At 43.1% G+C, this 288,358-nt stretch overlaps 2 protein-coding genes, 1 long non-coding RNA gene, 2 other non-coding genes and 2 pseudogenes across 9 annotated transcripts; 1 reads left to right on the top strand and 6 right to left on the bottom strand.

Annotated features, from left to right (window-relative positions):
- Window positions 1-62,405: 62,405 nt before the first annotated feature.
- On the bottom strand, window positions 62,406-63,287 carry LOC136154160 (large ribosomal subunit protein uL18-like; annotated as a pseudogene).
- A 36,150-nt stretch (window positions 63,288-99,437) lies between these two features.
- Window positions 99,438-176,106, bottom strand: LOC136153967 (protein Mdm4-like; annotated as a pseudogene).
- A 347-nt stretch (window positions 176,107-176,453) lies between these two features.
- Window positions 176,454-246,185, top strand: RAI2 (retinoic acid induced 2). 2 transcript variants are annotated; one of them, XM_065914798.1, is made up of 2 exons: window positions 176,454-176,648; window positions 244,194-246,185. In XM_065914798.1, exon 2 carries the CDS (start codon window positions 244,218-244,220, stop codon window positions 245,796-245,798), a length of 1,581 nt encoding a protein of 526 aa, XP_065770870.1. In that variant the 5' UTR covers window positions 176,454-176,648; window positions 244,194-244,217; the 3' UTR covers window positions 245,799-246,185. The 2 variants fall into 2 exon arrangements, with proteins under 2 accessions (XP_065770870.1, XP_065770869.1); XM_065914797.1 differs by lacking the exon at window positions 176,454-176,648 and adding an exon at window positions 176,865-177,244.
- Window positions 210,113-219,858, bottom strand: LOC136153198 (uncharacterized). 2 transcript variants are annotated; one of them, XR_010660370.1, is made up of 4 exons: window positions 219,682-219,858; window positions 217,941-218,202; window positions 217,208-217,317; window positions 210,113-214,616 (listed from the first exon to the last, which is right to left on the bottom strand). It is a non-coding gene; the product is annotated as an uncharacterized lncRNA (long non-coding RNA). The 2 variants fall into 2 exon arrangements; XR_010660369.1 differs by lacking the exon at window positions 210,113-214,616 and having other exon boundaries at window positions 215,559-217,317.
- On the bottom strand, window positions 236,935-237,007 carry TRNAF-GAA (transfer RNA phenylalanine (anticodon GAA)). The gene has a single exon. It is a non-coding gene; the product is annotated as a tRNA-Phe (tRNA).
- On the bottom strand, window positions 238,367-238,437 carry TRNAF-GAA (transfer RNA phenylalanine (anticodon GAA)). The gene has a single exon. It is a non-coding gene; the product is annotated as a tRNA-Phe (tRNA).
- A 25,314-nt stretch (window positions 246,186-271,499) lies between the features above and the next one.
- On the bottom strand, window positions 271,500-288,027 carry SCML1 (Scm polycomb group protein like 1). Of its 3 annotated transcripts, XM_065916430.1 has the most exons (8): window positions 287,943-288,027; window positions 282,069-282,203; window positions 280,921-281,001; window positions 280,375-280,449; window positions 277,147-277,257; window positions 276,239-276,764; window positions 274,448-274,599; window positions 271,500-273,150 (listed from the first exon to the last, which is right to left on the bottom strand). In XM_065916430.1, exons 2-8 carry the CDS (start codon window positions 282,096-282,098, stop codon window positions 273,013-273,015), a joined length of 1,113 nt encoding a protein of 370 aa, XP_065772502.1. In that variant the 5' UTR covers window positions 282,099-282,203; window positions 287,943-288,027; the 3' UTR covers window positions 271,500-273,012. The 3 variants fall into 3 exon arrangements, with proteins under 3 accessions (XP_065772502.1, XP_065772504.1, XP_065772503.1); XM_065916432.1 differs by lacking the exon at window positions 280,921-281,001; XM_065916431.1 differs by lacking the exon at window positions 287,943-288,027 and having other exon boundaries at window positions 282,069-282,883.
- Window positions 288,028-288,358: the final 331 nt, after the last annotated feature.

Genomic DNA, 288,358 nt, shown 5'->3' with positions numbered 1-288,358 from the left:
GGTTTTTCCTTGAAACAGCTAACCTGGAACCAGAAATTCATCTGGGGTGGCTACTCCTTATTTTAAAAGGTCAAGGTCACTGTTAGTCCCACATTCTAGCAGCAAAAGGGATACAAGCCCAAAGTTCAACAGTCAGGAATTTCCTTGTGGAGTAGAGTTGGCTTCTGTACAGCCTCCAACTTGGTCATTTTCACCAAGAGCATCTGACATTTTGCACAGACTTAGGGCGCAGGAACCACTAAAACAAGCATGCTGTCGCTCAGGTGGAGTTCATCTCCCTGAGGCTGTGATCTGAGATGGCACACCAAGTCCCTGGGGAAGGGGCAGAGGCCTCTTTGGTACTGATCATCTTGAAATTTAGAAATTTGAGTAATTGGTGAAAAACAGGTTCTGGGATACCATACAAACTGGGATTTCTCTTTATTGGTCTTGCAAACTCACATGTGGCACTTTTTACGTGACAACACTATTTTACAGTCCATGGGTCGCAAAGAGTCGGACACGACTAAAATGACTGAGCATGCATGCATGCACTATTTTACTTACTTTATAAACATTAATTTGCTTAATCTTCATGACTACACTGTATCAGGTAGTTACTATTAATATCCCCACTTTACAAATGAGGGTACTGAGGAGCAGAGAGGTTAGGTCACTTGCTCAGAGTCACACAGCTCAGTAACCGACAGGGTTGGAATTCAAATCCAGGGGCCTAACTCCATAATGCATATGTTTAAACACTAGCATAATGTGAAGTGGATGAGTTTCTGAGATTAGATGACGTGAACATTCCCTAAAAAGGCAGATTAAATCCATGTAATGATCAAGTCTATTCTAGGGGTTCAAGATCTGTCCAGATAATTAACTGAATTGGAATTAAAATGGTCTGGACAGATCTTGAACCCCTGGGCTATTCTTGGTTGTTAACATGGAATTATTCTGCTTGTTCAGGAAATTCTCAAGACATCTGATTTTGAAATCTCAAGTATTTTCCACTGCTCTAGTCACCAGTGGCTCAGTGGTAAAGAACTGCCTGCAATACAGGAACTAAAGGAGATGCTAGTTCGATCCCTGGATAGGGATGATACCCCAGAGAAGGACATGGCAACCCACTCCAGTATTCTTGCCTGGAGAATCCCATGGACAGAGGAGCCTGGCAGGCTACAGTCCATAGGGTCGCAAAGAGTCAGACATGACTGAATCGACTTAGCATGCATGCTAATGGTTTAAAATGAAAATATTTGGGGAGAACACCTTTATCACTACCAGAAACAGCCTAAGTAGATGTGCTGTGTGCTTAGTTCAGTTGTGTCCGACTCTGCAACCCCATGGACTGTAGCCCACCAGGCTCCTCTGTCCATGGGCTTCTCCAGGCAAGAATACTGGAGTGGGTTGCCATGCCTTCCTCCAGGGGATCTTCCCCACCCAGGGATTGAACCTGGGTCTCCTGAATTGTAGGCAGACTCTTTATTGTCTGAGCCACTAGGGAAGCCTAAGAATACTGGAGTGGATAGCTTATCTCTTCTCCAGGGGATCTTCCCAACCCAGGGATCAAACCAAGGTCTCCTGCATTGCATGATGTTAACATGTAAATAAATGGTTTTGTAAGAAATGTAGATTTCTAACATGTAATGTTAGAAATGTAGATGCTAACATGTAAATAAATGATTTTGTAAGAAATGGCCAGGGAGCTTGGACCCTTGAGAGAAAGATAGGAAAGTTTTTATTTTGATTATCAGCATTCAAAATGGATGTGAGACCCAGAAAATGATTGCTGCTTAGTAGGACGTGGAGCACAATTTCTGCAAAAAGAGGTGGCAAATCATGAGTTAATTCAGGTTTTTCCTGAGTAGTCTCAGTCAGGTCTCTTCTTCTGCTTTCCTTCTAAACACTGAAAAATTGAGACAAGGTAACAGTTTTCCCAGGCAACTCACCCTCATTTTGGTTAATTTCACCTCCTCCCTCTTCCCCCAACAAGGAGAGGAACATAGAAACCCATTCCTTGTCACCCTGAAATCACTCCAGACATCATGGCCACCGTCTTCTGGTTTCCCCACTGTAAAGCAGCTTCCAGAAGATGTGCTGTGCGCAGCTGTAAGAATGCAGGCTGCAAGGGCTATTTTACTCTGTTGCGTTCTGTGACAGCATGATCCATTGGCTGCTCTCTGGAACACAATATAGTAAAAAGAATTGGCCCCTGCTGGTGCTTAAAAGGTGCTGGAAGGGGAGTGTTAATTTATTGCTAATATACACTGTGTTAAAAATAGCAAGAAAAATGTCTTTTGTTCCCACTTTGCCTTTTGGTGCTCTAGAAGTCGGGTGGCGGGATGCAGTGGTCATGATTAGAGGTCACGTTATGGTCACAACTTAAACCTGTACCATTGCTGAGAGGTAGGGGAATGAAATCCTTTGTTCTGTACCTGCGGGGAAGCTTCCCGAAGGAGCTGTCATCCACAGAGGCCAGGACACGCTTGCCACACTAATGTTGGGGGCATTTATCTCCTGGCCCCAGACCTTCTGAACTTGCATTTGCACTTTCTGCCTGTCCACCCAATGCTGCGGTAATGGGCTCTGGAAACCTTCTGTGGAAGATCAAGTCTGCTGGCGACAGGCAGAGAGGAAACAGGCTTGAGATCCCAGAGACCTCATTTCAGGGGTCTGGAAACAGAGGCCGGGAGAGAAAAATGGCCCTTTGGCGAGGCGCCCAATAAATAGTCTTTGGATTGAAGACTTGTGGACTCAGAGTGGTCAGATGGGAGCAATATTTAAGGGAGAGGCGAGGAGGCTTCTGCGAGCTTCAGAGAGTGGATTTCCTCTCGCACTTGGGTATTTTTAAAAGCTGCTTATGGGTGTTCAGGCTGAAAGAAACAAGCACAGCCAGAGGGGAAAAGCAAGATGTGACTGCTAGATGCTCTTTGACTCCTGCATCTCAGTCACTGATTGCTTCTTCTGTCCCTGGCACTGCCAGCTCCTAAACCATCCTTCACTTTGAGGAAGTCAGTAGATCCCCTGGGAATCATGCTTGGCTGCAGTCAAAATCAGTTTCCATGATTAATTAATTTAATTAACATATTTGGAGTTCTGACTGCCTTTAATATCATTTACCTCTATAAAAACTCCTATGAATTAAGGCAGCTATTTTTGTGGAAATAGCCTAAAATAGCCTCCCTGACCAACCTAGAAGAGGGGAAATGATAGTAGCCTGGATCTAACCATCTCTACTGCTCTTTAGGGGCTTTCCAACATATATGATTCTTTTTCCTAGAGAAAAATTCAAGCACACATTTCTTCATCTGATTCCCTCCCTGTTCTCTCCCTTCCCCTCTCCTCTCACTCTTTCTGATTTATCTAAATTCCCTGGAAATGGGCTTCCCTGATAGCTCAGTTGGTAAAGAATCCCCTGCAATGCAGGAGACCCCGGTTTGATTCCTGGGTCAGGAAAATCTGTTGGAGAAGGGATAGGGTACCCATTACAATATTCTTGGGCTTCCCTTGAGGCTCAGCTGGTAAAGAATCTGACTGCTATGCGGGAGACCTGGGTTTGATCCCTGGGTTGGGAAGATCCCCTGGAGAAGGGAAAGGCTACCCACTGCAGTATTCTGGCCTGGAGAATTCCATGGACTGTATAGTCCATGGGGTTGCAAAGAGTCAGACATGACTGAGTCACTTTCACATTCACCTGGAAATGGACTAGCCCAACCCATACGTGAAAAGAAGGGCAGGTGGATGCAGCGCTTGGTGAGAGGCAGTGGGGAGAATCAGTCTTCCCCCAGGGGCCAGGAAGCTGGAAGACAGTTATTTTCTCCACGCTAAGTGTCCCAGTCCCTGGCCTGCGCTCTTGATGGCAACCCACTTTTAGTTCAGTTGTGTTGTGTGTTTTCGCTGGCTTAGCCCAAAAGGTCATCCACTCTGCTTTCTGTGCCATGAAGAGAAATTTGTCAGGGCCTCTCTGAGAGTGGACCCTTGGCTGTTCATCATTTGGGGTGAGTTCTCCAGCTTTGCGCTGGCCCAGTGGTTTATTAAGCAAGGGCATCACTGGTAGGTAACCTGGGGCTGTGTAAGAAAGTTGTGTGTTCTGTCCTTTTAGGAAGAAAGGGGTAGGGGTGGGATGGGGCTTTAGGGAGAAAAATTATACAACCAAAAAGTAAAAATAAGTATGGAATAAAGACCATAATCAGATCTGTTATTTTTATGTCATGCAGTCAGAAACCACATTTGAAACCTTCCTCCTCCAATAATAAGAATGTGCATGTCAATCATTGCTGGGAAAAAGACTTTTTTCTTTTGTTGTTGTTGTTGTATTACATTTCATTAGAAGTCTGAGTGACATTTGAATGTTAAACAGCAGCCAGATAACCTGGCCCCAGCTGTACAAGCCTATTTTCCTTTTCTTCTTGTCCTCCCTTCATTCCTACAGAAATAAAGTGGTCCAGACCTACTGGCAGTTCAGGTAGGACATTAATCAAAAACCTAGGAGAAACAAAAAAGTCCTTCCAGCAGCAGGCAAGAGTTAGAGCTGTGAGCCAGGACATTCAAGTTTGCCTTCAAATTGACATGAAAACAAAAAACCTTGTTTAATTTCAGAACCTAATACCAGGCCCAATCTAATCCTCATGGGTCAATCTATTAACTTGTGTTTAGCATCAGTATCATTCACTAAACCCTCCCCACCCTCCACCACCACCTGCATCCTGGAAAGAGCTATCTGTATTTAGAAACTGTTCAGTTTATATAGATTATATGTAACTACTATTTCATGTATTTGTGTTTGCTATTTCTGTGCTTATTGCGCTTATAATTGAGGCACACAACACTCAAAAAGAAGTTCTCAAAAATTTATCAAAGGACAGGAAGAGAATGAAAATGGTGAAACAGCTTCCCATGAAGATGATAAATTGAGTTGGTAGAAAAATCTTTAGTTTATTTTCCCATTTTTACCCTCTGATACACATGAGATGTATGGCTAATTATAATCATTCTAAAGCTTATGGCAATGAAAGGAATAAAATGTTTGAAGCCCCTTGGTCCTGGCTGCCTTTAGCAACCACACTTAAAGGGCTTCAGTACAGAGCATTTAACAACTGTGACCAGGGCCAGTCCATGAAATGAGCTGGTGGGATTTTTTTGGCCCCAAAGCATCATTGTTGGGGAAAATCTGATGCTGAACAGGACAACCAGTCGGCCACACCTCTGGCTCTCTCTGGAAAATGGAGCAGGTCATAGTAACTTCCACAGAACTTGGATTCCTCATCTGTAAATGCAGTAGAATTCTATTTAAAAAGCTTCTAAGTCCCTTCCACTGGAATACGCTAGGATTTTTGGAGTAGAATAACATTTTCTTTGACCTCACTTATCTTCTAGAGAGATGTAAATAAAGTTAAATGTGACAATTCAGTTGAAGTTAGGTGCCCTCTCTTTGGGCCATAACTCTGATGTCATGGAGATGAACTAGTAAGTAGTTTTAACCTTTTGTGGATCATGGGTCCCTCTGAGAGTCTGATGAGAACTCTGGATCCTCTCCCTAGTAAAATACATATGTGCCTATTTTTGCTCACTTAGTACAAAGGCCACATCAAGGATAGTGGATTTCTAGGAGCATGTCATTGGATCCCAGTTAAGAACTGCCCAGCTTCTGAGGTCTGTGCTCCATTTACAGCTCCAGGTTGGACAATATTTTTTTAGCATTTACTAGTTCATTAGGCATTTTAGCTTGCAAGATCATCTCAGGACAGAGGTGAAGGACTACACTCAAACATTTACTCACTCTTCCAGATCCTTCCTATTCTACTTTCCTCCTGAGTTATACCCTGGTTAACATTATATATATCTAACAACTACTTACTAAGTACACACTATGTGGCTGATACTTATATTTTAAAAATATTAATGTATTTAATCCTTGCAAAAACCCTACGACATAGATAGTATTGACATTTTCATAATATAAGTGAGAATACCAAGGGACAGAGAAGTTAAACAATTTGCCCAAGGTCATTGAGTTAGTAAGTGGTGGATCTGGGTTTTGAACACAGCAGTCTGGCTTCAGAGTCTGTGCTCTTAACCACTGTCACTGTTTTTAAAGAGTTTGGGTAATGGAGATTTCAAGACAAAAGCCATTCTCTGAAAATTCTTCAAGTTGCATAGTTAACGAATTCTGCATATTTCCGGATGTATTATACTTCAATTTTTAAAAATTGCTCTAGGAATCTACTGTATCAACTGGGAATACTTCTGGCAGTGTGGAAAATCTCTTAAATAGTGAACTAAACCAGAGGTGTATTTAGTATTTATTTAACAAGGGAGCTGGTGGTCTCGGAGTTGATTTGGCAGCTCGGGTGCAGCCCAGTGACTCAGGCTCTTTCCAGTTTTCCTCTTGCCCATTTTCAATGTTCTGGTAGTGTCTCTCCTCCTGGTCACAGATAGCTATTATGTCTCCAAGCACCACATCTGTGTAAGAAGGGATGGGCCATAAAGGCAGTCTCCTCTCATACTTCTCTCCTTCTGCAAAACCTCTCGGCAGACTTTCCCATTAGTCTTATTGGTCAGAATTAGGTAACATGGCCACTTTCATATAAGGGAAAGTGGAAACATGAGTCTGACTTTTCCAAGCCCTGTGTGCTGTGATGGAGAAGGGAGAAGGGGTAGGAATAAACATGGTAGCTGTGAACAGTTTTGTCTACACAGTCCTTAGGTAACAGCACTTCTGCACTGAGAGAGGAGGAGAGGAATGGAAGTGAAAGGACAGCCTTCTTTGAGATCAAAGGTAACCAATTCCTATTTTTTTCCCTCTGCATTAAAAAAAAGCCTCATACTGATTCCTTCAGAAGATGTAAAATATACCTGATAATGGAAACTACTTGGTGCAGCATTGAAAGTCTCTGCCAGCAAAAAATTAAATAAATAAAAAAGGAAGTCTGCCAGGAAATTGGAGGGATGAACTCTTACCCAATGGTTTAATTTAAATCTTTGAAAAATGGCTATTTCATTGCCTTCTTTAATGGATTATACATCAAATTTAGTGAATCTCCTGGACATCAGGCTAGATTTAGCCAGATGGTGCAAGTCTTCCAAACTTCTACTAATTCTTGTACATTTTAAGCAGTTAAAATGCCTAAAGGGACTGACATTCTGATAGGAGAAGAGCGGTTGGTTAAGTGGTCTTGCCCACAATTTTGTACCTGAATGGCAATGATCCTTCCTTTCTTCACATTATCTCCTAAACTCCGTAAAATTCCTGTCTGTGGAGAGAACCATTTTTCAGCAGCCTTCAAGAACCCTATTACCACAGTGTTTGGTTTGTGGAGTTTTGTCTTAGTTTAAGTTCACCGAGAAGATGATGTCAATATTAAAAAGTGTTAGTCACTTAGCTGTGTCCAAGTCTTTGCAACCCCATGGACTGTAGCCCGCCAGGCTCCTCTGTACATGGAATTCGCCAGGCAAGAATACTGGAGTGGGTTGCTATTTCCTTCTCTGTCAATATCAAGGGTTGTGGTATAAATAGTTTCTTTGGGTGAGGTCTGGTGGGGATTTGGGGAAGTGATACAGGGAAGGGAAAGCAGTGAACAAAGGATGCATTATCGAATAAATTACCATGTTGATTGAGTGGAACTTGATCTCCCTTGGGAATTCTGAGGAGATAGCATAAAACACATAGTTCAGGGTTCTTCTACCTGAGGGCAAGAGAACTGGGGTATTTATACACCAACTCTCCAGTATTATTGGAGGAGTTCCTTCCAAATGGTGTTCATTTCCTGGCATTTCTGTCCTGCCACAAAGGCAGACAAATCTGACTTCAATGGCTACAGATAGTCCTCAGACAAAGAAATGTAGCTGCTGCCGGTTGGAAGTGGTGAAGGTAGGGGGATGTAAATTTCTTAGAATTAAAGTCCAGAGCCCTCTGCTCTTACTTCCTCATCCTCATTTTATAATCAAAGTAACTGTGGTCCAGGGACTTCCCTGGTGTTCTAGTGGTTGGGAATCCACCTTCCAATGCAGGGGATGTAGGTTCTATTCCTGGTCAGGAAACTAGGGTCCCACATACCATGGGACAGCCAGCCCCATGCACCACAAGTAGAGAGCTGGAGCGCCACAACACAGACCTGACATAGCCATACATACATAAATAAGTATTTTGAAGAAAAGTAACTGTGGTCCAGATAGGTAAAATCTTACAGCTAAACAGTGGCTAGGTTACAATGACAACCCTGTTCTCTCATCTTTTCATCTTAGATTCTTTCATCCTCACCATGTTATTCACAAACGGGGGGATACTTAAGATAATAAAGGATTATTGCTAGGTTGGGCTTTCCTCGTAGGTCAGTTGGTAAAGAACCTGCATGCAATGCAGGAGACTCGGATTTGATTCCTAGGTGGGGAAGATCCCCTGGAGGAGGATAAGGCAACCCACTCCAGTATTCTTGCCTGGAGAATCCCATGGACAGAGGAGCCTGGCAGGCTGCAGTCCATGGGGTTGTAAGAGTCAGGCACGACTTAGCGACTAAACCACCACCATTGCTAGGCTGAATTGTCATGAAATTCAGAAAATGCTTTTTCTTTGTGTTATTAGTGCTATGTGTGCTTAGTCGCTCAGTTGTGTCTGACTCTGTGTGACCCCATGGACTGTAGCCCACCAGGCTCGTCTGTCCATGGGATTCCCCAGGCAAGAGTACTGGAGTGGATTGCCATGCCCTCCTCCAGGGGATCCTCCCAATCCATGGATTGAACCCAGGTGTCCTGCATTGCAGGCGGATTCTTTACCATCTGAGCCACCAGGGAAGTAGTGTGTGAATATTAACAGAATATAATTGTCAAAATTAATAATTGGTTTTGAAACAAAGTGAAAATAATCATGAACACCCCTTTCTCTGCACATATCCCTTTTGGACATTTGATGATCTTCCCACAACTGTGAGAAAAGACTCTTCTCAGTTCTCGGTCCTTCTGTTATGCCTTTTGGATATTCTCTGAATAAAGCCTGTCCATTTGACTCTTAAGTACAAGACCATGTGATGTAGCCAGTACCATCCTCTTGTAGCACCTCTAGTGCTTCTAAAAAATGCAGTGAGAAAACTTTCTAGTCCTACAGGGAACTGAAGAAACCCTGCTGGTGGAACTCCTAAAATATAGGAGTATTTAGAAAAATCTTAGGGAAGAGCAAAGTTCAGCTTCACAAGAAGATCTGAAGAAGAACATTTGGCTAGTTTTTCTCTCCAGACCTCTGCTCCAACATACTCAGACTGTTCTTCACACACTTCTGGGGTTCCTAGGGCTCATGAGAGTCTGCTCCGTTCTGATTTGCTTCCTTTTCTCTAATTTTGTTTTCACCTCATTCACTCATTTCTCCTACTCTAATAAGGGCTTAATTCTGGGTCAGAGATCAAAATAATCGGAATAGAAGCAAGGTGCTCAGAATGACTTCTCTTTGTTAGGTGGGTTTTGACATCTTTATACCCAGAGGTTCGTGGCTATATTTTCCAACTAAAACTTTAAAAGTACTCTGCAGCTTCTCATTCTTTTGCTTATATTGTAGAATAATATGCATAATATAAAGTGTAGGTATTTCAGGTGTATAGCTCAGTGAATTTTAACACCAGGTGAATGCACACCAGGTCAAAGTGTACATTATCAGCACCCAGAAGCCTAATTCATATGTCCCCAGGCATTGCCAACACCCCACAAGTAAAGATAATCTTTCACTAGATTAGTTTTGCATATTTTTGAACTTCATATAAATGGAACCACACAGCATGTGCTTTTGTGTGTCTGGCTTCTTTTGCTCAACGTTAGGTCTGCAAGACTTGTCCTTGGTGCATCCATGGTGTTGTGAGCAGCAGTAATTTATTTCTTTTTTAATTTCTGTGTAGTATTCAAGTGTGTGAATCAACAAGTTATTCATCCACTTGGGTCATTTACAACACTTTAGTACTGAATTCCATAAGGTCATTGAGATGGGGTGAGATCATATTTATATTTAGACATTTATGCCTAAAAACACTCATCAGCAGGTTGACAATGGCCAGTCAAGTCTATTTTTTTTTTAGCTAACATGTATATGGAGCTTATGGGGTTCCCTGGTGGCTCAGGCAGTAAAGAATCTGCTTGAAGTGCAGGAGACCTGGGTTTGATCCCTGGGTCAGGAAAATCCCCTAGAGAAGGGAATGGCTACCCACTCCCGTACTCTTGCCTGGAGAATCCCATGGACAGAGGAGCCTGGCAGGCTGCAATCCATGTGGTCGCACAGAGTCTGACACGACTGAAGCAACTAACACTTTCACTTTTAATATGGAACTTTCTTTGTGTCAAGCACTAACCTAAGTGCTTTATAAATATAAACTCATTTAGCTTTCATACCGACACTCTGAGATAAGTCAGTTATTGTTCCCATTAAACAGATGCTGAAGCTTAGACACGAATTGATCTGAAGCCACTGTCTAAAGTCACAGAGCTAATCCAGCAGACAGAGAAAGTGCTGGCCAGTGGAACTGGCTTAGATCATATCTCCACTGTGACCCTTGGATGTATTCTATTACAGCACCCAGAACACTTTGGTATATGTCCTTATTTACCTCTGTTTTTGCTCCTCTGGACTATGAACTTGAGCACAGCATCTGTGTCTTATTTTTGCCAGTGTTGGTTTAATGAACAAGCCAGGGCTCTGCCAAAGTAAATGCCTGTGTGAGGACGGAGTTTAATGTGGGGCAATGAATTAATGGGCGCCTTTTGTTAAAATGTCTAAGATTTCCTTATATTTTCCTGGCAAAAACTGGGAGAGCAGGATCTGCGAGGAGCTAGGGAAGAGAGCAGAAAAGGTGAAAAGGAGAGAGGGTGCATGCCCATCACTTGTGGATTAACCATGCAAACTGCTCAGTACTGTTTTTATAACTTAAATCAGAGAAGAGAGTGAGGAGGAAGAGCCTAGAGCTGTGCTGACCAATAGAAATAGAACATGAGCCACATGTGTAATTTTAACTTTAAAGAAACCCCATTTTAAAAACTGAAAAAGAAAGAAGTTAAAATAATTGTACCAATATATTTTATTTAACCCAACATATCCAAACTGTATCATTTCAATAAAACACTGTAGATTCTTTAGATTCCTTTTTTTTTTTTTTTTTACTAAATCTTTGGAATATATCAATACAACACACCTTAACTTGGATCGATCACATTTCAAGTGCTCAGTGGCTACCAATGGTTACTGGCTACTGTGCTAGACAGCCCAGGCCTAGAGCCTGGCTACTCAAAGTGTGGTCCTGGGACCAGTAGCGTTAAATATGCAGTTTGCTAGAAACATAGACTCTCAGGCCCCACCCCAGCCTTACTGCCTTTTAAAGAGCTCCTGGGGTGATTTGTTTGCACATCAAAGTTTGAGAAGCCAACCTAGAGATCAGTTGCCCTGAAAGCGTATTTTCTAATGAATGGCAGATAATAACTCCCGAACTCTGACATCGCTAGCACAGGGCCTCTCATTAACTTCATTTGTTAGCTCCCCTCCCTCTTTCCTTTCCCCCTCCCTTCCTCACTTCCTTCCTTCCTTTCCTGCTTCCTTCCCTCTCTTGGTTCCCACATTAAAAAGAAGACTTTTTCAATCATGACCGCTGCTTCTCTCAAATGACAGTGCCAAGCTATGAAATTCTGCCAGCTCATCCTTTGTGAATGAAGGGAAGCAGATCCAGCCACAGTCCTATCTTTCTGCTATTATCCTGTATTAAATGTCCTTCAATTAGTGTGTGCTTTGGGTCCCTGTGAGATCCCCTGCTGCTTTATGTCACTTGTGCATTAACCTCATTGGTTACCAAACATCCCTATTATTAAGCCATTAAAAGCCAGTCTTGTTCACCTGCCAGCCCTTTAGTTTCCTTTTCCATCTCCTGGATGATTTTCCCAGATGGAATTTTTGTGAGTCTCTCCATATCCATCCTCTCTTTTATCTTTCAGGAATTTATTTCCCTGCTGCCCTCTCTTCTTTCTGTGCCCCATTCTTCCTCTCCCCCCCTACAGTATGCTGTCTTTCTGCAAAGTTTTAATACCACTCTCTCTCCCTAGGAGAAGGTAATTACTCGGTTGAGAACAGGTTGGTTATAGCTGTGTGTGCATTCACCAAGCTGGAGCCTCGTCAGCAAGGCTGTTTCCAGCCCCTGCTGGCTCAGGCGACATTTGGCAAGTCATCGTTTCCCAACCCTATCCAATTGTTTCTGCCAATTTGATGAAATTGCAAAGCAGGTTGCAATATTGGCAGTTCACAAATGGATATTGCATAGAGTTATAGAACCATATTTTGAAAACTTGTTTTTGTATATCTTGTCCACCTTACCTGTTTGTTTTTTAAAGAGCAGTACAATACAGTTTTAACAATGTCTGTATAGTATTAAGCATGAATTTTTAGAGAGAAAATTCAGGATGCAGACAAAAATGCCCAGCCCCATGGGATTATGCTTTATTTTCAAGTTGACATTTCACCAAGGAGGCAGTGGAAGCTTTCCATTTTGTTCTCCTCGCTCCAGTGTCTCATGTTGCCTATAGTAGGAAACAGCCAACAATGGCTGGTGGGCCAAATCTGCCTGCCTCCTGTTTTTGTATGGTTGGTAGCTAAGAATGGTTTTTACATTTATCAATGGTAGGGGAAAAAATCAAAATACAAATATTTTGTGACACCTAAAAACTACATGAAATTCAAATTTCAGTGTCCATAAAACAAGTTTTCTTGGTGACACAAACCATGCCATTCGTTTATTGTCGGTAGCTGCTTTTGATCGGTCATGGCAGAATTGAGTGGTTACGACAGACTCTATGGCCTGCAAAGGCCAAAATATTTACTGTCTGTAGCTTTACAGACAAACCTTGCTGACCCCTTGTCATGAGGGCACCAATTCCTTACTTGGACTGCATCTTGGGGAGCTTTGAAAAAATGCAAATGCATGTGTTTTGCCCCTAAATATGCTGATTTAATTGTTTGGGGGTGTACCCTAGGAATTGGTCATTTCCAGGTACTTCTCCTCTGTAGCCAAGGTCCAGAACCATATAAGCCAATATAAGGAGATGTAACACTTTATTCATTCATGGTGATTTGAAGACCTAAAGAATATTTACCGCCTTACTTTACATGAAAATACGTACTTCATTTCCCTTCCTTACTCTTATCAGGCTATTTCTGATTCTTGCCCACTTGCCTAGTTCTGATTTCTTTTCTTTTGACTGAGTGGCTTTTTTAGCTCACATGTTTTCAAACACCATTGAAGAAAAGCAAGGAAAACAAGGTTGAATGATGGTCACTTCTAATTTTAGGATCACCTCATTGGGGTCTTGACTGGGAATTCATGGTTCCTCTGGGTAGAGGAAGGCCATGGTGGCTGATGAGTGCATAGCTGAGAAAACTCCTTCTTCCTTCACCACCCAGAAACACTCCATTCACCCTTCTTCCCAGGTAAAGCTTAAGAATTAACTTCTTACGAAACCCTTTCTGCCACTTCCCACTCCAGACCTATCAGTGTTGTCCCTTCCAGCCTTTGCATCCCAACTGCAATCCCCACGGACTCTCCCCCTGAGCACCTGGGACACCATCTGGCATTTACTGGTTTTATATGCCTGTCTCCCTCTGCTTGTTTTTTGCTTGGTGGTAGAGCCATGTCTTATTAATCTATGTGGTCATTGCTCCCAGAATCATGCTTATTATCCATTGGGTACTCAGTAAATATAATGAAGGAGGCAAGGAGGTAAAGAAGCTGTTTGCTCAGGAATTCAAGCTGTTTCCTGAAATGCCTGGCAGTTGCAGGCTGGAGACATAATGTGTTGTTGGAGATAGCATCTTAAGGCAAATCACTATAAGATGAGCTCATGGTTTTAGCGGAAAGCTTTGGTGGAAAACACCAAAATGGCAAGGAGAATCATAGGGACCGTTACTGAATAGTGTCAAATTAAATAAGACTACCCACCACACTGAGGACCAGGCTTTACTGAAGACAGGACTATTCCAGAGAGGCACTCATAAGCGGTCCAGAGTGGCCCCACTGGAAAGCCTGCTTTGCTCAGGAGAAATTCTTGGCAATTACCTATAATGAATTCAGCTAACATCTTACCATCCTTTGGTTTGAATGAGCCCTCTCCATTCCAGCTCAAATGGTCAATTTACCCTCTCTCTGAATCTTCAGATCACATCTATTTACATCTTCACTGTTTTCCCTCTCCAGCGGCCTAAAAACTCCACAAGGTGAGGGATTATGTCACTGAATTCACCACTGATACCTGTATAAAACATGGTGCCTAACACGTAGTGGGTGTGTGACAAATGTTGATTGATTGAATTAATGAATGAATCTGCAGGACCTAAAACTCCAATTTCCTTCATTTACTGTGGTGGGTCATGGTTTTCAACCCCTCAACATCCAGATCACTTCAACTGATGAAGACCAAGTTTCAGATGTTCTTAGCCTTGGACCTATCGACCCTGAATTGGTCCAAGAATAAAAATTTGAGCCATCTATGACTGTGCATGGAAAAAATACCTCTTTATTTTCACTAATCTTTAACTGAAACATAGCTTTTCCTTTAATTATAAATGTGGGCAACAAACCACAGAAGTATATTAGCAGGAGCTTTTATATATGATATATATAGTATAACTCTGGCACTAGTGGAATCCTTTATGCTCATCAGCAATTCAGAATTATTATAGTAATTATATCTACTACCAGATTTTGTTGTTTAATATGTTGATAAAGAAGCGTACATATTGTTATATCATGAATTTATTGAATGACCAAATTAATGTTAATTAACCTGAATGAATGCATTAAAATGCTAGTAATGCCATTTGTAGATAACTGGATTTATTTTTATTCTTCTTATTTTACTTTTTATGTTAAAAGAATTCTTTAAAAGGGTCCCTAGGCTTCACCACACTGCCAAAGGATTCCCTTGCACAAAGTTTAAAATGCTTTCTAGTGCTGGTTATAAAGGACCCAGTTTGTAAAAAAAAGTGCATCAATCTATAGACATATTTTGAGGTTCATTATACTTGAGTAAAATGTCTTTTTGAAAATTGGTCTGAACCAATCATGGCAATCCCATATCAGTAATTAATTTCAGTTCAGCTCAGTAGCTCAGTTGTGTCCAACTCTTTGTGACTTCATGGACTGCAACATGCCAGGCTTCCCTGTCCATCACCAACTCCCAGAGCTTGCTCAAACTCATGTCCATCAAGCTGGTGATGTCATCCAACTATCTCATCCTGTGTCATCCCCTTCTCCTCCTGCCTTCAAACATTTCCTAGCATCTTTCAAAATCTTTCCCAGCATCAGGGTCTTTTCCAAGGAGTCAGTTCTTTGCATCAGGGGGCCAAAGTATTGGAGCTTCAGCTTCAATCCTTCCAATGAATATTCAGGACTGATCTCCTTTAGGATGGACTGGTTGAATCTACTTGCAGTCCAAGGGACTCTCAGGGTCTTCTCCAACACCACAGTTCAAAAGCATTAATTCTTTGGCACTCAGCTTTCTTTATAGTCCAACTCTCACATCCATATATGACTACTGGAAAAACCATAGCTTTGACTAGACAGAACTTTGTTGGCAAAGTAATGTCTCTACTTTTTAATATGATGCCTAGGTTTGTCATAGATTTTCTTCCAAGGAACAACTGTCTTTCAATTTCATGGCTGCAGTCACCATCTGCAGTGACTTTGGAGCCCAAGAAAATGTCCTATATGTTCCACTCTGGGCCAATGAAACATAAGAGGAAATTCTGCCATGGAGACTGGAAAGGAGACACACAGAGAGAAGTCTACTCTTGACCTGGACTTTGTTGTGTCTGCGTGTTTTATCTGGAGCTGCTGTGGACAACCCATAGAGTTGGACAAAGCAAAGTGGAGCTGGAGATACAAAATAAGGTGCTTGAAGTCTGTCCTGACTCTGGATGCCTTGTGATCGGGCTCATATATTTTCTCATTGTTTAAGTCAATTTGAGACCACTTTCCATTACTTGCAACCCCATGCATCCTTCAGTCAGTCAGTCAGTCAGTTCAGTTGCTCAGTCGTGTCCAACTCTTTGCGACCCCATGAATCGCAGCACGCCAGGCCTCCCTGTCCATCACCAACTCCCGGAGTTTACTCAAACTCATGCCCATTGAGTTGGTGATGCCATCCAGCCATCTCATCCTCTGTCGTCCCCTTCTCCTTCTGCCCCCAATCCCTCCCAGCATCACAGTCTTTTCCAACGAGTCAACTCTTCGCATGATGTGGCCAAAGTATTGGAGTTTCAGCTTCAACATCAGTCCTTCCAATGAACACCCAGGACTGATCTCCTTTAGGATGGACTGGTTGGATCTCCTTGCAGTCCAAGGGACTCTCAAGAGTCTTCTCCAACACCACAGTTCAAAAGCATCAATTTTTCAGCACTCAGCTTTCTTCACAGTCCAACTCTCACATCCATACATGACAACTGGAAAAACCATAGCCTTGACTAGACGGACCTTTGTTGGCAAAGTAATGTCTCTGCTTTTTAATGTGCTATTTAGGTTGGTCATAACTTTCCTTCCAAGGAGTAAGCGTCTTTTAATTTCATGGCTGCAATCACCATCTGCAGTGATTTTGGAACCCCAAAAAATAAAGTCTGACACTGTTTCCACTGTCTCCCCATCTATTTCCCATGAAGTAATGGGACCAGATGCCATGATCTTAGTTTTCTGACTGTTAAGCTTTAAGCCAACTTTTTCACTCTCCTCTTTCACTTTCATCAAGAGGCTTTTTAGTTCCTCTTCACTCTCTGCCATAAGGGTGGTATCATCTGTATATCTGAGGTTATTGATATTTCTCCCGGCAATCTTGATTCCAGCTTGTGCTTCTTCCATGCATTATTGATGCACAAATGTGAACACAGAAAAGCGAACAGGTCTACTCATACTGTACACGGACAACACAAACATGATTAACAATTGTGAAATTAGTAAGATAAATTCCAGTGCTGAGTGTAAAACACTTACCAAGCATAGATGATGGTGGAGTCTCCTATAAACACCCTCACATATTCTGCTTCTAATACGAGATGGTTTTTCAGCTCAAGAGCTGATTCCCTGCTGGCTACTGATCTCCTGTTAACTTTTGTGCATGGAGCTTGGTTGACCACCTGTGGACCACAACCTGACTGACCACACAAGTGAGCAGCTAATATGTGCTGATAGAATAGTCTGGACCCTATTCAGTATCCATTCTTCCCTTTTGTGACATTGGCATTACCCAAATTTTGATGTTCCAGTCTGGTCGCTGGACTTGGAAAGCTTCCTGACATCCTCTATTGTATCAACTGTATTAATCTTTACAAAGAACCAACTTTCAGATTCATTGATTCTTCTCTATTATTTTCTATTCTCTGATTTCCTTTATTATTTCCTTCCTTCTCTCTTTTCTGGATTTGATTTGTTGCTCTTTTACTTTTTGAAATGGAAGCATTAATCATTGATTTTCAGCCTATATTTCCTAGTACATACTTTTAAAACTATAATTTTCCCTCTATGATACATTGATAGATTGTATGATACATAGATACATTGATATATTGTATGATACATAGATACATTGTATCTATGATACGTTGATAGGCAATGTATTTCCTTATCATCAGTCCAAAATGTTTCTAATTTCCATTGTAATTTCTTCTTTGACTTATGGATTATTTAGAAGTGTATTGCTTAACTTTCAATCAGTTGCGAATTGCCTAGTAATCTTTTTGTTATTGCTTTCAAGTGTTAAGATCACTGTGATCAAAGAATATACAACTGAATCTGAATGATTTCCATCCTTTGAAATTTATTGAGACTTGATGACCCAGTATATGGTGAAGTGTTTTGTTACTATTTCGAACCTCTGTCCATACTTTGTTACAGTTTTGACTGGTTCATCATTTCAGGCACCAGTATCATCTCCTGCAATGGGACTCCCTGCTAAACACTTCCCAGTCTCCAACACCAAGGCCACTGAATGCTTCCTCACCCCCACACAGGGCGACTTGCATGGAATTTGGACGACCGGTGCCTTATCTCTAGTTCTTACCAGGCAGTTAGGGACAATCACCCTGCATCGAGGAGAATTACTTTAGTACTCAGATCTAGAAATGAAGCAATATCATGTGAAACTGCTTCACTTCCACAGAGAGTGATCCAAATATCCACCTCCCAGATAAAGACACACTTCCCCATATACACATAGTATCTGTCTGGGGGCAGGTGGCAAGTGTCACAAATGGCCATGGAGGGGTTGTGCCTGGGGAACCTGAACTCTAACCCGTATATCACTGCCACATATGCAAGACAAAGTACATGTGGCAGCGGCCGCATGGTTATTCCAAGTGCCTCTGGGTGGCTGTTATGTAGAATCCTAAAGATAAACTGAAGTAAAGGCAGATCCTCCATATATGTTTTCCACAATAAGGATAATTTAGGATAAAATATGCACAATTGTGAGGGACAGGGAGGCCTGGCTTGCAGCACTCAATGGAATAGCAAAGAGTCGGACACGACTGAGCTACTGAACAACATCAACATGCATAATTGTGAGTCAGTGCTGAAGAGAATAACTAGAGAAGAGAGATAAGGGTGCTAAAATAGGTGACAAAAGAGCAATACACTGCTTAGGATGATATTAAGGAGACGGAGGCAAAGCGCATTTGGTCTCATAACTTCATCTCTATGGAGGCAGATGTATGGAAGACAGGTTCTTGATGTGAATGACCTTGAAGACCTGAGGTCAGAACCAAATCTCCGTAATCTCACTTGATGGGAGGGGATGACAGAGAAATGGTTCTAGGCAATTCAGGCTTTTCCCTTTGTAGTTGACACACAAATTCACTTCTCTGTTCAGGTTTCAGGAGCTAGCAGTTAGTCTAGGGCCAGTGAGTCTTCCTGAGGGGAAACTTAGATGAGAGAGACTAATGTGAGGAACTCCAGTCTGCAATGCTGCAGTTGGGCTTGGGACTGCAAATGGTATTTGCGGCCTTCATAATCTACCATCCTTTTTCAATGCCCTTCACTCTCAGCTACCATCTCTGCTGGTCTCAATGGCTTTCCCTTGCTGAGGAGCCTAAGCCTTGGCGACTGTTCTCTTCTCAGACTGAGCTTGGTGAACATGTCTATTCACCATCAGAGTCAGGTAAGGGAGTACCAAAAGGTGCCCACAGGGACTGCCAGGTCTGTTCCTTCCTGCTCTCACTGGATAAAAGGACCCCGGCCTTTTTGTGCTGATCAGGGTCAGTTACCCCTGGAGGATGATGACTGCCTATCTGCTTGCTGGCCCTAGGACCCAGGGAGCCCAGGGGACGGGTATAGCTCGCTCTGTCTTCTGGAGAGGGACTTTGGTGGCAACAGTATGACCCCTTTGGACACACTATTAAGCAGAGCCCAAAGTTGAAGGAATGGGAAGCCTAAAGTCCCCCAGTGGGTCACTGGCAATCATGTCAGGAGAAATCACTCCTGCTTCCATCTCCTGATTCACCTATCCACAGACTTTTCCTGTGGGGATGTAGTGCCACATCAACACCTCCGATTCAGTGTGTATACTGAGTCCTGGAGAGTGGCACTGCAGCCTTGCCAGGTCTTTCCTCTGAGCTGGCATTTCAGCTGTGCTTCAGTAGGCAATCCTATTACTCTGTGATGGCTAGTTGTATTCTGAAAGGTACAGTGTGTAATGCAACCGGTGCCTCCTATGGTTATGAGCCCACTCCCCCACCTCCTTCATGTGAAATGAAGCATCCTGGTCAGATGCTATGTTTTATGCAGTCAGGCATTTTGTAAGCCTCTGAATAGTGGAGTTAGTTGAGGCTCTGCAGGCAGAAAAGGCAAGCCCATATCTGAAATAAGTATTTCTGTGAGAATGAACAGCTAGATTGTCCAGGATGGAAAGGAGTCAAATGATGTCAGTTGCTATCACATGGTCCATCAGTCTCCTTCAGGAAAAGTACCTTATCGGAGGCTCAACATTGGTCTATGATGCCAGCAGGTCAGACAAGTGAGGTGGCAATAACAGCTTCCTGTTGGGCCCCCATGTGACCTCCATCTCTGACACCGTTGTTGCTCCATTGTTTCCATTGTGCCAGTTCTGTGTTGGCCAATGACAAAAGCTGGATGGCATCAATTGCCCGGGTCATTTTGTCAGCTTAATTGTTCAGTGCCTTGTCCGTGGTCGATGCTTTCTGGTGGGTGTTAACCTGAGAATCGTGGATCTTCATACTTTGTACCCATGTCCACATGTCCATCCACATACCAAAATTAGTCACCAGGTTCACCCAAATTGGAAGTGTATTCCAACTCATTTGCTCAGAAAACGGAGAGCAGGAAATATTTGGAGAATAGCAGTAATGACTACCACAGTCTGCATGTGTTATACTCGGCTAGAAGTGTCTCAAGGCATGCTCTTTCTCTAATATTTTACAGTTGTAGTGAAAGTAAATGTTTACTTACAGCTTTCTTTCTTCCTAGAATCCAAGTGATGTTTCCTTAGAGCTGGGTTAAATACAGTATAACTTGTGAGTTTTACTCAGAACACTATTCCCTTATGCTTTGTTACTGGTAAAATGTTATTTGTGGGTTTTTTTTTCTTTTTGTCCTGTTGCAGAGGGATTTTTTTAAAAGCAGCTGTTGAGTACCCATGCAAATAGGCTTCCAAGTGAGCCCATCTGAATCCCACTGAGACACAAGTCTGGCCTCCCACCATGCTTATATTACTACTTATATATTTGTGGCTCTCAATTGATTCTCTCCCCAACTACTGTATAAGCTCCTTGAATATTGAGACTGTGTCTCCTTTCTCTTTATAACCCCAGATCCTTGGATGGTATCCTACCCTTTCAAATGCTATGTAAAAATTTGTCATTGATGATGAAATGATTTAAAAAGCAAACAAAATGAGCTTTATGACAACAATAGCCATCCATGCAAATAATTCAAGGTGAACAGTTCTCAAAGGTTAAATAGGACCTAGAATGCTTTTTACCAAGAGTGCCCACTGCTCTGTCCTGTTGCAAACAGAATTCTGTGAGTTAGAGGACCTGTTTGATTTTTCGTGTGGCGAATGTTCAGAAGGTCGTAGCTCCTCGGGCAGACTTTATTGAATCAGAATCTCAGAAAGCAGGACAGCCTTAGCCAAGTCTATGTTAATTAAAAGAGTGTAGCCATTTTATTTTCCATGCAAGACCTTAAGGTGTGAAGGCCACCATTTTCAGTCCTCAAGGTCCTTGTTTTTTATTTCTATTCCTTTCCCCATTTTAACTTTTACCCCCAACCCAGAATCACAAACCAAATGCCTTCTATTTGGAGAAACCAAGAAATTGTTTTGATATTTTATTTTATGACCCAAACCTATATGTTACTGGCTGCTGAGGCCTTATTTCTCCCTACATACTCATCATTCATAGCCACAGGAGTGAAAATATTCCAAAATAGTATGTAATGTCTGTTATACATTTAGATGCATAAATTTTCATTGTCATGATGGTGATTTAATAAAAACTTATAGGTTCGTAGTAGAATATTTTTAATGCCTAGGCTTTTTTTTTTTAAGTGTGTGTGTGTTCTTTTCATTTCTCTCTTCTTGGAAGTGTTATTTCTTTGTAATATAGTCTTTATTTATCATGGCTGGGTCTAACAAATTTTGGCAATAGGTTAAAGAAAATTAAGGGAAAAACATTTATTCTCTTAAGAGTCAGGAAGTGAAGCATCTTGGTTGCATATCTATCATGTCAATGATAAACCCAAAGTCTCAAGTCCTGTGACATCAGGCATATAAGTTGAATATGAGATTTCTCATGTTAATGTAGTCTTTCTTAGGAGCTATAAATCATAAACATTGGATTAGCCCTCCTGAGAATTCAGGTTTGTGCTGGTCTGTATTATTTTGAATATTTTTAGTCTAATTTGAAATTTTTTATTTTTAGTGCTTTTAGAAGTATAGTTTCTTTCTCTTTCTCTTCCTCTCTCACATTTACTAGCTCTTGTCCTCACTCTTGCTATTGGTGTTAGTTTGGTGTTACTGATTTCTGCCACTAATTCCCTTACTGATTTTGGCAGGAACTTCTTTTCAAAAAATTATAATCACTCTTCTTGGCTATAAAGTGATTTTGGCCCAGCAAGATTATACTGAAGGGAAACTAAGGTGTTCCTCAGGTGTCACTATAAATAAGTTGTCTCTATATGTTTTTAGAACCATTGTAATACTTTCAAGCTCCTAAAAGCAAAGTTCAATATTTTTATCCTCATGTAGGTAGTCCAGAATGAAAGTCGAGATATAAACTGCAAGATATTTTTCTACTCCAGTATTCTTGCCTGGATAATCCCATGGACTGGAGCCTGCCAGGCTCCTCTGTCCATGGGATTGCAACAGTCGCCACCAAACCATTTTTCAAGTAATCTTAATTATTCAAATTCAAATTCCCTGGGGATTTAAGTTGTGAATGCCTTTGCTACATTCTTTTGAAAGTTAGAACAGAGTGAGTTACAGTAGTAAACAGCTGACATTTCTGTGCAATGGAAAAGGCAGTGGTGATTTTACTTCATTGTGTTTAGTAATTCATCTTCGGGAACCAAGCCCTTCTTACCAGCCAAGGCTAGGGACAGGGAGAAAAATAAGACAAGAATGCCACTAGAAATTGTACTGTATCTCATCCCATTGGCTGTCATTTCAGACTTCAGAAAACACCACCGATGCAAGACAAGCAATCAGAATATTGTAGAATAATATATGATTGGAGCAAAAAGGAACCATAAGGCAGCCCTGTTCAATGCAAATATAATGTGAACCACTTCTGTAATTTTAAATTTTCCGGTAGCCACATAAAAACAGTGAAAAGAAACAGGTGAATCGAACTGTAATAACATTTAATTTAACACAATATATTCAAGGTATTCTCATTTCAAGATGTGATCAATATAAAAGATATTAATGGGATACTTTATATTCTTTTTGGCACTAAATCTTCAAAATGTGGTATTGCACATTTCTAGCATATCTCAATTCACACTTGTTACATTTCAAGGGTTCAGTAGCCACATCTGGTGAATAACTACCACAGCAGACCGAGCAGACACAGAGTATATCTCATTCAAAAGCCTCTCTCTGACAAAAAAGGACGCAGGAACCAGAGAAGTTAAGGCACTTGCCACGCTCAGACTGCCGGGTCAGAGAGCAAGATTCAAAACCAGATCTTCTAGTTACCTATCAAGGCTACTTTCCATGACTTCAAAAGGCTCTTTTGTCCTGAAATCTTATTGACTATCCCCCTCCAAATTTCAATTTCCATCAAGAAAAATAATCTTACAGTAGGAACGGGGGAAGCAGACAGATTCATATGTGAGACTTCAGCAGTGACCTCATACAAGGCTTAAGAAGGAAGTGAAGAGATATTAAACAATCTTTTAAAATCTCTTATCTGCTTTAAATGAATTTACAAATCTTGATTCCTGGGCAAATTATATCTGGGATCTTTGAAAGAATAAGGAAATGAGATAACAGAACTACTATTGGTTACAAGGAAAATGATGAAGAAGGGAATAAACACTAGAGAATTGGCATATATCCAGATTTTTTCCAGTTGGAAAAAGCAGATGATACTAGTTGCAAACACTAGTACTTACTAGGTGCCAGGCACTGGTTCAGAGTGCTTTACAAATGTGGCTTCACCAGTTCCTCACAACAGTCTTATGAGGTAACTACTAATACTGTCTTCACTTTTCAGATGAGAAAACAGAGCAAAGAGGGGTTAAATAATGTTTAAATAATATCTGTTTAAATAATCTGTCCAAGAAATACTGCCAGTAGATGGTGGAGCCAGGATTTGCCTCTGAAGTCTAATTCTTTGAATTGGCTTTGCACCATGCTGCTCACAGATTTAAAATTTCAGTATCTGCCTACTTCTGTGCCCTCTTATTCTCTCTTTCCCTGTGGCTGGGAATCATGTGATATCCTCTTAAAAATTCAGCCCAAGCTAGGCTCTGAGGCAACAGATGATTTCAGTAAGAGAAGTCCTAACTTAATAGCTTTGTAGTCCACCACCACATCCTGTTGGCTACCATCCCCACCCTGACCTTATGCCTCAGTTTGGGGTCCTGGATCCTTCCTTGCATTGAAAGTGAAAGTGAAAGTGAAGTCGCTCAGTCGTGTCTGACTCTTTGCGACCCCGTGGACTGTAGCCTACCAGGCTCCTCCGTCCATGGGATTCTCCAGGCAAGAATATTGGAGTGGGTTACCATTTCCTTCTCCAGGGGATCTTCCCAACCCAGGGATTGAACCCGGGTCTCCTGCATTGGAGGCAGATGCTTTAACTTCTGAGCCACCAGGGAAGCCCATAATTCCTTGCATTAGGCATCCCTAACTTAAGTACTGGAGTCTGTTCTTGTGCCCTAGCTTGCAACTCATGGACAGAAGACTCTTATATCCCAATCTCTTCAGGTCATTGTGCAGAACCTTCTCCTTGCCTCTACTTGCCTGCTGTTTCTGTTCCCTGTTACCTCTTGAGAGACCTCCATGACAACAATTGCCTTGCCAAAGCATTGTGTGAAATTATACTCTCCACCCACCATGTTACACCCATGGGTCAGAGCTTCCTCCTGTCACTCAGATCACTTCCAACTCCCCATCCATCCCAGTGCCTGAGTCTAATTTCAAGGATCAGCCCCTCCCAGTTTGTTTGGGTTTCTGCATGGGTGAAACCTTCCGGTTCTGAGTGAAACACCGTAGTGCCAAGTCACTGAGCTAGGCATTGGTCCTTGGAAAAATTACAAGTATATTACTAAACAGTTGATTTGGAAACAGTTACAATAAAAAGTGATTTAAAAATCCTTCTAAAACCAAACTTAATTCCTCTTCCCCTCATCTGGATAGTGTTCCTAAAATTGCCAGTAAGAAGAATGACTTAGATATAGTATATCTGGATCTCAGCAGGCTATTAAATAGAGCTATCATATTTTTGTGGATGAGAAGCAAAGAGGTGATAGAATAGATATGTGAATTCACATCTGGTCTTGAATGTCAAGTTGAGCTAGATTCCAGTACTGTTGTAAGAGCCTTCCTCTTAACCCTGTCCTATCATACTTCTTATTAAACACTCTAATAAACTCTTATGAGGAAAGCTCAGTGAATGTGTATAAAATGCAGAGCAGAGATGAAAAGATTCCATAGCCAGTGACATGTTCATAAGTCAGAGGGTTATCCACAAGGTAGAATGAAGAGTTAAAATGAACAAGATTAAATATAATAAGAATGCGTGTAAATGTATATATTTTGTTTAAAATCAAACTATACAAAAACAGTATGAAAAAGACACGGACCAGCATTAGTATGGTGGTGATAAAGGGGGAGTCTTGCAAGTGAAAGTGAAAGTTACTCAGTCATGTCTGACTCTTTGCGCCCCCATGGACTATACAGTCCATGGAATTCTCCAGGCCAGAATACTGCAGTGGGTAGCCTTTCCCTTCTCCAGGGGATCTTCCCAACCAAGGGATCAAACCCAGGTCTCCCTCATTGCAGGAAGCTTCTTTACCAGCTGAGCTTCAAGGGAAGCCCAAGAATACTGGAGTGGGTAGCCTATCCCTTCTCCAGCGGATCTTCCTTACCCAGGAATCGAACCAGGGTTTCCTGCATTGCAGGCGGATTCTTTACCAACTGAGCTATCAGGGAATTTTATTATAAACTCATTGTGAACCAAAGTGTGCCTGGCTGCCAAGGATTGAATGTGATCTTGGACTACATTAATTATAGTATAATAGGAAGGTTAACTCCATTGCACTTGGGACCTGCCAAATTCTGTCTGGGTTTTTATACTCAAATCATGGCAGGCTGACAAACTGCAGTGGATCTGGGACAGGTAGCCCAGGTGAAAAGGGTCTAGAACTAATGGTACACTGGAACTAGTTGGTACTCACTTGTTAGAAATTGCTAGGTTTTCAGGAATTTTGTGAACTGGTTGCTAACCCCTTGGTATCCTGAAACAGGCTGTGGTGGGATTATTTATTTACACCATGGTAATCAACAAATGTTACAAACCTCCATCCATAGATTTTCAGGCACTCTGTCTACCAGATCTTGTCCCCTGAATCTATTTGTTACCTCCAGTATATAATCATAAGTGATTTGATTTAGGTCATACCTGAATGACCTAGTGGTTTTCCCTACTTTCTTCAATTTAAGCCTGAATTTTGCAATAAGGAGCTCATGATCTGAGCCTCAGTCAAGTCTAGGTCTTGTTTTTGCTGACTGTATAGAGCTTCTCCATAGAGAGCTTTCTCTTCTACAAAGAATATAATCAATCTGATTTCAGTATTGACTGTCTGGTGATGTCCATGTGTAGAGTCACAGAAATTTGGCCTTTGAGTACAAAATGAAGTGTTGGAAGAAAAGAGTGTTTGCTGTGACCAGTGTGTTCTCTTGGCAAAACTCTGTTAACCTTTGTCTTGCTTCATTTTGCACTTCAAGGCCAAACTTTACTCCTAGGATCTCTTGACTTCCTACTTTTGCATTCCAATCCCCAATAATGAAAAGGACATATTTTTTTGTGTGTTAGTTCTAGAAGGTCTTGTAAGTCTTCATAGAACCATTTGCCTTCAGCTTCTTAGGCATTAGTGGTTGGGGCATAGACTTGGATTACTGTGATGTTGAATGGTTTGCCTTGGAAATGAACCAAGATCTTTCTGTCGTCTTTGAGATTGCATCGAAGTACTGCATTTTAGACTCTTCTGTTGACTATGAGGGCTACTCCATTTCTTCTAAGTGATTGTCGCCCACAGTCGTAGATATAATGGTCATCTGAGTTAAATTTGCCCACTCCCATCCATCTTAGTTGATTGACTCCTAAAATGTTGATGTGCACTCTTGCCATCTCCTGCTTGACCATATCCGATTTAACTTGATTTGAGGACCTGCCATTCCAGGTTCCTATGCAGGATTGTGCTTTATGGCATCAGACTCTACTTTCACCACCAGACACAGGCACAACTGAGCGTTGTTTCCACTTTGGCCCAGCCTCTTCATTCTTTCTGGAGCTATATCTCCACTCTTCCCCAGTAGCATATTGGACACCTACTGACCTGGCGGGCTCATCTTCTGGTGTCATATCTTTTCATCTTTTCATACTGTTCAGGGAAAGTGGTTGTCTGAGGAGGCCTTACAAATAGCTGAGAAATGAAGAGAAATAAAAGGCAAAGGAAAAAGTGAAACTTATACCCAGCTGAAAACAAAGTTCCAGAGAACAGCAAGGAGAGATAAGAAAGCCTTTGTAAGAGAACAAAGCAAAGAAATAGAGGAAAACAATAGAATGGGAAAGACTAGAGATCTCTTTAAGAAAATTAGAGATACTAAGGGAACATTTAATGCAAAATGGGTACAATAAAGGACAGAAACAGCATGGAACTAACAGAAGCAGAAAAGGTGGCAAGAATACACAGAACTATACAGAAAAGATCATAATGACACAGATAACCACGATGGTGTGGCCACTAACCTAGAGCCAGACATCCAGGTGTGTGAAGTCAAGTGGGCCTTAGGAAGCATTACTATGAACAAAGCTAGTGGAGGTGATGGAATTCCAGTTGAGCTATTTCAAATCCTGAAAAATGATGTGGTTAAAGTGTTGCACTCAATGAGCCAAAAAAATTGGAAAACTCAGCAGTGGCCACAGGACTGGGAAAGGTCAGTTTCCGTTCCAATCCCGAAGAAAGGCAATGCCAGAGAATGTTCAAACCACCATATAATTGCACTCATTTCACATGCTCAAGTAAGGTCATGCTCAAAATCCTCCAAGCTAGGCTTCAGCAGAACATGAACTAAGAACTTCCATATGTACAAGCCAGGTTTAGAAATGGCAGAGGAACCAGAGATCAAATTGCCAACATCCACTGGATCATAGAAAAAGCAAGAGAATTTTTTAAAAAAACACCTTCTTCTGCTTTATTGACTATGCTAAAGCCTTTGTGTGGATCATAGCAAACTGTGGAAAATTCTTAAAGAGATGGGAATGCCAGACCACCTTACCTGTCTCCTTAGAAACCTGTATGCGGATCAAGTTAGAACCAACTGTGGAACAACCAGCTGGTTCCAAATTGGGAAAGGAGTACCTCAATGCTTTATGTTGTCACTCTGCTTATTTAACTTATATGCAGAGCACATCATGCATATGCTGGACTGAATGAAACTCAAGCTAGAATCAAGATTGCCAAGATAAATAACAACCTCAGATAGGCAGATGACACCACTCTAATGGCAGAAAATGAAGAGGAGCTAAAGAACTTCTTGATGAGGGCAAAATGGGAGAGTGAAAAAACTGACTTGAAACTCAACATCAAAAATACTAAGATCATGGCATCTTGTCCCATCACTTCCAGGCAAATAGATGGGGAAAAAGTGGAAACAGTCACAGATTGAATTTTCTTGGGCTCCAAAATCACTGTGGATGGTGACTGCAGTTACAAAATTAAAAGACACTTGCTCCTTGGAAGAAAAGCTCTGACAAACCTAGACAGCCTATTTAAAAGCAGAGACATCATTTTGCCAACAAAAGTCTATGTAGTCAAAGCTATAATTTTTCCAGTAGTCAGGTATGGATGTGAGAGTTGGACCATCAGGAAGGCTGAGCACCGAAAATTTGATGCTTTCCAATTGTGGTGCTGGAGAGGACTCTTGAGAATCCCTTGGACAGCAAGGAGATCAAGTCAGTCAGTTCTAAAGGAAATCAGTCTTCCCTGGTGGCACAGACAATAGTCAACTCATTGGAAAATACCCAGATGCTGGGAAACATTGAATCGACAAGAGTTTGAGCAAGCTATGGGAGATGGTGAAGGACGGAATCCTGGCGTGCTGCTGTCCATGGCGTCGCAAAGAGTGGGACACTACTGAGTCTACTGAACAACAACAAGAGGAAATCAACCCTGAATATTCATTGAAACGACTGATGCTGAAGCTCCAATACTTTGGCCACCTGATGCGAAGAACTGACTCCTTGGAAAAGACCCTGATGCTGGGAAAGATTGAGGTCAGAAGGAGAAGGGGGTGGCAGAGGATGAGGTGGTTGGATGGTATCACTGACTCAATGGACATGAGTTTGAGCAAGCTCCAGGAGATGGTGAAGGGCAGGGAAGCCTGACATGCTGCAGTCCATGGTGCCTCAAAGAGCTGGACACGACATAGTGACTGAACAACAATGAACAATCAGCAAATGCTATAAAGACTTTCTGTTTTCCAGACAGTGTGTCTGCTAGGATGCCACTGTCAATAATGCCATGATTTGAAGAATGATTAAAGGCAGGCAAACTTGTACACTCAATAAAAAACAACAACAACCCAAAAAACCAAAGTGAGGAGAGGATGAGGACTTCAGAGCAGTCTTTAAATACTTAGAGTTTAGATCTTTTTCAGCAAATCAGCGCAATCTTCTCCAACACTTCTATCTTTAAGGACAGAACAGCCTGCACGCTACAACCTCCTGACCCATCCAGAGGTGTGGCCCCAACTGCCAATCATTAGTGGGTTTCTCATATTATCTTTTAAAAGTTACACAAATTTTCTATTTTGCTCCACAAATGATCCATATGTCTCTGAATATAAAAAATAATGGATTGAAGAGGCACTTCTCAAACTTTTCTGTGTACAAATCACCTGGGGAAATCATTAACATGCGGGTTCCAATTGAGTAGTTCTGGAAGAAAGATTGAAATTCTGAATTTCTAACAAGTCCCCAGGTGGTGCCAAACCTGCTGGTCTGTGCATACTTTGAGTAGCAAGGTTTTCAATGATGGACCAGTCTCTTTTCTTGATTTCTTTTTCCCCAACTCCAAATTATAGTAAATTTAGCACCTAGGGTGTTTAATCTGTATTTAATTTCTGTCTCTGATGGACATAATCTTCATGTCCATGTGTATAGGAGTATACACATGTGCTTCTGAAAAACTTGGAGTTAAAGCTTTTTTGACTTATATTTCACTTTTTGTCCTCTTGTAGAATTCCTTTTTACTGAATAGCACTTCAGCCTTTGTACTTTCTGCCTATATTGAATATGATTATGAAAAACAGTGGAGGAAGTTCATTCTTTGACCCATTGTAGGAAAATTGTCAAGGACCTCATCCACTGTGTTACATTCTGTTCTCTGTTTGAGGACTCAGCAGGGAACAAAACAGACACATATTTCTGCTCTCATGGAGCCTTTCTTCCATGTCTCTTCCCTCGGGTTTTTAGAAGATACGGAACCACATTGGCAGCCACCTCCAACAACTCTAAAAGACCCGGTAAAAGATATTTCTGGTTTGAATGTGGCTCCTGGTGTATGAATTTCTAACCCTCATGTTCTCTTTACCGGATTGTCTCAACTTTTCATTTCTCTCTTTGGATACCCTGTGTATATTATTAGTTGTAAGTCGCCTCAAATCCTCTATGGAATGAGGCAGTATATAAATAACTCATTAAATATGTGGGGCTGGAAAAATCAGAACTAAAGCCAATGCAGTAAAGTTATACGGAATCAAACCTTAGCCTCATATACAAATAGTCTGATGTCCTGAAAAGAAATGGCTCGACTTACAATACAGGGGCTTTGTGGACACTAATATTGGCAGTTAACTTTTGGGGAATTTTGACATGATGCCTCCCAATGTGAAGGGCATTCGTACTAGATAATATCTCAGGTGTCTTTCACTAATCTGACTGTAAGGAAATGTCCATGATTCCAGTTCTTCTGTAGACAAGAATAATAGCTCCTCCTTTGCCTACTAACCTCAGCACCTATGAGAGAAGATGAATCTTTAGGGATGGTGGTGGCTCTGGGGAATCCCACATGTTGGGGACAGTTCTGGTGTGAGAGAGAGGGGCTTCTGCTAGAAAAGCAGCCCAGGGCTCAAATCTTCCACCTGGGATATGTTTTGTGACACTCACTAAAATCTAAACTCCTGTTTTTTCTTCTAACTTGTCTTGATCCAATTCATGGTTTTCTTCAGATGAATAAAATATCCTTGTATTTATAGTGGATGCCGTAAACCAGCCAGCCGTCATATTTTTTATATCATAAGCAGCTGCTCTTTGAGCCGACACAGAGTAAAAGAGGCCGATTTGTATTTTTACAACCAGATATGAAACCAGCTTTCAGTAATTTGGGAAGCACGTGCTGCCACTCGTGATCCTCAGGGTGCTCATGTTTAAATACGTCCCTAAAGGTTGCAGAGACTACAATTAATATAACGATGAAAGCGTTAGTCACTTACTCGAAAACAGGAAATTTGAAAGAATTAATTGATTTTAACTTCAATATGAAATATTGGCACTTGTAATGATACTACTCTGTGAATAGATAGAGGCAGCATTTATGACCTTTTTAACTACATTCCGTTCACTGAAAAATGACAACTATGCTAAAGAAATACTTTCCTCCTTGCTGCCGGCTTCTCCCAACGAGAGCTTTTAGCAAAGGGCATAGAAAGTCCTGCCAATAAATAACAAAAATTTACTATCCCCACCATCATTTTACAATCTTGCCCTCCCACAAGAGGAACACAGAGAGCAGACTAGATGAAATCAACCTGCTTTGCTCAGCACCAAGGACATATTATTACTCAAACTGGGCACATAAGCTGGCGGGGGTGGGAGTGGGTGGTGGGAATTAGTCTAGAAGAAATATACAGACTGCAAATGATGTTGCCCTAGACATGCTTTGTGGCGATTGTTGTCGTCATCGTCATTATTCCAATTTTCTACCACTAATGGATATCTGCCCCATTTTTTTCCGATGCCACAAAAATTGGAATTGTCTTCACCTTCCGAAGACACTGAAAGACAGAAATCCCTTGAGTCGAAAGTCATCTAGAAGGAATCATTTCTGTATTCCTTTTGTGGGACTGAGCATTCATCTCCTGTAAGAGAGAGACTAGGAAGCTTTAGAAAGTGCGTCTTCAGACTGCTTGAATTGAGGAAGGAAAAGAGACAGAGCCAGAAAGAGCTTAACTGGAATGAAAAGCATTTTCCTGGACGCTGCTCTCCTGAATTAATCAGGTCCAGCATGGGAGGCTTAAAGAGCTTGTTGGGGAAAAAATTCCTTTCTTGTATGACTATTTCTAGCCAGACTGCATGCAGAGGAGTGCATTCTAGCCTTTGGTCTGGGCCATTGCAACCAGAATCCAAACAACTGTTTGTTATTCCTATAAGGATCTTTGATGATATGAAAGGAAATAGCAGGATGTACAAAAAGACCCAAATTTCTCTCCATTAGTGGTTTCAAGGGCTCTTGGTATAGTGATTCTTGAAATTACAATTACAGTTCATGAAGTTTCTCGGACAAAGCCCAGCTATTAGATTTGGTTTAAGAAAAGGAGCAGGAAGTGCTCAGCTTCTATGTCAGAGAACCTCAGCTTTACCCTCCTTGTTTGAGTCTTTAGGAAAATAGCTTGCACTGGGGCCGGATGGGTGGGGGGTGGAAAAAATGTCTTTCTTCCTTAGTAAGCACATTAACTAAAGTTCTCTTTTGTCTCCATGTTCTGGAGTTTAATTCCTATATATGGGTTATTATTGTCATAGCTAATCCCTTGCTGCCCTAAATATATCTAGTATTATGTTGCAGATTTCAATAAATTCTTATTACTCTTTGAGTTACAGCAATGGTATACCCAAACTCTCCCCAAGCAAAACATGCACAGGAGCAAGAGGCAAGTCACCAATGAGAGTTGGGTGTTTACAATGGATCAGGCACTGGGCTAGACGTTTTTACCAATGCGATTTGAAGCCTCCATCCATATGCTGTGGGCTTCCCCAGTGGCTCAGTGGTAAAGAATCCACCTGCAATGCAGGAGACACAGGAGATGCAGGTTCGATCCCTGGGCTGAGAAGATCCTCTGGAGGAGGGCATGGCAATCCACTCCAGTAGTCTTGCCTGGAGAATCCCGTGGACAGAGGAGCCTGGTGGGCTACAGTCCATGGGGTAGCAAAGAGTTGGACACAACTAAAGTGACTGAGCATGCACACACCATATGCTGTAAGGATAGTATAATTAGTCCCACCTTAGAGATGAAGAAACTGAGGCTCCCTTTCAAGGACATTCAACCATTTCCTCCAATTTCTACAGTTTGCACACAGATAGTCTGACCACAGAGCCCATGCTTTCTGATGTGCCAAACTGCCTCTTGCTAAGAACAGATGATATAGTCTCCATTTGGCAGATGGAAGTATTTAAGGCTAAGAAGATTTTTAACTTTCCCAAACTCCCAAAGTAATCCTTGCCAGGTTGATGTTCCTAGAAATCTGTTTACTGTACCAAGCCATTCAGTAGAGACTCAAGACAGGTCATCTGGCTGAATCAAAGTGTTGCTGGAGCAGCGTATAGACTATTTAAGAGAAGCTCTGACTTGATTATGGAACCTCTCAAAAGGTTCCATCATCTGATACAGTCTTCATGGGGGATTGGTCCCAGGACTCTTGCAGGTACCAAAATCTGCAGCTGCTCAAATCCCTTATATAAAATGACTCAGTATAGTTGGTCTGCTCTATGCACAGGTTTCCCATTCATGGATTCAACCAACCATGAACCAACATACCAAGGGACAGCTGTACTCAGTGTCATGAATTGCTTCAGATCAAAGCTTTCCTCTGGGATGTTAGATTCCTTCCCACTATGACATCTACTATCTTGGTTATGTTATACTGTCTCATTGGTGGCCTGCAACCTTTCATCTTTACTATTTTGTTGCACTAGCTCATTAGTGGGGTTTCCTATATTCATGACAGCAGTGGGGGATTCTGATTTCCCTCCTGAACTATACAGGCATGGTACCCATCAGTATTGAGTCATGAGTCAAAAGTTGTGTTTCTACACTATTCCTGGGACCACAGCTCAAAGAATAAATATGCACTCCAATAGGCCTCATTGGAGCTGTTCCTGGATACTACCAACCATAAAATGTTAGCAGAATGGGACAAGGACACCTTCCCCATTACTTATACAAACTTACCCTGCACATCTCTGTCTGCGGGGGACTCCCTGGATTTCTGCATACCTCACAGGAGACTTGGGTCAGGGCAGTAGATAGACTCTAGTAGGTGAAGGCTAACAGCTGGTCACTAAAATCCATCTGTCCCATCAACCATAGTTGTTGCCAGACATGTTGAATACCCTTCCCATGTTCTTCTATTTGAGCCCTTCTGTATGGCTAACACTATATTTAAACATGACTGCTTGGCTACACATTTCCCAGCATTCCTTGCAGCTATTTATGGCCATCTGACTATGCTCCATACCAGCGGTCCTCAAAGCATTAGCAGCATCTGAGAGTTGGTTAGAAATGCAAGTTCTTGGGCCCCGTCCAAGAAACTCTGAGATTAGGACCCACCATGTGTGTTTTAACAAGTCCTCTGGGGGATTCTGATGCAGGCTGATGTTCTTGAAACTGGAATGTGAATAGAAATAATATGTGTCCCTTCAGTGCCTACTCCAGGGGATCTTCCCAATCCAGGGATGGATTCCAGGTCTCCCACATTGCAGGCAGACTTTTTACCACCTAAGGCACCAGGGAAGCCCATGAATACCGGAGTGGGTAACCTATCCCATGGTAACCCACTCTAGTATTCTTTCCTGGAGAATCCCCATGGACAGAGGAGCCTGGCAGACTATAGTCCATGGGGTTGCAAAGAGTCAGACAGGACTGAGCGACTAAGCATGACTTCAGTGCCTAGGTCTAAAGATGAATATGCCTCTTCCATGCTTCTTGCTACTTTCAGGCTAGAACCAGACAAGCTTTAACCGTGCAGGTGGTGACATGCAGGTAGGGAAGGTTTTATGATAAGTGTTATGCCAGTTTGATGAAGGTAAAGAATCTTTCAAATTTAAGTTTAAATGGGTAGGGTGAAAAATATAGGATTAAAAAGAAAGTTATTTGTATTTATCAAGTCTGTGAAATTGTACTGTATGTACATTTATAGTAATGCATTAGCTAAAAAGATCTGATAGTGGGTCTAATGACTTCCATAAATCCAACTATCTGCAATAATTGTAATATGAGATGGAGAGTATCTGTGATTTCTATTGGTGACAAAGTCCCATGCGTGTATGTGCACTCAGTTGTGTCTGACTCTTTGTGACCCCATGGACTATAGCCCATCAGCCTCCTCTGTTCATGGAATTCTCCAGGCAAGAACACTGGAGTGGGTTGCCATTCCTTCCTCCAAGGGATGTTTCCAACCCAGAGATCAAACTCGTGTCTCGTGTCTCTTGCCTTGGCAGACAGGTTTTTTTTTTTGTTTGTTTGTTTGTTTGTTTGTTTTTACCACTAGTGCCTCTTGGGAAGCCCAACAAAGTCCTAGGTACTGCTAATACTACTATGAGTTGTTGTCTGCATTCATAATATAAGGAAATGCTGAGTTTCAATCAGGGATTTGTGGCAGACCCAATACTGGCCCCCAATGGTATCCATGTCCTAATCCTCAGAACGTGTGACTTTTGCCTTACATGGTAAGAGAGACTTTACAGAAAATGTGTTTAGATTAGAATACTGAGATGGGAAATCATCCTGGATTGTTCAGGTGAGCCCTAAACATAATCACAAGTGTCCTCCTGATCTCCAACTTTAAGAGAATACATTGTGTTGTTTTTTGTTTGTTTGTTTGTTTGTTTGTTTTAATATTATTTTATTAGTTGGAGGCCAATCACTTCACAACATTTCAGTGGGTTTTGTCATACATTGACATGAATCAGCCAGTTACTAAGTTTGTAGTAATTTGTTACAGCAGCAATGGGAAACTCATACAAGGTTAGTTACAATAATGATAATTTTCCCCCATGCAAGTTCATGAACCTCCAGAATTTGATCCATGGGTCCCCAAGTTAAGGATCCTTTCCCCTAGGGGTTTGCCAAACTACAAAATGGAAGGAACCTGAGTCCCTAAATGACTCTAGGAGGCAGAGCTGCCTGGGTTCTCTTTGTTATAGTACCTTAGCATCCCTTAACTATTATGAGTAGGAAATTCCTCAAGAGAGGATAGGGGATAGATGTAAAGAAATCATATGTGTACAGAAGAAAGAATCCATAACACCTCAGTCCATCAGACAAAGGAGCAAACAGTGCTGGTGAGCAGTCGGGGCTAGAAACTGAACAACCAGAAAGCTCTGTTCAGTTCAGTTCAGTTTAGTCAACTCAGTCGTGTCCGACTCTTTGCTGCCCCGATGAACCGCAGCACACCAGGCCTCCCTATCCATCACCAACTCCCAGAGTCCACCCAAACCCATATCCATTGTGTCGGTGATGCCATCCAGCCATCTCATCCTCTGTCGTCCCCTTCTTCTCCTGCCCTCAGTCTTTCCCAGCATCAAGGTCTTTTCAAATGAGTCAGCTCTCCGCATCAGGTGGTCAAAGTACTGGAGTTTTAGCTTCAACATCAGTCCCTCCAATGAACACCCAGGACTCACCTAGAGCTGGACATCCTGGAATGTGAAGTCAGGCGGACCTTAGGAAGCATCACTACGAACAAAGCTAGTGGAGGTGATGGAATTCCAGTTGAGCTATTTCAAACCCTAAAAGATGATGCTGGGAAAGTGCTGCACTCAATATGTCAGCAAATTTGGAAAGCACAGCGGTGGCCACAGGACTGGAAAAGGTCAGTTTTCATTCCAATCCCAAAGAAAGGCAATGCCAAAGAATGCTCAAACTACTGCACAATTGCACTCATCTCACATGCTAGTAAAGTAATGCTCAAAATTCTGAAGCCAGGCTTCAGCAATACATGAACCGTGAACTCCCAGATATTCAAGCTGGTTTTAGAAAAGGCAGAGGAACCAGAGATCAAATTGCCAACATCCACTGGATCACTGAAAAAGCAAGAGAGTTCCAGAAAAACATCTATTTCTGCTTTATTGACTATGCCAAAGCCTTTGACTGTGTGGACCACAACAAACTCTGGAAAATTCTTAAAGAGATGGGAATACCAGACCACCTGACCTGCCTCTTGAGAAGCCTGTATATAGGTCAGGAAGCAACAGTTAGAACTAGACATGGAACAACAGACTGGTTCCAAATAGGAAAAGGAGTATGTCAAGACTGTATATTGTCATCCTGCTGATTTAACTTATATGCAGAGAACATCATGAGAAACACTGGGCTGGAAGAAGCACAAGCTGGAATCAAGATTGCTGGGAGAAATATCAATAACCTCAGATATGCAGATGACACCACCCTTATGGCAGAAGGTGAAGAACTAAAGAGCCTCTTGATGAAAGTGAAAGAGGAGAGTGAAAAAGTTGACTTAAAGCTCAACATTCAGAAAACTAAGATCATGGCATCCAGTCCCATCACTTCATGGCAAATAGATGGGAAAACAGTGGAAACACTGGCTGATTTTACTTTTCTGGGCTTCAAAATCACTGCGGATGGTGATTGCAGTCATGAAATTAAAAGACACTTACTCCTTGGGAGGAAAGTTATGACCAACCTAGACAGCATATTAAAAAGCAGAGACATTACTTTGCCAACAAAGGTCCGTCTAGTCAAGGTTATGGTTTTCCAGTAGTCGTGTATGGATGTGAGAGTTGGACTATAAAGAAAGCTGAGTGCTGAAGAATTGATGCTTTTGAACTGTGGTGTTGGAGAAGACTCTTGAGAGTCCCTTGGACTGCAAGGAGATCCAACCAGTCCATCCTAAAGGAGATCAGTCCTGGGTGTTCTTTGGAGGGACTGACATTAGCCAAATATGAAGAAATAAAAGAATATCTAGTTTTAACTATACAGGTTAATTTTTCATATCAATGAATGAAAAATGTCTAAGTTCACTCTAGCTTAAAAATATATAAATTATATTAGAAAGTGATTATAATTTAATTATAGTTTTATTTTCTTTAATGCCTCAAATGCTTTCATGTAAAGTTAGGGGGAAATTATCATTTTTTTTTCTTGAATGTAATTATGATTTTGGAGCTTCCATTGGTATACAAATGTCAACTTGATTTTTGTACATCAAGAGTTTACATATCAGGAAAATAATTCTTAAAACTATACCAATTATGCTGATAACAGAAGTATATAATGTATCTAAGAATAAATCTAATAAAAATATTTAAGAATTCTATGAAATAATTGTAAAATTTTATTGAAAGGTGTTAAAATCTAAATAAGTCATTTATGAACATAACTATGAACATAGATAGGAAGATTCTACTGTCCCCAAATTGATCTACAAATTCAGTGGAATTCCAACAAGCTTGATCTTGGCATACTGTTTCTAAAGCATACATGAATAATAATACCCAAGGATAGTCCAGATGCTTCTATAAAAAAGAGAAAACAGGTGGAGAAATTTGACTCCCCAAATATCATGACTTGTTATGTAACTATAGTAAAGACACTGTACTCTTGACAAGGGCTAGACAATGAAACAGAAAAGAAACCCCAGACAGAGACTCATACATATATATGAAAACCTGATATATGACAGTTATAATTGCAAGTTGGGTAGAAAAAATGAACTATTTGATACACGGGTTTGGGAAAATCGGCTATCCCTAAGAGGAAAGAATGAAAACAAATCCCTATGTCATTTACACCATATGAAATGAACCATTACATCCATTCCAGATGGATTAAGAACTTAAATGTGAAAGGCAAACCTTAAAAACTTTTAGAAGAAAATGAGAAAATATTGATATGACTACACTGGGAGTAGGGTATGATTTCTTAAATAGGACACAAAAATTTAAACTTTAATGAAAAAGATTGATGCATTTGGTTACATTAAATTTCCAAACTTCTTTATGTAAAAAAATTAATAAAGTGAAAAAATACCCACAATTTTGATGAAGATATTTGCAAGACATGAAACTAACAGTTCTTATCCAGAATGTATGTATGTATGAAATCCATTTTTATACAAGCTCACACATCTTTATGTGTGTTTGTATGTTTTCTATTGCTGTGTAACAAATAACCCCAACACTTATAAGTTTAAAGCAATGTAGATTTATGACCTCACAGTTTCTGTAGTTCAGGAATCTGGACGAGGTTTAGTAGGGTCCTCTGCTTCAGGCCTTCTCACAGGTGGCAGTCATCTCAAAGACAGAATGGGCAGGATCCTCTTCCAAGCTCACACTCATGTGGTTGTTGGCAGGACTCGGTTCCTCGCAAGTTGTTGGACTGGGGCCTCAGTTCCTCATGAGCTGTTGGCAGGAGGCCTCTCTCAGATCCTTGCCACGTGGGCCAATCTACAGAGCCTCTCACACATGGTAGTTGGCCTCATCAGGGGAGCAAGCCAGAGGGCAGAAGATGCTGCCAGCAAGAGAGAGCGTGCTAGCAAGACACAGTCACGGTGTTTTGGAACCTAATCTTGGAAGGGACACCTCACCACTTTTGACATACTCCGTTTGTTGGAAGCACATCACTAGGTCCAGTCCACACTCAAGGGGAAGGGTTACAGAAGAGCATGAGTATAAGGAATTGAGGATCATTGGAAGTCATCTTGGAAGTCTGCCTATTACAATACATATTAACCCAATACATTGTACTATGTATTACAATACATATTAACCCAAGCCTTTCATTATGTGAAAGGCTTTAACAAATATTTTATAAAAAGAGAAACACAAATGACCCATACACAATTGAAAAACTGCTCATTTCATTAACAATTAATCAATGAATTATTAATACCACTATGAGATACCATTTCATGCCTACCAAAAAGCATAACTGAAAAGTGACCATAACAATTGTTGATTATTTCTGTCTCTTAGAGCAATACTATTCTGTATACACTGTTGATAAGTGTGTAAATTGGTACAACAAAATTTTGGAAAAGAATTTGGCATTGCCTAGTAAAGTTCACATGGAGAAGGCAATGGCACCCCACTCCAGTACCCTTGCCTGGAAAATCCCATCGACGGAGGAGCCTGGTAGGCTGCAGTCCATAGGGTCGTGAAGAGTGGGACATGGCTGAGCGACTTCACTTCCTCTTTTCACTCTTATGCATTGGAGAAGGAAATGGCAACCCACTCCAGTGTTCTTGCCTGGAGAATCCCAGGGATGGGGTTGCACAGAGTCGGACACAACTGAAGTGACAGCAGTAGCAGTAAAGTTCACATGCAGAAACCTTCAGCCTACTAATTTTACTCTAAAGAAACCCTTGTGCATGTCCCCCAGGAGAGATGTATAGCAATGTACATAGCAGCCTTATTTGTGATAGGCAAAAACTAAAAAAGCAATGTCCAACACTGGTAAAATGAATAAATAAATTGTGACATAATCACACAGTAGAATAATACACTGCATTGAAAATGGATAAATGATGCCTTTACACATGAACATGGAGAAATATTAAAAAGCAAAACATTGAGTGAAATAAACACTGCACAAAAATATTTGTATAGTATGATTCCATTTATGTAAGATTCAAGGAAAAGAAAAGCCAAATAACTTATATATCTGTATCTCTATCAAGGACGTGATTAACATGAGTAGAATAATGGTTTTCAGAGGTGAAGGATGAAATAGTGTCAGGGAGGAGACATACAGGAGTTTCAAAAGGGTTGAGCAGTGTGTACTTATGTGGTTTTCATTATTTATTATCTTAACAGTGAACCCACAATGTGTTATTTTGTGTACATGTTTTTTCCATGCTAAAAATGTATGGAAAAATAACCATAGCTGATGTTTATTGAACATTCCCCTGTGCCAGCCACTTTGCAGATGTTCTCATTGAAAGAATGAATTCTGTGCTTTTATTCTTAATTATTTATTTTACTTTTAGGAGTGTTTACCTAAAAACAAAATAGAACATATTGTGGTTAAAACAATATGTTTTAAAAAACAAGGGAGAAATGATGTGATAATAAAAACAATGAGGAAAATACTAATAGCCAATTCAAGAAGAATTTTGCCTTTATACAGAATATAGAATTTTAAAACCATTTAATCTACCCATAGAACCCTTTGAACCATTGACATTTTGTGCTGGACCATTCTTTGTTGTCAAGGGCTGTCCTGGGCAGTGTCCCTGGCCTCCACCCACTGGATGCCAGGAGGGCACCTTCCCTAGTTGGGGCAAAAATGTTTCCAGACATGGCCAGATGTCTCCTGAGAGGCACAACTGTCCCTGGTTGAGATCCACCCAACTTAGATGGTCTTGGCATGTTCAATGGAAGTATACACATAGGAAACCTACTGCATGTCTATTTCACATTCCCTTGGTAGTTCTTGTCCATTCATTTATTTGCCCAACATTTATTGAGATACATTCTCTAAGAACTAAAGATTAAGGAGCTTCAGTAGTTATGTCATCATCCCAGATATCTTGAATATGACTCACTTGCCAGCAGAGGTGCCAGCTCAGAAAGAACCCAACAGCTTATAATCACCATCCTGTACTTTTTAAGTTTCAAGTTTCTTTAAAATGAAATAGAGGGACTTCCCTGGTGGTCCAGTGGATAAGAATCCACCTGCCAATGTAGGGGCACAGGTTTGATCCCTGGCCCAGGAACTGAGATCCGACATGCCTCGAGGCAACTAAGCCTGCACATTACAACTACTGAGTCCACAAGCTGCAACTACTGAAGCCCGTGCACCACAACTACTGATGCCTGCATACCCCAGAGCCTGTGCTCCACAGCAAGAGAAGCCACAACCATGAGAAGCCCACGCACCACAACTAGAGAGTGGTCCCACTCACCAAGCAACTAGAGAAAGCTGGTGCACAGCAATGAAGATCCAGCACAGCAAAAAATTAAGTAATTAATTAGAAAAAAATAAACAGTGAGGTAGACTTCGGCAGGATTCAAAGATGCATTAGTGACCAATAGGTCTTTACTGACCTTAAAGGGAGCCACTTATGCCCTCCATAAATCATGGCTAATGTGGTTTCTTTGAAGTTTTGTTCAGTTTAGCATATGAGGAGCTTCCAGCTATGTAAATTCAATGGTTGCTTTAATTGATTTAATCATAACCTGAGCTAAGTGGATATGCTGAAAGCAAGATTGACCTGTATTAAAAATTTAAGGAAAGGACATTTTAAAAAGTTAATGCACGCACTTATATGCATGCATAGATAGTTTTTCCATTCTCATATGAGAAAGATTTTCAATCTCTTCTGTACATAGTAAGTGTGGGCTGCAGACTTTATCAAGCCCTTTGGATATTCATTTTCTTCGCTTAGTCATTTTAAGGACTCTCCTCTAGCTGTTGGATGATTTGCTCTTTCTCTGTCCTTGCTAATAATTTTAAATCGTGCCTTTACAAGGAATAAAAAGAAACTCCTAACTTGCAGTGTAATTGTGCACAAGGAGTGTATTTTGGTCCCTGCCGCTGTGTCAGAGCCTTAGAGCAAGGATGCTGTTGCCATGGAGACAGAGATGTTGAGCTGGTTTCATCACCTTTGCCCTGCTATTTAAAATCATACTCACAGCAAAGCTTTGGCAGACATAGGGCTTTCTCTGGTAGGTCAACCACCTCCTCCCTTTTTCTCTTTTAAAAACAACAACTTGGCAGATTAATGCCATTTTCATTTATGACTGTTATAAAACGTAATGTAAATATCCTCCTGCACAGAATGAATGGGTAGCTCTTTGTGTTGTCTTGTTCCAGCATGAAGCTGAAATTCCTTGAGAGTTTGCCAAAACCAGTTCCTTTAATGAATTCTGCTTAGGGTTCTACCCTCTTTCTTAGCTTTCTGAGAGTACCAGAGCAGTGGGCAAAGAACAGAGAGACGCCAAGGACATGATAGGATGAAGTGAAAGGCAATAGAAAGGAAGTTAATCACAGGCTTTCAAAATGTTGTTTAAACAAACCCCCACTGTGCTTGGGAGTAGGCACTCTCATACACTGGTGGTGAATGATTGGGCCTGTACCGCCTTTCTGGAGGCAATTTGGTAATACACATCAAAAGCCTTAAAAATGTCCTTTGCCCTATCAGTGACAATTCTAGCAAGTTATTCTAAGAGAACATGCATGAATGTAAACAAAGATTTGTGTACAAGATTGTTCTTCACAGTTTTATTTTTTATTTATTGGATATGAGTGAGGTCACGTTTTAATAATGGAAAGAAGTTAATTAAAAATCTTCAGGTCTGTTTTGCTTTTGTTTTTTGGTCATGCCACGTGGCTTGCAGGATCCTAGTTCCCTGTCCAAGTCTTGAAATCAGGCCTTCCCCAACAAAAGCTCCGAGGCCTAACCACTGGAGTGCTAGGAAATCCCCATCACAGTTTTATTTATGATGGTGGAAAATAAGAAATAATCAGTTTCAAGAACATGTCCATAAAAAGGGACCGGGATGGGGAATGCGTGTAACTCTATGGCTGATTCATATCAATGTATGACAAAACCCACTGAAAAATAAAAAAAAATTAAAAAAAAAAAGGGATTGATTAAATTAATTCTAGTACATCACACAATGAAACACTATTATATTAAATAATAGTGCAGAAGCTTATTTACTAACTTGAAAAGATGTTCAAGTGATATTATTTATTGAACAAAAAGCAGGTTACAAATCACTAATACTAAGCATGTTCATATTCCATAAAAAAAGAATTATAGAAATATACACATATACATTTGGGGAAATGAAGTTTATATGTCAAATTTTGGTTCTTTGAGTGCTGTAATTTCCTCTTCTTACTTCTCTAATTTATCAGTTTTACAATGATCCTCCATTACTCACATAATTTTAAGTCTATTAATAAATAGTTGTACTTATGTGAGATATTTTTTAATTAAAAAAACCCTAGAAACTTTCTTTAAGAAAGGAAATTTTTACTCAATGTCTCGAGAATTCCAAGACTAACTCACTACCTTCTGTTCTCAAATTGATTCTTTAAAAATTTGGGGGGGGGGCAATTTATTATTTTGGATCCCATGAAAGACAGCTAGTTAAATCCAGTTGAAAGCATTGAACCTACTGAATTTTTGAGTTACAGTCAACCATTGTCCAGAATAGCCCCCAAGAAAGCAGGTCTCACACTATCCATCACTGCGCAGAACTCCCGGCTCCTCAAATAATGACCTCCCTGAGTACCAGCTCTGTAGAGGGGAGGCACCAGCTGCCGAGAGAGCTGAGATGAGCTGCAGATGAGGGGATTTAATAGTCCCATCTCTGCCCTCTCCAAACCCTGCCTTGGGGGGTGCAGGGATGGGGGTGGGGAATAAACCTTGAGCAAATCATAAATAAACTTCCAGCTTCCGCCTAGGATGTGATTGCAACCCTCCATGCGTGTTCTCTCTCTCTCACACACGTACACACACACCACAGATGAATTTGTCATTAGCAATGGCAACTTCTTCCAACTCGATGGGAGGAGGGTGGCAGTGAAAGAGTGAGTCTTCCCTTATGGCCTGTATTTATTTCCTTTCCTAATGGAGAAGACTTGAAAATTGAAAGTGAAAGTCAGTCGCTCAGTTATGTCCCACTCTTGGAGATTCCCACGGACCGTAGCCTGTCAGGCTCCTCTGTCCACGGAATTTTCCAGGCAAGAATACTCGAGTGGGTTGCCATTTCCTACTCCAGGGGATCTTCCCTAGGCAGGGATCCAACCCGGGTCTCCTGCGTTGCAGGCAGATTCTTTGCTAACTGAGCCACTGGGGAAGACTTGGGGGGTCCAAAATAATGTGCAGAAGTGTTTAATGTGAACAGTTGAGACTCAACCTCAGTGTTCATTACTCGGGTAATTCTCCCTCACCCCAATTTTCTCAGCATCACCACACCAAACCGATAAACTCTTGGGGGCACAACGAAGCCTACAATAGCCTGAACGAGATTTTCCTGAGCCCACTGTAATGCATGGATGCCACAATAACTGTGGAAATCTTGAAACTGCCTGATGAGAGAGGTGGCCCTTTCCAATGCCCCTTTGCTACTCTGCTCCTGGATGGTCGTGGCCTTCACTCTCTGCCAGACCTGACGGGAACCTGAGAGCCCTGAGCTCTCTGGACCTGCCTCAAAACTTCACTCTCAGGGGGACTTCCCTGGCATTCCAGTGGTTAGGGCTCTGGGATTCCCTACAGGGCGTGTGAGATCGATCCCTGGTCAGGAAACTAAGATCCCACATGGCGCATAGTGGGGCCAAAAAGAAAAGAAAAAAAAGAACCTTCACCCTCAGGTTTCCACTGACTTCCTGCCTTCCATGGATCCAGAGGCAGCCCTGCCTGTCACTGGGCAGGTGAGGCAGATCGAAGGCAAAATGCCTCCTCAGGTTGCCACTGACTGAGCACTTCAAATGATAACCTTTAATCACAAGAACATCATCTGCATGGGCTTTGGACTTTGAAAAATAATACTGACCAAGAGATACCAGACAGAAAGATCTAGGAAAAAGAAAAAAGTGCACTAAAACGCAGGGGAGAAAACATATGTCCATACTAAATATAAAGCAGGCCATTGCTTTTTATTTCCCCAATTTTGCTTTATATATGGTACTTTTCTAAAAAAAATAAATGTCAGAAAGGATCTGTATTTCAGGTTAGTTCAGCCAAATCTTACTTAACCTCTCTGTGCCTCACCATTCTCTTCTGTAGAATAGCAATAGAAATAGAAGCTGCCTCGTAGAGTTGTTCTGATGTTGAAATGAATTAGTCTGTGTAAACCCCCAAAAGTCCCTGGCACATGGTGAATGCTCAGTAACTCCCATTGTCACTATCATTACTAAGCATCCCCTGCTACCAGGCCCTCTGCTGAGACTTGTATATGTAATAGTTGAATTTTTTTTTTTGTCATTTAAAAAAGCTGTTTATTTTGTATTGAGGTATAGCCAATTAACAATGTTATGATAGTTTCAAGTGAACAGCCAAGGAACTCAGCCATACATATACATGTATCCATTCTCCCGCAAACTCCCCTCCCATCCAGGCTGCCACATGACATTGAGCAGTGTTCCATGTGCTATACAGTAGGTCCTTATTGATTATCATTTTAAATATACCAGTGTGTACATGTCCACTCCAAATTCCCTAACTATCCCTTCCTCCATCCTCCCCTTTCCCCAGTAACCACAAGTTCATTCTCTAACTTTGAGAGTTTGTTTCTGTTTTGTAAATAAGTTCATTTGTATAATTTCTTTTTAGAATAGTTGACTGTTTTTTCTTGAACTGTATCATTCCACTGTATGAACACTATCCATTCTCCTGTCATTGAACACCTGAGTTCTTTTTTTGGTGGGGGAGCTATTATTGATAATGCTTCTATAAACCATCTTGTGCTTGTCCTTTGCAGGACGTATGCACCCATTTCTTTAGGGTACACAACTTGGAGTATAGTTACTAGATTCAGTTTCAGTAGATTCTGCCAAATAGTTTCCAGAGTATTACTAATACTTTCGGGCTTCCCAGGTGGTGCTAGTGGTAAAGAACCCGCCTACCAACGCAGGTGGCATAACAGACACGGGTTCGATCCCTAGGTCGGGAAGATCACCTGGAGGAGGGCATGACAATCCACTCCAATATTCTTGCCTGGAGAATACCATGGACAAAGGAGCCTGGCAGGCTACAGTCCACAGGGTCACACAGAGTCGGACACGACCGAAGCGGCTTAGCAGGCACGCCAATACTTATTATTAAGCACGTATTTTGTGTCAAGCATGGAACCATGGAGCTGCAGGGTAAACAGGACACAATCTCTACCCCACAGAGTTAGAAGTGTTACCCCCACTGAATAGCACTTGAAATGTCTTAGCTTTTACTCTCCCCCTTTATCTTCCAGTAGAACAGTATGGGTAAAAAAAAAAAAAAAAAAAAAAAAAAAATAGAATTGTTGAGAAGCAGAGAATATCAGCAGTGTGCTCCCAGTCTCCCAGATCACAAAGTCAGTTAGCAGCAGAACTGGAATTAGGAGAGGAAGAACAACAAAAGTCCTCTATGCAACTTGGTCAGAAACCTTCAAGTGGATGCCATCCTGGGCTTTACCCAGTAGTGGGAAGTTCCTGCCCCTGCCTGCCTTTCTTAGATCGATGTTCAGTACATTAGCAGAGCATATCTAGGACCCTGGGGGAGCTCCTGAAATCCTTTTCTGTGCTCTTGAAAATCCCAGAATTGAGCTAGCTGAACTAACCCATAGATTGGCTCCAGGAGAAGGCAAATAAGAGGAACATCAATCAATACCTACCTTTCCATCAGCTTAAGGAACTTGGCCATTTTAAGAAAAAAGAGAAATAAAATATTCTGATAACTATAGTTAAATGTTCTCCTCACTACAGATCAAGACATTCTAAGTTCAGTGCAGGGATGAGTGGATCTGAACAGTCCTAGGTGGAGGGGATGGACCGGGGTTTCTCCGCCTCAGCGCTATTGACATTTTGGACTGGATAACTCTCTGTTGTTGGAGGCTGTCCTGTATATTGTAGGGTGTTCAGCAGCAGCCCTGGCCTCCACTCATAGATGTCAGTTGTGACAGGCAAAAATGTCTCTAGACATTGCCAAATGTCCCTTTGGGAGCAAAAGTATCCCTGCCTGAACCACTGGGATATACTTATGGTAAGAATGTGGGACAGTTGAATTTTTATAATTTTCATCATTTCAAATCCTGAAGTTGTAAAGATTGTAAAGCAAAAGGGCTGACATTTAATATCGCAGAACTTTGATATTCTCTAGACAAGTGTCAGGAACACTTAGTTTTTTACTTCTTTAAGGGAAGTACTCTAGAATACTAACACAGAATAATAAACAGAAAATTCCATCTCAATTTTTGAAAAGTCTGAATTATTCAGTTTTTTAATATGATTTTATTTCAAATTCAGCAGAGTGAGTCCTTCAGTTACCTCTTTGTTGAATGATGATTTACAATGCATGTTATTTCCAAAGAGCTTTAAGGTCTTTGAAAACAATTTCTTCTCTTAAGTGCTTAGTTCTTGTTGATATTATTGATATATATGATACTCTCTATTGCTGAATAAAAGCTTTGGTAAACAGATAATAAATATTATTTGGACCTTGTCTAATTATGGTCAGCTGGGTCAGAGGATTATTTATTCCAAAGAAGGACTTTCTTTCCCATAATGATGAAGTTTTCATAGTGTATATATCTCGTATTCATTCATTCAGTTAAAGTAAGTAGTTACTGAGCACTTACTAGGTGCTCTGCCCTGCGGGGTATAATGATCCACATGACAGGCTCAGGGAGCATGCTGATGGTGTTAGGTGGAAAGGGTACTGTTGAGCCACCAATAGTGGCAAGTTCGTAGTTCTGATCTGAGACCTTTGAAGGGACATGCTGTCTTTATAGAACCATCTATTAAATGAGATAGGTAGATTAACTGAAAATGGCTGCCCTGAGCACTTAATGATGGGGCTCCATCTTCCCTCCATGGCAGAGAGGGGTGTCATTGATTATTGGCATCTGCCATGGGAAACAGATAGCACCCACATGAATTTGCCATCCCTGAATTCCTAAGGCTTCAGATTCTATGATTTGCAACCTATCTCCCTTCCCACCTTGGTATTGTTTAGCATGGGAGAGCAAGGTTATTTAAGTTCTCTACTTCAGAAACAGGCTTCCTTTTCCCTTATCCTCCACATCTAATTCTCTTGGTCCTAGAGAAGAATTGTAAATTATTCCACAATATAATTCCCCCAAAGGTTAGTTTGCAATATACTCTGACATCTTGTTCCATCTTTGAAAAGATCCAATTAGACAAAATTTGACCTCCGTTCATTCAAGGCCTTTTTGGGTAAATGATTTTCCAAGACAGTGAGAGATGACTGTTTTCTTAATTTTGAATAGATGGAAATAGACACCAATCAACAAACCTTTGGTTAAGGAGAAAAATCTTTTAAACTCACACTTTGCTTCAATTACATTGAGGACAAAGGAGCACATTGCACCCTCTGCATGAATAGATGCTTCATTATTCAAAACAAGCATCAAAGAGCAGTCCGTCCCCTATAGAAAATATGCAATCACTGTTTAATTCAATGGTAGGATGCAAATTTAAATTCCCAGAAGGGGAAGACTGTTAATGCCATTTAAATTGGTTGTAAATTACAGATAATACGCTTGAGACCCCCGAATACAGATTAGTGGAGTATTGCTTTAGGAATTCAATTCTAGTTTGAACTTATTGTGTATTTATCTATGAAAAATAAAGCCATGAAGGCTTGTTTACAGCTACATTTTATTGCCTATCTTTTTTATTTCTGAAGCAAATATTTCACTTTTAAATGCCACAGAGATGGTTCAGCATACTATAAGGAAATGCCATGATGTTAAAGACAGATTAGCACTCTCAGAGGCAGTTCCTCATTAAAAAAGAAACAAACAAAACAAACCTAACACAGGGACACTACAAGGGAATTTAATCAAGATATCACACTAGCTGACTCTTCTGTCTTTTTACCTCGTTTCTATTGGTGTTCCTGCAGTTTAAAAATCCCAGAGTCACAAGACAATCATGAGTTTCAGAAACTAGGGGCTGTGATTATCTCTTGCTGCTAAAGTGTATCAGCCACTTAGAGGTTGTTTCTCATTTTCACAGATTAACTAGTCATGAGTGAGATACCTGATGGGTGAGTTTTGGTTGGAAGAATTAGTCCTTAAAAACAAGGGCTTTTCAGAAGGAGAAGGTGTTAGATAAAAATGGACACTTTTCAGCCAAGGTTTCAGAGTTCCCAGCTTGAAGAGTAGAAATTTCCCCCCTGGTTCATAGAAGTAAAAAACAGTTCTTCCCTTGATGTGGTTTCATGTCTCAGGTAGGAAATAGGTTACTCAGGGTGATACAAATAAATCAGCTTTGAGCTCGTGTTCTCTCCTCTGGCAGCCTATGGGGTGTGTTTTTATTTTGTGTGTGTGTGAAACTGAAAGATATAAAAAAAAATTGCCATTGATATATACACACAGAATGGAGCCAAGCTACAAGCCCCACAGAACAATGGAGGAATGCCTAATTCATTATGCCAGAAAATGGATTGTTACCATCAATACCACATGGAGTTAATCATTTCCAAAGAACTATAATGCCAAGTTATCCATAACACTGCACCTAAATGGAATAATGTTTTATTTTTTCTTTGATCTGTCAAAGGTGCTTCAAGTTTTGCCAGGACCTTAGTGACGCTATCAACATTTCATTGTATAGTTCCTATGAATTACGCGGACCTTGTGATATCGCTGAGGTTAACTGGATTTTTTAAATCCCTGGTGTTATCTTTTTTTACTTGTCATTTGTTTATGCTTTGTAAAATAACACAGAACCGCCCCATGTTTCTTTTTTTGGCTATTGGCAATTAGCTTAAACAGAAGTGTTTTTTTTTTTTTTTCTTTTCTTCTCTCTACCTAAGGATAAGGATGAAAACAGCTAGCTGAAACCAAAAGCTTCAAAAAAAGGTGGTTGAAATTGAGGTAATCTCTGCCTGTGTTAGGAGACTGACAAAATGTGTGTGTGTGTGTGTGTGTGTGTGTGTGTGTGTGTGTGTGTGTGTGTGTGTGTATTAGTAGTGGGAGTGGGATCTCTCTGCCTTTTCCTTGATAGGATCTGGGTTGGAATAGTCCTGATGCACACAAAATAAATGAGGAGACTCCGGATTTTGTTCTTAAATCTTCGGTACTCTGAGCATTTTTACATCTTATCAGATGAAGCTGCAGACTGGCCTCCAGCCCAAACTGTGTCCACCTGCACCAGCCAGGAGTGATCAGCACAGCAATGGCCATTTATCTTTTGTCTCTGTCCTGGGGGGCGCAGGGTCTGGAACACGCACACTCTGTCTGAGAGAAGCCATGGACCAGTGTTCCAATATGATGGGTGAGCAATGCCAGCCTGCTCTGCATCCCCATAACCTTACCTCCAGTCCCCCAAGCTAACAAGAACATGGAGGCAGGGCAGAACAAGTGCCAGACTGGGGGCCAGGCCACCCGGGTTCTTGTCTGGCCTCTGTCATCCTCTTTATCAGATCTCTGGGTCTCAGTTGAGAATTATGAGTTTCCTTGAAAACAAGGAGGGCCATTCATTTTAACTAACATTTGGTGAGCACTTAACATATACTCTGCCTTGGATCCTGGACAAAAATAAAAGTAAGGCAAGATTCCTTTCCTCAAGGGGTTTAAGGTGAAGAACCAGGGCAGATACAGACAAACTTGTAGACAGATAATAGCAATTGAATGCGGTAAGTTCTTAACCCTAGTATAAACAGAATACTGTCAAAGCCTAGAGGGAAAACCACCAGGTCGATTTAAGATTGCTTCAGCATAGCCATTAAAAGCATATACTTTCAAGCCAGACTGCCTGGGTTCAAGACCTGGATTTGCCTTTATAGGCTGTGTGACCTTGATCCAGTTCTTTAACCTCTCTGTGTCTCATTTTTCTCATCTTTCAAATGAAGGTGATAATCATACCTACATCTTCATATTATTCAAGCAGTTATGACAGTGCCTGGCATGTAATGGGCCCTACATATATTCATATATTATGGTAATGTTCTGGAATTCTTACAAATCCATGGGGCTGCAAAGGAGCTAGTAAATGAAAAGGAATCCTTAATTTTAAAAAATGAAATGGATTTCATAGAGAATGAAGATGAATAAGCATATTCCATGCTTATTAGGAATCAGTTGGTTCACTAACACCCCTGCTCCCCTGAATGCCCGTAAGTCAGGCCCAGGCTGCCAAATAGTGTTTGGCATGGTTAGGGGTGTTCTGCATTAAGACTAGGGAAGGACGGTTCTTTGATCTGCAGTGGGCTCCTGGGAACACACACAGAGAGGCTAAGCATCCCCTTGCCCACCAGGCTCAGGCCGACTGTGGGAGAGAACAGTCAGCCTCACTGACTCCAGCGCCTGAGAGGGCAACCAGGAGGGTGGGTGGGTCTTTGTGCTTGAAAGTTGCAATGAAGGCAAAACTTGGCCCTGGCAGGAATGAGAGCCAGGCAGGGGGCTGGATGTCAGCGGACTCAGGCCAAGTGCAGGCAGCTGTGGGCTTCTGGGGACGGTCCTTTCGGCAAGTGGGAGTCCAAGAGAGAAAGGACAGAGACGCTGGAGACTGGGCTGGGGTTTTGATAAGGAATTTGGGGGGAAGGAGACCATGTTAGTTAAGTAGTGAGAAGGACAGGAAGATAAGTCACAGGCAGCAGACACCTGAGACATGCATGGAGCAGAGATGGTCAGACTCATGGGAATAGGGATGCACTATTCACTTTCACTTTTCACTTTCATGCATTGGAGAAGGAAATGGCAACCCACTCCAGTGTTCCTGCCTGGAGAATCCCAGGGACGGCGGAGCCTGGTGGGCTGCTGTCTATGGGGTCGCACAGAGTCGGACATGACTGAAGTGACTTAGCAGCAGCAGCAGCAGCAGGAAATATTTAATAACCAGCTGCCTTCAGGGAAGAAGGGCAGAGAGGGGACTCCTTTCTAGAAACCTGCTGATTTTCCCAGTATAAATACTGCCTGATTATAAATACGAGTCAGCTATGTCTGACTTCATACCAGTGTGATGTCACTAGATACGGAGTTGGGAAGAGTTGCAGGGTGGCATCCTATTGTACATGCTTCCCTCCCACCCCCGAAACATGCAACAGAGATACAGGTAACCTCAAGTGCCAAGAGAAGAGTAAAATGGCATAAATGGGTTAAGGAATTATGAGTTTTGAGTATTTCTTGCCTTTGTTTGAATATAATTTATTTAATTATATATTTCTACAATTTCACTTTTAAAAAAATGACCATCATTTACAATGGCTTCCAAAATTCCTGAAAATTTAACAGTTGGCTTTTGAAAGCTGCTTCAAGCTGGCTCTAAAGCATATCAATTTTCTTCATGATAATCTAGGAGCCCCCTTATCATCGTGCTGTCTAGATCACAGGGTTCCTGTGAGGATCAGAAAAGTATGTGAAAGCCTTTCAGGAACTGTAAGCAGCATATAAATATTATATACAAATAAAAATTATTCTCAGGAGAAGAGTACAATCTAGTAGTTGAGAAGGCAGTCTCTGGAGCCAGGCTGCCTAAGTTGAATCCCGCCCCTACTCTTTTTTAGCTGTGTGACCTTGGGCAGATCCTTGCCCTCTCTGAGCCTCAGTTTTCTCATTTGTAGAATTTCTGAGAGGCTTAACTGAGTTAATATTGTAAGGCACCTGGAACCATGTCTAGCACATGGTGTTAGTCAGTCACTCAATCGTGTCCAACTCTTTGCAACTCATTGGACTGTAGCCTGCTAGGCTCCTCTGTCCATGAAATTCTCTAGGCAAGAATACTGGAGTGGGTTGCCATTTCCTACTCCAGGGGATCTTCCCAAGCCGGGAATCTCCTACATTACAGGCAGATTCTTTACCATCTGAGCCACTGAGCACATGGTAAACACCACTTAAACACTGACTAAAACTGTTTTCAACTTGAATAACAGTAAGCCAGCAATTCTTCCAGAACCAGAAAGTCTTTTAATTGGGGAACCCAAGAGCCTGGCCTCCACTATGCTGCTTGGTTTTAAAGGGACAGCTCTCCTCTATGATAATAGAATTGCTACTTTGCTAACAGCCAATGCTTTTTAGATAATGAACCCTGAGGCCTATTGTGGAGATAAAGATGCTGTTAGAATCAGATTCCATGGCCGCTCACTGCAGTCGTGGGGGCGGGGGCATTGGCAGGGGAAGCAGGGAGCGGGGAGAGCTATCTTATTACATGCCTGGCTGGCTCAATTACTTCAGTCCTGACCTAGGCAGAGCCCCACCGTTCCAGGGACCATTAGCTGCCCCGCAGAACCTGTGTCTCGTTTTCTATCTCAGGACAGGAAATGGAAGCCAAGCCTGCTCCCCACAGGCCCCAGGGCTGCCCAGGGTGAGAAGGGAGACAGACAGGTTGAGAGAGCTGGAGGACAGCCTAAGGCAGGAGACAGGAGCCGTGGCTCCCACTCCTTCAGGGAGTCTGGGATGTGAGGCAGAAGGTTCTCAGGCAAAGTCAGGGACAGAATGGGTGGTGGGGGTGGAGAGGAAGGTGGTCAGGAAGATGGTCAGGGTTTCCTCGTCAGGGACAATGCAGTCAAATGCCATGAAATGAGAGGAGAAAGGCAGAAGCAAAGAAGTTAGTCTACGGGGGAAAAAGTCAAGGCAGGCCGCTGGGGCCAGGTTTTTCCAACGAAGGCACTGGCAACCATTGCAAGAGTCCTGACTCCCAGGGAGTGGGTCAGAACCAGCATTCCCTCTTCCTTAGCAAACTACAAAAAGACATATACTAGACATAACTAGTGTGGCATAGACTGCCTGGGTGCGCATCGATCCCACTTCCTCTTCCTTGGATGCTCAGACTATGTTTCACGGTGGCCCTTACAGTTAGGGTGGAGCCTGGTTATTAGTTTCTGGCCATCGAGTGCAGGCAAAAGTCAGATAAGCCATGAAATCCCCTGAAGACTCTGTGTGTGTGTCTCCCTGTTCTGTTCTCCTCCTCTCACTCCTATCTACCACAATCCTGTGTTGAAGATGGTGGCATCGTAATATGGAAAAAGCCTGGATCCCTGGAGTAGGAAGGAGGCCACGAAGTAGAGCTGCCTGATCTGCACTGGGCTAGGACATGAACATGAGAGAAACGTTAATTTTGTTAAGCAACTGAGATCTAGGGCTTTAGCGCCTAAGCATTGCCCTGACTAATAAAAATAACAAAATGAATTGGAATGGAATGGAAAGGAAGGAATATAATGGACTAAATTAGAATGGAGTGGATTATAATAGAATAGAAACTATCAGAGTGCACTGAAGTTAATAAAAAGTAAATTTGTTGAAACGTTTCAGTTCATATATGTACTACTTCTCAATATAAGTTTTATTTTTTGCTGAAGGAAGAAGTTAAAAGTTTTGAAAATCACTGCCTTAGAGCTAGAAGGAGGTTTGTGGGGTTTGATAGAAGAATAAGCTTTAGGTAAGATGGGGGTTGCATATTTACTACCACCCTTTTAAGGAAGGTGCTGTAGACTAGCTTAGCACCCCTTCTTCTGCCTAGTTATGGTAGAAGATTGTTATTTGTGCCTGCCCATCTCCTTTCTCTTCCACTGGGATAGCATCTCAGTCTTAGTCCAGAGAGTTTGTCTGGGGCTGGCTCTACTGAGATCAAGGTGGGGGACACATGTACGAAGCCTGGAAAATCAAAATGTTTCATTCCTGGAGGCACAATGCTGATTCAGGAATGAACAGAGGACCCAAGTTGATCCACTCAGAGCTGAAACTGGGACTTTGCCTGGAGTGATAAAAGTAAGTACTTTGTTTCCCCTGGTTTTGGAGTGGGAATATAAATCTGAAATTGCTGACGACCATCCTGCCATCACAGGGGAGAACTTGCCAGAGAATAGAACCATCACTGAAGAAGGCAGGGCTAGAGATCAAACAAGACCGAGTTCCAATGACATCATTTGAATCCCTAGATCTAGCCATGCCTGAAGTCATCCTTGTAGTTTATAGTTGAGTCAAGAAATTTAGTTCTTGGCTTCTATCAGATTGGGTTGAGTTTTTGACAGTTGTAACTGAGCGTCCTGAAGCTGTGGTCTTCCACATTTTTAAGATGTCTCTTCCTGGGTAAAATGGGCCTCAGAAAAGAATTAAAGTGGAAAACAGCTGGTCCTCAGGCTCCTCCAGGCTTTGCCAAGGAACAGTGGTTTCAATCACAGAAGAATCAAGCTTCCACATATGGAAAAACTATAAGGTAAAATCAAGGAGAAACTCTTTTTTTATTCTTGTTTTCTGTTTTGAGAGGATGAAGAACAGATGAATGCCATTACAACTACTAATATATTTCTCTTCATTTATTCAACAAACATTTATTGAACACCTTCCATGTGCTGAAACCTATGTTAGACCCTGGAGACAACATTGAGTAATAATAGAGCAAATTCTTTTTAAGTGCTCACTATGTGTCAAACACTGTTCTAGGAACTTTATGCTTATTAGTCTTATTTGCCTTTTACATCTACTCAGGCAGGTAACTATCACTATCTCCCATTGTATAGATGAGAAAACTGATGCACAGTGAGATTATGTTAGGAAGAAGCAGAAATTGTGTTGAACCTTGGGATGCTGACTTCAGGTCTGAGTCTTAAAACCACTGAACCACATTGTTATAGTCCTTACTCATTCTAAGCTCATAGTGGTTTCTACAAAGGACCATCCCCAAAGTCTCCTAGGCTCTCTAGTCTGAATTAGAATTTACTTTAACAAAGTCTGACTTTGACTTGAACTGCAGCATCACTTGTTGAATTCCAGGTGCTGCTCAACTTACCTTTGTGAAATTGGTCTATTAACTCTTAATATATGTGACCCTGGGTGGGGAAGGGAGGATAAAAGGTCACTTAGAAACACAGTTTAGTCTAGTGGTTAAGAGCACAGTTTGGGGACTCATCCTAGACACTGGATTCAAATCTCTACTCAGCCATTTTCTAGCTGTGTGATCTTGCAGTAGTTACTGACCCTCTCTGAGCTTCTGTCTCTTCATCTTGGGGATGGGGTTAATGATTCCAGTTCGTCTGGTGGTTGCACAACTGGAATAAAGTAATGAAGTGCCTGGGGCAGTCAGCACCCAGTAAATGCTGGTTGTTACAGCTCTTCCTCTTTGGCCCCCAGCTCCCTATTTGTTACAGGAGGAGTTGGGCAAGATGCTCTCTGAGGTCTCTGCTGGCATATGTTTATGTGACTAGAATTTTCCAAATGCTGATTTGGGAATGGCAGCTTCCCATTGTCATAGTTTTCCTTCTTAAAGAATCCTTTTCTGTTGTGTCTCGGTAAAACTCGGGCTTTTTGTGCTAGTTTGCAACCACAGGAGCTTTAAGCCTTTCACATGACATCATAAGTTTGTACCCATGAAAGCGATGAAACACCATATACCAAAGCAGTGAGGAAGAGACTTCCAGCGACCAATGGCTCTAATCCAAATCTGGACATTCTCCAGGGGAGGAGGGGTGGCTTCTTGACTCTTCTAACAAATCTGAAGACATCCCACACCCAAGCTAGAGGAGGTAACATTGGAGGCGGAGTATGGAGTAAGCAAGAACAGGGGAGGGGAAAGGAAAGATAGCAGGATGGGGAGTGATGAGGGGAGGGGAAAGAGATAGAAAGACTAGAAGTCATCCAGGAGAAAGAGGAGCTGGGCAGGCAGACTGAGGAAGTCAGCTCAGACCTCACCATGAAATGTTCAATCTGTTCTGGTAGAACTTGATTTCTAAAATGGTCTATTGGAAACCATGCAACAAATTGAAACATAGGAGACTGTATCGGGCTGAAGAAGAGTAAATGACCATAGAATACTCCTTAAGAGCACAAGTATCATAATACCATTGACCTTATTTTCCACTCTGTAGGTCTTTTACAAACTGTGATTTCCTTTATTGCTTCTGCTAAGTCGCCTCAGTCGTGTCCGACTCTGTGTGACCCCATAGACGGCAGCCCACCAGCTCCCCGGCCCCTGGGATTCCCCAGGCAAGAACACTGGAGTGGGTTGCCATTTCCTCCTCCAATGCATGACAGTGAACAGTGAAAGTGAAGTTGCTCAGTCGTGTCCGACTCATAGCAACCCCATGGACTGCAGCCTACCAGGAAAAACTCTTTCTTTTACTCTTGTTTTCTGTTTTGAGAGGATGAAGAACAGATGAATGCCATTACAACTACTAATATATAGAAATCCTTGGGATTTTCCAGGCAAGAGTACTGGAGTGGGGTGCCATTGCCTTCTCCGGATTTCCTTTATTATTGAAACACAAAACCAAATGCAATGCAAACAAAAATAGGTAAAAATGACTAAATGTCTATATTCCTCAGAGTGACCCTCTCCAGTGGGATGAATTTTCCTTCCTTTCATTTATCCATTGCTTTATCTACCAATCACTTATGGGGCATCTACTCTGTGCCATGTCCCAAGTTAGATGATAGGGATTCAGAGATAACTATGACACAGTTCCTACCCTATAAAAAGTAAAAATATGGTACCTGTTTTGACACTCCTCCCATCTATAGGTGGGTGGCCATATCCACTCTCCTTGAATCTTATCTGGTTCTAATGATTCACTTATAACCAATAAAATGAAGTAGAAGTAACACATAAGGTTAAGTTATAAAAAGTGATACGGTGACCTTATATATAAAAGGTGACCCCACCATGGTACACAGAGAGGCCATGTGTATATGTTCTGATAAACAGATACACCAGCCACAGCCAGGACCGACTGCCAGATGTGGGTGAAGATCCTCCTGGTGCTTCTAGCCCCCAGCCAATCAGTCACCTCTAACCACTGAGTCTTCCTAACAACATGAAGCAGAGGCAAGGCATCACCACTGTGCCCTGTTTGAATTACTGACTCATAGAACCCATCCGTGGGCATAATAAAAGTGTTGCTTTATGTCGCTAAGTTTTGGGATAATTTGATATACAGCAGTGGTAGTAACCAGAATACTTTGTAGTGATTGTTGAAGCCCCAAATAAACATGAAAACACAGTTATTCAATTAAACCACCATGGTCATCATCACCAGAGGTGTTCATCACTTGCCCATTTGTGATATTCACTGGCATTTATGCACAGATTTTACAGAGAGTTACTGTCCTCAGGAAGTTGACAACCTGAGATGGGCAGACCCACTCAAGGAACTTAATACTTGAGAACTGGAATGTGTCAAAGGGGCTAAAACTCTGGCCCTTCAAGGTTTATCAACACTGACTTTACTTTTCAGTTTTAGATCTATAATCCAGTTGATCCATTTGGCACTGGTAATTCTATTTGGTGTATCAGTGGCCAAGACACAGTATGGTTCACATATGTCTACCCCATTAATCCAACACCATTCTTTGCAAAGATCATCCTTTTCCCATTGTTCTGTCATGAATCATTTCCCATAAATCAAGTGCTCACATCCCTGTTCTGGATACTTGATTCTGATTCATTGATTTCTTTGATTTTCTCAGTGCCAAAACCCACAATGTTTTATATATTAGAGCATTGTAATAAAGCATAATTTCTAACAGTAAAAAAGGTTTATCAATGCAACAACCTAAAAATGACAACAAAAGCCCTTCTCATACCATGATTCAGGAATATGCCAACTACTTAAACTCAATTCCATATTCCATCAGTCAATCTTTTCATAGACCCCAGATACCCACCCTTGATAACCATGCATCAAAGAAAATACAGTTCCACCATAGACTCATAAAATGCTAAATCTAAAGGAGATGTGCAGTCACAGTCTTGTCTAATGAGGAAATTATTGAGATCCAGAAAATCAGGTGCCTTATCCAGGGAAACACAGCTAGTTAGTGGCCAAGTGCCAGGGGCCAGGGCCCATACCTTGTTTTTATACAGTCTCTTCTTCATGGATGTCAGGGAAGACACTGTACTCAGGGTGGCATTGTCTAGAAGTTCCAAACATGGATCATGGGGCCCGACAGAACTGATAAGGATCCCAGTTCCACTCCTTAGTGATGGTGTGAATTTGGCCAAGTCACTTCACTGAGCCTCTGATTTCTCCTCTGCAAAATGGAGGATGCTTAAGAAATTTACCAACCAGGGTTCATTATGGGAATTCGTTGAGTCGATGCACAGAAAGCACATGACCTCTTACCTGGTTCAGTTTGTGGGAAGCACTCATAAAAGCCAGATCTCTCAAGAAGGCAACATTCTGGCATGTACCTTAAAGAAGCGAACTCTCAGCTGACTGAAGAGGTTTAGTTAATTATTTTCTAGTTTGAGAATGGTTGAAGGTTGTCCAGGCCAGTGCTGCCATTGACCTCTGGGAGGAGTAAGCGGCTGCTGGTCTCACTTGAGTACCTGTGAGGTTGCTGCATACTCACCTCTCCTCCCTAGATACGGACACATAAGTGCTTGTCTGTCTCTTCGGAGACATTCCCCTCCACCTGTGAATGATGTTTCAGCTTCTGCAGGTATAATGCACCTCCATCTGATTCCTTCCCCTCTTAAGTCTCCTTGTCACCCCTCAGAATTGTGGGCTCCCTGTGGGTGTCTATGGGGGCTGCCATGCCATCAGTTTCCTGCCTCCTCATGCCTGTGGAACCTCACAATGCAGCCCTGGGGCAATACAAGTCCACCTGCTCAGCTTTGGCACCTGGCACCTCGGAGCACGCTGGTGACCTCAGATCCTGGGGCAACCTCCAGAGCTCAGCTATAAAGCAAGGGAGAGAAGTGGTAGGGGCCCAAAACAGAAGCAGCTGAGAGGACAACCCAAGTGAACAGTCCCATCCAGGTGTGCAGAATGGATGTTACACCAGGAATGGTACCAATTACTGGAGAGAAAGTGTTAAATCTCCTTTTGGCTCTCTGAGGTCTGGGCAGGTGTTCGCAAGCATTTCTTACAAATGTACAGTGTGCTAGGTATTGTCTGAAGCCCACCATTAGGGTACAAAGATGAACAAAAATGGCAACACCCCTGCTTTCCGCACAGACCCAGAAACAGTGATAGCATAGGGTACTCAATACTGAATTTGCCACGTGGGCAACAACAGTAAGGGACATAGAAGACATGGTTGTTGGTGCTGTTGAAAATAGAGGAGGGGGTGAGCAAGTCTTCATAGGAGAGGTGACATTCTAAGTGGGTGCTTAACAGTGACTAGGGATTGGCTGAAAGGATAAGTGAGATTCAGGCCTAATGAACGGCAAGAGGATAGTGGTCTGAAAGATTGTGGAGTGTTCGGGGGAATATAAACCACCTGCTGGAAGGGATAAAGGAAAGGATGGTGTAGAGCCAGACTGGAGAGCCCTTAGCTGCACATACAGTCAGAAGTTTGACCTTTATTTCACAGGCAAAGGGGACTGTTGAGCAGAGGAGTGACATACAGTTTTGTATTTCAGAAGGATAACACTGCTCCCAGGGTGGAGGGTGAAGCAGAGAGGCCTGAAATAATTGCAGGGAGAGCATTCAACAGGATCTAGCTTCATCTAGGCCAGATGGGAAGGGAGCTTCCATGTGGCCAGGCCCCCCAAGGGAGGGGCTGGTAGAGCTGCATGTAGCAACAGCCTGAGCAGACTTAATGCACATCCCTTCTGGATCCCCCAGATTCTGACTAGCAGTAAGTTCTCCACATATATTTGTTAAAAGTGAAGTTGCTCAGTTGTGTCCGACTCTTTGCGACCCCTTGGACTGCCTACCAGGCTCCTCAGTCCATGGAAATTTCCAGGCTAAGAGTACTGGAGTGGGTTGCCATTTCCTTCTCCAGGGGATCTTCCCAACCCAGGGATTGAACCCAGGTCTCCCACATTGCAGGCAGATGCTTTACCATCTGAGCCACCAGAGAAGCCCACATTTGTTAAAGGAACGCACAAATGCGGAATGTCCTGTCCCCCAAGGTTTCCCCATGGTATGCATCAGCGACCTCACGAGATCCCAGATTATGCTTGGATCTTGACCTCCTGACGCAGAACACAGAGGGTTCAGTCTGCCACAGAGCAAACTGAGACTGGTGTTGTTCTGCTCCTGTCACTCTAGGTAGCAAAAAGCACATAATTTAGGAGGAGCAAAGAAAACAGGCTATCGAGATTACTCAGCATTCACAGATTTTGTACAGAGGTCAGCAATACGGGAGCAGAACTCAGTGAGATGATTTTAACCATCACACCAAAATGCTATAGTTACAGGTGTTTGCTGGCCTCCATGCTTGTCTCTTACATTTCCAGGGTCCATTCAGAGCTGTTAGCTCACCTTTGTGTCTTTTATGTCCTGATGGGTGCCTCCAGAAGCAGATCCAGGGACAAAAATTCTAATGCAATTTGGTTATTTGGAAGGCAGTCTCAGGAAATACTGGTGGGCAAGTGGAGTAGTTAGAAGAGAAGGGAAGGAGCCATCGCTGCATGTGATAATAAGCAAGGCCCGTCATGGGCTCCTGGAGATCAATCCCAGGGGCGTCTGGAGGAGAATATCGATCATGTTACAGAGTTATCGCACTGGCGGGATGAGGAAGTTGGGGTATTTCTCCACCAACAGTTTGTCATCGTTTGAGGCCCGCTCTCAGGGGCACTGACTCTGTAGCACTTCCGTCTTGCCCTGAGCACCAGCTCCGTGTGTTGTCCTGGGCAGTTACAGATGTTTGCAACAAGCAGCCTCGCAGGGGGAGATATGTGGGGATGTCAATAAGTTCTGTTATGGGTGCCTATAATCACAGGGAGGGCAGCCAGATCCACCCTCAGCAGTCTTCAGTCCTGAGGTGAGGGAGGAAAGGCAACATGATAAACACTGAGGTTCAATGGAAATGCACTGCTCTTTTCATTTGGGGTATTGAGGTGCACATGTCGGGAGGCTGGGTTTTAAAAAACTTTTTCTTTGTGTCTCATTCAAAGTGCAAATCACGTTATCACTTGAACTTTGGCATCTCTTCTAGCTTGTAGCTGGGTGGATGGTGGGGTAATACTATTACATGGCATGGCTGGGGTGTAGGCTTTAGTATCCCGGCCACTTCCTTCCTCCAAAGCCACTTTTGTGGGGGCTGCTTGGTCAGTAAATTTATTGCTGTCTTAATCCAAAAAATCTTCATAGAAAAGTGTGGTTTGCTTTATCAGCTCTCAGCAGCCCATTCCTGAGTGCTAAGGAAGCTTGGCTTCCGAGCTACTCAATCTCTGTTCTGGGCAAGCGACATTTTGGGGTGGTTCCTCTTCTTTTTAACCTCTTTCTTAAGCTTCTTATCATAGACTGGAGTCTCTCATATAGCAGCATGAGCTTTCTCATACCTCTCCTCCATCATGTCTGGAGTTACGTTGTTCTTTATGTACTAAGAAAATTGTTTCTTATAAGCATCTTCATTTCCTTCAGTTAGGTAATGCATGGCATCTACAATGGTTTGAGCCAGGATGTGATTCTGGAGTACTCCTGAATTGAATTCCTTGCTTTCTGAATCATAACCAGAGAACCATTAGGTACTATGACGGATAAACAAACCTCCATCCACAGCACCCTTCAAGATCCCCCAAAATTTATTTCTAGTGTTAGATCCGGCAAGATCCTGCATCCAAATATGAGGTGAAGGTACCAGATTGACCATCAATGCTTTCCATGTTGTATTCATTGCTGGACATCTCCACATGGCCTTCATAGATCTTGTCCATGCCAAACTGATCGAGAAGCCTTTGGACCATCGGTGGACCAGTACAATGTGCTGCAGCATAATTTGTCAGGTCAGCCTTCTCGCCATACTTTGGGAGTTCATGGGCATTAGCTGCGCAGACTGTCATATCTCCTTATACATGGGCATAAGCCATCTGACAATGATTGTTGGTGACACGAACTCATCTTGTATTAGGATGTATTATACTTATTTTTTTTCCTGGATTACCAAGCGTTTCCTGGCATAGTAGTCAGTTTTACTCTCTTGTCTTCTTCTAAGTTTCATTTGGTACCTTTTGAAGTAGGTCTTATTCTTTACAACCTTGACAAACCCCATCCTGCAGAACAGAGACCCATGTCTGCAGCTCACCATAGATCTGCAGCTTCCAATGCCACTTTGAACAAACACACAGATACCGTAGAGCAGCCAGATGATTGCTAGCTAGTGTAGCCAGATACGTCTCCTAGCGCCCCGCAGTCCCTGTAGAACAGAGTGCCATGCCAGAGCTGCCGCTCCTCAGAGACCTTGGGCCAGGGTTGGGCAACCCAGTGAGACTGAGAGGCACCTGCGGCGGTTCTTGGGCTGCACTCCTGAGATGCTGATTCAGGAGGTCTGAAGTAGGACCTAGGAATCTACATTTTCGACCAGACTCCCAGGTGATTCAAAATAAGGTCCAGAATGTTCAAAGAACAGACTCCTTATCTACAAACTGCACAACAAGAGGAGGTATCAGTAGACCTTAGTGAAAAACACAGGGTGGAGGGGGGGATCCTGAAAGTTTAACTCTCCATTACCTCGGATGAATAGTCCTACCTCCTACATGCATGCTTGCTCTGGGGGAAAGGGGACACTGTGTGGTGGCTCCACACTCCTCCACACGCCTTCAAGGTGAATATGACATATCCATGTTTGCTCTATTAAAAGACACCAAGCAAATGGGAAAGGTCTACATCAACCCTGGTTTAGAATTCAGGCCATTCCCAGCCTCTGAAGAGAAGACTAGACAACTTCATATGAATAATAAACTCTCTGGAGACCCTTAGTTCCACCCAGTAATTTTCAGTGCTTGGGACAGGCATGATCCATTGTCTCAGATTTCCAGCCCTTTGCAGAATCCTATAGCTGCCCCCCTCCCAGATTTTTAGTTGCCCTGGCATTAACATGGTTCCGTTGGACATAACAAACTTCTTAGGAAATATAAGTTGAGCTAGAGAAGAGCTGCTTCTCAGTATATGTGTGTGTGTGTGTGTGTGTGTGTGTGTGTGTGTGTGTATTTATATATATAGCAAAACAGGATCTCCTTATTCCTATGCCATAAATTAGGCAGTTGGGAAGGAAGATGGTAGCTCTTTTAGGTCATCAGGATATGCTTTGGGACTGTACTTATGCAACAGGAGAAAGGCAGTTACTTAATAAATCTCAGAAGGGGCTTTCATTCAGCTTCCTTGGTCCACCGATTTGATTCTGTTCACTTCATGATGTACTTGTATATTTGCATTCACCATCTAGCATGCACTCTTTACTTTTGCTTTCACTTCAATCTGTATCCATGAATTACCCATAGATACTCAGGTCTCTAAATCATAGGGTGAATTAAGATCATGGATTCAATTAGGAATATGACATTGAAGGTGAATCTCTTAGAGCAGCTCTTCATAATAGTTTGAGGGACTCCCAGGCCCATATGAAATGCCCACAAAAGTGTGGGCCCTCTTCCCAGAAAAATACAGCTACAGACAGCATTTTGCATACAATTGTGTAGAAATCCACAACTCATACCAAAAAATATATATAATAATCCCAATTAGACAAGAGGCTATTGTGGGAGGAAAGGGAGGGGCACAATAATGAAGAAGGGCCATTCTCAGGTAAGCATCTCTGTGTTGATTAAAGTGACATAATCCTAGCTACTGTAACAAACAACCCTCCAAACTTAATGGTGCCTTGTGGGTGTTCCTGGTCAGTGACTAAGTGACTTTCCCATGGCAAGTGAGTGACCCAGGCTTGTTCCACCTTGTAGTTCTGCCATCCCCCAGAGCCTCAGTCTTGTGCAAGCCGTCAGCAGGAGGAGAAAGACCATGGATAAGGTACATCTACTTCTTTAAAATCCCAGCCCGGAAGTGCTGCCTCTCACCTCCAGTCTTACTTCGTTGATGGGAACTGGTTACAGGGCCACATATGGATGGAAATGGGGGTGGAGAATGTATCCCCTGTCTGGGTAGCCATGCCCTAGCAACAACACCATGGAAAGGGGAGCATGAGCTTTTGGTAGGCAGAAAGCTATAGCTCTTCCTAAGCATTGCATGGGCTTCCCTGGTAGCTCAGTGGCAAAAAATCCACCTGCCAATGCAGGAGATGCAGGTTTGATCCCTGAGTTGGGAAGATTCCCTGGAAAAGGAAATGACAACCCCTCCAGTATTCCTGCCTGGGAAGTCCCATGGACAGAGGAGCCTGGCAGGCTCTAGTCCATGGGGTCACACAGAGTCAGACATGACTGAGTGAGCACTCACGCAAGCACTGCATGCAAGTGAAATCAAGTTAAAATAAATGGCAAGGATGGCCTGGAGAGGGAAAGAAGACACCAAAAGACAATATGACGCTTCAAGTGTGTTTACAATAGGGCAGCTGTGGCTCCATCTTATTGATAGTGAGTAATAAGATTGCAGATAAATTGCCTTCCAGTCTCAGAACTTTCTAGAACCAGATGATTGAGCCCCTCCTTCTCTCTATCTTTCTTTCATCCTACTTATAAACAAAAGTGCCAGTTCCAGAAGCAATTTCCCATGTTTATAATGGAGGCTTTGTACCTATCCATGTGAACCAGAATTTGGTTGCTTAATTGGAAAAAAAAAATGATAGTTAGGACAAGGAATCATTGAAAAAATGGTATATACAAACTGTAGATATTTTATTTAACTTAAAACATATAAATATACATTCATTCACTAAGCTTTTGATGTATAGTCAAGCCATTTTCTTTGAATATAAATCTGCTGATGGGAGTTACAGGCTTTCCTTCTCTCATGAGCTGTACCTAAAATGCAGCCTGTGATTTCCAGTTTTGAAAGGGGAGCAAGAGTGTAAGACATCTGTGAAATAAGCTCAGAGTGTAATCCTTCCAATTTTTAAATGATTTTCAATCTTTTACAATTGTTTGGCACATACATAATTCAACAGTAATTTTTGTCTATTTTTTAACTCAAGTATAGTTGATTTACAATGTGTTAGTTTCTGGTGTACAGCAAAGTGACTCAGTTATATATATTTACACATATATATACACATGTTATATATATACAAACATATATATATCTTTTTTCATATTATTTTCCATATGGTTTATTATAGGATATCAAATATAGTTCCCTGTGTTGTTATACAGTAGGACCTTGTTTATTTATTTTATATTTAGTAGTTTGTATCTACTAATGCCAAACTCCTAATTTATCCCTCAAGCACCCTCTTTCTCTTTTGTAACCATAAGTTTGTTTTATGTGAGTTTTTTTCTGTCTTGTAAATAAGTTCATTTATATCATGTTTTGGATTCCATATATTTACATAAGAGATATCTTATGCTATTTTCCTTTGTCTGACTTACTTCACTTTGTATGATAGTCTCTAGGTCCATCCATGTTTCAAATGGTATTGTTTCAATCTTTTATGACTGAGTAATCTTCCATTATATATATGTGCCGCATATTCTTTATCCATTCATCTGCCAATGAACATTTAGTTTGCTTCCATATATTAGCAATTATATTAATAAATACTGCTGCTATGAACATTGGGGTGCATGAATATTTTCAATTTAGGGTTTTTTCCAGATATATGCCCAGGAATGGGAGTGCTAGCTCATATGAAAACTCCATTTTTAGTTTTTTAAGGAAACTTCATACTGTTTTCCGTAGTGTCTGTACCAGTTTACATTCCTGCAAACAGTGCAGGAGGGTTCCCTTTTCTCCACACACTCTCCAGCATGTTTTATTTGTGGACTTTTTAATGATGGTTTTTCTCACTGGTGGAGGTGATACCTCATGCAGTTTTGATTTGCATTTGCCTAATAATGAGCAATGTTGAACATCTTTTCATGTGCCTGTTGGTCATCTGTATGTTTCTTTGGAGAAATGTCTTTTTAGGTCATCTGCCTATGTTTTGATTGGGTTATTTGTTTTTTGTTGTTGTTGTTGCTGAGTTATATGAGCTGTCTGTATATTTTGGAAGTAAAGCCCTTGTAGGTTGCATAATTTGCAAATATTTCCTCTCATTCCATAGGTTATCTTTTTGTTTTATTTATGGTTTCCTTTGCTGTGCAAAAGCTTAGATGTTTGATTAAGTTCCATTTGTTTATTTTTGCTTTTATTGGATTTGCCAAAAACTTCATTGGGGCTCTTCTATAACATCTTATGGAAAAACTCAAATGAACTTTTTGGCCTATCTGGTATTTCTATAGCCTTGGGAAACTGACCTAAGAAAATATTGCTGTGATATATGTCAGATAATTCAACAGCATTTTTAGCTACCTGTTACTATTACATCTTTCCAAAATTTTCAACTTTGTTCCCAAAGAAAGAACTCCTTTTGCATACATATTTCATCAGTTCACATGTTGTTATTGTGAAATTGTGAAAGTCAAAGTCGCTCAGCCTGTCTGATTCTTTGTGACCCCATGGACTATACAATCCATGGAATTCTCCAGGCCAGAATACTGGAGTGGGTAACCTTTCCCTTATCCAGGGGATCTTCCCAACCCAGGGATCGAACCCAGGTCTCCCACATTGCAGGTGGATTCTTTATCAGCTGAGCCACAAGGGAAGCCCAAGAATACTGGAGTGGGTAGCCTATCCCTTCTCCAGTGGATCTTCCCAGTTATACATGACTAAATTTTAGTAACAAGTACAGCTGAAACAATCATCATAAACAGGTTTGGAATCAAGCAGAAACCTTGCTTGGGTCCTTGGTGTAGGACCCAGCCATTGGGAGCAGAAGTGTATGCAGTATCAGAGTGTGGCTATGAGCATTCAATGGGCCATGGACCTCAGTCTTTGTGTTTTGCAGGGGGAATAGGGTGCCTTGACATATTTGGTGTGGTCACCAGCCTCCATGATGGCCCATGATGAGCCTTGCCTTTTGGTATTGACACCCTTGTGAAGTCATGGCTGGTCTGTGTGACCATTAGAATATGGCTAAAGTGTCAGTGGTGTGACTACTGAGGGTAGGTCACGCAGGATGTTGGGAGGAGAGGCCATTATGCTGGCAGCACTTTCATTACTTGGGAACTTGCTAGAAGTGGGGCATCTCATGCTTTCCCGCAGGCATCCTGGCCAGTCTGCCTCACTCTTGTTTGCAAACTCATCAAAACCCAATGATGCTTTCACACTACTTGAGGGTGTAGATATGGCTCCAGGGGAAAAAATACATTTTTCTCATGGTGGTATACCTAGGACACATGGCTTCCAGGGAGGGTGAGAAGGCAGAATGCTGTGTCCTGTTATTTACATCCCGAGACTCTCTGTGGGGTAGATGTGAGACAAGCCACAGTGAGCTGGGAGGCAGGATTTTTAAAGAGCAAAGAGGAGGCTGGAAAAGCCATTAATTATGTTATCACAAAAAAATATTTGGTGCTTTTTCTTAACATTACAGCTACCATTGCTGCTGGTAATGCCCTTTTATTTGTCCAGGGGGGTTTGCTCCCATTAGATTAGGTTAAGTGTCTCATCTAAGGCACAATAACAGATCTGGCCCCATGCTTTAGCTGCTGGCTGCGGTTGACTGATACCCAAGCTTTTGACTCCCTGCTGCGTATCTAAGCGGTACAAGCTGCAGTCAATGCATTTAATCTACATAAAAAGAACACAAATTGCACGTTAGCCTTTTTGAGTCCAGTAATCAGGTTCTCCCCCCCACACACACACACACCTCTCCCCCTTGCCCCACCCCTGCTCTACTGGACAATTTGAGGCACCCTTGTGTCACAATTTTTTTTTCTGAGTCAGGTAAAAAGAAAAGTCTTTTGCATTTTAATTGCACTTGATCTGCTCATTGAATGACCCCTGTAATTTATATATTGTTCATAGTTAGTGCTTTTTGCAGTCCTGCTGCGCAGCTGATAACATAACTCACAGGCGCGCACCTTGGGCTCTGTGGGTGGTGCCTTGGCTTTTCTGTTCTTTCTGAGTTTGCAAAATTCTCTCCCTCGTCCTTCAGATTCAGGCAGCCATGGCTGATGTCAGTCACTATCTGCTTATGCAGGTGCAGCAAAAAGGCTACTTTGAGCCCCAGCCCTCTCTGCTTACATTTAAAGATTGCCTTCTCCTAGGCAGCTGCCTGTGCTGTTGGCAGACCGCTGGCTGTTTGTGACGCAGCTTCCTCCAATACCTCCCCACATCCTGCAATGAACTGGCTTGCACTAGAGCTATGAAAAGAACCACAAACACAGGTATGACGCACTCACAGGCTCACTACAGAGGCAGTGAGACTGGAGACAATTAGTAAATATGAAGAGCATAATAAACAGAGAATGCAGAGATGGCTTTTCTGAGTACATGAGATAGTTAACTTTGGGGAATTAGAGTCATGCTACCTTGTGATTGGGAAAATATTCTAAGCAAGTAATCATGCTGAAGTTGGTATTCCACACATTCTCCAGAAGGATAAATGATGGAGTTGAGTTGCATTATTTTGGCCTATCTCAGGTTTTGCTTTAGTGGTTTTGTTCTCAAAAACTTGGAGGCATAAGAGACTAGATCCTTGCTGCTCAAAGTATAGTCCATGGTACATCAGAATCATCCTGACCTGTGAGGGTTCTCAGATATGTAGAATCTCAGGATTTGTGTTCTAATGTGCACACCACCATTTGAGAAGCACTGAGTTAAACAACTGGGTCTTAAAACTGGTTGCCCATTCAAATAATCCTAAAACCTTTAAAAAAGATGCTCACGCCTGGACCCCAGCCCCAGAGATTCTGATCTGATTGCTCTAGTGTAGAACCAGGCTCAGAGAGTTTTTACAACCTACTCACATAATATAACATGCAGCCAAGGGCCAGAATCACAGGAATATGCAAAATCTGAGAAAAGGATTCAAAGCAAACAGTTCCAAGCCTAACTCAGTGCCCCCACGGACATTTCCAAAATCCCCCACCCCCACCCCAGGCTCCCGGGGAACCAGCAAGATTTTCAGTGCAATTTAACTTGATGAGTATTTCTTCAGTGCCGCATATGGGTTCATCTCGCTCCACCTTAGAGGTCCACTCAGGCAAGCCTGAGTGGAAGCCAAAATCACCTTGTGAACAATGCGCCATGGTACTGAGAGGTCATCTTGTGCATCTGCTGGTGGCTCCATGGGACTCCAAGAAGGGGGCTTTGGAGACAGCTCTGAAACATGCTCCTTTATAGAAGTCGTAGGACACACCAGTCTAGGTTCCTTAGAACCAGTTTAAGGAATCCCTATTTCATGGGAATGCATGATTTACAATTTTGACATCTTTTTTAGCATATGTTTAGTGACCTTTTGGATTTTTTTTAATTAGAAGAGAGGCATGTGGTCCTTTGAAAAGGATTTTGGAATGGAATCAGAAGACCTGGGTTCAAATTCTTATTTCACCACGAAGCTGTTAGTTATAATGTCTGAGATTTATGTTAAAATTCCTCACCAATTAGAGATTGACATTGTAAGGCACACAGACCAGCCCTGGGATGTGCATGCATGATTCACATCTGGGTTAAGCATTCTAAGCAAAGGCGCCATCCTCCAGAGGCTGCTGCTACAGCTATTTCTGCTATCTAACCCTTAGGGATGGCCCCCAAGTATTGAACCCTAAGTGTGCCCTTGCCCAACCATTGGTTTAAGAGGATTTCTTGTTGCCTGATGCTGGCTGTAATGATAACATAATCCTTGTCATGCTATGTTGTGGTTGTTGTGTCTATTTTTGAGTGAACCTTTCATGCATGGTGATAGAATATGGTTTGAGAATTGCTTTCTTCATAACCTTGTCCTGAGGCTGCAGTGGAGTAGCTAACTCATTCACTCAAATCCTTTCTGCATTTACCATTAGGTACCAAAAATATTCTAATAGTTGAACATGAACAAATAGGCATGAATCAGCCACAACCAAGTTGTGTGACCTTGTGTCTCACATATATTTGTTATACATCTCTGGCTTTCAGAAATTTTAGTTTTTAAAAAATGGGAAGATCATCCTAAAGATATTTTTCTTGCTTAAGATTTTAAATTCAAAAACTTCAAACCTGACGAAAAGTCAAACACCAACATACTCTCTGCTGCTGTAGATCTTGCTTTTGAGTCCCCTCTCTCCCACTATCGGGCCCCCTCAATTGCAGCCCATACTGTGTGACTCTTTGCAATAATCCCAAGCCCTTGGGAAACTTAGCCCATGCTTGCCATTCTCTCTGTATGATCCCAATCAAGTCTGTGGACTGAAAATATGGAATTCTGACAAGGCTCTGAATGTTGCTAAGTTAATAGAAATTTCTGGCAAAAAGCAGAGTGGAGGAGATGATACTTTACAATTGTCTCACTTAGCAGGCTCCTTTTATTCTGAGAAACACTGGAAATGGGGTTGTTTCAATTTAACGTTTTCCTTCAAGGGAACCTAGCAGTGGCACTCATCTCCCAGTGTGTGTTAAATGAAGCGTCAAGTCCGATGACCTCGAGGCAAGCCCTTGCAACTTCTGCCTGGTGCTTTGTGGGGTCAGTGAAGCTATTGCAAGGAACAGACCCCAAATGGTGAGGTTCAGTCACTCGCTTGTTCTAGCAAAGGAGGAAGAACAGCTTTAATTGACCCGTTGGTAGATAGTTGTTCTTATTTCAGCCTCCTAAACAGCCTTGGTATCTTTCTATTGTGGCTTCCTAAGGATTCCTGGCATCGAGCCTTTTATAGCCGCTAATGAAGCAATTGTACTATTTTCAGTCAAGATCTGTGGCATGAAACAAAGAAGGGACTTAACAGAGCTGTTTCCAGTGCACTTATTCAAAATAATCTCAACCTATTGGGGCCAAAAATAAGTGAGACCAAGACAAAGATCAAGCTGTTGCTGCAATCTTGTGCAATAGCATCTCCAATGAAAAAACGCTGGGCAGCAAACCAATGGAGACAGTTCATCTCAAAGATTTTTCTTTAGAAAAATTCTTCAAGACATATGGCCCCCAGCTCTGAAGTTTTGTTTTGTGCTATATAAATGTTTGTTGAGCTTCAGCTTTGCTATGTGTTTTCTAAAAGAACTTACATTTATCTTAAAAGACAGTAATTACCTATTATTGAACCTGACTGTATTTTAAATAATGGGAATATTAAAACAAGAGAATCAGAAGTCTTGGTTAAAATGGCCATGAAAGATAATCAGGAAGGGCTTATAGGTATTTCCTTAGGTGATTTGGATTTTTAAAATCACATCTACTTCTGCTTCATTGACTATGCTAAAGCCTTTGACTGGATCACAAAAAACTGTGGAAAATTCTTAAAGAGATAGGAATACCAGACCACCTTACCTGACTCCTGAGAAACCTGTATGCAGGTCAAGAAGCAACAGTTAGAACCAGACATGGAACAACGGACTGGTTCCAAATTGGGAAAGGAATATGTCAAGACTGTATATAGTCACCCTGCTTATGTATGCAGAGTACATTATGTGAAATGCTGGACTCGATGAAGCACAAGCTGAAATCAAGATTGCCATGTCAGTCAGTCAGTTCAGTCACTCAGTCTTGTCTGACTCTTTGCCACCCCATGGACTGTAGCACACCAGGCCTCCCTGTCCATCACCAACTCCCGAAGTTTACCCAGACTCATGTCCATTGAGTCAGTGATGCCATCCAACCATCTCATCCTCTAGGTTGCCAGGAGAAATGTCAATAACTTCAGATATGCAGATGACACCACCCTTATGGCAGAAAGTGAAGAGGAACTAAAGAGCCTCTTGATGAAGGTGAAAGAGCAGAGTGAAAAAGCTGGCTTAAAACTCAACATTCAAAAAACAAAGATCATGGCCTCCAGTCCCATCACTTCATGGCAAATACATGGGGAAACAATGGAAACAGTGAGAGACTTTATTTTCTTGGGCTCCAAAATCACTGCAGATGGCAACTACAGCCATGAAATTAAAAGACACTTGCTCCTTGGAAGGAAAGCCTTGACAAACCTAAACAGCATATTAAAAAGCAGAGATATTACTTTGCAAAACAAAGGTCCATCTAGTCAAAGCTATGGTTTTTCCAGTAGGCATGTATGGATATGAAAGTTGGACTATAAAGAAAACTGAATGCTGAAGAATTGATGCTTTTGAACTGTGGTGTTGGAGGAGACTCTTGAGAGTCCCTTGGACTGCAAGGAGCTCAAACCAGTCCATCCTAAAGGAAATCCGTCCTGAATAGTCATTGGAAGGACTGATGCTGAAGCTGAAACTCCAATACTTTGGCCACCTGATGTGAAGAACTAACTCATTTGAAAATACCCTGATGCTGGGAAAGATTGAAGACAGGAGGAGAAGGGGATGACAGAGGATGAGCTGGCTGGATGGCATCACGGACTCAATGGACATGAGTTTGAGCAAGCTCTGGGAGATGGTGAAGGACAGGGAAGCCTGATGTGCTGCAGTCCATAGGGTTGCAAAGAGTCGGACATGACTGAGCGACTAAAAATTTGGCTATTAAATAAGTTTGTTTGTCTGCAGTTATATAAGGCTAAAAAGAACATTTATTCTGTTTCTTTGAAGGAGTCTGAATATAAACCCCCACGGATCCAAATGTTTTCCTCAAACCAAATGCAATGCTCCTTGAACTCAAGTCAAGACTTTTTCTTAGAAAAACATTTACTAAATATCCACTATATGCCCATTACTGTGCTAGATTAAAAGTATATCCTCAAAAAATGTAAGGGGTGCAAATACACATTTGAGAACCACCAACTACCACCCTGATTTTGAAATGCATGATCAAGCTTTAGTGACAACCACCCAATACCCTAAGAGACCAGTAGAAATAGATGCAGATGCAGTGGTGAGCCATGGGAAGTGCTCTAGAGTTTGGAAAGAGGAGAGGTTGGAAGGCTCAGGGTTTCAACTTCTTAATTCACTCCATTCTCATCTCCTCTTCATTGTTCTTCTGTCTTTGAGGACATGGGTCTCTAATCAGAAGTAAGTCAGTGGGTCATTGCATTGAATGTCTCAGCCACAGCTGTCCTTCAGAATCGTCTGTAAAACTTAAAAAAAAAATACAGATTTCCCAACCCCTGTCCAGATTTTAGAGTCAAAACTACTAGGATGGGGTTAAGGATTCCACATTTCCAAAGCATTCCCTTCACAACTTGATGGACATCTAGTGTTAAAACTTACTAGACATAGAACAAGTGTACCCAGAACATTTTGTGCTAAAGGGCCAGAGGGCCATGAAAGAAATAGAAAGCCAGGTCCCTGCCTGTAAATGATATATCACAAACCAGAGGGGAACTTTAGGGAGAGAACAAGAAAATTATAGAGGAAGTGAGAGGAAAACAAGTAATCCAGAAGGAAAACCATGGGACTGTGTGCTACATTTGCTGCTTCAGATATAGTAATATTTAAGTTTTTATGCAAGCAACCTCACTGCTGATGTTTATTAAGTCCTGAAATCAGAGTACAAATTGAGGTCCAAATATATACCTAAACACTTAAAAGTTATAAAGCTAATGAACTGTTATCAAAACATGTCCATCCTCCTGCCTTGACAAATATACCTTTGCAAGACCTGGAAGACCAGGTTTGAATTTAAAGTTGCACTTCTTAGAGTTCCACACTGGATCATAACGGCATGGGGAGAGGAGGCCTGGGTTACCAGCCTGTAGCTCACCCACCCATCTCTTCCCTTATAGACTTTACCCCTACTATAAGGAGCCTTGTGGGCACATGGACCAATGCGCTGGAGTGTCCATCTAAATTCTATTCACACGTCCTTGCAAACAGCTACTCCATGGCCTAACGTCTAGCATATGGTATTCATACTGGCTACATAATCTGCCTTCAGGAGGAAGGACCCAGGGAAGAAGCCCACGCAGGTTCTGGAAGGTGGCTTGAGCCATCTGATCAGGGAATTCCAAGGTTCCCATCACATAAACCATGTTTTAGAAAAATTTGACCTTGCTGGTTCCCCCTACATCCTGCAGGAGGGGGCCCAGCCAGAGTGGAGTTTTTGAATGTTCACGGCCAAGAATATGGTCCTTCTTGATGAGATAAAAAAAAATAGCACTGTGTACAGGCAGGAAAGTGGATGAGTCCTAAAAACTGTAGGTCTGGCCCACAGAAACATGAAAATCAGAGTGTGGTGAACAGTCCTGGAGAAGAATAAGTTTAAATTATTCCCCATCCTTTTAGTCCCAGTTGTGGCTTCAAATTTAGATCTACCAGCCACACTTGTCTCAGGGTTTTTAATCAGTTAGGATTAGGTTTGGATTAAAAGTAGCTGTAGGATTAGGTTTAGCCAAAAAAAGAAAAGAAAAGAAACCCCAGTGACTGCCTTTTTCTCTTTCACATAGATGTAAGCAGTAAAGTCTACTGTAGCAACTTTAGAATCCCCAGAATCATAGGCTCCTTTTATTTTGATACTCTGCCATCCTCAAGACATGGTTTCTACTTTGTGGTGCAGAATGGCTGCTCAGGCCCCACCCAACACATCCATATTCCAGCCAGCTGGAAGGAGAAAGAGAGAAAAAAATGTAACCCATTTAAAGGTACTCTGCAGAATTTGTATAGAGCATGTTCACCTCTGTTGCATAGATCAGAACTTAGTTATGTAGTCACAAGTAGCTAAAACTTGCACCCAGCTAAAAATGGAAATTCTCTTCTAAGGAGAGAAAGGAATCAGGTGACAACTAGCAGTGACTGCCAAAGGACTTTTGACTTCAAACAATAGAAACTTATTCTGGAAAATTTAAGCAAAAGAAAAATTTGATAGGCTGAGTAGAGGGTCAGGCTCTGAAAGTGGGCAAGTGATCTATCTAGAATACCACCATCACCCCAACCCTTAGAGCTGCCAACACCATCAGACTCTAAATATTGCCATATAATAAATTTTGCTGCGTATAATTTCTCAAACGGCCCTGCAGCTTGGCATCATTCTAAACAATGCCTAAAACAATATTGTCCAATAGGATAGCCACTACATGTGGCTAGTGGTACCACAATGAACCGTACAGATATGGGACATTTCCATTATTACAGAAAGATGAACTGGACAGTGCTCTTCTAGACTCAAGTCCTAGACCAAGGCATCAAATTTGACAAACTAGTTTACGTACTCACCTAACTCTGGGCCACCAGGAGTACCATGACCAAGATGCAATAGAACTCATTCAAAAATGGAAGGGAGGTTTGACGCTGAGCAGCTGAAAAAGCAGGAAATGTCCTCTGCACACTTATTGACAGTGTGATCTTCAGCTAAATACTTCTCTAACCTCAATTTTTGCATTTGTACAATGGAAATAATGATAACTTCCTCTTAAGATTATTATAAAGATAAAATGATATGAAAATTACTAGGACCATCTGGGTTAATAGTCTTAGATATAATGCCTTGATTGGACCCTGGTTTGAACAACCAGCTTCAAAAGACATTTGGTAGACAACTGGAGGAAATTTTAATAGAATGAGTGTTAGATAGTATCAGGGAATTATTGTTAATTTTGTTAGGTATGATAATGGCATTGTGATTATATACGACGTGATAAAGTTTTTAAGGGTAAAATATTATTATGTCTCTAATTCTAATACTTATTCTAAATACAAAATAAATGAAACAAATATGATAGAATTATTAAATCTAGATGATAGGTAAATGGGTGTTAGTCTCCTTACTCTGTTATTTTTTTTCATAATTTATACCAGGAGTTCAATAAATGTGATTTTCTCTTCTTCTCTCCATAGTCTTAGGGACCTCAAATCTTCTCAAAATGGAATGCTTTCCACACTTGCCCACCCAGTATGCCCCACTTTTCCCAAGACTTCACCTACTTAAAGGCTTCCTGCCCTTTCTGTGACAGCACACTCTCTGTATCTTCAGGGACTTTGAATACTAGGAGTGGTTTGCTCAGTAATGGAAGCAACCTTGCAAAGAGGCACTTGCTGACAGCACTGATATTAAATTTGAGGTCTTTCCCCTTGCTCCATAGCAGGGGTTCATTTTCACATTTGTCAGATCAGCCCCCTATTTCCTGATGCCTGATTCAGAAAGACGTGGTGTCGAGAAAGAGAGGGATGTGGCAGCCAGTTTTTCATTTTCAGTTGATTCAGTTTTTCAGTAAACGTAGAGGAGACAAGGATGGATGTTTGGAAGGATTTGAGTCTTCTCACAAAGATCAACACTGGGAAGACATGGAAACAGATCTAGAGTGGACTGCTTAATTTTCTCTCTGAGTGCTAGTGAGAAGTGAATTCTCAAAAACATGGATTGTAAAACATTTGGTAAATAAACAGCAAACTATGAAGGCTAAATAATGTCTTCCTGTTGAAATATCAACAGTTTCCCTGTGTACGTGAGGCAAGTGGAATGCCAGCCTCCTGGCCAGGATCATCAGTGCAAAGGCAAACTGGCTCATGGTACTGGATTTATCTTTGAGTTCCACATGCCAAAATATCAGCTCTGTATGCAGAAAGCAAGCATCTTGAGGACCACTGCTACTACTAAGTCACTTCAGTCGTGTCCGACTCTGTGCGACCCCGTAGACGGCAGCCCACCAGGCTCCCCGGTCCCTGGGATTCTCCAGGCAAGAACACTGGAGTGGTTTGCCATTTCCTTCTCCAATGCATCAAAGTGAGAAGTGAAAGTGAAGTTGCTCAGTCGTGTCCGACTCTTAGCGACCCCATGGACTGCAGCCTACCCGGCTCCTCCATCCATGGGATTTTCCAGGCAAGAGTACTGGAGTGGGGTGCCTTGCCTTCTCTGCTTGAGGACCACAGCCACTCTCAATATTAGGGGTGATAAATTAGTGACTAAACAAAACAGCTAGTTATATACTTGGCAGAATAAGTGAAGCAAGGAATAATGGCATTTAAAAACCAGATTTCCTCCTAAAACAGTATGTTTCAAAGTTTAAGTTTCTCCTTCCAGCAATGTGGTAGTGGGTGTGGTGTGGTGGTGGTAATAGTGGTAATGGTAATGTGGTGGTGGTGTGTGTGTTGGGGGTAGAAGGAGTGCTTGAGGAACTGCCCCACTGCATAGCAGGTATATCCTAGATATAAAACACTCTTCAAGGCAATTCTGGTCTTGCAAGTAGTTGCAGAGATTCCCAAAGGTTTCCACAACAGCTACCTACCAGACAAAAACTAATCCAAACCTAGACCAGAGCAGGAAGCCTTACACTGCAAGCAACAGCTGTGGGGTGAAATGCCCTGGGAGTAGATACCAATAGCAATGCTTACAGGAACACTGAGACATGGGCCAGCACTGAGCGGGGGTGCTGATCCTGGAACTCACTTACTAAGCTAAGCTCCTCACAGTGGCTTAAGTGTCTCCAACTTCCTGCTGAAGCAAATCCTCCTCGGAAAAAAAACCTCTCCAATTTAGATCTAGAGGACTCCCACAGATTAAAAGCAAGCAATAAACTCACAGTATGCTAAGGCAAGTAATCGTGAGCCAGAGGCAGCACTGTTGTTGTTTTTGTTGTTGTTCATTTGCTAAGTAGTGTCCGATTCTTTGTGACCCCATGGACTGCAGCACATCAGGCTTCCCTGTCCTTCATCATCTCCCGGAGCTTGCTCAAACTCATGTCCATTGCGTCAGTGATGCCATCCAACCAGCTCGTCCTCTGTCATCCCCTTCTCCTCCTGTCTTCAATCTTTCCCAGCATCAGGGTCTTTGCAAATGAGTTGGCTCTTTGTATCAGATGGCCAAAGTATTGGAGTTTCAGCTTCAGCATCAGTCCTTCCAGTGAATGTTCCATTAGGATGGACTAGTTTGATCTCCTTGCAGTCCAAGGGACTCTCAAGAGTCTCCTCCAACACCACAGTTCAAAAGCATCAATTCTTCAGTGCTCAGTTTTTTTTATGGTCCCACTCTCACATCCACACATAACTACTGCAAAAACCATAGCTTTAACTAGACGCACTTTTGTCGGCAAAGTGATGTCTTTGCTTTTTAATACTCTGTCTATGTTTGTCATAGCTTTTCTTTCAAGGAGCAAGGGTCTTTTAATTTCATGGCTGCAGTCATCATCTGCAGTCATTTCGGAGCCAATAAATAAATAAAGTCTCTCACTGTTTCCATTGTTTCCCCAACTATTTCCTATGAAGTGATGGGACCAGATGCCATGATCTTAGTTTTATGAATGTTGAGTTTTAAGCCAACTTTTTCACTCTCTTCTTTCACTTTCATCAAGAGGCTCTTTGGTTCTTCTTCACTTTCAGTCATAAGGGTGGTGTCATCTGCATCTCTGAGGCTGTTGATATTTCTCCCAGCAATCTTCATTCCAGCTTGTGCTTCATCCAGCCCAGCATTTCTCATGACCTACTCTGCATATAAGTTAAATAAGCAGGGTGACAATGTACAGCTTTGTTGTACTCCTTTCCCAGTTTGGAACCAGTCTATGTTCATGTCTGGTTCTAACTGTTGCTTCTTGACCTGCATACAGTTTTCTCAGGAGGCAGGTCAGGTGGTCTGGTATTCCCATCTCTCAGAATTTGGTCTGGTATTCCCATCTCTCAGAATTTTCCAGTTTGTTGTTATTCACACAGTCGAAGGCTTTTATGTAGTCAATGAAGCACAAGTAGATGTTTTTCTGGCAACATAAACAACACCTAATAGATTTGAATCTCCACAGTGGAAGGAGATATAGAAATTTAGAAAATTTCTATGTAGGAAATGTTTAAAGACATAAAAGGTGCAATCACACAGATAAACAGGCAGCAATAGGCTAGCAGAAATATTCAGGAAGGTTTTTTTTAAATTGAAGTATAGTTGCTTTACAATTTTGTGTTGGTTTCTGTTGTACAACGAAGTGATTCAGGCATGGATGTGTATATGTATTCTTTTTCAGATTCTTTCCCATTATGTTTTATTACAGGATGTTGAGTATAGTTCCCTGTGCTATACAGGAAGATTTTTTAAATGGAGCTTCTATAAATTAAAAAAAAAAGATTATTGAAACAAAACCCCAAACAGACTGGTTAAACCGTAGATTAAATCTGGCTGAAGACAGGATTAGAAATTACCCAGAATGCAGCACAGAGAGGGAAGGAGATGCAAAATATGAAGGAGAAATTGAGTGATTGGAGGCTAGAATGGGAAGGTCAACCAAGAATCGAAATGGAGTTTCAAGCTAAGGGGGGAAATGGGGAGAGGGAGAGAGAAGAGAGAGAAAGAGTAAATGATTGATTTGAAGAGATAATGGCATGAATCTTCCAAGACAGATGAAAAAGGATATAACACATACACAGGAATCATAACTTATACCAAGAAGGATATTTAAAAAAAAGAGAAAACTTGTGCCTAAACACATCATAATTCAACTGCAGGCCACCAACTGCTGAGAGATCTTAAAAGGGACCAAAGAGAAAAGGTGGGTCATCCTCAAAGTAATGACAATTAGTCTATGAGTTGCCTTCAACAACAATGGAACTCAAAGGACAGTAGCATAAGATTTCCCAATTGTTGAGAGAAAATAACTTACAGCTTAGAATTATGTACTCAGAAAATCCTATTTCAAGGAGGATTAAAATTAAGGTATTCATAAATACACAAAAATCAAGGGATTTACTACCAAAAGATCTTAACTGAAGGAACATCTAAAAGATATACATCACAAAAAGGAAAATTATGTCAGAAGGATGATCTGAGATGCAAAAAGGAATGGTGAGCAATAGAAAAATATATGCATATGAGCAAACATGTAAAAATGTATATAGAGAGAGCAAATAATATTTGGGGGAAAAGTAATACTAAAGTTAGATTTATAGAGTTAAGAAAAAATAACAAAAATAAAATATTGGACAGTAATCACATACAAGTCAGGAGAGGGGAGATCAGAGTTAAAATATCCTGAAATCCTCTGGAATAATATTAGAGAACAAAGGTTAGCAATTTCTTTTCTGTTAAAGGGCAGATAGTAACTATTCTAACTTTTGCAGACCATACAGTTTTTGTCGTGACTATGAAACTCTGCCATTGTAGCATGAAAGTGGCCATAGACAGTACGAAAATGAAAAATGTGGTTGTGTTCCAATCAATCTTTATTACAAAGACAGGTGATGAGCAGAGTTGATCATTAGGCCACAATTTGCCAATTCCTGTTCTATAAGGAAGTTTAAAATGTTTAATTTTTGACTTTTTAAGTTAAATATGCATGATAAAATTAATATAATGAAAGTAATAGTAGTAAATATATATGATAAGAGTAATCAGTAAGAACCTTAAAAAAAAGAGTTAATAAAATCCAAACAACTAAAAAGGAACAAAGAAATGAGGAAACAAACAGAAAACATGCTGCAAATAATCCAAAAACAGGACAGAAAGGAGAAAGAAAAAGAATCACAGCAAAAGCAGGGCAAATAAATATTAAAATATCAGGTGGCAAACCAAGTCCAAATGTAATGATTACTATTAGTCACAAAATATACAAGTGAATTAAACTAGACAATTAAAAAACAAAAATTGTCAGATATAGGATTTTAAAAAATAGAGCTATATGTCCATTACAAGAACCACACTTAAGGCTCTTAAGGCACACATAAGTATACAGAAAGGCAGAAAGTAACAGGATGAAAAACACACACCAAGCAATTACTAACCCAAAGAAAGCTGCACTGGGGAATATAGACTTTAAGATAAACAGCATTATCAGGGTTAGAAGGGGTCACTAGATCATTAGAAAGGATTCAATTCCTCACAAAGATAAAACAATTCTAAACTTGTACACACCTAATAAAATAGTCTAAAATGCATAAATATTGGCAGGGGGAATAGCCCATTGGGAGACCCTAGGAGTAGGTGATGATTTCAGGAGCTTAATGAGATTGAGCACTTAAGTAACCAGGGTCACAGAATCATGTGCTCTGTATCCTTAAAAGCAGAGCCACACCCCGAAACAGAGTCATGTTAAGGCCACCTAACACCAGTGAAAAGGAGTACTTGTGTGTGGGAGTGTTTTAAACTTAATTAATTAGAGAGATTCCCAAGGGAGTGTGGGGCTAGGAGAAGATTTCTATTTACATAATAGCCCAGGGGCTGGCTGGAATCCATTATTAGATTCCCCGCACATGTGCCCTGGAAAAACTGAGCAGCAGCGAGACCATATGGCCAGCATGAGAAGAAGGCTTAGTGGGGTCAGTTCACAAAGGTAATGCTCACCCTGCATAAAGGAGATCCACCCCAGCTTCGTTTATTTCAGGAAACGGTGACTTGGCCAGTCAAAGTAGATATTAAGAACACTGGGAAGAATCTTGTAGGGGAAGAAAAAAACACTCAAAACACAATTCTGAGGTCATTAATCATCATTCTCATCTTCATCATCATCAATCAGTTCAGGTTGCAGTGGAATATCTGCTCTTTGTCTTTAAAGATCACCCATTTCCTTTATAAAGGCAAGAAACCAGTGATAAGGCCAAAAAATGTCCATCTGTTTATGTACATGACTCATTTCTAAAAGGCTGAGTCCAGAACTGGTGATGACTCAGAGGTTCTGGGCATGGCAGGGGTTGAGTCCCCTAAAAAATGGGGAGTGGGAGGGGCTAAGGGAAACTCACAAAGCATGACTATTCTGAGAATCAAGGGTGGGACAGAGGGCTGGGGCTGAGGGCTTGGAAAGCCAGATGCTTTAGGCTTTGGGTTGCTATAGGAGTAGTGAGGTGTGCGAGTGCTATTCCTTTGTCTCACCCCTGACCTCTAGATCAATACCCCGCCTCTCTCTCTGCCTTACTCTGTGCCTGTGAAAGTTGAGCATTGTGGATGACTTCACCTGGGCTTACTTGCTGGCCAGCTACCCAGAGAGACTAAGCAGGAACGTGGAGGGCAGGAGAAGAAAGCAGTGAGGATATTTCCTCCTCGTTTCCTCCCTGCTTTGGCAGTGAATCACTTCAGGACTCTGGTGAACCTCCAAAGATCCTTTGACTATAAACAGCCCAACTATAATGATAACGGCTAGTGTTTATGGAGTGCTTGCTATGTTGCCGTGCTTACTGTAACTCAGCACATTATGTAGATGAACTTGTTGAATCCTCCACACTCTATTTACGGATGGATAACTATGACACAGAAAGGTTAACTAACTTGCTTAAGGTTAATCAGTTTCTTAGATCAGAGCTGGGATTTCAACCCAGGCTGTTTGGCTCAAGGGTCTATATTCTTAACCCCCAATAGAAATATAATGCAAGTCACATATGTAATTTAAAATTTCTGCTATCCAGGGACTTCCCTGGTGGTCCAATAGCTAAGACTCTGCACTTCCAATGCAGAGGGCCTGGGTTCGATCCCTGGTCTTGGAACTAGATCCCATGTGCTGCAACTAACATAAAAGATTCTGCATGCTGCAGCTAAAACCTGGTGTAACCAAATAAATAAATAAAAATAAAATTTCTATGAGCCATACTAAAAAACGTTAAGTGAAATTAATTTTAGTAATGTATTTCATTGAACCCCATATATCCAAATTATCATCTCAACATGTAATCAATGTTTTAGAAATTATTAAAATATTTAGCTTTCTTTTTTTGTATGAAGTCTTCAAAATCTGGTATGTATTTTATACTTCTCCGTGGAATTTTCCAGTGGGTAGCCATTCCCTTTCTGCAGGGTATCTTCCTGACCCAGGGATCAAACCTGGGTCTCTTGCATTGTGGGGAGGCTTTTTACCATCTGAGCCACCAGCAAAGCCCCAAATTTTATACTTATAATACATCTCATTTTGGGTGTTAAATTTTCATTGGAAATACTTAATCTGTATTTAGATTTCATAAAATTTACAGTTGGAAAAGTAAGTTTTCCTACTCAATTCGTTCCAAACACACTTAAAAGTTTTCCAGTAACTGAATTGAGTAACAGTTTTATTCTTTATTTTTATTTTTAATAAGCTTTTTATTTTAGAATAATTTTACATTTACAGAGAAGTTGCAAAGATGGTGCAAGTTTCCTGTATAGAACTCACATGTTTCACTATTGTGATTTTGTGTGATTGATTGATTGATTTGGCTGTATTCAGTCTTAATGGTGGCCTGTGGGATCTTCGTTGTGTCATGCAGGATCTTTCATCGTGATGTGAGGGCTTAGTTGCTCCACATATGGAATCTTAGTTCCCCAACCAGGGATTGAACTCACGTCCCCTGCATTGAAAGGCAGATTCTTAACCACTGGACCACCAGAGAAGTCCCTCTTTATTGTTAATATCTTGTATTACTATGGTCATTTGTCACAACCCAAAACACAATACTGATTTTGTTCCAGAGTCCAATCTAGGACACAACATTGCATTTTATCCTGTATCCTTAGTCTCTTCTGGTCTGTGATAGCCTCTTAGATTTTGCTTGTTTCTTGTGACTTTGACAGTTTGGAGAATTACTGCTCAAGTATTTTGAAGAATTTCCCTCAATTGAGGTTTGGCTGGTATTTTCCAATGGGATTTGGAGAAGAAGACCACAGAGGTGAAGTGCCTTTCTTATCCCATCATATCATGCTATGGATCTGACTTATTATTAGTGATGTTGTTCTTGATCACTTGACTAAGGTAGTGTTTGCCAGGTTTCTGCACTCTAAGTTCCATTTTCTCTTCCTTTCTATACACTGTTCCTTGGAGGTCACCAAGCACAGTATGTGCTTAAGGATGGGTGGGGAGGGGCAGGAATAAAGCTCCATGTATCCATTTTAAACTTAAATTTATTAAGATGAAATAGAAAATTAGTTCTTCAGTCACACCACCCATATTTCAAGTGGTTTGTGGCTGCCATATTGGATAGTGCAGCACTGTGCATGACCACATTTCAATACTTGAGGCAAAAGGCAGGTGGTGGTGAGATGAGGGACTGAAGAGGGAGTTGATAGGCCTATGTTAACTGGAAGGAGGAGTGATGATGAGAGATGAAGTTGTCATTAGCCAAGCTGTTGAAGAAGAGGTCAACTCAAAAGATGTTAGCTAGAAGTATTAACATAACATGATGTGTGTGTGTGTGTGTGTGTGTGTGTGTGTGTGTGTGTGTGTGTGTAGAAAAGGGAGAGGGTAAGAATGGAGAAGTGTTCCAGAGAATATATACCCTTTGTGCAAGTTGAGCCCTGGATTTTGGTTAAAAAGTTTGAACTCACAAATCTGGGCCCATTTTTTTTACCTATGCCCTTTCTTAGCTGTGTGATGATGTTGAATGAGTCACAAATTCTCTAAGTTTGTTTCTTCATCTCTAAAATGGGGTAGGTCATAGCACTTACCTCATGAGGACGTTGTGAAGATCAAAGGATGTGTGTGTTTCAAAGGGCTTCATAGTAAGTACCGTAATCTACAAATGGAACCATGTTGTGGGATGGTGTTGGTGGGACCTGAAAATTAGCTGTTCTCTTGGAGAATTGAGGTGTGTTGGTTCCCCTTTTGCCCATCCCAACTCCCAGATCCATTTTCTGCCCCTCTCTGCCCTGTTCTGAGCCTCAGAATCACTGCATCACTCAGTTTCCTTTGCATACATACAACTGGCATACAACTAGGGTTGGCCAGTGGGAGACCCCGGCAGGAGAGCTGAGTGGTGGGAGAGAGAGGCCAGGAAAGTTCTTTTGCTGCTTTGGCATCCTGTCTCTGATAATATCTGCAACCCTCAGAATTACATCTCCCAGTGGGAGGCCCCTCCTTTTTGAGTCCATCTCCCATCAGACTTAAGAAACACTATTTCCTTCCCTTCTGCCTTCAGCCCTGTGGTGGCAACAGCTTCCCACTCTAGCTGGTTCCAGAGTGCTTTGCCATCCCACTTTGTTCCCCTCACCCTGCCCCTGCCTCAGGGTGGTGTTCCTTCAACTGAGTTTTCTTAATTTAAAAAATCTGGTGTAAATTCTATTAATACATCCTGTTTGGTCACTGTCTGTGGTGGAGAAGCTGGTGAAGAAGAGAATGTTGAGAGTGGCATGGAGGGTCAACTGAAGGAGGTGAGAGTAAAACGAGGACTGTGCGGCTTAACTGGGGTGTAATCAGGCTCTGGACCAGCACCTTGTCAGTGAAATCAGAGGAGAAAAGGCATTTTGGAGCAGAGTTGTACAAAGAAGCATGGAAGATGCCAGTGGTGTGGGTGAGTTCGAGAACAGAGAGAGAGAAAGGAGTTAAAGGCTAAACTGAGGTTTATTTGCCAAGTGTGCCAAGAAGTCAGCCAGACCACAAAAGCCAAAGACACGTGGCCCCCAGCCAACCAGGCAGTACTACCCACAATGACGAAGATATCAGGAGATTGTACTTAGTTTTGAAAAGCATGTAGATACTGGATTCATACGAGCGTGGTCCTGGTTCTACAACCGAAGGCTGTGCATTCTTGGGATGTTTAATTGGCCTCCCTGTGCTTATTTTCCCATGCGGAAAATGAAGTAGAGTTGCAAGACAGATGAATAAAAGCCATTCACTTGTAGTCTGCAAATATTTTTTGAGCACCTGTTATGCACACGCCAGGCACTATTCTAGGCCCATCAGTAAATAGGACAGGCTGTCATGGAATATCCTAGTGACGAGACGTGACAGTGAACAAGTGCATGTGTTCGTGCTCAGTCGCTTCAGTCATGTCCAACCTCCAGGCTATCTTCCTGACCTAGGGATCGAACCCGCAGCTCCTGCATTGCAGTAAACGGATTTGTTACTGCTGAGTCACTGAAGAAGCCCCTTCTTAAGTCAGGTTCCCTGGAAACAGGCTGCAATGGAGATCTGCATGCAGGAAATTTCTTGTGGATGCTCTTAGGAACAACACTGGAAGGGGAAGGAGGGAAGAGAGACAGTGGAAACTGGCAGGAAGACATTGAACTCTGATGCAGATATAGCAGTGGCTTCAGCCAGCACAGAAACTCTGAAACAGGAGTAGCCTTTCAGAGTTGCCCTGAGGCAAGGCAAGTATGTCAGCGTTTATACCCACACTGTGATCAGGCTTCTCCAGGGACAAGGTAGGATCAAAGGCCAAGCGGTCCCTTCCAGGGACAATTCTTGGAGGGGCACTCAGCTGAGAATGCTCGGCAGCCATCACCCTGCACCCTTAGAGGAATGAGAACTAGTCCAGAAAGGATAAGCCAGAGGGCACAAACAGCATTCATTACATAAATTAGTAACTGAACACGATCATTTCCCGTAGCAATAAGTGCTAGGAAGACAACCAAACTGGGTAATATGACAGTCCAGGGAGTAGGACACTTATATTAGTTTAGGGAGTTAGAGAGAGCTGTGGTTCATCTATAGCTGCTCAGTAAGAATTGGTTTCATTGCTTTTCCTTTAGTTTTGTTGGGACATATGGCTATCAACCCATCATGAGAAATATATGGTGCCACTTCTGAATGAGGAAGATGCCTAGGTGCTATGGATGTGGCAGAAATGTAGAAGACATTATCTCTGCTCGCTAGGAGCTTGCAGTGTAGTTGAGGAAGATAAGAACTATAGAAAATTAGCAAACAATACCAGGTGGTATAGCATTTGTGCCAACAAATGGTACAAACCAGGTTACGAGTATCCAGATCCTTTAAGTCTAGGTGGAATTTCACAGGTGGAAAAGAGTCAGGAGGGCAGTTTTGGTCAAGAAGAATAACTGGAGCAAGAACCAGTGGTCTGGGAATGGGCCTGGAGTCTCTGAGTGTTTAATTTGTAGGTTGGGAATAGCAGAGCCAGGCTGCTGTCCTTTTCCTTGGCTTCTGATGTTTTTCTAAAGCATTGTCGGGTTTGGCCACATTAGAATGTCACTAAGACAGACATTACTTTACCAACAAAGGTCCTTCTAGTCAAAGCTATGGTTTTTCCAGCAGTCATGCATGAATGTGAGAGTTGGACTATAAAGAAAGCTGAGCGCCAAAGAATTGATGCTTTTGAACTGTGGTGTTGGAGGAGACTCTTGAGAGTCCCTTGGACTGCAAGGAGACCCAACCAGTCCATCCTAAAGGAAATCAGTCCTGAATATTTATTGGAAGGACTGATGCTGAAGCTGAAATTGCAAAACTTTGGCCACCTGATGTGAAGAGCCAACTCATTGGAAAAGACTCTGATGCTGGGAAAGATTGAAGTCGGGAGGAGAAGGGGATGACAGAGGATGAGATGGTTGAATGGTATCACCAATGCAATGGACATGAGTTTGAGTAAACTCTGGGACTTGGTGATGGACAGGGAGGCCTGGCATGTTGCAGTCCATGGGGTCTCAAAGAGTTGGACACAACTGAGCGACTGAACTGAACTGAACTGAAGACACATTTCTTAGATGTGCTTCCCAGGTGGCTCAGTGATAAAGAATCTGCCTGCCAATGAAGGAGATGCCAGAGACACAGGTTCGATCCCTGGTTTGGGAAGATCCCCTGGAGAAGGGAATGGCAACTCACTCCAGTATTCTTGCCTGAAGAATCCCATGGACAGAGGAGCCTGGTGAGTCCATGGGGAGTCACAAAGAGCCATGACTGCAGACTGAGAACACACACACACATGAGATCTTGCAGTGCTTTGGTGGTGGTGATTGTGTGGGGTGAGAATGACAGAATGGGACCAGGCAGTTCCAAGAGCTTCTTAATAAGGAGAGAAAGAAGCCTGAGAGTTCAAGTCCAGGAAATTGTGAGAATGGTGGTCCGACCCATGGACTTGGAACTTATAGGCAAGTGGAATGTGGGACCAGATTCCTTGAGAGAGGTTGAGAATGAGATATAGTTTTGGAATGATATCTGTAGAGCTAATGTCTTAAAACCAGGAAAGAGGATAACTTCCCCAAGAGGGAACTTATGAGAAAAGAGTGGAGTGCTGGAAGGCTTTGAGAGGCACTTGGTAAATGGATCCTGTATTACTATAAGAGGGACAAACTTGGATCCTTGCAAATGTATGTTCTAAAGTGTTTTCAGATCAGGATGGTCAGCAAGACTCATAGGCATCAAGAAGAAAGAGAAATGGCAACAGTTTCAGAGAGAGCTCTAGTACATTTTCTGTTTTCCTGCTTTGAGAGACTTTGTTGGCAGCAGGGGTCTGTGCATTCCCAGGGTTTGAACTTGAAGGGGATGTCATTTTTGTTAACCTTTAACCAAGAAGGCAGCCAGGGAGGAGATAAATTATCTGTTCAAGGAGGAATAATGGTTGCATTCAAAGAGAGAATAGGAGATTACTGAAGCACTACTGCGAACGACCCCACGACCCTACGCTTCACAAGAGGATTGATGGAGAAAAGGTTCCCCCCACTTTTTCTCTGGGCACTAAAGGTGAAGTCCCAGGAGTACTAAAGAAGGAGTGACATAGCAACTTGAAAAATTAAGCAGGATATGAATCATCTAAACAAGGAGGCATTTATCCAAGGCTTCTAAAGCAACTAAAGAAAATGTTGCATTAACCTCCTAATGAAAATATTGGTATCCAATTCATCATTAGAAACAACTCTTTTGGTAACTGCTGCATTCTCACTTTAGGAAGTTGCTTAGCAGGATCCAGGATCTTGGGATTTCATGTGCAAAGACTACCTGTTATTGGTCAAGAGGCAGTGACAAAGGATTTAGATGAAAAGGAATGGAATTTTGCCCCACAGTTTTGAAGTGTAGTTAGGACAAGCTGCAGGTGCTCAGTCAGTACCTGCTCTAATGGGGTGGACACTAAGACTTAGTGATGCAAGTGGCTAGTTTAGACTCCTCAAAAATCTCTAGAGATGGGGAGAGTAGAGGCCAGAGGACTGAGAAGAAATAGAATGGCAGGTTGGTAAGTACTTTAAAAGCATAAAACTGAATAAGGTCAGTAGTCTAGTTAACAGCACTCTAGCAACATTCATTTCCTGGTTTTAATTTGCTACTAGCATCATATTCGGAGAAGGCAATGGCAACCCACTCCAGTACTCTTGCCTGGAGGATCCCGTGGACCCAGGAGCCTGGTAGACTATGGTCACTGGGGTCGCTAAGAGTTGGGCACGACTGAGCAACTTCACTTTCACTTTTCACTTTCATGCATTGGGGAAGGAAATGGCAACCCACTCCAGTGTTCTCGCCTGGAGAATCCCAGAGATGGGGGAGCCTGGTGAGCTGCCGTCTATGGGGTCGCACAGAGTCGGACACGACTGAAGCGACTTAGCAGCAGCAGCAGCAGCAGCATCATATTAGATGTCACCATGGGAGAAAGCTGAGTGAAGGGGATATAGGACTCCATGTACTGTTGTTGCAATTTCCCTTGAGTCTGTAATTATTTCAAATAAAATGGTTAAAAGAAGTCTTCTGGGTGGGGGTAAAGAGGGAACAGTTCTCATGAACTACAATGAATATTTGTGTGGCTCTTTACAGTTTTTAACATTCACAGATGTTTCCTCATTCACACCTCCCAATAACACTGTTAGACAGCAAAGGTGTACTATTATCCCTATTTTACAGATGAAGAAACTGAGGCTCAGATAAAGTAACTCACCTATGGTCACACTGAGCAAATGGCAAAGACAAGGCTCAACTTGATGTCTTTGAATTCTGATTGTCATGATTCCTGAGTCCAAACCCATCTGGCCTAAGTTAGGTAACAGAGACACAGATCCCCAAACAAGGATTTAAGGGCAGGAAGCTTATTTGGGAAGTAAATCTGAAGTAAATACTGATCTGAAGCTCCGGTAGGGGGCAGGGAAGCATGGCAGGAAAGAGTATATTATGCAGCATGTGAGCATGTTGCCTCCATGGGCAACTGGGGCTCGCTGCCCACCGGGGCACTCAGGGAGCTTTAGCCAACCAAAGGGCAAGGAAGCTGGTGTGTTTACCTCTCATCCATTCAGTGTGAGCAAGGACTTCTCTCGTGAGGTGCTGATACCCCATGGTCCCTCCAGGTCCCTCCATTCTCAGGCCAAGAGAAAAGCTCAGGCAGAGAGTCTCAGCCACTGCTTGAAGTAGGACTCTGTCAGAATATACTGGAGAGGTTAGTGTACAGGGGTGTGGTCAGGGTCCCCACCAACAGCGACCATCCCTTTATTCAGCATTATACCCTAAGCGTGCAGCCATGCAGACCATTTCCTCTCATCTTAGAATATTCTCAAACCACACACACATCCAGATGGTTGAAATAAGGGAGGTAGGGGCGCCCTGATCTTGTTTGCTGGGCCCTGAGCAGTGTTGGTGTCCACTGGGTCAGAGGTTAAGTCCAAAGTCAGAGGTTAGTTGGCATTTTCTACTATACCAGTATAAGCCTGGGCCATCTATTGGGGCTTACTTAAAAGGATCTAAAAGGACCAAAAAGAGCAATTGGCTAAGGGACAGAGTTGCAGATAGTATTTTATTTAGTTCAGTGGATACCACAGAGGAGAGTAAAGGGATTCTGGAGAAATGAGCTAGCTGGGTGATCACGTGATTGGAGGGGTAGCAGCAATCGGCTGCCTTTCTCTTGGTGACGCCACCCAGAAAAGAGCTGATTGGCTCATTCCTGATTCGTATGGCGTTTCTTCTCCAGGGTACATGCTGATATACTCTTCATCTCTCTAGGCTAATTTAATCATGATGTGCGCACTCTGGAAATTAGTGACATTTCCCCTACTTGTGCCTGAAATAGACATTTCAGACGTTTATAACTCTCAGTCATTTTAATCTAGTCCTTTGCCCAAGTATGTTCCCAATTAGAGCCATTTTGCTGTGTTTGATACCATGAAGTGGAACACATGTTCTGATCTTTTAAAAAACTCTTAAATAGCAAAGGTATACTGTGTTTCCCGCTATTATAAAAATTCAAAAGCAGCTGATGGAATCTTTCTCAACTGTTTACACAGCCATAAAAATTTGACCCTTCAATTAAAATCAAATAAAAATATCCAGGGGATGTAATGCCTCGAAATATAGAGCATTTTTTGTCTGTAGAAAACCTCCACAGCTTTAATTCATTATATCCTCACAGGTTTTGTTTTTTTTTCATATTTAAAAGATGCCATAAGTTTCTGATACCAAATCATAAATAATAAAATAGTGTTCAGTTTTGGTACATGTAACATCACTTTGTTTCTCAATTTAGCATCAATGCCTTCTAAATCATAGCCATATACATGCATTAATACTATCACATTTCCTAAGCCTACATATAAACAAACATAAAACCACTTTAACCTAGAAAATGTACTTGGATTTATTCATATTTTGACTCCAATCTTCTCTGTGCTCTTCAGACTTTGGAGTTTTATTTTTGTCTCTCCCATTTTCTCATCATAAACTGGAAACCACATCCATCCACTGACAGCGTGATGCTTTTCCATCAGGTCTGCCTCCTTTGCCAGGGGTTGGCAATTTGAGAGGAACTGTCTCAATGCTGGGCTCACCAGGCATCCATTTGTTTCTCAGGTTGAGGACTTAAGGTACAGGTCTGCTCCCCTTTACAAAACAAAATGTCTCTAATAGCTGAGAATGGAGAGGAACTGGGCACAGTGAACTTACCAGGTGTAAGCACTGGGATAGTTACACTGATGCTCTGCCAGTGGCATATCAACATAGAAACTTAGTTGTGGTGGTTTTTCAGTGACCTACCACTAAATAGGTGCACTTGTATTACTAAACACAAAATGAATAATTAAAGGATATTCAAATGTAGTGTTAAATGGCAGAGACTACAATATAAATATAAACAAATAGTAAGCAATATCAACAGAGCCTGCCATGTAACTTATTTTTAAAAAGTGATTTGGGAAATGATATGACAATTTTGGCTTTGCCAAGAAAGGACAATTCAGAAGCCACCTGACCATCAATCATTGGTGTCAATTCATAAAAGAAAGGCCATTTGAACAGTCAGACAGTGCCAGGCATAAGATGTTTATCAGTGCCTGAAAATATAGCTATGCCCTTCTAGGAAAGATGGGTCTTTATCTCAGAAGGACCTAAGTTCATGGGGAAAAGGGATCAACTGTATTAGAGGAAAGTAGAGATTTCACCTAAAGCTCAATGTTTTGACTGGAGCTTTTCTACCTAGGAAGCTATGAGTTTCTTCTGAACACAGCATTTCATCTTAATCCAGGCCCTCTTAAATTGCCAGAACTTTGCAAAAACTCTTTTTTTTTAATTTATTTATTTTAATTGGAGGCTAATTACTTTACAATATTGTAGTGGTTTTTGTCATACATTGACATGAATCCACCACGGGTGTACATGTGTTCCCCATCCTGAACCCCCCTCCCACCTCCCTCCCCATCCCATCCCTCTGGGTCATCCCAGTGCACCAGCCCTGAGCACCCTGTCTCGTACATTGAACCTGGCAAAAGGCTCTTTATTCTGAATTTTTATAAATAACTTCTTTTTTGAGGTCTGCTTACAGGAGAGTAGGGCTTCCCTTGTGGCTCAGCTGCTAAAGAATCTGTCTACAATGTGGGATACCTGGGTTCAATCCCTGGGTTGGGAAGATCCCCTGGAGAAGGGAAAGGCTACCCACTCCAGTATTCTGGCCTGGAGAATTCCATGGACTGTATAGTCTATGGGGTCGCAAAGAGTCGGACACGACTGAGCGACTTTCACTTTCACTTTACAGGACAGCACACAATTCAGTGAATGTTTACCTATGTCTATACCTGTGTGACCTCCATCAGATCAAGATACAGAACATTTCTAGAACCCCAGAAAGCTCACTCTTGCCCCGCTCAGCCAGTGCCCCAGGGTGAGCACTGTTCTGACCTCTAGTGCCATAAGGTGGAATTGCTTGGACCATAGGGTACATGCACGTTTAGCTTTAATAGGTACTGCCAAATCTTTTGCACAAGTATTGGACCAATTTATAATCCTGACTAATTACTTTTTGTTTGCCCAGATTTTCTGCTTTTGGCACTGAAAGTGCTCAACAGCACTTTTCTTGCTAGTTGCTTGACCTAACCCATGACAAGTTTTCATTACCCGCCTGCGCTCTTAATGGTGTACTAGCCAATATGGCTGTCATTTGTCATTTGCTTGTGGTGGCAACAGCAGAATGAGCAATATGGTGACACACGATGATTTCACAGTTATCATGAGTGTTACTGTGGATTTCATGGTAACTCTCCACAAGACAAAACAAGGTCATCTCAGTAAATTTCAACTATTCATGACCTGTGGAGTTACCTTATGAGAACCCAAAGCCTGAACTATTTCTTATGTCTCCCCAGCAAGGAGATACAATTCTCAAAGGTCCCCCAAGAGCTGTTTGGAAAACAGTGGACCTTAAAACCCAGAAGGAGTATGAGAGGAACCCAGGGGCTTTGTCAGTGGAGTGTCATCATTTAGGCCCTATTTGGAATCTAAACCAGCTGATGGTGTCTCTACATTTTTCTGTTTTTTTTTTCCCCAGAAATAATAGTTAGGCTTAAATTTTTGCATTTCAGCTTCTATTCAATTAGTCTTGGGGAAAATGTGTACCTTTAAAGATCTGAATACAGCTGACAAAGCATGTGTGACACAAATATTCTGTTTGGTATTTGTGTCATAGACTATTAGCACCATTTGTTTAGAATTTGGTTTTATTTTAAACACTGCTCAGGGAAAAAAAAGAGACAGCAAATGCCAAGTGTCCGTTTGTCTGATCCGCTAAAAATGTTGCATTTAATCTAATCCTTTTCTAGGGATTTAAACGTGAAATAAATATATAAATGCCTACCAGAAAACACCTCTGCATTTTCTTGGTGCTGACCAAGCTAAGAATGCATGCCCAATGACAGGAAATGTTGTCTGAGAATTGTCTTATAAACAGCCAATGAAAGTGGAAGATGGAAACAGGAAACTAGATGAAGCAAAATTGGCCAAATGTAGACAATTGTTGAAGATGAATGATGGGTGCAGGGCTTTCATCATGCTATTCTCTCTACATTTGTGGATTTGAGTTTTTCATAATGAAAAAATGTTAAATATGTATCAATAATAACAAAAGCAGTCAAATTAATAAGAATGGAGGAGTGTAGGACTGTAGAATAAGCAGAATTGTGAGAATAATTTGTGGAAATATGAACATGGACTGGCTATTTGCTGGTGTTAAGGAATTATGATCATGGCATTGTGGCTGTGTTTTTTAAAAATATACTCCTCATCTTCTAGAGACGTGTCCAAAAATTTCTGTGGGTGAAATGATAGGGTGTTTGGTTTTTACTTCAAGATGGTATAGGGAGAGGGCAGGAAAGGGGCAAGACTGGCCATGGGTAAATATTTATTGCTGTTTGACAGGGCGGTGGGGGTCCATATGCTGCTTGAGCTACCATTGTCTGCATTCAGAAATAAAGTAAAAAGTAATTTATATGAATTCAAAGAAAACAGATTAATTCTATGAAATTGTAGATTTGTTTTTCTCTTCATCCTTAGGTTACAAAAGCTAAAATTAAAATGTTTTAATGAAACCAGCTATTGTATAAAGCACCTCCAAAATTATTTTTTCATTTGGGAAATGCATTAAATCCAATAAAAATTGAAAGTGCAAGTCCAAACAAAAAGGTAATTGTAGGGTTCAGATAAACATCACCCATTGGACCCACAAATTCCCATGGTTCCAAGGTTATAGGGCAAAGCTGCCAGGGGAGTAGGGCTTCCAGGCCTCTGTGGCATGGCTATTGAATCACCAGTTGATGGGCTGGCTAGGGCAGAGGTGAGACACAGTTGCCAGATGGTGCTTCCTCAGCCCTGCTTTTTCTAGAAATTCACAGGTCCTTATATGAAGAATGACCTTCTTTTCTGAATGTATCAGAAGTTACAGTCTGGCAAATGCAATGGCTCAAAAGTTAGACTACCTAGGTTTACATCCAGAACTGTGTGACTTTGAGTGAGTTGTTTTAACCTCTATGTGCATCAGCTTCCTCATCTTTAAAACAGGACTGGTTATAACAGTGCTTCATCCCATGGGGTTATTGTGAGCCATAACCAAGGTCAAGCTGTTAGGACAGCACTTGTTACATAAGTGCTTCACAAATGATAGGGATCATTATCATTATTTATACTTGGATCTGTCCTAAAATATCCTCAAACTGTGGTCTCTTTACCCACAGAATAGCAGGCAAGTGCTCAGATAGCTAACAGCCATGCTTCCCATTCTTTTCACCCACATACCCCCAGTCAAAGGAGAAGGAATGCTTACTGCCAGGAACTCTGGGAGTATAAGCTGAAAGAGTCCCCTTGCCACTACAAATCTCTTTCAAGTTTAATGTTTTCACTTAAAATCCCCACAGATAATTACATCCTGTACCATAATATAGCAGAATTCAGAATCAGGAGAGATGCTTCATGTTCAGCCCATGGCTTTCCTGATCCTCTGGATGTGCCTTTTAGTTCAAGAAGCTGAGACATTGAGGATCTTTTGATTTAGTTAATTCCCCAGACCCTCCTCCTCTTAGACATCTGGTGTACTTTCTACCAGCTTCTCCTTAATACTACCTTCCATCCTCCAAAGGCCACTGCCTAGCTTTTTACCTGATGTCCTTTTATGGTCAGGGTACTGGGTCAAATCTCCTCTTGTCCTGGTTTTCACTGCCTCCTCTATAAATGTTGACTCAGTCCTTTTTGAAACTCACTGAGTTGGTTTCTGGGACATCACTGGCTTCAGGATCTTCTCTTACCGCTCTGGCTACTCCTTCTCCATCTCTTTTTCAGTGTCATCTTTTTCTATTCAACCTCGAAGTGTCATACTCTGGGTTACAGGCCGTGGCTCAAAAATAGACATGTAACCCTCAATGTACCAATCATAGTCTTCACTGAGACTTTTCCACTGAAACTATCAGAAAAACCAAACCAAACAAAAACAAAAGCAAACTTCTGCTAAATTGTTGAATGATTAGATGTAAATTGGAGACTTTGGGATTGCCAAGGGCCATCAAATCCAACAGAGTCCAAGAGAGGGAAAAAACAGACAGAAATCCAATACTATCATTTAAACCTCTGGATTCAGCTATGCTTGAAGTTGCAAAAACAACTGTGAACTTTTTGGTGTCCTTGTTTGTTTGTTTGTCATGTACAACTACCCATATGCTCATGACTCCCAAAGCTACATCTGTGGCCAAGGCTTCTCTCCTGAGCAAACAGACTCATAGAATAACATGAAGTTAACCAACCCTCTCTCCAATCTGCCTGCTATTATTTTATTTCCAATTCCTCAGTGAACTGTGGTAGTAGTTATTTTTGTCTTCTGTCTAGAGCTTTCAGTTGTAATCAGTAGGGCAGATAGGATGTAGAGGGCTCATCCGTCTTGGCCAGCACCTCCTCCATCATCTTATTTTTATATCAAGATTCCTGTTTGAATACCTGGCTTATAGTTGAGACCTTAACAATGGTTTGCCAGGTAGACTTTTAAATTATTCTGATTCATAAAATCAACCATGGTGTGCCCTTACCAGAACAATGTTTCTTTTAAAAAAATATTTATTTCTCTTGGCTGAATTGGGTCTTAGTTGTGACATGGAAAGTCTTAGTTGCAGCTTGTGGGATCTAGTTCCTTGACCAGGGATTGAACCTGGGACCCCTGCATTGGGAGTGCAGAGCCTGAGCCACTGGACCACCAGGTAAGTCCGTAGAAGAGTATTTCTTGCTCTCAGTTACAGTTTACATAAGTGTGAAAATGTTTGCAATGGTTCTCAGGAGAATTGCAGATGTGATTAAGAATGGCACGTAGATGCTCCAAAGAGAGGTTATACCATGTGGTATTACTTAGCTTTCCTGGTGGAAGAAGAAGTAATGGTAGTTTTACAAATAGATCTTCAAAATAATTGAGGAAGGAAACTTGCAGGTCATTCTTTTGTAAACTGACTATGGCTTGTTTCTTATACCTTATATGTATATTAAGCAGATATATCACTCAGTTAACACGTATTTGTTAAGACCTCCTACATGAGATGCTCAATGAGGGTTAAAAGAAGCATAAGAATGAACTCTTGATTAAAAGAATAGCAAGAAAGTCCCAGTGATGAGATCGTGACATTTTACAAAGCACTTTTACTCTCCTTACCTAGATTTTTCCTGATGAGATAAGTTTTAGTTCCATTTAACAGAATCTACAAAGACTCATAGAGTCTGAGGAATCTGTGATCACATGGATAATAGCAAAATTGAATCTTCTACCCAGGTCTTCTGGTTCCAATTTCTGTTCCCTTGTCATTATATCTCAGTCTAGCTGGGGAATAAAATGTTCCACCCACAAACAGTTATCCAGTGGTTCAAGACAGGCTATGACAAATACCAGGGAACACACTTCTCCAACCCCCCTCCGTAACTCTTGTTAAGGAAGGCAGCATTCTAGCAAGGGTACCGTTGAACTGATCGGTTCACTCTGAGCCCTAAACTTGCTCTTGCAAATGTTCTTATCAATCCTGATATGTTATTTTATTCAGGACATAATAGATAAAGAGCACCCAAAAAAGACTGAGAAAATGCCTAGGTCCAAACTGTGCACCTTTAAGACAAATTCTGTATATAGCAGATTATAAATAGTAGTTCTGTATCACTTTTGATCCTTCCTCACCAAGGAACTATGGAAAACTTTAGCTAATCATTTTTTTCCTTGTAAGTAATTATGTGTATTTAAAATTTCAGCTATCAAATTAAAGATGTGCCAGAAGAAAGTTAATCTAGGGTGAGAGTCAGGAAATGGAAGATTATCTGGAAAGGGGCATCAAGGGCAATTGGGGGGAGATATAAATTTTCTACAGTTATTTTCAGTGGTGGATACCCAGATGTCTATAGCTCATAGGAGAGCAACCCTTAAGATCTGTGTATTTTATATTTCTTTTTTTTTTTTCATTTATTTTTATTAGTTGGAGGCTAATTACTTTACAATATTGTAGTGGTTTTTGCTTAAACTTTAGTTTTTTAAATGTGGAAAAGAGTGTACAGCTTCTCAAAATTCTTTAGGGTATGTTAGCAAGAAGTCTAATAACCGTTGTTCTAGGCATACGTTCAATATATCTCTCATTTTTCAAACTTGTACTCTTTAGGTTTCTCAGAACTGTGTAACTTGACTGTTAAGTCATCAATAACAGGTAACATTATTTGTGTTTTTTGATTTTTAGCTTTAGTATTTTTCTCATAGCCACTTTGAATTTTTATGCCTAAGAACATGCTCTAACAGAATAGAAGGGTGAGGAGTAAAATTAGCTGGGGAAAAGGTTAATCTTCAGATAATTTGATCAATGAATGTAGTTTCCTGTTTATCTTTGTAATTGCTCCACCCAGAATCTTTTTGAAGAGAACAATGTAGTAATTGAAGTAACTTTTCATGTAAATGGAGTCCCCAGATTGATAATCTACTTGTAAAGAACTGCTCTTGAATTCCACACAAATGTAGAAAGGAAAACGTATGAGTTGCATTAATCAATGAACAGTGGATGGTGCCCCAGGTTACACTGAGTGGAGGTGCTCAGTACTGATGGTTTTATCCTGACCTGGCCCTGGTAGTCATGTCTCTGCAACCCGCCGATTCAGCTTGGCCATAAAACCTTAATAACCAGCAGAGTGTTCTTGCAAAGAGGGCATGAAGCCCCAGACTTCTTTAATCTTCTGGCACTGTGACAACAAGTGACAAGGTGGCCTGTGCTTCCATGAATAATATTCCCATTTCATGGGCACTTCTCACCTATTCTACATGACTTCAAGGGATTGGTTTCTGCTCCAAAAGGTCGCCGGATTGTTCTGTGCTTGAGATGGTCTCTGGACTTTCAGACCCATGAGCCAAATTCAAAAATTCCCCTGAGCTTCAGGGATTAAAAAGTTTTGTGTTGTTCTTCCTTCATTATAAGATCTTTGGCTATAATGACTGGAGCTGAGATAGTTCTTTAGCAGTTAAGGATTATCAATTCCTTCATTTTCCTTATTTTCTGGTGGGGCAGTGATAACAGGAATGAAGAGACAATGGGTTCACTTAGCGCAATTTGAATACTAATCTTTTCTCAGGGCCAAGCGTGGAAACACCTCTTGTTGGAAGAGTTGGATTTCTTGTACTCAATAACACGGAGAAGGCAATGATGCCCCACTCCAGTACTCTTGCCTGGAAAATCCCATGGACGGAGGAGCCTGGTAGACTGCGGTCCATGGGGTCACGAAGAGTTGGACACGACTGAGCGACTTCACTTTCACTTTTCACTTTCATGCATTGGAGAAGGAAATGGCAACCCACTCCAGTGTTCTTGCCTGGAGAATCCCAGGGACGGGGGAGCCTGGTGGGCTGCCATCTATGGGATCACACAGAGTCGGACACGACTGAAGTGACTTAGCAGCAGCAGTAACACCACCACACATCTTTAAAAGCAACTTCTCCGTCAGTGTCAGCACAGAAGGATGTAGCATCCCCAAGTTCATTGTTTCTACTTCCATTACTGTTTGTCACTTCTGTTCCATATTTTTTTTTACTTGTTTGATGTGTATTGGCAGCTTCTACTTTTATTCCAGCACTTCAATTCAGTTCACACTCAGTTGTGTCCAACTCTTTGTGACCCCATGGACCACAGCACACCAGGTTTCCCTGTCCATCACCAACTCCCGAAGCTTGCTCAGACTCACGTCCATCGAGTCAGTGATGCTATCCAACCATCTCATCCTCTGTCATCCCCTTCTCCTCCCGCCTTCATCTTTCCCAGCATCAGGGTCTTTTCCAGTTAGTCAGTTCTTCACATCAGGTAGCCAAAGTATTGGAGTTTCAGCTTCAGCATCGGTCCTTCCAATGAATATTTAGGACTGATTTCCTTTAGGATGGACTGGTTGGATCTCCTTGCAGTCCAAGGGACTCTCAAGAGTCTTCTCCAACAACACAGTTCAAAAGCATCAATTCTTCAATGCTCAGCTTTCTTTCTAGTTGAACTCTCACATCCATACATGACTACTGGAAAAACCATAGCTTTGACTAGATGGACCTTTGTTGGCAAAGTAATGTCTCTGCTTTTAAATATGCTGTCTAGGTTGGTCATAGCTTTTCTTCCAAGGAGCAAGTGTCTTTTAATTTCATGGCTGCACTTAACTGCTCTAATACTGACTCATTCAAAATCCACAAGTCATCCTGAATGCCTGCAACAGTGCAGGACCTAGCTTCCCGCTTTAGAATTTCTGCATGTACTTGATGAGGTCAGTAAAAGGGATACCAACCTCAAATATCTATGCTGTGACCCAGGAGTGGTGGTGACAGGATTCCTTCTTAGCTTGTCATAGAAAGGACTTGGATATTTCACAGAGAAGTGCTGAGGTCCAGATAGTTCTCCAAAGATCTCCACCACAGGATCCCAGGCTGCTTTGCCAGTTTTATACTGGCCTGGATCGTGCCTGACCACTTCAACAGTGCACATTTCACCTTTGTGCCTGCCACCTGCAAAATCCTCAGAAGGGGCAGTTTTATTGTACCTGTTGTACACAAAAATCGATCTGATCAATTTGGTCTAGAGAGAACCCACAAACACTATCAGATATTCAATCCTGGATGGAGGTAGAAAATGATGTCATTTTGGCACTGAGGAAATTGCAGTCTGTTGATGTCAACATCCAACTACTCCATGGGTTGCTTTCTGCTCCTCCACTGCATCTGGAGGGTCAGTCCCAAGGCTTTAGCAGTATTTCCAAACAGTGAGTAGCTGAAGAGTTTTAGGAAACATTTTCTGCCCTGAGAAAATCTCTGTGCTCTTCTGGACTGGGTTGAATAGCAGCCCCCAATTCATGTCCACCCAGAATCTCAGAACGTGATCTTATTTGGAAATAGGGTCTTTGTGGATATAATTAAAGATGAATCCATCCATACTGGACCAGAGTTGGCCCTGATGCAACGTTGTTGTTCAGTCACTAAGTCATGTCTGACTCTTTGTGACCCCATGGACTCCAGTACACCAGGCTTCCCTGTCCTTTCATCATCTCCCAGAGTTTGCTCAAACTCATGTCCATTGAGTTGCTGATGCCAGCCACCCATCTCATCCTCTGTTGCTTCCTTTTCCTCCTGCTCTCAAATTGTCCCAGCATCAGGGCCTTTTCTAATGAGTCAGCTCTTCACATCAGGTGGCTAAAGTATTGGAGCTCAGCTTCAGCATCAATTCTTCCAATGAATATTCAGAATTGATTTCATTTAAGATTGACTGATTTGATTTCTTTGCAGTCCAAAGGACTCTCAAGAGTCTTCTCCAGCACCACAGTTCAAAAGCATCAGTTCTTCAGCACTCACCTTCCTTTATAGTCCAACTCTCACATCCATACATGACCACTGGAAAAACCATAGCTTTGACTCTACAGACCTTTGTCAGCAAAGTGATCTCTCTGATTTTTAGCACGCTGACTAGATTTGTCATAACTTTCCTTCCTAGGAGCAAGCGTCTTTTAATTTCATGGCTGCAGTCACCATCTGCAGTGATTTTGGAGCCCAAGAAGATAAAAGACATCACTGCTTCCACTTTTTCCCCTTCTGTGTGCCATGAAGTAATGCGACTGGATGCCGTGATCTTAGGTTTTTGATGTTGAGTTTTAAGCCAGCTTTTTCAGTCTCCACTTTCACCGTCATCAAGAGGCTCTTTAGTTCCTCTTCCCTTTCTGTCATTAGAGTGGTATCTGCATATGTGATGCAATGACTGGTGTCACTTTTTTTTTTTTACCTTTTTTTCTTTAATTTTTTTAAATTATGAAAGTATGATAATACATTTAGAGGAGACTTGGAAAATACAAAACAAAGTTACATATAGTTCCACAATACATTGCAATTATTTTAAGTAGATAAGTTGAGATTTTTAGTTGGAGTGTCAATATCAAACTCTCAAAAATTAATAGAACTAATAGACAGAAAATTAGAAGGATATAGGAGACTTGAAAAGCACTATGAACCAATTCAACATAATGAATATTTACACAATTTTCACAACAACAACAAGATACAAATTCTATTCAACTTCCCATAACTGTAAACCAGGAGACACTGGAACGTATCCAGGGACATAAAACAAAGTGCAAAAACTTCATGGTCTAAAGGTATTGAAATCATACTGAGTCTGTTCTCTTATCACTGTGTAATTATGTTAGAAATCAATATCAAAAGATAATTGAGAATAATCCACATATTTTCAAGTGCAGTGTGACATTTAATGAGAGATCTTTGACTTAGCCATTGAAAGTCTCAATAAAGTTAAAAGACTGAAGAAAAGAGGGTGATTGCAAAGAAGAAAGCATTTAAATGAGAAATAAATATCAAAATGAGAAATTAATATCAAAGATACTTAAAAAAACCCATATGTTTGGAAATTAAATATCCACTTTTAAATGATAGGTGTATGAAGAAAGCTATAACAATTAAAATTAGAAAATATTTGTAACAGATTAAAAATGAAGAATTTATCAGAATTTGTTGCATGCAGCTGAAGCTGCTCAATATAACTAAATACAATGTGCAATCTTGAATAAGGTATGAAAACAAATAATGGACACTAGCATAAATGTTTGTGAAATTTGAACAAAATCTGTACTTTAGTTAATAATACTGTATCACATTTTAACTTCCTGTTGTTTTACGACATAGTATTTCTTTATATTCTCAAATTTAGAAGTTTCAAGCCTCATTAAAATTTCTTTTAAATCACAAAAATAATAAGGTTTCTAGACTTTTAGCAATAATACTGGATGCCAGAATAAGTGGAACTATATCAGAGTTTTGAGTGAATATAAATTAGACATCTAACATTCTATTCATACTTAGTCAAACAAGTGGAACCAAAATGTCATAATTTTTTTAACTAGGCAGAAATTCATAAGTTTTCTAAAACATATATTATACATACTCTATATATATATGTGTGTGTGTGTGTGTATACAAAAGCTTTTTCTACTACACTTGATAAAGGCTTGAGAAAGAACGACACAAATGAGACAGAGAATTTGGAAAAGATTAACTAAATGAAACGGAAGCATTGAATATGAAATAGAAAAAGTGAGACAAACTAGATAAAAGTAAAAGATCACCATATAGTCCAGTTGTTTTTAAACATGACTGTTCATTAGAATCACATCTGGAGATTTGGAGGAAAAAAACAATACCTGGGTGTTTGTATTTTTCAAAAAATTCCAAGACAGTTATAATGTGCATCTGGATTTTAAAAAGTAGTTAGAGGTTTTTCTAGTAAATGGTAGTTTTAGTAATACAGAATTCTTTTATTTCTGTTGGCCAATCATGATACAGTGGTATTAAAACTAATAATAGTTACCTAATCACAATAGTAAAAGATGTTTATCAGTTTTCACAATCAATAGGCAGACAAAAAATAAAAGATAATTACAATTACAAGCTGTAATGGAAATGTGATTAACCTAACAATATAAAATAATCACACACAATTTGGGGGGTTTAGTAGAGTGACATGGTTAAGTGGAATTACATACATGCACATGTTTTCATCCACCCAGTCAGCCTATGTCTTTTGGTTGGTGCATTTAATCCATTTATATTTAAGATAACTAGAGATATGTATGATTCTATTGTTCCTGTTCAGTCTCTAAGTCCTGTCTGACTCTTTGTGACTCCATAGACTGCAGCACACCAGGCTTTCCTGTCCTTCACTATCACCCAGAGCTTCCTTAAACTCATGTCCATTGAGTCTGTGATGCCATCCACCCATCTCACCCTCTCTCTCCCCCTTTTCCTCCTGCCCTCAATTTTTCCCAGCATCAGGGTCTTTTCCAATGAGTCAGTTCTTTGCATCAGGTGGCTAAAGTATTGGAGGTCAGCCACAGCATCAATCCTTCCAATGAACATTCAGGGTTGATTTCATTTGAGATTGACTGGTTTGACTTCCTTGTAGTCCAAGGGACTCTCTAGAGTCTTCTCCAGCACAACAGTTTGAAAGCATCAATTCTTTGGCACTCAACCTTCTTTATGGTTCAACTCTCACATCCATACACGACTACTGGAAAAACCATAGCTTTGACTATACGGACCTTTGTCAGCAAAGTAATGTCTCTGCTTTTTAATATGCTGTCTAGGTTTCTCATAGCTTTTCTTCCAAGGAGCAAGCATCTTTTAATTTCATGTCCGCAGTGATTTTGGAAGCCAAGAAAATACAATCTGTGACTGTTTCTATTGTTTCCCCATCTATTTGCCATGAAGTGATGGGACCAGATGATTCTATTAACATTTTCTTAATTGTTTTGGGCTTATATTTTGTAGGTCTTTCCCTTCTCTTGCGTTTCCTGCCTGGAAAAGTTCCTTTAGCGTTTGTTGTAAAGCTTGTTTGGTGGTGCTGAATTCTTTTAACTTTTGCTTGTCCGTAAAGCTTCTGATTTCTCCTGGACATGCAGTATCTTGGGTTCTAGCATCCTTCTGTAAATGGTTGTTCTGCAGCTAGTTGCAATTTTGATGCTCTCGTAGGAGGAGATGAGTGCATGTCCTACTCTCCGGTCTTCCTAGTATCCATTTACGGGGAGGACAGGACACAAAGAGAGACAGAGTAGAAGACAATGTGGTGATGGAAGCAAAGATGGGGTGACGTATCTGTAAGGTGAGGAACACGGAGGATTGCTGGTGACCACCGTGAAGCCAGGAACAGGCAAAGAAGAACCCTTCCCTAGAGCCTCCAGAGGGAGCATGACCCTGCCCACAATGTGAGCTCAGACTTCTGATCTCCAGAACTGTGAAGGAACACAATTTCTGTTAGTATAAGTCACCCACTGTGTAGTACTTTGTTGCGGCAGCCATGGGAAATAAATATATTTTCTTTCACTATCCACACTCTGTATCATTTGCAAATCCTTCTACATCCCACAGCAGCAAGAAGAATCTTAGTGTTGTGATTCAGCATAGTGATTCCGAAGCCAGGCTATTTGGGTTTGAACCCTGACACGACCGTTCATTAGCTGTGTGAACTTGAGATGTACCCTACTGCTGCATCTCAGTTTTCCTGACCTGTAAAATGGGGCTTGTATGAATGAATAATGTCAAGGGCTTAGAATGGTGATTGGCACATGGGAAATGCTATCATGTGTTTGTTTTAGGGGGGAAAGTCTGTTAGGCTGAAATGGCCACATGGAAATGGGAATGGTTCCATAGAAGAAGTACTAGAACATGAGCTTGAACTTCAGAAATTGGGCAAGGCCAGTCAGAGGCCACCCAGGTGGGGGAAACAGAATGAGCAAAGGTTTGCTGGAGGTGTGAGGCCAGAGGGAGCAAGACTTCTCACTGTCTCCATGGAGGTCAGTGGTGAATCTTAGAGCATCTACATCCACATGGGGTCAGTGAGGCTGCTTGCAGCTGGACTGCAGGGGTCACTGCCCAAGTTCCTAAGAGCTGAGGGGAGGCAATACCTTGGCACATCTGAAACACATCCTCAGCACCTGTGGGAAGCTCAGGATTTTAGCAGCACTTTCCAAACTCGGATGGGGCCTGAGAGTCTGCATTTCTAACAAGCAGGGGATGCAGAGGCTTCTAATCTAAGGACCACCCTTGGCCTCCAAATCCTTGCTTATTCCAAATGTGGTCCATGAGCTGGCAGCATCAGCATACCCTGGGAGCTGGTTCGAAATGCTGACTTTCTGATCCACCTCAACCCACCCCACCCCAAACCTACTGAATCAGAAACTGCATTTTAATCCAGTCTTCAGCTAATGAGTTTGCCCATTAGCATGACCTCCCAGGTAGCACTAGTGGTAAAGAATCCACCTGCCAATGCAGGAGACATAAGAGATGCGCATTTGATCCCTCGGTTGAGAAGATTCCCTGGAGGAGGGCATGGCAACCCACTCCAGTACTCTTGCCTGGGAAATCCCATGGACAGAGGAGCCTGGCTACAGTCCACGGGGTCACAAAGATTCAGAATGACTGAGGCTACTTAGTGTGCATGCATGCATCCTTTTGAGAAGTGCCAGATTAGAGGACTAGGGTGGGAATAGCCCAGCTTGCTAGAGGGAAGGACCTAGCCACCTCGGTTCTCAGACCCAGCTACACAGAAGATCCTTGAGGGCAGCTTTTAAAAATCCTGAGGTCCAGATCAGAGTGACTTCATTATATCAAACCTCTGTTAGTGGGGCCCTGAGGAATGAATATTATTTTTCAAACTCCTTGGGTGATTTTAATGTGTGCTCAGGGTTCAAGAACCACTAGGCTAGGGAAAAACCCCTAAGCAGGGCTAGAAAGAGACTGAGACCATGCAGAGTTCTTGCTGGGCTTCAAGGTCCTTTCCCCAGCAGAGCACAACAGTTAAAGGAGTGGATTCTGAAGCAAAGAGGGCCTGCCTGGGTTCCAATCCTGCTCTGGGCCACTTGCCAGATGTGTGATGGGTAAGGTACTTAACCTCTCTCTGCCTCTGTTTCTTTACAATGAACTGAAGTGACGTGTTAGTCGCTCATAGTAACTATGCCCCAGGGTATTTGTGAGGATCAAATGAGTTAGGATGTAAAGTGCTCATTACAATGCTTGGCACACAGTCAGTACTCTGGAAGTGTTTGTTTATTTAAATACACATTTGATTCTTTCTAATGAGGGTCGTGGAAGATTTTCTCACTTTCCTGTTGCCCTACCCCATCCTTGGTGCTAGGTTCTTGGGCAGCAGTCACATCTCTAATTAGGCGCTCAATAAATGTTTGAGGAATGCATGACTGAATGGTTACAATGCCCCCTTGTGTATTCAGTGGGAAGAAATAACAAAACATGCAGTTGGTTCTCCAAACTAGTACAGGTAGTGTGACCAACTATTCCAGTTTGACCAGCAAAGAGAGGATTCCCTGGGCATGGGACTTCTGGTCATAAAACTGGTGAAGTTCCTGGAAAACTGGGACAAGTTGGTCATGCTTAGTATGGATACCACCCAAATGTCCCTTTCCTCAAAATACTGTTTCCAGGTAAGCGCACAGAGACACACCCAAGGCTGATTCATTTATGTGCACACGACCAAGGCAATGGCAGTTCACTTCCTGGCCATGGTGTGTGTGTATATGTGTGTGTGTGTGTGTGCTTGCACGCAAGTGCATCCACATACACACATGTACACCAATAATAATAGTAGCCAGAATATAATAACAGTGTGACTCATGGTATCTGCTGTGGTGAGCAGTTCACACATTTCAGAGGGAGCAACAGATGGCCTAGCTCAAGTCCTGGTTATGCCACTTAATGGTTTTGTGACATTGAGCATGATTCTTAGCCTCTCCTTGCCTCAGTTTCTCCATCTGCAAAATGGAAAGAGTAGTAAAAGTATGAAAGTGTTCGTTGCTCAGTCGTGTCCTACTCTTTGCAGTCCCATGGACTGTAGCCCGCCAGGCTCCTCTGTCCATGGAATTCACCAGGTAAGAATACTGGAATGGGTTGCTATTTCCTTCTCCAGGGGATCTTCCCAACCCAGAGATCGAACCCTGGTCTTCTCTGTTGCCGACAGATTGTTTACTGTCTGAGCCCCTAGGAAAGTCCTAGAGACAGTGGTAGTACTCATTTTTCAGGGCTGTTAGAGTAGATGTGTTCATCCATGTGGAGCATTTAACAGAGTGCTAGGCACCTCAGAAATTTGATTAATGTTAGAAATTACTATTAATATCATAATTAACATTACCAGGCAACCCGTGCCCCTCTGCTTCTGTCCTTTCTCACTTCCCAGACGCTTCCCTTTGCCACAAGCCCTCTGCCTTCTGCCTTCTCTTTCCTCTTCCTGCTCTCTTCTCGCCCCACTAGAGGGGCCATCAACAGTTCTACCGTGCTGAGATGGACAGAGCCCTCAGTCCATGCTCAGACACACAAACCCAACACAGCCTGATGTTGTGCGCCACTCCAGCATTAGGCTTCCCAGGTGGCGCTAGTGGTAAAGAACCTGCCTGCCAATGCAGGAGACATGAGATGCGGGTTCAGTCCCTCGGTTGGGAAGATCCCCTGGAGGAGGGCATGGCAACCCACTCCAGTATTCTTGCCTGGAGAATCCTTATGGACAGAGGAGCCTGCCAGGCTACAGTCCGTGGGGTCGCACAGAGTCAGACATGACCGAAGCGACTTAGCATACAACATTGCATTATGAATCTGTGTTAAGCTGCATGAAATAAATACAGAAAACCAATACACCTATTTTTTTCCATTGGTTGACAGATCAAAGCCAAGAGATAGATGGCAGTGGATGTGAACTTCAGCACACATGTGGTAAGTTTTATCCCTACAGCCTTAAAGACGGGATGGAGAATCATAAGCTGATCACTATTAAAATTAAGTATTAATGTTTGAAGAATGAGCAAGAGTGCTAGGTACTATAGGTTTCTTATAGAACAGTAAGACAATTCTCAGTCTTATCCCATTCACTATTTCTCACTCATAATTTGGATGAAAGTATACAAGCTACACATCAGATATGCAGGAGATTAGAGAAATAACAAATACTTTTAGTGGAGTGTAAGGACATGAAAATATCAGGACCCCTGAAGAAATGGATAAAATATAACCAGATGAAATTAACACTGATAAATGTAGGTCTTGTATGAGGGTCCAAATAAAACCCCACTTGAACATATATAAATGGATACATTATCACATATATCATGTAATTAAAACATTAATTTTGAGTTATTTATTGTATTATGATTATATTACTATGTTAATATTTTATTATATAATTATATAATGAATAATATAATTGCATATATTACCATATATGTATATTTTTTGATATTGCATGTCCTTTGGACCCAGAAATTCTACTTCTAGGAATTTACCTAAAGAAAAATTATATGTGCACACGACCAAGGCAATGGCAGTTTGCTTCCTGGCCATGGTGTGTGTGCATGTGTGTGTCTGTGGGTGAGTAGAGGGAATTGTAAAGAGAAAGCCTAGAGATACAGTCAGTGCAGAACTAATAACAATATTAAAAAATTGGAGAACAGTCTAAATACATGTTAGTGGTGATTAGTAACTAAATTATTGTTAAATGTAAGCAAAACAAAATGAGGCAATTCTTAAAAATTGTACTTTACCAACATTATTTTTCCAGCTGGGATCCAAAAACCTTATGCGTTGGAGTTTTCTGGGATACTGGTTAAACATACAGGTTCCTAGATCCTCTCCAGAATACTAGATAAGAATCTTTGGGGGAGGACAGGGAAATAGATTTTTAACAAGTGCCCTCAGATAATTCTGATACACACTTAGAATTTGAGAATTACTGTATAAAAGAATATTTAATGGAATAGGAAAGTGTTTATGATATGATAAGTGACAAAACAAGTTTCAAACAAGATGATCCCTTTTAAGTAAAAATACTTATTTGTGTAGAAGAAATTATGGAAGGACAAAAGCCAAGATGATAGCCATGGTTAATTTAAGGTTATATAGCATTAATAGAAAGATGCTGTCCTCGTGGAGAGTTCCACGTTATTCTGCACTTGTTATGTAATACTTAAAGTATTCCATGTGAAGAGCTAAAATCCATTTAGATTAAAATAGTATTGGATGTAAGGACAGTGGAGAGAAGGAGTCACAGAGGGATCCAAATGGAAGACTGGTGATGTGTCAGTGGAACAAGGAAGTCACAAAGAGAAGTTGGCTTAGGGAAGAAAGATGAGTTGGTTTTGAACATGACAGATTTGAGGTACTGGTGGCACACCCAGCAGGAAACAATCAAAAGACTGGTGGGATTCTGGGTCTAGACTTCAGGAAATCGAGTGGGACTGGAGATGTAGATTTAAAGACAATAGAAATTGTAGGAGTGTATTAATCAAGGAGGAAGATCAAGTAGAGATAGAAGTGGCTGAGGTCAGCTCCCTAGAGAATGCCTTTGATTCATGGAAAGGGAAGGGAGAAAAGCCAATAAAGGAATAAAGGAGAACATGGTCTAAAAGGTAGAGGTTGAACCAGTAAGATCCAAAGTCACCAACCATCCCTCAGAGAAGAGTTTCAGGGAGGAGGAGAGAGTCAAAGAGGATGAAGACAAAGAGTTGGCCACTGGTCTGGACAACCGGATGCTGGGGACCTTCGCCGAGTTGTTATGGAGACCAGGGGTGTCTGTAGCCAGGTGGCGGGGAGTTAAGGAACAATCAAGGAGTGAGGAAGGCCCGAGAGTTGGTGTACTCATTGTGCATTTTTAGGGCATGTAGTAGCCTCTCCCACTGTGGAGAGATGATCCCATGGTTTTGTGCTCCTTTCAAGATGAAGCTTGGACACTTTCCCCCAGCATTCTTTCTCCCAGAAAAACTGAACTGGAATTTGGGCTGTTTTTCCTTTCATGAAACTTTCATTCTGTGCAGTATAATTTTGGGGGAAAATAATTTGTATTTCCCTTCCCTGCATTTTTCCATTTCATTCCCCACTCTTCTTTCTTGTCTTGGTAAAGGTTTGGGGTTGAACTAGAGTAGAACTTACTTCCATTTTCCTTCCTGGCACTTGTTTCCAAAAGCCTGGGTCCCTCTAGGGACTTATAATGGTATCCTAGAGTATGAGGCAAGAGAGAATATTCCTGTAAGTTGGAACAGGAAAGGTATCTGAAAACCTGGCAAGCTCAGGTCCCTATAGTTTTCATCCTGACAGTACCAGGAGAGGAGGCTGATTTTAGACAATAGAGCTGAGGGAAAGAGGACCAAGGCCTAGGCTCCCAGCCAACCAGGGATCCCCCAGTTCCCAGCACAGTCAAGAAGCTGCAGTCTGGGGAGCTGAAGGGGCCCTGTGGGCTGAGTCTGTGACATCTTGATGATACCTCTCTATCTCCCCGAGATTCAGAAGTGCACGCTGATGTCTAGCACTTCCTGAGACCCAGAACCTTGACACCCTGGCAGAGTCGGGGAGAGCACTCAAGAATGTCTGGGATTGTATGTCCTGCTTGGCAGGACCAAGCTGGTCTCTTTATTAGAAAATAAAAATATGAAATGCTTCTTGCTTACCTGAGTTTGTGCCTGGAGAGTTGCGTCTGCTACGTGGGAAGAAATCAGGTTCGCATCCTTAGGCAAGGTGAGTGCTTTCTTTACCTGGGACAAAACCCACCAAGGTGGTGGAATGGAGGTCTCCAGATGATGTGACAACTGGTGTATAGGTGGTCATCAGTCTGGTAGGATGTGTGAAGAAGGGTCAAAAACAGTGATCCCATTGTCTACCTCTGCTGCTTGAGCATTCCCCAACTTTGGCCATTTCATTGCCCTGGGCCTCAGTTTCCTCAGATGCAAAATAAAAGCATTAAATTCAGTGAATGCTAAGGCTCCTGCCACATTCTGAGAGATCTTTTGGCTTGGTTCTCTTTTTTCTCAAGGTAAACTGAGTTTCTTACCTCTCTAAGAAACAAGGTGGGTTAAGCAGCCCTATTGCCGCTGAGCTCCAGTCAGCTGAGCCTAGCACACGAGGAAAGCAGCAAACTGGGACCCTTGGCATAGCTGAGGAGACTGCCAGTGTGTACTTTAATCTGCACAGCTCCAGGATTTCAGATATGCCGTATGAGCCCCCGCACATGTAATTGAAGGGAGCAGAGGATGATGAAACTACCACATGTGCTCTTTAAGGCTGGGCCATCCAGTGAAGATGGGTTTGCATACTAGTCTCAAAAGGCTAATTTATCACTCTGGAGAGCAATTTCTCATTAACACAATGTCAATACTGCTGGGGATTGGCTAGACCACCTTTGGAAGAGGTTAAATTACCTTTTAATCAGTGTATGGGAGAACAAAGCTTCTGTTCCATAGCAGCCTTGCTAATTTGACATCTTATAAAAGCCAAGGCAATTCTAACTATACTGATGTGATATGACCAGGGTTATTTCCAGAAAGGCAGAAGACAGGAAAGGAGGGTTCCTGTGGCTGTTATCCAAACTGGCATAATTGATGTGGGTGCAGTGGGTTAGAGCTAATGGTCTGGGTTTAATTATGGAGGCAGTCACACAAGGGCTTGAGGATGGTAGAGCACTAACCAGATGATGTACCACCTTCTCAGGGTGAGCTTGCAGAATCGGGTCTATAGAGTGGCAAGGTGGGCTACATTCCATGTTCCCCCTGGGACTTGGGTTTGGTCCTCAAGAGGCACCGGGCTATATTCATATGATGTGTCTAGATTCACACTGAAATTCACACTGAAGAGTTCTCTTGGGAGAACAGTCACACAGGCCCCAGCTGAAAGTGCTTTGAAATCTACTGCTCTAGGAATTCATTCCTCATTTAAACCAGGATCATTTGCTTTGAAACATTGATATGTATGTAAGCCTCATCAGCCACAGTAGAAAGATGGGACTTTTCATCTTTTTCTGGTTCCTCGGAGCAATAGAACAACAAACAATTCTTTATCCACTAGCCTGAAATATAAAGACAATAACTGCTGTCAAACTGCATATCATCTACCGTATCCATTATTAACTTTTAGCAATAGAAACTTCAGATTTCAAAAGGACACTGGCTGCCCAGCCAGAGAGTACATTTCTCAGCCTCTGTGGCAGCAGTGTGAGACCATGTGACTCAGTTTTAAAAAATAAGAAAAGAACAGAAGTGATGTGTGTAACATCTGAGTCATATGCTCTTAAAGGAAACTGCTCATCCTCCATTGATTCTCTTCTCATGGATAAGAATGAATTTGTGTCGGGTAGCAGTTCACTTTCAGTCTAAAAGATAAGAAAGACAGTGGTGGGGATAACAGAACAGTAACAGAGAAGGAACCTGGGTCCTTAGATGACCTTAGGAAGCAAAGTTATCCTACCTCCATCGACTGCCTACAAGCTTGGACGTTTATAGAGAGCCAGATCTTCTATCTTGTTTAAGTTGCTGCTATTTTGGTCTCTGTTACAATAAATACAGCAATTTACATGGGCAAGGGACCTTGAAGCTTGCAAAGCACTTTCTCTTGCATGTTTTATCTCTTAGCTTCACAAGACAAGAAGATAGAGTAGACAGATGAGGCAGTGGTTGGAGCCTCTACTTGACAGGAGAGAAACTGAGGCTCAGAGAGGCCATACCTTTTGAATTCAGATATGCAGCCACATCTTAACCCAAGTATTCTGACTCCTTCAGTGTTCCTTTGACTATAATATTGCCTCTTGGTCCTTGGAAACCTTAAGACATAGTCTAATATGTGCATGAGAGGGACATCTCTGTTGAGACTCTTGCTGTTTTGATGGCCTAAGCATCCCCATCTAGCTCTTCTCTCCTTTCCACCTCCTACGGATCATCCCACAAACAACAAAAAAGCAACTCCATAAAACGGGGTTTTTAAAAATGGTTGATGGACTTGCTTAATATCAGAACTGCCAAGGTTCTAGGGGGAAGGGGAGTTGCAGTGGGAGGAATATTTTATTAACAACATTGTTTAGAATTGTCAGCACAGGGTAATAAAAAGCAGAACAACTTTTAGTCAGTTTTATTATTGTTTTTAAATTCTCTGCAGACAATGATCCCCCTATTAACTGTACCCCCTTTGTGCCTGCACCTTGTATGGACTTCTTCCGTCATCCCCTCTTTAGTATGCCACAAAATAATAGTAATGAAGGAAAGCAAAATCATAAAATGCAAAATCCAGTGGACTCTTGCCGTGCTCTCTTTGATATGTATACATGTCCAGGAAATGGCTGGGGTGTTTGTACCAATTGTCGCCTGTTACATTTAGAAAAGCTTCTGTAAAGAAAAGGGAAGCTTGTCTGTTTCCTTGGGTTTTTCCTACCCTCTTATTTCCATAGTTGAAGAGTTGGTTCTGTGCATTTTTTTTAAAAGCTGGCATCTTGCCCAATTCAAATTGATTATAAAGGTTGGGAGGGACAGTTGAGATCTGCAGCTTGATTCCCAAGTAAGTTGGCTGTTAAGAACGATAGCGTTGACAGTCAAGACAGCCTGCAGATGGGAGGGCAAGGCTGGAGATTCCCTTGTTTATTATGGAGCCACTGAATGACTCACTAGGTTGGGCTCTTCCTTGGAGGAACACAGAAAGATTAATGCCTGAGTGCCTAGGAGGAATCAGTGGGAAGGTTCTCTTTTCAAAGGCTTTACAGTAGGGTTGCCAGATTAAATATAGGACACCAGTTAAATGTGCATTTCAGATTAACAGCAAACACTTTTCTTGTGTGTAAATATGTCCCCAAATATTTCATGGGACACACTTATACTGAAAACACAGGTGCTCAGTTATATTTGCATTTCAGATAAACAAGGAATAATGTTTAATAATAAGCATGTCCCATGAAATATTTGGGACATGCTTATAATTAAATGTTATTTCTCATTTTTTGGGAATGGTAATGTTTTACAGGGAGGTGGGAGGGAAGTTTAAGAGGGAGGGGCATGTGTATACTTATGGCTGATTCACATTGTATGGCAGAAGCCAATACAACATTGTAAAGCAATTATCCTCTGATTAAAATAAATTTTAAAAAGACATACAATAAAAAATGTTTAACAATTAATTATTCATTTCATTTCTAAAATTTAATTTCATGTAATATTGGAAAATAGTTGATTTACAATGCTGTGTTAGCTTCAGGTGTATAACAAAGTAGTTCTATTATACATATACCCATTCATTTTCAGATTCTTTTCTGTGAAATGCAGATTTTAACAGGACATAGTATATTTTTATTTGCTAAATCTGGTAATCATACTTATAGAAATCTAGCGAGATTTTATTAAATGTCCTCTTTCAATTTAGGAATAGCTAACACTGCTTTTCTCTTATAGGATTATATAGGCTGTTGGTTTTATTTATTGCAGGGTGGAGACAAACAGGGGAGAAGGTCAAAGGGAAAGAGACTGGACTGGAGGACAGGAGACTGGGGTGTCCGACTCTTTGTGACCCCTTGAACTGCAGCACGCCAGGCCTCCCTGTCCATCACCAACTCCTGGAGTCTGCCCAAACCCATGTCCATTGACTCGGTGATGCCATCCAACCGTCTCATCCTCTGTCGTCCCCTTCTTCTCCTGCCTGGTTTCTCAGATGTTGCTTGTTTTTGATGACCCTGACAGTTTTGAGGGGGACTGGTGGTATTTTGTTGGATGCCCCCCCCACACACACACACATACATTGAGATTTGGCTGATATTTTTTTCATTATTGGACTGGAGTTATGGGTTTGAGGAGGAAGACCATGGTAATAAAGTGCTATTTTCATGATATCTTATTAACAGTATACACTATCAACATGATTTATCACTGTTGATATTGTTCTTCATTAGTTGGCTGGAGTTGTTTTCAGAGCCTCTCTACTGTAAAAAAGCTTGTGTTTTCCCCCTTTCCATTCTATCCTCTTTAGAAGGAAGTCACTCTGCACAGCTCACACCTAAGGAGTGGGTGTAATAAATAAATTATGCAAATAAATACATAATTTATTTGAAATTCTTCTGCATAGGAAACCTGCCTGTTCTCCTCCATTTATTGAGCTATTCAATCATTTATTTGTATCAGTAGGGTTTCAGGGATATGTATTTTACATTTTGGATTATAATCCCGTACTACTTTATATATTTTGTTGCTCAAATTATTCCAACTTTGGCCACTGGGAGCTTTTTCAGTTGACTGCTGTGACCCTTTGACATAACCCCATCGGTGTGTGTGTGTGTGTGTGTGTGTGTGTGTGTGTGTGTGTGTGTGTGTGTGTGTGTGTGTTTGTGAGCACTTCCTTACTTTTGGCTCTACAAGATACCCAGACTCATATTGTGTGTTTCCTGTCACAGCCCTAGAGTCTGCCAATTCGCCCAAGAGCCCTGGTTCCTTTTATTGGAGAATAGTGTTAGAAACCAAAATCCAGTCACTAGACTGTTGTTACTGGGGTGTTGTTTCTTTTCGACTTTCTCAACAAACAGAGCAATATGTATACTAACCCATGCACAGATATATCTATAAATATTTCTTTATATATCTATCAGTATCTTTATTAAGCTAAACATGAATTTGTATTGATGTCTCCATCAATGGATCATTCTAGCCTCCTCCCCTTGCTGATCTGTAAATTTCTACTTCAACAGTGGGAAACCTGGCTCCTGCCATCTGCCATCCATTTACTAAATTGTTCAGTTCCAGTGAACATAGATAGAAGTATTAGCTAGACATGAATATCATAGACTTTTATGAAGCACATTTATTTCCACTATGAAAATAGTATATGTTTAACAAAGAAAATTTGAAAACTAGATACAGATTGGGAGAGAGCATCAAGAGTAGGCTCCCACACCCAGACACAACCTTTGATGATATTTAGGCTTATATCCTTTCTCACTCATCCTTAATTCAGTCAAACTCTCCCCACACCCCCTAAAGTTGCTCTCTGCTGATGTCATCTTGTGTTCACAGGCTGTCACTAGCTACTGAAATGAGAGCAGAGCTATCTTTTTGGGCACTGAGCACAGAGATCCCAGGAGAATTCGTGATTCTAGATGGTTTAACCATAAAGTGAGAAGTGAGCAGAAGATGAGAACACAAAATGTAATGTGGCATGTAGGGGAAAGAAATAGGGGAAGTTTGAGTGGAGGTAAGGCCAGGCTGGGTTAGTTTCTCCGACAGGCTAAGCAACGTAAAAGCTTCTTGATGTTTTAGCACAAAACAAAGCAAAAAACCAGATGCTCTCTTACTGCATGGCCTTGTGCATGACACTTGACTGCTCTGGGGTTTAGTTTATGCAAAATGATGATGCTAGCCCAATTGTTTCAAAAGTGTCTTCTATGATCCTATGACCTATGAACTATAGAATGGTAATGAGCACTTCCAGAGCCCTCAGAAAAGCCTCCTGTTACATATCTTGATCAGGCTGGTGGTTACACAGATGTGTTTACTTTGTGAAAATTCTTTGAGCTGTACACTTACAATTTGTGCACTGTCTTTATGCATGTTATTCTTCAATTTTAAAAGTTTATGAAGGAAAATAAAAAAGTCTTTCACCTGATCCACTCCTATTCGAATAGGGAACCTCACATAGTTTTTCAGAATCCAAGAGTCATAGAAATGGCAGAGTCGAGAGATGGCAGCCAGGAAACCATGAGCTACCGATGAAGAGGTCCCACAACTCCATTCCAGCTGCCACAAGGCCACCTGTACTGTCCTTCCTTCAGGGTGTAACTGCAAGATCAAGATCACTGTGACTTTCATTTAATTTCTCAGTTCTTCCATCCATAAAACAAAGATGATAATAATAATGCTTATTTCTTAGCATTTTGTGGAGATTAAATAAGTCAAAACATATAAAGTGTTTAGAATATTGCCCCCCACCTACTGAGTGCTCAGTAAACATTCAATAAATTGATGGTGAAGATGATGATAATTTTCACAAGTGTTCTTAAGTCCACATGACCCAAGGCAACCAGAGTGACTGTTACTTTCAAACAAGTCTAGTTATTTTAACTGGTATTTTAATTCCAAAGTGTATGGATTAAAATTAATTCCATGCTGGCCTTACCTCCACTCAGACTTCTCTTCCAAATACAGTCTAGTGTCCTCTCTGGAAGCTCTGTAAGATGGTCCTCTAGAGGGCCTCTAAAGTGATGGATTGTTTAGTGTCATGACTATTAGTGGTTTTACCATCATATGAAGGGAGTCTGTGGATGTTTTAGGCACTAGAGAACTTAGGGAGAGCCAGAAGCACAGAAACTTTACAACAAGGCTGAGCAGTGAAGAAGAAAGACATGCTAGATATGCAGATGTGAACTTGAAATGCAAAAGTTTTAAGTTTTAAGGTGAATGGTAAACTGAACATGTATGCTCAATTGATACAGCATTCTTGTTTTTAATTGAAGTATTACAGTATTATATTATTAGGGCTTCCCTGGTGACTCAGTGGTAAAGAATCCACCTGTAATGCAGGAGATGCGGATTTGATCCCTGGGTCAGGAAGATCCCCCAGAGAAGGAAATGGCAACCCACTCCAGTATTCTTACCTGGGAAATCCCATGGCCAGAGAAGCCTGGAGGGCTATAGTCCATGGGTTCACAGAGTCGGACACAACTTAATGACTAAACCACCACCTCCACCACCACCATTACATTATTCAAGTATATAACATAGTGATTTAATATTTTTATACATTTGAAAATAGTCACCATTATCAGTCTAGTTACCATCTGTTGCCATACAAAGTTATTATAATATTATTGACCATACTCCCTGTGCTGTATATTATATCCCATGACTTATTTATTTTATAACTGGAAGTTTGTATCTCTTAGACTCACTCACCTATTTCTCTCCTCCCCCTAACCCCTTCCCTCTGGCAACCACTTGTTTGTTTTCTGTACCTATGACTCTATTTTTGTTTTGCTATGATTGTTCATTTTTTTGTTTTTTTAAAAATATTTAATATGCAAATGAAATCATTCAGTATTGCCTTTTTCCATCTGATTTCTTCCATCTAGCATATCTTCTTAGTCAATCCATGTTGTCCTAAATGACAAGAAATTATTCTTTTTTATGGCTGAGTAATACTCCATTGTGTGTTTTTGTATGTGTGCAAAATGCACACACACACACAAAACATCTTTCTTATCCATTTATCTAATGATGGGCACTTAGGTTGCTTCCATATCTTGGCTACTGTAAGTAATGTTGCAATAAACAGGGGTGCATATGATATAGAATTCTAATATGTGTCCTCCCCCACTGAAACCCTGACATCTTGAAACTTGCCAAAATGCCAAGTTGCCAGGACCTCTGGGAGAAGATAATTGTCTTAGCCTAGGTTCCTCCAGAGGCTGACTCTGAAACAGAGACTCAAGCACGCAAAGCTGATTGGAGAGTTGATCCAAGGAAACACAGTAGGGGAGCAGGAAAGTGAAACAAGGAAGCAAAGGCTGCCAGTAAAGAGTGTGGTATCAAGCCAATTATCACTGTGAGTAACTGGTGTTAATTACCCAGCACTTCCGGCCTGCCACATGGGAGGGCAGTGCAGACTTCAGGGGCCAGTAAAGCAAAGAAATGCAGGTTCTGGCAAGTGGAAGTCAGGCTGGAATGCACTGAAGTGGTAAGGACCAGGGGACACAGGCCAACCTCTGGCAGTGTCTGCTACTATAGCCCAGGCCTTATTTGAAGTTGTGGCTACGTCTGCATTTCTGGGGATCAGGTGATTGCCTTACAAGCCATACTGACAAGCCGCAATTTGTCATTTTGCAAATCATTTGGGTTGAGACAAATGTGATGGTTCTCCTAAAATGGTAATTGCATTTTCCTGGAAACCAACCCAGGTTTGTTTATATGCCACTTGGATGTTGCAGCACATAGCACATGCAGATCTTGAACATCTTGAAAAAAGCAGTACAGGGACCCAGCGCAAGTCTGTTCACAGACCTGCCCAGAGAACACCAAATGGTATGTTATTTCCTCCTCTCAACTGCATGTCACCAACAAAAGAACCCTACATGCTGGAAGCGATGCTTTTTGGAGATCTCTCAGCAGGCTACAGACGTGAGATTTCTGTCAGTGACAGGTCTGGCATCCTTTCTGCAGTGTGTCAGTGGCACGGATGAATACTCAGGATGGGGAAGGTTGCTATTTTAATTTACATGCTATTGCTACCCGTTTTGGCTGGCTTACCCAGAATGCCCCAGATACCTATTTGAATGGGAAGTGTTCCACATTTGCAAGACAGACCATCTTGTGGAAATTGGTGTTTTGTCACTCTCCCGAACAGTGTGAAGTTAGGAAAGTGGCTTGTGTATCTTATTTGTGTTATAGAATTCTGGCATTTTTTTCCTCTCTTTCTTTCTTATCAGCCTCTTTCTCAAGGGAGCTGAGAAAAGCCAAAAGGATCCTTTTTATCATTTTTTCGAAACCATCCAAAATGGAAAATACAACCTTCTGTTATACACCTTAATTATTATTTCAGTTTTGTTTTTGAGAATTTCTTCTTTTTATTTTTCTCTTGGAATATTGATAAAATAAACAAAAGTGATCCTTTGTCCAAAGCCCAATGTGATGGTCTGATTTGCTTGAGGTATTTACTCTTAGAAGCCATATAATTTCTTTTGTAGTCTCTTATTTTTGTTACATATTCCTATGAATTATTGAATTATCACATTTTTCTTCATTTTTATAAATGAATTTTGTTTATAGAACACTCAAACTGTATATAATGTATATGCATATTTAAAATGATAAAGAGAAGCATTCAAAACCCAAAAAGAGTCTCGTATAATTGCAGTGATATAATATAATGCAATAGAAGTGCAATTTATCCCAAGGACATCTTTGGCAGAATGCAAAGGTCACTGTTTTCTGACCCTAATTTTCAAGCTACTGTCTGACATTTACATTGTATATCATTAAGAGCATACACAAGTATATCATGTCTTTGGGGGACTAATTTTACATAAATTATGTGTCTTTATGATTTCTTTGCATGATGGAGTAGTCAGTCTATATTAGGAATGTCACATAGATCATCCTCCAACCCCCCTTTCACCCCCATCACAAGAATGTCAGAAGTAAATCAGAATAAAGAGACTGGAGAGTTCTTCTGAGACATTCTAAAAAGAATCAACAGCAGACTCTTTCCAACACTAAGACAGACTAAGACCTCTCTCCTATTACTAACACATACTAATGCTGTAAAAACATATCCGCAGAATTTAAATACATATATGAGCTCAGAAAAGGAAAAAGGGCAATCTCCAAATGCCAGGGAAGAAAGGAATACAGTAGTAAGGCCAAACAGTCACCACAGCCGACTGCAAAGATTTCACTCCCAGATACAGGCTCCAGAGGCTGGGACTGGGGTTCTAATACATAAATGGTATAGGAAACAAGGTTCCAGACCTTGATGATGCAAGGGAGCTGCAAAGTGGTCTGGGAATCTTGCTAGGGAAGCAACCCCAGGCAAGGGAAGTTACGACGGCTCTCGAGGGGAAAGAAGTCATCTACAGAAAATTAAAAACCCAGGACTGCACCCTCCTCAATGCTGAATTCACATTGACAGAATCTGTATATCAAGAAGAGACCCAAGCCAAACAACTAGCATCAGAACATATCTAGAACCTTTGAAGCCTCCAGAATTCCCAGCTGAAAATAAAAGCAAACCAGTCCACAGGTCCATTCTAGTAGCTAGTTCATTCTAGTCCATCTAGTGGCTCACAGAACTCCAGGGAAAAAAATAACCTGCTAAAGAGAAATTGACAATAAAAGTTTATAGATGTATATAGAATAATGCACCCATTGTGAGGGACAGTTAGAAAACTCAGCAAACGAGAGAAATAGCACCACAAATTAGATATAATGGATTAATCTTAAAGACACCATAAAATAAGTATATTTTAGATAGTTGAAGACATAAAAGAAATAAAAATGAAAGCCCAAAATAATATCAAAAAATTACCAGAGAGATTTGAATGAGAACCAAGGAGAGTTTCTAGTAATGAAAAATAGAGGCACAAAAATTAATCAACAGGTTAAACAGTGGTCTAGACAATGATAAGGGGAGAATTAGTAAGTTAAAGACTTTCCTGGTGGCTCAGATGGTAAAGCGTCTGCCTACAATGTGGGAGACCCAGGTTCAATCCCTGGGTTGGGAAGATCTCCTGGAGAAGGAAATGGCAACCCACTCCAGTACTCTTGCCTGGAAAATCCGTTGGATGGAGGAACCTGGTAGACTACAGTCCATGGGGTCGCAAAGAGCTGGATACGACTGAGCGACTTCAGTGTGAGAAAATTACCCAAAATGTGGCACAGAGTCAGGGGAGAGAGACAGAAAAAAAAAAGAGAGAGACGGAGAGAAAGAGGGAGAGAGAAAGAAATGAACTATGACAGTAAATTAGAGAAAGTTCCAACAGATGTCTAATCAAAGTTGCAGAATGAAAGATTAAAAGGAAATGGAGGGGAAACAATATCCCAAGAGATAATGGCAGAAAATTTTCTAGGACTAAAAAAAGATGTGTTCTTTTAGACTAAAAGAATATCATGTCCCAAATAAGATAAAATAAATCCACACATAGAAAACTGCAAAACTACAGAGCATTCCAACAGAGGAAAAAATTCACAAAAGAAACCAGAGAGGGATAAACAAATAGCCTGCAAAGGAACCATGCAGGTTATAATTCAGTCACATGACCAGAGCCTGACTTTGGGAGACCAGACACCATCTCTACCTTGTATACATGTGGCCCTCTGTATCCATGACTTTTGCATTTTTAGAATCAACCACCTGTGGATGAAAAAAATATTTGAAAACAAATTCCAGAAAGTTCCAAAAAGCAAAACTTGTGCCCCGGAAACTGCTTACATAGCATTTACATTTTATTTACAACAATTTACATAATATTTGCATTGTATTAGGTATTATATGTAATCTAGAGATGATCTAAAGTATACGCGAGAATGTGCCTAAGTTATATGGAAATACTGAGCCATTTTATATAAGATACTTGAACAACCATGGATTTTGTTATCTGTGGGGTTCCTGGAACCAGTCTCCTGCAGATACTGAGGGCTGACTTAATTATCACCTTCTGAGTGTTGAATTCAGACCTATGGGAGAAGGGAGGAAGAAGTGTGCTCTTGGGAAATGAAGCCTCTCCAACTATCCTCAACTCATGAGAATCACTACACAAATCACAGGAACTTTCTTTTGACTTTACTGTTGTAAGTGGTGGTGAAGGAATTCTCTCACCCAGATTGAACATAACATGTTCTAGAAATGAATCTTGTCCAACTTAAGCTCACAGAGAAGGCTGAAAATTTGGGTTTGTTTCACAAACATTGAGCTGAGCCCCAGGCCAATGCCCCAAAAGTAACCAGTGTCTCATTTGTGTGTGACACATAACAGAAACTCAGCCAAAGCCTATTGAACACGTTCATTGATTCTTACATTCAACAAATATTTACTGAATGGTTACACTGAGCCATTGTTCTAGGTCTGTCCTGTCCAGTACGACAGCCATGTGGCTATTAAATTAACTGAAATTAGAAACTTAGTTCCTCAGTCACACCAGCCACATTTCAACTGTTCAACAGATACATGTGGCTAGTGGCTATCACATTGGACAGCACAGATATAGAATATTTCCATCGTCACAGAAAATTCTATTGGAGAGTACTGTTCTAGATGCTGGAGATACAGTAGTGTACACAACAAACACACTTTCTGTCTTCATGAAACCTAAATACTCTATCAGAATGTAATAAGTTTATGGGGGAAAATTAAGCAACAATGGAAGATAGGGAGTGGGAGTGGAGACATGGAGAAGAAGTAATTATAAAGTACAGTAATCTGGGAAGCTCTTACTGAGAGAGAGAGAGACTATGTTAGTTACCATAATGCAAGCTGATAGAACACTGCTGCTGCTGCTGCTGCTGCTAAGTCGCTTCAGTCGTGTCCGACTCTGTGTGACCCCATAGACAGCAGCCCACCAGGCTCTGCCATCCCTGGGATTCTCCAGGCAAGAACACTGGAGTGGGTTGCCATTTCCTTCTCCAATGCATGAAAGTGAAAAGTAAAAGGGAAGTCGCTCAGTCATGTCCAACTCTTAGCGACCCCGTGGACTGCAGCCTACCAAACTCCTCTGTCCATGGGATTTTCCAGGTAAGAGTACTGGAGTGGGGTGCTATTGCCTTCTCCGTGATATAACACATAAGCCCTCAAATCTCAGTGGCAAAACACGATAGTATATTTCTTGCTCCAGTCAAGGGTTCTAGGGAGAGACTGGAATCAGATGGAATCTGTTCCATGTGGTCATTCAGAGCCACAGGCTAACAAAGGATCTGCTGCTGCTGCTGCTGCTGCTAAGTCGCTTCAGTCATGTCTGACTCTGTGCGACCCCATAGATGGTAGCCCACTAGGCTTCCCCGTCCCTGGGATTCTCCAGGCAAGAACACTGGAGTGGGTTGCCATTTCCTTCTCCAATGCATGAAAGTGAAAAGTGAAAGTGAATTGCTCAGTCGTGTGTGACTCTTCATGACCCCATGGACTGCAGCCTACCAAGCTCCTCCGTCCATGGGATTTTCCAGGCAAGAGTACTGGAGTGAGTTGCCATGGCCTTCTCCAACAAAAGTTCTACCATCCACAATACAGAGCTTCCATGGTTGCCCTGGGCATTACCCTCAACTCAGTAGATGGGAAAAGAGAAAGAATGGAGTGTTGTTGAAGAGGTTTCTGTGGTCTGTGGGTCAGGCCTGAAAATGGTGTAATCATTTTCACTGGCATTCACTTGGTCAAAACTTAACTGCATGTAGGGTGACCAGCTGTAGCAGTTTGATCGTTATTGAAAGTATTCCTGAAATATGGGGCTTTCAGTACTCAAATTCCAGGCATACTAGGATGAGTTAGTCACCTTAGTGCATATCCTTACCTAGATGCAACAGAAACTATGCCACTTTCTACACTATGGAAGAGGACTATGAATTTTGGCGAGGAGCTAATGTCTGCCATAGTAACATTTCCCTCAAAGAACTGAGGAAGTCAGCATGCAGATCTGGGAGGAGGAGAGAAGAATATTTTAGCCAGAAGGGACAGCAGATGCAAAGGCCCTAAGGGAGTGTATCTGGCACAGAAGATGGGAAGTAAAGCAAAGAGGGCCAATATGGCTGGAATAGAGTAGATGAGGTAGAATATCCCAGGGTATTCTTCCAAGTGCACATTCATCCACCAGAAACCCTCTTGAGATGTGATTGTTACTTCCATCCAGTTAGCCATAATTTGTTTATAAAGAAATGATGTAGATCTTGGCTAACTCCTTTGCTGAAATCCAGATGCACAGTGTATGACCTTTCCTTGTTTAATAGTTTGACAGCCCTACCAATAACTAACTGGTAATGAACTAACAAAATTTAAATTTCAAGGCCCCTCGCCTGCATACCCTGGCAATGTGTTCAGATGGCATGTATTTTTTGCAAGATTTGCAAAAATAAGATGTTCTGACCACAGTTGGTTAAGTCCTCAGTCTCAAGTTCTTCCCTTTCATGGTAAAGGAGCTTGCATAATTTAATGAATCTATGAGCCATGCCACACAGGGTCACCCAAGATGGATGGGACATAGTGAAGAGTTCTGACAAAACATGGCCCACTAGAGGAGGAAATGGCAAACCACCTCAGTATTCTTGCCTAGAGAACTCCATGAACAGTATAAAAAGGCAGAAGGCTATGACACCTGCAGATGAGCCACCATCGCCCCCCAGGTCGGAAGGTATCCAATATGCTCCTGGGGAAGAGCAGAGGGCAATTAATAATAGCTCCAGTAAGAATGAAGAGGCTGGGTCGAGGTGAAAATGATGCACAGTTATGGATATGTCTGGCTGTTAGAACTGGACATGGAACTACTGACTGGTTCAAAATTGGGAAAGGAGTACAACAAGGCTGTATATTGTCACCCTGCTTATTTTACTTATATGCAGAGTACAGAGGCTTATCTGATAGCTCAGTTGGTAAAGAATCCACCTGCAATGCAGGAGACTCCTGAGTTCGATTCCTGGGTCAGGAAGATTCACTGGAGAAGGGATAGGCTACCCACTCCAGTATTCTTGGGCTTCCCTTGTGGCTCAGCTGGTAAGGAATCCACCTGCAATGTGGGAGACCTGGGTTTGATCCCTGGGTTGGAAAGATCCCCTGGAGAAGGGAACGACTACCCACTCCAGTATTCTGGCCTGGAGAATTACATGGACTGTATAGTTCATGTGGTTGCAAAGAGTCAGACATGACTGAGTGACTTTCACTCCACTTCACTTCATGCAGAGTACATCATGTGAAATGCTGAGCTGGATGAAGCACAAGCTGGAATCAAGATTGCTGGGAGAAATATCAAGAACTTCAGATTTGCAGATGATACCATTCTAATGGTAAAAAGCAAAGAGGATCTAAAGAGCCTCTTGATGAGGGTAAAAGAGATGAGCGAAAAAGCTGGCTTGAAACTCAACATTAAAAAAGCTAAGATCATGGCATCTGATCATGCCATCCCTTTGTGGCAAATAGAAGGGGAAAGAGTGGAAACAGTGACAGATTTTATTTTTTATTGGGCTCCAAAATCACTGTGGAAGATGACTGCAGCCACGAACTTAAAAGCTGCTTGCTCTTTGGAAGAAAAGCTATGACAAACCTGGACAGCATATTAAAGAGTAGAGACATCACCTTGGCGCCAAAAGTCCATATAGTCAGAGCTATGGTTTTTACAGTAGCCATGTATGCATGTGAGAGTTGGGCCCTCAAGAAGGCCAAATGCCAAAAAATTGATGCTTTCAAATTGTGGTCCTGGAAAAGACTCTTGAAAGTCCCTTGGACTGCAAGGAGATCAAACCAGTCCATCCTAAAGGAAATTAACCCTGAACATTTATTGGAAGGACTGATGCTGAAATTGAAGCTCCAATATTTTGGCCTGATGCAAAGAACCAACTCATTGGAAAAGACTCCAATGCTGGGAAAGATTGAAGGCAAGAGGAGAAGGGGGCTGCAGAGGGTTAGATAGAGAGCATCACTGACTCAGTGGACTTGATTCTAAGCAAACTTCAGGAGATAGTGGAGTATAGAAGAACCTGGCTGCAGTCCATGGGGTCACAGAGTTGGACATGACTTAGTGACTGAACAGCAACAACTCAAGTTCTTACGTCTCCTCTCTCATATTTCCCTTCAAGTCTGGTCATCTTGAAGTGGCCATCTACATTTTTGAAATCAGGCTGAAGGTAATTTGAGTTGGGATTACACTTAGTGTACTCTCCAGTTCAGTTCTGTTCAGTTGCTCAGTTGTGTCCGACTCTTTGTAACCCCATGGACTGCAGCACGGCAGGCCTCCTTGTCCATCACCAACTCCCAGAGCTTACCCAAACTCCTGTTCATCGAGTCAGTGATGCCATCCAACCATCTTATCCTCTGTCCTCCCCTTCTCCTTCCGCCTTCAATCTTTCCCAGCATCAGAGTCTTTTCTAATGAGTCAGTTCTTCACACCAAGTGACCAAAGTATTGGAGCTTCAGTTTGAGCATCAGTTCTTCCAATGAATATTCAGGACTGATTTCCTTTAGGATTGACTAGCTGGATCTCCTTGCAGTCCAAGGGACTCTCAATAGTCTTCTCCAACACCACAGTTTAAAAGCATCAGTTCTTTGGTGCTCAGCTTTCTTTATAGTCCAACTCTCACATCCATACATGACTACTGGAAAAACCATAGCCTTGACTAGACTGACCTTTGTTGGTAAAGTAATGTCTTTGTTTTTTAATATGCTGTCTAGGTTGGTCATAGCTTTTCTTCCAAGGAGCAAGTGTCTTTTAATTTCATGGCTGCAGTTACCATCTGCAGTCATTTTGGAGCCCCCCCAAAATAGTCTCCCACTGTTTTCATTGTTTCCCCATCTATTTGCCATGAAGTGATGGGACCAGATGCCATGATCTTAGTCTTCTGAATGTTGAGTTTTAAGCCAACTTTTTCAGTCTCCTCTTTCACTTTCATCTAGAGGCTCTTTAGTTCTTCTTTGCTTTCTGCCACAACGGTGGTTTCATCTGCATATCTGAGATTATTGATAATTCTCTTGGCAATCTTGATTCCAGCTTGTGCTTCAACCAGCCCGGCATTTCGCATGATGTACTCTGCATATAAGTTAAATAAGCAGGGTGGCAATATACAGCCTTGACGTACTCCTTTCTTCCCACTAAGTGTACTCTTAGTGGGAAGTATTTATGTGGGTTCACAGTGACTTGGGTGTTTAGCTTATTGCTAGCCATTCCATTTTAAGAGACTCTGGAATCCTTCTGCTACCCACTGTGCCAACACATGCAGTGTTGTGACATGAAGATTCAAGATGCATATAACTCTTGATCATATTGACAAATCAGTTGGACCTACAGCACCTAGTACCAGAGATATGTGAGTAGTGGACAAGAAAGAAGGTTTGAAAACTTTGATAGCTTGATGCTGTAGAAGAGTCTTCCCGTCAACAGACACAAGTGGAGGATTCCACTCTCACTGATGCCTAAACAAAATAGGAGTTCTTCTGACAGTAATACTGGATGTGTGGGGTTGAATAGTGTCCCCTGAACTCGTGTCTACCAGGAAACTCAAAATGTGATCTTATTTAAAAATAGAGTCCTTGAAGTGTAATTAAGTTAAGATGATGTCATACTGGATTAAAGTGGGCCCTACAGCCAATGGCTGGTATCCTTGAAAGAAGAGAAGAGAGACTCAGAGACACACAGAGAAGAAGGCCATGTGAAGACAAAAGCAGAGGTTGGAGTGATACTGCCACAGGCCAAGAAACACCAGGAGCCATGGGGAACTGGAAGAGGCAAGGAAAGATTCTCCCCTACCAACTTGGGAGGGAGCACAGTCCTGCTGACACCTGATTTTGGACTTCTGGCCAAATTTCTGTTGTTTTAAGTCACCCAGAGGATTGTAATTCATGAGGAAATGAATAGACTTAATAAATGCAACATTTGCAATTGTAAGCACATGATGTGTCTTTTTTCTTTTATTAATTGGAAGTGTGAGGCGAGCATAAGTAACGCCATGGCAGGCAGCTTAGATTATGAGTAGGCCTTCCTACTTCTGGGTGGTAAGATTATCAGGTCACCTGGATACAACCAATCAGCTTAACACTGACCGCTGTTTGCCAACTAGGAACGGGGCAGAAACCCCCGGGAAAGTCCTGCGCGCGTGAAAGTTTTAAGTGTGTTTGACCAATGAAATTGCTTTGCAAACTTGTAACCAATCCGCTTAAACCAACTACCAACGGCGTGTGCTCACCCTATAAATTTGTGTAACAGCTTGGGCTCAGGGCTCTCTGACCCCGCACCACTGCGTTGGATGCGGCAGGAGCCCTGACTCGAGTCAGCAAAAAACTTCCCTTTTTGTGAGTTGCATTGTCTTGGAGGCCTTCTCTCTTCCCATTCGGGGATTCAGACATTGGGCATAACAGAAGAAATAGAAATAGAATTCCTGTGCATATTTGCACAAGCTTGTAGCAATTCTATAAGGAATAAGCGTGTATGAGTTGCATGTTATATACACCCCAGATATCAGTAACAAAAAGGCATATTTCAATTGGCCATGATGAAAGTAATACTGAATTATTTCTCTTATTTCTATAGAAAATGATATTATAAAGTTGTCACATGAGTATGTGATCAAAGATGATTCAGCACAAAATGGGAGGAAAAAATATTATAGATGTATTTCAAGAAGTTAATTAATACAAAATACTCTTATTTTTACTGATTTTTGTTTGATATATTTATCACATTTTAAAATTTATAATTTGTTGCAAGTTTTATTCTCTTTCCAAGTATATATTTATGTTTGTACCTAATTTTGCATTTGTTATTTTGTATGCTTTTTAAACCATCTTCCCTCACCAAATTATATAAAGCTTCAGCCCTGCTCCCCAAAAATCTGGTCTGTCCTTGGGCATGAAAAACTGACTCCAGTTTTTGCATCAGCATCTGTTCACAGCATGGTTTTCAGAAGTCTACTAGCAATTTAAGCCTTCTGGAAGCTTATACCCTAAGCGAACCCAGTAATCTCTAGATTTACAACTATCCTGCACAAAAAGGATTTTCATGAGATCGTGTAAACAGCTCGAAAATTGCTTGGGCTTCTTGTGGTTTCTGAATAGCAGTTCAAATGGCGTCTTGGGTGGGACAAAAGTTTGGTGTTCCAGACTGTCCTGTGTGCTGCAGAATGTTTGGCATCCTTGATCCTCTACCCATTAGACAACAGTGACAGTCTCTGTCTTTGCCAATAAGAATCATCCTCAAACACCTCCAAATTTCCCCTGGGTTTATTGTGGGTGAGAAGTACTGGCCCCATTAAGAACCTCCGGATGGTAGATAGCCTTGAGATATTCTTTGTAAATCCCATTTGATCCAGTTTTAAAATCAAATGAGATGAAATTCAAGTTAGAATATAATGTGAGGGCAAGACCTCTTGCTCTGTATCTCACTTAGGGGGCAGACCCTTTCCAGCATTTCCAAAGCAGCCCCACTCCCCTACAAGTGAAGCCCGGGAAGCCTCTTGGAAAGACTCCCCAGATGTGTGATTCTGACATCTACTGAAATTTGAGAACACTGGTTCTAGAATGATGGTGATATTGCCCCCAGGGGACACTTGGCAATGTCTGGAGACATTTTTGATGTTGACAACAGGGGAGATGGTACTATTGGCATCTAGTGGGTGGAGGCCAGGGATGGCATGGAACACCCTACACCACACAGGACAGCCACCTACAACAGAGAATGAGCAGGCTGCAAATGTCAGCACTGCCGGGGTTGAGAAGGCCCAATCTAGACATCAGGTGAGTCCCTGAAATAGTCTACCTAAGTTCCACTTTAATAGATAAAGTTGTATTTTGACAGCATTGAGAGACTTGGGTCCACCAAACTCTCTGGCTTTCAACCAGCTGACTTGCCTAGGAACTATAAGCAGTGGGCCTGGGGCATTCCCACCATGCTCTGAATTGTTGGGAGCCCTCTGGCTTTCCTCCCCTTCCCTTTCCCACATCTGTCAGGCTAAGCTGTACCAGCCCTTCTCAGAACCAACAGGGTTAGTCTGAGCCCTCAGGGTGTTCTGGTCTTGCTTAGCCTCTCTAGGTAATTTTGCCACAGCCAGACTCTAAGTACTCAGCAGACCATCTTGTTTGGCATTCAGGAATCTTCCATTTCCCTGCCTCCCTTGCAGTTAGCTTGGGGGCCATATGACCTAGTACTGGCCCATGAAATGTGGGTAGAAGTGACGCATGAACTTTTCTGGGCTGGCTTGACCCTGGGATAGCAGGGAAGTCATCTAGAAGGGTCCTGTAGAGGGAAGCTAACAGTAGTCTTGATGCTGGTTGGTGAGTCCACCATCAGGGCACAGTGACTCCAGGGCTGAGGGTTGCAAGGTGAGCCCCAGACTGGGGGCCCTCTGAGGCCCTAGCTAGGCTTCAGGGTATACACAGCCTATGTAAGAGCCGGGAGAGAGGATGCGGGGCCCTGACTGACTGAGTCCCAGTTTTTCCAGCAGCAGAGACAAAAGAGTAAACAGGGGCAGAAGGACAGGGATGTCATACTCTTGAGGCCTGTAAGGACCTGAAGAGTGTCATAAGGACATGGCAGGTCTCTGGCTCCCTGCCCACACCCCCCATCCCTTGAGGATGCTGAGTGTAGGGACTTTTCTCAGATCTTCTCCCCAAGTTTTATTTCTAAAATTGTTAAACATTAAGAAAAGCTGAAAGAATAATACAATTACCACCTATAAACTCTTCATCAAGAGCTCCCTAACATTTCATTATTCTATTATTCTAACATTATTCTCCCCCATCCCAACTTCCTCTCCCCTCCTCTTCTTGCTGAAACATTTGAAAGTAAGTAGCATAATGTGTGTTATAATCCACCCCTGTCATTAGTCTTTGTGGTGGTTAATTTTGTGTCAACTTGACTGGGCTAAGGGGTGCCCAGATAGCTGGTAAAACATTATTTCTGGGTGTATACATCAGGATGTTTCTGGAAGAAATTAGCCTTTGAATCAGTAGGCTGAGGAAAGAAAATCCATCTCACCATTGTGGCTGGGCATCATCTAACGCCTTAAGGGCCTAAATAGAACAAAAAGGGAAAAGGGCAGATTTGCTCTCTTTGCTTAAGGTGGGACCTCCGTCTTCTCCTGCCCTCAGACATTGGTGCTCCTGTTCTCAGGCTTTTGGACTGACCAAGACTTACACCATGGAGCCTCCCTGGTTCTCAGACTTTCAGACTTGGACTGAATTCCACCACTGACTTTCCTGTGTCTCCAGCTCACTCATGGCATATTGTAGGGCTTCCTGGACTCCATAACATGTAAACCAATTTCTACAGTCACTCTCTTACTGATCTATTTACCTTTCCTATTGCTTCTGTTTCTCTAGATAACCCTGGCTGATGCAGGTTTTGGTACTGAAAGTAGTCTTAGAGGGACAAAATTTAAAGGATGAGTTTTCTGACTTGGTTCTGGGGTTTCTGGAACTGACTCTTTAATCTGATTTGATCTAAAGATGCTAGTGACACTATTTCCAGTAGTAAAGAGAGTGAATGTAATTTTGTCACATATTGCCAAATTCCCCTCCAAATTGGCTATACCATTTTTCACTTTCACTTGCCATGTAAAAGAGTGCCTGTTTCTGTAGAGCATTGCCAGAAGAGTGTTTTGTCAAGCTTTGGGATTTTTGCCCAGTGCATGGATGTGAAACGTGTAGTTCTAAGTTATTATGTGTGACATTGAGCATATTTTCTAACTTTTAAGAATCATTTGTTCACATTTTTGTCTGGACTCTCTATACTTGTCCATTTTTTAAAAATTTGCTCTTTGTCTGTTTCTTCTTGATCTTTAAGAGCTCTTTATATATGTGAGGGAGATTAGCCTCAGGATTTTTTTTAAGCTAGAAAGGAAGTTTTAAACTGGGGAAGATGCAGACATGATCAATAAAAAGTTGAACTTGCTCTGCTACTAAGCAGGAAGGAACATGAGGATGATTAGGTCAAATACAGAAAAATAAATAGAATAGCTTTAATTTTTTTTCCCACATGAAAGTCTAGTCTGAACAGAGTTGTGATGCACTACATATGGCTGATGCTCAGAAGAATTTCAAATCAAATGGGCCTTCCCCCTGGACTTCCTGAAAGTGAGACCAGCTGCTGATATATGCAGCAAATGTGCCAACCAGCTCCTTTCTCAAGAACATGATGATGCTGTGATCTCAAAAAGAAAACTCTTAAAGAAAAGACACATTTCTAGTTTTCAGAGACTTTAGCTGGTGCCACAATTAGAGGATAGCTGTTTAACTGTCCCAAAAGCCAGGTGTTTCATAACTAGCACTAACACTGGCTTGGCCCTAATTTGAATTTGAGGGTATGTTTAAAGTAGAAAATAGTAATAGAAAAATGTGGAACTCAAACTATTGTCTCTAGATAAACATCTTGCAGCAGTGGTAACTTGAGAATGTTCTGAATTCAGAGTTTCGACACTCTCATGCTGCGTCTGCAAGGGTATTCTCTTTGATGGGAAATAAAGGCGAGAGGAAAATAAATCAACCACTCTAAGGGAAGGCAGCTTGACTCTTCCTTTGAGTCTTTGCTGTGGCTGAGGGGTTCTCCAAGAAGAGAGGCCTTGGGGGGACTGGTTCCAGAGAGATTGATTCAGCTGCCAGTCTCAGCCTTAGAAAGAGATGGTAACAGCTCTAGAGGCAGCCCTGCAGGCATGCTCAGCGGGCTGCTCCATCAGGAAGGGAGAGGGAATGGGAGCAGCCAAAAAAAAAAAAAAAAAAAAAAAAAAAAGAGGCAAGTGCAGATGGCAAGTATAAACAACCTATTCTAGGGATTTGGGTGAAAAGCAGAGTAGATCAATCATTAGGACAGTAAGTGGCACTGGGAGTAGAGATGAGGGAGGTGTGTGGTTTTGAAATTTTGAAGCATTTATAGAGGGTTTGTAAGCTGGTACCCATTCTCCTGTACAGAAGGGGAAATCAATGAAAGAAAGGTTGGGGTGAGTCCTTGAGGAGGCACCTACAGAGGACTGGCATCGGGGCCTGCAAGCCATGCCAACGCCCAGACCCCATGCTCAGAAAGGCCATGTGCTTGATTTAGGGCTCTCTTGTCAGTCTTGAAATTCTTGCTAATTTTACCTTTGTGAATAGAGTCTAGAGCAACACGTGCCAGGGGTTGGAGCCTGGGCTCACACACAGCCCTGCTCCTCCACTCTGCTGGGACAGTCTCTTAGTCACCTGCTCCTCAGTCCTTTGGTGCCCCAGGTCTCACCTGGCTTCCCTGCCAATCCCTGTCCCACGAGCTCCCAGCCCTCTCTGCCTGGGAGATGGAGGGGGGTGGCCTGGTTTCTGCTGTCTTCCTTCACTCCCTTTGGGGCCCAGGGGCAGAGTGGTGGAGCTTCAGGGCAGACTGTGGTGGCAGCTGTCTTGCCCTGGGGTTGGAATTGCCACAGCACGTCCAGGCAGCTTAACAGGCTGCCTCTTGGTGGGGACACGCCTGTTGCCCACTGTCAGTCTCGGTATGTAGTGTGCCCTGGTGCAGAGGTTTAAACATCCTTGAGGGTCATCCAGCTGCCTCAGATGGGGGAGATAAACCCATGGGAAGTCAGGCTGGACTTCCTCAGAGCTCACCCCCATCTCTGTGCAGTGGGTCCACATGGAAGCTGGTGGGAGGGGTAACCCGGCAGCCATCAGCCCAAGTGTGAACAGGAAAATGCATGCCAATAATTTAAAACTTTAACTTTTTTCTTTGCCTAGAATGACACTAAATAGCAGGTTAAAGTGCCACGTTAAGTCAAAAGAGAGACTGAGGAAAAAAGGAAAAGGCTTTCTGTTTGAGTACTTTTACTCATGCTTTTCAAACAAGATGGCCCATATTTTCACTTTGTACCAGGCCCCACAAATTATGCATTGAATACCTACTCTATGCCAGGCACTGCGCTAGATGTTTCTTGCATCGATGACCTCATCTCATTCTCCTCTAAAGTGAAAGTGAAGTCGCTCAGTCGTGTCCAACTCTTTGTGACCCCATGGACTGTAGCCTACCAGGCTCCTCCATCTGTCCATGGGATTTTCCAGGCAAGAGTACTGGAGTGGGCTGCCATTTCTTTCTACAGGGGATCTTTCCAACCCAGGGATCGAACCCGGGTCTCCTGCATTGCAGACAGATGTTTTGCCCTCTGAGCCACCAGGTAAGCGGCCATTCTCCTATAGTTCTGCCCTAATGACCCTGTTCTTGGAGCTGAGGAAGAGCATCCTTGCCTGAGCTCAGCACTTAAGGAGGGACAGGAACTCAAGTCCATCCTTTTCCTGGGAAGCACCTTGAAATTCTCCAAGCAGCAGAAGTGAGTAGTATTGTGACTTGAGCCTTTATCTTTAATATCAACTCATCAATTTTAGTAGCCCTACCAAGTCCTGCTCATTCCTAATCTACTAATCCCTAAAGAGTTCTGTTTGTAAGTCTTTCCTTTAAAGCATGTGTAAGTGCTCAGATTTTTGAAGAAGCATAGAGGCTTTTGCAGGTGACTTGGTGTGCAAAAATGTTCGATATTTGTAGTTGGAAGAGAGGATGAGAAAGATAGCCTTATCTGCCCTCCCTTCTCTCTGGTGGAATGCTGGTAAATATTGAACAACAAGCTCTTGGTAAAAATTAAAAACCCGATTTATAGCATTTGCCAATTTCCATGGTGTAAATCCTTCCGCCACAGCTGATTTCAAGCTACCCAAGTAATAAGGAGCTAGAGAGAAACACACAGCAGGCAGCACAGCACTGAATAAATACTGTTTCCATCGTACAGACACGAGACATTGGAAAACCCTCAGAGTATAGATCCTACAAAATATGATCAAATGAGTAGTGAATGATGAGTGTTTCGTGCCTTTTTCTAGTACCTCTGTTTTTAATATAATTTATGGGCTTGTGTGTTTATTCCATTTAATTTTAAACAATGGCTTTTTCAATTCCTATAAATTGAATACTCTGCTACCGTGAACCAGTGTGAGTTGGTATACCAACCCATGAGCAGTCTGGGCAGATAGGAGTTGGCATGAACAAGCACAAGCCAGCTCCAACACATCACTGCTTCCGGGGAGCCACACCGGGGAGCAGGGTGAGGTTTGTTTATGCAAGCTCCTGGGAACTGGGTCCCCAAGGAGGTAGGACACGGGGATTCCTGTGTCAGAGCTTTAGCCATGGGCCTGTCCCACTTTCTCCCATTGTATCCACTTTCCTTTCCAGTTGCTCTGAAGCGCTCACTAGATCTTTCTTGTCTGTCCCTTTCTCTGGCTTTCCCAACAGCTATCCCCACCCCAGCTCAGAGGGAGTCATTTCTGTCCTACCCAGAACTGGAGGACTCCAGAAGGCCACCTCCATGGAGGGCCCTGAGCCTAATCCTGGGGCCAGTTTTCCTTCCTGTGTGCACATCCCAGGGCAGAGGCAGAACTGCAGAGTGGGAAGGGCCCTGGGAAGCCGCCAGGTGCATGCCCATGTTACAAATCTGGAAATGGAGCCCCAGGGAGTGCAGAGGGCTTGCTCCCAGTCTGCACATGTGTGAACCTCAAGGATCCTGGGCAAGCTGTACATCTTTCCCCCTGTGCAGTCAGTCTAGGTGTTGAGAGTCAATTCCCCACCAGGCGCCAGGCCATGTGCTGCAGACTCACCAGTGACAAGCCTGCCATGGGGGTCTGTGTCGGGGGCAGGGAACAGGAATTCACTTTGGGTATGTTAAATAAAAGGCAGGAGGACTTCCCCAGTGGTCCAGTGGCTAAGACCCTGCACTCCCAATGCAGGGGGTCCAGGTTCGATCCCTCATCAGGGGACTAGATCCCATGTGCCACAACTAAAAAGATCCTGCATGCTGCAACTAAGACTCGGCACATTCAAATAAATAAATATTTAAAAATAAGTAGGTAAATAAATAAATAAGAGGCAGGTTCAGACCAACATTGGTCTGAATCTTGACTGTGCCATTTAGAAGCTGCCTGTCAAGTCACTTCAACTCTTGAGCCTCAGCTCCCCCTCTTCTTCTTTGGAGAGTGTAGCACTTTTCTTGAGACATTGTTGTAAGACTTTAACAGGGTGATGTAAGTGTCTGGCCTGTAGAAAAATTTACCTGTGAAAAGAGGAGAGGTGACCAGGAGACCATGCGGGAGCAGCTGCAGTTTGCCCAGTATCCTGAGCCATCCTGAAGGCTGTGGGATGGAGGTGTCAGAACCCCCTCACCCTTCTCTGCCCGCACGGATCAGACAGCCTGTCTCCCAGCGCCCCAGGCCCCAGGTGGGTGAGCTTCCTTCTGCCTAACCCTGGGCCTGATCACCTCATCGCTGGAGCAGCACCCGGCCCCTTCTCCTAGACCACTCAGTGCCTCCTGGGGGTCTCCAGCCCAGGCATCCCTAGCGACGGGCAGCCTGGATGTGGTCTGCTTGACCTTTGTCCTTAACTCCCTTGCTGTGGCCCAGGGGGGTGGACACTAGTTGTGTGTCTGACTAGGGCAACCAGCGGCCCCAGTACTGAGCATGAACCCTCTGTCTGCCCTGTCAGGAGGCCTGGGTCACCCAGGGGAGACGGGCAAGCCTGCAAGTACTGCCCCCTCACTGTGGCCAGGACTGCCTGATGGTCAGCCTTTTGGAGAGGCACACCCAGTCCTCCGCAAGCAAGAGGTTCGCCTGTGTGCACCGGTGGCATTACTTCAGAACCCCGAGCAAGCTGGGGAAGCACAGATGCAGACACACCTCAGCCACTCCGGCTGTCCTGAGTCTGATGTGGGCAAGGGGAGCCCCCCGGAGGAGGGAGACAGGCAGGAGAGACACTCAGAATGGAGGAAGGCTGATGGCGCATCAGAGCGGACTCCTTCTGTGGGCCCCCAGGGTGCTGGTCAGTGTCCAGGGTCCACCACGCATCTATCCCTCGCTGCTAAGAGCGTCAACATAAAATCAGAAGCTGTTCCATCCAGGCCCTCACATAGGGCCTGCCAACAGGGAACCTCTTCAGACTCTAAAACATGGCTTCCCCTGGGTTTCTCCTGGCATAAGATGCCAGAGTGGACATCTCTGATGGCCTCTAAGCCTTGGCTGTGGCAGTGAGAGCAGAAAACCTCCCTGGAGAAGTCCTGGGACAGACACCAAGGCCTCAGAGGGCAGGCTGAGAGAGAGAGCGCGCGTGCATAGGCTCAGGCTGCCTGCCCCACTCCAGCAGTGCAGAGTGGCTGCTGAGTCCTCCAGCACCCTGTGCCTGCAAGGAGGACTCCTTCCATTTTGATATCCAGGCTCTGGAGCCCAGGCGAAGAAGCACTCTGCCATCTGCTTGGCCCCTCGACCTGCACGCCTCTGGACAAGTCTTCTTGCACCCTGTTCCCATTAGCTCTCCCCCAGAGAATGTGTCTCAGTTATCAGGAGCTACTTGCTGCTCTTCACCCAGAGCAGCACTGCATGGCTCAACCTTGGAGCCCTCTGGTGGCTCCTTAGCTTCTTCTTAGGTTGTCCTGAGACATGTAAGGCTGGGGGCAAAGGAACACTCATTTCATACTGTGGCTACCATGCAGTGTCCCAAGACCCCCAAATGGCAGTGGCTCCCTGCTGGCCACTTCACCTTGGCTTCCTGGGTGGATGGGGGGGGGGTGTCTTTGCTTCTCTGGAAGACAATGCCTGTTCCCCAAATTACCTCCCCGAGTTACCTCAGGGAGAAACCCACTCACCACTGCCAGGTTTCTCTCTGTGGGAGAGGGTGACCCAAAGAATGTGCGTCCTTTCTTGGGTCAGGGATGGAGGCCCGTTTCATGGACATGGTGACCTGTGTGGTCACACAGGACTCTGACCTCTGAAGGGCACCATGCTTAACTTAATGTACTGTTATTGGTGTCTTCAAATTTTTAATAATTTTTGAATAAGGGACCCTGCGTTTTTATTCTGCACTGGGCCTCCCAAATTGTGTAGCTGATTCTGCAAGTGGGGATGGTAACCAGTGCGCACATGATGGGTCAACCTTAGCTAAGAACAGGCAGTTCTTAGAATGAAATTAGAACATTCTCTAACACCATATACAAAAATAAACTCAAGATGGATTAAAGACCTAAATGTAAAACTGGATACTATAAAACTTCTAGAGAAAAACAAACAGGACACTCTGTGGCATAAATCTCAGCAGTATTTTTTGGATCCATCTCCTAGAGGGGTGGAAGCATAAGCAAAAATAAATGAGACTTAAGAAGCAAGACCATCAGGTGTAAGGAAGAGAGAGACGTGTTTGTGATTTGAAGAAACAAGATACGGTGAGATATGGTCTGTGGCGGGGAACTGACTGGGTCCTTCCCAGCGTCTGGGATGATTTGTGGGCCCGTCAGGAGCACTGTGTTTAAAGGGTCTGAGAGGGTCGACTGGCCAGGAAAGACTTCCATTCCACCCAACTGACAGGCTTCTGGAACCAACCTTGACAACCTTGTCCAGCCTGGGGGAGGAGCTTCAAAAACAGTTCACCTGATGCATGTGAGAGCTGATAAAGCCATCCCAGTGCCCCTACCAGTCCCTGACTGGGAACACAGTCTGAACTGCAGGTAGCCAAAGATAAACCAAAGACAAATCACTGAAATGGTTCTTATCAAGGATGCTAGTGACCTGCATGTTGCCAAATCCCACAGTCAGCTCTTAGCCCTCATCCTGCTTAACCCATCAATAGCTGTGACACAGTTGATCACCAGCTCTTCCTTAAATTCTTATTTGGTCACTGAGACAGCACCCTCTTTTGGTTTGCCTTTTCCTTACTGGATTCTCCTTCTCACTCTCCTTTCCGATAAGACTTCCTTGCCTTTGTGACTTCTAAGCTTTTGAACACCCCCAGGCTTGGTCTTCAGGTCTTTTCTCATTCCCTTCACTCCCTAGCTATTTTTATCCAAGCCGACAGCTTAAAATACCATCTATATACAGATGCCTCCCAAATTTGTATCTCTAACTCAGTGCTCTCTGCTTAAACTCCACATTTGTACTGATATATCCACCAACCTATTGGACTTCTCAACTTAAATGAGCCTAAAATGGAGCTACTGATACCTGTCTCAAATTTTCGGCCTTAAAGACCTCTTCCTCTTAGTGAATACCCAAAGCTCTGCCATGGCTGCCTCCCACAAAGAAGGGTTCATCTCCAATGCCCATCTCCTAGGCCAGTTCTGCATGGAGCCCACTCCCTTCCATCTTAAATCCTGATTGCCAGAGCCTTGTGCCTGCTCCCTAGCTGCATGGGAGGATGGGGGCTGGGAGAATGAATTCTGAGTTGTACCTCGACAAATAACGTTTTCCAAACCTAGGAAGGATATTCAAAAGATGCTGAGTAGCCACAACTTACAATTTCCTCATATTTTATGAGGAAATCTGAGTTTAAACTCTTGTGAGACTTTTAAAATATTCACCTAATATTTTACACCTGTAACTACTACATCCAAAAATAGCATTCTTTTTTAATCACCAGAACTTGCCTTAATCAAGTCTATCTAATAACTCTCAAGCTTTTTTAGTCTTTTTTCCATCAATTTAGGTCATATCTAATTAGATTACAGAATTCTAATGACAGTTACAAGCATAAACAGGTTTGGGGACAAATGTAGCTCATTCTTTGCTAAATATACAGCCCAACCAGTGGGAATGAACATATTCTGGCATCTTAGAGAGTGACTTCGTAGCCCTGAGCAGTTTCAGGACCTAGGCATTGGTATTGTTTCCACTGTGTGGAGCATTGGTTAATTAGGTGCATCAAGTAAGTAGAGATGGCTTGACAGTTCCTGCATGCTTTACTTATTACTATCACGGGAGTGATGGCTTTACGTTCAGTGTCCATCTGGCTTCTCTTCTGATGTTGAACACATTGTGCTCTTGTGTTCCCTGCCCCATACTCAAGGAAAGGCTGGTTCTTTTCTCTTTCAGAACCCTTTGCTGCCACCCTTTGTCTATTGCTTCCTGGAGGTGTACTTCCAGCCTGATTCTGAAACAATCTGATTGCAGGAAGAAATAAATCATATTCATACATACATAAATACATATTTATTTATCAACCAACAAGGACATTTTTTAACTTTATTTTCTATTGGGGTATAGACAATTGACACACAATGTTGTGATAGTTTCAGGTGACTAGCAAAGGGACTCAGCTATACATATATATGTATCCATTCTCCCCAAAACTCTCCTCCCATTCAGGCTGCCACATAACATTGAGCAGAGTTCCATGTGCTATACAGTAGGTCTTTGTTGGTTACCCATTTTAAATGTAGCAGTGTGTATGTATCCATCCCAAACTCCCGAACTATCCCTTCCCTTATCCTTTCCCCTTCCCCCACAACCATAAGTTCATTCTCTAAGTCTGTGAGTCTATTTCTATTTTATGTGCTCATTTGTATCATTTCTTTTTAGATTCCACATGTAAGGGATGTCATACAATATTTCTCCTTCTCTGTCTGACTTACTTCACTCAGTAAGACACCCTCTAGGTCAATCCATATTGATGCCAATGGCATTGTTTCATTCTTTTTAATGGCTGAGTAATATTCCACTATATATATGTACCATATCTTCTTTATCCATTCCTCCATCAATGGATATTTAGGTTGCTTCCATGTCTTTGCTATTGTAAATAGTGCTGCAATGAACAGTGGGGAGCATGTATCCTTTTGGATCATGTTTTTCTCCAGATTGTAGCATCATAATGGTTGCTCTGTTTTTCAGAGAGTGAGTAAAGGGAACACTATTAAACATTAGGATGGACCAACAGGTTTAAAAACTGAGATGTTTGTCTTGGTAAAGTGGACCATCTGATAACCCTGATACATGTATACTCATGCAATGGCAATCTTCTCCAAAGCTCACAGAGAGGCTAGTAGTCATTGTCAACATAGTAAAATTTGCTTATTATATGTCATATGGAGGATGCAGGGATGCTTATTTTAGGGATTGAGATAACCCATTTTATCTGTGATACAATGGCATTCCAGAAGGGTAGACTGTGATCCTATCAGATAAGATTCTGACCCATATCTGGAAAACCAACATCTCGTTCTGGTTCCAAACCAGTGAGTCTGGTATGTACTTTGACTGTGCCAACTCAGTTGGAGGGTGATGGATACCACCTTCTTTATACTTGAAAATTCCATACCCCGAAATTGCATTGTCTATTGTATAACTCCAAGATTGATGAGGGGTACTTGGACCAATGGCTTGAGTCTTCCCAGCCCAGGTGCCAGACTATGTGAATGAATGAACTTTCAGATGACTTCAACTCCAGCCATCTGCATCCATCTGAGAGATCCTGGGCTAAAATCTGCCCAACCAACCAATCTCAAGTTCCTGACCCATAGAAACTATGAGAGAGAATAAATTATTGTTATTGCTTGAAGCCACTAAATTTATGGGGTGATTTGTTAGGCATTAATACATAACTGGAACAGGTACCTATGTGCTGTCTCAACAGAGTACCCAACAATCAATGGGTTTCATGAGATGGAACTTCAAGGGAGAGCTCAATGCTGAAGATAATAATTTGAGGAGAATCTTAATATACATAATGGCTAAAAGGTCTGAAGATGAAACTAGAGGCCAGTGCATCCATGAAAAAGGTCAAGAAGGGATAGTCAAAGAGTTAAGCCCTGGTTTCTCAAACCCCAGTTTCTCATGGCTCTCCTCTATCTCATTGGCCATTGCTTCTTCTTAACATGTGTCTTTGCTGCTTTCTTCTCACTTCTCTGACCTCTAAACTTTGGAGTCCCAGGCAGCTTCTCTCCTGTACATATTACCTAGACAATCTTATCTAAATTTATGACTAGATGTGATCCATGTGCTCACGACTCCTCACTTTCACTCTCTGGGTCTAACCTCTCTTTTTCACTCCAGACACATGTATCCAATTGCCAGCTATATATCTCCATTTGGAATCCTATCAATACTAGGAATCTCAAACTCAACATATTCAATACCAAATTCTCAACTTTCTCCAAACATGCTCCTTTTTCAGTCTTCTTCATCTCAGTAAGTAATGAATTCATCATTTACATGGCTCAGAAAAAAATTGGTGTCTTGTTTGAATTCCTCTATTTGTTTCACATATTTGGTCCATCCACAAATCCTTTTGGTTCTGCCTTCAAAATACACCCAGAAACCACCCACTTCTCACTGTTTTCACCACTTCCTCCCTAGTCCAAGTCATCATTGACTCCCACCTGGTAGATGGCAGTGATAAACAGAGATAGTGAGTGATACAGTCAGAAGATAGCGATTCAAAACAAGAGGTTTGTTTTGTATGTTTTAATTAAATTAAACCTTTTATTTAAGATAATTATAGATTCCCACGCAGTTAAGAAATGACACAGAGAGATCCAGTGTTTCCCCAAAGGGTAGCATCTTGCAAAACTATAGTACAATATCACAACAAGGATATGGACACTGCTATGGTCAAGATAACATTTCCATCACCACAAGGATACCTCTACTGACCTTTAATAACAACATTCACCTTTGTTTCACCCCTCCACCCCATCCCTAACCACTGACAACCATTACTCTCTTTTCCATTTCTAAAACACTGTCAGTTCAAAAATGTTATATAAATATTATCATACAGCTTGTAATCTTTAGAGATTGGCTTCTTTCACTCAGCATAATTCCCTGGAGATTCATCAAGATTTTTGTTTATTTCTTTGTTTTTCTCAATAGTTTGTTCCTTTTTGTTGCTGAATAGTACCGTAGCTAGTTTAACCATTCATCTGTGATAGAGCATCTTGTTGTCAGTTTGGGGTTGTTATGAATATAGCAGCTATGGATATTCATGTATAGTTTTTTTGTGAACACAAGTTTTCATTTTTCTGGGATAAATGCCCAACAGTACAATTGCTGAATCATGTGATAGTTGCATGTTTCATTTTTAAAAAATAATTGCCAAACTATTTTCCAGTGTAGCTGTGCCATTTTACATTCCCACCAATAGTTTTTGAGTCATCAAGTTTCTATGCATCCTTGCCAGCATTTGGTGTTGTCACTGTTTTTTAGATTAGTCATTCTGATAAGTGTAATGAGAGCTCACTGTGGGTTTTATTTGCATTTTCTTTACTTGTTCACAATGTTGAACACCTTTTCCTGTGTTTATTTGCCATCTGTATATCCTCTTCCGTGAAATGTCTATTCATGTCTTTTACCCATTTTCTAATTGGATTCTTTGTATTTTACTGTTGAGTTTTGAGAGTTCTTTATGTATTCTAGACAATAGTGCTTTGTTGGATATGTGGTCTGCAAACATTTTCTCCCAGTCTATAGCTTGCCTCTGTATCCTCTTTCAGGGTTCTCATAGAGCAAAAGTTCTTAATTTTGGTAAAGTTCAATTTATCAGTTTTTCTTTTTATGGGTCTTGCTTTGGTGTCAAGTCTAAGGATTTCTTACCTAGCTCTAGCAAAAATCTTCTGCTATGTTTTTTCTAATATGGTTTATAGTTTTACATTTTGCATTTAAGTTTGTGATCCAGCACCATTTGTTAAAAAGGCTCTCTTTCTTTGAATTGTTTTTGCACCTTTGTCAAAAATCATTCGGACATATTTATGTGGCTCTATTTCTGGGTTCTTTATTCTGTTCCATTGATCTATGTGTCTATCTGTCAACCACATTGCTCTGATGATGGTAGCTATTTAGTAAGCATTAATGTTATGTAGAACTAATTCTTCCACTTTATTCTTATTTTCCCAAACAGTTTTAACTATTCTAGTTCCTTTACCTTTCTGTATATATTATAGCACAATCTTATCTATAACTAAAAAAAATCTTGCTGGGATTTTGATAGGAATTGCATTAAACTTGCATATCAATTTAGGGAGCATTGACATTTTTTCTATTTTGAATCTTTCATGCCACGGGCAAGGTATGTCGCTCCATTTATGTGTATCTCATTTGATTTTTTTCATCAATGTTTTGTAGTTTTCAGCATGGAAGTCCCACACACGTTTTGTTAGATTTTCACATAAGTTTTTGTTTTAAGGATTATAACTGGTATTGTATTTCTAATTTCGGTGTTCATATATTCATTGCTAGTATATAGAAATGTGACTGACTTTTGTGTGTTCACTTTATATACTGCCACCTTACTGAACTCATTCATTCTAGGAGTATTTTGTAAATTCCATTTTCTACTTAGACAGTCATCTGCAGATAGGGACAGTTCATTTCTTTCTTTCCAAACCCTATACCTCATTGCTTTTTATTTTCTTATTATGCTGGCTAGAACCTCCAGTACTATCTTGAATAAGAATGGTAAGAGAAGACATCCTTACCTTTTCCTTGATCTTAGAAGGAAAGCAGTCTGTCTTCCATCGCTAATGTAATATTATTTATAGTTTTTTAGTAGGTGTTCTTTATCAAGTTGAGGAAATTCCTAGTTCTGAGATTTTTCATTTATGGTAAAAGGGTGTTAAATTTTGTCAGATGCTTTTTCTGCATCAATTGATATGATCATATGATTTTAATCCTTTAGCCTGTTATTATGATTGATTTTTTAATTTGAACAAAGCTTGCATCCTTAGAATAAGACCCATGTGGGCACAGTGTTTTTTTGTGTGTGTGTATTAGTGAATTTGTTCGCAAAATATTGTTAAAGGTTTTTGTATCTATATTTATGAGAAACGCTGGGCTGGAAGAAGCACAAGCTGGAATCAAGATTGCCAGGAGAAATATCAATAACCTCAGATATGCAGATGACACCACCCTTATGGCAGAAAGTGAAGAAGAACTAAAAAGTCTCTTGATGAAAGTGAAAGAGGAGAGTGAAAAAGTTGGCTTAAAGCTCAACATTCAGAAAACTAAGATCATGGCATCTGGTCCCATTACTTCATGGGAAATAGATGGGGAGACAGTGGAAACAGTGTCAGACTTTATTTTTTTGGGTTCCAAAATCACTGCAGATGGTGATTGCAGCCATGAAATTAAAAGACGCTTACTCCTTGGAAGGAAAGTTATGACCAACCTAGATAGCATATTAAAAGGCAGAGACATTACTTTGCCAACAAAGGTCCGTCTGGTCAAAGCTATTGATGTATGGACGTGAGAGTTGGACTGTGAGGAAAGCTGAGCGCCGAAAAATTGATCCTTTTGAACTATGGTGTTGGAGAAGACTCTTGAGAGTTCCTTGGATTGCAAGGAGATCCAACCAGTCCATCCTAAAGGAGATCAGTCCTGGGTGTTCATTGGAAGGACTGATGCTAAAGCTGAAACTCTAGTACTTTGGTCACCTCATGTGAAGAGCTGACTCATTGGAAAAGACCCTGATGGTGGGAGGGATTGGGGGCAGGAGGAGAAGGGGACGACAGAGGATGAGATGGCTGGATGGCATCACCAACTCGATGGGCATGAGTTTGAGTAAACTCCGGGAGTTTGTGATGGACAGGAGGCCTGGCGTGCTGCAATTCATGGGGTCGCAAAGAGTCGGACACGACTAAGCAACTGAACTGAACTGAACTGATGAGAGATATACTTTTTTTGATACTGTCTTTATCTTGTTTGGCATCATAGTAGTACTAGTTTAATAAAGTTAATTAGAAGTGTTCCTTTCTTATCTGTTTTCTGGAAGAGATTATGTAGAATTGGTGTTAAGTATTCTTTAAACATTTGACAGATCTGCCAATAAAACTATCTGGTTCTGGAGATATCTTTTGGTGTAGTTTTAAAAGTGTAGATTGGATTTCTTTAATTGTTATAGGGCTATTCAAATTATTGTTGGGTGAGTTGTACTTGTGCGCACTTCTTGATGACTTGGTCCATTTCACTTAAGTTGTCAAATTATATGCATATAGTTTTTATAGTATTTCCTTATCCTTTTATGTCTACAGAGTCTGTTATGATAACCCCTGTTTAATTCCTGATATTGGTAATTTGTGCTTTGCTCTTTTATACTTTTCAGACTCACTAGATGTTCGTCAATTTTATTGATGTTTTAAAAACCCAGCTTTTGTTTTATTGATTTTCTCTTTTGTTTTTCTGTTGTCAATTTCATTGACTTTTGTTCTTATTATTTCCTTCCTTCTGCTTGCTTTGGGCTTATTTTGCTCTTCTTTTCTCTAAGTTCTTGAGGTGAAGATGCATATTATTTAGTTGAAGTTTTTCCTCTTTTCCAAAGTAAACATTTTGTGCAATAAATTTTTCTCTCAGCTCTGGCTAGGTCTCACACATTTTGATGTGTGTATTTTCATTTTTGTTCAGTTCAATATATTTTAAATTTTTTCCTTGAGACTTCCTTTTTAACACATGGATTATTTACAAGTATGTTTAATTTCCAGCTGTTTGGAAATTTTCCTGTTATCTTTCAGTTATTGATTGCTACTTTAAATCCATGATGGTTGGAGAACATACTCCAACCATTTATTATTTAAATTATTTTAAATAAGCTGAGGTTTGTTTTATAGCCAGGATATGGTATCTTGGTATATGATCTTGGAAACTTGGAAAGAATATATATTCTTCTGTTGTTGGGCAGGGTGTTATATAAATATTAGATCCTGTTGGTTGATTGAGCTCTTCTATATCCTTCTTGATTTTTTTATCTAGATGTTCTATCATTTGTTAAGAGAGGGTATTATAGTTTCCAAATATGATTGTAGATTTGTCTATTTCTCCTTTCAGCTGTATCATTTTATTGTTTCACAGATTTTGCAGGCCTGTCATTTAATGGATACATATTTAAGGTTTCTATGCGTGTTTGATGGGTTGACTCTTTTATTGTTATGTCACGTGCCCCTCTGTCTCTGGTAATTTCCTTTGCTCTATTTTATCTAATATTAATATTAATACAACCACTTCTGCTTTCTTTTGACTACATGATATATCTTTTCCATCCTTTTACCTTCAACCTACATATATTGTTATATTTAAAGTTAGTCCCTTGTAGATACTATATAGTTGTGTCATGTTTTTTATCGACTATGCCAACTTCTGTCTTTGAATTGATGTTTAGTTATATTTAATGTAATTATTAGTACGTTAAGGCTTGTCTTCCATTTTATAATTTTTTTTTCTATTTGCTCTCTATGTTTATCATCTCTGCTCTTCCTGCCTTCCTGTGGGTCACTTGAACATTTTTAGAATTAAATTTTGAGTTATCTATAGCTATCTATAGCATTTTATAGTTTTTATTAGTTATTATATGTATTACATTATATATGTATGTATATATACATATATAATGTATATATTACATATATATATATATATATATATATATATATATATATATATATATATAACTCACTTATTGCAATCTGCTAGATATTTTGCCAGTTAAGGTGAAGTACAGAAACTTTACTTCCTTTACACTTGTGTACCTTCAGAAACAGCATATTTATCTATATATTTATTCTTTCTATTGTTCTTTCTTCCTTTCTGATATTCTAAATTAGGTCTTTTAGTGATAAATTCTTAGTTTTTCTTCATCTGAGAATGCCTTAATTTCCTCTTCATTCCTGAAGGATATTTTCACTGGATATGGAACTCTGAATTTACAGCTCTTTTTTCTTTCAATACTTGAAAAGCGTTGTGCCACTTTATTCTGGCCTCCATGGTTTATGTTGTTGTTGCTGCTGCTGCTGCTGCAGCAGTGTCTGACTCTGTGTGACCCCATAGACGGCAGCCCACCAGGCTCTGCCGTCCCTGGGATTCTCCAGGCAAGAACACTGAAGTGGGTTGCCATTTCCTTCTCCAATGCATGAAAGTGAAAAGTCAAAGTGAAGTCGCTCGGTTGTGTCTGACTCTTCGCAACCCCATGGACTGCAGCCTACCAGGCTCCTCCGTCCATGGGATTTTCCAGGCAAGAGTACTGGAGTGGGTTGCCATTGCCTTCTCTGATGGTTTATGTTGAGAAATCTGCTATTATTTAAATTGTTTTTTCCCTATAGGTAATTTGTTGTTTTTCTCTCACTGCTTTCAAGATTAATATTTGGTGTTAGTTTTCAGAAGTTTGACTATTACTTGGTACAGATTTCATTGAGTTTATCCTGTTTTAGGGTTTGTTCAGTTTCTGGAATGTGTTAGGTTTATGTATTTTGGCAAACTCAATGAATTTTAATTCATTCTTTCTTTGAGCCCCTTTTCAGTCCCATCTTCTTTCTCCTTTCGTTCTGGGATTCCAGTGACCCAGATGTTAGATCTTTTGTTATAGTTCCTCAGTTCCTTGAGAAACTAAACAGTTCATGTTTTTAGCCTATTTTTTTTCTCTCTTATTCAAATTGGGTAATTTTTATTCTTTCTTCAAGTTCACTAGTTCTGCCCTTCTTTTCCTCCATTCTACTATTGGACATATCTATTGAGTTTTTTATTTTGTTACTGTATTTTAAGTTCCACAATTTTCATTTGGTTCTTCCTTATATCTTCTCTTTCTTTGCTGAAACTTTCTACTTTTTCGTTTGTTTCAGTCATGTTTGTAGTTGCTCATTGAAGCATTTCTCTGATGGCTGCTTTTAAGTCTTAGTCATACAATTCTAACATCTCTGTCGTCTCAGTGTTGTCATCTATTGATTATCTTTTTCATTTAAACTGAGATTTTCCTGGTTCTTTATATGATGAGTTTTTTTGTTTGTTTGTTTTTTATTGAGACCTGGACATGTGTACTATGGTACTCTGGCTGTGATTTAAACCTTCTGCTTTAGGTGGGTTCCTCTGATACCCCTCTTACAGGGGAAGTAGGAGTGGCATTTTATTCCTGATAGGTGAGTATAGAAGCCCGGGTTCCCCTCTCAGCCTCTGTTGTCATCCTAGAGAAGTGCAAACTCCCCATATAGCCTTCACTGACACCTGGATGGTTGTCTCATTACCACTGGGTAGTGGTGAAAGTCCTGACTTTCCACTAGGCCTTTCCTGGCATCACCCACTGGGGAGGAGAAGGGGAAGGATGCGTCATTACTGCTAAGAGGGGGTGGGGTCCAGACTTACCACGTGGTATCCAGTGGCACTGCAAGGGAAGTGTGTTTATTACCACGTGGCAGGGATGAAAGACATGGCTCCCTACTCAGCCTCCTCTGACACCCACTCTGGTGAGAGGATAGTCTAGGCTTACAGTTGTTGGTGGTGTTTGGCTGAAGTAATCTGGTTATTTTCTAAAGCTAGGTTTTCTGTGTTGCTAGGTTCTCCTTTTCCTGGTACTTTTGCTGGAGACAGCAGGCTTTTGTTTGGACTTTTTTTTTTGTCTGCACATGTCTGTATTCCACATTGCGAGTTTCTTCAGCTCATAGTCTGTGATATATGAAACAAAAGGCAAACCCAGAGAATTCACCACCCTTTTGTTCCTCAGGTCTTGAGGTCCCTAGCCAGTTTCCTTTCCTCTCCCACCTTTCAGAGTCTTCTTATGTTTGTTTCATTTAGAATGTCTACGGGTTTTAGTTGTACTTAGAGAAAGGAATAGGGAAAAGTACATTTATTCCATCTTCTAGAAGATGGAAGTTCCCCAGAAGGTTTTTATATAAAGGTAGAGAACAGTTTGGAGGAAGGACAGCTGGATGATGATGATGATGATGATGATGATGATGATAATTTCCATGAAACCCAATAGGATAAACACCATCTACCTAAAAGAGTTTTAGGAAATAGAACTTCACAGGAGAGCCAGATTTCAATTAACACTAGATAGTGGAGAAATGGTGGTGCCCAGGGCTATTTGCTAGAGAAGGGGGACTGGAGTTCCAGTGGACACAGTGTACAAGCCTGGGAGGGACAGGAAGAGCAAGAGGGGTGATGAGCATAGCAAAGAAATCCTTGGCTTAAAGTGTGAGAGATGACCTGTGGGGCTTATATTTGAGAGGTGACACAGGTGTGACAAGCTGAACTGCCTGCCTCAGCAGTAACAGATAAATTTGTGTCATATCAGAACCCAGTCACAGTACACTACACTCTTGGTTCTTAGTGGCTGCAAAATGTCTCTTGCTGCAATGGGTTCAGGTAGGCGAGAGTGGGAATGGCACTTGGAAACTCTGGGTTCCATCTTCCCATTGGCATAGCCAGTCCAGATACAAATAACCTCAGATGAAGGGTCTAAGTTCCACAATGTTCTGAAAGAGCGCTGAACCACTCATGAATTCATTCCCTACCCCTCATTTTTTTCATTCTAATAAGGTTCTCAGGCAAACCAGTATGATTTCTTTGCAGCAAGCCATTGTCTGGTATACATTTTGGAAGATTTGAATATTGAGGTTGTCACTTTAAAATAAATTGTTGTTGCTATTGCAACACAACCAACAATAATAATAAAAATAATAAATGTATTAAGTGCTTATTAGATAGCCTGTACTGTTCCAAGTGCTTGACATGTTTTAAGTCATTTGATCCTTAAGCCACCCTATAAGGTAGATACTAATTATTGCATTCATTCCATTTTATGCATGAGAAAACTGGGGATGTGGCAGAGGAATTAGAAATATGTTCAAAACCTCCATTGAATTAAAAACTGGCATAGCCATCTTCTTTGTTACCACATGCATTACATGAGAATCACAAAGAATGATGTTTTCCAGTGCTTTTGCAAACTATTGCTACAATCCAGTTTTTGTATTTATTTCAGTTGCTGGGGTAAAAAGTAACGGTGCTAGTCTCATTCATTTCATCCCTGGCAAAACACTCAATCCATTATCCCTATTTTTCCTGTCTTTAAAATTGGGGCAGTCATACCAGGCCACCACCCCTCTAGCCACAGAGAACAAAAGCAATAAGTTTTTATTGCAAAACATTTTGAAAAATATTAAACTTGTACTAAGTTGTTATTCAACCCATAGGGAGATGGGTGGTGGCTGAAGAAGAAGAAAAGCAGGAAATGGGCAAAAAAACCACAGAGGAGAAGGGTTGCCTAGTGAGGTGGAACCCAAGATAACAAAGATTCCAGGACATTTCCAGCTACCAGTTTGTTTTCAACTGTACCCACCCCCATGTTGACTCTAGGCTCCTTTAAGCGGGCCAGTGGGCTTACTTGGGGTCTCACAGATGGCTACATCAATGTTAAATAATGACTCGAGTATAGATAAAGCTTCCTTGTATTGTTTTCCAAGTCGTCCCCCTTGTCTCCCATTTCCTCTTCCATCTACCATTCCAAAGGTTCCCAACAGATGTTTTTCAGGTTGTCCCTTATTGATTTTGCTTCATGCAGAAATATTCCCTCAAAGAGGCTTCTCTCTCTCAAAGCAGAGACTTGTCCAGTGCTCAGTGGTGTGTGTGTGTCTGTGTGTGTCTGTGTGTGTCTGTGTGTGTCTCCTCAGAGCAGAATTCTCTTGCTTAATGTAGTATCAGTGTCACACACATTGCATTTATCTTCACAGAGGAAAAAAAGAAAATTTCAATGTGATCTCATTATAAACCATTTTTAAGCATTGAAAATTCCACCTTTGTGATACACTCCCAGGGTGGGGCAAATTTGGATATTTTTTGACTTGACTATAAACAGAAAATTCCTCACTCCTGGGTTGAAGGCTACCACAGATCAACTTACTGCTTGAAAATCTGCAGATTCTCCCATCAAATTGGCACAGATTCTGAGCAGACTTGAATATTTCCATGCTGTCACTCTTTAGGAAAACTTGAATAATGGAAGACAAAAGCTCAAATTCCATTTGTTTGCCTCTGTCTTCTTTTCCAGGAGGAATGCTGGCCCAAGCATCTCACTAAAATTTAATTCCCTGAGAAACACTTCTTCCCTCACCTCTGTTTGGAAAGAACACCATATAAAATAGACTTTTAAACAACTTAAATAAATTCACAAGCTCTTACATGTACTTTCTGTGTTCACCTCTTCCTTTGCCCTGCTCCACACCATGGAATATCCTGCAATCAGATTAAATAGTCAAAAAATAAGGTTTCTATCACATCCTGTCGCCACTCAAACACATTCATTTACTAAAATCTTTAGACAGACCTTTACATTCTTTTCTCCCTGTCTTCTGTTATACAGTCTCTTCTCTTCAGAATCCTCCTCAACATGTCTTCTGCTTTCCCACCCTTATTCCTTTTAACACTTCCTCCTCTCAACCCTTGACAGCCCTCTCCCCTTTACATAGCTAAAATCCTTTAGATCAGTAGTTCTCCAAGTGTGGTCTCTAGGCAGTGTATCAGCATCACTTGGGAACTTGATAGAAATGCAGGTGCTCAGTTCCCACCACAGATCTACCGAATTTGAGTCTTTGGGAGTGGGGACCTGCAATCTGACTTAACAGTCTGATGGTTATGGTGTACATTTGAGTTTGAGAATACGATTTTATCTCAGATCTCAACTCTTCCTGGCTGGTCCCCTGATCACCACAGCTTTGATCCGAGTTCTTGAGATGTTCCCATATTTGTCCACTTCATTTGGCAATCACCGTGTGCCACTTGGTCTAGTTTAACTACCTTTTAAGGAAACCAGAGATGATTTTCATCCCTACCTTCCTCCATCCCACTCTCATACTCTCTCTCCCTCCCTTCCTTCCTTTCTAATATATCATAGGTCCTAATACAGACACTCAGTCAGCAGTTATTGATTGACTGTGGTTAGAGCAGAGTTCATATGTTTTGGTAGTAGCTTTTTAGCTTTGAAGTCTACAAGAAAAACATATCTTTCTGAAATGTATCCTTTGGTTCTTCTGGCATAAACAGAATGCTAGGGAAAATGCCTCAGGCCCTGACTATTCTAGCATTTCTTGAGGCTTAACATTCTGGAGACACTGTAAGTGATTGATGTAGACCATTGGTGTGTAAACTACCAATGATGAAAGCAGGTCCCAGAAAACTCTTGATTTAGGTAAGTTTGTTGGCCCAGTTCTGGCTACTTAGGACAGAAGATCGGTAAATGGTATATCTGATCAACTACTAGGACCCTGTGGCTCTCGCCCACCCCACCCTACTCACTGAGGAAGTGACCCTTCTCAACATTGAGGGCCTCATGGATGAACATCAAGAGAGGTAGCTAACCCTCTCTCGGGAGGTAAAGTGAGGGCCCCACCTTTTCAATGCCATCTTCTTTTATCATTTTCTTCTTTTCCTGGCCACCATGAATCCTGCATTCTGATGTTTTCATCTATAAGACAACCTGCTCTTAAATGTCATGATGCCCAAAGAGAAGTTAACCAAGCAAGTTGAAGGAGTTTTGTGAGAAGAGAGGGAGAGAGTCCTTTGTAAGACACTTAGGAACAAAAAAAAAGGGGGAGGGAGTTTATGATTTTTGTTCTGTGACTCTACTGTGGCTTGAGGTATTTCAACAGGGTTTGTGGCTCATAAACCATTCTGAGATTCCAATCCGACTTAGAGGAGTAACTTCTAAAACTCTTTTGATCCAGGTACCTGTATCAATAAGAATATTTTGTATGTGAACTGCCAATACAGATATACTTATTTCTAAATTATATTTGTGTACCCCTGCTCTAATGTACTGTGTACATAAGTTACATACACAAAAGTGCACTTTGAAAGGTCAAGAAACTATATGCTCAGTCGCTCAGTCATGTCTACCTCTTTTAACCCCATGGACCATAGCTCACCAGGCTCCTCTGTCCATGGGATATCCCGGGCAAGAATACTGGAGTGGGTTCCCATTTCCTCCTCCAGGGGATCTCCCCATCCCAGGGATTGAACCCACATCTCCTGCTCCTCCTGCATTGACAGGCAGACTTCCATTGCACCACCTGCGGAGTCCCTAAGAAACTATATACAGTCACAAAAAGACTCATTGTGGTTGCAGGCACTGTGATTGTCCAACTGAGATCCCCTTGGCCCTATCAGTCACCTGTAGACATTTCCCATACAAACAAAGGCTTCCTGTGTCTCCCTTCATGAAAGCATTCTCTGACTATTAAAGTGTGGCCAGTATGCACAGGAGAGGCTAGAAGTGCCAGGGACCTAGCACACCCCAAGAATAAGCCTTAAGATGAGAGTCAATGAATAAATGCCCCAACTTCCCTAAACTTCAGAGGGGCAATTTTGTTCCACTAAGTCCCTCAGAATGTCCCCAGCAGGATGGAGTCCTGCTCACCCAGAGTGGTAATCCACTATTTTGCTGCCTTTATGTCACTTCCCCACTCCCTCACTGTGCTTCCTGGAATTACCTCCCAAATAAGATAGTTGCATCTAAATTCTGACCTTAGACTGTGTTCTGGGGGGCACTCCAAATGAAGATAATTGTTAATGACATATTTTTTAATGATCTGCTTGACAAGTAATTTGAAGAAATTCCCTAGCAGCCTCGTGGTTAAGACTCTGTACCTCCACTGCAGGGGGCCCTGGTTCGATCCCTGGTTGGAGAACTAAGGTCCCACAAGCCATGCTGCATAAAAAATAAATAAATAAAAAGAAAGTAATCTGATTAGAATTCCTTATTTTATGTAATACATTGAGTTATTCTAGGGTGGGAGAACTAGCAGTGTTGCCAATTTTCCTGTAGTTTTGTGAGTTTGAGTTAATGATAGTATCTTGATCTATGATTTCTTTGCAGGGACTTTTTAAAGTTACTTGTCAGTTTTGGAAGAGTTATTAATTAAAACTGGATAACATAATTTGTAATGTCACCTGACCAGGAACATTTAAACTGTAATACTTTGCAATATGCTGGGAGGCACAATCATATGAGGGCTCCGTTTTCAACTATCCCTGGTGTGGAACATTCACTCCTTCCTCAGGACACCTTGTGAAATAGGAAACCTATGACCCTAGCTTACAGACCAAGGGAGGGCACTGGTGGTGTTCTATATATTAAATACTAGTAAAACTGAATTTATCTATTCATGCTAACATTTGCTCCCTACACCCCAATGTATTATCTCACTTCTGCAATGTGATCACCCCATTTTGGAGACCACTGCTCTAGAGACTCTAAGACCATGTCTAAACAGCCAAAGCCAAGGACTGAGATCAGTAAAGACACTGTCTCACAGAGAATTACCACCCGGCACACAGGGGATATGGTAGGGTGGACAGTATTTCTCTGAACTGATGTCCATGAGTCCTGAAGTTCTGTATCTGAAGGAAGAAAGAGGCATTATATAAATGCATGAAGTATGGAGGTAGAGAGGGTGGAGAAATTAGAAATGAGGACGACAGAGTAGAAGGCAAGATTTTTATTCTTGCCCAGTTTGGCAGAATAGTTTTGAGCCTCAATGGAGAAAGGTATTATTGAGATCCAACAGGGAAGGAGCCATTTTATGGGGCACACTGATGAGACTGAATATAAGCATCTTTATTTTGGGGCTCAGGTGACAAAGGGTTTGGATCCCTGGGTCGGGAAGATCCCATACCACACACGGACCATTTAGAGAGCATGGGAGAGCACACCTGTGGGGAAATTGGAATACTCACTAGCAGCAGCAGTGGAGACCACCACTCCACTTTTCAGCAAGCGAAACTGACAAAGGGAAGCCATGGCGGGAAAGCAGCAAAAATTTGACCATAGTGGATGTATGGGGCTGGCAGCTGCCATATTGGTTCATGAGCTCCCTGTGGAATCCCCCAGGGACATGCAGGAATACTTGGTTGGGAGGGGCTTTTCCAGAAAACTGTTTGTTTGGGCTGCTATAACAAAATATCATGCACAGGATGGCTTATGAAAAATAAAAATTTATTTCTCACTGGCTGAGAAATCTAGTATCAGGGTGCCAACATGACCAGGTTCTAGCAGAGATCCACTTCAAGGTTGCAGACTGCTGACTACTTGCTGTGTCCTCACATAGTGGAAGGGGTCAGGGACCTCTCTGGGGTCTCTTTTATGAAGTAGTAGTCCCAGTCATGAAGGCTCCATACTCATGGTCTAGTCACCAACCAAAGGATCCAGCTGTTAATACCATCAGTTTAGGGGTTAGGATTTCAACATACACATTTTGAGGGGGATGCAAATATTCAGACCTCAGCACTGGTGACTCAGAATTAGCAGGTGGGGTTAAGAGCCAGAAAATTTGGATTAATTTGACTTCATTCATGTCTCCCAGAAGACATTTGGTTGACAATAATAATTTAGGTTCTTTTACTATCAAGTAAGTTCAGTTCAGTTCAGTCGCTCAGTTGTGTCCTATTCTGTGACCCCATGAACCGCAGCACACCAGGCCTCCCTGTCCATCACCAACTCCCAGAGTCCACCCAAACCCATGTCCATTGAGTCGGTGATGCCATCCAACCATCTCATCCTCTGTCGTCCCCTTCTTCTCCTGCCCTCAATCTTTCCAAACATCAGGATTTTTTCAGATGAGTCAGTTCTTTGCATCAGGTGGCCAAAGTTTTGGAGCTTCAGCTTCAGCATCAGTCCTTCCAATGAATATTCAGGACTGATTTCCTTTAGGATGGACTGGTTGAATCTCCTTGCAATCCAAGGGACTCTCAAGAGTCTTCTCCAAACCACAGTTCAAAAGCATCAATTCTTCAGCACTCAGCTTTCTTTATAGTCCAACTTTCAACATCCATACATGACTACTGGAAAAACCATAGCTTTGACTAGACGGACCTTTGTTGGCAAAGTAATGTCTCTGCTTTTTAATATGCTGTCTAGGTTGGTCATAACTTTTCTCCCAAGGAACAAGCGTCTTTTGAATTCATGGCTGCAATCACCATCTGCAGTGATCAAATAAGTAAGTGATTATTTAACATCAAATAATCATTGATCCACTTTGCTTTGACACTGCAGAGTCAGCCACACTACAGAGAAAATAATGATGACTTTTTACCTGTTCACTTCACATGAAAGCTGTACTTGGTGCAGGAGAAAATTCTGAAGCATCAATTTATATGATACTGAAGAACAAATGAAAATGAGAATTAATAATATTACTGCTTCTTTTAAGCAGTTTTGCAAGGGCAGACTTGCTTCCTGCTGCCCTGAGTTGCAGAATTATAGATAATAGAACTTGTCCTATGAATGAGCATCACTCCTCTTGGTGAATCATTTGTACACCATGTTGTTCAGTCGGTAAGTCATGTCTGAGTCTTTGTGACCCCATGGACTGCAGCACGCCAGGCTCCCCTGTCCTCCACTATCTCCCAGAGTTTGCTCAAATTCATCATACGTCGTACATCATACAAGTAATATTTTGTGGCTCTGACCCTTAGATTCTTCCAGGTTGAGTAGTAATTTATACTATTGGATGAATTTTGCACTTGTAATTTATAAACTTGATCATTCTTACCCAGATCCTTGCCATCTCACTTCCTCATAGAGTCATGATTTAAGAGCTCAGCTCTGAAGTAATGTCACAAATTACCAAAGCATTTGTAACTTACCACAAATACTGTAAGACATGCAGAAGAAAGTTAAGATTCCCCAAATCATATAGCACTGTCAGCTAACTGCACAGTGGACACTTTTGGAACTTGGTTCACTTTGGGGGGATGCTGGGGAGCCATTTAATGTGCTGGAAGAAATTTGGGGTGGGTGAGATGACATCCCAATGTCTTGAAAGTTAAGAGATTTTCCAATGATACCTTAATCAATTTCCAGTGAATAGTTTCCTGTGGCTGATAGTCACTGCCCAATCATACTTGTCAAAATTCATAAACTTGTTATGTTGGGTAGCGAAGATTTAAATTTCATCTGGGATGCTATCTACAGTTTGGTTTTGTTTGGAGGTAGTTTTCCTAGAGGATTTGCGGGGGAAGAAGGTCTTTTATTTTGAGTTTGTTTTAAAAAAAGAATTTCTCAAATCTAAATTATATGTGTGTGTGTGTTTGAATCTTTCATTAGATTTGTAAAAATTGACCCTGAAAAGGGCAGAAATATAGATACCATTGGGTTACCCTGGTAGCTCAGATGGTAAAGAATCTGCCTACAATGCAGGAGACCTAGGTTTGATCCCTGAGTTGGGAAGATCCTCTGGAGAAGGGAATGGTGACCCGCTCCAGTATTCCTCCCTGAAGAATTCCCATGGACAGAGGAACCTGGTGGGCTACAGACCATGGGGTTGAGTCAGACACGACTGAGCGACTAAGCACACAGCGCACACATAGATATCAATATGTAGAGAGATCTAATGAAAAACCTAATGAAACATTGAATTATGACATGGTCAGCTTTTATCTGAAATCTTGTATATACCATTGGGAGCAAAGGTTTAGTTTCTATGGAAGTGACAATGGGCAAATGAAGCTCAGAAATGTGACATTGTAGAAGTAATTCAAGAAGTCAGAAGCTTAAAGAAAGATAAGATACAGTTTCACGAACTTAACCAAATGCCAATTATAATTTAATGCTCTCCTTCTAGGAATAAGCACTCCATTGGTAATTATTGTCTTGAAATGAATTCAGGAACATTAATTAAACCCCATCCAAGCTAGATGATTAAAAGACAGTTAATAAAAGACATCTAATGCTAGTCAAATTTAGTAAACATTTGTTTCTATTGAAACTTTGTTCATTTGACAGATAGGTAAAAGGTACTTGACTGTTGCAGTGTATCTTCTAGCAAAGGTTGTGTTTGCAGTTTGAAAGCAGCACCCTGGGAAACAGTGTGCTGTTACCATTGTCTTGGAATGTCATAATCCTGAATTCTGCAACCATCCTACAGCCAAATGCCAGAGCAATTTTGGGCAAGCAACCTAACGCTTCAGCTCCTCTGGTTTCTAATCCCATCATAAAACAAATACAATAATAACCTCTCTCAGCTTCTTAACACTCTTTCTACCCTTGGCTTCAAGGCCCTTCTTCAAAATCTTTCTAATCTCTCCTTTTAATTTGTTCACTCTCAATGGCAAAGCTAGTATATTTGACACCTGAACCAGATCAGTTTTTTAAATGCCCTTTATTTCTGTGCCGAAATTATTTTTAGTATCAATCATATAATAATCACAGTTATCATTTTCTTCAATTATTCTTTGGTTTTAAAATAAACAATTAAAAAGAAATTTTGGCTTAGGCAAGATGGCTCAGACCCATTTCTCCCTGATTTCCCCTAAGTACAAGTATTATATAAACCCTGGAAAGAACTTAAGAGATAACTAAAGGAGAACTCTGAACTGTGCAAAGAGGAACTGTTTTGGGATCCCAGGAGGAACCACACAGCAACAGGATGTCTTACATTAGTACCTCCCCTCAACAGAAGAAGGCACCCCAGGCCTGGCATATCCATAACCCCCAGCCTAGTAATACAGATTAGCCCTGGTAGGCTCATTCTTCCACCCAGATGAAACAGAAGGCCCGCTGACAACACAAGGTGAACCTGCCAGCAATGGCAAGGGGGATGGATCAGGAGACCCTCTAAAAAGAAGCAGCTAAAGGAATCTCTTTTTGCCAGACCTGAGACACCTCTCTTGCCAAGAGACACCTAGTGACACAGGTTGGCACTGGCAAGAGAAATTCTGCCACACACAACCAGCTGCCTGGCCCGGGAATCACTCTTCATCCCTATGGGCCCCCGACTCCCTTCCTCCATATAGAGACATCAGATGACCCTGCCTGGAGCAACCTCTTTGGTCCTCTCAGACAACACCCTCAGGGACCACTGGGAGCCCCAGCAGCATCAGATAAACTAAGCACACCAAAAATTACTGCAAAGGCTCTGAAAACCAAGCTCTCATTCAAACCACACTCCATGCCAGTCAGGACCTACATGCTACACTTAAACAGGTAAAATAAAAGATTTAAATAGGGCTTAGAGTCTCACCTAATAGTAAGTGACCAGGATCCTGCTGAAAATCACTCTTCAAGGAATTCCTTGGTGGTCCAGTGCAGAGTGCATGAGATCGATCTCTGGTTGGGGAACTAAGATCCTGCGTGCTGTATGGTATGCCCCCCCCCCCACAAAAAAAAATGAAAAGAAATCACCCATTGTATCAAGAGCAAGGAAAATCACAACATGATGCTGAAATTATCTGACAGGAGTTTAAACTAACCATAACAATAACAACAAAATTTCAACGAGCAATAACAAATTCTCCTGAAACAGATGAAAAAATAGAAAATCTCAGCAAAGAAATAAAAGTTATAGAAAAGAACTAAATGGAAACCTTCTAACTGAAAAGTGTACCAAAAATTTAAAACTTGCTTGATGGACTCAACAGTAAATATGCCAGCACATAAATTCAGTGAACTTCAGGAAAAATTAATAAAAATTAGCCAATCTGAAAAAGACAGGAAATAGATTGGAAAAATGAATAGATTCCTGGGTACCTGTGGAACAATAAGATCCAACATTTATGTCATTCTGGAGTCTCAGAAGAAGAGGAGAAAAAGAGTGGGGCTGAAAGAATATTAGAAGCAATAATGTAAAACACTCCAAATTTGGCAAAAGAAAATGCAAAGATACAAAAGTCTGAGCAAATCCCAAACAAGATAAACTCAAAGAAATTCATATTCACACATCATACTTAAACCTCTGACAACTAAAAGCAAAAATAAAATCTTTAAAGCAAACAGAGAGAAATGATTATCTATCAGGTGACACCACTTTGAATGACTGGGTTTCTCATCTGAAACCACAGAGGACAGAAGGAAATGGTACAGTATATTTCAAGTTCTGAAAGGAAAGAACTGCCAACCCAGAGTACCCTTTAGGTGAGAAGGGGAATCAAGACATTCAAAGATGAAAAATATTAAGAGAATTTGTAGCTGCCAGACCTTACTCTTAAATAGTGGCAAAAGAATATTCTTCAAGCAGAAAGGAGATTATAAAAGAAGGAATCTTGAAGCATGAAGAAAAAAAGTTAATTTTGTGTCCTGAAACTTTACTGAATGTTTCTTATTAATTCTAACAGTTATTTGGTAGAGTCTGGGATTTTCTTTATATAGGATCATGGGATCTGCAAACAGGGCAATTATACTTCTTCCTTCGAATGTAGATGCCTTTTATTTATTTTTCTTGCCTAATTTCTGTGGCTAAGATTTCTAGTACTATGTTGAACAGAAGTAGGGAGAGTGGGCATTCTTTTCTTATTCCTGATCTTACAGGAATTGTGTTTACCTTTTCATCCTTGAGTATGATATTAGCTATGGGCTTGTCAAATACATAGTCTTTGTCGTGTTGAGATACATTCTTTCTATACCTAACTTGTTGAGAGTTTTTATCATGAAAGTATGCTGAATTTTGTCAGATGCTTTTTCTATATATATTGAGAAGATATGGCTTTTCCTTTCATTCTGTTAATGTTGTATATATTATGCTTATTGATTTGTGTGTGTTCAGCTATCTTGCAGATACTATCAAGTAGAATAAAATCTACTTGATCATTATGTATGATCCATTTAATGTGATGTTGAATTCCATTGCTAGTATTTTGTTGAAAACTTTTGCATCTGTGTTCATCAAAAATATTGGCCTGTGATTTTCTTTTCTTGTAGTGTATTTGTCTGGCTTTGATATCAGAGTAATGCTGGCATAATAAAATGAGTTTGGGAATGTTCCTTCCTCCTCAACTTTTTGAAAGAGTTTGAGAAGGATTGGTATTACTCTTCTTTAAATGGTTGATAGAATTCACTAGTGAAGCCATCTGGTTCTGGCATTTTCTTTATTGAGAAGTTTTTTATTACTGATTCAAACACCTTAATCATTATTGATCTGTTCAGATCAGTTCAATTCATGATCCAGTCTTGTTAGGTTGTATATTTCCAGGAATTTATCCATTTTTTCCTAGGTTGTCCAATTAGTTGGCACATAATTTTTCTTAGTAGTCCCTTATGATCCTTTGTATTTCTATGATATCAGTTGTAAATTCTCCTCTTTCATTTATAATTTTATTTATTTGAGTCTTCTCTTTTTTCTTAGTCTAGCTAAAGTTTTTTTTTAATTTTATCTTAAAAAACTTAGTTTTATTGATTTTTGTATTTTTTTCTAGTCTTTATTTCATTTATTTCTGCTCTCATCTTCATTACTTCCTTGAAAAACAGAAAGAGCAGACATATGGATGAAAACAATAGACTGTCTGTCTTCTCATGAATTTTATATTTTACAATTGAAACAAAAGTTATAACACAATCTGATACTCAAGACAATGGTATTTGAAAGCAATGATAGTAAAGGGACCGAAAAGGAAGATCTCCACAGTTTACTTGAAGTGGCAAAATGTTGATATGGTAGACTATGATACTGCCTTCCCTGGTAGCTCAGTGGTAAAGAATCCACCTGCCAATGCAAGAGACATGGGTTCAGTCCCTGGGTCAGGAAGATCCACTGGAGAAGGAAATGACAACCCACTCCAGTATTCTTGCCTGGGAAATCCTGTGGACAGAGGAGCCTGGTGGGCTACAGTCCATGGGATCACAAAGAGTTGGACATGACCTAGCGTCTAAAACCACAAAGCATACACCAAACAACAGAAACTTAGAATGAGTGAAGCAATGCTGTTCTCTTTGAACGCCTTCTCCCACAGAGTCTAAGTCTGTTCTGTATATCTGTGTCTCTTTTTCTGTTTTGCATATAGGGTTATTGTTACCAGCCCAGGTTGGATGCATGAGATGGGTGCTCAGGGCTGGTGCACTGGGAAGACCCAGATGGATGGGATGGGGAGGGAGGTGGGAGGGGGGATCAGGATGGGGAACACATGTAAATCCATGGCTGATTCATGTCAATGTATGGCAAAAACCACTACAATGTTGTAAAGTAATGAGCCTCTAACGAATAAAAATAAATGGAAAAAATAAAATAAAATAAATTGCATGTGCTATAAAAAAAAAAAAAAGAATGAGTGAAGCAAAAACCAATAGAGCTGAAAGTGGAAATAGACCAGTTCACAATTATGTTGTTGTTCAGTCGCTTAGTCACATCTGATGCCATCCAACCATCTCATCCCCCGTCATCCCCTTCTTCTGCCTTCAATCTTTCCCAGCATCAGGGTCTTTTCTTATGAGTCTGTTCTTCACATCAGGTGGCCAAAGTATTAGGGCTTCAGCTTTAGCATCAGCCCTTCCAATGAATATTCAGGATTGATTTCCTTTAGGACTGACTGGTTTGATCTCCTTGCTGTCCAAGGGAGTCTCAAGATTCTTCTCCAGCACCACAGGTTGAAAGTATCAGTTATTTGGTACTCAGCCTTCCTTGTGGTCCAACTCTCACATCCATACATGACTACTGGAAAAATCATAACTTTAACTATATGGGCCTTTATCATCAGTACCATCCTTCTAGATTCCATATATGTGTATTAATATACGATATTTGTTTTTCTAACTAACATCACTCCATATAATAGGCTCTAGGTTCATCCATCTCATGAAAACTGATTCAAATGCATTCCTTTTTATGGCTGAGTAATATTCCACTGTGTATGTATATTACAGCTTCTTTATCCATTCATTTGTTGGTGGACATCTAGGTTGCTTCCATGTCCTAGCTATCGTAAATAGTGCTGCAATGAATGTTGTCTTTTTCAATTTTGGTTTCCTCAAGGTATATGCCTAATAGTGGGATTGCTGGGTCATATGGTAGTTTCATTCCTAGTTTTTTTTTAAGGAACTCCATACTGTCTTCCATAGTGGCTATATCAATTTCTGTTAAGATTGACTGCTTTGATATCCTTCACAATTATAGAAAGGAACTTAAACATCTCCCTCTCAGTGACTGAAGAATTATTATCAGAGAAGATTTTGAAGATCTGAACAACATAATCAACCATCAGTAAATATTTGGTAAGCTTCATTAGAAGTTCTACTTGGCAAAAGACAGTGTCAAGAGAATTAGAAGATAAGCCACAGCCTGAGAGAAAAGATCTACAAAAGACACATCTGATAAAGGGCAGTTATCCAAAATATACAAAGAACCCTTAAAATTCTACCAATTTTAAGAAAACAACCCAATTAAATTTCTTCAAATTTAAAGAAAGCAAACCTATCCAAAAATTGACCAAAGACCTTAACAGACACTTCACCAAAGAAGATATATGGATGGCAAATAAGCATGTTAAAAGCTGCTCCACATGGTATGTCATAAGGGAAACATAAAATAACATTGAGAACCACTATATACCTATTAGAAAGGTCAAAATCTGAAACACTAACAACACCAAATGCTAGTGAGGTTTGGAGCAACAGAAACTGTCATACCCTGTTGGTGGTTCAATGTTGAATGCAACATAGTACAGCTACTTTGGAAGACAATTTGGTGATTTCTTACAAAATTAAACATGCTATTACCATAGGACCCAGCAGTGCCACTCCTTTATATTTACCCAAAAGAGCTGAAGCCTGGCTTGGAGAATTTCGAGCATCACTTTACTAGCATGAGATGAGTGCAATTGTGCGGTAGTTTGAGCATTCTTTGGCATTGCCTTTCTTTGGGATTGGAATGAAAACAGTGGAAACAGTGTCAGACTTTATTTTGGAGGGCTCCAAAATCACTGCAGATGGTGACTGCAGCCATGAAATTAAAAACCGCTTACTCCTTGGAAGGAAAGTTATGACCAACCTAGACAGCATATTAAAAAGCAGAGACATTACTTTGTCAACAAAGGTCCATCTAGTCAATGCTATGGTTTTTCCAGTGGTCATGTATGTATGTGAGAGTTGGACTATAAAGAAAGATGAGCACAAAAGAATTGATACTTTTGAACTGTGAATATATATATATATTCCTAAATATTTTCTTCTTTTTGACACTGTTGTAAGTGGGATTGTTCTCTTAATTTCTTTTTCAGATAATTTGTTGTTACTGTATAGAAACACAACTGATTTTTGTACATTAATTTTGTATTTTTCAACTTTATTGAATTTGTTATAATAAACAGTTTTTTGGTGTAGTCTTTAGGGTTTCCCATTTATAAGATCATGTTGCCTGAAAACAGAGACAATTTTAATTTTTTCCTCTTGGATTTGGATGCCTTTTATTTCTTTGTCTTGTATATTTGCTGTAACTAGAACTTCCAATACTATGTTGAACAGATGTAGTGAGAGTGAACAGACAGACTTGTGTTATTCCTCATCTTAGAGGAAAAGCTTTTAGCTTTTCAATGTTGTGTATGATATTAACTGAAACACAGGGAGAGAGCTCCTTGACAGTGGTCTTGGCAATGATTTTTTTATATGACATCAAAAGCAAAAGCAACAAAAGCAAGAATAAACAAGCAGGAGTACATCAAACTAAAAAGCTTCTAGAAAGCAAAGGAAACAAGCTACACAAAGAAAGGGCAACCCATGGAATGGGAGATAACATTTGCAAAAGTTATATCTGAGATATATAATATGAGAAGTTAATATCCAAAATATGTAAGGAACTCACGCAACTCAATGGCAAAAAAGTCACAAATAACCTGATTTTAAAATGGGCAAAAATGCCAATAGACATTTTCCCAAGGAAGACATAGAGATAGCCAACAGATATCTGAAAAGATGTTCAACATCACTAATCATCAGAGAAATGCAAATCAAAACCACAGTGAGATATCACCTTACATCTGTTAAGACAGCTATTATTAAAAAAAAATACAGTAGTTAACAAATATAGGCAAGGATGTGGAGAAAAGGGAACCCCCCCCCCACACACACACACAATGTTGCATCCATGCTCAGACACTCAGCCATGTCCAACTCTTTGCAACCCCGTGGACTGCAGCACACCAGGCTCCTCTGTCCATGGGATTTCCCAGGCAAGTATACTGGGGTGGGTTGCCATTTCCTACACTGTTGGTGGAATGTAATTTGGTGCAGTCATTATGGAAAACAGTATGGAGTTTCCTCAAAAAAAAAATAAAAATGGAGCTACCGTATGAACTATCACTTCTGGGATTTGTTTTTTGCTATAATGATATACATTTATGTTGTACTAAATAAAAGACACATCCAGATAAATAAGATGTAAATTTTATTGTTTAATTAATGAGTATAAACAGTAGACTCACAATTCTCTTAGGTATATGAGTGGAAAGCACACAAATAAAAATGGTCCATCTCCCTAGTAATCAGTGAAGTATAATTTAAAACAAAATAAGACAAATATTTTGGTCTATACTAGTAAATACTCATAAGGCAAGTACTCTAAGAGCTCATATTTGGAGTTGTAAGTGGAATATCCTTTTTAAAATCAGTTTGGCGACATGTAAATGTTTCTGTGTCTGCTCCAGAAATATTCCAGTTGTGTATTTATTCTGAGAAATAATTATTAATAGGAAACATTGGAATACACAAAGATACTAATTGTAGATTCTTTATAACAGCGAGATTTGGAAATAGCCTACATTTCCAACAGTAGAGCAAAATCTTGAGTATATGGTGACAAATCCACTTAATAAAATTGTTTATTGAACAATTGAAAATGTTTATTTTGATTATGTAACATTACTAGAATGCTATGGGAAATCTTAGTTGAAGATATTAAGAGACAAAAGCAGGACTACAATTATGTGTATTATTATCTCACTTGAGTAAGTGCTATAAAGAGAAAAATTTGGAGAGAATATACGGATATTTGAGAGTGGGTATGATTGTTTATACTGAAGATAGAATAGCCTTTTACACTTATATTTAATTTTTAATGAATGTTATAATGAAAATCATTTTAAAAGAATTATACGTAGTCTACAGTATTTCTATATTAAATGTGAATATTTTCTAAAGTAACATTTTTAAAAGGTCACCTCTATTTGCAGATAAAATGTTTGTTCTTCAAAAAATCAAAAACAACCACTATAAATCTCGTAATGAGGACCCATCTAATAGGAGTGAAAGAGATAATCCAGGATGGTGGTAGTCTGCAATTTATGAAGATCAAACTCGTAACAAGTTTGGGTACAGTCTCTTTAAGGCAAGATGTCTGTAAATGAGAAACCAACTTTATGTTATACATACAGAGACTGATGGGGATGCTGTGAGTGGGGTTTGGTGGTGGGGCTACATTTCCAATGGAAGGCATGAGAGCTATGCAGAGTCACAGGCCCAGAAGCCTGATCCTAGGGCTGGGGCCAGTGTGGGGAAGGGTCATGGAGAGGACGAGCTGCTAAATGGGGCTGAGCGATGCCTCAGGGACACTGAGAGAAGCCATTTTCAACCTCAGACCCACACACTGGTGATCTGACCCAGAACTTAGGCAGGGATTAAGAGTACCAGAGAGTCACCTGGAGGGGCCAAGGTGGGCAGGGACTGATGGAGAATAATCTCACGAGAACACATGGATGTTGACCTGGCAGAGAGACCACAAATGCAAAGGGCAGCAATGAAAACTGTGAGCCATCCTAGCCAGAGAGATTTTACTCTTGCTCTTTCCCCTCTATAAAATTGTTCTGTTCATAAAACTCTGTGATTTGAGAAATCCTCCCAACTGAATAAAAATGAAATGATTGGAGTCCCTCCTGTTTACACATTGATGTCCTGTTCAAAAATGAAGGATCTTGCAAGTCGTTTTACCCTTGAACTTATAGCAACAGAAACCTTGTCAGTTGTGTTGGAGAGAGTTGCCACTCTTGAATCAGACACACTTGACAGGCCCTACACACGGAAGCCACAGGAGTGCGGTGCATTTTGTGGCATAAGCCATTTGTGAAGTCAACGTCTGTGTTCTTGATTGCTTATAAGCTGCGTGCTAGCTAGGTCAGATAGGATGTATCTGTGGGAGAGATCACTAATCCCTCCCAGAAGCCGATGGGTTTGATGGCTGAGAAAGCCCTCAGCAGCTCTTCTTCCAAGGGCCAACTGCAGAGATAGACTCTTGTCCTGACCACAGGGCCAGGCACCGGGGACCATGCATGGTTTTCAGTGATTGGAGATGTTAAGGGGCCACTGCTCGTTGTCCCCTTTAACATGAACACTCCTGCCATGGAGTGTCTCGGCAGTTATTTTTTAGGATTGTTTTGGATAATATTCTAATTGTCAATGCTCCTTACTCCAGGGCAACTTTGTCAATTTTTCCTTTGTCACTGGGAGATCAGACTGGCTCATTTCTGAATGGATTTTTAGGAGAGGAAAAGGTGAATCAGGCACCTGGAAAGAATAGAGGAGGTGGCAGGTGTAAAGGGGTGTGTGTGTGTGTGTGTGTGTGTGTGTGTAGTTCTCTGAGCATCATTTCCCCATTGAAAGGCTGGGTGGTGTGTAGCCATCTCTGAACTAGCCTATCCTTGGTCCTTTATGTGGCAGTATTTCAATCACACTCATGTCATAGTTGGTACTATCAATCCCATCCAGCAAATTGTCACCTCTCCAAAACCAAATCTGGGTCTGTTTTCCACTTAACCAAAATCCACTGCCTTATTGTTTCATGCCTGTGACTATAATTTTTGTTTCTGGTCCTTTCTTGGTGATGAATATGCATGCCCCTCTGTCTCATGCAACCTGGCTTCTCACTTGGCTTGTACAGGACTCTTCATTGATTGAACAAGCCCTGAAAGCCTCAAGTGATGATCATGTGGCTTGTACAGGGCTCTCCGTTGATTGGACAAACCCCAAAAGCCTCAGGTGATGATCACATGGCTTCAACTCCAAACCAACTCTGTCCACAACCTCCCTCTACATGGAAAAGAAAACTGCATTTGATAGTTATAATACTTGTACAAGATGAAGAATATTGATGCTCCTCAGTAATAAGACCAAAGCGCTCATTGAGTGAGGCGAGATCCTCATGAATTTAGCCATTACTTTTAAATTTTATTTTTAATATATTCTTATTGAAGTGTACTTGACTTACAATGTTTCAGGTACACAGCAAAGTGGTTCAGTTATACATATAATATATATTGTTCTTGTTCAGTTGCCAAGTTGTGCCTGACTCTGACTCCATGGATTCTAGCCCACCAGGGTCCTCTGTACATGGGTTTTTCCAGGCAAGAATAGTGGAGTGAGTTGCCATTCCTTTCTCCAGAGGATCTTCTCGAACCAGGGGTCAAACCCATGTCACCTGCATTGGCAGGCAGATTCTTTACCACTGAGCCACCAAAATTATATATATTCTTTTTCAGATTCTTTTCTGTTGTAGGTTGTTACAAGATATTGAATATATTTCCCTGTGCTATACAGTCGGTCCTTGTTGCTTATTTTATACTTAGTAGTGTGTATTTGTTAATCCCAAATTCCTAATTTTTCCCTCCCCACTTTTTCCCCTTTGATGACCCTAAGTTTGTTTTCTATGAGTCTATTTCTGCTTTGTAAATAAGTTCATTTGTATCATTTTTACATCCACATGTAAGTGATAGCATATGAGATTTGTCTTTCTCTGTCTGACTTACTTCACTCAGTATGATATCTCTGCGTCCATCCATGTTGCTGCAAATGGCATTATTTCATTCTTTTTTGTGGCTGAGTAATAGTCCATTGTATATATGTATCATATCTTCTTTATTCATTCCTCTGTCAATGAATATTTAGGTTACTTTCATGTCCTTAACAGTTACTTATGGAAGTCCTCCTAACTAACGTAGTTCAGCAGGAGATGTAAGCCATGGGTCCTCCCTTGATATTGTGATTCAGCAAGACAAGACATGAGGGGGATGCCAGCTGCGGCTGTTACACGGTATCTGAGCCCAGAGAGAGAACCTTGCTGGCTCAAAGACACTCAGACAGAGCAGAGAGAGGACAGGAGATAGAAACAACCTTTCCTGACACTCATTACAGGAGTCTCACCCTCTGTCAGAGGCAGGAGAGTGCCTCCAAGGTGCTGCTAGCATGGAAACCACTGTGCTCAGCGAACCGTGTACTTCAACATGTTCTAGTTTAGACTATTTTTTGCACTTGTCCTCAGTCAGATTAAAATATCAATTACTGACCTACTTTCTCCCTCCACTGATTTTTGTTAGATTTCTCGATTTCAGAATAGCCTTTACCCCTTACCTGGGACTAAAACCAAACAAAAACAATTCTGTAATCCTGCATGTATGTTTTAGGATGCTTTCAATTGCAAGCAGAGAGACCTGATTCAAAGAAACTTAACCTATACAGCAGGGTAATGATTTACATAATAGGAAGTGCAATTTCAGGTGGTTGTTCTAGCAGTTCAATAACATCATAATAGTTTTAGATTCTTTCTCTGTTTTTGTTGTGTTGCTTGAGCCTCGGCTCCCTCCTAGCATTGTTGTGATCATCCATTGTGGTTTGTTGGGAAAACCCAGTTTACGCCTTTTGCCCTGACATAATTAGTAATAGCAACTCCTTTCATCCTTAGTAGTGTCCAAGTTTAGATGGTCAATTACATGGTCAGCTGCATCCTGTTCTTGCTGCCAGTTGCAACTGCGGTTACACTGTCTTCACGTCCATTGGGAGAGGGAGGTATTCTTCCCAGCAAATCTCTCCTCTCACCTATTTGGTCCAGTTTATAGCAGGAGGGAAGCAATTATCCTCAGATCAAACAGACCCCATCCTAAAGTTAGGATCAAATTCTAAGGTACATGATTTCAAAGGAGAGGGATGGATACATGAATAGCATTAGGGCTCTAATGTTAGGAAAGAGGAATGGCGAATGCAGAATGGAGCAGGCACAAGCAATGCCCTTTATAATAAGCCTACTTCTTACCCTTGACAATTCCCGCAAATCCTCTGAAATCAAATGCCCTTCTGACTGAGATTACACAGAGCTACACCTGGACTATGAGAGGCCTCTGGCTCTCATTGCTCAGTACCTCATTGCTCCACGTGTTGTGTGTGTGTGTGTGTGTGTGTGTGTGTTGGTCGCTCAGTTATGTACGACTCTTTGTGATCCCACAGATTGTATGGGGTCCATACAGGCTCCTCTGTCCAAGGGATTCTCCAGGCAGGAATACTGGATTGGTCCTCATTCAATTCTCCAGGGGATCTTCCCATTCCAGGGATCAAACCCAGGTCTCCAACACTGCAGGCAGATTCTTTACCATCTGAGCCACCAGGGAAGCATGTGGTTCATTACTGTAAAGTAACAGCTGTTGGAGATATGCTTGTCGATTGCCTAACTGAAGGACTAACTCACAAATCCTTTGATTGACTCTTTGCCAAAATTATCAAAAATTTCACTGGACTCTATTATGGTCTTTGGATAAAATCAGGGCATAGGAAATTTCATAACAGATCTCTGAATGAAGAATACTTAAGCCCCCATGCCAACCACAAAGTCTCTGTTCTATCAAAATAGTCAAAACCTTTCCCTTATCCTGTGATTCTGGATATTCCTTAGGTCAAAATGTCATTGCAACTGGACTGTCTCGCTGAATGCTCTCCATCCTCTTTCCCGGAGCCTGGGTTGGATTTCAAACCTCTGTGATTTAATTACTGCTTGCATTTTTTTCCAGTATTTATCCCTTTTGCATTGTGATTATGTTTTCAAATGCCTGCCTCATTCAGTCACTTAATCATCCAGTAAATATTCTTGACCACAAAAATTTTTTAAAGAGTTTCAGTTTTAAATACATTATTCAACTTCAGTAAAATATAGACCCCTTAAGAATTTCTTGCAAGCAGTGGACCCTTTCCCTCAGTGACATTCAATACCAATGAGCATTAAACTGGCATCAACAACTTCAGGGCTTCCAGCAACTCCTACAGAAATCCACAACAGTGTTTATGCAGATTAGATCAAATCACGTTGGCACAGCCCAGGGTGATGGGCTCAGTCTTCAACTCAAGTCACATGTGTCTTCTGTGGAACTCATCAACACCCACTGACCAACATCCAGGGCCCAATCCCTCCCAAATCTAGGTCTGCAGCTTAGAGTTTGAATTCCAGACCTGTTCTTGTGAATGTTTCTTGGACTTCTTTATGTGGTTACCCAAGAGGTACTTCCAACTCAAGATATCCTAACCAGAGCTCCTTGGAGTGCACATTGATGGTGCTCCACCCCCATCCCTGGGATGCCACCATTTCAACGTGCTCCACACGTCCAGCTGCCATTATCTTCTCCCAATATTTGGGAAGGGCTCTCTGCCTATGCTGGGTGGCAGGTTAAAATTGCCAGATAATCAGCGCCTCCTGGGTCCTTAATCAGCTTCCTCACCTCTTGAGTGGGACAATTTTGAAATGAGTGCTTTGCATCATGTCCAAGAGTTTGCTTGCGGGATTCTGCTCCAATTGCCTATGGTGGTAATTGGCAGCCCTGCTATTGGCTACTGCCTCTCTCTTTCCCTTCCCTACTTCCCTATCAGTGTTTCCTTCACCTTTACATTCAGGATCTGCTTCTGGGGGACCCTATAGTGTTCATCATCTCCAGCTCCGAATCTGCTTCTCTTCCTCAGGACCTCTATCACAGTGATCACACCCCCACCCTCTCTTTCACCCAATTTAGAAAGTCAGGCACAAGTTATTCCAACTCCTCCTGATTGCTCCATCACTCAGTCCTGTTGATCCTATATCCCCAGAATCACTTGACTCAAGTTCTGATCCTTCATGTCTGCTGGCACTGCCTTGATTCAAATTTTGGTCATGCCACAGTCACTCTCACCTGGTCTCCCTGCTGCCTATCTCACCCCCCTGCAACCAGCCCTTCCCACCCAACACCAGAGTGATCATTCCTTAACCCAAATCTTTCCTGGTCACTCCCTTGCTCAAAGTCCTTCAGTAGCTCCCCATTGATTACAGGAAAAAACTCCTTTACAGGACAGACCCTAGCTAACCCATAGCTTCCTCCACCCCCTCCTTGCTGCTATTCTTCACAGCCCCTTCTCCAGCCTCACAGAGCATTTGAAGCCTCCAGAACGTGCTTTGCATCTGAGCTTTGGTGCCTGCTGTTCCCTTCACTTGTAATGACCCTCTCTTCGAAAAACTCCCATTCATCTCCCACTGCTCTGCTCTTAGCAACATCTCTATGCCATCTTTTCTGACTTCCCTGCCCCACGCCACTTGCTACGTCTTCCTGCACAGTGATAGGCCCACTCCCCTGGTGTTCACTTAGCCCATTTTATAACTCCTCATATACACATGGTGTCACTTAGTATTGGTAATAGTTTGTTTACTGGCCTATGAGCTCCTTGAGATCAGTAGTATATGTTGACCATCTCTAACCATAGTCCTTAGCTCAGTGAGTAGCATACAGCAGGTGCTTCATAGAGGTTTACTGCACAAATGAATGAATTACTCATCTGGCAAGTATGTGAAACTGGATTATGAGCCGATTCTGTATTAGAAAAGCAGGATATAGATCAAAGAACCAGATCCAAAATGGGAAGTTTCCTGAGTCTTTACTTAAAATCACCAAATGTTTGAATTACAGATCTCAACAATCACCCTGATTGACCCTGAAAGATTTTTTTTTGTTGTTCTTCCCTACTGTTTGGGCATGTCCTTTCCTCCCTCCATTTTCTGTATGAACGAAATTCCTTCATATTAATGTCCTATTTCTATCCCCAAACCTCTCCTCCCCCCAGTGCAGACCCTCCCTTATAGACTCTTCTTTTCACCTTCTCTCTGCAAGGGCAGCTGCAGTGAAAGTACAGAAGGGTGCCACTGCACATTTCTCTGGAAATGGGGGCCATGATGCCTGTTTATTATGCATTAATCTGAATCAATACAGTCTTTCCTGAAAACATAAGCACCTCAAAGGGCAACAAATATGAATCACAACTGCCAGTGAGGATCAAACATTAACCCAGGGCTGTGATGAGGCCAACAAAAGAAATAGGCTAGTAATTGCCTTCCAGGATATCAATCCCTACCTTATACACACATACCCCCTCAACACACACAAAACCTTTATGGTTCTTTCATCCATGAACTTGCCCAATTATAATTGCCCAGCTGTGTCTTTAGTTGTATTCAGACTAGGTCCTGGCAGCCGAGACCTCACATACCTGATCCACGACTCAGAACACTTCTCAAATCTATAGAGGAAGTCTTTGGTTTCTGAAATGGTTGAACACGAACTCACAGACAAATATTTCCACAGGTATCATTAATTACTTGGAGCTGATTTAAAACCTCCAGAACCTGACTGCAACAAGCAGGAACTGGTACTTTCTGTTGATACTCGTTTCTATCAGTTCTTAAAGTTGCATTGTGCGTCTTTCTGCTCTTAGGTCGATCGGGTACTTCTAAGTTTAAGTCTTTTTTTTTTTTTTTTCAAAAGAAGAAATTCAGTATCAAGGAAAGGTACCACCAGGGCTGACTTCTCCCTTAGGGGCAGTAGGCATGATGCCTGAGGCCCAAAATATTTTCAGGGGCTCAGGGAAATGTTTTAAAATCAGATTTTCAAATTTCTTTCAAAATCAGAAGAAAACGTGTTGTTTTAGTTCAAAGAAAATGTTTTAATATATAATATTAATTCATTCATCCTTATACCAATGCAATCATAAAATGTAATTTTTACCATTTTTTTCTATGGAGGAAACAGTCCACAAAGGCAAAGTGCCCACAAAAGGTATAACGTGGCCCTGATTTCTACCACATTATGCTTTGCAGCACGACAAGGTTAGAATTGAACCTTTCAAACCCAAGTTCCAGTTCCCATACTAATCATAAACGTGCAGGCTGCTCTGTATGTACTGCACACCCTGGTCACCCCCAATTCTACAAAAGGGCAAGTCATGGCCACTACTCATGTGAGTATCCAGACTCAAAGAGGTTTGAACACGCAAAAGACATCCAGATTCAGACCAGCACTCTCTGCTCTGATTCAAGTAATTTCTGCTCTGCCTTTCTCTCTCAAATATCTGCATCCTATTTTGATTACCAGAAAAAAAATCTCTTTTCATCTTTAGGGATTAATTAAGCCAATGTATTTGCTTCCTTTTCTCTCTTAAAACACTTATAGTATTTAGGGTTTTTTTTTTTTTTTTTTACTTTGTTTTAAAATGATCAATACTACTACTGATACCTATGATTTATTTACTGGTTGGCGACCACATAGTCATCATCTCTGTAAGGCCAGTTCTTAGCCCAGTGTCTGGCAAACACTGGGTGCTTAATAAATGTTAGATTAACAGATGCATCACCTCTTCGGCAAGTATGCGGAAATGAGATTATGTCCGTGGGCTAATTTTGTCTTCAATCATCTCGCACCTTGGGAGGAAGATCTTCGACCTGTATCACAATTGGCATTTTAGGAGATGGTCGCTGGGCCCTCGGCACCTCTGCCGCCTCCATCCACCCGCCACTCCCTCCGGGCTGGGCTCTGTTCTCTCCCAGCATCCTGGGGTCTGAAATGGTCCCCAGCCTGCTGGGAAGCAGCAGGGTCCCCGCTCCACCGGCCCTCCCCGGCGTCGCCCCCGCGCCCCGGCACCCCTTCCTCCCGCCACCCCGCGCCTCCCACAGCCACGCCCTCCCCGTGGGCGAGATCACCTGTCCGTCCTCAGCAGCCGCCTCCTCGGGTACCCTTTCGCCCCCCTCCTGCTCCCCCTCCTCCGCCACCTCCCCCAAGCCCTCCCCTTCCCCGCCTCCTCCCACCCCTCGGTGTATATAGTAAAGGCCGGGCGCCGCACGCAGACACACACTCGTCCGGACACAGGCGCACACACGCTCACGCACGACCGGCAGCGGCGGCGGCGACAGCAGCTCGGTGACAGCGGCGACGGCAGCTCCCACCGCTGCGCACCCCCTTCAGGCGGCCGGCCGCGAGGCCAGACAGGAGAGTCCCCGCACCCGCGACCACCCCACGGCTTCCTGGAGGCGGCGGCCGCGACTGCGAGGTAGCGGCCGCGGCGCCCCCGTGCGGGCCGGGGTACCCCCCCCACCCCGCGCCCTCCCCGCGCGGACCTGCCACCGGGACGCAGGGGGCGCGGCGGGCTGGGCGCGCCTGGCGGGGCCCGGCGCCCGGGGAGGGGCCTGCTCCCGGGGGCAGGACGGCGCCTGGAGGCCGGGGCCGGCGGGGAGGGCCGGCGGGGGCGGGGACGCGAGGCGAGGCCGCCACCCGCGCGGCGTCCCCGGGCCCCGCTCCTGCTCCCAGCGCCGCGCACTGGCCGGCGGGGCCGGGGCCGGCCGGGGAGGCGGCACAGGGCGGCGGGGCGGGGGCCCTGAAGTGGGTTTCGGGCCGCCACCGGCGCTGGCACAGGGCGCAGAGGGCGGCGCGCGGTGGACTCTGCGCCCGGGCATCGCACCGGGCCGCTTTCGGCTCTGTCGCTCTGCCCCGGCCCGGAAAACCCGGCGCCTTCCAGGCCCTTCGAAAGATGGATTCTGTTGACGTATCTGGCGGCCCTGGCGAGCCGGGTGGAAAGTTGGGTTTTGCCAAATCGCACTGGGCTTGTCTTTGTGACGCTCGGCCAGCCCCGCATCCTCCCGGAGCTGGGTGAGTGTGCATTGGCGCCCCGGGAGTCCTCGTGCCCCCCAATGCCCAGACCCGGGGTGGCCGCACCAGCTAGGGCTTTCTGCCATGTTAGGCAGCGAGCAGCCTTCTCGCTGCATTTTGGCGTGCGTTTCAGCGGTGCCTTTTGCTGCGAAGGGACTTCTTGCCTCTCTCCCCGTTGGCTTTTTCGGGGTTGGGGTTATGCTCTGTGTGTTTGCTTGTTTGCCGTTTAAAGCCCGACTATTGTTCAGCATAAGCTCCGCCTGGGTGGGGAAATGGCATCCCACCACAGTTGCCGGCGAGGGGTAGAAATGTTGCCAACAGCTGCTGCTTTGTGCTTCCCTATCAGAAGTCCCCGGAGTAGGTTTGGGGCACGACGGATGACCGGAGAGAGGGATGGGGCACGGAAGAAGAAGGTGGCTTTGGAGGAGCGAATTGTCACCCACCCCGAGGCACGCAGTCCGCTTCCCTCTCTGCCTGCCAAACTTTTATGAATATTCCTTTTGTGATGGGGGAAGCTTAATGAATTCAGCCCAGTTTTCCAGGGAAAAGCAACCCGGCTTTAACAATGGTTTGAGAACTTAATCAATGAGAAGGGCAGGGGAGGAGGAGGAGGAGGAGGCGCTGACACCAGTAATCGGCGATATGGTTGCTTTTTGCAGAGTCAGGTAGGGGAGAGGTGGGCAGGGCAGGGCGCAGCGCCTGGGTGGCCGCGTTCCGGGGGACTGTCAGTCGCTTTTACCTGTGCCCGCTGGAGCCACCCACCGTCGTGCCCCCACCTCACGGTCTGCCCAGAACTCTGCGACGGGGCTCGAGGGGCCGCTCGCGGCAGTGCGCGGGCGGCCCCCCTCATCTGGCGTTTTTAAGGATGTGTAAATATTTTGCTGAGGGTAAGTGACATCAACAGAATGATATTCCGCAGAGCCCGGGTGTGCAGCGATGATAAATAGATACGGCCAAACAAAGTTTTGATAACCGCGGATTCTCATGGCTGGCTCTGTTTCATTTTGGGTCTTTGTTTTTGTTGGTTTAGCATTATCTCTCATCCTCTGGTGTGATCCCTTTATTTAGCTGATTCTTGGAAGCTTCTCTTTAGAACAGAGAGAAAAGCAGCCAGCAGGGAGAAAACGATTCTTAGCCTTGCATGCATCGGGCAAGGTTTTCTATGCTTTCTCGGGTGAGTCTTTCCGGGACTGTTTCTGTGTCTCTTTTCCTCCTTTCGAGTCACCAGAATCATTTGTTGATTGACCAGGAGATTTCGGATAACTTTGAAAATGTGTTGTGATGTGCCTTTGTTCCAGGAAAGAGGTGGCAGTACAGTGGGGAGGCTAGCGGGTGGGAGCCCCTACCCACTGATTGTCCTTGGCGTTTTCTTCTCAAACGGGAACACGGGCAGCTGTGCTTCTTTTGGAAGGCAGCGGGGTGGCTGGAAGACTGAAAGCTGGGGGGCATCCCAGTTTCTCTGCCCCTTAGAAGCCCAGAGAAACCACTGTACCCCCACCCCATACACAGTATCCCGTGAGCGGGCACGTCTGTCTCATCCTGCCAGATGCCTGCCAGAGGCATCCACCAGGTGGCTGGGCACCAGGAGCCAAGTCAGACTGGATCTTGGGGATCCTGGCTGCTTTGGCACTAGCCCATGGGACCATTTAGCCACCTAGGGAGGCCTTTTATCATGCAAAGAAGCCCCAGACCTCCAGAGGTGAGGTTTGGCCCAGGAAAGGCTGCCCATCTCAGAAACAAATGAGAAAACAGCTTTGCAGGTGATGCCAGTTGCCAGTATGAGAACTTGGTTGGTGGGCATTTGGGCAAGAACTGTAAAATAAATGAAAAGTCTTTTAGCCAGAAGACCGGGCCCCTGAAATGCAAAAAAAAAAAAAAAAAAAAAAGAAAGCAAAGAAAAGAAAAGGCTGGAAGGTGTGTGACAAGGTGTTGCTGGGAGCGCTATAACACCAGACGACCAATATAGCTCTGGCTATGATGACCCCGAAAACTAGATAGGACTGGTCTCGCCAGAGCCATTTGACCCAGGAGGGAAGTATTCTGTACGTGGGGAAATCCACACCCAGTGTGCTCTGAATGGACAGTAAGAAGAGAGCAAGTGTCTATCCTCTGGCTCCTTCTCTAACCTTAGTTTTGGGGAAGCAGGGGGGGTAGCGGAGGGAAAGAAGTCGAGAAGGAAATGAACATTTGCTGTTGCCCTCTGTCTGCCAGACACTGTGCATATGGGAAACCATGATGTGATGGAGGCATTATTTTACAGATAAGGAATCAGACTCGGAGAAATTTCCAGTCGAGTGTCTGATTCCAGACCTCAGTGGTTATGACTTAAAGGGGCAACGTGTTCCTCTATCCTTCCCTCAAGGCTCTTATTTATTTCTCCTCGGGACTAGAGTCCTCAGCCCCTACCAAATGCAATACCTAACTGGGGGAGGGGGGCACCAGTGAGGCAGTTCAGGTACCCCAGCAGGGTACATGCTTATGTGCTAAGGAGATAGACCCCAAATAGTCCCTAACCATTTTAGATGGAAAAGACTCTACCATTTCATCTTGGAATTCCCAAAAGTCAACCGCCTCTGAATGAACCAGAGTTGAGTGACTAAATGATGGAACTGATGGAATGAATGGTGGTGGGAGGGAGCTATGTCATTATCAAGGGAGACCAGCTGGGAGAAATCCAGAGGTTTGTGTGTGGTTGGGGTCTTGGAGTACCTGGTGTGATGCTGCAGTTCTAGCCTTGAGGAGTTCCAAGCTGACGAGCCTGTGTGAGATGAGCAATCACATTCCCATCTTACCCATGAGGAAACTGAGGATGAGACCAAGTGGGTAATTAGCCTGAGGGCCATGGTGGGGCCAGAGGGTAGGTAAGGTATTTCTGACTCTTAAATGTCTCAAATAAACAAACTCTAAATAAAAACGAGATGGGTTCTTGCTCTGCCACTGCACCATCAAAACAAAGTCCTTTAGCCCCCTTCCAACCAGATGGTAGCCTTAGCCTTTAAGCCCCTAAAAATTCTGGGGCCACTGGGAGAGCCAGGATTTGAATCCCTGTATGAGGTGTTTCTGACTCTCCTGCCTTCATGATGAGAATATGAGGGGGACCTCAGAGAGAATGAGGCTCTCGAGGAGGGGGAAAGATGGTTAATTGCACTCTCCCATGCACAAAAGCCTGCGTGGGATTCTGAATTAAGCTTGATTTGGGGATCAGGGTGACATCCTTGCTGTAGAGTTGGCAGCGCTTGTCTTTGGAGAATGCCTCTGATTACCACTTCTCCCTCCCACCTGACCGTCTGCCCGGATGCCCATCATCTCATTCTCTGTAGCTCAAGGCGTCTCCTTTGTGGTTCATCATTTCTGATGAGCCTCTGAAGGCTCCCGCTCTCCTATGTTCTGATGGCAGCTGCTGAGGAGGTGACTCCTGTTAGTACTTCGGGATTTTGCACATGACACCCTCCTTCTCTCTCCAGCCAAGAACACACATGGGAACATGCATGCACACGCAGAGGCAGGCGCATGTAATTTGATCATGCCTCTGTATCTGCTTCACCAAATTAGATTGCAAACCCAGAATTGTTATTGAAAGAACATACGTGACTTTGGCGATCTTCTGTCCCAGCCCCTGCCTTAAACAGATCCGAAGAGCTAAGATGCAGGCTGCTCAAGCTACAGATGCCTTAAGTAATGATTATACTCTCTTGGCCTTGCCATGCCGGCCCCCAGGGCGTTTCATAAGAGCCCATTTTAATCTCCACTTAGAGGTAGGGCTGAGCTCCTAGAACATCCCGGTCTTGCAGTTCCGGTCTCTGCTCTCACCTGTCATTCTTCTTCCCACAGTTTTATTTGGTCTTTCAGCATGGCACTGTCTAATAGAACTCTCTATGACGATGGAAATATATTATATCTGCACCATGCTGTATAGTAACTACTAGTCATATCTGGCTTTTCAGCAGGTGAAAGGTGGCTACTCCAAAATAGGATATGCTATGATGGTAACGTATGCACAGGATTTCTATGACCTGGTGCAAAAAAAAAAAAAAAAAAAGAATGCAAAATAGCGCATTAATAATTTTTCTATTGATTACATGTTAAAATGATCATATTTGGAATGTGTTGGTCAAATAAGCCAGAGTGTTGAGATGAACGTCACCTGTTCCTTTAGAATCACGTACGGATTTCTGTTCGGCAGTTCTGCCCCACCAGCCCATGCCTTCAGCCTCATAGAGCCTCCAGGAGTTTCGGGTGGCATGAACACCCTCCATCTCCATGGCAGGCGGGAGGCCTGGGGCTGACTCAAGAGCCACAGCAGCCTGGCATCAGGCCGCTCTGATTTTGGGGAGCTAAGGTGTCATTTGGGGGGGTCCCCATCAAGCCCACCTGTGAGCATGTTTGCTCAGTCACCTTCTGTGAGGAACGTGGGCCCTGAAACTTAATGGAGAAGAGAGAACAGGGCAGGGTTACGGGTGGACAGGGCTGGCTTTCCTTTCCTTTCCTCCACCCCAGGCTGGTGTCCTTGTCCATCAGAGAGCTGTCTCCCTCCTGAGTGACTGATTTCCTCAACACCTGCTCTAATAATATCCTTCCTGGGGATATGTGTTTGGAGAGTAGGGGCCCAAGGAGACACCCTCGCACTGAGAGTGGGTTATTTGGGGCTGGGGCTAGTCTTAAAGAAGAGAAGGGAAAAGGAGGGATGCACGTAGTCATTTCCTGACAGCTTGATGAAAACAAGAGCAAGGGAATAAATGCAGTTTCTGCACGAGAGACAACATGAGCACCAGGAAGGCCAGTTTCACACACCCACGGTGCCGCAGATGAGAAGCCCTGAGGAAGGGACAGTTCGGGGAGGTGGGGGAAGGCTCACCGCGGGCATTGTGCCCTTGGCCCTGGGCATGGCCCGAGGAGACAGAAAGAGCTGGAATAATGGACTCGGGGCTTTGGTGATTTATAGGTCAGGCGCCTGTGGCTCTGGCTCCTGAGGGGGCTGCCCCCACAGGGGACCCTTGGCTGACCTCCTCGAGCTCCTCGGAAGGAGCTGGTTTTGTTTCCCATGGCAGAAGCAGACTGTTTACTGGAGCACAGGAAGAATCCGACATTCTGGCGAAAAATAATTCATTAACAGCCAGGGTATTACCAGTTCCCTGGAAAAGCTCCTCCAGCTGCACTGGAGCAACTGTTCTTTCTCAGCAGTGGAACTGGGCCTCGCTGGTGGCCAGGACTGGGTATGCTTGGGCATTTTTGTTGTTGTTTTTGCCTTTGTGTGTGTGCCCACTTTGGCCTTAAAATTCAGACAAAGGAACGGTGACCTGAAAGGGTTGAGACAGTGTAGCCGTCAGCCATTCTGTCCTCCATGGTTTTAGCCTGGAAACTCTAGGCCAACTCTAGGAACATGCATCTTCCCTGACCAAAGTCCATCCTCATGCCGGGGACACTGCACAATCACATAGGATGTTGTAGAACTAAAAGAATTTTCGAGAATCTCAGCACCTGCTCTTAAGACTTTATGGAAACAATTGGCTGAAGGACTCCCATACCCACCTCCCCACCCCCACCCCACCCCCCCACACACACACACACTGAGCAGAATGTCCTATCTTGCTGTGTTGAATTCTTTGCTTACTATGAATTGGCACAGCGGGGCCGAAGTATGTGATTCATCATCCTAGTTTTGAGGGTATTTGGAAAGCCAGGCAGGCATAACCAACAGAATGGTTTGCATGTTTTGTTCACTAAGAATGATTGAATCTACAGTAATAAATAAAATGGAATGATTCAGGAAGCTTTTTATGCTCTGGAAAAATCTGCTTTAAAAGAGGGGGGTGGTTGTCTGCTTGTTTGTTTTTTAATGCCTCATGCTCAGAAATGTGTATCCAGCTAGCAAGAAATGGGAAAGAATGACATTTCCTTGGTTTAGTTTTTAAAAACACTAATTGCAGGTTAAGTAAGATGCAGTGTATTGATTTTGGTTTTGTATGGAACATAACGAGATAATCATTTTATTTTATGAGATATTAATTTCCATCCATTTAGACTGATGAAATACGCATTTCACATGCACCCTGCTAGCTCCACCATCATCACAGTATTGCTTTAATGTTCCTAAATTCAGACTGGGAACCTGTTTCATTTATTTGGAAGGGAATCAGTATGTCCTTAGTAAACATATGTGTAAGCCAACCTTAGATTTCAAGGAAAATGGAATTTTTCTTCTTTGATGACTACCGAAGACATGAATATTAAAGGCCAACTGTATTTGCTTTTAACTAGAGCACAGTTTCTCCACCTTGACCCTGTTGACATTTTAGGGCAGATCCTTCTGTGTTGTAGGAGGCTGTCCTGTGCACTGGAGGGTGTTTAGCAGCATCCCTGGCCTCGACTCACTAGATGCCAAAAGTGTCACCCCTCCCCCCTAGTTGTGATGGCCAAAAATGTCTCCAGATCTTGCCAGATGCCCCCTCTGGGACAAAATGGACCCTGATTGAGAACCACTGGTCTAGACCAAGATTTAATAAGTAATTTGTGGCTTTTGGATAATTCAATTTGAAATAATACAAGACAGAATTTCCCTCTCTGACTTATATGTGCAATTCATGGGAGTGATTAATTAATGGTTGGAAGTGGGTCATGTGCCAAATTTAATTGTAAGTTGGATGCAAGGGTCTGTAAGGTTGTATAAGCACAGAGATTTTTCTTTAAATTCAGGTGACTGAATAAGTCATAGGTAAGTGGGGGATACATTGTAACAACTAACACCTTTTCTGTTTTTTCATGAAGAGAACAGGTTTATTTCTCCTCAGTTTCTTTTTCACATGTGCCTGATTTCAGACATGCCTTCTCAGCCACCAGGCATCTTCCTCCACCCCCACCTCTCCCCACTGTCATTTCTCCTGTAGCATCTTAAGCCTGAGCCAATTAATTTAGCCCTTTAGTGTACTTGGGAGAGCCCTGCTCATAACACTGTAATAGACTCACTGCAGATCGTGGCAGCCCTTTACCCACCACTAATTTCTCTGTTTTCCTGTTCTGTTGAGAGAGAAAGTCAATGGTGAGCAGATGGAGCCTGTTTCAAAATTATTGGACATTCACATTCAGGTGAACTTCACCACCCCTCCCAGTTTTTTCCCCTCTTACACACATTTATTTCCCTGCAGCAGTTCTGCTTGGGAAAAGGAACGGCAGCAGGGCTCCTCTAGACAGCTCAGTCCTGGTAATGCCCGGGGTCAGCAGCAACAGATGGAATGCCGGGAGCTGCAAGAGGGGTAATCATGCCTTCACGGGGAACGTGTCATGGGGTAAACCATTCCTGCCCATCCGTGGACATAGGATGAGCCCTTGGGGCACAGAGAGAGAACGGAGAGGTGCATCGCTCATTACATAGGACAGTGTCCTGAGGCCAACCTCATCCCAACCGTCTTTGGGGTGGGATGGGTGTTTAGGGAGCGCTCACGGGTGTGGCCAGGTGCTCAGGGCAGACATCACCCGGTGGCGGGAGAGGGGGGGGACCACTTCACTTTGCAGGCATCCAAGGCCAGCTGAAGGCTGACCTTTTCCAAAGAGTGTCTGAAGGAATTCTGAGTGTCGAGTGTGGAAGGAGGCTTAGCCAGTGAGGAAAGATAGAAAGGTGAGCACGTGGGGGGTTGGCCAGGCAAGCAGTAGCCCTTCATTGGTGAGTTCATGCCTCCCTTGCTGAGTCGTTTGACTCTTGGCAGACAGCCACTGGGTGCTTGAGTCCAGGCAGGGAAATAATTGATTTGCAGCACGTGACGCTTGGTCATCCTGAGTTGGCTCTCCCTCGTGGACCAGGATTTGGGTGATGGCTGCAACACTAGGAGAGGAAGTGGGATCAAAAATCTGGGCTTGGAGGCCAGTTTCGTGGTGCAGAGGCCACCAGGGCCACCGCTGTGTGCTGCTGACGCCAACAGACAGGTCCGAGTGGTATGTTGTTCCTCAAAATAATGGCGATGGAAATGGCTGTGAAAAACATTTAGACCCTTGTCATAAAAATGCAAACAGTCTTCCTGCTATAGGGAAAAGCTAAATAAACTCTATTGCAGCTGTATTAAGTAGAAACAGATTTAAAAATCGGGTGTTTTTTTTTCCTGAGACACTTATTTATAGCAGGTTGGGCAAAGGCTGCCACTATCTGTCGCGACTCCGGAAGACTGTTTTCCAGATGGTCCTTGCTGTTTTTCTCTTTATTAAGCTTAGCTGAACCCTGCCTTGCTTGGAAAGGTTCATAGAAACTGGTGTTATTTTTTTCAGATTATAATGGCCATTGATTGGCTAACAAATCAATGGATGGGAATGGATTGAGCCTGTGCCGATGGATTTCCTTTCACATTTCAAAATAAGAAAAATGTCAAGGAAAGCTCAGAATAGGAGTGCTATTTCAACTGTGTACATCAAAGCTTTGAAAAACATTCAGGGCTGCGTTTTCTATTAATTTACATTTGCATTTTTTTTCTAAAATAACGCCATCCTCTTTGCTAAAAACTGCAACGTTACCGTTTCCTTTCCAACATCTAAACAATGTCCAGATACATTTCAGATTGAGCAATTAGCTCTGGCTGCAATTTCCTTTTAGGAAAAAATCACTAACCCTCTAGACTAAATATGAAATTATTGAATGTGAAGATATCAATATTTGTTCTAGGATCCTTTGTGGCTTATCACTTGCATTTTAAGAAGGCTAGAAGAGGCTGGTTCTACCTGGCCTTTCCATGTTAGACACACCCACGACAGAAAACTCAAACTTTGTGTTTTTGCTCTTAGGAGCTGGGCAGCTGAATTTAGGGTCATCAAGGCTGATACTTACAGCTGAAACTGCACAGGGAACCATTTTGGAAAGGCACATAAACCAGTGATCCCTGCAGACCAGGCTTGAGTACCACTGCCCCACATGGGGCAAAATTTCTACCCATTCACAGTTAAATGAAAGAAGAGTGAAACTATATTGAGTTTCCATTTTTATAGAACTTCCCTTTATTCTAAAATGGCCTTTCCCACTTTTTTTTAGTGTTAAAGTCTCTTTTGTGAATGATGATATTTGTAGTTTAGCATCTTTTTTTTCACAAAGTCAGAAGTTGAACTCATGTTGGATCCTACTTTTTTTTTTTTTTTTAATGTTACTCATTCAGAACATTAGAAAGTCTGGGATTTACTGAGGAGGCCTGAGTAGACCAGGAAAGGGAGCCTTTGTTGCCATTTCTAAGCCAGAAAAACCCACCTGAGCTAGAGTCCTGCTCCCATTTCCTTACCTGATTCTTTTGACCCATCAGCCACAGAACTGTGGCTTTGTCCAAAGCCCATATGAAGAATGGAATTGCTTCTCCAGAGGAGGTTTTTTGTTTGTTTGTTTGTTTGTTTTCTGTTTTGTTTGTTTTTTTGGTTGCACTGTGAGGTTAGTGGGATCTTAGTTCCACCAGCTGAGATTGAGCCCAAGCTCCCTGCAGTGGAAGCATGTAGTCCTAACCACTGGACCACCAGTTCACACAGGCTCAACCCACTGTCCTCCTTTCCTCAGCATGGCTCACCAGGCAGCATCCTCAGTCCCCTTACTGCTCCAGAGTTGCTCCCCCAGCTGCTCCTCCTCTTGCTAAAGCAGCCCTCTAATTTCATCACTGTAGCTCAAGAATATTCAATGACTCCCTATTTCCCAATTAGACTAAAACCCCACATGAAGCCCTTTTTTCATTTTCCCAGGCCACTCTCTCTCTCAGGACTGCTCTTCAGTAGAGAGGATGCCTCCAGGTTGTATCCTTGCTCTCACCCTGTGTGTTTTGATTGAAGTATGCTTGATTTACAAGGTTGTGTTAGTTTCGGGTGTGCGGCAAAACACATATATATGTAGGACTTCCCTGGTAGCTCAGCTGGTAAAGAATCTGCCTGTAATGTTAGAGACCTGGCTTCGATCTCTGGGTTGGGAAGATATCCTGGCCTGGAGAATTCCATGGACTGTATAGTCCGTGGGGTTGCAAAGGGTTGGACACGACTGAGCGACTTTGACTTTCATATATAGGTGTGTGTGTGTGTGTGTGTGTGTGTGTGTGTGTGTATTGCATGCTCAGTCACTCAGTCGTGTCTGATTCTTTGACTCTTTTGCAACCCCATGGATTGTAGCCCGCCAGGCTGCTCTGTCCATGGGATTTCCCAGGCAAGAATACTGGAGTGGGTTGCCATTCCCTTCTCTAGGGGATCTTTCTGACCCAGGGATCAAACCCGGGTCTCCTGCATTGCAGGCAGATTCTTTACCATCTGAGCCACCAGAGAAGCCATATATATATATATATATATATATATATATATATATATATATATATATATAAATTTTTTTAGATTCTTTTCCTTTATAGATTATTATAAGATATAAGATAGATTATTACAAGATATTGAATATAGTTCCCTATGCTATACAGTAGGGCCTCATTATTTATCTATTTTATATACAGTAGTATCTGCTAATCTCAAACTCCTAATTTATCCTTCCTTCCCTTGTCCCTAGGTAACCATGAGTTTGTTTCCTGTCTGTATTTCTGTTATGTATATAAGTTCCTTTGTATCAGTTTATTTTTTAGATTCCACATATAAGTGATATCATATGATACCTGTTTTTCTCTGACTTACTTCACTTAGTATGATAATCTCTGGGCCTATCCATGTTACTACAAATGACATTATTGTATCCCTTTTTATGGCTAAATAATATTCCATTATATATATATGCGTGTGTGCATGCTAAGTTGCTTCAGTAGTGTCCGACCCTTTGCGACCCCGGGGCTATAACGCACTGGGCTCTTCTGTCCATGGGATTATCCAGGCAAGAATACTGGAGTGAGTTGCCATGCTCTACTTCAGGGGATCTTCCTGACCCAAGGATCAAAACCATCTCTTGCATCTTGCATCTCCTACACTGGCAAGCTGATTCTTTGCCACTAGCACCTCTCAGAAAGCCCTACACACACACACACACATATCATACATCATCATCTTCATCCATTCATCTGTCAGTGGACAGGTTGCCTCTATGTCTTTGCTACTGTAAAATAGTGCTGCTATGAATATTGGGGTGCATGTATCTTTTTGAATTAGAGTTTTTGTGTTTTCTATATACATGCCCAGGATGGGATTGGTGGATCAACTCTATTTTTGTTTTTTAAGGAACCTCCATACTGTTTTCCATAGTGGCTATACCAGTTTACATTTCCACCAACAGTATAAGAAGGTTCTCTTTTTCCTACATCCTCTCTAGCATTTATTATTTGTAGACTTTTTGATGATGTCTCTCTCAGCTGTATTTTATTTGCTTTTTTTATGGGGGGAGGTTTGCAAGAAGATTATGAGATCTTTTGGGCATCTTTCTTTAGATGAAGAGCACCGAAGCCTGAGTCTAATGTAATGGACCTTCCCATGGATTGTGACATTAGTGGTTTTTAAAAAAAAAAAAAAAAAAGGAAAAAAACTCCACACAAAATGAGGCTCTCAAGCTTCTAAGAATTATAGCCTTACTATGAGTCTCTCCTACAGTACTGCTTCTGGATTAGAATGCCCCTTTTTTGACCTGCTGGCAGATGGATGTTGCTTCAGGAAGGGACTGCTGGCTTGTCCTACTGAAAACAGAGCAACGTATACAAACTTTGAAATTTGCAGTTAAGACATAGTGAAGGACATTAGCCAGTGCAAACTGTCTATTCTATTAGAAATGTTTCCAGTGGCTTTTTATAAAATCATAGTAGGACAGTATTATCTATTATTTGTCAAGCTCCTGCTATAGCCTGGACAGTTGTATCAGGTGATTTACATCCATTATTTTTGTTCCAGCTCCATAAGAGTCATATGATGTAAGTGGTTATTTTGAGGTTTATATCATAAAGGGGGAATTAGAGGCTCAGAGAGGGTTAGTAACTTAAACAGAGTCACACAGCTCATAGGAGGTAGAACTGGGATTCCTCCCCAGTGTGGTTCAAAAGAATTTTCTGTGATGATGGAAATGTCCTTCACTATCCAATATGGTAGCCACTAGCCAGCCTTAAGTTGCTGTTGAGCACTAGAAATGTGACTGGTGTGTGGCTGAGGCCTGACTTTTTAATTTTTTCTTAACCATTTTTTAAGTGTACAGCTCAGTGGTATTCAGTGTATCCATATTGTTGTGCAGCCATTACTACCATCCATCTCCAGAGAACCCTTTTCATCTTGCAAATTGAATCTGTGTCCTCCTTAAACACTAACTCCCTGTTTACCCTCCTTCCCCTAACCCCTGGCAACCACCTTTCTACTTTCATTTTTCTTTCTCTTTCAGTCTCCCCTTTCCCCCCACAACCTCTGGTAACCACCATGCTACTCTGTTAATATAAATCTGCTGTGCAAATTTCCCCGTTTATATATTTCCAAGAGCAAGTCTTGAAAGGCATGAACTCAAAACCCGATTTCTGTCATTTACAGGGGTCTGCCCCCATTCATCGGTGATGAAATGTCAATGCAGTATTTGTCTATTTTAAATGTAAATTGCCACTTGTGGCTAGTGGGTGCCATATTGGAGAGTGCCACTCTGGACCGACTTCGCTGTGGCATGCGGCCTGACGCACACCTTTCTTGGAAAGCCCAGCCGCTCTGCGTCTCTCTTCTTCCCTCTCTGCCCAGCACAGCTCCCCTGTTTCTCAGAGGCCTGTAGACCAGTGGTTCTCAAGTTTTAGCAGGTATTAGAATCATCTGCTGAAGTGAAAGTCGCTCAATAGTGTCTGACTCTTTGTGACTCCATGGACTGTAGCCTGCCAGGCTGCTCTATCCGTGTGATTCTCCAGGCAAGAATACTGGTGTGGGTAGCCTATCCCTTCTTCAGGGGATCTTCCTGACCCAGGGATTGAACTGGGGTCTCCTGCATTGCAGGTGGATTCTTTACCAGCTGAGCTACCAGGGAATCATCTGGAGGGCTGGTTAAAATACAAATTTCTGGGACCCGACTGGCAGGCCTGGAGTGGGGCCCAAGAATTTGCATTTCTGGCAAGTTCCCAGGTGCTGTGGGGCTGCTGGTGCTAGGATCTTTGGTTGAACATTGTCTATCCAGGCTTAAAGACTAATTCCTACATCTTACAGTGGTGTGGCCTGGGGTTTAGCTGTTACCTCCTGGCATGCAGGGAGCAGCGGCTGCTGGCTCACCTCGGCTGGGAGAAGCCCCCTTCCTGCTCCTGTCCTGGGGACCTGGCCCTCCCTCACTCCTGACTTGACTTGGACCACTTAGCTTGGGTCACTCCCTTGGCAATTGCTCTGGAATGCATTCATTTTCACTTGGGGCTCCTTAGGAGGGGCTGGAAAGCCAGGCAGGGTGAAGGAAGAGGCATAATCTCTAAGAATTTGCCTGACCACATCGGGCAAGCCAGGAAGGAGAGGCCCATTTATTGTCCACGCTGCTATTCTCTGCAATTAAGGGTGGCAGGAAACTTAACTAGAAAAGGAAAAAAAAAAGTGAAGCAGGTGAGGCAGACAGATCAGGAAGGCTAGTCTCCCTATCCTTGTATTCTTACCCTAATTAAGGTCTCTGTCCCTTTCAGAGGGCAAAGACCAAATGGCCTGGGGCAGGATTGGAGGTGCCGGGGTGGGTGTGGCCAGGAGGGCCCAGAAGTCCTTGGGAAGGGTGCTGTCGCGCCGGCCACCTTGACTCTGGATCTAGCTTTCATCAGTGCTGAGAATGTTGTTCTTATTAAAAATAAACACACATGTGAAGAAGTAGCTGCTAGGCTGTTTTTCTTATGAATGTTTGTAAAACAAAAGAGCAATGTGGAGTCATTTTTTTTCCCTAAGTGTGCACATATCTGTGTTTTCTCCCACAGAACCTACGCTTTTTTTCTTTTCTTGTCTCCCCCTCTTTGTTTTGTTTTGTTTTGTTTTTGAGAGCAGGAATCATACGTCTTTTTTTTTTTTTTTTTTTTTGTGGTTTGGTCTTAAACCAGCATTCATTCTCTTGAGCCAGGCAGCACTTCCTAAAGTTCATTTTAATCACCATCTAGAACAACCCAAACCCTTCGTGGCTCCTGGCAGCATACTCTGCAGTACTTAGATGTTGATAATATGTTTAATTTTTAAAAGTTACAACTGCGCAAATTTCCCCGTTTGTATGTTTCCAAGAGCAAGTCTTGAAAGGCATGAACTCAAAGCCTCATTTCTGTTATTTACAGGGGTCTGTCCCCATTAATCGGTGATGAAATGTCAAATTCTTGTGCCTCGAGTACTTCCATCTTCCCACTCGGCTGTGTGCCGTCTCCCCCTGCGTGAGCTCAGCAAATGTGAGCACACCGGTGAAGCCCCAGCCTTGTCCCTCTTGTTTTTAATCACTGCACCACATCCTACTTTCCTCTGGTTCGTTGGACCCACTCTCAGCCCCATCTCAGATATTTGGAACACAAGGCTCTTCATCACCCCTCTGTATGGGATGCTTCTTCCCTTCCTGCAGATCTGTTGCTTTCCCTTTCTCTCTGTGATGGCCATTGCCAAGTTCCCCATTCCTTTGTTCACTTATGTGGGTGGGGTGAAGATACCAGGTTCTCCAAATCCATGATGGAGCTGAAGCACCTGGTCAGGAATTTCATGTACATGCTCGCAGGTAAACTGCACCATAGTATTTAGAAACAGCTATTTTTCTTTACAGTTTTCATGTGGAAACTGAGGCAGAAGGGCAGGTTATAAATGATGAGCAGAAAAGGTTGGCAGTATCCAGATCATCATGGGTCTTGTAAGCCTTGGCAAAGCACTTGGACTTTATCCCTAAGCAGTTTTACACAAGCCAGTGACATTATTTACTTCACATGTTTTGTTTTTCTCCCTAATGGAGAACAGGGCAGAAGGGAAGGTAGACCAGAAAGGCTCCGTTGCAGTAATCCAGGGAGACCAATGACCTTGACCTTGAGTGGAAGCAGCATGGTGCCTGTGAATGGGGAGGCACGTGGCTGGATTCTAGAACTGTTTAGGAGACTGACTCTGTGGGACCTGCTAATGGTTGGTAGACAGACTAAATTGTGACAGCACCCTAGTTTCTGTCATTTAGGCCCCTTAATGAGCCAGGGAACTCAGGAAAAGGGGACAGTTTAAGTACCTGGGCCCCACCCTGCCTTTGCAGCCAGGGGTGGAGCAGCCCAGATCTAGACAAGTGGTCAGAAAACTTTGGCGCTGGCCCTCAGTAATCATCTGAGCACCCAGCTCTGAAGGGAATATGATGAAAACAGTGAACCAACCAGAAAATGTGGGGGAGAGGGGAAACCTGACAGACGTAGTGAACAGCCAAGAGCACCTTCAGTCAGCAGCTTTAAATACACTTTCCAAATTCATATGCTTTAAATAGGTCAGAATTTGTAAGTGCTGGCGGCCATGGGTGATCCTGCTGGTAGAGAGGAGTTTGGCTGGTGGCCTGCCACCAAGGTGACCAACTGTTCTGGTTGGCCAGGGATTCAGGGGGTTCCGGGGACATGGGACTTTCAGCTTTAAAACCCCACAGTCCTGGGCAAACTGGGCAAGTCGGTCACCCCACCTGCCAGGGGAGGAGTTGCAATCTGGACACCTGGCCTGATCAGGGTCAAAGCAGTGGAGACTCAGTTCAGCCTGGAGAACCGGTATGGGTACCCCACCACCGAGCAGAAAGGGAGCTTGGCAATAGCAAAGGAAAGAACATAACCCGAGCCCTTTCAGATAGCTTCTCTGGGTCTGCATGAAATGCTTCTCTTAAATGGGAGCCTGAGAGGTCCATTCTACTTTGCTGAAACTACCATATGCCTTGTGCTCCTTATAATCCTGCCCATCCGGGGATTCAGCCGGACATTTCCGGTGAATATTAGGTGAGTGAACAAATTCTTTGGTCCTGCTGGCCTCCTGGACATGCAAGTCTTTAACCAGATGTGGGAATATTTAAACTGGGCCCTGGGTGAGCTGAACAGTTTCTTTACATAATGTGTTCCTATATCCAATCATGGTTTGTGTGTGTGTGTGTATGTGTGTGTGTGAGTCACTCAGTCGTGTCCGACCCTTTTCAACCCCATGGGCTATAGCCCACTAGGCTCCTCTGTCCATGGAATTCTCCAGGCAAAAATACTGGAGTGGGTTGCCATTCCCTTCTCCAGGGGATCTTCCCAACCCAGGGATTGAACACAGGTCTCCTGCATTGCAGGCAGATTCTTTACCATCTGAGCTACCTGGGAAGCCCAATCATGGTTAGAAAAGCCTTTTTATTTTTTAAGAACAGTAAAAGGCAGAATCATTTGTAGCAATAGAACATTCAGATCTTTATTTGCAAAGAGAGCATAACCCTCCATTATTCATAACTCTTTTAAAACCAAATGACAATTTTTTTTTTGTTTTCAAAGGCTTCCCTTCTCTACCCCCATCCCAACTATTTTCTCTTCCAAAATAAACCTCAGTAAATAAGCAGACTACATGTTGCAAATGACAGGACAGAGGAGCTCTTGAAAGAGGAAACTAATGAAACAGATTTTTCCTCTGAAGGTCTGGCCTGGTGGGAGCCTTTCACTCCCTTCCATGCAGAGAGAAATGGAGTGAGGTGACCCCCATTCAAGGGAACCCCTGACACCAGGGAAAGGTAAACATAAGAGTCCATTTGTGAGGTGGACAGCAGCAGCAGGAATAAGGAGAAATTCTGTGCAGGGAAATAGAAGAATAGAGGAAGGTGTGAAAAAAGTAAGAGATTCCTCAGGCCACAGGCTCAGATAGCGTAGGAGTGAGAAGGGCCATAAACGGGACTTGGGTCTTTGGAAAGGAGCATCCAACCATACCCTGTTTTAAAATGAGTCGGAGAGTGAAAATGAGCTTTGTCATTTCCCTGTGCCCTTCTGGATCACTTTATGAGGAGTTGTAGCAAAATTACCTACAGTATATTCTTTTCCAAGCATAAAGGACTTGGTGGGTAAAAACTTAAATAGTATCAGCATGTTAAAAAGGTTTACTATTTCACATACACTTTAAATAGATCAGAATTTTTAAGCAGTGAGGGGGTGGGGTTTATTTTTTATTGGTAATGTATGACTTTCAAAGTCAGCTTTGTGGATGGGAGAAGTCCTAAACATTATCCATCACGGATTTTTATTTTCAAAGTTTTGTCCAAACTCTTAACATACACACAGGAAAGTACCTGTATTAATAAGTGTACTGCTTGAAGTATTTTCACCAACAGCACACCCACGTCACCAGCATCTGAGCCCTGGTAGAGATAGGGCTCACACCAGTCCATCAAAGCCTCCGTGCCCTTTTCACCACCCCTCACCAATAGTGACCACTATCTTCCCACAGCACAGATGAGTTTTGTCTCCCACAGGGCTTTTTCAATCTGACTTTGTGTGTGACTACCAAAAAAAAAAAAAAAAAAAAGCCCTTGTAATTTTTTTTTTAAGGAGCAGGGAAGAAGTTTTGTAACAGTTTCCTTTCTCTGGCAGATCCTAGTTAGGCCTGTTAAACAGGAAGTTCCGAGCTGGGTCCCTGCTGGTGCAGGGTTTGGGGCAGGCTGGTCTCTGCTGCCCAGAACGATGCCCAGGCCATGAGCCAGTAGCCTGCCCTTGGCGCCACCTCTAGCAAAGGCAGCCACCGAGCTGGCCTTATCTGCCTCATTAAAGCCTCTGGCAGATCCTGCAGAGACACGTGTCCGGAAGCACTGGGGACAGGACCACAAAATGGCTGAAAGTTCCCCGAACGTACTGGCCTTCTGGAAAGGAAGGCCAGGCACCACTCAAAACAGCTTACCCGATGCACTCAATTTTTTTCCAACTTCCAAATGAGAGTATGATTGATTGATTTTGCTTCCTGGTAGGTTTCGATGTGCTTTCTGCCCCCTTGTTGCTGCGGGAAGCAAACAGTATGAATGCGGGAATAAAGCTATGGAACATACATCGTAATGTGTCTGGAGCGGCATCAGAAAAGGACTTATTTGTTCTCCTGGGTTGTATAGTGCCGAGTGATTGAATGCTCGCCAAGCTGTCAGTTTTATGAAACAAATTCCCTAACCCCCTTGACCCAGAGCTTTGCTCAGCCTGAGATGGAAAAGAAATAACTTTTAATAGAAAACTCATTGCTAAAATCTAAGATAAGATTTCAGAGTTACTTCTCTCCTAAGAATAAAATGAAATATGGAAGAAGGCATTTGATGGGGGACTCTTAGGGAACCTTATTCCTCAGTTCTTGGTTAACAAACTGTGTTAATAAAAATATTTAGACCGTCGTGATGCATAATGCATTTTTATTCCTAGTGAGCTGGCCTATTTGTATACACAGATGTTTCCTGTGGTCCTTCTATCATTGCTTCTACTTTTTCTGAAACAATATTTCTAGCAGGAAACAGAATCTTATGTTAAGATCCTAAGTCCCCCGCAGACCCTGTTAGTTTGAGAGAGGATATTTCCATTTCTAGATTTGATATTGGTGGGGGAGGGGGTGGTAGGAATCTTCTTTTATTCAAAAAACATGGAAGATAATGCATTGATTCCACCATATTGAGACATTATTAGGCAATTCTTCCTTGGCTTCTAAATTAGACCTGGACGATTCATCCAGGCACATTCATTGCTGAAGGGCTGGATGGCTTTTCACTCTCCGTTCTCACTGTCAAAGGCGCGGTGAGTAATGCCTGCTCTTTCATACAAACCTTAGGTGTGTTTAACTGGGTTTTACAGATTTTCCAAAGCATTGTTCTCATAGAGCCGCAGTTCCCTTTCCAGCACCAGGAACACTGTGGCAACACAGCTCACCAGCCCAGTTTCTCTGCCAGTCTTAGCAGCATATGGAAATCAATTAAAAATAAAAATCTATAGGCCAGTGTGCTAAGGAAGAAAATGAGCTTTTACACATCAGCATTCCTCAAAAAAAAAAAAAAAAAAAAAAAGATGAATCTGTCTTAATAGAAAAATGGCACAATGCCCTAATGAAAAATTAAGCTTCAGGACTTAGTCCATAATATCTCAGTGCTGAGCATGTATTTCCTCCTGTGGCTACCCCTGTGAGTGAATTCTGAAATAATCAGGCAGTATGTTGAAATAAGATATCATTCTGCATGACTATAGCAGTGAAGCTTAGCCTTGTTTGGCTGACTTGTCAGTTACCACTTGAATGCTAGGAAAGGAAGAATCTGGTTCTTTGGAAGTTTATTTTTCTCTAACATTTTAGTTAATTTGTTTCTTTATGATTATAAAAGTAATAATGCTTATTTTAGACAATTTACAAATGCAGAAAGGTAACAAGAAAAGAATAAATGTTGTTTTGGGTTCTTGTCCTAAAGGGTCTTATTCTCCCATACATATGTCCTTTATCTTCTTCAGGCATTTGAAAGATATAGTCTACAATTCAGTCTTCCTGTGCTTAAATGGATTATTACCCCTGAAACTTCATTAACTTACATTTCTCTCATTATCAGCATCAAGAATGAGATGTTATCTATTTTATTACCTCGCATGTGTGACAAAGAATGTTGGCCTATTTACCCCCGCCCACCTTCCACTGTCCCTTCCCACCCCACTTGTTCATTGCTGTATACCCAGCACCTAGAATAGCACTCAGCACCTTGCCAGCTGTTGTTTAATAGATTTATTGAATCAAATCAGTGAATGAATGCTTAGAGCTTATCCTCACATTACTTGCAGGAGGTGAGCACTGACTCCTGAGGCTGACCTCTTTCCCCCTTCCTTTGCTGCCTCTCCCAAGCAGTCCATTTAAGCCAAGGCTCCTTTGGCTCTCTGTTGTGTCTGCTTTCCCAGATCTTCTACCTGGGGAGGCAGTGAGAGGTGGCGGTGAAAAGTGCCTGGTCTTTGGAGTCAAACAGACCAAATTCCCAGGTCCACAGATGACTGCATAATGAGGCATGAGTCTTAATCTCTGTGGGCTCCGAGATGCTGTCTATAAAATGGGCAGTGATGATACGTCCCTGACAACATGAACGACAGATATCTATGATATTTGGTACACAGGATCCAAAATCTGTAGCTCCTAATATTGTTGCCACTTCATTTTCCAATGACAGTGTAAATAAAGAGCCCATGGCACCCTAGAACACTGCCTTTCTCCTTGCATTTCCAGTCGTTTCATCTCATGAGCATAGGAGACTTTCAAATGAGTTACTTTGTGCTTCTGTGCCGAGTAAATTGTCAGTGGCAAAGAATCAAGTGGGCCTTCTAATGACTGTTTCCCCTGCCATCACACATGCTTCCCCTTGGTGAATTGTTCTTGTGTGTCTACCTAGCTGACCCCCATGAGACGGTGAATGGGCGGGCCTTCCATCTTGGTATCCTCAACCTAGGTCTCACAGTGCTGTAACTGAGGAGTCACTCAGAATGTATTTATTAAGTGAATAAATAAACGAATAGTATCATGTTGTACACATCTTGTCATATCTCAACCATACCTGTGGGCTTTCTATAATCTTCTGGATGGCAAAAGTAAACCAGACTAGAGAATTAAGTTTCTAGCCCTCTGAATCTATAATGTAAGCTTCTGGCAGACAGATGCAACACTTATTGGTTCTGCAGAGAGCCAGCTTAAGAAAAACAAAATTCTAGTTCCTTTTAGTTTCCATGATTAAATTCATGGACTCGCTGGCTGGTATATAAGGTTCTTTAGGAGAGGAGGAATGATACTGTGTGCACAGTAGTGCTCATGTCTGCAGCTTTGACTTATGTGTGTGTTGGCACCTTTTTCACACAGAATCTGATGAGTTGGCATTTATTTTTGACAGCATCTCAAATCTCGTGAAAGTCAGAGTTGGGAGTTGATGTTGTTGTTTTTTAGTAATATCTCAGATGATGGCAGAACAACCTTGATAATAAAAAAAAGAGAGGTTTAAAAAGATGTCCTCTTAGAGTTCTTCCAGGAAACTAAATGTTCAGCAAAGAGCTTCAAAACTTTCCAGAACAAAGGCTTCCTGAGCATTGGAATTTTGCAGACTGAACACAAATAAACACACACACACACACACACACACACACACACACACACACACACACACACACACACACACACAGAATCTCTGAGATGTGTTTCCTCATCTAATTCACTGTGACAGCACTTGCTGGTTAGGCCCCCAAATTTGTTTTGTTCATCATCTCAGGTACCCAACTAGACTACATTACCCAGCCTCCCTTGAGGTTTATTGTGTGGCCATGTGACTAAGTTCTGACCAATAAGATGTGAGTGAAAATGATGTGTGCACCTCTAGTTCAGTCTTAAAAGCTTTCCAGGTTTTCCTCCATACTCTTTTGTTATCCACAGTGAATGGGCAGTTCTGGGATGTAGCAAAGTCCCACGGGAACCTTGGAAGCAAGGTGGCAGAGCCTCCTCTGCCTGGGGAGGATCATTTCATAAAATGCAAGTGCCTGGTCTGGAGCCCCCACCCTAGACTGTTACATAAACAAGAAATAAGCTTTCATTAGTGAGCCATTGCAAGTGTGAAGGATAAGTGCAGCTTATCCTACCTTAATTAAGTCATACTCTTTGGATATTTTTTTAAAAAGGAAGAATAGCCAAGAGTTTTCAAGGACCTTTTGTTTGCCAGGAATTGTTTATGTTGATACTAATCCTTTCATCAGCCCTGCAAAGTTAAACCCTCATTTTACAGCCATAAGTACAACTCCCTGTGGGAAGCAGGTGAGGATTTTGTCCACCATGATGGTCATTAGGGCTAGCACGGAGGGTCGCATTGAGTAGGCTCTCGATGAGGCTTGATGATGGAAGAAAAGCAGGCTCAGCAAGGTGAAGCCACACTCCCAGGAACCCACTGCTGGAGAAAATGCTGGACTCACTATTTAATTCCAGTCTGCCTGGCTTCAAGGCCCAGCTATTTCTGAGGACCTATAACCCAAGACTAAAAAGATTGGGTGGGGAGTCAATGATGTGACCTTAGAGAAAAGGTTTTAGTCTCTCATCTTGTATTTCAGATTGGAAAAAGTAACATATATTTTAAAAATGAAAACAGTACAGACATCTAAAACAAAGAAAGGAACAACCCTCTGTAATCTTACCAGAGAAAACTAGTACATGATTGGTTTTATTCTTTAAGTTCTTAACATATACACATATTCAACAAAAATTAGTTCACTTTGTGTATAGAAAATCTATAGATTCTCTCCCGCCTCATGACTTTTACACTTATTTTCCCCTTAAATAATTTCCTTAGACATTATTTCCGTGTCAGGACATACCAATTTGTGTCATCATTTGCAATGACTGGTGATATTAGGTTGGTGAAAAAGTAATCGCGATTTCGGACTGTGATTTTTAAATCACTTTAACTAGGCTCAGGCACATCTTTATTAATCAAAATAGGAACCATTACAATCAACACATTTTTACCAATGACAGATAAGTTTGTTTATTCCTGTAACATGAAAATCTGTGCTTCAGGATTCGATTAGCTCTTTAAAAGCAATTTTTTGCCTCCTGCTGGATGTGGAAACATTTTCCCTGCAAAAAATTGTTGAGATGCTTGAAGAAGCGGCAGTTGGCTGCCGAGAGGTCAGGTGAAGATGGTGGATGAGGCAAAACTTCGTAGCTCAATTTATTCAACTTTTGAAGTATTGGTTGTACGACGTGTGGTTGGGTGTTTTAGAGAAGAATTGGGCCCTTTCTGTTAACCAGTGCCGACTGCAGGCATTGCAGTTTTCAGGGCATCTCATCGATTTGCTGAATATACTTCTCAGGTGTAATGGTTTTGCTAGAATTCAGAAAGCTGTAGTGGATCAGACCAGCAGGAGGCCACCAAACAGTGACCTAATACAGAGTATTACAATCTACGCTAGTTAACCAGTTCCCTCTTGGTTATCATTTAGGTTGTCTGTCTTTATAATACAGAGGAGCTGTGATCAACAGGCTTGTGTGTATCTCTAGGGTAGAATCCCGAGAGGGGAGACGTGTGGGCATGTCTCATTGCTTCACATGTGTGGAGACCTATTGCTATAGAAGGTCCAGATGGTCGACAGGTATGAAAATGAACTTGACGGGTTTAGTGCTTCAAGTGAAGGTAACAAAAGAACAGTGGAAGAGTTTCTAGCCTCTCAGGCTGTTGCAGAGATGGACAGTGAAGAGGCACTGGCATCTGGACCAGAGGCGGTGCCACTGCTGCATGCTGGCTGCTTTCTCGGCCACCTTCTGGCAGTGACATCAGCCTAGTCCGAAAGGCCAAGGATGGTCCAGACCCCAGGGAGGACCTTGTCCTGCACTCCAAGGAGTGAAGCAAGACTTCCTTTTGCGGGAGGGGCCAGTGGTCAGTAGGCCAGAGTGAAAGGGAGGGATGGGGTATGTAGATGTCGCCACAAGGTTGCTGGCAGGGCTGGAGCTGAAGATGGCAGGACGCATTCCTCAGGACCGGACATAAACCTGATGGGCCTGGACAGTTTTCAGGGTGAGCAGGCAGCTCCAGGCAGATGTCTTTGTCTGTGGGCACAGCTGTGTGCGCAGAGACGTCCTGTCCGTGAGGGATGTTCCCGGAACGATGGTGATGATGATAATGATGATGACAGTGGCCTTGGTTGGCAGCGGGAAGAGAAAGATGATTACCCAGACAGCTCTGGAGCACTCAGAGCTGAAGTGTGTATGTGTGTGTGTGTATAGTCCCGTGTGGTATGAGCATCTGCTATGTGTTGAAGTGGGGGAGTCTGTGCAGTGTGTTGTGTATGTGAGTGGGATGTGTGTGGTGTGGTGTGGATAGGTGATGTGTACAGTGCTCTGGATGTGTTGGAGGGGGTGTCAATTAAGTCCCCTGACATATTCATGTGGCCTATCATAAGACTCCAGGCTGCTTGCTTTTGAGTTTTTCCTCCTGTCTCCCCTGTTTTCCTGTGTCAGAAATGCCAGCTTCACCCAGGACAACCCTCTCGACCCTTCTATCCCTTAGGAGGCCAAGCTCTAGGGAAGCACTTAAGTTTCTGTTGGCTATCGCATTACCTGACTGAGAAAGGGAGGCAGTGTTCTCCAGAGCCAGCCTTGTTTTAGTCTGCTAACTTAGCTGTTCTGTTTTACCTTTTCACTAAGGTACATACAACACATACAGTAAAGTGCATGGACTACATGAATCTGACAGATGTGTACGTGTGTAGCCATCTGTCAGATCACAGCAGAATCCATTCCCAGCGCCTCATAAAGCCCCTTTGTGCCCTTTCCCCATCAGTATCCCCAAAGAGGGATTTCCCTGGTGATCCCATGGCTAAGATTCCACGCCCAATGCAGGGGGGCCTGGTTCGATCCCTGGTCAGGGAACTAGATCCCACATGCCGCAACTAAATCCCAGTGCCACCAAATAAATATTTTAAAATTTTATACACACACACACACACACACACATATATATATATATATTTATATATCCCCAAACAGAAACCACGGTTCTGTCTTCTGTCTCCATAGATTCATTTTACCCGTTCTGGAGTCTCCCGTCCGTGGAGCCACGCGGTGTGTGGTGTTTGGGGCTTGACCGCTTCCACTTCACACGGTGCTTCTGAGACCCGGCCGCGTCGCCCACACGTCTCAGCACTCGCATCTTCTTATTGCCTGGTAGTACCTCCTTGTATGGATGTATCACAGCTTGTTTATTCATTCTACTGCTGACGGACATCTGGGTGGTTTCCAGTTTGGGGCTATTGCAAATAAAGCTGCTACGAACATTCTTGAACGTGTCTTTTGGTGGCCATATGTAGAGCTGTCGTAATGTTGCCTGCAAGAGCATTTGACAAAGATAGAGCTTGCAGAAATCAAACAACAACAGTGAAACCCCCAACTTACGCCAGCAGGTTTCCCCGAGGAAGGAAGCAGTCGACTTGCCGGCCTTGCCTCTGACCAGCCTCTGCTTTTGGGAGGAGAGAACAGCTGTCTTGGGGTGGCAGGCTGTCTGTGCGCAGAGTGCGGAACAGCCACCACCTCTGAGGAGGGCACTGTTTCCGGGTTTCCCAGTGTGACGGTTACTCCTTAGGGTCACTGGGTCTTTGAAAGGGCCAATGGCTGCTGCAGTTTCTGTGGGCTTCCACAGAACCTTCCAGATTTTCCCACCAGGAGCCCCGTAAGGCTGGGTCCAGACAACTTCCAAACGATGCCCAACCTAACGTGAGGGAGCTGGGGCCCAGGCAGAAACCAGCCTGCTGTTGGACCCCGGGACATAGGGAGGGTCTTCCGGGAGTGAAAAAAGGAACAAGCACGCCTGTGTCACCACCACCACCCGCCAGGGGCCCTTTCTGCCGTTCTGGTGTCTGCAGCACCTAGCCTGTGGCCGCGTTCTCCAGCACAAGCCCTCGGGTGACCTCTATGTCCCTGGTCTCCTTCTACCTGCCTGTCCATGCCACCCCCTGCCCCCAGGGCTTTCTGTGGCAGGTTTCCAGGGGCCCTGGGAGCATGCTTGGCCCAGATGCAGAGCAAGCAAGAGGTGCTGGAGTGTATGTTCCCCACGGGCAGCCTCCAACCAGTGGGGCAGTGGAATTTGGAGGCAGATCCTATGGCTTCCCCATCTCAGCAGGGATGGCGCTGAGGTTTACTCCCGGACAGACTGAGCCCCGTGGTCCATGGCAGGACCTGCTCATCAGAGCACCTGGGGCCAGCTACTTGCCCATCCCCACACTGGGATTACCTGGGAGATCCCAGGTGAAGTCATGCTTCTCCCCAAACCCCAAACGCTCTCTGGCACATACACTCATTCTGTCTGGGAATTTTCCAAATTCTATGGTGTCTTTTGACCACCCACCCCACCAAGCCAGTGCCAGCTGCCTTTGTTGTGGAGAAGTTTGAGATCAGTGGCTGACCCAGGGGGAACAGGGATAAATAGTAGTTCATTTTCAAGCTCCAATGAAGACAGACAACCTTCTTTCCATTGCTCTCCATCAGCCTTTCTCCCCACAGTGTGCACGATGGATGTGACACTGTGGAACATTGTGCTTAAATGAAATCATTTAAGACCCCCACGGGAGATGTGGGGAATATGGAGGTGAATGGAGTAGGATGGGGGATGGGCATTGCTATTTAAGGACATTCCAAGCCACTCTGTTGCCCCAAGGAAGATGGCTTATCATAAAATACAGAGTGGGAAACAAATAGCAAAAATGACATCCCTGCTATGACAGGTCATTTTCTTAAAAAAATAATACAAAATTAAATAGTTTTGATTTGTTGGAGGCATACGACTCCTGAATGAATTTTTCCTTTTGTTTTTCCAAAATGTGGCTGTAATGTAGGTGTGAACATCTTCAAAGAATTCTAAGATGAATTGTTTTGCGAAGAAAAATCATAATGCACAAAGCAGCAGTTTCTTTCTAATGTTTTCCTGGACAGGTATTTCCCCACATAACTGAAGAAAGGAACAGGGGAGGATGGTGGGGTTGGGGGCAGAGAGCTATAATTAGAGCATTCGAGGATTTGAGTTTGAGTTTGTGGTTCTGAAAGAATAAACACGCAGTCCTCTCAGTAAGGCTGGGGTGATTGTCGGCGAGAGCACCAAGGGAGGGCAGGACACGAGGCTGCAGGTACATACCTTAGTCCATCTGTGCAGAGGGCACAGATCACTTCAACCTACAGAGATCGGGATGGTAGAGGGACGGGTGTGTTCTGGGTTCTAAAGGACTCCCTTTGGCTTTGTTCTTCCAGGCATGGTTAGAAGCAGACAAGCTGTTGAAGCTACCCCATTCTATTCATCTTTCCCCAGGGCTGTGTTGGCCTGCGTTGATCCAACATACCACCACACACATCTTCTAAACATTCTGCTGTTTCACTGCTTGTGGAGTTAGAAGCCTTGCCTGTCTGGTAAAAAGTAGGTCAGGAAGTTCCTGACTTTGGGATGCTGCTAATAGACTTCTGAATGGCAGTGTAAGGGTGCCTGGATGTGACATTTGAGCAGAATGATGGCAATCACTGATGCTTCTGTGTTGGAGTCATTCTTTTCTCCAACAGGTGCAAGTGTGGGTGCGGCCCTGCAGATTGCAGGTGCTGCTGAGAAGTAAACTGACCCTGAGCTGTCAATTTAGAGGCAGAGAAGTGCTTTTTCACAGAAGGCAGTGGCACTCCACTCCAGTACTCTTGCCTGGAAAATCCCATGGACAGAGAAGCCTGGTAGGCTGCGGTCCATGGGGTTGCGAAGAGTCCGACACAACTGAGCGACTTCACTTTCACTTTTCACTTTCATGCACTGGAGAAGGAAATGGCAACCCACTCCAGTGTTCTTGCCTGGAGAATCCCAGGGACGGGGGAGCCTGGTGGGTTGACGTCTGTGGGGTTGTACAGAGTCAGACACGACTGAAGCAACTTAGCAGCAGCAGCAGAAGTGCTTTTTATCCGCGCCTTATCTCACCTCTTTGGGGAGCTCGCTGCTGGTTCCCTTTCCCATCAGTTCTCCCCTCCCTGAGCCACCACCACAGCCTGCACAGAGTCCGGTCTCATTGCCTCTCCATCCTCTCCTAGAAGCCCCCAGGGCTTGGCCATCTCCCTTCTTTTACCTGGACTTCTCGAGAGCTTCCTTCTCCTGGTAGTTTATTCTGTTCCCATATCTTTCTAGCTTTAGGATATTGCTGGCCAGGCAGAACCCATAGAAAATGACACTGCATAGCCTTATGATAAAATAATTAAGCCTTTAGGTTGCCCTCAGGAAAAAAGTAAAGTGAATCAAATTATTAAGACCTAGACATTTGTCAGATTCACCATCTGGGCATTTGTAGGGTGAAAATAATTATTGAACTAGGGTGTGCTGTGGGTGTCTCTCTTGCTTGCTGTCTCTCCTTTTAAATTTTTAATGGGAACATTTTTTGTTTAAACCACTTCTTTCTCCTAGTAGACAGTGGCCATCATAACTGTGTCCAGCTATAACATATTGCTCGTGTGTGCTCAGGTTTAATTTGAAAGTGACAATAGTAATTTCTTTGAAGTCTCATACTCACCCAGAGCTAGCCTGCCATTTGTTGCTTTAGAATCCCAGAATTTCCTCGAGGAGGAGAAAGAATAAATCAACATAAAATGATGTAATAAAATCCTCTTAAATAACAACCAGGTAGTAAATTAACATATACACAACCTTTGAAATGATCATGTACAAGGAAGTCGAATGCAGCAAACAGCTGGCTGGGTGCCTGCCCTTGACTAATAGGCTGAGAGATACAGCTGCTGGAAAGATATTTGAGAGTGAGTCCTAAATGCAGAAAGGTGTCTTTTATTTAAAAAAAAAAAAAAGAAAAAAATCAGATTCTTCGTTTGACAAACCCTAATTTCATTGAGATTGACAGCACTGCCTTTGTAGAGTGTACATTTAACAAATGAGATTGAACAACCACGCCACTCAGTTTCAGCTAATTTAATTTGACAACCAAAGCAGGTAGGTAGAATAATGTACTTAGAGAGGGGCGGGTGAGAAAGCTTCCTGGGGTTCAATGACAGGGCTTGCTGGATCAGGCTAAAAACCGAGAGCTCCTCTGTTGCTTTTGTATTTTTGTTGTTTCGTTTTCTTTTACTTCTTAAGTTGACATATAAAAAGTACATCAAGTGAGTTCATCTTAAAGGTACAACTTAATAGATGTTTGCCAGTGTGTACTTTTCCAGAGCCACCATCCAAACCAAGACATAGGACATTTCCATCCATATGAAAACTCAATTCCCAGTCAATATAACCCCCTTCTCCTGCCGTCAAGGTAACACCATCCTGACTTCTAACAGCTTTTTAGGATGGTCATCTCCTTCATTTTTCAGGCCATGTGTGCTTTTGCATCTGTTTTCTTTCACTTACTGTGAAATTCATCCATGTTGTTGTGTATCAGTAATTCACTCTCTGCTATTGCTCTGTAATATTCTGTTATGTGAATATGGCAGCACAGTTTATATATTATTGATGGACATTTGGATTATTTCTGGTTTAAGCCTTCAGCTTCAGCTTATTTTTCTGGATAGTCTCTACAAGGGCATCCTAGAAATAACCAAAAGTGATATGCACACTGGTGAACTTGTTCCAGACTGGTAGCAGAATCCACTCACCATTACATGAGCAACTGTTCTGTGTCCTGAATTCAAAGACAGTCTTGGGTTATCGTTCTCCTAAGAATCATGCCAGCTTCATGTTCTCTCATCCAATCCCCCACAGAATTGTGGGGTGAGGATGCTGCTTCATTTTCCTTGCCTCCTGTAACCCTGAGATGCAGGAAGGGGAGGTGAGCAGGGTCTGCAGCCAGTTATAATGAGACAGCTTAGCAAACAGATGGGAGGGTTGGCCTTGGGGGGAGGGTTTGAAGGCAGCGAGGAAGGGAGAGGAGCCGTTTCTCATCTGGATGACTGTGTATCTGGCACCCTGCCCACCTTTGGGCAGACTCAGGGACGCAACTTAAATTAGGGCATCCTTCTGGATCATTCTGACACCTTTCCATTCTCTGAATCTGGGAAATAAGCCACTATCATCTCTCATAAAGACATTAACCCAGTAGTAGGGCTGGGGTTTTTTTGTCATTGGGCAGAAACGGGCACAAAGGGCAGTCATCCTAGAAGGCCTCCCCCTCCCTCCAGCTGATGGGTAAGGCAAGTAGCTGAATATACAGATGCGGCAGGCCTGCGACCTTCAGGGATAGGCAGGTCTGCAAGCCAGATCTGGCGGTGTGGAAATGAAGGGAGAGGAGGGTAAGCCATTTAACAGTCTCGACTTGCCTGGGGCTGTCTTGGGGTGAGCACTGAAAGTCCCAGGTCCCAAGATGGTTGGTTGCCCTAAAAAGCAGAAGAACTTTTCACTCACTTATCTGTGCATTCAGTTTACAAACAGTACTGAACTCTTAGTATAGACCATGCACCTTGCAAAGTTTGGGGGTAGAGAGCTGATCAACAAGGCAGTAGTGATTCCTGCCTCCCTTCCTCTAGGGAGAAGAGTGGGATTGAGGGAAGTGATTACAGTCGAGTGCAATGCTCTCTTTGATTGGGATAAGAAGGCACTGGGTTTTTTTTTTTAATTAATTAATTTAAATCAGAGGCTAATTACTTTACAATATTGTGATGATTTTGCCATACATCGACATGAATTAGCCATGGATTTAAGTGTGTCCCACCATCCTGAACCCCCCTCCCACCTCCCTCCCCACCCCATCCCTCTGGATTGCCCCAGATCACCAGCTTTAAGTAACCTGCTTCATTCATCAAACTTGCACTGGTCATCTATTTTACATATGGCACCAGGTGTTTTAATTGGGAAAATACCAGAGGCTATGAAACAGGTGAGGAAGACAATACACAGCGGATTCCTCATCTCCTTAACATATCCACAAACTTCTAAAGTTGCTCAGAAAAGCAATGTATAGCAAACTGATGCATTCAAAACCTCTGTGGAACAGATAAGGTGGGGCTGGAGAGTGATAAGGAAGTAGACAGATATAGGTTGTCTCCTGTGATCCTCCAAGCCACAGAGACCCCCCAGGACTTCTTGTTGTTCAGTCGCTAAATCCTGTCTGACTCTTTGCGACCCCATGGACTGTAGCACACCAGGCTTCCCTGTCCTTTACCAGTTCAGTTCAGTTCAGTCGCTCAGTCATCTGACTCTTTGCCAGCCCATGGACTGCAGCATGCCAAACCTCCCTGTCCATCACCAACTCCCAAAGTTTACTCAGACTCATGTCCATTGAGTCGGTGATGCCACCCAACCTTCTTATCCTCTGTCGTCCCCTTCTCCTCCCACCTTCAATCTTTCCCAGCATCAGGGTCTTTTCAAATGAGTCAGTTCTTTGCATCAGGTGGTCAAAGTATTGGAGTTTCAGCTTCAGCATCAGTCCTTCCAATGAATATTCAGGGCTGATTTCCTTTAGGATGGACTGGTTGGATCTCCTTGCTGTCCAAGGGACTCTCAAGAGTCTCCTTAAATACCAAAAGCATCAATTCTTCGGTGCTCAACTTTCTTTGGAGTCCAGCTCTCACATCCATGCATGACTACTGGAAAAACCACAGCTTTGATTAGACGAACCTTTGTTGGCAAAGTAATGTCTTTGCTTTTTAATATGCTGTCTAGGTTAGTCATAAATTTTCTTCCAAGGAGCAAGCATCTTTTAATTTCATGGCTGCAGTCACCATCTGCAGTGACTTTGGAGCCCCCAAAAATAAAGTCTGCCACTGTTTCCATTGTTTCCCCATCCATTTGCCATGAAGTGATGGGACCAGATGCCATGATCTTAGTTTTCTGAATGTTGAGTTTTAAGCCAACCTTTTCACTCTCCTCTTTTACTTTCATCAAGAAGCTCTTTAGTTTTTCTTCACTTTCTGCCATAAGGGTGATGTCATGTGCATATCTGAGGTTATTGATATTTCTCCTGGCAATCTTGGTTCCAGCTTGTGCTTCATCCAGTCCAGCATTTCACATGGTATACCCTGCATATAAGTTAAATAAACAGGTGACACTACAGAGCTTTGACGTACTCCTTTCCCAATTTGGAACCAGTCTGTTGTTCCACGTCTGGTTCTGTTTCTTGTTGACCTGCATACAGGTTTCTCAAGATGGTCTGGTATTCCCATCTCTTTAAGTATTTTCCTAAGTTTGTTGTGATTCACACAGTCAAAGGCTTTGGTATAGTCAATAAAGCAGAGGTAGATGTTTTTCTGGAACTCTTTTGCTTTTTTGATGATCCAACAGATGTTGGCAATTTGATCTCTGGTCCTTTACCATCTCCCAGAGTTTGCTCAAACTCATGTCCATTGAGTCGGTGATGCCATCCAATCATCTCATCCTCTGTCGTCCCCTTCTCCTCCTGCCTTCAATCTTTCCTGGCATCAGGGTCTTTTCAAATGAGTCAGTTCTTTGCATCAGGTGGTCAAAGTATTGGAGTTTCAGCTTCAGAATCAGTCCTTCCAATGAATATTCAGAACAAATTTCCTTTAGAATGGACTGGTTGGATCTCCTTGCTGTCCAAGGGACTCTCAAGAGTCTTCTCCAATACCACAGTCCAAAAGTGTCAATTCATTGGTGCTTAGCCTTCGTTATGGCTCAAGTCTCACATCCATACATGACCACTGAAAAAAACTATAGCTTTGACTACACAGACTTTTGTCAGCAAAGTGATGTCTCTGCTTTTTAATACACTGTCTAGGTTTGTCATAGTTCTTCTTCCAAGGGGAAGAAAAGTCTTTTAATTTTGTAGCTGCAACCACCATCCACAGTGATTTTGGAACCCAAGAAACTAAAATCTGTCACTGCTTCCACTTCTTCCCCTTCTGTTTGCCATGAAGTGATGGGACTGGATGCCATGATCTTCATCTTTTGAATATTGAATTTTAAGCCAGCTTTTTCACTCTCCTCTTTCATCCTCATCAAGAGGCTCTGTAGTTCGTCTTCGCTTTCTGCCATTAGACGGCTATCATCTGCTTATCAGAGAATGCTGATATTTCTACTGGCAATGTTGATTCCAGCTTGTAACTCATCCAACCCAGCATTTCACATGATATACTCTGCATATAAGATAAATAAGATAAATGATATACTCTGCATATAAGATAAACTCTGCATAAGATAAATAAGCAGGGTGACAATATACAGTCTTGTCATACTCCTTTCCCAATTTGGAACCAGTCTGTTGTTTCATGTCTGTTTCTAACTGTTGCTTCTTGACCTGCATACAGGTTTCTCAGGAGGCAGGTAAGGTGGTCTGGTATTCCCATGTCTTTAATAATTTTCCAGAGTTTTTCATGATTCACACAGTCAAAGGCTTTTGCATAGCCCATGAACCACAAGTAGATGTTTTTCTGGGACTCCCTTGCTTTTTCTATGATCCAATGGATGTTGGCAATTCTATCTTTGGTTCTTCTGCCTTTTCTGAACCCAGCTTGTACATCTGGAAGTTTTCGGTTCACATACTGCTGAAGCCTAGTTTCAAGGATTTTGAATATAACCTTGCTAGCACGTGAAATGAGCCCAATTGTGTGGTAGTTTGAACATTCTTTGGCATTGCCCTTCTTTGGGGTTGGAATGCAAACTGACCTTTTCCAGTCCTGTGGCCATTGCTGAGTTTTCCATATTTGCTCACATATTGAGTGCAGCACTTTGGCAGCATCATCTTTTGGGATTTGAATTAGCACTGCTGGAATTCCATCACCTCCACTAGCTTTGTTGACAGTAATGCTTCTTAAGGCCCACTTGACTTCAGGGTCCAGAATGTCGGGCTCTAGACTAGTGATCACACCATTGTGGCTATCCGGGTCATTACGACCTTTTTGATATAGTTCTTCCATGTATTCTTGACACCTCTTCTTAATCTCTTCTGCTTCTGCTAGGTCCTTGCCATTTCTATCCTATATCATGACCATCTTTGCATGAAATGTTCCCTTGGTATCTCCAGTTTTCGTGCAGAGATCTCTAGTCTTTCCCATTCTGTTGTTTTCCTCTATTTCTTTGCATTGTTCACTTAAGAAGGCCTTCTTATATCTCCTTGTTATTCTCTGGAACTCTACATTCAGTTGGGTATATCTTTCCCTTTCTCCCTTGCTTTTCTCTTCTTTCCTCAGCTATTTGTAAAGCCTCCTCAGACAAACACTTTGCCTTCCTGCATTTCTTTTTCTTTGGGATGATTTTGGTCACCACCTTGTATACAATGTTATGAACCTCTGTCCATAGTTCTTTGGTGACTCTGTCTACCAGACGTAATGAATCTATTGAATCTATTCATCACCTCTGTGGTATAATCATAGGGAATTTGATTTAGGTCATACCTCAATGGCCTAATGGTTTTGCCTACTTTCTTCATTCTAGTCCTGAATTTTGCAATAAGGAGGTGATGATCTGACCAACAGTCAGCTCCAGATCTTGTTTTTTCTGACTGTATAGAGCTTCTCCATCTTCAGCTGCAAAGAACATAATCACTAATTTCGGTATTGCCTTGCTGCATTTATTCGCCTGCTCAGAGGGCACCTATTGGGTGGTGCAGAGCAGGCAGTTGTGTGGTGAGGAGATATTGGTGCTGTCCATGCCCATAAATTCACACTAATGAGCATACCCTGGCAAACCTCCTGCCATCTTTTTGGGTTGTGTGGATAAAATGCTTTGTTTGGGGGTGGGGAGCAGGGATGATGTACTGGGTTAATAATTCAGTGCGTTTGTAAACAGGGCTCTAGGAGTGAAAAGTTAGTGCCAGAACAGAACAGCATGTACTTCTAAGTATGTAAAACTAATAGACATGTGTTCTTGCCTAAGAGGCCCAGTTATTGTCTGTTTAAAAGGAAAAACATTTTAATGCATTAGAAATATATGGCAGCTGTTGTAAGATCTGAAAGGCCAGCCCAGTGCAGTTTCTTTCATTTTTCATCCATTTCACCAATATCTATTGACATATATGCCCCTGAACATTTTACTTTCTACCCAGTCAGCACATAGCACCAACAAAACAAAACAAATCCCCCCAAACTGAAGCCCTTATCTCCGTGAGAAGGTCCAGACTTTTATTGCATTGTCAAAGACATAACGAAGTAGGATGGCTTTTGAATTTTCAAATCTCTTTCTTATATTCCTCAGCTTAGATGGTGTCAGCGGTGTTTCTGTAAAGTGTGTCTTTCTATTGGTGTCTGTAGAAAAGAGAGGGATGAAGGATTTTTTCTAGAGGGGAATTTTGATGATGTGTTAGAAATATCCCAGATCTGTTGGGTGCAGGTTTTTGTTTGTTTCACTTCTTTGCCTACTTTTGCCACTGTGCAGTTAAAACAAATCCTTCCAGAGGATTTTTTTCCTATCACATGGGAGGCAGTGTACTGCTCACTTGCTTTGAGTAGTGACCCTTTGAGGGTTCCCAGTTACCATGCAGCCCCTTTCTAGTCGAGCTGTGGTGGGTTAGGGAGGGACCATGACGCCCTCCCCTAAGTGACCTCCAGGCATTCCTTTGAAAGGAAGCAATGATGAAGACTTAGCCATGAGGAACGAAGTGCCTCTTCTCTTTACAGTTTGACGGTGCCTTCCTTTGTAGTTAGTTCAGCACGCTTGTCCTGATTTATGATTTTTTGCCATCTGGTTTATTTCTCTTGTTGTTTTGTATTGTTTTAAATATGCCTGAGGCCATCTTTGAGTCTTTTCTTTAAAAAATACAAATTGAAAAAGCAAATCATAGGAGTGTCATTTGAAGGTTAGGGATGAAAGAGAAGTTTAAATCGGTCTTGGATCTTCCCTGTAAAGTTCAGTAGCTAAAAATAAAGTTCTTTTTACTTTGTTGATTATGTAATAGAACACATTCTCAGATGTGAACGCTATGGAATGTCTCAGTTGTTCAGAGAGTTCTTGTTTGGGTTTTCTTAAACAGAGGTGCAAAAGTTCTATCAAACAAGTGAATTTGTCTGCTTAGTGACTGGGCACCTATTGGGTGGGAGCCACTTTGTTGGGGATCACTTTGTGATGTTGATAAGTTTTAACCAGAGGCAGGACTTGATTTTTGCTTGGTCTAACCTCACTTTTCATTCTCTTCAACTAGGTTGCTCTCTCTAAAGAAAAACTTGTGTGTGGAGGGAGTGGGGAGGTAGTCCTGCTGTAAGAGGAAAGGGTGGAGTTGGGTCGGGAGCATCTTTGTTTTTAAAAGAGAAGGTTCTCTGGGTGCTGTGTGCTGTGTTCTGGGCAGCCATGAAATATCGGTGACCTGGATAACTATGTTTAAACCATGTTCTTATTAAAACCAGCAGTCCTGGCTTTCCCAGACAAAGAAATTCTGAAACAATTTTGGAAATACATTCACAAGAGTGGAATTCATAAATGGAACTGTACAGCCATCAGCTGCACTGTTTAGACATAAAGTTGGATGAGCAAAGGGGGAATTTTACAAGTATGGTTTCAAAGCTTTTAAATGAACTTGCCTAATTGGTAGTAGTGATGTAGAGCATCTTGTTGGAAGGAAAACAAATCTTGTATCTAAAAACGTTCTCTTAGATGTGAAAGCAAACGCAGCTTCAAACAATGCTTGGGAAATATCTCGGTTAGGGATTTTAAAAACGATCCAGGGTTAGTGCCTGGCACGTGGTCAGTTGCCTCACACAATTTAGCAACCTCATCAAGAGGTTCCTAAATCCAGTCAACTGACCTTAGCATCACCAGGGTGGAGTTTGGGACCTGTACATTCCTAGACCCCATTAGATGTATTTGGCCAGGTTCCTGGGGGTCAGACAGAGAATCTGTATGCTCAGTGGGCTCTCTGGGGATTTTGATGATTGGCCCAATTTGAGAACTGCTGGCCTAGTCCCTTCCTCTGGATAGGATCCTGTACGTACCATTCCAGACAATTTTTTTGCCCCACAACTGGCCATGAAACAGCATCTCTACAAATGCCATCAACTCTGGATTATACCTTTATTCATTCGCTGAAGCTCAATTTTAAAATCCAGTCAACTATATGATTCTTTTAAATGACTTTGAATCAAGTCACATGCAGTGCTTCTCAAGGTTTATTGCTGTGTGTTACTCTTCTGCTTGAGTCCTCAGGCCATCTGACTGCTCCTAGGTGGGTGGGCTAGAGGCATCAATAGCATTGTCCCCTTGGGTGTGGGGACAGTTGGCAAGGGATTGGCACAGTGTGAGGCATGCTGACCCTCACAGCATCTTTCCCGGGATGCCAGGAACCCCACTTCACAAGTGGGTAAGGTAGAGTGATGATCCAGGTCGCAGAGCTCAGGAGAAGAGCCAGCAGTAAAGCCAGGCCTTCAGGACTTACCCCCACTTGTTCCCCCACTCTCTCTCGCCCCAAGCCAGATGCTATGTTTTCTTCTTTGGAGATGTGGTTCAGCCCCAGCTGGGCTCCTCGAGGCACACTGGCTCCTCTGGAGACCTCTGTAATCTATTCAGAGGGACAGCACGTCCTGTTCTGATTTGGCATGTTTGAGAGCCATCAAAGGTAGGACTGTTCGTTTCTGAATTATACACAGGCTTCCCTCCATCTCTAGAATGTAATTAAGAAAAAGGGCTTGAGGAATACCAATTTCCAAGCCAAGAGTCTTATGAAGCTGCCAAAGGAAGTAGATACCAGCAGCTTCTGCTGGGTGCCATGTGGGCCGGGGCTGCTCTTTGCTTCTCGGCAGGAGGGAGCGGCTATGTGTGGTGCCAGGAGACAGCAGAGAGGCAGGCCTGGGGGGCACTTGCCTTCTGCCCTTCGGACATTGCAGAGGTGAAGCCGGAGCCGGGCTGGCATTTCTCAGAGATTCCCAGACGGGCCCTCCGTTGCTGGCCTTCCACCATTCTCCGGATCAGCAGGGTCACTCACCCTTAGCACTGTTGACCTGGGACCAGACGTGTCTCTGCTGTGAGGCAGTCCCTGTGCATGCTGTGGGATGTTTGGCCGCATCCCTGGCCTCCACTCGCCGGATGCCTTAGCACTCTCCTCTCACAAGTTGCAACAGGAAAAAAAACGTCTCCAGACACTGCCAGATGTCCCCTTGGCAGCCCGGACGGAGTCACACCAGGTTGAGAACCGCTGGCCTAGACCTAGAGTAGAAATAGGAAGACAACATCTACCGTGGCGGCAGGGGACACTGGGTGGAAATGCTGGCAGGAGCCCCCAAATTCCCATCTCCCCACCTTCTCTCACGTGTATAAAGCCTTCACCACCCAGGGTCCCCTTAAGGGGTAGGTAAGCCCCCAACTTGCTCACTGGGCCTTCTCCTTGCTGTGCCTCGCCTCCGCACCCCCCGTCCTTGGTACACGGTGCTGTGACCCCAGTTCATACCCAGTTCTGCCACTGAGTAGCAAGTGCCCTGTTCTCTTCATGCCACCGTTTCCTCATCTGTAATGTAGCAGTAATAACAGCATCTCCTTTGTGGGGTGGTTGGTGAAGATTGGGTATTTATAAACATTTAGAAGAGCACCAGCACATAATAAGCGCTTTGTATAAGTGTTCTATTAATAAAACAGAAGTGATCCGGATGAAGAACCTCTGTTAAATACAGCCATTCAACAAATGCTTATTAGGTGTTGAACAGGGCCCCACTCCTACCATTCAGGTGCTCAGTTTGGCCATGAGCCCCCCAGTAACTTAGGTAAGTCAGTAAGTAAGTTCGTAAGAAGCACTGCCCTGGATGTGCTCTCCCATACATTCCCCGAGGAAAGCCCTCAGCATCCCAGTGGACACAGCATCCAGCCTTAGTGCCCCATGCGCTGCTTCTTGTTCATTGTCAGTGGAACCCTGCTTCACCTTGCCATAAGCTCAACACTCCATTTCACAGTGACTCAACTCTATATAGCTCCAGCTATAGCCAAAATATGTGGAACCCATTATTCAAAATTTAGGAGCACCTCTGTGAGGAACCTGAGGTATTCTAGTTGTTGGGTACACTAGTTGGGAACACTTTCCTCCCTCCCTCCCTCCCTCTTTCTTCCCCTCCCCGTCACCCTCCCTCCCTTCTTTCCTCACTTCATTCCTCCAAATATGTAGTCATTGAGCACTGTCTGTGGACTGAGCATTATTCCAGGTGCTGGGGATACTTTGATGAACATGGCAGATAAGGAGCTTGCCTTCCAGATGGAATGGAGGAGACAGAGTATAAATAGTAAATCAAGGGGAAAAAGAGAATTTGCAAATGTGATAGATGCTGAAGGAAGGACACATAGAAGTGATGTGAGAGTGAACAGCTGGGATGAAGTTGTGGGCTTACAGATGGTCATAGACTTTTATGTAATGAGACTGGTTTGATTTGAGACTTCAAAGCTGAGCAGGAACCAGCTGTAAAGACACTCCAAGCTGAGGAAACAGCAAGTGCAAAGGCCCTGAGGCAGGAAACAGTGGTAGTTCTAAGAAAAGAAGTATTCTTAACATGGAGGAGAAAAGTGCAGAACAGAGCAGAGACTGGAAAGGGGTAAAGTGGGGCTAGTCTGTAGGGCTTTGTAGGGCTTGGCTTTTAGTTTAAAACCCAGTGAGAAGCCATTGGAACTGAGTAAAACAATCTGATTTGTGTTGGAAAAGAAGGAAGGAATGGCCAAGCATGTGGAACACTGCAGGGACAAGTAAGATGAGGGCTGACTTAGTGGATCTGGCCATGTGATCAACAGGACGTAGTAAGAGCATCACAGGGAAAGAGTAGACAGCAGCTGCGCCCTCTGTCTTTTGGTTTTAGAACATACAGTCTCACCAAGGGATAGTCATTTGCATTGCAAGGGATCCTTAATGTGATAACACTTCTTAACACTGCTTTGGTCAGTTTTCAGGGAGTTATTTGGCTTTAATTCTCACTTTAGTAAGAGACTTACTGCAAAGGTCACAATGATGGTGGTGGTGGTGATGTCGTTCTTGGTGTCAATGACATCACCAGGCTCCTACTGTCAACCTCTTTGGTGATTTTTTAGTTGTGAAACAGTGCCAGCCCAGCCATATACCGCCTCACTGGACCTCCGAGCTCGATCCATGACCCAAGTTCATTGCAGAATGGCTGCCCAGAGCTGGGGGCTGCCTGTGACAAGGCAGAACTACCCAGGCCCCTGGCAGGTGGGTCCTGCAGGGCTCAGAGTGGTGACCTTAGCCTCCGGCGCCATGTTCTGACAGCTGTCCTCTGCATGGCCTTTCACTTCTAAAGTCCACCCACCTCTGTAACCTTGCTTGAACTTTTAAGCCCAAGAATGGTAGGAAATCCCTCAGGATAAATCCTTAAAGAGGCATTTGACAAAGCATATATAAACTTACACTTGGTGAAAAGTGACTGTAGCAGAAAGTATGTTTAGCCCAAGCTTAAATATGACTGTGCTTTTTCTGCGGTCTCCCACAGCATTTTGGAACCCTGACATTTTTCCTGACTGATCGTTCCCTTTGATTTTTTTTCCTCCACTGCTTTGATTTTGTAACACAAGAATAATATTTTTTCTGGACTAAACTTCTTATAAGTGGTCTTATCCTGGGAATGTTTTTAAATTTAAAGATGATTCTATTTTCTCTTAAGTACCAAGAAGTACATATACATACAAACACATATAATAGCTTCAGATGGGATAGTTTGACTTTTTAAAGGCATATTTGCAAAATTTGTTCCTCTTGATTCCAGTTCCTAATTCAAAGTTCCATCATATTAATGGAGAAGATGCCCAGTCACCTGCAGGGTAGACGTCTCTCCCGAGGGGCAGACCTTGGTTCTGTACAGATGGATCCACCTTCATTTATAGTGTCTTCAAGATGGATTCACAGGCGAATCCATCCCATTTTCTGAAAGGGAAGGTTTTTTACTCTTTCAAGGCAAAGACCCATCTTCAGTGTGATGGGCAAGGCTTCAGAATGTCAACACCTTTGTTTTTACCAGCTGGCAGGACTAGTTCCTGTCAGTAACCACGTGGGGGCGCATTTTGTACTTAACCCATCCTGGGAGTGGGGGGCTGACAGAGGACTGTGCTGTGCTTAGTTGCTCTGTCGTGTCCGACTTTTTGCAACCCCTCTTTGCAGCCCTCTGGAGTGGGTGGCCATGCCCCTTCCCAACCCAGGATCGAACCCAGGGCTCCTGCACTGCAGGCGGATTCTTTACCGTCTGAGCCACCAGGGAAACCCAAGAATACTGGAGTGGGTAGCCTAATCCTTCTCCAGGGGATCATCCCGACCCAGGAATTGAACCAGGATCTCCTGCATTGCAGGTGGATTCTTTACCAACTGAGCTACCAGGGAAGCCCAACAGAGGACTGCTTTGCTCCAAATCTAATATCAGGCCCTGCCTTACTGTGAGTTTTTTTAATAGCTTAGCTGACTGACTGGTAGGACTTTTCTATAATCTCAATCCTATTTAGGAGGGTCTCTCTTGTGCTTACGCCACTGAATTCTCGGATGGTCTGAGTTCTTACCTGAAAAAGTAAAGTGAAAGTGTTAGTCGCTCAGTCGAATCCAACTCTTTGCAACCCCATGGACTGTAGCCCGCCAGGCCCCTCTGTCCATGGAATTCTCCAGGCAAGAATACTGGAATGGGTTGCCATTTTCTTCTCCAGGGAGTTTTCCTGACTCAGGGATCAAACCCAGGTCTCCTGCATTGCAGGCAAATTCTTTACCATCTGAGCCACCAGGGGAGTGTTTCTTCTTTCTTATCTGAAAGTCTCTGCAAATCTCAGTCTGTCATGAAAGAGAGTAAGTGATTGACCTTGCCTAAGGGTGACCTTCTCCCACCTCCCCACAGAAGTGGAATTTCAAGAGCATGAGTGTCCTGGACTATCCACTCTTCCTCTCCTGTTGCCCACAGATCTCTCTGTAATCAGAACTGTAGGCACTTGGGCAAAAATTCAGCCAGGGCCTGCATTGCTTTGGGGTGATGCCAAGACGTAGATTTTCTGGGTAGTGAGTGTGAATGCTTTTAAATTGCCCTCCAGAAAGTTTTTAACCAATTTGACTTCCATATCACCAGATATTTGCTGTGGTGCAAGTATTCATTCATTCCTTCATGTATGTATCTATTCACTCCCTTACTGATTCTCTGCACCACGATGGTGTCCCAGGCACTGTGGACTCACACAAGTACTAATGAGCTCCTGCCCTGAGTGAGCTTGGTGGGTTTTCTCTGTCTCTGTCATGAGAATTGAGACTGTGCATCTGAGCCTCCTGAGGACTAACCAGGAAAAGCGCTCAATCATGTCTGGAGCAGGGTGGGGGCAGACCCGAAGGTGGGGTCCTCGCCACTGGCTGCACATTCAGATCACCTAAGGAAATCTCAAAGATTCTGGCACCCAGGCCGACCATGGAAGATTCTGATTTCACTGGTCTGGGATGTGACCTGGGTATTCGGATCTTTTAAAGCCCTGTAACTGAGTCTCATGTGCAGCTCACCACCCTTCATTCAGGAGAGTCTGGCCTAATGAAAACCCTCCATCAGGTCCCCACTGCCTCTGCTTCTGACCTTATGCTTGTCACTTCAGACTCATAGCATTTGCTATTCCTTTGCACACCTTGCCCACCATGGCCAGCACCATGCCAGGCTGACAACTTGCCAAGAAGAAAAATCACCTTCCTTTTCTCTTATTTATTGCTTATTTATAGTTTAAAATGAAATTCTCACCTCATTTAGTGCTCCACAGTGAGGGTCCTTTGGCTCCCCTATCTTTATTATAATAACAATAGCTTGCCCCTGCTGAGTGCTTACTGTGTGCCAGGAACTGTTCTAAGTGTTTTTGCCTGTTAACCCGCTCACTCCCTTCCACACCCCTCCAGCAGAGATTCTGCTCTGACCCTCCCCACATTGTACAGATAACAACTCTGAGGCATAGAGAGGTTCGGGCACTCGCTCCTGTGCCCACAGCCAGGGCATCTCCACCTTATTTCATTAAGTGAGACTCTTCTCTCCCAGTCCAAAGGGTTTCTCTTGGATTACTTATGCTTCAGCGTTGTATTTCCTTTCTCAAATTGGAGCTTCAGGGCGTGAGTAAGGGTACGCCTGAGGTCTCCCAGCGTTCCAATGTTTCCACGATGGCAAACAGCAGCTTAGCACAGAGAACTTAGCGAGGGAAACATGCCACAGCTTCTTGGCCAGCAGTTTGAGTCACTTTAGTTGCATCCACTGCGGAGACGCAGCTCAAGTAACTAAAAGCAGAGGGTTCTTACCTGTGCCAAAAGATGTCAGGCCCTTCTGCCACTCGCACCCTCACATCTGCGTACTTTCAGGCTTGTCCTCACAAGAAAAATGAGAGGCAGAGCGAACCCCGAGCGTGATTCTGAAACAGCCTGTATTTGTCTCTTTGAAAATACGTAGAACTTCTCATCTGCTTATTCTCCGGGGAGAAGTCACAGACTCTCGGAAGTCAGTCATTGTGATCTCTTGAGTCATAATTTCGGCAGTTGTAGCAGAGCCCAGGGTGGGGACGCAGGATGGAGGCAGCACGTGGGTCTGTTGCCATAGATGAGTCAGCCATAGAGTGGAAGGGCTGAAATCTCCTCCTGGCAGGAAAGGATTAGCTGGTCAAAGAGGAAAACAGATTTGAGAAATCCATTCACCCTGAAGATTTAATAGGGAATGCAGGTCAGACTGACTCCAGTGTCTCTAGTCACAGCACTGTTTTATCTTGTACTCAACTCAGAATTGCAAAAGAAAAGGGGAGGTAAGTCTTTAAATGCTGACCTTAATATTTCCATCTGTATTTTAGGAGTAAGAAATCTTATGTGTTGAACTGAAAGGATAGCCTTCAATTACATGTAAAAGTATTTATCTACTACTTATGTATTTCTCACTTATTTATAGATTATTAAGAAAAATTCTTTTTTCTGCTTTTGTGGTCATAGTGCCCAACTCAAATTTCAAAGAACATCACCAGCGTATCCTTGATGTTTTTCTTGAGAATATCACCCATGATAAGAAAATACCTTGGAAATACTCACATGGTTTTGGACGTGGCCCTAAGACCATTAAAGAATATGAGAATCCTAATTAGTCATCAAATAATCTTTTTTTGTGATACATAACTTCTGGTTAGAACACCATTTCAAGATGCTACTTGTCACCTTATTACCTGGAAGCCACTTGGAGGCATTTTGTGGAATCAAGCCATTTGAGGGCCCAGAGGAGCAGCACGTTGCCAAGAACATTACCTTGAACAGAAGGGACTTTGAATTCTAGTCATAATCTTGCCCCTAAATGGATGGGGCAAGTCAGCTTTTCTGAGCCTTTGTTTGCTCATCTGTAAAATGGGTTGTACTAGGTAGTCTTTGTGAAATGAAAAGTGGAAGGCCAGGCGTGACCTAGTCCGTCACTCGGGAACTTTCTCACTTCCCTCCTCTGTCTCCCTGTCTCTGTCTGTCTGTCACACACACACACACACACACACACACACACACACACACACACACACACACACACTTGTCAGAGCACTGGAATGCTGCCATGCTATGATGTTTTCTCGTCTTTTAGGTCTTTGCTCCCTGAAGCAGTCTCTCCTCCACCGCATCCCCAGTGTCACTAACCCTGACTTAGTTTCTTCTTAGTACTTAGCCCCATCAGAAAGTATAAGAAGACACTCCAGTGCTGGTGCTGGGGTAAACAAAGGAACTGAGAGCATAGACTGTCCAGAAATAGACCCACATGTTGTTGAGTGGGCCATGCCTTCATGAGTGTTTGTTATTTTAAATGTTAATAATATTAAAAATAAAAGAAACAGTTTTTAAAATAAAACGCCCAAAAGGGAAAGCCATGCATGGAACAGTGTTATGAACCAAAGATGATGACTACATACATCCTGTGCACCTGTGGCCCAGGGGGTTAACAAGGAGGTCTCTACTCCGGGTGGGAGTTTGGCGTGCATGACCAGGAAAGACCTTTGGAGCCCAGACACAATTCTGTGTTGAGCATATACTGGGCACCGGGCAATTTCTCCTTCACCAGCAGGAGGCGTTCTTTCCCCGTTTCACAGGCAGGGAAACTGCAGCTCAGAGAGGCTGAGTCACTTTTCCAAGGCCACACAGTTCTGAAGGGGCAGAGCCAGGGCCAGTTCGTCATAAAGTCACCCTAGGTTATTTGAGGGCTGCACACCACAGCAACTGGGCCAGACTGCTGTGGCCTCTTACTAGAGAAATAGAAGATTCCTCAGCCTCATGCAAAATAGACCTTTGCCCTTAAGGAACTTCCAACTTCTGCTCCTGCGCTGTTTTCTGGATGCCCCACCCCTTGAGGAGGTCTCGGTAGCAGCACTTTGAAGCCTCTCCCACAGTGCCTCCCAGTCAGGCAGCAGTTGTGCAAAAACCAACACATTTTGGCTCTTGCTCACCTTAATACTCCCTCCCTTTCCCAAACACAAAAATATTGGCATTTCCTGGAAAGTGGTTTGGGCTCAAGGCCTGATAGCTATCCCACACTCTTGGACCAGCCTCCTTTGGGGCCTCTGTTCTTTTATTTCATGGAGCATTTGTTTGGAGGCTGACGCTGCTGCCTCCTTCAATTGTACCTGGGGTAAAGGACCCTGGCAGGTTCCCTGGTAGGGGGTGCTGCTCCCCCTTACCAGCAGCATCCTCCATCTCACATCCCTTCACTGTGCTCAGAATTGGTCAAAACTTACCATGCGTGCACTCAGAATCGCTTTGGATTGTTTTTTCTTTTTTGCAGTTTGATAGTATTTTCAATGTCTAGTTTCTTAAATCAGGGGACAGCTTGCATCAAATGTTGTTGAGGTTTGACAGAAAACAACAAAATTCTGTAAAGCAATTATCCTTCAATAAATGAATAAATAAATAAAATGATTTAAACATTTTACATCAAATGATTCTTAAGTGGCCAGATATATCAGTGTTGACTATTGTGCTCACCTGTGTAACCACTGCCTGAAAGAGGTTATAAAACATTTCCATCACCCCAGGAAAGTCCTTCTCCCTCCCCCGCTCACCAGAACAACTATCTGATTTCTATCATTATACATTTTTTTGGCTTGTTTTTGAATTATGTCAGTGAAATCTTATAGCAGGTACACTTTTGTATCTGGCTTCTTTCGCTCAACACAGTGTTTTTGAAACATCAATGTCATTGCTTGTGGCAGGAGTTCACTAGTTTTTATTGCGGAGCAGAGGTCCACTGTGTGGGTGCTGCCCGTTGTGTTTCTCCATTCACCTTTTGACAGACATTCAGGTGGTTTCCAGTTTGTAGCTCTTATGACCAGACTGTTTGGAACATCTGTACACAAGTCTTTTGTGAATATATCTTCTCATTTGTCTTGGGAGGGTGCCTCAGATTGGAATTGCTCAGCCTGAGGATGGGCAGGTGTTTAACCTCGTTAGAAACTGCCAGACAGTCCTCCAAAGTGGCTGTGTCATTTTACCAACAGTGTATGAGCATTCCAGTTGCTCTGTATCCTCACCAACTTTTGGTGTTACAGTCTTTTTTACTTTAGTCATTGGACTGCAAGGAGATCCAACCAGTCCATCCTAAAGGAGATCAGTCCTGGGTGTTCATTGGAAGGACTGATGCTGAAGCTGAAACTCCAATACTTTGGCCACCTGATGTGAAGAGCTAACTCAAGTGAAAAGACCCTGATATTGGGAAAGATTGAGGGCAGGAGGAGAAGGGGATGACAGAGGATGAGATGGTTGGATGGTATCACCGACTCAATGGATATGGGTTTGGGTGGACTCCGGGAGTTGATGATGGACAGGGAGGCCTGGCATGCTGCAGTTCATGGGGTTGCAAAGAGTTGGACACAGCTGAGTGACTGAACTGAACTGAATGGATGTGATATCACCCTTTAGGTTTTTCTTCTAAAAGACATTTTTAAGAATTTTCAAGCATGTCAGTCAGTGCCAGCTCAGACACTGGAACGGTCCTGTGGAGAGGAAGCAGAGTGCTAGATTTTTATGGTCAGGAGGTTTCTGCTTGTCATCCTTGTCCCTGAAGTGGAGTCTTTCCAGCCCTGAGGGCTGCCTGTGGGCTACCATGGGGCAAGCTCAGGGCCAGGGCCCCAGAGAGGCAAGGCAAGCCAGGAATCAGAGTCAAGACAGGCGGGGCCCCCACTCAGGGAGATCAGAATGACACGTGACAACTGCAGGAGACAGATCACAACATGTGTGCATGCACACACACACACACACACACACACACACACACACTGAGAATCTAAGCTTTAAGTAGCCAGCAGGCACAGGCCAGTTCACAGTCCCACTGTCATTTCAGCTTCAGTGATCACCCATGGTACGAAAGCTCCACTCAGTGGAGACATGACAACATTTCCAATTTCTTACCTTGTAGTTAGCCTAAGCAACTGGAAGTCTTCCAAAACCGGTTGCCCAGCATGGGACCACTTAGGTGGCAAGCATCAGAAGCATTCCTGGACAGGGAGCAAGAGGGCTGGCTATGGCTTTCCTGACTTCTCCTACCCTACCCACCCAGGGGTGTGGGGAGCAACTCTAAAATACTTTAGTTGATCTGTGTATCCTGAATATCCCTAGTTTTACCCATTTCTAACAGTCATCATGCTAATTAGCTGCTCATTTTACCCCCAAAAGAGCATTTCTGATATTCCCTGTGCTCTGCTAGCCAAACCTCAAGTATTGATAGAGATGAAGAGATAACTAGAACTCAGCTAGCAGTCCGGAGTTGGACCTCCCTGGTTTGAACTCAAGCTGACACCTAACCCCCCACTCCTTGGGGTGGGGGGAATGTACACTTGATGACAACAGTGGTTGGCTGACTGCTGTAGGGCTTCACCTGAGTTAAAAATGTCCCACTGTAGGCGGGGGTGCCCCTACTGTGTAGAAAGTATTCTGATCAGTTTGCTCCCATGTGGCAATGCCCCAGAGGCTTTAGAGGAACAGATGTCTTGGAGAGAAACCCAGAAAGAGGGCGGTAATAGCAGACGTCACACAGAGCTCACTAGTAGTGAAACACCAGTGTTTGGTGGAGTGGGGCATGCTTTTGAAAGGGCAGTCTTTGCCTGGACAGTCGATGATGTAGGACACCAAGGTAAAGCTGACCAAGCCACGGATGGTAGACTCCCTGAAAGGAAAAGCTGCAGGGACCTCTCCTGTAAAGAATCCCGTGTGGCTGGGCAAAGGGCAGAAGCCCAGGCCTCCCTGCTCTTCAGACAGCAAAACATCAAAGGATACAAAGAAAGAGGGAAGTGTTGTGGTCCTCGCAGCTTCCTCTGGCCTGATGCCAGGCGCGCCAGCTTCCCGCATCTGTTTGCCTGTGCCATGCCAGGCCCCACTGCTCCTCCCTCCCATGCCCCTAACCACTCACACGGACAGGCCCCTAGAGGTCTCCAGGGAGAAAGGCTCCGGAAAGGCCGGCCTCCTGCTCTCTGATGGCAGCTCTACTCCTCCGGGCCTCTCCGAACCCCGCCAGCTCTGTGAATGCCAAGGAGATGAACTCTTTTAGAGGAGATTTATGCAGGAATCAAGCAGAGAATGGTCCCGAACCCACGTTCATAAATCGATTCAAGTCAGGAAGAACAGCCAAGGGAGTCAGTGCTTTTAGTACAGAAAAGTTTGCACATGGAGGCTCGGAAGTGCTGGGCTCTGAGCCCTTGGGCTGCTCCTGCCATTCTAGTTTTCAGCCAGGGGGGCTTGAGTTGCTCGGAGGCTGCAAGTCAGCCTGCCCCCAGCACTCGCTGTGCCCCAAGTCCCAGGAAGCATGGTAAGGCGCTGCTAGCTGCTCTTTCAAACAAGTCGAACATGGATTGTGGCTCAAGTACACAAAAGTTTATTTCTCACTCAAAGCCCAGAGTGGATGTTCCTTATGGAAGGTTGCCCTCCTCTAAGCCATGACTGTGGTGTGCAGATTCCATCTTGTGGCTCCACGGTCTCCACCAGGCGGCTTCCATGAGGTCCCTGTGCATCAAGCTGAGGGGAGGAGAAAGAGCTTGGAGCATCATTTGGGAAGGTTTGTAGAAGCCAGGCCTGGAAGTACTGTACTTGGCTTCCACCCACCTTCTGTTTGCTAGAACCCAGGCGCGGGCCGCACCGAACTGCAAGGGAGGCTGGGAAATGTAGTCCAGGCAGATGAAGCGATAGGTATGGCGAACAGCCGGCCAGGCAGCCACAGATGGCAAACTGTTGAGGGAAGGATCGGAATGAACCACTACCTGGGATGCGTTGAGTTGGGAAGAGAGAGTTGTCCTTCAGGGGCCAGGTGTGGCTGGTGCAGGGGTAGTGGTGGAGCAGGGAGCTGCCGCCGGGGCCGAAACAGATCGGGAAGTTCTAGGCTCTGGTCGGAGGTGAGAAGACGCTCCCCCTTCGCCAGCCGCACCAGCCCCCGCACGGTGCTCTCTCTTTCCGCCACCCCACCCCTCCCTCTTCCCCCAGACTTGCCTTCCCTGCATTCAGCGTTGTCCACCATTTTCGGAAGGCTCGGTCCCTTTCGTTCCCTGGGGATTCACAGCTCAGTTTGTGGGGAAAGAAAACCAACAAACCTGTTCACACCAAGGTGGTACTGATCTGCTGGGGTTGCTGAGAAAACGAGTTGAGAAAATAAATGTGAAATACCTAGAGGGTGCCTGGCACATAAGAAATGCTTAGTAAATAGGTTATTTTTCTCATCCTTGCAAGTGTATGTGTGTGTGTATGTGTGAGAGAGAGAGGAAGAGAGGAGGGGAGAGACAGAGTGCTAGGCAAGTCCCACAGATTAATCTACAAATTAATCTACTCTCTTCCTCCCCACCTAATGGTCTCCTGACTGAATCATGGCCTTAGGGCCTGTGAAAACATCAGAATTGTTCTGGTTGAGTCGGCAGGCCTTTGGCACACAGGCTCATTGCCAAAGGGCACCTTTTAAGCCTCTTTGGAGGAGCCAGCCACCTCGGTAATGTTCACAGTACCCTGTCCCCCCTCAGGTCCCGCATCTTTCCTCTAGTGCCTTCCTTCCTGCTTTTGGACACCTCTCCTATCCGCCACCCCCTCCCCCCCGCCCGGGTCCCGTCACCATTCCACTATCTCCGTTGAAATCCTGTCCCCATGGCAAGACCCAGTTCACAGGTCCTTTCTGGGAATAAAGGCTTAATGACTGGAACTTAGAGGTGCAGCAGGTGAGGACAAAGGAGAATCATCATGGAGCCTGGTTTGGGCACCCGCAGTGTTTGAGGGACAACAGGTGGACTCATTCCTCCCAGCCCACCTTGGGGTGAGTGCACGTGTCTGTGAATACACACATTCCAGAACTCTTTCCCAAACGAATAGGAAATGACACTTGTTATCTTCACCGTCAACTAGTCAGAGGTTACATGGCAGCTTCCGCTCCCCACCCAGCACCCTTGGCGTTGTTTATGCTGTATTACTTGCAGCCGTGATACAGTGAGTTTCTGGAACTTCAAAAGACTCACGGACCCAAAGGTCCTGCAGAGTGCCTTGTGCTGCTCTTGAGAGAGCCGCCTCCAGGCAGAATTCCAGAAAAAAGGCTCCCCATTTAAAACAGAATTCCAGAAAGAAGGCTCCCCATTTAAAAGGTGAGCACTTTCTGCCCCCCTCTTCCAGCATTATCTGCCTACTTCTGGGGTTGAGGTTACTATTATTATTATATTTAGTTAGTGTGCAGCTGATGAAGTGAAGTTGTTTATTTATTGGTTTTCCATCCCTGTGTTTGAACACAAGATCACCAACAGAGAGACTCCCTCTGTGACTCATCCCAGCCACACAAATGTGATTAAAAGAACTTTCTCAAGGGCCCCAGTTATATTCTAGCAAAGGAACATATGAGCCGGGCTGACCACCTCTGGAACAGTTTGCTTTTGAAAAGAGAGCCGTCTCTGCCTTGTTGTGTCCCCAGTTCTTTATGAGATCTTCGGGCACACTTCTAGCAAGTTCCTCTGTGGCTTGGAGGTTGCTATCATAACGGAGTGTCTTTTTCACAGGGGTCATAGAAAATGCCACCAGTTGAGGAAACACCTGGTCAGAGTGGCTTGAATTGGTGACATTTGGGTCATCACATAATAAACACTAGAACTTTCCAGGGCATGATTGGTATAGCAGACATGGTTGTTATCCTGTCCCTGTGTCCTCTCAGACTGACCTCTATATTCCAATGGCAGCTCACTGAAAATACCGGTGGTTTTTCCCTGAGGCTTTTTTTTTTTTTTTAGTCTCAGGAGTGCACTAGGCCCACGTGCTGGACCAGCTAGAAGTGCTAAGGAATTAGCACATCGTCCAGGAGCAGCCCTTGAGCTCTGATGCATGGATGGGAGTTGGTGAATAAATGCCCCAACTCCCAGGCAGGTGTTCTCCACTGTCTCCCAGCATTCCCTGTGCAGTTGAGCCTCAGTTGCCTGTGGTGGGAACTTACTTGATAAGTTGGCTTCCTTCCGTTCCAAGTCTCACTGCTTTACTTCTCTGCTGGTGTTTTCTAGATCTCCTCCCAAACAAAGTCAAGCCAGTCTGTGCAGGAGCCCAAACTACGATAAGAAGCCAGTTGGGATCAACAAAACCCAACAGCTTCGCTGCTGGGGGAGCAGCTTGTCGTTAGGGTTCCACCGTGGCTGTGGCATTGCAGTAGCATGTGTGCATGGGAGTGCAGTCCTTTGCGAGTCCCTGACCTTTGCATAGAAACCTCATAACACAGAAACCAGATTTGGAAGAGGTAGCCACTTCAGGAACACGGCCCTGTAAGGACAATTCCAGATATTGCTAAAACCTCTGGACCTGGGAGCCACATACTCATTGTGGTTCCTGGTGTGTGAACAGCAAGTGTTTGTTGATTGAGTCTCAAAGGATGATCCATAAAGGGGGAAGATCCCCTGGAGGAGGGCATGGCAACCCACTCGTCTTGCCTGGAGAATCCCATGGACAGAGGAGCCTGGTGGGCTATAGTCCTTGGGGTCAGAGAGTCAGACACGACTGAAGTGATTGAGCACACTTAGCACAGCATGAAGCAGTGAAGAATTGACTTGCATTTGCTTCTTCTCCTAGTTCTGAAGGCTTAAAGGTTGAGGCTATGTTCCATCCCCTTTTTGAACATCAGGTGCCTTTTAATGGAGCCAGAAAACTTAGTTGTAGTTATAGCCCCTTGTCTCTATGGAGGGATTCAAGATAAGAAGTTTCCTCCCTTTGTTTGGTGTCTAAAGTCTCTCAATGAGAGTTTCATTTCTTTGTTCTTAACATTATCACCAACTGAATTAAGTTTATTATACCAATAGAGGAAATGTAATTCCTGAATCTATCCATCATAGACTTCATTGAGAATGAGTTTATCAGTTCCATTCTGGAAAACCCAGTTTTGATACAGGAAACCCAATTCTGACTGCCCAAGGAGGGGTGAGAGGTAGGCAAAAACTATGCGATGAGCACCAAAAGAAAATAAATCTATGTTGTTTTCTACAACTGACAAGTCACAAGTAAATGTGCTTGGTGGTTTTAAGAGCATAGAAGCGTTTCCCAAATTTGGATCACCTTTTTCATGTGCCTCTGGTGGTGGTGAATGATTTCCTATTTTCCTGACCTCCTCTTTCTACTGGAAAACTCTACTCCTGCCTCTCTCTCCCTCCACCACGTGGCACAGCAACCAAGCTGTTGTAGCTCAACAGCAACCCCCTGTGGGCAACTGAATAAAGCTCATTCAATACTTTTCTCAGCTTTTCCCTCAGTTTCTGTTCCAGCTGAGCAACCACTTTCTCGTTTGCACGTGCATATACTTTTTTATCCCCAGCACCCCACTACATTTTTTCCTTCAACTCTTGCTCTGTTATCTAGAAAATTCCTCTGCTTTCTCTCTCCCTCTTGTCCTTACCCTCTTCCTCCCCTCTTTCACCCCTCCCTTGTTTTTGAGAAGATGCTCCTCATCTTGCAGCTAGGCAGGAGAGGAGAGCTATTTAGGCCTTTGTGTCTAGAATAAACAAAACAGTAGGATCTGAAGTGAAATTATGCATCATAACTAATCAGCGATAGCTTTGGAACCTTGCAAATGCTCATGAGTCCATATTCAAGATATAAAAGGCTCTGGCCACCTCCCTCTTCTTTCTCCCCCAGCCTCTCAGCCTGAATGAGAAATAAATTTATGTATTTACTGAATTGTTCTCCCATTGTCTTTCATTTCCAGTCGTGCAACAGTGTTGTTTTTATTTTCACTGCAAATATTAATATTTCAGCAATGTTGGGGGTTAAGTGAGTTTTCTCGCCATCAAGTGTAACATTAATTCTATGGTAACTGCCTTCCCAGTTCCTAGCAATTGATTTTAAAATGAACCTTTGAACAAACAGGGTTTTAGCTCAGAAACTGAACATACAAACCCATTGGGAGCATTTGTCATGCTACTTAAGATGCTAAGAGGAACTATGGACCGTGGGTCTGATAATGAAGAGAGTGATGCTGGTGACAAGATGACAGAATGATGGTGATGATATGACGACTGTGACAGGAGGATGATGATGCTGAAAACCATGATAATGGTGATGGCAGTGGTGACGATAGGGGTGATGATGATGTTAGCCATGTTTTCTTGAGCACTTTCTAAGTGCCAGGTCCTGTGCCAGGAGCTTTACACTGATTATTTCCTTTCATCCTTACAGACATCCCAGGTCTTCCCGCCCCCACCGCCCCTGATCCCAGGTCATTTTTAATCTCCATTTTGCACAGAGGGATACTGAAGCTTAAAACTAACCTGCCCCAGGTCACACAGGTAGCTAGGCAGAGCTGAAATTTGAACTAAGGTCTCTCTGAGTTCAAAGTTTATACTTCTGACCTGTCTGGTGGAGGGGTCATGGGGAGCAGGGTGCAGTGCCCAGGGTGAGCCTGGTAGTGTTCATGTGGAGAGTTGGTGGGGATAAAGGGAAAATCTGAAGTCCAGGCCTTTGCACTTTGCAAATGTGCACCCCTTCCTTCCAGTGACCCCTCAGAGGGTCTATTTCTGGCACACTAGTCTCTGGAAAATGTCCTGCTAATGACATGGGATTATAAACAGTCCTTTTCCCAGAACAAAAATTTAACCTTTGTATCTCAACCTAATTAGAAGTATTTTCTCTTCCACAGGCAGGTTCCACACACCCCCCCGCCCCGCCCCATCTTTGTTCCTTACTTAGGAGGTTTCTTTATGGCCAGGAAAAATCTCCAAAAACCATAGCTTTTGGGGATGATAGACCCCGGCCTGAGATCTTGAACATGACCTGGGCTCCTGTACAAGATGGCGCTCCAACACCAGCACCTGAGGTGTTCGAGTGGTGTGTGTCCAGCTGACGGCTACGGGGCCTTGGCCACATGAGGGACAGAGGCTTACCGGCTCTCACAGCCCATGTGCCCCGAGCATCCCCTGCCACCACCAACAGTTCTTCATGATTTTCTTCAGTGATTGTGAGGCATGCCTCTTCCCTTCCACTGTGGTCACCAACACTTGAGGTTGGCACTTCTTTCATCTTAGTTTCATGGGCAGCCCTCTCTGGGCAGTGTTTCCTCGGGTCCTCGCACTGACATCCTTTTAGCAACTTACTTCTTTACCTCTGCAAGAATTGTGGGCCTTGAGGGAGCCTCGTTAGAAGCAGATTGCCCTGGGAGAGTAGTGAGTGGTTAATCCTCAGGGAATCGAGCCAAGAGAAAAGGCAACGAGCCTGTGGAGAAAGCAGCATCGGGGTAGATGGCTAGGAGATGCGTGCCTGGCACGCAGTAAAGGTGCTCGGTTTCTGAAAGAATAAATAAGTGAATGGACAGAAACCTAGTTCCCTGTTCCAGCCCTGCTCCCAGACCTGCAGCCCAAGGACCGCCATAGGTCCTTGGTGGGCAGGCTGGAGGTAGTTGGGGGTCTAAAATGAGATCAGAAATGCCAAGACACCTGAAACTGTCCTGGAGCAGAAAGGAGCCAGGGCAACCCCATGGCACCCTCCACAGTCAAACCCCCAGATCCCACCTGTGCTCTGGCAGAACCCTCCCAGGCCCACTGATAGAAGATCAGGCCCGGCAGCTGCTGGCTCTGGTCATGAAGTTGTCTCTGCACTCTTCGGATTTATCCTGCTTTAGTATTTCAACCATAATTTATTTCGTGATGCCCAGCCCTAAGCTGAGACCCTACACAGACCTCATTGTAGGCCCATTTGGCACATCATGGGTTCCCTGCCAGTGCTGTGATGTCTTCACCCACAGACACTGCCCCACTCTGGGATGCTGAGGCCCAAGAGACACAAATCATGCTCTGACTGACGCTGAAGGGGTCTACTTACCTTCTCCCCTCCTTTCGGCCTTCCCTTTCAGCCTTCTGTTCTCCGCTGGCCAGCAGAGCTTGCCTCCTTTTTGTAACCATTCCTGGTCCTGGGGGCTTTGGAGTTGGGAGGATAGGGGATGGAGTCTTCTCAGTGGTCATGGGGGTGGCCCCAAGAGACCCTTCCATTCTGCCCTTCCCTCACCCCCTTGTGCACTTTCCTTCCTGAGCCCAATTCTCTTGAATGCCCACACCTCCCCTTCTTTCAGGGCCCACTGTAATTCCTTCCCAGCAGGCAGCACTCCTGGGAGGCCTGAGTTAACATTCCACTCCCCCTTGAGAGTGGGCAGTACCCTGTGTTACAGAGGAGGAATCTGAGTCCCAGGGACTTAAAAAGGCTTTACCACAGTCACAAAGAGCTTGTGTGTGTATGTGCGTGTCCTGAATCTCATTTTCTATTTCAATTGCTTCTCTATTAGGTGTCACGAACTCAAGGATGTATTTCATCTTTTTTTTTCAGTCAAATTCCTCACCCATCAGATTATTTGACATTTGGTGATTGAATCAGACCATCTCACATAGTGTTTGATGCTGGGTCAGGGACACAGACATAGCAAGGGATCCCTTTGACTCACATCAAATGTGAACCCAAAGCAGTGACTGAGGGACTGTGCTTCTGAAGGAGCAGGGGTCTGGGAGTCTTGAGTACCCCAGCCTATAAGCCTCACTGAACCTCTGAACCTCAGCTCCCTGCTGTACGAAATGGGAGGTGTGGCCTGGGCCAGTAACCGTAAGACGTGTTCAAGCAGGAGGGACGCTTGGAAGTCTCACTAGGCCTTGGAAGCTCTGTCTCTCCTGCTGAGTTGCAACTTCCTCATGCTTGCACTTCTGTCAGAAAAAGAAAAAAACTTGGACACCCCCTCAACACATAATGCATTGTTAAATTATATATGTCTTCCTGTATTTATTTATTATATATGCCATAAAATAGAAAAATGGGAATAAAAAGGATGAGATGGCAAAATGACCATGAGTAAGTTTTATTACAGCTGAGCCCTGCTTCCCGGGAAGACCTGGGAGCTCCCTGGCGTCAGTGGCCAGTTTTTGATGCTCAGGCTCACTGCTTCCTCTGCCTGACTGGCCATCATCTCCACCCCCCCCCTTTTTTTTTTTTTTTACCAATATCACATCAGAGCTAAGATTTGCACTCTCTCCTCTCTGGCAGAACTCCCCAAAACTGCTACCCACCTTCACGAAGGTGAGACTCTGTCATGAACTGCCTAGCCACTGCTGTTTTCATAAATTAAATAACACTTTGGGGAACGTGTTCCCAAAGGTAACCTAGGTGCTCATAGACCTTTCAGAGGGCTGTGTAGATCTTTGCATGTAAAAGGCAATCAGCTGTAAGCCAGGGTGACTATTTTGCATTTTCTCTGTATTTTAGCCAATTTGGGAATACATTCATGTGGTAATTATGTTCACAGCTTCAGTAGAAAGGCCCTGTGCTGATGTTTAAAGCTCAGAAAATTTAATCACCGGGGCAAGTAATTGACAATTATTACACCCTGTGGGGAGAGCAAAACCATTTTTTAACCAGTTGGAATTACTTCTTAGATATTTAGTGCATATCAGGTCCTAAATGGTAAAACCATATCCATGTTGTAATAAAGAATGAAAATTAGACTTTGCTCATTTCACTTATAGTAAGTGGTTGGTGGTTTTTACACAGAATTAAGTCGATCACTGACAGTGTAGTTTAAATTCTGGATTGAAAGCAGGAAATAGACACAGAATACAGGGTGCAGTTGGGAGGAGCGGGATATTTACACAGATTTCTGGGAAGTCAGTCTTGCAAGAGGGAGTGATGCCTCAGTGTTTTCTGGTGGGCAGGGGAACACAGAAAGACACTTTGAGAGCCAGGGTGGAAGTTGAGGGAATTTGAGGCTAGATGGCTTTAGGCTTCTCTGTGAAGTAAGAACCAAGGGAAAAGTGAAAGTGTTAGTCACTCAGTCCTGTCCAAATCTCGCTCAGTCCTGTCCAACTCTTTGCAACACCAGGGACTGTAACCCGCCAGGCTCCTCGGTCCATGGAATTCTCCAGGCAAGAATACTGGAGTGGGTTGCCATTCCCTTCACCAGAGGATCTTCATGACCCAGGGATCAAACCCAGGTCTCCCTCATTGCAGGCAGATTCTTTACCATCTGAGCCACCAGAGAAGCCCAAAGCAGCCACTGAGAAGCAAGAGCATTCACTCAGAACACGTTGGGCTGACCAGGTGCTTTATTCTCTGGCCTTTGGATTAAGGCTTTTCTGCACAGTGGAGTCACCTAGGGAATTTTTTAAAAATCCCAATGCCCCGGCTGTATCCGAGACCAGTTAAGTCAGAGTCTTGGTGGTGGAACACAGGCATTGGTTTTTTTAAAGCTCCCAAGTGACTCTAATGTGTAGCCAACTCTGAGAAGAGGGCTGAGCCAGCACTTGTCAGACAGGAACGTGCATAGGGGTCATCCCAGGAACTTGTGGAAATGCCACTCCCAGGATTCATGAGCAACAAGGACAAGAACAACCCCATTCTGACCTGAAAAATGGATTGCTGCCTACAGTCATCGCAAAAACCAAAGCTGTCGATATTTTACAGCTGGAAAACATATCAGGATGTATTTTTAGAAAATGAATGTCTTAGAGGAATAAATTTATCCTGATAAAAAAAATCTAGGTGATGCTGATTTCAGCAACAGAGGAGGGCAGGTCACCTCTTCAAGGTGAGGACCAGGGGACTCCAGAACTGGCGGTCCCAGAGCATCTGGCTCATTGAGACTGCCTCCCCTGAGGCTAGATAGTAAAGAATATGCCTGCAACGTGGGAGAGTTGGGTTCGATTCCTGGGTAGGAAGATCCCCTGGAGAAGGAACATGGCAACCCACTCCAGGATTCTTGCCTGGAGAATCCCATGGACGAAGGAGGAGCCTGGTGGGCTACAGCCCACGGGGTCACAAAGAGTCGGACACTACTGAGCAGCTTCACTTGGATGTAGATGAAAACACTGATTCTGTCGGAACACGGGATTGAAGCAAGGACCTTTAGATTTTCAGGCTAACGCTCTCCCAACGGAGCTATTCCGACCCCCTAGCAAGTCCCACCCTCAATGTCTATTGAGTCGCACAACTGTGCGACTAACATTTTCCTTCACTGGATATAGGGGTCCTCCTAGGTGTAAGCTAAAACACTTGCTCTTTGAGAAAGCTCAGATCGCGAGGTTGCAAGAAGTGTGCCTTTCCTTGGGATGTAGACAAAAAGAATGGCTTTGCCAGAACCTGGGGTCGAACCGAGGGCCTTTAGATCTAGAGTCTAACGCTCTCCCAACTGAGCTATTCTGGCTCCCTAGCAAGCCCCGCACTCAGTGAATATTAGACATTTTCTCAGAGAAGTCCTTGCTTCTTCATTGTAAGGGAACAATTACAATGCCTGGTGGCTCAGATAGTAAAAAAAAATATGCCCGCAATGCGGGAGACATGGGTTCAGTTCCTGGATAGGGAAGATCCTCAGGAGAGAGGGAAATGGCAACCCATTCCAGTGTGCTTGCCTGGAGAATTCCACGCACAGCGAAAACACTTGCTCTATGAGAGAGCTCAGATTGCGAGGTTGCAGGAATTGCAGCTTCCTTGGATGTAGATGAAAACAACGGCTCTGCCAGAACCCAGGATCGAACTGTTAAGCCCGATGTCCGAATCCCCGAGCGGTAAGAGAGAAGGTCTCCAAGACAATGCAACTCGCAAAAAGGGAAGTTTATTGCTGACTGGAGCCAGGGCTCCTGCTGCATCCCACACAGTGGTGCGGGGTCAGAGAGCCCCGAGCCCAAGGTGTTACACAAATTTATAGTGTGAGCACACACCGTTGGTAGTTGGTTTAAGCGGACTGGTTACAAGTTTGCAAAGCAATTTCATTGGTCAAAACTTTCGCACACGCGGGACTTTCCCGGGGGTTTCTGCCCCGTTCCTACTTTCCTAATTGGCAAACAGCGGTCAGTGTTAAGCAAAAGCTGATTGGTTGTATCCAGGTGGCCTGATAATCTTACCACCCAGAAGTAGGAAGGCCTACTCCTAATCTAAGCTGCCTGCCATGGCGTTACTTCTGCTCACCTCACAGAACCAGGGACCTTTACATCTTCAGTCTAACGCTCTCCCAACTGAGCTATTCCGGCTGCCTAGAGAGCCCCGCCCTCAGTGTATCTTAAACAGTTTCTCAGAGGCGTCCCTGCTTCATGGTAAGGGAACAATTGCAATGCCTGGTGGCTCAGATAGTAAAGAATATGCCTGCAATGCGGGAGACCTGGGTTCGATTCCTGGGTCAGGAAGATCCTCAGGAGAGAGGGAAATGGCAACCCACTCCAGTATTCTTGCCTGGAGAATTCCACGGACAGCAAAAACACTTGCTCTGTGAGAGAGTTCATATCCCGAGGTTGCAAGAAGTGTGCCTTTCCTTGGGATGGACACAAAAACACCTGCTTTGCCGGAAACCAGGATCGAACTGGGGACCTTTAAGATTTTCAGTCTAACACTCTTCTAACTAACTGAATTATTCTGGCTCCTGGCAAGCCGCCCCCACCCCCCTGGCCCCCGCAACTTATCTTAAATAGTTTCTCAGAGGAGTTGCTGCTGCTTCATTGTAAGGGAACAATTGCAATGCCTGGTGGTTCAGATACTAAAATATATGCCTGCAATGCGGGAGACATGGGTTCGATTCCTGGGTCGGAAAGATTCCCTGGCGAAGGGAATGGCAACCCACCCGAGTATTCTTGCCTGGAGAATTCCACGGACAGCGAAAACACTTGCTCTATGAGAGAGCTCAGATCGCAAGGTTGCAAGAGTGCCTTTCCTTGGGATGTAGAAGAAAAGAGAGGCTTTGCCGGAAACCCGGGTCGAACCGAGGGCCTTTAGATCTAGAGTCTAACTCTCCCAACTGAGCTATTCCGGCTCCCTAACAAGCCCCACGCTCAATGAATGTTAAACAGTTTCGCAGAGACATCCTTGTTTCTTCATTGTAAGGCAACAATTGCAATGCCTGGTGGCTCAGATAGTAAAGAATATGCCCGCAATGCAGGAGACCTGGGTTCGATTCCTGGGTCAGGAAGATCCTAGGAGAGAGGGAAATGACAACCCACTCCTGTATTCTTGCCTGGATAATTCTACGGACAGCGAAAACACTTGCTCTATGAGAGAGCTCTGATCGCGAGGTTGCAAGAATTGCACCTTTCCTTGGATGTACATGAAAACAACATCTGCCAGAACCCAGGATCGAACCAGGGACCTTTAGATCTTCAGTCTAACGCTTTCCCAACTGAGCTACTCCGGCTGCTTAGCGAGCCCCACCCTCAATGTATCTTAAGCAGTTTCTCAGAGGCGTCCCTGCTTCATGGTAAGGGAACAATTGCAATGCCTGGTGGCTCAGATAGTAAAGAATATGCCTGCAATGTGGGAGAGTTGGGTTCGATTCCTGGGTAGGAAGATCCCCTGGAGAAGGAACATGGCAACCCACTCTAGGATTCTTGCCTGGAGAATCCCATGGACGGAGGAGCCTGGTGGGCTACAGCCCACGGGGTCACAAAGAGTCGGACACTACTGAGCAGCTTCACTTGGATGTAGATGAAAACACTGATTCTGTCGGAACACGGGATTGAAGCAAGGACCTTTAGATTTTCAGGCTAACGCTCTCCCAACGGAGCTATTCCGACCCCCTAGCAAGCCCCACCCTCAATGTCTATTGAGTCGCACGACTGTGCGACTAACATTTTCCTTCACTGGATATAGGAGTCCTCCTGGGTGTAAGCTAAAACACTTGCTCTTTGAGAAAGCTCAGACCGCGAGGTTGCAAGAAGTGTGCCTTTCCTTGGGATGTAGACAAAAAGAATGGCTTTGCCGGAACCCGGGGTCGAACCGAGGACCATTAGATCTAGAGTCTAACGCTCTCCCAACTGAGCTATTCCGGCTCCCTAACAAGCCCCACGCTCAATGAATATTAAAAAGTTTCGCAGAGACGTCCTTGTTTCTTCATTGTAAGGCAACAATTGCAATGCCTGGTGGCTCAGATAGTAAAGAATATGCCCGCAATGCAGGAGACCTGGGTTCGATTCCTGGGTCAGGAAGATTCTAGGGGAGAGGGAAATGGCAACCCACTCCCGTATTCTTGACTGGAAAATTCCATGCACAGCGAAAACACTTGCTCTATGAAAGAGCTCACATCGCGAGGTTGCAAGAAGTGTGCCTTTCCTTGGGATGGACACAAAAACACCTGCTTTGCCGGAAACTGGGATCGAACCGAGGACCTTTAAGATTTCCAGTCTAACACTCTTGTAACTGAATTATTCTGGCTTCTGACGAGCCCCCCCTCCCTGCCGCCACCGCCCCCCACCCCCACCCCCGCCCCCGCCCCAAGAATCTTAAAGAGTTTCTCAGAGGAGTCGCTGCTTCTTCATTGTAAGGGAACAATTGCAATGCCTGGTGGCTCAGATAGTAAAAAGTATGCCCGCAATGCGGGAGACATGGGTTCAATTCCTGTGTCGGGAAGATCCCATGGCGATGGAAATGGCAAACCACCCCAATATTCTTGCCTGGAGAATTCCACGGACAGCGAAAACACTTGTTCTATGAGAGAGCTCTGATCGCGAGGTTGCAAGAATTGCACCTTTCCTTGGATGTAGATGAAAACAACATCTGCCAGAACCCGGGATCAAACCAGGGACCTTTAGATCTTCAGTCTAACGCTCTCCCAACTGCTATTCCGGCTGCCTAGTGAGCCCCACCCTCAATGTATCTTAAACAGTTTCTCAGAGACGTCCCTGCTTCATTGTAAGGGAACAATTGCAATACCTGGTGGCGCATATAGTAAAGAATATGCCCGCAATGTGGGGGACCTGGGTTCGATTCCTGGGTCGGGAAGAACCTCAGGAGAGAGGCAAATGGCAACCCACTCCCGTCTTCTTGCTTGGAGAATTCCACGCCTTCCTGTGACCTCACTCCAGTGGCTCCAGGATCCTCACAGGGTTCCAGAGCAGGCAGTGGTCCCCAGCTTGATTCCTGCGAGGTAACCCTGCCCACCAGACCCAGAAACCTAGGCCTCAAACCTCTCCTCAGGGGTGCTTAGCTTTGTGGTTGACTCAGTAGTCACTTCTGTGGTGAAAACGCTCTCAGTTCACAACATGAAATCAAGATGCTCTCCAGAAGGTAATACAGGGCTCCCTGGCATGCTCCTAGGGGATCATTTAGGATGTAGCTGAGGGTATTAGGTTATTTGAGTGTGTGGGTATATGTGTGTGTGTGTGTGTCTGTGTGTGTGTGGAGAGAGAGAGAGAGATGGAGAGATTAGGTGTTAAATGCCTACAACAAGGAAATAGATGCACCTATAACCTAGAGAATAGTCTGAGTGGCCAAATGTTTTCACCTTTGAAATTAAGCCATAGTTGAATCCTTATCATAAAAATGTCAGTCTGTATGGAAGCCCATAGGTTAAATTGAGTCCTCTGTGCAATGCTCTGGAAGCAGAAGCCTGAGAGGCAGGCCTGGCTTGCAGGCCACCCAGTGGGGTGCAGTTGCAGGGCGGGTCACTTACTGACTGCCGGGAGTTGGGCCCCAGGTCAGCTTCTTCCCAAATGTAACTGCTTATGAGAGAAACGGCACATGTGCCGCTTTGCCTTGGTCTTCTTTTTCTGTGTGCATCAGAGAAACACAGGACCCTAGGACGAATCCATTCACTGGTCACCCCGATGGACTCTTCACTGTCCATGAAAGTGCTTTTGCATCGCCTGCCTCATCATCATCAGAGTCTCTGCCTGGCCAGCAAGAGTGTTGGCTACCATGTTCCCCTCCATGGGGCCTATGGGCCCAACCCTCTGTTCTTAGGATAATGCGAGTGTGTGACCTCTGTGATAACTGGCCTCTGATGAGTGGTAATCAGAATTTCTGGGTCACGGTCTCCTCATCGATAAGAAGGGTTGAGAAGAGGATAGTGGTGTGAGGTTTCATGCCCTGCTAGCCTTGACCTGCCCTGATTCTATAAATGTGACAAGAGCCTGGCTACAAGAACACCAGGCTGTGAAGGGCCTATGTGTGGCAGTCTGAGAGCAGGTTGGAAAAAAGAATTTCCAGACATGGGGAAAAAAATGAAAGGAGAATAGACTTTATTAGAAGGGGAGACACTGTTAGAAGAGTGGGCCAACTCAAGGGAGAGCTGCCACTTTCGTGGGCTTGCGGCCAATCTTATAGCCTCAGGACAAAGAAAATTCCTATAGCAATAGGTGGCAATAGGTCATTGTTCGGGGGTCCTTCAGTGCCCACTTTGACTAACATGGAGAATGGAGACAGGAGTTGGCCAGTTAGGAAAGGATGGCCCGTGAGAGACAAGATGGCTCCTGACAGTGGTTGCCATGGAGCTTCTGGATTTATTGCTCTATGACCTCAGTACAGGGCTCCACAGCCTAGACACTCACTGATGCTCTCCCTCATTCTGAAAGGATTCGGAGAACACCTGCTGTTCATCAGTTATGGGTATAAAGATGAGCGAAGGAGAAGCTGTTTCTCTTGCTGGCCGTGAGGGGGAAGGGGAGGACTAGACAAGGGAAGGCGGGAACTCGGTGGGGTTGGGGGAGGCAGAGACTTCGGAGTGTGACGGGTGAGCAGGAGTCGGCTGCATGAAGGTCAAGGCCCAAGGGGGCGCCAAGCTGAAGGCAGAGCCCAGGGACAACACCCCTGTGGTGTGTACTTAGATCTTCGTGATAGTTAGGCAGGGGGTTCAGGTGGCAATTCTGTGACCCCACAGGTCTCTGAGCCCAACTACTGCCCCACTTACCTAGCTGCCCTCTGCCCTGAGCCTTCTCCCCAGAGTCTCTGGCTGCCGGGCACACAGGCTACACCTGGGTGGGCCCCAGCCCCCTGCCTTCCAGCCCCAGCTACTGGCCGTGGGCCAAGAAAGCAAGGGTCTCCAGCAACCACCGGTCCACAGGGCCCAGTTCCCCTCCCGTTACACCCCCATCCCATGCCCCCAGGGGTAATAGTGCAGGCTGGATGGCTGACCTCATTTAAATTCATTTGCAAAGAATACCTTAAAATACGCAAACAAAGAGTTCCCTGCCTCCTCGGCTGGAGCACACTTGGGCAGCCCATCTGGCTTCCTGGCTTGTTCTCAGGGACAGAGACTTGCCCTCTGAACCCTCATCTCTTGACCTGGTTATCCTCAGGACATCACTGAGGCTTCCAGCAGCAGCTTCTGCAACGGGGTCACCCACTGAGGCCCCCCAGAGTTGGGGCGCCTGCTGGCAGGGTGAACAAGGGAAGGGAGAGCAGAAAGTAAGAGGGGAAGAACCCCCTGGGAGGTGTGTGTGATAAAGGCAGGGTAGCCCTGGGCCCTGCATGGTACTGGAGGGGAGCCACTGCCCAGTCCATAGTGGGGAAGCAGAGTGGTCAGGCAGCTCCAAGGCTGTGGAGCCGGGAGAAGGCAGGAGTGAGATCCAGGCCCTTGGCCCCTGAGATGCCACACGCTGCTCACCTCCACCTGTGCCCCGGCCTCTCCTGCATCCGTCTGTCCCCAGTCCTGTTCCCAGAGGCTCGTGGCTCCCGCAGGTCTGGTGCCAAGAGCTGAAACTCACTGAGTGCTGTAGGGTAAGGGAGTTAGAGAAGGCGAGGTTCAGAAAAAGAATGAGACCGGCACTTTACAGGAACAGAGCACCTTTAATGAGGCGAGAAGGGGCAGCAGTCAGATTACTGAGCTGCTGCACTTATCCAAGAAAAGAGTAAGTATATACAGGCATGTATGTGAAAATCTACTGTCTTAAGCGGGCCTGTTCTTCTCCAAGATTGTTCGGAGTAGCTATCTCTTAAACAGCTGGGGCAAGGAATTTTGGAGATCGGCCAGAGACTGAACCGGCTGGGAGCTGGGCGTAATCAACCTTAATGTCCATTTTTTCTTCGGGTGAGAGAGTTCTTTGTTTTGCATAGAATGGTGGGGAGGACCTGGAGGGGACTTTTAACTCCAGGCTATTTTGAGCCATGTAACTTTCCTTCAGGTACCACCCGTGGGAGGAGCAGGGGCCCATGGGTGACACCCTGACCTGGCAAGGTGGCTTCCTCACACTCAGCGGGAAGATGCTGGAGGATTAGCTGCCATAGAACCAGGGCCAGGCAGGGAGAGGAGTGGGGTTGCAGGAAGACAGGAGAGCCACTAGCTGGGCTGACGGGTGTGCCCAGAGCAGGTGGAGATGATGCTCCAAAGTTTGCCTTCTTGCTCTTGGTGGGCAGGGGAACGGGACTGAGGAAAGCAGAGAGAGAGGGAGGCCCACATCTGGAAGGACAGATGGTATAGCCCTTTATGAGGAAGCAGTCTCTCAGTGGGGTAACCCCAGACCCACGGGAAGCAGGGAGTTGCCCAGTTCTTCTGGATTTCTTCTGGTGGCTTGCCTCGCAGGTCCTCAGAAGCCACCTCAGATGGACAGTCGCGGGTGCCTTCTCTGCTGCAGTTCATGTCCTCTCCAGCCCCACCTCAGCTTCCCTTCAGGCTCCTGTCACCCCTCCCAGAGTTCTGGCCACTATGACAGACAGGGCGGCTCTTCTGGAGGAGGCCTGGGGCGCTAAGGGCCTTCCAAGGGCTACATGTGAATGGCTGACAGAGCTCTGACCTGCCAAGCCTGCTACCTCTCCTGGCTTCACTCTGAGGCCCTCTCACGCTAGCCAGTCTCTATCTGATCAAAGACATGCTCCTCCACTAGACTATAGTCCCCAGGAAAGCATGAACATCTCCAGGATCACAACAGCATCTCCAGCTCCCAGCAAAGCTCTGGCATGCAGTAGGCATTCAGCAAATTGATTGTTTGGATGAATGCTGAATGAATGCATGGAATAATGAATGAACCGTATGTCGGAGGCATGCCACTTTCTGGACTGAGTAAGAGAGCACTCCTCTCAGGAAAAGCAGACCCTTCACCTGGGGCAAGCCCCCTTGCCACTCTGCCCCCAAGGGCATCACTGGCCAGCACACTGGGTTAGCTCATGGTCATCTCCGGAGCACACCTGGCCCCTAGGCAGCTGGGCTCTGGCACCCTTCCTCAGAGGCTCTGCAGTGTGCCCAGCCCAGGGTATCGCTCACCCATCCTTCTGCAGAAAGTCATTTGCACAGCATCCTTCATCTTGCCCTCCCCTCCTCCTACTTCAGAGAAATTCCTTGTTCTGTGCATTCAACACGTTATGATTTTCTGGAAATATCACAGAGTTGTTCATTTGTTAAAGCCACCTTCCTGTAGGGAAGGTTCATTGGTTGACTTCTAATCCCATGGTGTTCTGGGCAACCTCTCTTGTTTTGGAGATTGCATTGGTCATGGAGGGGTGAGGAGAGAAGGATGAGTTGACCACAGGACAAAAGTCTAGACAGCTCAGACAGGTGAGGTCAAGAAGGGAGTTGCCCAAGGCCTGCCCAGCAAGACTGAGGATTATTGAATTATTATTGAGCCCCACCAGACTCCAGGGCTGCACAGATCCCTGAGTTAGACATGGTGCCTGCCTTCTCCATGGTAACAAGGCTAAATATGGACGTGTTTCCATGGAGAGCCATATCGCAGCTACAGCCCTGCTTCCTCCAGGAAGCACCGGCGCTGGGCTCCTTTGGCATCTTAGGAGGTGGCCAGAAGTGCCAAGGACTTCAAGAAAGTATATCTCACCTTTGAGGATGTTTGTTTCCAACAAGAGTTTCATTTCCCCACTGCCCTAGATTCATCAACATCCCCTCCTCTTGACAGCTAGAAGTTAGGGGAGGCGAAGGGTCATACAGACTGATTGGGAAAGTGACACTGGACCCCAATGAGTGTTTGTACAAGTTACCCCGTCTCCCCCTTGCTCCTCGGAGTGACTTTTCCTCTGACTGAAGGAAAGAAGGTGCCATTGGTCAGAGAGAGGGAGACAACTGTAATGACCCTTGTATAAATACACTGGTGTTCCTCTCATCAAGACTCTTTTGGAAGAATTATTGCTGCTACAAAGAGGTTTTTTTTTTTTTTTTTTTTTTAATGGTTTTCATAACTGGGATGGCCCCTGTCCAATTTTGTAGAATATTCTAATATGGCAGAGCTCTGTTTTTTCCTTAAAGAAAAGTAAGTCTTAGCTCCCTATTTGAATTTGGACAAGTCCAATCTCCACATATCTTAACTGTCCAATAGAGCAATGTGAAATGAAACTTTGTGTTTGTTGAAGGCTAAACATAAGCTGAGTGCGTATTCAGCTTCACAATACTCTGTTCAACCTCACTCGGCTATTTAGTCATGACATCATCTGTGTTTATAGTTTAATCGTCTGTTAAATTGGGGCTGTCCACGCACAGCTGATCGTATGGGTGTGTTCGTATATATTAGGAAATAGCTGTCACATGTATGTGTACACTGAGAAATGGGTGTGCTCCCCGGGTAACTGAAACATGTAAACTTTTAAGAGATGTGGGGAGAGCTCTGGAGGCAGCTATAAATGGTCTCAGAAGGAAGTTTCACACGGTGTATTCTGTGTTGCAGGCCGAGTGGCATCCGAGCCGAGTGATGGACGATCTGCAGTCCCAGAACCTCGCCATGGACATGAGCGACTCCTCCCCCGCCTTGACCAATAACAGACTGGAGAATGGCATGGCCCAGCTGATCACCACCGAGGCCTGGAACATCAACTCCACCGACCTGGTAAAGAAGGCGCTGGTGACCGTGCCGGCCCCGTCCATCCTGAACCCCCCGGCCGAGTCCCAGAGCGGTGTGGCTCTCAAGGTGGCGGCCACTGTGCTGCAGCCCCTGTGCCTGGGGGAGAGCCCCGTGGTGATGCCCATTCACATGCAGGTGGAGGGCAGCTCCGCGCCTGAGCTCAACCAGAGCGGCAACGCCACGTATGTGATGACCGCGCAGGGGCCTGTGCAGCTTCCAGTGGTGCTGGAGCAGCACGTGTTCCAGCACCTCAACTCCCCACTGGTCCTGCCGCCGGAAGCCCCGGGCTCCTCCAGCGCCATCCACAACAACCTCTTCCAGGGGGCCCGGGACCCCGAGGCGCAACCCCAGCTCCTGGATCTGCGGATCCCCAGCCAGCCACAGGAGCCCCCGCTGCCCTTCGAAGCCGTGCTCCACAATCTGTTTCCTGCCCAGAGCGCACTCGGCCCCCCGCCCTGCCAGCCTCCCCCAGGCTACGCCCCGGTGCCCCCCCAGCCATTCAATTCCCCCTTGTCACCCCTGGTCCCGCCGGCCACGCTCCTGGTACCCTACCCGGTGATCGTGCCCCTGCCCGTACCACTCCCCATCCCCATCCCCATCCCCGTGCCTCAGAGCTCTGAAGCCAAGTTCAGCCCGACTTGCCCCAAGCCACCATCTGCCTTCGGCCTCCACCCCTTTAAAGGCCCCCAGAGCCCTCTCCAGAAGGAGGAAGTAAAGCCCTTCGACCTGTTCCAGCCCCGGGAGTACTTCCAGCTCGGCCGCCACACCGTCATCAAGATGGGGAGTGAGAACGAAGCCCTGGATCTCTCCATGAAGTCGGTGCCCTGGCTCAAGGCTGGCGAAGTCAGCCCCCCAATGGGCCAGGAAGACACAGCCCTAGACCTGTCGCTGGCCGCCCACCGGAAACCTGAACCTCCCCCCGAGACACTGTACAACAGCAGCGGGTCTATGGACAGCCCAGGTCACCCGGTGCTGGAGAAACTGCCCAGTGGCGTGGAAGTGCCCTTTGCCCCCGCCACGACACAGGAGGCTGCATCTGTCATGGAGAGTCACGGGGGCGGCAGCGACACCACGGAGCCACCCAGCCAGCCCAGCGGCGAGGTCAAGGCTGAAAATCACATGGAGATGGTGAGCGAGTCCCAGGCGGCCAAGGTGATCGTCTCCGTTGAAGACAGTGTGCCTACCATCTTCTGTGGCAAGATCAAAGGCCTCTCGGGGGTGTCCACCAAAAACTTCTCCTTCAGACGAGAAGACTCCGTGTTTCAGGGCTCCGATACCAATAGCCCAGGAGAAGAGGCCCTGGGAAACACGGAGGCCCTCAGGAAACCCACCAAAAACCGGAGCATAAAGTTAAAGAAAGTGAACTCCCAGGAAATACACATGCTCCCAATCAAAAAACAACGACTGGCCACCTTTTTTCCAAGAAAGTAAATAATGGCTTTTTAAAATTTTTATGATTATAATATGGGGAAAGGTGCATTGGTTTTATAAAAAAGGCATTTAAAACAAATTATCTTTGTTAATTATTCTGGGGAGTAGCTGGGAACCAGGAAAAGCAAATTGGCTCTAGAGGCCCTGTAAGCTAGGATCATTTTCTTTTTTAATTTTTGACTTTTCACAAATGAGTAAATAAGAGCAACCTATTTTTCAAGCAGATTGCACATTTTTTGCAGCTTTAATGGAATATTGGGTGAATCAGAGGGGGTTAAAAAAGCTATTTTCATTGCCACAAAGTGCTTTGATGATGTAATACCTAATAAAGGGTAGGATGAATATTTCACAATAAATGTTCATTTGCACTAATTGGTTGCAGTATTCTATCATTTATAAATTTTGCATGCCTGAACTGGCATGGTTTGGCCAAAACTGTCGCTTGTAAAGCACTGAAAGTTATCTGTGTTTAGAGACCAAAGTTCTTCAGACATGCTGGACAGAGAAGAATCATACTGGCCTCTGCCCTCAGAAAAGGAGGATTAGGAGTATGTATGACTTGGAGCAATTTATTTCCCCTTCTGGCCCCTTTCTTCATTTGTAAAAATATGGCAGAGGGAGGTGAGTTCCAAGTACCCACAGCCCCCTCTAGTTCACAGAGACCCTGGATGCCCTACGCCCTACGCCCTGAAAGGATGGAAACCCTCCGTAGACTAAGACAGACAGATGTCTCTAAAGGCATATTTACCTGCCTCCTCTCCTCCCTCTCCCAAAATTTAGCTGAAAGGAATTTCTTTTCAAGGGCAACAGGAGCATTGTTCTGAATAATAACAGTCTAGGAAGTCAAAAATATTACCAAAGGTCACTCAGAACAAGAGGAAAATCCAGTGGATTAGGAGGTGTCTCATAAAAGTTCCCAGTACAGGGTAGAGATGTTTGGGAGTGGGCTCGGGGAGGGAAGAGAAAGCCATTCCAGCGACTGGGGGTGATTGTGCCCTCCAGGGAACATCTGGCAGTGCCTGGACACGCTTTGGGTTGCCACGGCTGGGGGAGGGGGTGCCAGTGGCATCGGGTGGGCAGAGAGTGATCCAACCCCATGTCCACAGCGCTGAAGCCGAGAACCCACGCTTAAAGCATTTCTCAATGGACAGAAGCGACGCACCTGGAAGCAGAGACCAGCATGAAGTCATCCACACCAAGGAACTGTGAGTGCACGTTTACAATAGACCTGCTAGGAGGCACAGCACACCTGGGTCTGAAGCTGTGCCGGTGAGGAACTGATTCCAGCATGCCTGCTTTTAAACTTAAAGCTCTTTCTTTCAGTTCTTGCAATTAGTATGTATCCAGCTGTTACTGTGAACATGGACAGGAGGGGAAGCAGTTGTGAGACTGTTCTTTATTACCAAACCCTCTGTGTCTAGGGTTACAGTTTTAGCTGGTCCTGTACCATACCCCTATAGTGGGTTTTCTTTTTCCTGTGTTTTGCCTGTGTTGTTAAAATGTCTCTTTCAAAGTGTGACACGATGGGAAATAACCAAGTGTATGTTTCTCCTGAGGCTAACTAGTCCCATTCTCTTACACCAGCCAGACTCCATCCTTTCAGCTTCAACGTGGGGTGATCTTTTTCCAGTCTTACTCCCATTGTGGGTTTCTGGCCATGTTTCCCGAGCATGGTGTGTGTAGTTCAGTTTCAAATACAACCAACACAAATGTGCCTAGGGACAAGCAGTTCCCATTCACCTGCTGTCTTCTTCTCACCACGTTTGTGGTTCTTTCTGCTGCCCCCGCAGTGCCAGGCAGCCTTTGCACCAGCCAGCAAGGGTCCCTGTTTTCACAGTGTACTGGGGAAAGCTGCTGTTTATCTGGCTTTGAGGGAACAGAATTCTCACTTTGTGCTTTAGAAGCAAGTGCTTAAACCTGAGAGATAGCTAGGTGGAAAGGAAGGCATTTATAACCTGCAATCACATTATAAACATCAGTCTACGAATTTCCCTTTGTGGTATCTGGAGATGCTCTTTTCTCTTCCGATGTCAGCTCTGATTGGGTGAGAAAGGCTGGCTCCATGGCCATCTGTGGGTGTCGAGCCAGCGTGGGGCCATCCCCCAGCCCTGGAACCAGCCTCTGCTCCTCACCTCAGCCGTGCCCATCCATAGGTCTTACCAGTCATCACTGGGTCTTGGGAGAGAGGCCTGTGTGGTGGAGGCTGGCTGTCGGGTTGGGAGACTTGCTCACTGAGATCTGTGAAGGCTGAACACAGAGCTGTTGTGTTGGGACCAAGGCTGCGCTGCAGGGGCAGTGACACCCTCTACCTGCCCCCCTTCCCAGCCTTTGGTGGAAACCAAAATCTACTTTGCTGGAGAATTAGGAGAAGGAAAAAGGGCCTGCTGCTGTGGCCAGAATGAGCCTAAGGTTCCCTGGAGGGAACAACTGTCTCCAGCTACCCTTCTTCCAACTTTCAGTCCTGCAGGATTTCCATCAGGTTTTTTCTCATGACTTAACTTCCCATCTCTTCTCAAAAAAATGTTTAAAAAAATGTTTTAGCCAACTAGCCTAAAGAACAGCTTTGCAGAGTCTTTCAGGAAATATGATTAGTCCCCAGGAATGTTGATATTTGCTCAGACTTGTCAAGAGGGTGTCAGTTGGCTTCAGTTCAGAAATGATAAAAAATTGGAACACGTTACTAAGATTCATATTTGAGGAGAGCGATCCTCCTGGTAAAGTAAAAACTAGATGATCTAGAAGAAAAGAAGAAATAGTTAAAGATGATACAGACACTATCCTAATCGAGGAAGTCCTCTTGACAGTGAGTAGAAAATACTAAAGTGAGGTCAAACATTTGCTTAGATTCAAAGGCAAAACTTTCACACTTTAAGCATGAAAAAAAATGTCTGCAATGGTTAAGAACTCCAAGAAGAAGGAAGGGAGGAAGGAGGAAGGGACGGGAGGAAGGAGGAAAGATGAAGGTGGCCGATTACTGAGAGAGTGTGTCAGTATAGTCATTATCTTTATAAATAGCCTAATTAATAAAGCGGGAAAGGATTTAGATTTCATTTTACAAGTGAGAAAATCGAGGCTCAGAAGAGTTTTCTGCTTCCAGTTTTTAAGCATCAACAACTCAAAAATATGTACTTTGCAATGATTCTTAAATATTGGGTTTGAAGCCTGATGAACCCACAGGAATTTGGATCCTTTGGGGGCAAAAACCAGTATGAATTAGTGAAGAGTCTGAATTACAGATTTTTTTTCAATTATTTTCAAGACCATTCCAGTTAACTGGAACGCCCAGAGCACTTGGCACAACGGTAAAGGGGAGATTTCAAGCTGAAGAGTATGGATGCCAAGGCTCTAACAGTCACACTCAAAAGCTGCTAAGCTGAAAACTTTAACAGCAGGGGAAAAAAGCGTTAGAGGTCATTCTGGCCGACTTTACTCCTCATTAAATAAAAAAGGCAATTTTCCAGAACCACCAGGTCAAATAACTGACCTCCCACATCAGCGAAACAAAATAGGGTATATTTGAAGTCTTTAGGGTGCCATTTTTAATAAATTGAGATTCTATTTTAATTAACATGTTGGTTATTTTATAGTAAGTAGTATATATGAGTGCTTGAAAGAACTAGTTCCAAAATATTGTAAATAATCCATCTGCAACTGTTATTAAGCCAGGGGATTTTTAAGTGAAGTGAGATTTTAGCTATGCTCTGCCAAAATTATGAACAAGTTCAAGTTAAAGGAGATGAACTGTTGAGGTTTACTATATTAACCCAATTCATAGGTTATTTTCCATCCAACTCTATTCTGTATAGAGGCTCAAATGAAAGTGTAGGCTTGTGCTGCTGATAATGATGGTAAAGGCCACCTGGATCCTGTCCTCCCTCTGCTAAATCATTTTTTAAAACATAAGGTTTGATAACCCAGTCAATTAGTAAGAATGTGATGAGCCCCTTTACATTGATAGCACCATGCTGTTAGTCCCAAATGGTGTCAGGAATTCAGTTTTATTTATAACTCTTCCAACAAGGGACGTGAAGAGTGTTTTCAATGCAGAAACTTTCATTAGGACTCATTTCAAGTCATATTAAGCAGCAGCACAATGAATAGACCAAATTCTTTGAGAGCAGGGACTGAATCTTATTTATCTCGAGGTTTCTCCAACTCAGTACCATTGGCATCTGGGACTGAAGGGTTCTGTGTTGGGGGGCTGTCCTGTGCCCTGTAGGATGTTGAGTAGCATCCCTGGCCTTTATCCACGAGACACCCACAGTACCCCTCCCATTGCCCCGACTGTGACAACAAAAATGTCTCCTGACGTTGGCAAGAGTCCTCTGGGGGCAAAGTCACCCCTGGTTGAGAACCACTACTTTATTTCTAGGATCTAACACCTGGCCCACAGCAGGAGCTCAAAAATTCTTTGAAGAATGAATTTAATCAAGAAACAATCAGAAAGAGATCTGTAGCTCTGATCTCTGGTCCCTCATATTTCCTGGTTTACTACCTCAAGGCTGATCTGACCAGGAAACTTTATTGGGAAAATCCATTCATCCATCCAAAGGGCCATCACTCATCCAACATGTTACAGGGTCCTCCTGAAGCTTCTCCCTTGTCACTGGGATTCAGCAACACTACTCCCCCTCACAAAAAGGGCAGGCACTCGCTCAGCCAGTTCTGGAGGGATGCCTCACCCCTTTACCGACACCACGAAGCAGGAAGGACCCGTTATTCACAACTCGCCTGGTGATGGCTGTTCATCAGTCTTATTTCCAAGGGCAGTATAACCCAGGAATTCACCAACATTGCCAGGAAGCTCAGTGTGTCTTTTTTCCTTCATGCTTTACCTAAATCCTTCTTGCTGTAATTGAGCCAGTTTTTTGTTTGTCCTCAATGGAAACAAAGGCCAAATCTTCTCCTTTGAGTAGTTTCCTATTTAAACACCAAATCTTTTCACAGCCTCCTTCTCTTCAACTCCAAAGTCCCATTTCCTCTCACACTCTCTGAGATCCTCTTTATACTCCTTTTGTCATCATGGTTGTTCTTTCTCCAACTTTTCCATCTACTTCATAGAGTCAAGAACGCCAGGTAGTTGGTGAAAATGTTCTAAAATTGATTGTGGTGATGACTGTACAACTCTGTGAATATGCTTAAAAAAAAAAAAAAAACCAAACATTGAATTGTGCACTTTTAATGGTTGGATTGTATGGCATGTGAATTATATCTCAATAAAGCTGTTATCTTTTTAAAAATAATAAAAGAACCCCAGATAGAAATTGGGAACTGACTGTGGGTTCCAGAAAAGTCTCCTAAAATGAATAGTTACTGCCCACCTTTGATCAGCTACATTCCTGTGCCCACCACCCTTGATATGCCTGCAATACATCCTCACTCCTTTTTGAACCCGACTCAGTTGACTTTCCTAGTTTTTCTTAACGGTCAAAACTTTGCTTGGAACATCATCTGCCATGTCTCATTTCTTAGAATCTAGAATACCTTCCTCCAAGTGGTTTGTCATGAGCAGGCCTTCCCAGTCCTGAAGTTTGGTCCTCACAATCTATCTACCCAGGTTTAAAGTATATTTGGCCATAGGCCTCTTAATTCAGAGGAAATCACATGTAAAAGACCTGTATATGAAAGAATCACAGGGACTTTCCTGGTGGCTCAGTGGATCAGAATCCACCTGCCAATGCAGGGGACACAGGTTTGATCCCTGATTCGGGAAGATCCCGTATGCTGTGGAGCAACTAAGCCAGTGCTCTGCAATAAGAGAAGCTACCACAACGAGAAGCCAATGCACCACAACGAAGGGTAGCCCCTGCTCACTGCAACTAGAGAAAGCCAGCCCAAAGCAACAAAGACCTAGTGCAGCCCAAAATAAAATAAATAATTTTTTTAAAAAGGATCAGAGAGCAGCAGCTGTGCTGGTCTGGGGTCCCCCTGGTCCTGCAGGCGTTGCCCGCAGGGCAGAGGAAAGCTGCTAAGTGATGGGGTACCCTGCATGCCCCAGCACAGCAGCCCCTTCTCCATTAAGGACTCGAGATACCGGGGTGTGTGCCTTCTACTGCTTCTTCGTATGTCCCATCCAGGAGTAGGAGGGACACAGAGGCCACATATAGTCTAATAACCTCTGAACTCAGAATTCCGGGGCCAGGTTCTCACCCATCACCCCCTCCCCTGGAAGGGGAGCTGAATCCCAGGCCAGAGAAACAGTCAAGTCTCCAAGGATCCAAGTGCCATCCTCACAGAACAAAAACTCAACCCCTGATTACAGGATGTCAGCAGGTGTCAGTCCCCAGCATGGCCACGCGATGGCATTGGAGACAACCAAAATGCCCCCAGGAATTCAGTCTTCCTGGAGGCCAGGCCAGCACTTGGAGTCAACAGCTTTTTGTCAGCAAGTGATTTTTTTTTCATGCAGCTTTATGATTTCAAGTGCTGCACGAATGGAAACCAGCTAACAAGGTCTTCCCTGGCAGAAGTCCTTGGAGGGGAACTCATCTTAACACAGGGATAACATTATTTGTAAAGAGGGTATTAACCCTTTGTAAGTGAATGGTGCTTCTCTGGCACTTGAGCGTGGATGTGAACAGTCTGTTTTCTTTGTGTGGCTGAGGAATGGCCACTCACAGGCAGTGGGCGAGCCAGAGAAGGGAGGGCTAATTCTTTAAGCTCCGAGACTTTACTGCAAGTGTTTTCAATGGGAATCTTTTCAAAATGCATCAAGCATCTGGCAGAGGAAGCCCGGTCTTGACTCCGTCATTGTTCTGGCCTTGGGGGCTGGCCGTGATGCCGTGCAGACCCTCTGGGGAAACGGGGGGGCCTCTGTCTCCCAACAGTGTGGCTCTCCTGTCCCCAGTGCTCCCTCCACACTGGTGCCGCTCTTCTTTTCCATTAAAAAAAGCTCTTCCAATTGTGTCCCTTCTCACAGCGTGCAGGACAGCGGGGCACGCATGGACCGCGGGCACTGGCCGGCTGGCTTCATTCACAAGCTGACGGACAGCATGAAACGGCCCCCAGCCTCCAGGCAAGTGTCTCCTCACTGCCCGGCCGGGCCCAGCCCCAGGGGCGCCTTTGGGTAGGTCTTCCCCAGCTCCTTTCCTCGCAGGCTTCTCTGAGAACAACTGCAGGGGGGCGACACTGCCAGGGAAGCCTTCTCCCGTCTTCCCGAGCGAGTCTCCGGTCCTTAGGCCGCAAGCCTCCCGAGACAGACTCATGACAGAGACGTGATCACTGGGTCCTCAGCTTCCAGCCTCCACGACTGTTTAGTGAACTAGAACACAGCATGCCTTCTTTATGTTCGCACTGAGCACTTGGTGGCTACATTGGTCCCTGCTCTGGGCTTGGCCAGGGTCAGGCCCTTCTGCTGTGGGCCTCTTTTGGATCTTAGTTCTGGACACTAGGTTTTACACACTCCACTTGCAGCCTACCTGCCTATTTGTTTACTCTTTAGACCCTTCTCTTGTCACCATGAAGGTTCAAGTCCAGCAGAGCCCACCTGAAACAGTGCAAATTTCCAAACTAATGGCATTTTAGTGAATGTCTTACTGAAGCTCCTTCCTCCCTCCTTCCTTCCCTCTCTCTCTTCATCCCTTCCTCTCTTTATTTCCCTTTTTTTGAAAAAACTCCCAGAAATCCCACTCCTGTTGAATTTTACAAGTGACAGCACTTATCCAAGAAGCTCTCATTGCCTCTCGGGCTTCATCTTCCTGACCCTTCAGAGGTGTGGGACGCTCTTACCCTGCTCTTTCTCCTTAGCTTTCTGGGCACATCTCTCTCTGCAACCTCTTGCCTCTCTGACTTGCTCCCTCCTCAGATGATGCTCCTGACGCCCCTTTTCTTTCTCCTACTCCCTCCATCACAGACTCTGTCCCAGGCCTACAGCTCTCATTCTCCTGCTATGGGGACCGCATCCACTCTCCTAGTTGTGTCCAATACCTTTGTTGTGTTTATTCCTCCCTATCTCTAGGCCAGCCCTGACTTTTCCCTCCCTCAATCCTTTTCTCATCATCTCCCCACTCCCTGTCTTTCTCTCTTCAAACACCCAAGGTCCAGCCTGCCATCTTCACAGGGTGGTCACACAGGTACCTCAGATTCATCACCCCTAAAACTTAAACTCAGCTTCTCCCTGCATCACCCCTGGCCCATATCCCACCGCACGACCTATGCTCTGCTCACGCCCCCATCCCGGGTTGCCCTCCACGACTCCTCCCTCGCCTTTACCTCCCACATGCCCCATCTCGCTGACTTTGCCTCCTTGGTGTTTTTCTAATCCATCATTCCTTTCCTCTACACTTCCCATCCTTCACTCAACCCACATCATCCTTTGCCTGAACTTTTGAAACAGCCTCAAAACTGGGTGGGTCTGTGCCTCTATCTTTAGCCCCCCAATCTCTCTTCTAGACTTTCACCAGAATAGTTTTGGTAAAAACATTCTGCTGCCTAAAAGCGTTTGCTTTTAGATGTACCCTCATACCCCACAGAGGCCTCCCACACCAGGCACAAGCCTCTGTAGTTCTACCCTTGAGTACCCTGATGCTCCTTTCCCACCTTCTTACTCTGTCTAATCCTTTAAGACTTAACTCCAAACACCACCTCCTCCAGATGACTTTCCATGACTGCTCCTGCATAAGCTAAGAGCCATCTGCCAGCCCACAGTGACATGCATGCTTCTCATCTTGTCCGCCTAATTCCAGAGAAAGCGGGTCTCTGTCCATCCCACTATACCACAAGCTCCTCTAGGCCCAAGGTCAAGGCCCCTGCATCTCACACACCTAGCACAGTGCTTGGTATTTAGGGGACCCACAACAAAGACACACAACACAAGCACACAACAAATGTGTGTGGACTGAACTGAACCCACAGGGAAAGTACAGTGTGCCCTTGTTAACCAAATCAGTATGGCATGTGGAAATCCAGACAATCTGAAATCTATCATTCACTTTGCCAAAAAAAGATGTACTGATTGATTCTCTCAAATCATATGGTTCACTATGCTTCAAAACAAGGTGGAATCTTCTAGAAATATACTTAGAACATAAAGCAAGCCATAGTCAAAATCTCTTCAGAGGTGTACAAAGGAAATGTTTTGGCATTCACCTCCTCAGAGTTTGAGGATTTACTTATAAGTTACAGGCATGGACTATCAATGCATAGATTATAAAACAGTTGCAAAAATCAAAATTTTGAGAGAATGAAACAAAGATAAGGAGGCTTAATATATTCTTTCCATGCCCCAATTCATCTTATGTACCCTACTGGGTTATAATAAAACGAGAAAATTCTAAATCTTTCTACTGAATGAACGAACCTTTCAATCCAGGCATCACTTTGGCTTAAAATGTGGAAAACCCACAAGCACAAGATGTTTCTGTAGCAGCACTAGAAACAGTTTGGGTCACTACATCTAAGCAAGGGGATGGCTGGGGACCCTGGGCAGAGTTAGAAGTGCTAGCTTTAGAGCTACAGAGTCCGAACTAAGTTCCCACCTCCACTGTCGCGTAACTGTGTGACTTTGGGCAGTTCACTTAACCTCTCTGCCCCTAATCTGTAAAGTGTGAGTAATACAATATGTGTAAGCACTCGAGCTAGAACATTTGGGGCACCCAGGACAGAGTGCTCAATAAGTGCTCAATAAAAGTTCCTTTTGTACTTATTTACAGAGAGTAACAGAGAGCGCAGCCATCAAGGGTCATGGAAATGCCTGATTTGACAAAGCCTCTCAAGGCAACTGACATTTTTAGTTTCCCCTCTACTCCACAGACATGGGTCTCTAGCCAGGCACTTTCATGCCTTCCTCCAGAATACATAAATGTCGTCTCATTGTCCTTCCTCTGGGTCTGAGAGCAGGGTTGATCACTTGACCTAAGCAGGAAATGGACTAGTTAGAAAAGGAGAAAAAGAGACACCAGCAGGGAGGGAAGATCTCAAGGGCAAGACTGACCACAAAAGCAGTGGTTTCTGTTATTAAGCATCACTCTGCTTTGGATTCCTCATCTGTAAAACCATGACTTGTTGCCTTTTGGGGATTGACGACAGAAGGGCCACCATTCCCTTCCTCTCCCACAGCGGATGGGCCCCCAAGCAGGGCACAAGGAAAGGCCACATCCAGAGGCCTCCACCCAGGCCCGGGGCCCACTGAAGTCAGGGGAACAGAACCTTCCCCCAGGTCAACATACAGATCTGTACTCCCTTTTATCAGCCCCTTTCTATAAATGTTTGGTGTCTCAGAGAAAACTTTTATTTGAGTTAGAAATATAACTTTGCTTTACAAGAGATAACAGAAGTTCCTGTTTTCAATGAGAGTTTTCTCAAGCCTTTAAGCCCAGTCTAGCTGGGCAACCTCTCAGGAACCCAGACACTAGACACATTGGGGGCATCTGTAATTGAAATAACTACCCTAAAGGGTTTGTGAGGTTAGGTTAGAAAAGGAATCCCTTGCTCACCCTGTGTAAGAGCCACTGATCTCTTCATCACAGGAAGAGGAGCCTGCTCTTGGCAGCAAAGGAACTGTCAAAAAGTCAGGACCAAGGCTGCTTTCTCTGAGGGCCTGCTGGGGAGAAGCTACCTCCGACCCCCACCCCCCCCACTCCTCCCCCTCCCCCCCCCGCACCCTCCCTCCTCCCTCCCCCCGCCCTCCCCTACCCCGAGTCCTGCCCCTGGGGCCACGCGCCACCTGCGGGGGGGGGGGGGGGGGGGGTGTGCGCACAGCGCCCTCTGCCGGCAGCCAAGGCAACAACACGGGGCCTCTGTGCATAGGGGCCCTGACACAGGCACCTCACTAGTGACCCAGGTCCCCTGGAGGAAGCTGGTCTGGGGGCATCTCAGGACATTCGTGGGAAAGATCCAGACTGAAAATCTTCGAGGGCCCAGGTTTTCAGGAAGGAGCCTCCTCACCCTTTAGTGACAGAAAACTGTGTTCCGGCAAAGCCAGGAAGAGAGACTTGAGGACCCAGGCCTTTCTAGCGTCCCCTACTGGCGACATTACCAGCTGAGGGCACCGCCCGCTGCACAATGCGTGGAGCTGAAGACCTCAACGTTTGCCAGAGTGAGAAAAACAGAGCCGGGAAAGGTAGGCGGGGCTCTTGGGAGGCAACAGAGAGGGGGATGGAAAGCAGAGTCTCCAAGGGAGCTGGAGGAACAGGCTGGGGAGCACGGGGCCCAGCTCCAGCCACGGCTCCCAAGGGAGGTCGCCGGAGGCATTGTTCACTGTCTTCACGCACGTTCCCAAACCGGGCTGCGCCCACCAATGCCGGGGGAGCTGTAACAACTCCTGGGGGGCATGACTCTGCCCTCCATGCAGTGCTGGCACTGGCTCCTTGCCCAGCTTCTGTACTCTTTGTAAAGATAGGATAAGTCGGTTCTCTCCGTCTGCCTCTCTATTCCTGCCTACACCTAGGCTCATAAATATCGTTTCTCTAGATTCCATATATATATATATATGTGTGTGTGTGTGTGTGTGTGTTAATCTACTTGTTTTTCTGACTTACTTCACTCTGTATGGCAGCCTCTAGGTACATCCACATCTCTGCAAATGGCACAATGTTGTTCCTTTTTCTGACTAGTTAATACTCCGCTGTATATATGTACCCCCATTTTCTTTACCATTCATCTGTTGATGGATGTCTAGGTTGCTTCCATGTTCAGGCTATTGTAAATAGTGCTGCAATGAACACTGAGGTACATGTGTGTTTTTGAATTGTGGTTTTCTCAGGGAATATGCCCAGGAATGGGATTGCTGGGTCACATGGTAGTTCTAGTTTTAGTTTCTTAAGGAACTTCAGTAGTGTTCTGCATAGTAGCTGTATCAATTTACATTCGCACCAATAGTATAGGAGGGTTCCCTTTTCTCCATACCCTCTCCAGCATTTATTGTTTGCAGATTCTTTGATGATGGTCATTCTGACTGATGTGAGATGTTACCTCATGGTAATTTTGATTTGCATTTCTCTAATAATGAGTAATGTTCAGCATTTTTTCATGTGTTTATTAGCCATCTGTATGTCTTCTTTGGAGAAATGTCTGTTTAGGTCTTTTGCCCGTTTTTTGATGGGTTGTTTGTTTTTTTTCTTTTGATTTGAGCTGTTTGTATATTTTGGAGATTAATCCTTTGTCAGTTGCTTCCTTTGCAAATACTTTCTCCCATCATGAGGATTGTCTTTTCACCTTATCGGTTTCCTTTGGGAAGGAGAGGGTGAGACAAATTGAGAGAGTAGCACTGACATATACACACAACCGTGTGTGAAACAGCTAGCTTGTGGGAAGCTGTTGTGTAACACAGGGAGCTCAGCTCTGTGATGACCTAGAGGGTGGGATGCGGAGATGGAGGCTCAAGAAGGAGGGGACATATGTACACTTATAGCTGATTCATGTTGTTGCACAGCAGAAACCAACACATAGTGTAAAGCAATTATCCTCCAATTAAAAAATAAATAAACAAAAGTAAAGACAGGAAAAGGCCCAGGAGAGGCACAGAACACAGCCTACATCCCAGCTGTGAAACTGGATCCCATTAAGGCCGAAATGGGGATGGGGTGTGTGAGAGAGACTAGGGGGAAGATGGGGCTACGTCAGGGGCTAAGAATAGGAAAGACACTCCAGAAAGGACATGGAGGGAAATAAATCCAACCCCTCCTCACTGCTGTGTGGCCTACACTTTGTAGATGGCATCGGGTGAGGTGAGAGGGACAACAGCTTGCCTGCCTCCCCAGCCGAGCCTGGGCCTGGGACCCTGGTGGCTCCGGGGAGCACCCTCTCCCCTCCAGGTGGTGGCCACCGGAAGACACAGGACTCGGGGCCTCTCCTCACCTGCCTTCTTTGTGGCGGTGACACAAGTCCCAAGTGGCTTCCTGGCCATGGTGCGTAGCTCCTGGGCGCCTGGGTGAGGTGGGGAGATCCATCTGCACCCCATTGCCCTTTAGTGCTGGGAAGCGGCCACGGCATATATGGCCCTCCCCGTTGGGCCCAGAACTTTCTTTTCCTGAGCCTGGAACCTACATGGCCAGAGGTCAAGGCTTCTGGGTGCCTTCCTGGCTTCTTCCCCGGCCCAAAAGCTCATCTGAGACCCCTGCCAAAAGCTGGGCCTCCCAGACCTCGGCGATCTGGAAAGGAACCGCTAATGTCACTTGAAAGAGAAAGGTGGTTGTGCTGGATTGTTTGTGGGCAGTGCTGAACCCAGCAAACAACTCGGGCATCTCTCAGAGGGACACCTCCTCCTCTGAGAAGAGCTCAGAAAAAGGTAGAATGAAACCACTGGAGTCGCCCCCAAGGACATAACCTGGACAGGGGTGCCTCGGAGGCTCTGCGTACTGTGGACAATCTATGGGTATTGTTTGCTGAGACTCCCTGCTCCCACTGGCTGCCAGGATGATCTGTCCATAATGTAGGTCTGCTAGTGTGACCCCTGCCCCATTTATAATCTTTTAATTCCCACCCACAGTTCTTGAGATTCATGTGAAACTGACATATGAGCCCTCCTATTCCGAGTTCATAATGACACTCCAACACCCATTCCTATTTCAGTCTCTCTCAATACTTTGTGGTCTTCTCAATGCCTGAAGATGTCCTAGCCTGGCAATGACCTAGAATGCAGGGAAAGTGAAAGAAAGTGAGAGTGAAGTCACTCAGTCATGTCCGACTCTTTGTGACCCCATGGACTGTAGCCTACCAGGCTCCTCCGTCCATGGGATTTTCCAGGCAAGAATACTGGAGTGGGTTACCATTTCCTTCTCCAAGGGATCTTCCTGACCCAGGGATTGAACCCAGGTCTCCCAATTGTAGGCAGACACTTTACCGTCTGAGCTACCAGGGACACCCAATGCAGGGAAGCTTGCCCTTTAAGTGTGACTCAAAGTGCTTCAGTGGTCAGCTGAGCTTGTGTGAGGATGATGGATTTAAACCTGAACCAGGGTGAGCAGAGGGGATGCTCCCACACAGAGCCTGATTCTTAGAAATGTGGGATCAGCTGTACCTCACAGAGAAATAAAGGGTCAATTAAGATCCCAAGTTCCTGGGCCAAAGAGCTAACTACGATCTTAACGTTGGTGGTACATTGGTCCAGTGAGACCTGCAAGCACATTTTGTTTGGCCTTATATTTTCATATACTTAAGCCTACATTTTAAAATTGGGAGATTTCACATTAACCTCTGCTTTTCCACTTGCTTTGGAAAAACTGGAAGAACTGTAACATAAGACTCACAACCTTGCATGGCAACAGGTGGGCTCTAGTCAGACACAGCTCCTTCCAGTCACCTGTGCACATCTATGCACTCCACCCAACCAGCTCCTCCCAGTTAGGCCACCAGCCTGGCCCAGCCCCAAAGCACGTCTGCAATCATTTTAGCTTGAAAAAAAACCTTAAAGCCTTGTGGTGGAAGCCATGTTGTATGTTCACGGAATCTTCTATTTTCTTCTTCCTCTTCTTGTTAAAACCACTCTAACCAACTCTCGTGCACTTAAGCAGGGCTGTGTAACTAGTTTTACCAGTGGGTTCCAAGTAGAAGTGCTGCATATCAGCTCTGGGCAACAAAAAGATTCTTGGAGGCCATGTGTTACATGGGCAGAGTCACAAAAGAAGCGATATCTCTCCGGACTTCCCTGGCTTAGACTCTGCACTTCTGCAGCAGGGGGTGTAGGTGCCACATGCTGCATGGCAAGCCCCCCAAAAGAAAGAAAAACAAAAGGTGTATCTCTGGAGAATCAGACTTTGCCTGGTAGAAAAACAAAATCACTGAGATTTCAGGGTTTGTTGTTAAGAGATAAAGCACAGTTTATCCTGACTGATATAAGCGTAGTGACCAAAATCACATCTTATTAATCAGGCAGTTTACTTATTACATAATAATAAAGCATAAAATCCTTTGCACTCTGGTCATGAGTGTATCCATTTAACAGGTACTATAAACATTGGCAATGTCTGGAATGGAACTCAGTGCTGAGCACCACCGTTCCCCATCCTGGTCAGGTCCTATTCATAGTCCCCTGGTGGTGGGGTGGTGGTGGTGGGGAATCATTGAGTAACTCAAGCATTTCAGGAGGTGATTATATCAGGACACTCTTTTTCTGACCAGAGTCATTCCTTACATTCCTATACTTTTTCTAATAGCAATGTTGCTATTGATTTTGCCAGCATCCATGCTAACTTCTGTAATTTTTATACTAAAATTAATAAAGCCAGATGCACCATTGGAAACCAGTAAGCATCTCTTAATGAACACTTCTAAATGGTGATACTCCTATGTTGATTGTACATTATAGATCAATTTTCCATATAGAAATGATCACGTATGGGAAAAGTAAGCAACAACAGACTGTTTTGTAAAGGAAGAAAAGGAAAAGAAGAAATCAATCTACATGGACATACATAACTTCTTCGTTAAGCATATGCTATAACTCCTTCTTCCTGGGAGTTGACCTCATTCAGTCACAAACAAACATGGAAAGACAAGTGAAAATAAGACCCAGGTACTCATCAGAGAGATCTAAAAATAACTACTGGAGCAGGTTGCACATATCAAATATTGCATGCACCACAAATAAACTTTGCATATATTCCTGTTAAAGAAAGAGCAGTCACTCCTTCAGAATCTCACTGGGACTTTGGACAAAGATTTTCACAATTCAGATTTGAGAGATCAGGACTTTAAGCGGAATACTGCATGAATGTAGGATCATAGAAGGGAATTGTTGATTTTTTTAATAACCTTTTGATTTAAAAGAGTTTTTTTCCCTTTTTGGGCCATGTTGTGTGACATGTGGGATCTTAGTTCCTAGATCAGGGATCAAACCCATGTCCCTGCCATTGAGAGTACAGACTCTTAACCACTGGACCCCCCAGAACCATTTTAATTTACAGAAAAGTTGCTAAGATAGTAGAGAGAGTACCCATACCCATTTCCCCTCATTGTTAATGTCTTACATTATGGTACATTTGCCACAACTAATGAATCAGTATTGGTGTGTTATCATTAACTAAAGCCTACCCTGTATTCACATTTCCTCACTTTTCATCTTTTTCTGTTCCAGGATCCCATAGTATGTTTACTCATCCTTTCTTCTTGGTCTCTTCTAGAGTGTGATCATTTGCTTGTTTTTGATCAGCTTGGTAGTTTGGAGGAGGGACTGGTCAGGTATTTTGCAGAATGTTCCCCAGTTGGGATTTGGTGTGTTATCATTAACTAAAGCCTACCCTGTATTCACATTTCCTCACTTTTCATCTTTTTCTGTTCCAGGATCCCATAGTATGTTTACTCATCCTTTCTTCTTGGTCTCTTCTAGAGTGTGATCATTTCTTAGACTTTGCTTGTTTTTGATCAGCTTGGTAGTTTGGAGGAGGGACTGGTCAGGTATTTTGCAGAATGTTCCCCAGTTGGGATTTGTTTGATGATTTTCCTCATGATGAAACTGGGCTCATGGATTTGGGGGAGGGAAACCACAGAGATAAGGGGCCATTCTCATCCTATCATATCAAGGGTACATATTATGAACAAAGCTTGTCACTGTTGATGTTGACCTTGATCAACCTGGCTGAAGGTGTCTGTCGGGCCTCTTCCCTGGACATTTCCTCTTTTCCACCTTTCCATATTGTCCTCTTTGGAAGGAAGCACATACTTCTCTGCACAGCACACACCTAAGGAATGGGGAGTAACGCTCCACCTCCTTGGGGTGTCTACATAATTTGGGATTCTTTTGCACAAATTTGTCTGCCCTCTCCTGTTTATGTAGTCAATTGCTGACAGCTGTATGGACTGAGGGATATTTGTTATCCTTTGGATTATGATCCAATACTACTTTGTTTTGCTGCTTGAACCATTCCAGACTTGGCCACTGGAAGCTCTCTCAGTTGGCTCCTGTGTCCCTTTGACATATCTCATCATTGTTCTTTTTGAGAACACATCCTTCTGACACTGCAAGATATTCCAGAGTCAACTTGGATATTCCCTGTCCCAGTCCTAGAATTGGTCCTTTCTCCAAGAAGCCCTGGTTCCTCTCAGTACAGAATGCTGTTAGAAATGAATAATCTTTAAAGTGTCATAATGGTATGGTACTTTTTAAAAAGTTTATTGTTTAGATATACATGTGTATGAAAGTTGCTCAGTCATGTCCAACTCTTTGCAACCCCATGAATACTGGAGTGGGTAGCCTTCCCTTCCCCAGAGGATGTTCCCAACCCAGGGTTCAAACCCAGGTCTCCCACATTGCAGGTGGATTATTTACCAGCTGAGCCACAAAATGACCTATTTGATTTGCTTCAAAAACACATGGAAATGGGAGATGTGAATGGGAGTGTGGATGAAACAGGATAGGTTATGAGCCGATAAATATTGGAGCTGGGTGGTGTCCCTTCACTACTTCTATGTTCATGTGTGCTTGAAATGTACCATAATACAGCTGTTTTTTTTTTTAAACAAAGGAGTAAACTTGGCAGGGTTAATATTTGCTCATTGAATCAGGTATTTGATAGGAGCTATCAAGAACAAGCACAACTTTGACTTTCTATATTTATATTTTTAAATGCTAATTCCTAAGCATGAAATAGGTGGTTTCTAAATAGCAGAGAAAAACATTAGTCGGGCTCAATACAAATGGCACCTCCAGCAACTGGTCTGCAGACGTAAAAGTTGTCAGTAGGACATGGGGCAGCTTTGTTAAACTTGTTTTAAGTGTTTACAGCTCATAGTTACATCTTTAAATCCTAAACATGCACACATACACACACTTGGTTTGTGTCTATGAAAAATTGTTCAGTATATTCATAAAGATTAGGGATTTTTTTTCAATTCTACAAGGCCAAAATCTCTGGGCCTGTCTTTGCCTGGAGAGTCCTCTGGATCAGCCATCTCCCACTACCGTTCAAAACGTATCTGAGCTGCTCCGTGGTGGTAGCTGGAAGCCACACTGCATTAATGAAGTACAAGCATCAATAAAACTTGTTTCATTGTAACCTGGGAGATGTACTGGAAAGAGCCATGATTTTTAAGAAAATTTGCTTCTGTGTTTGTTTTTTTTTTTTTTTTTTTTTTTTAATTTAACCAACACCCAAGTACCTAGTATGTGGAAACAATATGCTAAATCCTGGGAATACAATAATAAATAAGTGGATAAGCCCTGAAAGTGCTTACAGGAAAGAAATTTAGCATTTTTGAAGTGGCATCTGGCAGTGAAACTCGGGAAATAACAGATTGGGGGGCCCAGACAAGAGAGAGTTGGGAGAGGCAGGATGCGGGAGACCAGATGACCTCAGGGATACAGGGGGCTATGGGCAATGAGGAGCTGAGGCAGTCACTGTCAGGAGCCCGGATGCAGCAGTGGGCGAGGTGCTGTTCACAGCTCAGGGACTGGAGAGGGGCACGTCTGCAAGGGAAAATGGAAGAAAATTCCGGTGTGATGAGGAGATGCCTGCGGACTGGCAGGTGGAGACATCAGTAGACAGGAACATAACCAGGCCTCGAACTCCTGGAAAAAGTTCAGGAAAGCAGCTGTGACTAGAAAGGTAGGGGTGCTTATTTTTCTTGTTAGCATTTGAGAAGTATTTCATTAAGATCTAAATTTTATGCTCCAGCCCGTAGCCTGTATTAACTTTGTTACCTGTATTTCAGAGTCTTCTGTATAGCTTAGAGTGAGCTCATTTTGTGAAAGCTCCATGGATTCTTGTTAACAGTGAATCCTCTTTCTAAATCTAATGCTTATCAACAATGCCTTTTTAGTTATACCAGTATCTCCCCTTTAATTTTGTCTTTTAATTTTATTTCAGTCAAAGACTGAAAGACACAATAAAGTATTTTTTTTCCTATTGCAGTTCTATTAAATTATGCATATGGTCTTTCTGGTTTTGCTTTTTACTTTTGATTCTGTGTAATTGGTTATACACAAGTTCATAATCTGTCATCCCTGTACTTGGACCTCTTACCAACATAAGGACTCCTGATGCATTGATCGCTTTTTGCCTGTAATTCTACCTTGCAGGGATTAGTATTATCTTTGTGGCCTACTTTTTGCTTATTTGCAGATCAGTTTCTGTCCAGCCCTTTATTTTTTAGTGTCTAAAGCAAAGGACACAGTAGGTAAAAGCACATAATTTTTAAGATCCATCCTTGAATCTTTTTAATATGGGCGTGCGTTCAATCTATTTATACATAATATTAAATTAAGTTAGTTTCCTGAAGCATGCTATGCTTTTTTCTTAAGATTTTGCTGCTTATGCCTCCCACTTAATGGCACTGTGTTATTTCCTTTTATCTTCCACAGTGATGTAAACATGATATGGCCTGTGTTTTTTGTAATTAAACAATTATTATAAAAGCCATACACTACAGACAAATCAGAAAGTAAAGATAAGCAAAATGAAAAGAAACATACTCAGGATCCTACCTACCCATAGATGCCCCCCTGTAAACATGTTTGTATTTCTCTTCCCAAATGTCTTCCAAGCAGATAAGCACATCTGTACACACACACACTGGAATCTTCTAGAGATGTCATGCTTTTCATGACTACTTCACCTTTGCCTTGTTTCATTCACTCATCAATTACCAAAAAAGCATGTGTTTTTTTGGGCTTCCCTGGTGGCTCAGCGGTAAAAGAATCTGCCTGCAATGCAGGAGACCCAGGTTTGATCCCTGGGTCAGGAAGATCCCCTGGAGGAGGGTATGGCAACCCACTCCAGTTCTCTTGCCTGGAGAATCCCATGGACAGAGGAGCCTGGCGGGTTGCAGTCTGTAGGGTCACACAGAGTCAGACACGACAGAAGTGACTAAGCAGCAGCAGCAGCAGCAGTATTTTCTAATGCTGTCCTCCCAGACAGACAGGAAGCAGTCTAAGGTCAGGGATCTCACCTATTTTGTTTATTCTTAAATGCCAAGCTTCCTGCCAATCATTTAGTGCCCTTCTGGGGGCACTTTCTCCTAACTCCAGTTTTAAAAACACATTAAAAAACACACAAACTTTCCCAACATTTGCTCCTAGCAGGGTTCTTCTCAGCTCAGATTCCATGTACTGTGCTGTATATGTGACCCAGAGCAGGCATTCACCATAGCTTCATGGATAGCATAGTCTCCTCAGCTTCTTTCCCAATGGTTTGCTGGGCAGGGGCTTGGAATTGATATCACTGAAGGAAAAAGCAAGAGGTAGAGCTTGGCCAAGACATGAATGACCATACTTCACGGGGAGCAGGGTATACTGCCAAAATTAAACCCCAAGGGACTTTTTCTGGTGTACGTGAGAGACTTGCTTGTGTTTATAAGTGTTCTGAGGCTGATCCAGGGAATGGGGAGGGCCCCAGGGTAGGGGGGTTTCCCTGATGGCTCAGATGGTAAAGAATCTGCCTGCAATGCCGGAGACCCCAGTTCAATCCCTGGGTTGGGAAGATCCCCTGGAGGAGGGAATGGCAACCCACTCCAGTATTCTTGCCTGGAGAATTCCATGGACAGAGGAGCCTGGCGGGCTACAGTTCATAGGCTACAGAGAGTCGGACACAACTAAGTGACTAACACACACACACACACACACACACACACACACACACACACACACACACCAGGGTAGGGAAGGTACTCAAACCTTGGCGGACAGCTTGCTTCCTCTCTCTCACGATGTTGATATTTCCCATTTTCTCCAGCAGCTTGATGGAATTGAACCTCTTTAGAGAAAAGGATTCCATTTTCTTTCCCCCTTATATCTTAAGGCTCTCCCCTCAGTGCTGACAGCACCCCTAAAGCCAGAGAAGGTGGCCCCGTAATGCCCGAGTTGCCTCTAAGCACACCAGGGAGAGTGGGCGAGCTTGGCCTGAGGACGTCCTCATTGCGGAGAGTTGCTTTCAGGGTTCAAGTTCACCAAGCTGTTGGACAAAACGGAAAACATGAGGAATCCTCAACCTTGGAGGGCTTATAAAGAAGTCCCAGCATCACACTGTGAAAACCGCCCCAGAAACTTAAAACTACTTCATTTACTCAGCCAACTGTGACTACAGTTCCTTATGTAGTTTGAAAATGCAGCGCTTTTCCTCTCATAATCGCTGTTCCTAGTCGTGATGTTTAATTTCGAATATTATTACAGAAGGGCATGACTTTCTCATGGCTAAGAGAGAATCCGTATGGTCAGGCCACCCAAAATGACTGTTGTCTTGCTCTCTGTACATCCCTTGCTTGGACAGTGCCTGCTTCATCTGATCTTTAGGTCAAACATCTCCACCTGATAGCTTATCAAAGGGGAGGTGAGGGAAATGCCCCTCAGCTGGTTTCCATGGTAACTGATGAGCCAACCTGATGTCAGTTTTGGCTGTAACCCAGACCCTCCCTCTCTCCGGAGGAGCGTAGCGTAGCCTGCTGCCACGTTCTGCCCACTGTCTGTCACTGCACACGCAGGTTGTTGCTCCAGGACCTTGCTTCAGACAGGTAGGCTCCCCCAGCCATTAAACCATGTCTCCGTCACCGACTCCGGGCCTTTTCTTTGGTCTTGAAGCTGGGCAAGTGAAGGCCTTGTAGGCCTGTGGGGTGCAGCTCAATTGGCAGAGCCGCCAGGAGACCAGCAAATGCCCATGAGCGCCGAGATGTTGGGAAATAAGGACGGGGGAACAGAAAGTTGCCAAGCGTCACCTAGCTTGTGGGGACTGAAAATTTCAGGGGTGATTCTGAAAGTTACGGGGTGTCACTAGCTTGTGGGGCCTGAAAGTTCCAGATGGTAAAGAATCTGCCTGCAATCTGCCTGATAGTTGCAGGGGAAATCCGTCCACTAGAAGTGGGGCCCTGGGGCGGCTGTCCTTGATGAATGCAAGGCCAAGAGGGTACTGAGGACTCATAGACACCCCAAGGCCACAGCGGAGATATAGGCATCACTATGGTGGGAAAACGAAGTGGCCACAGCTGTGGACTGGCAGGTGCCCACAGCTTTATATTGAGAGAGGCCATGGAGGCTGAGCTAATAGCTGAGGTGAAGGTTAACCTGAATGCTGATTCTTGTTCCTCTGAAAGTAAGGCACATGCATGTGAGTGAGTGATATATATTATTGTATATTACTGTTATTTCCTTATACTGAATTGGCTTTTTAGAAACTGCAAAGAAAAAAATCCTGAAAGTATCCAAGATGGGATTCTTTTGACATTCTAAAACTGGTTTTTCCATATGCCCTCAGAGGAAGTTAGCTTTCTAGAAGGAATTGGTGTTTCTCTTCCTGTGACTTTGCAATACATGTGATCTACCTGGGCTCTCTGGAACTGTAATCATCTGTGATCCCAGAGTGAAGAGAAAAAAAAGAGGGCTTTTAATTTTAAGAATTATTTTTATCTTTTATTGTTTTAATTGATGTATAGTTGATTTACAATGTATTAGTTTCAGGTGTATAGCAAACTGAGGTATACATAAATCTATTCTTTTTCACGTTCTTTTTCATTAGTTTATTTACAAGATATTGAATATAGTTCCTTGTGCTATAAAGTAGGACCTTGTTGTTCATCTGCTTTATCCCAAACTCCTAATATATTCCACCTTCCCTTTCACCTTTGGTTACTATAAATTTGTTTTCTATGTCTGAGAGTCTCTTTGCTTTATAAATAAGTTCACTTGTATCATTTTTATGGATTCCACTTAAAAGTGATATCATATGATATTTGTCTTTCTGTGACTTATTTCACCTAGTATGATGATCACTAGGTCCATCCATATTGCTGCAGGTGGCATTACTTCACTCAAAAAGGTCTTTTTACATTTTAGCAGGAAAACTGAGATCTCTTTCTCTGTATAAATAAATGTATGCCTATGGGTACCTTTTAAAGTGTCTCTGCCTCCAAATGGCATTGCCAAGATGGGTTCATGGATGAATTGGTTTAAAAGAAATGTTTAATTGGTTTAAAAGAAATTTAACGTTTGTGTAAATTCTCAGAAATATAAGACTGGCTTGAATAAATTTCAAGTTCATGTGGCCTGAGAAATACTCAGTACTTACTGAATGTCTAGTATTGAAGCTAGCTAGCTTAAGCTTGTTAGTTTAATTAATATAGACATGTCTTTAGAGTCATCAGTGGCATACTTTTCCAAAAATAATTTTATTTGGCTGTGCTGGGTTTTTGTTGATGCACAAGCTTTTCTCTGGTTGTGGCAAACGAACTTCTTATTGCTGTGGCTTCTCTTGTTGCAGAGCACAGGCTCTAGAATGTTTGGGCTTCAGTAGCTGCAGTATGTGGGCTCAGAAATTGCGGCTCACAGGCTCCAGAGCACTGGTTCAATAGATGTGGCCCATGGGCTTAGTTGCTTCATGGCATGTGAAATCTTCCCAGACCAGGGATCGAACCCATGTCTCCTGCATTGGCAGGTGAATTCTTTACCACTGAGCCAACAGGAAAGCCCATCAGTGTGAACACTTCTGTTGTACTTAAGTTTACTAGAGAGAAAATAACACCTTATTACATCTGTTGAAAATTTTTCAGCAAGGAAAATAACAATATGATGAAAGTTTAAGTAAACATAAGTGAGATAAAACTTTTAGGTAAATGCTATAGTAGTAAATATGTTTTGGGAATGAGAGAGTTAATTCTTAGGTAGGTTGATAAGGAGTCTGGGGCCCTCCAGGAGAAAGGGATCCTGGAATCTTGAGGAGGAGAAAAAGGACAAACTTTTTCTTAAACTCTGAGTTGTTATGACAAGAATCTTGAAGACTAACTTTCTTTAAGCCCAGAGCTAATGATTACACAGAAAACAACTCATCTTGCTCAATGTTTTTCTTTAAACTCTGTACTAATGATTATATAAAAACAATGTTTCTTGCTCAAGGACATATTTTTCCTTCTTAATAGGAACCTTCTGACTAATCTTATGTGGGAGTGGGTCTGGTAAGACTTTTCTTTAATTAGTTCTAGTCTTGTTAAATTTAGATGTATGTTGTAGGAGTGGGTCTGGTAAAAGTATATAAGGCCTTGAGAAGACTAGCTAGTGGGGGAGTGGGGGCACTCTCCTATCTCTTCTGATGTCCATGTCAGAAGCTTTCTCTGTCCCTTTTATACTTTAATAAAACTCTGCTACACAAAAGCTCTTGAGTGATCAAGCTTGGTCCCTGGTCCTGAAGCTAAATCTTCTTCTTTGGAGATCACAAATCTGACATCGTTCACTGTAAGCTGTCAGGAATGTCTATCTAAAATAGTCTTTCCAACAAATACTATATGTATGTTAGTCACTCAGTTGTGTCCACCTCTGCAATTCCATGGACTGTAGCCCACCGGGCTCCTCTGTCCATGGAATTCTCCAGGCAGGAATACTGGAGTGGGTTGCCATGCCCTCCTCCAGGGGATCTTCCCGACCCAGGGATCAAACCCAGGTCTCCCGCATTGCAGGCAGATTCTTTACCATTTGAGCTCGCATATATATGGTTCAGAATGGGGGGGACACATATATACCCATGGCCGATTCATGCTGATGTATGGCAAAAGCCATCACAATATTGTAATTATCCTCCAATTAAAATAAATAATTAAAAAAATAGTCTTTCCAGATTTTGGTAACTTGATACTAAACCAAGTTAAATGAAGAGAATTTATTCATTACCTGCATCATTTCAAATAGGATAAAGTAGTGGAACATTAATTGCTGGGTGGGTCTAAGTTTACCTACCTTTGCTTTCTTAGAGGAAGATGAGAGCATAAGTTTTCCAATCAGTAAATGTTGGTATGATGAACAGTTCACGGTTACTTGCTTCTTGATTTTCGCCAGTGATTAACGTTTTAAGGGTTAAGATTATCATTGGTTATAATTCTAGTTATCATAACCAAGTTTCTTTAGCGATTACATTATAATCAGGTGTCCATGCCTTTTAAAGTCTTTTGTTATTTATAGGCAGTTAGTTTACTCTGATGCTTTTGCAAAAATGCTTCATTTTCAAGATGATATACATAGGAAGACCTTTTTGACAAATGCAGGTCTCTGATAAGTTTCAGATCATATAGCTGAACTGGGTAATATAGTAAAAAATCCTAATGGAAAACTTGAGCCTTCAGAAAAAGTTAACAAATAGTTACTGTGTGAAGTGGTGAATATGGTTATAATTTTTATGGTTTTTGCCTATAATATTACTGGTTTTGATCTGTGTTTCCCAGATATAGTGACGCCCTTCCCCTCAAATTATTTGTGACTTAAAGCACTTTGGTAAGCTACACCTTGGGTAGGATTGAAACATTTTCTGTCTCTCTGCCTGGTCCCTCCAGACATTGGAAACCCATGGGTGCTGAGCAGCTATAGCAGGTGAATGGGATTTCTGCTGGCATGTGCAGGAATCACGTTTTAGGGATTCTGTAGAAGAGTGAAATCCACTGAAGTGCAGCCTGATGGCAAGCCTCTGGTATGTCTTTCCTGGCCTTGAGAGGCCTTTTGGGAATTTATTCTGAGATGAATCCTGAGGATTTCCACCACAGCCACTTTGGAGGAGCCTATGTGGTCAACTGATGAGTTGACCATTCCGTGAACAAATTTAGTCTTGATTTGACTATGTTTCATGAAGATGAGAGTAATTTTAGAGAGAAAAATTTGTTTCAGTGGATATGAAATTCTAGTCCTGGTACTTGAAGTCTGTATTTATGAAAGTTATTGTGTTAGCCATACTTTTGCCTTGATATTCAGGGTGGAAAGAGAATTCTCTAGTGAGGCTGTCTTCATGACATGCATCACTGCTGGCTTTAACTCTTTAAGCAAGTAAAATCAAATCTGAGGCTTTGACATTAATGGCTGTAATTATTAAACTTTATTATATTTAAAAACTGTAAAACATAGTGCTTATACAAACACCTGAGGACTGTTCAAGTGGGCACAGCATCTTCACATAAACAGTTTGAAAGAAGACCAAGTTGAAATCTGAATCTTCTAACACAAAAGCAATAACATAGATGAAAATGCCCTTTAAATCACATATGCCCAGTAAATAGTTATATTTGCTTATAAGGTACACTTGGTTTTCGAAAAAGATAATGCATATTCTTACCCCTGGTGAACATCTTATTGGCATTTGTAACAAATGGCTAATAAAATCAGCACCATTTCTCATAGCTTATTAACATTACACTGAATATTATACAACATATGATGTAATAAATAAAATAACAATGAATGTTTCACATGAAGGTTCTAATTTTTAAAGTAAAGTTCAAATCAGATTTAATGTACTTGTCTAAAGTTTATAAAGATAAATGGCTCAGAAAGGAAATTAACTAGAAACATTGCACAAGATAGAACTTCCCTGTATGGAAACCCTGAAGTGTGAGCTGAGAGGTACCAGTGATAGCAAACACTTTGCATGTGTTTTAAACAATTAAAAAACTCTTGAGATGGTCTTTAGTTCAGTGGAAGTGTAAAGTGCCATTTTAAATTAAAAAAGAATTTAATTATGTGTATACTTCAGGTACAGAATAAAATATAAACACAAAACAGTATCCATATGAGGAATGAAGAGACAATAAAACACATCTTTAAAAAACTCAGACATAGGCATCTTCATGGAGAGATGTGAGCAATGAATGCCTAGTTAAATGTCCAAGTTTAGACAAAATATGGAAGTTGTAAAATAACATGTATTTAGTTGAAAAGAATATAGTCAGACTCAATCCAAACCACCCTTGTAGTGTAGTATCTCTTGCATGAAATGACTATGTGATAATTTTTTTTAAAAACTGGTAAGAACGCCTCATGAAATCTTAAAAGGCTGCTTTTTTCCTTCTAGTAGGGACAGATAAAACATACAGTGAAATAATAACATAAAGGAAAATAATTTATGTGGCTATTCCCTTTTGGGAAACTGGTAGAATACAAACAGAACATTGCAGTAACAGACATAAAATATTTGAGAAAAACAGGATACCTATAGTTGCAACTTTAAATTTTCTTCTAAGGAAAATGTCATATGGATTTCTTTAGAAAGCTTGTCAGTGCCTGATATTTTGCCCTTTGGGACTTGACTGTTTTGGTTTTACATATAAACATTAACCAAAATCAAAAGGTATTTCTGTTTTCTGCATGAAGTATATCTGTAAACTATACAGTGAAAATAATGAAAAGATAAGAACAAACAACCAGTTTGACCATGCTAGCACTAATACATTAAATGGCTTCTAAAGAAGTAGACTGGACTATCCCAGGTTCTGCTATTTTGGATACACCATATCTTAAAGAACCTTCTATGCAACAAAAACTTCTAAGGGCAGAGCAAAGACAGCATTGGTCTTCCCAGAATTAAGTCCAGTCTAACCTATACGTGGTTTATAAATTGTAGATGTATCTTCCTTCTTTAAGCCGTTCAATGTAGTGGCACACCTTCAAGGCTGTCCCCAGCTTAAACCCCATGTACTTTATCATCATGTCACTCTTGAGCAGTAGCAGAGCTTTCCCATCAATGCCCTACAGAGCAAAGGAAATTAAAATAATTAATAAAGCATTCATATTGAATCAGAATAGTTTCTCCTTTCTATATAAGAACATGTAACACAATTATAGAGCAGCTCATTCCAGCTATATATTCTCTGAATCTGCAACTGATTGATGGAAACTATCAAAAATCTAATTTGTACAGTGAAGCATCACTTAATCACTTGTAAATTTGCTTCAAATTTTAAGAAAAAGGAAATTTAATATCTTAAAAATGTCCTAAGCATCAAGCTACCTAATTTTAAATACCTTATGTTAAACAAAATACTGCATAACTGTGACAGAGTAAAAACTTAATGAATCATAAAAATGAATTTCAGACGGTCATTGACTTTCTTAGAAGGACTGGAACATGAGTATCTCAGCTATTAGTGTGCTATACAATGCTATCTTAACATTGGAAGGTAATCGGTTAGTTGCCTGAAGCTAATTAGATGCTAAAAACTAATGACTGATTTTCTTACCATATTGAAAATGGTACATCAGATATGTGGGCACTAATTTTATTCATTAGGAAACTACAAAAATATTACTTGATAGTCACAAGCCATCCTCCTGGTGTGAAAAAGAATTAATTGGCCAAGTGATGCTGCTGAAGCATATTATTTGGTTTTTATGAGATCTAGTTTAAATATAAAACTGCTGAATCATTTATTACTGGCTGAAGGGACCTGAAGTCCTTCACAGTACTGCTTTTGTCAGGTACCTTCTATACATTTTCTAGTAAGTAAAAGTAGAAATTAAAGAAATTAGAACTTAAAAAATTTAGCCCATGATGTTACTTTGTAAATGGCATGAGAGTATCAGCATCCCAAATCGTCAGTAATCATGTAAGGTCAACAGGACAGAGCCAAATGGAATCAGTTACTGGTTTCATTGGGAATCATAACAAGGAGGACAATGTATTACAACGGTGGTCACTCCCTCCTACTCACAATCCCAGGGCCAAGCAGGGAGCAGGTGGGGAGGAGGATCTTTGTAGCTGGTCTTACAAAGGAGAAGACACCTGAGAATGGCCATGCTGAATCATCTTCTCTTGAGAACTTGAAGACGTGTAGTATGTTAGGTACTTGGGTACCCATTTAAAGCACAGATCCAGCCTCTACTGTTTAAGGATCTGACTTTGGGCAAAGTGAACTCTCTCAAATATGGAAAAATCAGTTGATAGGGTTCCCCCACCATCTATACTAAACAGTAACCAACTGAAGGGTCTGCAAAGAGATAATTCAAAGTCATTAAGGCAGAAAAACCAGATCAAAAGATACATTACATGTTCCCTGAAGAGGTCAACCAGGGGATCGACTGTCAGAGGATCTACATCTTGCAGAAACGTGATCACTTCATCCACGGACCAGGTTGAGGGGTCCTCAGGGAAGCTTTCTCTGAAGAAATCAGGGCGATTTCTAACTGGTGAAGTTGGAGCTTCAAAGAGGGGAAAAAGACAAATCATACTTGACCTCATATTATCCTGAAAGAAGAGATGTTAAGTAGGGAGTAATTGTATCATTCCTGGAACATTTTGTGAAGTACCCCAGCATGGACCCAGAATTCAAGGTAAAATGTAATGAAAGACTAAAGATGACCTTAGGCTAGCTACCCAAGAATGTCCCATGTGAATGAGTAAGTGAAGTTGCTCAGTTGTGTCCGACTCTTTGCGACCCCATGGACTAGGGTCTACCATGCTCCTCCATCCATGGGATTCTCCAGGCAAGAGTACCAGAGTGGGTTGCTGTCCCACATGACCTCCCCCAAACAACAAAAGCAACTTCAGAAGGTAACTTAGAGTTTCAAAGATCATAAAACAGACTGAGCAACCCAAGGCCTCTTTGGCCACAGGCAAATATAGCAAAAAGACCTGTAACTTAGGTTGAATTAAGTTAATCTAAGCCAAGCTACTGCTCTCTTAAGAATTTCAATGAATTTCTCTCAATTTCTGTCCTCTTGGTTTCTCCAGATGAGGTTTATTTTACTAGCTAATTTCAGTGGGCAATTTCCAGAATTTATAGTTCTAAAGTTGCTTAAATTTATTCATTTTAATTAATGAATTTCAATAACTTCCATTATCTTTGAGAACCACATGAGTTCTCTTACCAACCCTCTACCATGGCTTTAAAATTCCCGTCTCTTAAGGCTTAAATGCTTATCTGAATTTTGCAGAAAACAAGATTATTTTGTGCTTAGCTAGGTCAAAAGTAACTTTAACATTACACTGAATATCTCTTTCAAGTTTCATTGCATAGTAATAGATATTTGGTTGGAGGTTTATATTTAAAAAGTAACTGAGACATGAAATAATGTAAGTGCTCATACCTCAAGAAGTTTTAGCTATGCTATAAAATAAAAATGAGAGTGTTAGTTGCTCAGTCATGTCCAACTCTTTGTGACCTCACAGACTGTGACCCACCAGGCTCCTCTGTCCATGGGATTCTCCAGGCAAGAATACTGGAGTGGACTGCCATTCCCTTCTCCAGGGGAGCTTCCTGACCCAGGGATGCAACCCCGGTCTCCTGCATTGCAGGCAGACTCTTTACTGCCTGTGCCACCAGGGAAGCCCATGCCATAAACTAAGTTGTACTCAAATTTCTTTGTGTCCAGACAAGTACTCAGTTATTCAACCAGAGTGCTCGACTCCTTAAAGTTAGTGTGTTGTAATGGAAGTGGGTTTTGTAATTTGCTAGGAAGATTTATTTCTCTAACCAAAGATGTCAACACAAGTTTGACCTCTGTGTGAATTAACCTAAAGTATGCCTTTCCTTTTCTGTCATCTGGGCTCTAGTCATTTTAGGAACACGTGATTGTTTACACAGGGAAAGGGTAAAGAAAAACAAGATGAAAAAACTCACAGTGTGATCATTATGAGTATTAGTGTAGAGGCAGTGTCAGTTGACTGGCATAGTGTGGGCACATTAGAGACACTCAAGAAGTGTTAGTCATCGCTAAGAGTATCACCCCAAACTAGTACTCAAGATGAGAAACAAACAGCTTCCACAAACTTGCATCCAAGTGCTGAGGACTATAGGGTAAATAATGCTACCTGTAACAGGTGTCAGTTCATACTCACCATAAGTGTTCGGCGTGCAGGGAGGTGAGCTATTACGCCTGGAGGGCTGGGGATCAAATAAAGGTGGATAGGTCACAACATCAGGGGTAGGTATTGGTTCAGGTTCCATCTGGGTCAGTATGGTTGCATTTGGAATTACAGCGGCCTGGTTCGGTGGGAAGAAATTGGTGGTGCTGTGGGCCCGTGGGCTGTCGTAGTAAGAAGGGACCTGCCTGGATTCCTCCTGCATGTATTCGTATGGCTCATAGGGTTGTGTGAAGATGGCAGGGATCCCTGGGCTCTGGTTGCGATCTGGCTCCTGATCCTGGATGAATGACTCCTGCTCCCGCTCTGGGGACTTCTGGGACTCGATAGGTATTCCCGAAGTGTTGCTCTGGGAATCATTATCCTGCCTGCTTACTGGTATAGTGGGGCTATAACTTTCAGTGAGAGATAGAGATAATGAAGAGCTTCTCTTCCTTTTCAGGCGTTTGCTCTTTCTAGAATGCTGGCAAGTACAATTTTTGTATCTATGTCCTTGTAGTTTCTGAAATGACACAAACCCAGCACAAATTAACTGTGAGTAAAAGAAAAAAGACATATATAGTAAATACATTGATAGTTATTTTCTATGGAAGATTGCTTTATATTATTAAAGATAAGTGCTCTATTTCTCTTCACCCCTACATTTGAATCACATTTTATATATTATGGTTACAAATATAAAAATACCCGTTGTCATACATATCTCAAACCTAAACATCAGCATTTTTCCAGCAGAGGTTTAGTCTCCCATCTGCTGCTATAGCAAGTACAGATCAGCCTTATTCCTCTTTAAGAGTTATTAGTTCTCTCTCACTTCTAATTGACATCTTTAGAACCCAGAGGTCTATTTATTGTAGCTGTGAAAATATTTTTGTAACACTTACACGGCTTTGCCACATTGACTTCATACGGCAACGGTAACGGTGAATTTTTGAAACCTTTCCATGAATAACATCAAACTTCTTATCCAGGTCTTGAATAGCATCATAGATGGCCTATTATAGTACAAACTGTTACTAATTTCTACTTCAAAAGAAAAGTAACATAAAAAATACCATTAAGTCAACCTTTGACTGCCAGAAACAAACAAAATTCTCAAGCCATCAGAAATTTCTTGTTTCCCACTTAATGCCTGATTGTTGGTGATCCAGGGCCGAGCTGGCTGAGATTAAAGTGCCCCAACCTCCTACTCAACTCCTCTATATCATACAGGCATTTGAAGAAGCTTGAATACTGGAAAGTAAATGTTCCACAATTCCTATAAGCCATCACATTTATGCTAGAGTCATTTTACATCAAGGAAGGTGATAGTTTAGGAAAGAAATTTTAAAATCTGCTAAAAGGCAAAAGAGCCTCTTCCCATAATGATGGTATAAACTAATAGGCAGTGAAGGGTCCACTCTGGAAGGAACAGTGAACCAAATATAACAGATGTGACCTTTGGCATCAGCATATTTTATTTATTTTTGGCCATGTGGCATGTGAGATCCTAGTTCCCTGGCCAGGGATTGAACACTGCACTGGAAGTGTAGAATCAACCACTGAACCCCCAGGGAATTCCCCAGATTAAAGTCCTGCAATTAACAATTAACTTTATAAAACGTTTGAGTACACAGCCCCTGTATGCCAATCGGGTATGTGATTGATAAAACCTGAGAATTCTTGAAATACATAGAAATTTCATTTGGGCAAAAATACACTTAAATAAAAAGGCCAGAACCATTACATCATTCATTCAACTAAACATTTATTGAGAGCTTACCACCTGCCAGACTGCTTTGCTAGATGCTGGGAATGTGGACATTAAAAAAAAAAACAGAACAGAACCAGCTCCTGCCCTAAGGAACTCCCATTTTAGCTGGAGAGAGACAAGTAAAGAGACAAGGTAAATAGAGTGATTAGCAGCGAGGGGCAATTGATTTCAGTGTCAGAGGCAACAGCACCATCTACTAGCTTGTTGGAAATGCTACATCTCCCACCCCAGATCTACTGAATTGGGAAGTCTGAGAGCGAGAGCAGCGACCTGTTTTCACAAGCCCTCTAGGTGATTCTGACATGATCAAGTGTGAGACCTGCTGGCTCTCAGCACAGGCTTGAGGGGAACACAGTGGGCTTCAAGTTACTTCTCTGCTATTCAATTTCCTTATTAATAGAATCAGGATGAAAATATCTCTTAGTTCTCTCAAGGACAAAGCAATGTGCTATAGTATCACTACTAACATAATAATAATACTGCACAATGGCTAGTCCAGTAGTGTTCAAGCATTATTAATATATGGCCATGATACAGATAAGAATAAGAAGCTAAGTGTGCACAGAATGGCAAGACCTAATCTAGGTGGGCAGTCATGGGTGTTATCTGTGTTAACAGTGAAAAGATGAGAAAGTGTCCACCAGGTAGAAATGCATGCAAGAGTATACAGGGCAGAAGGAAGAGTATATTAAAAAATACCCAACAAATTAGGAGCATGACATTAACTGATATTAACTACTATACATAAAATAGATAAGAAACAAGGATTTACTGTAGAGCACAGGGAATTACACCCCAAATTTATGTTCTACACCTGGAACTAACACAATATTATAAATCAGCTCTACTTCAATAAAAAACAACCCCCCAAATACCCAAATAGGAAGTCAAATGTTTACAGAGTGAACGTAAATGACATTCAAAGTGCTGGGTTATGAAGGGAAGGAGAGAGGGATAGGAGGCCAAAAGCAGTGATTTCAATAAATAACAGTGGGAGAATGAGTATGCTGAGAGAGACAGAGGCTGAAGATGCGGGAGAGAGGGGGGTGATGGAAGAACGGAGGTGTCTGCACACAGGGAAAGAGGATCAGATGCAGAAACCAGAGGAGGTGTTAGTGTTAGCCTTACAGCGGGAACCCTTTTCCCACTCCAGTGGTCAGGACGGAGGTTGGCAGAGATGGAACTAGGCAGGTTTGTGGGCTGTAAGAAGAATCGGGACTTGGGGGGGATTTCTGCTCCACACTTCCCCATTTTCTCCATGAAATAAGCGAGAAGGATTGAGGTTGTCTGAGGGTCACCAGTCCCCAGCAGAGGTCCTCCCCTCTGCTTCCCAGCCTGGCTGGACAGGGCTGGGGTTTTACTAAAGGGGACGCTGGGAAGGATAAAAAAAGAACAGGTGGAAGTGCTGCCCCATGTGGCCTAGACTGGGAAGGGAACGTGCCGAAGACAGCAGGGAGCCGGCACAAGAGGAGAAATGGAGAGGATCCCCGAGGGCCCACTGCAGGGCTGTGACTCTGAAACCTGGGCATGTCTTATGGGAGATGCTCATCCCACCACATCTCACACAATCGTTCAGAAGGTCCTGGCAGAGCCGTGTCAGCCTCATGCATCAGCCTCGTGGATGCTGACGTAAAGCAGCTGGGCTGCCGCTGCTCGAAATCAGAACTCCCTACTTGGCCTCCACGTTCCCGCTCTCTGTACATCCTTCCCCAGAAGACACCACAAGTCCCCTTTAGGTGTTCCACTGTTCTCATGATAAAGGCATGATAAAGACTCTCATAGACACTTCTTACTTTTCAAAGTATGCTAGTTCATTGTATCACAGAAATTTTATATGTTAAGAAACATTTACTTCTTATAAATGTTCATTATTGCTAGGATATGCAGCTCACAAAATCCTTCATAGTTAGCTACCTCTACCAGTCTCCACCAACATGTCAATTAAAAAAAAAAATCCCCTCAAAACTATGTAAGATAAACTCATTAATAAACAGTGGGCTGTCATTTCATTTCAATTGAAATATCCTGACATACATTTAGGTACATACTAAATTTTATCTATATCGGCCAACTTCCTTTAAAGAATTTGTAGGGGAAATTAATTCAGTATCGAACAGTTTAGATGAAAGAGCTATAACTACACTTGATCAATTAAGGGCTTTTACAAAAGGCTATAAAACCTACACACTGCTATTTTGAAACTTTCACCGAAGAAAACTGTTAAAAGAGCATAATGAGAGCGATAATCATAAATAATTCAAAACAGCATAATTTCAATTATATACTGTATACGAGATAAAGAGGATTTTAGTTTAGTATTTTAGAAAACTGCATCTGAGACAGACGGAACTTTTTGTACCTGGCAATGAATAAGGATATCCTGAATTGTTCCTTGTTCTTCATTGTAAGATGCCTCAGATGCAGCAGTTTCCTGCTAATAGTTTAAAAATTGAACAGTTAATAATTCTGTGAAATTCAGACTGAACAATGAGAGGAAAGAATAATATTGACTTATTATTTTAAACCAACTTTTCAAAGAGTTTCAGAGGTCTTAATCTAAACCAGAGACAAAAAAAAAAAAAAAACCCATGTTAATATGAGAATGAAAATACTCACTGCTGACTAAGAGAGGGAGCATGGAAAGAATTCATAATGTCACAGGGACTTAGGTTTAGAGTTTTACACTGAAAAATAAGTAAAAACTGCTCTGACTTTCCTACAAGGAAAAAAGGAAGTGAAATGATTTTGCTCACTGTTTAATGAAAGGAAGTGGACAAATTTGAGAGAAACTAGTATTTTTTGAGTGAGTGTAGAGGAAATCTATAGTTTATGAAGAATTAAAATCTTTTCCTTTAAAGTGGTTAAATGTTATTGTGTTTGGCAAATGGCAATTAACATTACTTACATTCCTGAAATATGCAGTATTTGGTTCATATGCATAAAGAACAATGTTATCATCATCATAAGCAGGGATTCGTGTTCTTATCTAAGGAAGATTTATTAACAAATTAAAAGGAATGATGATAGAACTTTAAGAAAAATTGAGGACTTACTTCACTTCCAAGAGGCTCCAAAAGACAACTGGTGATATCAAAGGACCTTTGTCTATTTTCAATACTATGACTACAGGAAAAGATGCACTTTCAAAACTTCACATTATCACAACCACACATAAGACATCATTTTCCTCCTGTGTACCTTAAGGTAGAAAGTCTAGTCTTCTAGTAATTTGGCACCAGAACTGCTATAAAATAAGCAAGTTTTCTAAAAGCAACTACAAAGAATCCTCTTCGTGACTTTGATTTTTTAAAATAATCCAACAGTGCCACTCTGTGGACAAAATAGGAAACACTTGCGCATATATTTCTTATTTTCTTCCCCTGCACTGCGAGGCTTGTGGGATCTTAGTTCCCAGACCAGAGATTGAATGTGGACTCTCGGCTATGAGTGAGATCTCAAGAGTCCTAACCACTGGACTGCCAGGGAATTCCTCACACCTATTCTTCTTGAGAAGTTAATCTCTAAATCACCTAAAACATTTTGGGGAGAAGGAGATAGGGCATAAATAAGTAAATAGATAAGTAAACAACCATGATATTCTAAGAGTGTATTCTAAGAATGAATTATGAGCTACAGGAATAATTTTTACCATTTAAAAGTACATATGTCTGTTTCAAAAGCCATAAACAAGATAGTGTGGGGTTGGGTTATAGATTAGTACTTAACTATCTATCTATCTATCTAGATAGATAGATAGATAGGTAGACAGACAGACCCCATGTTACCTTTGTATACAGGGCCTTATACTTTACAAAACGCTTTCATATAATTATGTGAAAAGAGTCAGAAAAAAAGAATCTTGGTAGGTAGTTAAAATTTTAAAACTTGTACATATATGCTCATCATTTAAATACTTTAAACATCACTGTCTGGAACTCATGAACTGTACATTTACAATCTCTGCACTTTACTGTATGAAATTAAACTCAATTTGGAAAAGAAACAGAACACAATAAAACGAACAAAAGCAGATTTTCAACTTGAAATACAAACCACATCAACTTCACTAGATCCGCTTGACATCTTTTTTGTGCAACCAGAGCAACTCCACTTCCTAATTATTTTTAAACTTGCTGGAGGATTTATTTGTGAAAATGCTTGAACGTCTAGGACTGGTAAAGCTTACTCCTGAAAAGCAATGCATAAAAAAGTTACTTCACACACTTATTGCCTTAGCAAACTTAACATAGGTATATTCTCAGAATGCCAACTCAAGTTGAATTGGAGTCCTGGTTGAATTTTAGAGAGCAACAAAATGAGAATTCTTTCATTAGTGATTTAGGATAAATTTAAAAATTGAAGGGCTTTACTGTTCACATGTAGGAATAAGAATCCAGATCAAACACAGTTCCAAATTGTAAAGTGAATGCTTTACAACCTAAAGGCTACAGAGTAAGTGCTGGAAACAAATGAACAACAGAGTATGAGTTCTAACTGTTTTTGTCAAGGAGTTCAGAGGCTTTTTACTCAGGGAGGCTGCAGGCCTCCAAATTTAAGTCAGGAGAGTCCAGCTTGGGCCTCCACCAAGGTGTGGCCTGGGTAGACCACTAAAGATCCTCCCCTGCCAGGTGAAAAGTAGGCAAAATTACATCTAAGGTCATTTCAGCGCTAAGATTATGATTGCTTCTGTAGTTAAATTTTGTGTAAAACCTAAATAACTGCATGTGAAAAATAGGTCAACATCTCTTCTAGAATTATGTAGGCTCAGTTATGGTTGAGTCGTTCTTAGCAATCAGAAAAGGATATTGAGTATAATGCTATCATATCATATTTTGTAGCAGATTTGAACACTGGGAGGGGTGTTCATAAGAGAGCTAATGCCCTTTTATCGATCCTGAGCAGTAATGAGAGGCAGAATGAAGGGAAAAGTAACTCCCCAGTTAGATTGTTTTTGTTTAGTTGCTAAGTCACATCCTACTTTTTTGCGATCCCATGGACAGAGGAGCCTGCCAGGGCAAGAATACTGGAGTGGGTTGCCATTTCCTTCTCCAGGGGATCTTCCTGACCCGGGGATCAAGCCTGTGTCTTCTACTTGGCAGGCACATTCTTTATCACTGAGCCACCTGGGAAGCTCCCTCAAGTTAGATAAATGCAGTCTACTAATGTAAAATAAATTCAGGTTATTAGATACCTTCAGTTTGAGCTGTAACTTCAACCAAATTTTACTTTTTTTAGACTATTTTTTCTGATTATACAACTAATACAAGTCATGAATACTGGAACTGGGGTTTCATACAAAGGAAGACTACACAGCACTGAGAATAAACCAACTCTCACAGCGGTGAGAATAAACCAACTATTGATACACACAACAAGGATAAATCTCAGAAATTTCACAAAGGCCATGATGAGTAAAACCCAGATGCAGAAAAGAATACAATGTATGAGTTCAAAAAGAGACAATTCCCCATCTTGCAAATAGGCTATGATTTATTTACCTAGTTCCAAGTCACAGATATTAAAAAATCACTCCTCAAGTCTTGCTCTTAAAAAAGACACTGCAGAGCAGGATCTGCTCAAACGCACAAAGAATGAGAATAGTGAGTTAAACTTTCCACTCTAGGGCAGCAGTCCCCAACCTTTTTGCCAGCAGGGAGGGGTTTTGTGGGAGACACATTTTCCATGGACTGGGGTGGGGGGATGTAAGTGATGGGAGCAACTGTAAATACAGATGAAGCTTTGCTCCCTAGCCTGCTGCTCACCACCTCCATGCAGCCATGCCATAGGCCACAGACCAGCACCAATCTGTAGCCCAGGGATTGGGGACCCCAGCTCTAGGGAGTATTTCAACAACTTTGTTTTATAGATTTAAATATATGATTTTTCATTAAATACAGTTTCACTATAGAACATTTGGACTATGCCACAAGGTACAGACAATACCATCTAACAGATTTTACTGCTTAATCTGTGCCAGGCAATGTTCTAAGCACTTGATGTGTGTTAATTCATTTAGTATTCCTGACAACCCCCAGGGCAGGCTCTATTATCATCCCCATTTTCCTTAAGAGAAAACTGAGACAAAGAAATTTTAATAATTTACCCAGTCTCATAGTTAGTATATGGTGCAGTCTGGCTTCAGTCTAGGTGCTTTACTTTTTCATTAAAATCACCTGGAATCCCTTCTCAGCCAAGAACAAAATAAAATCCAAACCTCCTACCCTGGCCTACAAGGTCTTTCCAGTCAGGTCTCTCCACACCACTCAGACGTCACCTCTTATCACTTGTCCCCTTGCTCTAAAACTAGGATACTTACAATCTGAGCTTTTATAAACAGAGTTTGCCAACCACTGTTAGAGGCTCTAACAGTCAGACAGTCCCCCCTCCCCGGCTTAATTACAATGCTGCTAAAACTCTGCTGTAAACACAGAGGCGGCGTACATGGAGTCACCCAGTAGACACCCACCCAGCACCTCTGTCTCTGTAGGACACGGACAAGTCAATGCTGACCTGGCATTCTTTGAACCTCTGCACTTGCCATGCCCTCTGCCCCCGATACCCTGCACTCCACGAGACCACTCCACAGAGGAGAACCACCTCAAAACTTCAGGGCTTCCTTCAACTTCCAAGCTCCACAAAGCAAGGGTACAATGTCACACCATCTGGAAGTAAAACTGCTTTCCCAGAAGTACCAGAACACTCACACAGCAACACTTTTAAAGCAGTTGTCACATGCTGGCTAGTTACAGGAGAGGCGACATCAAATAGCATTAAGACCTTAGAGTTTGGACCAGAATACAAGGTGTGGGTCCCAACTCCTCCACTTACTAGCTGTGTGACTCTGGACAACTTACTTCTCTGTGCTTAAAAAAAGAAACTGTAAAATGGGGATAATAGCACAAACCATGGAATTATGAGGATGATGTGAATTAATATATGTCAAGTGCTTAGAACAATGACTGGCATAGCAAAGCCACCTTTTTATTATTTAGATAGTCATGACACCCTCTCTTGCCTCAGGATCGTGCATGCTTAGTCACTCAGTTGTGTCCCACTCCTTGTATAACCCCATGGACTGCAGCCCTCAGGCTTCTCCGTCCATGGGATTCTCCAGACAAGAATACTGGAGTGGGTTGCCATTTCCTCCTCCAGGGGATCTTCCCAACCCTGGGATGGAACCCTGGTCTCCCTCATTGCAAGTGGATTCTTTACCATCTGAGCCACTGGGGAAGCCTACATAGATGCTATAATTTAAAAGAATGTATACCATCTACAATAAGTACATAGGATAGATATTAGAAGAATTAAAAAGCAATATTGCTGTATATTTTAGTATAAACTAAAAAAATTTAAGTCTTTTTTTTTCTCCTTTTACAGAGATTTTCCTTTCACTAGGAGCAACAGCAAAAATGTACCTTGAAAAGAATACATTTCAAATATAAAAATGTTCTACATTATTTTATGTCAGCTTTTCCTTTGATAGTTACAATCTGATGAAAACATAATTTTGGAACATTCAAGTAACTTTTGAAACAGTTTTATTACATCAATAAATGTTTCAAGGTTTTCGGAAATCAACCCAACAATAAAGAACTGTAACTTCTATGAGATCCTTTTGGTAATTGGAACACCACCAAAAAAAACAATTGTCAAGGATTTCTTTTTTGCTTCACATATTTTTTTTTTTTTGCTCAGGATCATAACATGTAATTATCACTCATGTTGCACCATACACTACAGGTATAACAACCATTTCCCTTAAATGAATTTTAACTAGCAAGCCACTGTGCAAAGAACTGGACTTTAAGAAATACATGAATCTGAATCCAGACTGCAAAATTTGCTGTTTTGCTTAGGCAGGGATTTAGCCCCTCTGTGCCTCAATTCCTTAACCTGTAAAGCTGGAATAATAGCTACTTCATAGAGCTGTGAAAGACCAAATTACATTTAAGCACTCAGCATCATGTCTGGTTCACAGCAGGCCAAGTCTAAGTTTTAGTTCCCCTTCTCTTCTTTCCACAAGGTAAGTAAAGGTTTTGCAACATTTTCTTATAGCCCAACTATGACTAGATTATGCAAAATTAATATAATTTGTTAAATTCAAAATCTTGCAAAATCAGGTTACTTACAGAGAAGTGCACTTACATTTTATACTAGGAAGTCTAATCTCTTAAAACATTAAGAAAAACCATCTGGTTTTCAAACAGACACAGTTTAGACATTAAAAACTTTGCAAAGGGGACTTTCCTGGTGGCTCAGTAGTGAAGAAACCACCTGACAATGCAGAAGACAGGGGTTTGATTCCCACTCTGGGAAGATCCCACATGCCAGGGAGCAACTAAGTCCCCATGCCACAAGTATTGAGCCTGTGCAATCACAGGAGCCACAACTACTGAGCTCAACTGCAGCAACTACTGAAGCCTGCACACCTAGAGCCTGAGCTCCACAACAAGCGAAGTCACCACAATGAGAAGCCTGTGCACCACAACTAGAGAGTAGCCCCCAGTGGCTGCAACTAGAGAAAAGCCGGCGCAGCAAGCAAGACCCACCACAGCCCCCCAAAATACATTACAATTTTTAAAAATTAAAAAAGACACTGCAAAGACATTTTCTCAAAAGTCACTTGAGGATTGTGCTCTTTAGCTCTCCCTTGCCATCAACTCATCAACTTATCCAAAAACCACTGCAAGAAATATTTGGTAAGACAGGGCAGATTACAATCGCCAGACCACACCAAATTTTTTTTAAACAAGCCTGTGTCAATGCACTGATCACTTTCTAAAAGTCCTGTTAGGACTCTGAAAAGCAGCCTTTCTGCCGTCGGTATCAAGCTTTAGAGGCTATCAAGTCAGCTGACAGGGAATCAAGCCCATGCACTGCTCTTTATACAATACTATGCATAAAAGTTTTGCTTGTAAAATCACTATGCATAAACATTAAACCAGTTTAAAACACTAGAGCAGTACCACTTCAGGGAGAGCCAGGTAAACGGAGGGAAGCGATCCCCAACAGATGAAGTTACCAAATGACCGTGCTCAAACCACATCTTTACTTTGTTTCGCCTGAAAGTCACTCAATCGTGTCTGACTCTTTGTGACTCCATTGACTATACAGTCCATGGAATTCTCCAGGCCAGAATACTGGAGTGGGTAGCCCCTTCCCTTCGCCAGGGATCGAACCCAGGTCTCCCGCATTGCGGGCGGATTCTTTACCAGCTGAGCCACCAGGGAAGCCCAAGAATACTGGAGTGGGTAGCCTACCCCTTCTCCTGCGGATCTTCCCAACCCAGGAATTGAACCGGGGTCTCCAGCACTGCAGGTGGATTCTTTACCAACTGAGCTACTGGGAAGCCCCGGTTTCGCCTCGTGTACGTATTTAGAACACCAACAGCTTAGCTGCACTGTGTTTGACTAATGCCGGTTAGAATCAGATGTCTCAAAATAAAAGTTTACATCTCAAAAAGTGTTACAGCAAAAGTTGCTAGTTAATAGGATTTTGAGTTTGAAGAATCTAAATAAAGCGTGAGAGCCTCGGTCGTTCGGCCCCCTCGGCCCCCTCCCATACCAAGGAAGAGAAAGGATGGAAAAGGATCAATTGTTTTCAATCAGCACCCGGTACCCACTAAGAGGCCAAATCTCAAGTGCCTATGCACTGGCATTCCAGGAGCAGCAGTGGGAACCGCCTTGACAAAGCACTCCGAACCATCCCAAACCACCCAAACCATCCCAAACCAACCCACCAGCGGAGCCAGAAAAGACTGGCTCATTCTGAAATGGCAAATCCTTTCTCTTCCCTTAAGTAAATCCTCCTCCCCCTGCCACCTCGCTCCGGAGCCCTCCAAGCCATTAAAATCAAACCTCTTTTCAATTGCTTCTAGCGCACACTGAAAAGAAGTTCAAGGGAAGGAAAAAGTGCCACTTGACAGACCTTTTTGGGTCCGGGAGTCCGCGAAATCGGCCTCGGAAGGGGGCGGGAACCGGTTAGCCGTGCGAGAATGGCTAGCCGTGGCCGTATCCCCAGCAGAAGCTGAAAAAGACAGTTAGAATTTACCGGTGGCGGGTAAACGGTCCTCGCACCGGAAGTAGGGCTCGGCCATGCACACCGCTGACCAATCAGCGGCCGTTACAAGACACGCCTCCCAATCCAGTGGCTATCAGCCACCCAATCAGAGTGGCTATCAGCCAACCAATCAGGGGGCCCCTGAGCTGTCGCTGGGGGATGGGCACAGCGCAGCCGCACTGGACTTCCGGTTTGTTTGCAGAGGCTGGTGGGATCCTAACTGCGCTCGACTGAAAACACTGGCCTCTAAAGCTTAGAGGGGTTCTGGCAGCTGCTCTAATGCG

This window comes from Muntiacus reevesi, chromosome X (genome assembly GCF_963930625.1).
Source record: "Muntiacus reevesi chromosome X, mMunRee1.1, whole genome shotgun sequence".
Lineage (NCBI taxonomy): Eukaryota > Metazoa > Chordata > Mammalia > Artiodactyla > Cervidae > Muntiacus > Muntiacus reevesi.
The sequence above is the reverse complement of the archived record's forward strand: the minus strand, read 5'-3'. Positions and strand labels throughout refer to the sequence as shown.

Coding starts and splice junctions, on each gene's coding strand:
- RAI2 (XM_065914798.1), top strand. CDS start 244,218: ATGGACGATCTGCAGTCCCAGAACCTCGCCATGGACATGAGCGACTCC.
- SCML1 (XM_065916430.1), bottom strand. CDS start 282,098: ATGTCAAGCGGATCTAGTGAAGTTGATGTG. Junction 280,450..280,920: donor ATACTGCATATTTCAGGAAT/GTAAGTAATGTT, acceptor TTAAACTATTAG/CAGGAAACTGCTGCATCTGA. Junction 274,600..276,238: donor CTGCACGCCGAACACTTATG/GTGAGTATGAAC, acceptor CCCTCTTTGAAG/CTCCAACTTCACCAGTTAGA.